Genomic DNA, 288,358 nt, shown 5'->3' on the forward strand with positions numbered 1-288,358 from the left:
GTATTTAAAACAGCACCATAGACAAATTGGACCTAACAGACATAAAGAACATTTCATCCAGTGAATGCAGAATACAAATTTTTCTCAAGTGTACATGAAACATTCTCCAGGATGGGTCATAAGTTAGGCCACAAAACAAGTCTTAATAAATTTAAAAAGATTGATATCATACAAGTATCTTTTCTTATCACAATGGAATGCAATTAGAAATCAATAGAAGAAGGAAAACTGGAAATTTTACAAATGTGTAGAAATTGAGCAACACACTCCTAGCCAATGAGTCAAAGAAGAAATCACAAGGGGAATTTCAAAATATGTTGAGACAAATGAAAAAAGCACAAAATATGCAAAATTATGAGATGCAGTGAGAACAGTACTAAGAAGAAAATTTATAGCTATAAATTATTAGATTAAAAAGATCTCAAATTAATAACTTATATTTACACCTTAAGAAATTAGAAAAAGAATAAACTGAACCCAAATCTATCAAAAGAAAATAATAAAGATTAGAGCAGAGATAAATAAAATAGAGAATAGAAAGACAACAGAGAAAATCAATAAAACCACAAGTTGATTCTTTGAAAAGATCAACAAAATTGACAAATTTTTAGCTAGATTGACTAAGGAAAATGAGAGGACTCAAATAACTAAAGTCATAAATGACAATGGGGACATTTCTGCTGATTTTACAAAAATAAAGATTATAAATGAACCCTAGGAACAGTATATACTAATACATTGAATAACTGGGATGAAATGGACAAATTGCTAGAAACAGACAACCTATCAAGGTTAAATCATGAAGAAATAGAAAATCTGAATAGACCTATAATTAGAAAGGAGATTAGGGCCGAGCCCGTGGCGCACTTGGTAGAGTGCTGCGCTGGGAGCACGGCGACGCTCCCGCCGCGGGTTCGGATCCTATATAGGACTGACCGGTGCACTCACTGGCTGAGTGCTGGTCACGAAAAAACGACAAAAAAAAAAAAAAAAAAAAAAAGAAAGGAGATTAAATCAGTAATCAGAAAAACCTCCCAACAACAAAAAAGCCCAGGACCAGATGAAATCATATGTCAATTCTACCAAACATTTATGTATTACACCAATACTTCTCCAACTCTTTCAAGAAATTGAAGAGGAGATAATAATTTCTAACTCATTCTGTGAGATCAGCATTATGCTGATACCAAAGCCAAGCAAAGATACTACAGAAAACACAGACCAATATCTCTTGTGAATACTGATACAACACTACTCAACAAATTACACATCGTGATCAAGTGGAATTTTTTTCCCAGAATGCAAGGATGGTTCAACATATGAAAATCAATTAATGTACATACACCACATTAACAGAATGAAGGGAAAAAAACATGATCATCTCAATTGTTGCAATAGAATAATTTGACCAAGTTCAAGACCCTTCCATTATAAAACACTCAGAATAATAGGAATAGAAGGAAACTACCTCAACCTAATGAAGGCTGTATATAAAAAACCCACAGCTAACATTGTACTCAATGGTGAAAGACAGCTTTTCTTCTAAGATCAGGAACAAGACAAGAATGCTGACTTTTGCCACTTCTGTTTAAGATAGTATTGGAAATACTAGCCAAATAAAGAAAAAGAGAGAGAGAGAGAAAAAAAAAAAAAAAAAAAAAAACGGGGGGATGGGGAAGGCAGGCAGGCAAACATAAAATTATTTGTTTCCAGATGATGTGATCCTCTGTGTGGAAAACCCTAAAGATCTCCTCCCAAAACTATTAGAACTAATAAAAAAAACTCAGCAAAGTTGTAGGATGCAAAATCAATACACAAAAATCAGTTGTACTGCTATTGACTAACAGTGAACAATCAAAAAATAAAACCAAGAAAACAATTCCTCTTACAATAGCATCAACAAGAATAAAACACTTAAGAATAAACTTAACTAAGGAGTCCAAAGATTTGTACACTGAAAAATAGAAAAATGTTGCTAAAAAAAATACAAGATACATAGGGCTGGCCTGTGGCTCACTTCGGAGAGCATGGTGCTGATAACACAAAGTCAAGGGTTAAGATCCCCTTACCAGTCATCTTAAAAAAAAAAAAAAGAATAGAAATAACAGAAGCAATGTAATACTTATAGATCCCAGAGAGAAGAGGGTAGCATGCCTTGCAGGGCTAATATGAAGGGAAGAACTGCCTGAGACACGTGTACTCAACAAGTGGGTGGGGAGCGAGAGATGGGGGGAGGGGAGGAACTTGTGGGCCAAAGGCTTTACTGAGGTCCAGGTAGGTTTCCTGTGGAGTTCTAATTGGTGACTTTAGATCAGGCAGGAGAGTTCCCTGGGGTCACACTTTGACTGAAAGGGGGTTACTGTGGAATTTCTGCACAGTCCATGGGGCGGAGGGTCAGTGGGGTGAGTCAAGTAAGTTGTATCTAGGTGCTCCACAGGGAAGGAGTCACCAGGAGGTAGTTGTATAAGGCAATAACTTGATAAACCACCTTGAGGAACTGAAAAGAGATCGAAAACTGAAAACCGTGCAAAGCTGACTAAGCCCTGCTTCTGGTATGAGAAAGTTAAACATATTCCAAATAGATTCCAAGGCAACATAAAATTGTAGGAATTCACTACACTTCTAAATAATCCATGGTCAAAGAAGAAATCACAAGCGAAATTAGAAAATATTTGAACTAAATGAGAATGAAAATACAACATCAGGATTTGTGGAATGCAACAAAAGCAGTGCTTAGAAGAAAATCTATAGCATTAAATGAATACATTAGAAATGAAAAAAATCTAAAATCAGTAATTTGCTCTTTCTGCTCCACCATTTCACAATGTGATACCCTACATCACTGAAATCACCGCCAAGACCCTCACCAGATGTGTTCCTTGGACTTTGGAAGTCCCAGCCTCTGAAACTCTTGGAGAAGCTAAGATTGTCTCTGGACTTCTCAGGCTCACAGAGAGAAGACAATCAAGGCCAGTTGGTTCCAGGAAAGGAGATTCTGGGTTGGAGAATCAAGATGGTAAAATAGATGGTCCCCAGGATCACTCTCTCCCACAATCGACCAATTTACAACTATTAGAAAAAGCAATGACTGCCAAGCTGGGGTTGCTAGAGCTCAGAGGAAGAGGAGGAGAGACCTATGGAGTTCATGAGGTGGAAGAAGCTGTGATGAAAGAAAGAAGGGACTGCTCCAATCATTTCAAGACCTGACCATTTCAAGGCTGGCCCTGGTGAGCACACCAAGCAAAAGCTGGCAAAAACTGCAGCTGTGCCCTTTGTGTGAAGTTGCTTGGAGTCAGCAAGGGAGAGCAGGGCCTTGGTGGACCCCAGGCAACAAGACCATTAACAGGGTTCCCATGGACCCACATAGAAGTGAGGGGCCACAGACAACTGAAAAAAGGAGCTACTCAAAGGCTGGTGAGTGATCTCAAGGGAACGGCATACAGCTTGCGCTGTGGGAATTGATTGGAGTGCAGGGGGTGGAGGAGATGGGCCATCTGAAGGAAAACTGGGGCACAGCATGGACAGCTGATCTGCCCTCCAACCAGCACAGGCCCACTCAGTGGAGACTGGTCAGGAGTATAGATCTGCAGGGGCAGTTCGCTGAAAAGACTCAGGCCCAGACCAGAGTTTCCACACAACCCAGGTGTATTGGACCTCACAAGACCTGGAAGTACTTAAAAGGTTAACAGTTAAAACCTGAGCTGCACATAAAGCCTTCCCCAGAGAATCAGCAGCAAAGCAGCAATTTAGCTCAACCACAGGCCTCAAGTGCTGGTCCCCACAGGAAGTTCTCCCATTTTAGAAGTAAGCAAAGGACAACAAATTAGTTCCAATGTAGAGTTTAAATGGTGGGGGAAGCTAATAATCCAATACAGAACTGAAAGAAAACACAAAACACCCACAGATCAGAGACAAATTTCTGGTGTTAACCAGTAAATGTCTAACACCACCAAAGAAACCTATAAAACCTCAAAGAGCCAGAAGCCCCCTGGGCTCCCTCAGCCACACCTCAGCCATGCCCCCCTTACTTCCACATCCAGCCTGGCACCAACCAACCTGCCACCAGAAGCCCCATGGGCCCCTGAGCCAGAGTGGGGGGAACCCGTGGGCCTCAGCCATGACCCCCGCCCTCCACCTCTGATTCCCTACCCCCCTTCCCACCAGCCCCTCCCCCTGCTCTACAACATCTTTCAATGTAAAGTAATAATAATAAATAAATAAATTTTAAAAAACCAATAACCTAAGCTTTCACCAAAGGAAGCTAGAAAAAGAATAGCAAATCAAACCAAGCAAAAGAGAGAAAAATTAGTGTAGAAACCAATGAAATCTGCAACAAGAAATCAATACAGAAGATCAATGAAACCAAAAGCTAGTTCTTTGAAAAGATCAATAAAATTGATAAGCCTCTAGTGAGGCTAACTAGAAAAAAAAGAGAGAAAACACAAGTTACTAACATCAGAAATGAAAGATCACCATAGATCCCGTGAACATAAAAAGGATAATAAAGGAATATTATAAACAATTCTATGACCACAAATTTGATAACCCAGATGAAATGGACCAGTTCCTTGCAGGACTCAATCGGTCAAAACTCACACAAAAAAGAAATAGACCATCTGAGTACGCTCATATCTATTGAAGAAATCGAAGTAATAATTAATAACCTTCCAAAACAGAAAGCACCTAGCCCAGATAGGTTCATTGGTGATGTCTGCCAAATGTTAAAGGAAGAAATGACACCAATTCTCTACAATCTTTCCAGAGGATAGAAGCAGAAGAAATGCTTTCCAACTTATTCCATGAGGTCAACACTACCCTAATAGCAAATCAAGGTAAAGACATTACAAGAAAAGAAAACTACAGAGCAATATCTCTCATGAACATAGACATAAAATATCCTCAACAAATTCTTAACAAATCAAATCCGACAATGTACATAAAGAATTGTATACCACAACCAACTGGGTTGTATCCCAGGTATGCAAGTCTGGGTTAACATTTGAAAATCAGTTCATGTAGTCCATCATATCAACAGCCTAAAGAAATCAGAAAATATTTAAAAATGAATGATAATGAAATATTCCATATCAAAACTATGGCTCACAACTAAAGCCATACTTACAGACAGATGCATAGTTTTAAAGGGATATTTAGAAAAAAAAAAGGAAGTTAAAAAAAGAATGATAAATTATACCAGTAAGAGCAGAAGGAAAGAAATAATAAAGATAAAAGAAAATAACTAAACAGGGAAAAGACATAACAGAGAGGTTCAACAAAACAAATAATTGATTCTTTCAGAAGACGAACAGAATTGGTGAGACTAATCAAGGGAAAATACATAGCATAAGTAACCAATATCCAGAATTAAAATGAGGTATCATTGCAGATCCTGGTGATATAACAAAGATAATAGCATATCATGAACAACTTTATACCAATAAACTTGAAAATTTAGATGCAGTGAACAAATTCCTACAAAAATGCAACTTACTAAAAATGACACAAGAAAAAATAGAAAAAATTGAATACTGCTATTATTATGAAATAAATTGAATCTGTAATTAAAAACATTCACATATAGAAAACTCTGTCAAAATGACTTTAGTGGAGAAACCTAACAATCATTTAAGGAGTAAACAATGCCAATATTACACAAACTTTTGTAGAAAATAGAAAAAGAAAGATTTTTTTCCAACTAATTTTACAAGACCAGTAAGAACAAGGCAGACCACTCAGTAAAAAACAGAGCTCAGTCTCTTCGTGAAAGAGAATAATATCAATTGTCCAATAAATATGAAAAGATATGCAAACTCCCTATGATTAAGAAAATGCGAATTAAAACAAAGTAGAATACTACCACACAGCCACCACCAGAATGGTTAAAATTAAAAAGACTGTCAGTATCTAGTGTTGATAAAGGTGTGGAACAACTGTAACTCTCACACACTGCTTTCTGGAATGTAAATTGGTACAACCACTGTGGAATAACCATAGTATTATTTAAAGCTATACTGTCCAATATGGTAGTTAGTAGCCACTTTTGGTTAATGAACACTTGAAATGGGCTAGTCCAAATTGCTATAAGTGTAAGATACACACTGAACTTTGAAGATTTTAAAAATGTGAAATATCTACTTAATCATTTCTATATTGACGACATGTTGAAATGATAATATTTAGGATATACTGAGTTTATAAAAAGCATGATTAATGTTAATTTCACTTTTTAAAAATTTCTTTCAAGTGGCCACTAGAAAAATTTTAATTACATAGGTGACTTGACTTGCACTATATTTCTATTGGATAATGCTGATCTAAACTATGACTCACCAGTTTTACTCTTGGGTATATTCCCAACAGAAATGTGTATATATATGAACTAAAAGTCAAGCACAAGAATGTACATAGCAGTGTTATACATAATAGCCCCAAACTGGGAGTAACCCAATGTCCATCAGCAGTGGAATGAATAAATAAATTGTAGGGTGATTATAATATAAAAAATAGCAACAAAAACCAATAAACTACAGCTACACGACAACATGGTTGACACATGCAATGTGCAGTGAAAGAACTCACCTTATTTGATCTCACTTTTATAAAGCTTAAAAACAGGGTAAAATATGTTACAATATTAGAAGTCAGAGTAGTAGTTAACTTTGGGGAGAACAATGGATATACGGAATACAGGGAAGGCTTTGGGAAGCTGGGAATGTTCTATAATTTGAATGGGTGGTGATAACATGGTGTTTGTGATAATTCATTCAGCTGTACATTTATGAACATTATGTGCTCTTTTCTGTATGTATGTTATTCTTCTCAGTAAAAAATTTAGAGGGGTAGTGAGGCTTCTAGCAAATTTGTTGTAAATGATTTTTATAAATATAAGGACTCCTTGAAAATTACGCTTCTTGTGATTGATCATCTATGGAAACTGATGAAAAGTTGCTTTTTAAAGATCATATTCTGCCCAGTAAGGAAATTCTGATACTTTCTAAATAGTTCAAAATATAACTCCCTAATTTAAAATTTAAAAATACTCTTCCCTTTTCTTGGTCACTAAGCTTGGCATGACAGTCTCTTTCCTGACAAATATGAGGGATCCTCAAAAAGTTCATGGAAGGATTCATATTATCCTTTAATTTTACTTTTCCACAATCCTTTTGAAGTGCACTTGTATGTCAATAATGCTGACAAAAATAAAATATAGAATCTGAGAATTGCAGAATTTAAAGAGATCACATATCCCGAATTTTTCTTCAGTTGGGTTTGAATCTGATGGAATATATGGCATTTCCTCCTGAAGAATATATACATATATATATATACGTATGTATAATATACACAATATATTACACATCATTTCAGGTGGTTTGCCATGGTAGTTTATCCAATCCAGGCTATTTGGTAGGTAACAGTCTTAAGGCAGAAAGAGTTCAAGAAACACAGCTGGTTAGTGGAAAAACCAGGACTTGTATTAAATACACTTAATTTCCAAACCAGTCATTTAGTGAAGCAGCTGCTTTTCTCTTCCCTTGTGTTCTCGTCTGCATACTAATGTTGTCCACATTGAATTCTACCATAATTCTATCCTTATCCTTTTGCATACTTGGGAAGAACCTTAAGCTACAAAGATTACTGTTATCCCCCTTTAAAAATGATATCTCTTTAATTGCTCTGTGTGACTGTTATTTGTGTATATACATTATCTTTCCAACTACATTGTAGTGACCATGCCTTATTTATCTGTTTTCTCCAAACCATCTAGCTAAGTACAGGAACACAATCATTATAAAATAAACATTTGTTGAATTAAAAGGACATGCAAATATCTGACTGAAAATTCAAGACAGAACTATATCTCATCATTACAGTGTTATTATGAACTCAGATTCTGGTGTCAGCCTGACCTAATATAAATTCAGCCTCTGCTATTTACTAGCTGTATGTTGCCAAGTGTATTAGTTAACCTGAGTCTCGGTTGGTAAATCTGATAGTACCAGATGTACTCCATAAAATCATTGTGAGGATTAAAGGAAATAATCTATGTAAAATATCCCAAGCAGTGTCTGGCTTAGTAGAAACTCAGAAAGTAGCTATGATTTTCATATGCCATTCTCAACCCTGAATTAAAGAATTGGTTGGATAAACACAGACTTAGAATCTTAGAACTGGACTGTTCAACCAGTCCAACTGATCCAAGAATTACTTATACGTTGTTCTAACAGATTCTGCTTTTGCTTAACCTATTCCAACGACAAGGAATTCACTAGAACTGACTAAAGCAGCTCCAATTCTTCCAAAGTTCTTCCTTAGTATTAGGTTGAACCATATGAAATTGCTGTTGGCAGGTCAAAGTGATTGAATTATCTACAATTTCTAATAAAATGATCAGAAATTTGTCTTTCTGTTTCAATTCAACATCCACTCTCTCCTTCTATATGATAGCCCTTTAGAAATAATGAGGAATAAATGTGAATACACTAGACCTGCCTCCTGTCTTTATTGAGGCTTGCATGCTGGTCAAGGAGACCACAAGAAAATAAGCAATTACGTATAATTTTCAGTGTCAAGGAGGTAGAAGAAGAATGCTGCAAGTAAATGGTTTAGCAGAGGGAATTCCCACAGACTACATCATATGTGAAATTTTGAGAGTATAGAGTGGCACTGTCCAATAGGACTTTTTGTGACAATGAAAATATTCTGTATCTGCACTGTCTAATATAATAGCCACTAGCCACATATGGCTATTGAACACTTGAAATGTGGCTAGTGTCATGTGACTGAGGAAATGAAATTTTAATCGAACTTAATTTTAATTAATTTAAATTTAAATAGCCACATGTGGCTACTAGCTACCAGACTGAACAGAGCAAGTATAGAGTAAGAGACAGAGGTAAGAGATGAGGCTGGAAGAGTCAGCAGGGCCCACACCAGGAAGAACCTTGAGAAGCATGTTATAATTGCAGACTTTATCCTAACAGTGATGGAATCTTGGAAGGGTTTTAAACTCCAAGGAATAAAACAATCATATATGAGTTTTAGAAAGATAACTCTGGTTGTCTTGGGGAGACAGACGAGAAATGGGTAGAGACATTGATTTTATCTTTAAGAGCTTGCGCTGTAAGGGGAGAGATGGGAACAAAAGAGACAGAAAAGTGACTCAAGGATATCTCGGCGAAACGAACAAGTATATAACCAATCACGCAAAGTCACATTTGATACTCATATTTGTACAAAGATACTGCAAAAAGTTCATGGAAAAATAGAATGAAAAGACAATGTGAATCTTTCTGTGAACTTTTCGAAGACCCCTCATATTTACAGACACTGTACATAGCATTTGTTAACAGTAATTGCCCACATTTCTTGCTTTTTTCCCTAGCTGTTCACAGGGCATCTAGCCTCCTTGGTATTTCTGGGTGTCCCCAAGGTACCTGAGCTTACACGTAAGTCTGTCAACAAAGTATCCACGCAGCCTCCACCTTGCTCTTTCTCCTCTCTATATATTTCACTCTGTTCTTCTCATGGTCCTCACCACTGAGGCTCCTTTTTGACTGTGGTCGTGTCAGTGATCCCAGTGCTTCCAAAGCCGTTAACTCTCAAGGAGCCAGAAAGGCACTCTGTTCTCCGCGGAAGGGGGAGGAAAGCCTCCACCTGAGCACTGAAGCCACACTACTTGGCTCACTCTCCACTTTGTCCTCAGAGCATTTTCTTTAACTAGCTCCTTCTGGCTTTTTCTCCCGTCTAACCCCTCTAATCCCTACCTGCGGGGAAAGACAAAACATAACACAATGATGAAAGTTAAGTCCCCAGGAACTGGTGATGGTCAGCTGCCATTGGGTCTCCCCTAAAGAATAGGAACCAGTACATACATGTGCATGCACATCACAACCCCTCAGCTCTCCCCTGACACACTCCACGCAAAAGCACATACACTTTATGCACATAGACCTCTTCAACTCCTAGCACTTCAGCTGACATATCCATACAAGGCTGAATTCTCTTCGAGATCAGCCAGCACCATCCCTATTCTATGTATCTTCCCACAAAGGAAATAGACAAAGCAGTACATGAGTGATCACAGCCCAGCAGTCAGATACAATGTGCACGGAGCAATAGCATGACATGATGTGAAGTGCATGGACTTTGGTGCCAGCCTGACCTGGATTCAGATCTCAGCCTGGTCACTTTTACTAACTGGTTGGTCTTGGGCAGATCATAATTTTATAAAATACCTATTATTGGAGGGTTGTAAAAATTAAAATAGCATATATACAGTGGCTGTACCTAGAGGGTGCTCAGTAAACGAAAGCTGCTATTATCACACTGGTGCTGGAATCTCGAGGTGCCACTTGTGAAGTGGGCACAGAATAAAGATGCATAAGCAGCAAGGCATCTTATTAGATGACAGCCTAGGGCTCATCTAGTATAGTTCCCTCATTTTGTGGATGAGGACACTGAAGCCAAAGACAGGAAGTGACTTGATCAGGGTCAGACAGCAAATTAGTAACAGGGCCAGGCCAAGATAACAGTTGTGTCTGGGGAGGGTCAGCCCAGTGCTCCTCTCTGGAAGGCAGCAACCTTCAACTGCCGAGACTCTGCTATGACCTGCCCCTATTTCACTATGATATGACAATCTGTACTCCTCTTTTGCACCTGGGAGTGTCCTTCAATGGACGGACAAGAGAAAGAGCAAGAGATAAGGTGTATTTCTGGTGAAGTCCAAGCCAGTGCAACCGTCCCCGTCACCATGGCAACGCCAGCTTGGTTGGCGAGGACCCGCTCCTCGGGCGCCCCCTCCCATTCACGCAGCGGACGTGACACGTGCGGCAGAGTCACGTGTTGTTGTTGGGCCGGGAAAGCTGCTTCCGGGTCAATGCAGGACACCGGGCTCTGACGGCCAGAGTGGGGGACGAGGTGAAGCGAAGCCGGGCCGGGGCCGGCCGGGACCAGGCCGGAGGCTGAGCGGCGGCGACAGCGGTGGCCGGGAGGGGGGAGGAGAGGCGCAGTCGGAGGAGCCGCCGCAGCAGCTCCCCGCCTCCCGGGCTGAGGGGTGAGTGCAGCCCGGGCCCGCCGGCTCTGTCGGCTTCTCGAGGCCCGAGGCGCTCCCCTCCGGAGCCGAGGCGCCGAGGGTCGCCCCCGTAGGGCGCGCTGAGAGGGAACTCGGGAAGGGCTCCGAGGGGGGTGCCTGCTCCGGCAGCTGCGGGGCTCGGAGACCTGCCCAGGGATGCGGGGAGAAAGGGGCCTGGGCTGGGGCGGAGCGGGGAGGGCCTGGCTTGGGGGAGGGAGGCTGGTCCCGGGGTGGAGGAGAGCGTGTGGGGAAGCCTGTCCGAGTTTCTGGGAGAATCCCGGCTAACCACTGTGCCCGGAGGCGTGGGGGATGGGACGATGCCCTCTGGCAGGTAGAGACAGACGTTGCCCGGGCTGCTGGGGAAACAGGAAACTTGTCTTAACTACTGAATCCAAAAAAAAAGAGGACCTGTCCCCAGGGAGGTTTCCTGGGGACAGGGCGGGCATTCCTAGGCTCCTGGGACAGTAGGCACTCATCTTCCGGGGGTTGATAAAAGGATGTGGCAGTTTAATTAGGGCTTTTGGGAGAAAAGATTTGCCTCAAGTTGGGAGACCCTGAGAATGAGGGGATTGGAATAAGATAGGGGCCGTCAGAAGGGTATTCTGTCCTGGGATCGTGGAGGGAGTAAGGATCTATGTGGACTTCTCTGTGAGCATGGGGAGTACAGAGTTCTAGGTCCTCGACTAGGAAGACATTCAGGGAATTAGTGAAGGGAGAGTTAACACTGTCTTCTCTTGGAACACAGTGATTCCAGAAGTTGTAATTGAGGAAAGTTGGTTGGAAGAGTTGAACTGTACAGTCAGTGGAAGGAGGAGGAGCTCTACTCTGAAGGTTGCTAAGCTACGAAGAGCTTGTAGGCACCGCCTAGGGCTGTTTGAGGAAGCTCCTTCAGGTCCAAATACAGGCGTGATTGGGGTTTGTCCCTGTTCTCTATGCTGCCATGGAACTCCTACATTCGTTTCCATCGGTCCATCTTCAGCAAAGAGAATATGAATATGTGCTGAAGACTAAGGAAAACATCCAGTGTACATTCTGAGGCATTAGACGGAGATCTCCAGGGTAGTAGCTTTCAAACTTTCTTCCCGCAGTAAGAAGTACTCCTGCATCTTCACCGTGATGTAGTACATATCTACATCTGAAAGAACAGTTTCACAATGCAGTATTTCTCTTATTATATGTGATGCATTCTGATAATTTCTATTATATTCCATTCTCTTTTATTAAAAGAATGCTGACAAATTCACTAAATTGATTTATGGGTCACAATTTGCAGTTTCCAAAACACTGTTTCTGAGGCACATTTCTTTGGCTTCAATCACTGTCCCCATGTTGTAAGCTTCTAGAAAGCAAAGATGATTCTAAGAAGATGGATTGTTTGGGGAAGGAGAGGGCAACAGGTGCAATTGACTGCTTCAGCTGTTTAGATGTTTATAACATATAGCATATTTGACCAGTGTTTTCCAAAGTACCATACTCTTAATCTTTGATATCTTAATGTTTCCTGATCATTTGATGAAATTTTGTGTGTGTGTGTTTTAATCTTTTCTGTCTTTTACTGCATCTGAGGGATATGAGAGGCCTAGTTCCATTTGGTTGCTTTATCACTACAACATAGTTAAGGAAATTTTATTTTACTGTTCCAGTGTTCTAAAGATACACTGATTTGCTTTTTGTTGTTTAAAAACATCTCAAACTCGTCTTATGCCAGTAATTGTTATATAATATTCTTTTGGCTACATGATTAAAGATATAAGGTTCATCGTTTAGTTTTTAAACGTAATCATAAACTGAAGTATAACTTTGAATCATTTAACTTCTTAATTCCCCCTATGAAAATGTTTTCATCTCTTTGTAAAATAGGTGAGGCCCTTAGAAAAACAGTATTGACTCACAATAAACATTAATGAGTGTTGGTGAGCAACGTGAGAGCCCTTCACGTGTTGCTTTGTTAAAGTCCTATGGTAAGTTGCCACACAACCTAATGTTGCAGGACATTGAGTGTCACATGATGTTACCTGATTTCAGTGGATAAATTTATAGGGTATGTATTTAAGACCAATTTAATAGTGTTACTTTTTGTTAAGGGTGAGTTAATATTATTTAGAACTTGGAACTCAATGGCATAGTCATCAGGAAAGAATTGCCCAAATTAAACTTTATCAGTGGTGTTACATTCTTGATTAGATGCCTTATGAAAACATTCTATCATTTTCAAACTTTGTTTCTTATAAAATGCATCTTTCTTGCCTTTTTAACTATTTATGGACTACATCTTGATTACTGATGAGGGGTTATGTTGGCATGTATCAGCCATTCTTTGAAAAGTATCTTTTAATCAGGTAAATATTTGTTTAATAATAATTAGCTTCAAAGAATGTTAAAGAAGATTTTCTTTTGTGGTAGGTGTTTGGAACATTAAGGAAGAGTCTCATTAATTTCATTTTTCTGGGAATCATGTATACCTGCCAATAAACAGTTATAGAGAACTTAACCTGAGTGATTGTGTACTTTTTTATAGTTTTCATTTATTCTCTTGACCTTCAGACTCGTAAGTAGCAGTCCCTTTTCCTCTTCTAATTTTTGCTTCCAAAATGCTATGGATTTGGAAATTAGATTCTTGTATTTGTTAGAATTCTGTGTAAAGTGAGATTGTGTAGTTCTGAATAATGTTAACTCATATATCTACACATATAAAATACTTTTCTTGTCTTTTCTTAGTGTATGAATTATGTTACATGTATTTTGGCTACTCAGAATTCTGTTTACTGATCTCTCAGTCCTGGGCTGTGTTTTAAAAAAGTGAGCTCTTTATATATTTTGCACTTAGTCAGCTGTACAAGGGTACTTCAAAAAGCTGGTAGAAAAAGAATTAAAAGATAATACGAACCTTTCCACGAACTTTTTGAAGTTCTCTAGTGTAAGAAAAAGTTTTAAAAAATAACATGAAACTGATAATGATACAATTTGGGCTTAAAGGGTGAAGAGATCACTTAGGTGTGATTGTTGCCTTTGCCCTACATGCTATTAGTCATTAAGATTTACTGTTCCTCCCTTTTTCAGACTACTGTGTTCTGACTTTTATTTCTTTGGGATTAGAATGGTAATAGACTAAATATTCCTGTTGTCTGTGATTCTGGTTGTACTGATCTTGCATAGCTTCATGAGAGTACTCTTTCAAAGAATGTTGCTGTGATTGTTTCACTTCCCTCCTCAAAATCCATTAGCTGCTTTCCAATGCCAGCACCGATAAAGCCCATACTATTTAGGTTGACATTCAGAGCTTTCTACAGCCTTTCTGTATTTTTTTCAGAGATTATCCTCCCATTCCAAAATGCAGATCCTCTTCCTGCCAAGTCCTGTACTCGTGGTACCTTCTTTTGTGTTTAATATTGTCCTTGAAAGTCTCAGCACAAAATGTGTTTTTTTCTTGATGAAATCCTACGCATACTCATTTTATTTCAGATGACCTCTCTTCCATGAAGCATTTCTTGCTTGTATTGTCTGTACTGTTTTTCCCATATTGCTTTGTGGTGTTTGTGCACCTCGTTTTTAAAAAGATTGTAAATACCTGCAGGATAGGAGGCTCAAATATCCTCAGATCTCTAGGACATCCAGCACAGGGTCTATCAGAACATAGTTTCATAGGCCGTGTGAATCAGAAGTGACTGAAAAATGTCTTCTCGGATGGAAAAGGATTTGATCCTGGCTTATGTTCCCGGCACGCTGTCTGTCATTAGTCCACCTCTGGTAGAAGAGGAGGATGTTTGTTTATTACTTGACTCATATCAGTCCCTACATTTATCTGGATTTCCCTGCTCAGCTTTCACAATCGCAACTATATTGACCACTTACTACATGCCAGACACAACTAGATGTTTCATAAATTCTTTCTTTTAATCTTTACAATAACACTATGAAATAGTTATTAATAGCTTCATTTTACAGATGAGGAAGCAGGTATAGAGAGGAAACTTCTTCAAGTTACACAGCAGAGTCATAATTGAACTGAAGCCCATGCTCTTAATCATGGTGCTCTTCTAAAAACTGGAGGTTTAAACAGACGATGAATTTCCAGCACTTAGGATCTTGTGGCTGTGTGAAACTTTCATTAATAATTCATTAATCATCCTTAGGACTGTGATTCATAACAAGTACTGTTGTGAAAAGTATTGTTTAAAACTGTTCTTAGAATGATGTTTTCCCAGTGATTTTCAAAATTTTACTTTCTTCCCATTCAACCGTATTCATCAGTGGTGTACTTGATTTTCATTTTACTGTCAGAAGATACTACTTCATGTCTATTCAAAATAAAATTCACTTTTCCATTTATCCAACAAATATTTAATGCTGTGGGCCAGTGACTACTTTGTATGACACTGAACTGGACTGACAAGTCCTTTCCTTGCTTTTGCAGGACTTTAATTCTAGTGGAGAGGGACCTTAAACACTAAACTAACTGATCTTGATAAGTACTGTTGAAGAATGAAAGAGAAGTGGTAATGAGTGATTGGTGGCAGTGGTGCTGTTTTTGATGTGGTAGTCAGAGGCATCTTCTTTGAGAAGGTGACATTTGTGTTTAAATTTCAGACCTAAATCCTGAGAGAAGCAGCTCTGCCAAGAGCCAGGAAGAGGGCAATCCTGTGAATGCAAAGGCCATGGGGGAAATTGTTATTATTTTTTTACACTTTAAAAATTTTAATTGACATAATTGTAATTATACATACTTATGGTGTACAATTTGATGTTTTGATACATGTTTGTGTTGTATAATGATCGGGTTTTGGTAGTTAATGCATCAATCACCTCATGTATTTATAATTTCTTTGTGGCAAAGACATTCAAAAGCCTCTCCTCTAGCTATTATATAATATACAAAATATAACTGTTAGCCGTAATCACCCTACTGTGCAACAGAACATAAGAACTTACTCCACCTGTCTAATTGAACTTTGTACCTGTTGGCCAACCTCTCCCTGTCTTCTCTGCCCCTTCACCAGTCTCTGGTACCCACTCTTCTACTCTGCCTTTATAATAACAACTTTTTTTTTTCTTTTTAGTTTCCACAAATGAGTGAGGTCATATGGTATTTGTATTTCTGTGCCTGGGCTACTTCACTTAATGTAATGTCCTTCAAGTCCATCCTGTTGCCCCAAATGACAGGATTTCATTCTTTTTTATGGCTTAATATTATGCCATTGTGTATATGTACCACTTTTTTTTTTTATCCGTTCATCTGTTATTGGGCACTTAGGTTGATTCCATATCTTGGCTATTGTAAATTGTGCTGCAATAAACATGGGAGTGCGGCTATCTCTTCAACATGCTGACTTCATTTCCTTTGGGTATATACCCAGTGATGGGATTGCTGGATCACACAGTAGTTCTATTTTCAATGTTTTGAGGACCCTTCATATTGTTTTCCTTAATGGCTATACTAGTTTACAGGCCTACCAACAGTGTGCACATGTTCTCTTTTCTTCACATCCTTGCCAATACATGTTTTCTTTTGACTTTTTGATAATAGCCACTCTAACTGGAGTGATTTTAATTTGCATTTCCCCGATGATTAGTGATGTTGAGCATTTTTTATATGTCTTTTGGCCATTTGTTTGTCTTCTTTTGAGAAATGTCTATTAAGATCCTTTGCCCATTTCTCAATTGAGTTATTTGAGGGTTTTTGCTGTTAAGTCCCTTATATATTCTCAATATTAACAACCCCTTGTCAGAAATAAAGTTTGCAAGTATTTTCTCTCATTCTGTAGGTTGTCTCTTCACTCTGGTAACAGTTTCCTTTGCTTTGCAAAAGCTTGTTAGTTCGATGTAATCTCACTTGTCTGCTTTTGCTTTTGTTGCTTGTACTTTTGAAGTCTTATTTAAAAATTCCTTGCTCAGTGTTTTAGTCTGTTTTGTGTTGCTATAACAGAATACCTAAGACTGGGTAATTTATAAAGGAAAGAGGTTTATTTGGCTTATGATTCTGCGGCAGCTGCATTTGGCACAGGCCTCAGGCTGCTTCTACTCATGGTGGAAAAGTGGCAGGCAGCTGGCGGGTACATGGCGAGAGGAAGCAAGAGAGACAGAGAGGAGGTGCCAAGGTCCTATAAACAACAAGCTCTGGGGGGAACAAATAGAGTGAGAACTCACTCACTATCCCTCCTCCCCCAGGGAGAGCATTAATCCATTCATGAGTGATCTGCCCCCATGACTCAATCAGTTTCCAACACTGCCACATTAGAGATCAAATTTCCACATGTTTTGGAGGGGACAATGCTTCCAAACTCCATCCCCCAGCCCCATGTAGTGGATTGTTTCTGCTATGTTTTCTTCTAGTAGTTTCATAGTTTAGGGTTTTACATTTAAATCTGTAATCCATTTTGAGTTGATTTTTGTATATGGTGAGAGGTAGGGGTGTACCCTCATTCTTCTGCATGTGGATATCAAGTTTTCCCAGCACCATTTATTGAAGAGACTATCTTTTCCCCAATATGTATTCTTGGCACCTTTGTCAAAGATCACTTGGCTGTAGGTATGTGAATTTATATCTGGGCTCTCTGTTTTGTTCCATTGATCTGTGTGTCTGTTTTTATGCCAGTACCATGCAGTTTTGGTTATTATAGTTTTGTAGTGTAATTTGATGCCTCCAGCTTTATTCATTTTTCTCTGGATTGCTTTGGCCATCCAGGGTCTTTTTTGGTTCCATGTGAATTTTAGGATTGTTTTTTCTATTTCTTTGAAGAATGTTATTGGTATTTTAAAAAAAAATTGTTTTTTCAATTTTATTTATATGTATTTTTGTGGGGTACAGTATGTTGTTTCAATACAAGCATATACTGAATAATGAATCACTTAGGGTAGATAGCATGTTTTGTACCTGTTAGTTCGCTCCTTCTCCTCCCCCTCACCCCCTCCCTGCCTCTGGTAGCCATTATTCTATTCTTTACTTCTGTAAGAACCACTTTTTTTTCTTTTTTAAATTTCAAAAAGACACATTCACTCCCATGTTCATTGCAACACTATTCACAATAGCCAAGAGATGGAATCAACCTAAATGCCCATCAGTGGATGAATGGATTTAAAAAACTGTGTTATACATAATAGAATACTATTCAGCTATAAAAAGAAATGATATCTTCTCAGTTTTCAGCCACATGGATGGAACTGGAAACCATCATGTTAAGTAAGTCAGACACAGAATGATTAATACTGTATGGTCTCACTTATATATGGAATCTTAAAAAAAAGTGGTTCTCACAGGGGGAAATTAGCTTGGCAAGTTTGTGAAGCAGAAAGCAAAGGAGGCTGAAGCCTAGTGGACTAGGAAGGAAGAGTGGGGAGATGAGTTTAGAGAGGTAAGCAGAGATCAGATTAAATGAAGCCTTGAAGACTATGAAAAAGAGATTGGATTTGATTCTAAGTGTGAAGGGAAGCCACTGGAGAGTTTAAAGGTTATGATTTGACTTAAATTTTGAAAAGATTGTCTGTCTTGTTGAGAATGAATTGTACAGGAGTCAAGAGAGACCAGGGAGGAGGCTATTGCAAGATCCTATTGAGAGGTTGATAATGGCTTGAGCTAGAGTAAAGTAATAGAGATGGAAAGAATTGGGATGTTTTGAATGTGGTGTTCATTGGTCTTACTGATTAATTACATGGGAGTGTGAGAGGAAGAGAAAAGTCAAATATAACTTCTGACATGGGAATAAGTGGAGGAGGAGCAGGTTTGGAGAGGGAATTAAGACTTCTGTTTTTGTTTCCTTTATGCTCTTCCTGATCATGCACCTCCAATACTCCCAGGATACTACTGTTCTGAATTTCGTATTTATTATTCTCTGGCTTTCTTTACAATTTTTACCACATATGTATGTGACCCTAAATGATAAGGTGATCAATTTTCTGTGTTTTTGAATTTTGTATAAATGGATTTGTACTGTATATATTATTGTGATTAGTTATTTTACCTATTCAACATTTTTTTAAAAGTCATTCATGTTAGTGGGGAAGCAGATATGACAAAATTGCTAATTTCCATAGCTGTGTAACATTCATTTTATGAATAGATTAATTATAATTTATCCAGTTGCCTTTTCTTAGATGTAATGGCTTTTTCTCCTGTAAGACTGGCCTGAAAGTGTGAGTCTTACTTGTTGGGAAGGCTCATCTCACAAAGACCAGGAGACAAAGATCACTGCAATCAAGCAAGAGGTTTTTTATTCCAGCATGCTGGGGTCCCTCCGTCTTCAGGACAGAAACGGCCCCGAGCTCTTAACATGAGCACTTTTACAGTTTGGTAGACAGACTTTGGCAACAGGATGAGTTGTATACAGCTTATTGGTCACCTGAGGTGACTTTTAAATTCATTGGTGGCTTTCAGTGGGGTGGTATACAGACGAGGAACTGGGGAATTGCCCAACAGCCCACCCCTTGTGTGGTTAGGCCCTTCCCGGAAGTAGGTGAACTTTGGGCAGTTTGGAAAGTCCTTTATCTGCCCTTACCAGAGAGTCCCACCCGCAGGGGCTTGTAAAACCTTGCACAAGGTAATTACAGAAGCAGAAAAGCTAGTCAGTTAATATTTAAGGGTGGGGAAAGGGGTTCAGGTCCACATTCCCCCCTTTTTCTTGTGGGTATTTCAATCATGAAATACTGATTCCTGTTGGTTTAATTCCTGATATTGTTGCCTTAACATCATAATTTGAACAGTACTAACACGTTCTCTAACAAAAGCTAGCAAGTGATTTAAAATGCAGGGACCAAAGGTCAGAAGCAACACCAAAATGACTAGTGGTCCTAGTAGGGTAGACATGAGGGTCGTGAGCCACAGAGAGGAGTTGAACCATGACTCAAACCATCCCTGATTTTGTTCTTTTTCTTTTTTCTTTTGGCTAGGCCTTCTCTAATTTTGGCCATGGAGTCTTTAATTACCCCTGAGTGATCAATGTAAAAACAACATTCTTCTCTTAGTGCAGTGCAGAGTCCCCCCTGCTGAAGGAACAAGAGGTCTAGTCCCCTTCTATTTTGTAGGACCACCTCAGAAAGAGAGGTGAGGGACTCTTATAATTTGGTAATTGAATTTTCTATTTCTTTAATATCAACATCTATGGCTGCCTGTAAACTTTGGTAATTCTGATGTTGAATAGCCAGAGCTGAAGCTCCTGTAGTTGCCCCAGCTGCTCCCAATCCTAAGCCTAAGAGGACAGAGAGCGTGATACTTAGGGGCTCCCTTCTGGTTCGGTAGTTCCCGTTATTTTCATACCAGTATGATAATAGTTCTTCATAGGGATGGTAAACAAGCCGAGGTAACAACCGAACCAAGACACAGAAATCCTGGGTCTCGTTTAGTACCTGTAAGCTAACACAGGGCGTGACCCTAGTAGCGCAGGCCCACCATCCTTCTGGAGAAGGCAACAGATATGTGTCACCAGACCACTTGGTTAAGTTAAGAGTCTGGTTGCACAGCTGGCTGTGTGAGGAGGAGATATTTCCCACACATGTTCCTTGCCCCGCAATAGCTGACAGAGTGAGTTTGACCTGTCGTTGCTGCCAACGACAGTTGGAGACATCAGTTGTAGTATTAATTTCACTTCTGAAGGCTATTCCTTCATAATATGGGGGTGCAACATTATAACAAAGCCAGCAGGAGCGGGTAGCATTGGGGTTGGTACTATTTAAGACCTTGAAGTCTTCAGAAATTAAGCAGAATAACCCAGGTTGTTTTTGAGGTTTAGATTCAGGGAGCTTAGACATTTTCTTTGATGTCTTAGCTTTTGACCTTACAGTGGGGACTGAGGGCTCTGGTTGGGTACCCGGGGGTGCTGGGGTAGTCTTTGGTTTGACCCCTGGAACTAGGTATTTATTTGGGTCTATGGCAGTATACTGGGTTTCTATTTTGAGCTTGATGGTCAACAGCAGCCCATCATCATACCTTTCTTTATAGAACCTTAACCCCCACATAAACCCTTTTTCCCACCCAGTGGCTCTTTTCCCTGGATCAGTGAAGGACACTCGGAGGGGGTGGCACCATTTCTTACAGTCATTGCCTCTATTTTTACTGTGAGTGTTATTAGTGGTTACCTTTATGTAGTCCCAGGATGAGGAGGGGTTCCAGTATCCATCCCCTGTGGTTTTGCAGCCCCAGTTCCTGCAAAAATAGTCTTCTCTTCCCCCACACTGGTAATTTAGTGCCCTGTCACGGTGGTACCCAGGACATACACAGAAAATGAGGGTGCTTAATTTACTCCTCCGTTTTTCGGTAGCACACCCCAGCCTGTCCCCTAGTCCAGTGCGTCTTTCACCTGTAGGAGGTATACTAGGGGGCTTGGAAATATCAGTATGTCCTCCTAGGTCCCAATCCGCTGGGGCTCCTATGGCTAGCTTACGCACATCTGGGAATAAGTCAGGCCACCATTTTCCCGTAGTGACCTTAGATTGGCTCCAAATTGTATCTCCTACTCCGTTTACAACATACCAAGTAAAATTCCTGGGCATACGTGGGCTGCTAGCTCCCGGGCCCGGGAAAAGATTTTTAAGCATAAGAAAAGCAAGAGAGTTCTCATCTTACAATATTTAGGTACAAATTATTTTTAGTCTTAAGGGGTGTTTCTCGGAACTCTGGACTCTCCAGGTGGCGTCCCTTGGTCCTTGGTCTTCTGGTGGTGCAGGTTTTACATGCGAGGCGTGGATCCAAGCGGAGATCCCGTCTACCTTCACAGCCGTTGGTGTTGTCAGGAGCACCAGGTAAGGTCCCTTCCAGCAGGATTCCAGAGTCTGGGAGCGATGTTGCCTTACATAGACTGTGTCCCCAACCTGGAACTGGTGAGAAACTTCGGGGGTCCCAGGTTCATAGACGGCTGCCAGCTGCGTCCAGACTTCCTTCTGCACCACCTGCAGCCCTTTTAACCTGGCATAAAGGTCACTGTTACTGTGGCAAGTGGGTTCAAAGGCATCCCCCGGTAAAGTCAAGGGGGCAGGGGTACCATAGAGAATTTCAAAGGGAGTCAGGTTGAACCAGGAGAGAGAGTTCCTAGCTCTAAACAGGGCCAAGGGAAGGAGCACCACCCAATCCACGCCAGTCTCCATGGTTAATTTAGTCAGGGTCTCTTTTAGAGTTCTGTTCATCCTTTCTACCTGTCCTGAACTCTGGGGTCTGTAGATACAGTGTAATTTCCAGTTGACCCCTAGGTATCTGGCCATTCCCTGGCTTACCTTGGCAATGAAGGCGGGCCCATTGTTGGACCCAATTACCTTGGGTACCCCAAAGCGTGGGAAGATTTCTTCCAGGATTTTCTTGACCACGACGGTGGCTGTTTCCTGCTTTGTTGGGAATGCTTCTACCCATCCAGAGACGGTATCTACAAAAACTAGGAGATACTTGTAGCCATATTTACCTGGCTTGATCTCTGTAAAGTCTGCTTCCCAATATACTCCAGGTCTGTGTCCCCTGAGTCTCTTGCCAAGTCCGATGGTGTTTTTACAGACATTTACTTTTTGACACAGTACACAATTTTTTAACTATTTGTTCTGCCAGTTGTTTTAGCCCTATGATATGATATTTTGTTTTAGGGCAGTCTGGACTAATTATTAACTCCCAGATGAGTCCATTGGTGCATTTGTTGAATCATGGCTTGTGCCTGTTCGTGTGGCAAGATGGGCTTGCCTGACACTGCCTGCCAACGTTCCTTTTCCTGATCAAAGTGGTTATTAGAGTCCCTTGAGATCATGGCTATGTCCTCAGCAGAGTATTTAAACTTGGGCTTTTCTAGCTCAGGGACGTTAACTAACAGAATAGAGGTGGACCTGTGGGCTGCCACCCTTGCTTCAGAATCAGCCAAGTTGTTTCCCCTGGCGATGGGGGAATCCCCTTTCTGGTGGCCTGGGCAGTGTATAATACTCACTTTTAGCGGTCGGTGAAGGGCCTCTAGCAGGGCTACGATCTCTGCCTTGTTTTTGATTTTTTTTCCTCCGGAGGTTAGCAGACCCCACTGTTGATAGATAGCACCATGCACATGGGCAGTGGCAAAGGCATACCTGCTGTCCGTATAGATATTGATTCTTTTGCCCTCTCCTAATTCAATGGCTTTTGTGAGGGCGATGAGTTCTGCCTTCTGGGCAGACGTTCCTGCAGGTAAAGTCTGTGCCCATATCACATTCTGGCCATCTACTATAGCAGCCCCTGCCTTCCGCACTCCTTCTTCCAGGAAACTGCTGCCGTCAGTGAACCAGGTGGCTTCGGCGTTCATCAGAGGCTGATCTGCCAAGTCTTTCTGCCATCCATGTGCCTCAGCAAGCACTTGTTGGCAGTCATGAATAGGAGGGTCAAGGTCAGGGTCTGGGAGCAACGTGGCTGGATTTAAGCTCGCCGGGGGAGCAAAAGTAACCCGGTCTGAGTTTAGTAACAGAGTCTGATAGTGAGTCATGCGAGCATTTGTGAGCCAGCGGTCGGGGGGGCGGGGGGGCTGGCGGACAATACTCTCTAAGGCATGAGGTGCCGAAATTACCAAATTCTGTCCCATAGTCAACTTGCCAGCATCTTTTACCAGAACTGCGACTGCTGCTATGATCCTTAGACAAACTGGCCACCCTGAGGCTACAGGGTCTAATTTTTTTTTTAGACAGATATGCTACAGGCCTTTTCCGGGGGCCCAGTTTTTGCGTTAGGACCCCCTTATTTTCTGCCACATACAAGTGGAAGGGTTTGGTTACATCGGGGAGCCCTAGGGCTGGAGCGGATATCAAGGCCGTCTTGCTGTTGTCAAAAGCCTGTTGCTCCTTTTTTCCCCACTTGAAGGGCTGACTGTTTTTAGTGAGGGGATATAACGGGACTGCCATCTCAGCAAAACCAGGTATCCATAGGTGGCAGAACCCGGCAGTACCTAAAAATTCCCTGACTTGTCTTGGATTAGTGGGTGGTGGAATGTGAAACACTGTCTCTTTTCTGGCCTCAGACAACCATCTTTTCCCGTCTTTAAGAAGGTACCCTAGGTAACTGACCTGTCGCTTGCAGATCTGAGCCTTTTTGGCGGAGGCTCGATAGCCCAGTTCTCCCAACTCTGTGAGGAGACGCTTTGTTCCTTCCAGACACAGTTCCTCATCGGCCCCTGCCAGGAAGAGATCATCTACATACTGCAACAGAGTTACCTGGGGGTTAGAGGCCCGGAACATAGCCAAATCTTGGTGGAGGGCCTCGTCAAAGATGGTGGGTGAGTTTTTGAACCCTTAAGGCAGGCGGGTCCATGTGAGTTGCCCTGTTAGGCCAGTCTCTGGGTCTTTCCACTCAAAAGCGAAGTACTCTTGACTTTTTACAGCCAGCGGTAGGCAGAAGAAGGCGTCCTTGAGGTCCAGTACTGAGTACCAGGTCCTGTCTGGGGGTAGGGAGCTTAAAAGATTATAGGGGTTAGGAGTTGTGGAGTGGAGGTTGGCCACCCGCTTGTTTACCTCTCGGAGGTCTTGGACTGGTTGGTAGTCATTAGTCCCAGGTTTTCGGACCGGTAGCAAGGGCGTGTTCCAGACTGATTGGCACTTCCCTAGGGTCCCCAGCTGGAGCAAACGGGCAATGTGGGGTCGGATGCCTTCGTGTGCCTCTCGGGACATTGGGTATTGTCGGACAGCTATAGGACTGGCCTGAGCCTTCAGCTCTACGTGGACGGGGGGCCGGTTCTTAGCCTTCCCTATCCCCGCAGTTTCTGCCCACACCTGGGGGTAGTTTGCTAACCACCAGTCCATCTGTCCGGTCCCCCACCCTTGTTTTTCAAACAATTGGTATTCATCTTCCAGCCTGAGAGTTAATACCTGGAGAGGCTTTCCTTGCCAATTTAACAACCGAGGTCCCTTGGGGTCAAAATGAATTTGAGCACCCATTGTGCTGAGGAGGTCTCTTCCCAGTAGTAGGTAGGGGCACTCAGGAATGACAGTGAATGAGTGGGATACCCGGCCCACGCCTAGGTCCACCGTTTTTCGGGTAGTCCATGAGTACTGTCTGTTCCCTGTAGCCCCTTTTACCACGACTTCTTTTTGAGAAGGGGTCCATCTGCCTGTTGCAACACTGAATGTTCGGCTCCAGTATCTACCATGAACTGAGTAGGCTTCCCCTCCACTGTTAGGGTTACCCTGGGTTCGGGGAGGGGGTCCGAACCCTGTCCCCTCTAATCACTGTCTTCCTGCAGGGCCAAGACCTTGGGGGCCTGAGGCTTTTTCTTTTTCTTGGCGCATTCTCGAGCCCAGTGTCCTTTCTCCTTGCAGTACACACACTGATCCTTTGCTAGGGGTTCCTTCCTGTTGCCTGGTACGGTCTTACTAGGTTCCGTAGTTTCCCTGACTACAGTGGCCAGAATTTTGTGAAGATTTCCTTCTTGGCGCTTTTCTCTCTTTATTTCTTTAGCCTCCTGCTCTTTCTGCTTTCTCTCTTCCTTTTCTTCTTTTGACTCTCTATTATGATAAACCTTTTCAGCCACCTGCACTAATTCCCTCAATGACTTATCTTGTAACCCTTCAAGCCTCTGCAGTTTCTTCCTGATATCTCTACTAGACTGGTCAATAAAGGCAACTGTCACTGTAGCTTTGTGCTCTTCACTACTAGGATCATACGGGGTAAACTGACTCCATGAGTCTCTCAGAAATGCTGACGGAGACTCATTAGGCCCCTGGATTACCTCTCTTACCTTAGTCAAATTGGTGGAGCATTTTGCTGCCCCCTGGGGACCTGCCATTAGAGCCTAGCAATAGACCTTCAGGTGCTCCCTACCTTCTGCTGAGTTAAAATCTCAGTTAGGTCTGGTCAACGGGAATCCTGCATCTATGACATCAGGGAGGAAGGTAGGTCGCCCATTGGCTCCTGGAACGTTCTTTCGAGCCTCCAGGAGGATTCGTTGTTTCTCCTCGGTGGTGAACAGGACCTGGAGGAGCTGCTGGAAATCATCCCAGGTGGGCTTATGAGTAAAGAGAAGGGATTCTACAAGGTTAGTGAGACCCTGGGGGTTTTCAGAGAAAGGGGGATTCTGAGATTTCCAATTGTAAAGATCGGAAGAGGAGAAAGGCCAGTACTGTAAGGGCTGGTTGCCCTCTTCATCAGGAGGGCCATAAGCCCGCAGGGGGAAGATAGGAATTGCCTCTGGAGAGGCCACTCATTTACTGCATGTCCCTTGAGCAGGCCCTCTCTCGGGTTCTTGTGGGTCCTCTGGTGGAGCTGACGGGCGGGCTGCCTGAGGGCAGAGGGAGGGAGGATAAGGAGGAGGAGGGTCTAGGAGAAGCAAGTCTGATTCGGTGGGAGGTAGGACTCCGGTTTCTTTCCCATCTCTTTAAGAGCAAACACGGCTGATGGACCTGTTAGGGGAACAAAGGGATGGACCCACGGAGGAGGGTCCGTGACCAGATCTTCCCAGACAATGATATAAGGGACCTGGTCTGGGTGACTCTTAGAATTGAAACCAAAAAAATTTTTCTCTTTACTGCTGTGATCAGCGGCGGAGAGAAGGAGCCTTTGGCGGGCCGTGCGAGTTGGAAAGTTGGCCACTCCGAAGAACAAAGAGTTGCCCATTTATCCTTTTTAACCTGTACAGATTATGAGCCCTGGCCTTCACGTCAGTTTAGTATTTCAGAGTCAGATTTAAAGGGGTCGAGAAAGTCTGCCCCGTGTTGCCCCAGAAAGTCGTCAGTCCCAACACACACGCAACCAGACAAACAAAAACCAAAACACTGACGTGCCCCTGCCATGGGCGCCACAACCTGATTATCAGAGAACTCGGGAGGGGTCTCCTTCCTAGAGATCTCCTGTGGAGCCGAACCCGTTTGTCTCCAACAGAGGAATCTGGAGCGTCCTCGAGGATTTCTGTGGCCGCTATGTGCTGGTATGTCTACCTGCTGCTATGACAACTACAGACCGGTGACTCCGTCTCGGAGCCTCCAAAAAACTGAAACCAGACTGATGACTCTGTCCCGGAGCCACCGAAAAGCTGAAACTAGACTGATAACTCTGTTCCGGAGCCACCGAAAAGCCAAAACCAGACCGATGACTCCGTCCCGGAGCCACTGAAAAGCCGAAACCAGATTACAGTAGACAACAAAGACACAAAGACAGACAGAGCAGACAGACAGACAACCGCGGTACCAGCTTGAGCGATCCTCCGTTCTCTAGTCTCTGGTCCCAGAGAGAGCCGCTTCCCAGCTAATGCACCAAAATGTAAGACTGGCCCGAAAGTGCGAATCTTACTTGTTGGGAAGGCTCATCTCGCCAAGACCAGGAGACAGAGATTGCTGCAATCAAGCAAGAAGTTTTTTATTCCAGCATGCTGGGGTCCCTCCGTCTTCAGGACAAAAACGGCCCCGAGCTCTTAACACGAGCACTTTTTATACAGTTTGGTAGGCAGACTTTGGCAACAGGATGAGTTGTATACAGCTTATTGGTCACCTGAGGTGACTTTTAAATTCATTGGTGGCTTTCAGTGGGGTGGTATACAGACAAGGAACTGGGGAATTGCCCAGCAGCCCACCTCTTGTGTGGTTAGGCCCTTCCCGGAAGTGGGTGAACTTTGCGTGGTTTGGGAAGTCCTTATCTGCCCAGAGAGTCCCACCCGCAGGGACTTGTAAAACCTTACACAAGCTAATTACAGAAGCAGGAAAGCTAGTCAGTTAATATTTAAGGGTGGGGGAAGGGGTTCAGGTCCACACTCCCAGGATTTTTGCAATTTCAAGCAATGCTGTTGTTATGGACATTCTTGTACATACTTGTCTCCTGGTGCATATGTATAAGTTCCTGTGGAGCTTACACTGAAAAGTGGAATTGCTGGATCATAGGGTTTGTGCATCTTCAGCTTCACTAGGCAATGATAAACTGTTTTTTGAGGTGTTTGTACCAATTTATTCTCCCACTAGCAATATAAGAGTTTTTGTTCTTCCACATTTTCTCCGGGATTTGGTATTGTCAGAGTTTTTAAGTTTTGTTAACTTTTATAAAATGGTATCTCATTGAGATTTTAATTTTTGTCTTCTCAATATTATTAAACTTGAGCATCTTTTACATACATTTATTAGCCATTTAAGTCTTATCTTCTTTTAAATACTTGTTCATGTCTTCTGTTCATTTTTGCTTTGCCTCCCACGGATTTGTCACCCCTTTTCCCCTGGGTGACGGAGCCACCAAAGATTACTCAAAGCCCATCTCTTTTGAGCAGTGAGAAGCCTCAGAAAGGGGTTAATCTTCCGGAACCCTCAAGATAGAGGCATTCCTTCCATTTGGGAAATTAACCATGAATTGGGGTTCTCTTCCTGCATTTATTCTCCAGACCAAGAAGTTACAGGAAGAGACATAGGTGGGGTTTGGCTGAGTACAGTCTAACAAGTTTTACAATAGAAGCTGGTAACATTCAGTAAAAACAAGTCAGATGACATTCTGTTAGGTAATTAAGTGATCCATTAACAAAGGCTTGATTTAGTAGACATTCCTTTTCCCTCTAGCAGCTTTTTAGTAACTTTACATATCAATTAGTAACTTGTCTGTTTTAGAACGAGCAGCCTTGCTGTATAAGGATTCTTATCTTGCAATAGAGACTCAATGCCCTGGGTGAAATTTCCCGTCCTTTGCAAGGCCAATATTTGAAACTGCAAGGCTTTGGAAAACCAGGCCCTGTGAGGTACATTTGCTTTATGAATCCTCTACAATTTTTCTACTGGGTTCACGTTTTCTTATTGTTTTTACGAGTTCTCTGCATTAGTTACGTATGCTGCACATAACTTTTTTCCAGTTTCTGTCCTGTCTTTATGTTTTTAATGTCTTTTGATAGAAAGCTTTTCATCTTACTGGTCAACTTTTCGTTTATGGATATTTTTATGTTTTATTTGTGAAATATTTTCCTAAATCAAAATCATAAAACGCTTCTCCTATTAGAAGAAATAACTGTTTTCTGCTCAAGAGAATAAAGTATGCTTTCACATTTTATCTGGAGTTGAATTTTTTTCCTGTGTGATGAGGTGAGAATTCAATTTCCGTTTTTCTCAGACTGATATTCACTATTCCTGTGCTAATTATTGAGTAGTTTAACTTTTTCCTATGAATCTCTGTGCCATTTCCTGCCATATATACATGGGCTTGTTTCTGGGCTATGTTTTCTTTTCCTTTTGTCTACCTTTTCTTTGCCCAGACTTGTTTTCTTTAACAAAGTACAGTCAATTCTTACTTGCAGTACTTTTATGTAAAGTTGCCACAAACACTAAATTAGTGGATATGGAAATAGGAGGGGTAGCTTCCTGTGCCCTTCTGGTCATAATGTTAAACCAAATAATCAATATATAACCTTATTTTACATGCGTTTCTGTTTAAAGACACCTTATTTAATATATGTTATTGATTTGTTAACATCAAATTCACTACAGACAGCACTATAATTCATGCCTAAATGAAGCTATTCAACTCATGTAATTTTTCCATAAGGCACATCACAGCCTCCTGTGCTGTAGGAACACTAGATAGTATTATAGCACTACTCTGGGGGCCATTTGAAATAGTGAAGTCACCAACAAAAAGCACTAAAATATGAAAAACATGGCACTAAATAGACCACGAAACGGATGATTGTTTACATTATAAGAGCTGAAACAAGAAGGCAGAGTGTCATCTTGTTCCACTTCAGGTAGGAATGTGCGTGTTGGGTTACTCAGATTTTTTTGTTGCTCTGCACATACCTGCAAATGACCACAAAAATACCACAAGTATTGATTTTGGGGTTACAGATAAATTTTAGCAGGTCGGTGAATTTGCAAATACGGAATTTATGAAGAATGAGGCTCAACCTGTGAAATATTGGAAGAGAGTTTTTTAGGAAACAATTAGCTTTAGCACTTTTCTCTCCCTGTCATACATGTCTTTATAACATTTTATTTTAAAAGAATAGTTTAATGCAATGAAGCTTTCAAATACTAAGTGTTCTGGGTGACAGATGCTATTATCTCAATAGAGATTTCTTTTTTGAGAATATTTTTATTATATTTATAATCATGGTATTGTTATGTAGTTCATACGTAAATGTCTGAAGCAAATAATTTTAGGAAAGAATTGCAACTTTAAAATGTTAAAGCAAGGTTTAAATTATTAAGCCTTTATCATTGTGACTCATGAGACCACATTTTCTCATAGGTGCTATTAATAACTTAAGGCGTAAGTTTTGTAAAGCAAGTACCCTTTGGAGGTTGAAATTTAAATATGAACACTTAGTTCCTTGTTCATTTAATGACATTTCTTCTTATGTACATTGGTAAAGGATCTTAATAAAAAGATACATGAAGATTGTGTACATCATAAATCAAGTCTCCAACTAAATGCATTTATTGAGACTTGGCTACTCTATCCCTCACTCATGGTTTAAGATACCCAAGTGAATTGTTTGCATTAATTTGATAAGGGTGATGAAAGTAAGAACCAGAAATTTTGGACTTGATTTATATTCATTTTTTTTATATAGCACATGCTTTATTCCTTTATTTTTTGAAAAAATATTTTTATTGTAATATACATAACAAAATTTACCATTTTAACCATATTTAAGTATATAGTTCAGTGGCATTAAGTACATACACATTATTATGGAACCATCACCATCATCCATGTCCAGAATTTTTTCATTTTTTCAAACTGAAACTGTGTGCCCATTAATCATTAACTCCTCATTCACTACTCCACCCAGCTGCTGCAGCCATTCTTCTTTCTGCCTAGGTGAATTTGACTATTCTATATATCTCATGTATATAGAATACCATATGGTATTTGTTTTTCTGTGTCTGATTTATTTCACCTAGCATATTGTTCTCAAGTTTCATCCATGTTGTAGCATGTGTCAAAATTTCCTTCCTTTTTAAGGCCAAGTAATATTTTATTGTATGTGTCACCACATTTTGTTTATCCATTCACCCATGTTTCCACCTTTTGGCTATTGTGAATAACGCTGCTATGAAGATTAGTGTACAAATACCTGTTCGACACTCTGCTTTCAGTTCTTTTTGGTTTATACCCAGAAGTGGAACTGCTGGATCATATCGTTATTCTATGTTTAGTTTTTTGAGGTATCACCATACTGTTTCTACACCAACTATACCATTTTACATTCCCACGAGCAATGCACATATTCATCTTCAGTTACTAAGCAGGTGCCTATTGTTCTGAAGTATGGCATAAATTATTAATTTTTACACATGGGTTATAAGGTATATTAGGGATACAAAAATCATGTATTTAGTATTAAATCTATTGTGGCTGTCTTGCAGAAGAATTTAATCTATCTTTTTTTTTTTTTTTTTTTTCTTTTTCGTGACCGGCACTCAGCCAGTGAGTGTACCGGCCATTCCTATATAGGATCCGAACCCACGGCCGCTGGGAGCGTTGCCGCGCTCCCAGCGCAGCACCCTCCCGAGTGCGCCACAGGCTCGGCCCTTAATCTATCTTTTGCAGAAGAATTTAAATTGTGGTAGGTAGCAAGTATTTCTGACTCTACTACTGATTCTTTGCTCCATCATGTTATTTCTTTTGGAATCCCTGTGGAGCCAGTGGTGGCTATGAATTGTTGTTTATAAGGTATTCTGATTTCAGAGTTTATTAATAAATCTGCTTTTCATATTTTATAAAATGTATTTGATATGCACAATCAGAAGTGAGTAGAAAACCTAATGACTAGCACATTTACTGGGTGATAAATATGCATAAAGTTCCAGTCTATGACAGATACAAAGAAGCATTAGGATATGGTTCTTACCTTCAAGAACTATGCAGTCTGAAGATATAAGACATAAACACATGAAAATTACATCACCGTTCATGAATTAAATAATAATGATATATGGGGTAAAAATGAAAAGATGATATGCCAGATGTGATTGATTAAGTGCTGACTGAATATCTTAGGCATTAGATACTGTGAGCTCAGCTCAAAGGAAACATCTTTACGGCAAGAGGTATCTGAAAAGGCTTTATCTCTCTGAAGTATATTTTAAGTAGGGTATTGAAGGATGCATAAAATTTAGACAGGTGGAGAGGTAAGAGCAAGATCTAGTTATGGAGGCATGGCATTATAAATGTCAGACATTTTACTGTGCTGAATCATTAATTGGCATTAATTAGCATAGTCCTGGACCTGAAAAAAATCACATCAAATCTGTTTAACAAAAATTGCAAGAATGTTCTCCAGCCTTACATTTATGCTACCATGTTCTCTGGGTGGTGATGGTAGTATTAGTAGGAGCAGTAGTTGCAGTAAAAGTAATAGTAAGCCAATATTTGTCAAATGCTTTCTGTGTGCCAGGCACTGGCTAAATAAATACTTTTTACCCATATTATCTGCATTCATTTTTTTCAGCAACCCTATGAGCTAGGAGTTAGGTACTATTTATTACCCCCTCCTATGGATGAGGAAATGGAGACTTGGACAACTTAAGTAACTTGCCCATAGTCACACAGAGTAGTGGAGTCAGTCAGGATTTACATCTAGGCAGTTTAGTTCTAGAGCCAGCACTTATTACCATTGGACAGTATTGCCATAGCACTAAATGTGGAAGGGGCTAGTGAGTTTTTTCTTTTAATCACGTGTAAACTTCTGCAGCCTCTCTGTGTGGCTGGTGTTTGAATATTCTGGCAATCCCTGATTATTAGCCAGAGTGGTTTGCAAACTCCTCTAGAAGGCCACAGAGTGATGAACTAGTAGTCTGTTCCTAATGAAGCTTTACCTTACTTAACATGACAATTTGTGTAGCTGCTGAAGAGCAAAGATAATGGGATAATCTGTTTTGTAAACAGTTAAGTAATGACCTTAAACTTGTGTGTTCATAGCCAGAAGAAACCATGCATATACAGTTTTCTTATGACGAAACCTAATCCATTCAAGAAAAAATATTCATTGCTTTTTGGAAGGACAGAGTAGTTGAGAATAATTTTTTCCCCTTTAGTAACTAGACCAGTCAGTACTGCTGCTTAGTTTTTTGGTTCATCTCCTTTGATGTGGTTACAAAAGGTATTTTGACTGTAATGGTTTTCATACATTTTAATAAATTATATATCTGTGATTTGTGTGTGGTTCTATATACTGCTGACATGAAATATTCCTTTCTTAGTGAAGACAACATGGGTCAACAGATTAGGGATACAGAAAGAATGACTTAGCATGCTGGTTGGGTCACAGAAAACCAAGCAAATCACCTCAGTTTCATGTGCTGGTATACTGTAAATAGACATAAGTGTTAGTTTGTTTCAGAAAGTGATTGTGGAAAATTACTTGGTTTTGAAAGAATAGTTAATCTCAGTATGGGGACACGGGTTGGGAACATTGGTTCAAGAGTCAATGTATTTAGTCCTGCTTTGATTAAATGCAATGTTAAAACCTTGGAATTTTTCATAATTAAATCTGTGCCAAATAGAAAGGTAGAGGTAGATGCAGATTTGTTTGTGAATTTGTTGGGTGTGTGGGACGGGAGGAGTGGAGGGTGAGGGTGGAACTCTTCTTGGGCATGGTTAAAGGGTATAGTGGATGTTAAAACTTTTTTGTTGTGATTGCTGAAAGTGTTTGGAAAGTTTTTGTTCTATCTTTCAGAATGCCTGATTTAATAGGGACTTAGTTGGTTTAAGCCAACATTTTTGGACATAGAGAGGCAATGGAAATGAAAATGTTTAGAAATATTTTCATACAAAGAGGTACTTCAGTCTAAATAGTGGTATTTTCTTAAAATTTTTTTCCTGTAGATTTCTCATAAAAATCACAAAATTCTTGGGCTAATGCATTTGGATCAGAAATTTCAAATGCTGTGTTTACATACAGTGGGACTACAGGTATGAGAGTCACATTTGCTAATGTGCAGTTGTAGATGAGAAAACTGCTTTTTTGGGGTTTTTTGGTTCAACATCAAATGTGCTTTGTATGCATTTTAATACTTTAGTAGAAAATATACACAGCTCCGAGGCTGTACTTCTCACTAACAGCATAGAGTCATGATTTTAGACATTTTTGATATCACTAATACAATGAAATAAAGAATTTTGTATAGATATTTTAATGTTTGTGGTGCTTTTAAGGAGAACTGTAGTGCTATGCTAAGAGAAGAGGGTAGCTGTCTCCAACTAATAGCATAATTCAAGGAATCATCAGGAGTGTGAATTCACATTTCATTTGGCAGTGTTGAATTTTTTTTTAAATCCTCTACCAAGAACAGTTGATGTTGCCACACGATTACCCTTGGCTGTAGGGCAAGATACAGTTGAGAAAGAGACTTTGAGAGATAGGGTGGTTCTTAGCAGGGTTTGAAATCATGGTGGCCTGGTGTGTTATGATAATGGATTTATTAGCTGCACTTAAGTTTTGCACTTGGAATGCTAATAGTTAAGTTAGTGAATTGACTATAGAATTATAATTCTACAGAATAGTTCTAAAAGTTTATTAGAATTAGTTTATTTTCTTTACTTTTTATCCAGAGAGCATATCCATTTAGATATGTTACATAATGCTCAGGGGTAATAACTGAGATAAAATTGCAGCTATACATACTTTAGGATAAATAAAATTATAAAAGTACCATACAGAATGAGACCATCCAGCCTAGTTAAACTGACTTGGACAATGTCCCTGACATACTTATATGGGAGAGATAGCTGTCAATTATGACTTCTATCTTCCACTAATACTTAACCTTAAAAATGATTATGTAGATATGTATTGATATGGAAAGTTTTCATGAGCTATTTAGCAAAAGGCAAAACTATACATCTAAAAGTAATTTAATCTTGTGTATGTAAATAATATATCTCTACATAGCATGGAAAAAATGGTTTGGAAGGATATTCACTGTAAGGTGCATCTTCAGGCCTAATCTGCTTGCTAAATCAGTCACTGAAAGTCTCTTGGTGTAGCAGTGGCTTTAAATATGCTTCTGATTGGTAACACTTGTGTTTATTTGCTTAGCTTATCTAATAAAAAGAGAAACTACATGGTGGGGGTCATAGGTTTTGCCTATGTTGTTTGCTTATTTTCAATTGGAAATTTTTAAAAACTCAGAATGGATATTTTTTTAAAGCAAATATTTAGATGAAAACTTATTGGAAGAATTATGAGTAATCAGTTATTCATTGACTTATTTAATCTTTCCTGGAGGGAAAAATATGTAATGCACACATATATTTTCCCAGAGTAATTCTATTTTATTGGAGATACATTTATGCTGAGGATCAGAAAGATTGATTTAGAAAACAAAACAAACAAAAATTCCAGCTACCTAAAATGTCCAAGAATCTGGCAGGGTTTGGGTACAGTGGGGAATTGTTCAAAAAAAAAAAACTTACTAGGGATGAGGTGTAAGACTGGCCCGAAAGTGCGAATCTTACTTGTTAGGAAGGCTCATCTCACAAAGACCAGGAAACAGAGATCGCTGCAATCAAGCAAGAGGATTTTTTATTCTAGCATGCTGGGGTCACTCCATCTTCAGGACAGAAGCATCCCCGAGCTCTTAACATGAGTACTTTTTATACAGTTTGGTAGGCAGACTTTGGAAACAGGATGAGTTGTATACAGCTTTTTGGTCACCTGAGGTAACTTTTAAATTCATTGGTGGCTTTCAGTGGGGTGGTATACAGACGAGGAACTGGGGAATTGCCCAACAGCCCACCTCTTGTGTGGTTAGGCCCTTCCCGGAACTGGATGAACTTTGGGTGGTTTGGGAAGCCCTTTATCTGCCCTTACCAGAGAGTCCCACCCACAAGGGCTTGTAAAACCTTACACAAGCTAATTACAGAAGCAGAAAAGCTAGTCAGTTAATATTTAAGGGTGGGGGAAGGGGTTCAGGTCCACAGAGGTTAGAAGAGTCCACAAAGTAAAAGTTAAACGGGCCTTTAAAAAATTGCAAAAATTAAGAAAGCTAGTGTTTCTGAGAAGTTCTTTGAAGATATCCTGGAGAGTTTCCTCCTCAAGCTTTGTTTTGTCAGATAATGCTGACCTCTCCCACCCCCAAACTCAGCCTATGCCAAGTTCTTTCTTAGCCTTTGGCTTTACTTTACTTCATCAGCTGTCCCGTCTCTTCCACTTTCATCTAAGCTTCTCATGGTGTGGTAGGTACTCATCCTCCTCACTTATTTATTTCCTTAACTCCCTGTGCTGTGGTTTCTATCCCCTTGAGTATACTGAAAGTGTGAACTCATTGCCCAGTCCTTTAGGGATTTTAAAAGTTCTTACCATTTTTGACCTCTCCATATTGTACATAAAGATCAGTAACCCCATCCTTGTACTCTATTCACAATGATCTATCAAAATTTTTATTTATTTATTTATTTATATTTTGGGGATGGGTTCAGAATTGACTATCAGTATTTGTATAAAATATGTGATGATCAAATCAGGATTATTAGCATATTCATCATTATTAAACTTAATTATTCTTTGGGTCCATTACTGAATTTCTTCCCTTCCTTCTTTTCATCTTCAGTAATCATCGTTCTCTTCTCTCCTTCTGAAAGTTCATCATTATTGTAGTGGTTCATTTTTCCTCTCTCCCTCCTTCCTTCCCTCCTTTCTTCCTTCCTTCCTAAAATTTTTCTTTCTTTTATCTCTTCAAGGTAAAGTCTAGCCTGAGCAAGGTCATTCATGATCTGACCACTGTCACCTCTACAGTTGAATCTCCTGACTTATCAACCCCATACCACACATACTACTGATAACCCATGTTTCAGGTCTCCTGTGCCTGTTTATGTACTATTGTTTCCTGTGTCTGGAATGCCCTTCCCCACCCTGTAACCTAATCTTCATCTTTCAAAATGGCTCAGATTCCCCTACTTCCTAGATCATACTTCAGAAGTCAACCACTTCTTATGTTTTAATTCACTGTTTCTGTGTGGCTTGTTTCAGGTATGTGTCATCTCATGTATTTCTTTCCAGACTGTGGATGCCCTGAAGGCAGTATTTGGGTTTTATTTATTCTCCCTTTCTTTAATGCATAGCACAGTGTTTGACACAGATTCAGCATCTATACTGTGCAAGTTGTTTAACTAAATTAAATGAAACTGTAAGCTCTGTGAGGGCACGCATTTTATAAGTAAACGAATGGGCAAATAAGCCTAATTATCACTTAGTAAGGTGCAAAGAAAGCAGAGAAAACTAAATGTATTTGTTGGCTCCATTTTACTAAGCGATTGGTAAGGAGATTGTCAATCTCATATTGTGACGGAAACAGGCATCTAACTGAGAAGAAAATCACTGGAATGAAATGTCATCTCACCAAAGGAACCTAAAGGTGAAATTGTATCCAAAATGTTTAACCTAAGTTTTGTTTTTAAATATTTGGTAGCAAAATATTGGCAGGTAGCTTTCAAAGTGTAGTTTTTTCTGCCCTTCATGGGTGCATAGATGAGATTGATTAATTGTATATAAATGGGCCCATGTCAAATGACTGAAAGTAATTTGAGAGTATTTTCCTTTTCTCCATTTTTATGAAAACTCTTCTCAAAGATTTAGCCCCATCCTAAATTAAGGCATATTTTGAATTATTGTGATTTCTTTTTTAAAAGCGTAAATCAGTTCCCAACTATCTACAATTCCAGTAACTTGAAACCTGCAGGAGGGATTTCCTGCTGCAGGAAGTACCTCTCTTTTCTTTGTTGGTCTCCACAGTCAGAGGTGATAGGGAAGCCTGAAGCTCCCAAGGCTCCCAAGACATCACTGCCCCTGGTTGTAGTTGTGGCTCCAGAGGCAAAGCAATTTGGATAAAATTTAGGTAATGTGGATGAAAGATTTGGGTAGCTTTTATTAACATATTTAACTTGGCTTGCAAAGGAAGTAGAACCGTGCAGGCTTGAGGGTTCTTCCAATCCTGTGCAATCATCCATAGTGGAGCTTTTGCTTTGCCCTTGGTAAAAAAAAAAAAAAAATAGAACACCGATCTGGCTCTGTCATCTTACCCACCTTCATTTCATTCTCTCCTCTTAGTTTCATTGTAGTTTAGTTCTAAGGCTCAGGTGTGTTTTGTTTCTGCTTGCTTTTTCTTTCTTAATGCTGTTTTACAAAGTTATCTAATTCTGTTTGGCCATCCATTCTATTTCCTTTTCGTCCTCATTTCCTAATTCCTTTTAAAATTAGTATTAATATTGTATATTCCATGTACAAAATTCTAATTTGGAATTTGTTTTCATAGAAACTTTATAATGACGAGGAAATAAAAAACCCTTTGACAAATTATTAAGTCATTCCCAGATATGTTATTTAAAAATATTTTACATTTTGAAAAGATGATATATGTACCTGGTGGGTTCAAGTGGTCCAAAAGGGTAAACGTTGAAAAGCAAATCTCCTTTCCACCCTCATTCCTCATTTCTTCTTTCTGGAATCTACTGTACTACTTTTAGTCACTTCTGTTTAATCTTTCCGGAGGTAGTGTATGTATATACAATCAGAAAAATCTATTTTTATAAGATTTAAAATTTATATTTTGGTACTCTGTGGAGTCGTATTTATATCTTTTGGAAGTTGTGATGAGGCTGGTAGTGTTCACACTTTATGAAGTATACTACTCAACATTGTTTCTTTGTGAAGTAAATATTGATCTTGCATACCAGTATAAGGACATATCTTGTATATCTTCCAGTGCTAATGGTCAGACATGATCTATTTTCTGTTTTCGGTTGTGTAGAATTTCATTCTAAATTTGACTTGACTCTTTTATTGGGAACGCGGAGTACAAATTGTTCGATAGCAATTGACGGTACTTAGGTGACTGGATGTTCTATTCTGATATTAATCCATTTGGCAAAGGTGTACTGAGTATCTTATCCTCCAACTTGCACTATATCCTGACTTTTTCCAAGCACTTTACAAGAGCATATTGTAGTCAGGATCTTGAAGCACAAAGGAATTGAGATTTTCACAGGCATACTGCATGACTTGGTAATGGAACCAAGCAACATCACCCAAGATTCCTGGCTCCCTGTCTTCAAGCACTAATTCAGAAAGTTTTACAAATGCATTTGAACTCTGCCAACTGTAGAGGTAGTCTGATGTAATTTGACACTTCTTATTTCCAGAAAGCCATAGATTATTCCCTCTCCCCAAAAAACCCTTTAGAAGTTTCCAGTTAAAGATCTTTTTCCGTCCTGTATTTCCTCATTTTTCAGTCTGCTTGGTTTTCAGCCTTCCTTTCCCACCTACTGTTCCCTCTCATACTGCCCCAACAGATTTTGAGTAGATTTATGTTACCAATACATTTTGCAATCTTAATGTTCTAATTCAAAACCCATATATTAACGTGTATGCCATCTGCATTCCTGGAAAGCTAGTCCAATAACGACTCCTGAAAAATGACTAATGAAGGTGCCTGGTACTGCTTTTCAGTCTTTTGTTGTTGTTGTTAAAGATACACTGCTATGTTTATTTTACTAAATCTAAGATGCTTTCGACTGTATTATTTTATTTTATTTATTTTTTTTTATTTTTTATTTTTTTTAAAAGATGACCGGTAAGGGGATCTTAACCCTTGACTTGGTGTTGTCAGCACCACGCTCAGCCAGTGAGCGAACCGGCCATCCGTATATGGGATCCGAACCCGGGGCCTTGGTGTTATCAGCACCGCACTCTCCCGAGTGAGCCACGGGCCGGCCCCTCGACTGTATTATTTTAGAGTTGTTTCTTAAAATGTCAAAAGTGGCCAATGGCAAATTGAATTCTACATGCCGATGTCTGAAAAACATTTTTATCTTAGAAGAAGTAACAAAACGTGAAAGTAAAAAACGTTATTAACATTATACCTCTAATTCCCTGATTACCTAGAACAGTGGTTCTCAAGTCAGGCTATACTTGAAAACCACCTTCAATAAGCTGCTTAGACAAATAATCAAACGCCAGGGGACTGGGAGAAGGGAGCACAGGCTTCCATTATTTAGGAAAAGCTCTCCAAATGATCCCATAATTAGGAACTGCTTTAGGATATCCAAGCACAGTATGTTGCAACTAGAAATGAAAAAGCAAAATATGAAGGTGGTTTTATAATTTTATTTGACAATCAGCAGTTAGTTCTCATCCACATTAACTATCTGCAGATTTTTGAAAGTGCTAACAGTTACATAGGTAACCAAAGTATAGAGCTTGTTTGGTGAATCTTCATCCTCATTATGTTTTCTGGACAACCACATATGGCTACTGTATGGGACATTGCTATTCCTTCAGCCCAGACAGCTTTGTTGAGCCTGATATCAATGTGCATGCCATCTCCTTTATGGCAAATTTCTGCATCTCTTTGAGTGCCCAGGGGCACGCTTCTTGAAACCCACAACATGGATACCCTTGTGAATGTTGTTGGTGTATTCTTGGGTCACCACCTTGTTGATGGCAGAATGGCCCTTGTTCTCGCCACCTTTTGTAAGATCCATTCTGCTGGGCCCAAGTTACAAAGGAAGAGCAGGAGGGATTGGGGGAGAGGGAAAGCAGCAATCTCCAAGTTGCTTTTCGGCCTTAAAAAAGAACTGAAAAAATAAAAACCCACAAACAATCAAAAAACAAATCCAAACTATTTGGAAGAGTTATTAAATTGTGAGACCATGAGGAAAAACTTTTAAGTTCCCATGTTTGCTTGCTTAGTAGGACTTATTTTAATTTGAATGTCTTTAATCTTACCTTCCCTCAGTTTGTCTATGTTTAGATTGTGTATAAGATTATTGCCCTTGAATTGTATAGGTTTGAGTTTAAGTGGTTCTGCAACCTCCAAATAAAAGATGCTGCTTAAACTCAGTGACAATTATTTTGACAGTGATAGTTCACTCTTCTCACATACTTTTTATTCTTTTGAACTACTGATTTTATGGAAGATAGCAATGTAACTTCTTTATTTTCTTTGTTAAACATTTCAAAGAATTCTATTGGCATCCTGCTTGAGACAGGTCTTTAAGAGCTGTTATGCCTGTTGACAGTGGCATAGCACCTGCTCTGTGTTGTCTGCTGTTGGTGGTGAGAAATTTATATGAAAAAGAACCTTTCAACCTGAAGGTTCCTGAAGCCCTAGATGAAACAACACAGTTCAATTTTGATGCAGTCATTGTTGGCATAGAGGATAGCAGCTGTGCCGACACTTGCCACTCTGTGTGGATAGAAAGAACACACACTGTCTTGTACTAACAGGCCCTATCTTTAAGCTTAGAAATGAGAATCTTAAAGAGAGGGCAGCCCGGTGTTTTCAAGATGGCTTGTGATATACTCATTATGAAATTATTTCATAGTTTAACCTTTGGTAAATTGTATAAAACTTATTTTCAGTGGATGAACATGCACTCAATGTGCATCTACTGTGTTTTAGGAATTTGTGAATTGGTTTTACAAAGTCAAATAGACATGGTCCTGGTAGTAATCTAGGAAACGAGCCAAGTTTAATGACTGCTTTTATATTTATGCTTTTTTCAAATTCTTATTACAAACCTGAGAGGAAGGTTTAGACCTTCCATAGGTGAGAAAATTAGAGGGAGATTAGATAACTAGCTTATGTTTACCCAGCTAGTGAGAGAGCCTAACTTTCCTATTTCCCTTTGCTTTTTACCTTACTACAACTTCCTCTTATAATTGATAGCATTTCTGTAAAGCTTTATAACAGCCCTGTAATCTAAATAGTGCTTTTGCATATTTTAGGACTCTATAGCAACCCTGTAATCTAAATAGTGCATTTGTATATTTTAGGACTATAGCAAATAGTATAGATGTTAATAGCTTATTTTATAGATGAAGACATTTGAATCCCAGATAAATACAGTGACTTGCCTGATGGCACAAAACTATTAAGTAGCTAGAACTGGGTAGGACTTAAACCTACCCCCATCCTGTATTCTCTGCTTTTTCTGCTTAACACACTGGAGGCTAGTGATTTTAATACTCAGCAATACTTATCAAGCCCTTACCATGTGTAGTATACTGTGCCTGATGCTATGAATAGATACTGAAGAAAAGAGAATTACACAGTTACCCTTTATTAATCGTGCAGTTAAGATAATCACATGAGAAAAAATACCTAACATTCAGTATATAATTAAACTGTATAAGCAAAAGTAAGCCACTGCAACTGTAGTGAAGTAGATATGTCACCACTAATGGTAAACAATTTGAAGCTGCCTTGGGTTGAATGTCTCCCCCAAACTTAATTCCCACTATAACTCTTGAGGGTGGGAAATCCTATTATGGTAATTGAAAGGTGGGGCCTTGAAGAAGTGATTAGATTATAAGACCATGCTGTAGTGAATGGATTAAAAATAGTGGTCATGGGTGTGGTTTGGTGGGCTTTAAAAGGGGAGTGAATGAGGAGGTTAGTGTCTGTCTCTGCTCCACCATATTCACCATATGATATACTAAGTCTCTGTAGTCACCACCAGGATAAGACTCTCACCATATGTGTTCCCTGGACTTTGGACTTACCAGCCTCTGAAACTGTAAGCAATAAATTTGATTTTCTTACAAATCACCCAGTTCCAGGTATTTTGTTATAAGCAACAGAGACAGACTAATACAGAAACATTATCTGGCTAGTACCTTCTAAGAAGCTTTTTCATGCTCATTCCGGCTGGTTTCTTCTAGGACAAAGTCATTTTCAGCCTCCCTAGCTCTACTGGCTTGTTTTTTGTAATCTATAAGTATGTTTAGGTCTCCTGTTTTTAGAGAAAAAAATCTTGACAGTTTCTCCTCATTTTCTACTCTATTTTGTTCCTGCCTAGCTTATCATCCCATTTCTCCACTTATCGAAACTTCTCAGAATGTTGGCTATATGCTCTGTTCTCTGGTGGTTCTTTTTTTTTTTTTTCCTTTATGATTCTGCTTCCTCTGTCTGTCCCTTAAATATCGTTGACCTTCAGAATTCAATTGTCCTGCTGTTCTTATTTGTAACGTTTCCTATGTCTTGATGATGTCCAAATCTTCATCTTTAGCTCATGTTTGCACCCAGCTTCAGACTTTTTCCCTAGTATTCCACAGGTGCCTCAAATTGAAAATGTATAAAATGGAATTTAGCATTTCCCCCCTTAAAACTGGCTTTGTTCATATTTTCTTGTTAGTCACCTGGTTACCTGTTCTGGAAACCTGGGGCTCAGCCTTGATTCTGCTTTCTCCCTCAGCCCTTATAATACCTGAAAAGCTTGCTTTCTAAAGTGATCTTGAATCTGCCACTGCTTTCTCTTTCTTCTACGACTATATTAATTCATCATCTCTGTCTATTTTTGCAGTATCTTCCTATCTCTTCTTCCTTCTTTCTATCTTATTTCTCTGTTTCTCTCATATTCATCAGCTACATAATTGCCAGGGCTAGTTTAAAAAAAAATTTGTATTAGTGTCTTCCTGTTTTTCTTCCTGTTTCCTATAGGATAAAGTTCAGCCTGTTATGTGGCATATGAGATCTCTAAGGTTCCTATTTAGAAAATCGTGACGATGTCGCCCATGGTTATGCTGCTTTGGCAATACGAGAGCTCTTGTGGTTATTCATATATGCCATTGGACGTGCTCGGTGTTATTCCTCTTCTCAGGACATCCCTTCTTCTTTGAGTCCTCTATCTCCTCCTTCCTTTTTCTGATTATTTCAATAAGATAAAATAGCCTAATATCTCATAGTTGGAATTACAGAGGTCAATTATAGTTGCCTATATTTTGATTGATATTTAATAGAGAGCATAGGCCAGCACCTTAAGATAATGGGTTATCAGACTGTCAGAGTGAGCACGTTGTTTAATATTACCTGTTTTAACGTATGCGTGAGTATTGGGAAGATGCTGGAGTTACTGATTATTTGGACCCCTTAGCTGAGGTAAATAGAAAAGACTACCCAAACTCAGAACCAAAAGAAATGACATTCTGTATTAGTTAGGATTAGGTCCAGTTATAAGTAACTGGAAAACTGAAAAGAACAGTGGCTTAAATAAAATAGGTTATTTATCTGTCACTGAAATTTCCAGAGACAGGTAGCAGTATGACAACTTAGTTCTGTGAAGTTCTCAGGGACCCAGGCCCCTTTCAGCTTCTTACTTCTCCTTCCTTAGGGTATATTCCTTGGGCTCACGGTTCAAGATGGCATCTGTTTTGTAGGCTACGGAATGGAGGAAGAGACAAAGAAGGAGGGCAGGTGGTACACTCTGGCTGTCTTTTAAGGATGATTTGTACAAGGTGTCACAGAATTTCTATCCCATCAGCTAGAACTTGGTCATATACTCATTCCATACGAGTACCCATGTATACAGTTAAAGATTCTTTTACTGTGGGAGAAGAGGAGAGTGGGTTTCGAGGGACAGATATTAAAGGATTTGTCCAAACTATTCAGCCGAATGTTCAGTTTATATTATCTTTTCAAATCTTTTCCCAGTTAGTTACCACATTAACCCTGTGCACCAGCCAAAATCCTTCTTGTTATCCATGGTTGGAAATGATCACATCCTCTTCTAAATCTCATAATGCTTTCATATGTATTGCAAATATCACATGCTGAATTGTTATTGGTGTCATTTGTCTGCAAAGGTAGCTTCCCTAAATCATAAGATCTCACCACAGTTTAAGTTCCTCAGGGCAGTGACCGTGTCTTATATGTCTGCAATGCCTAACCTAGTGCTTTATAAATAATTGGTTTTCAGTAAGTATTTCTTGTGTGAGTAAGTAAATAATTTTGATGATTTCTTGGTTTCTTGTAGAATTTTAGGAAAGATGGATCAACCTAGTGGAAGAAGTTTTATGCAAGTATTATGTGAAAAATATAGTCCTGAAAACTTTCCTTACCGCCGTGGTCCTGGGATGGGAGTCCATGTCCCAGCCACACCTCAGGGCTCTCCTATGAAAGGTAAGAAAGATGGGATGGACCTAAAGCATTTACTTACTGGAGCTTACTTAGGAGGTTAAATCAGAATATTACCTTGTTTGCAAATGATTTCCTTTATCTTGAATTATTAATCAAATAGTCTCTTTCCTTTGTCACGACTTCAGCATTTTTTTATAGTTAAATCTATTTTTTTTAAATATTATTTTATTTTGTCAATATACAATGTAGTTGATTATTGTGGCCCATTACTGAAACCTCCCTCTCTCCTCTCTCTCCCCCCTCCCTCCCAACAACCTCATATCTGTTCGCTTGTAGTATGAACTTCAAGGAATTGTAATAGTTGTGTATTCTTCCTCCCCCTCAGTTTATTTGTGTATTTACTTATTTATTTATAGCTCCCACAAATAAGTAAGAACATGTGATATTTCTCTTTCTGTGCCTGACTCGTTTCACTTAATATAATTCTCTCTAGGTCCATCCATGTTGTTGCAAATGGCAGTATTTCATTCTTTTTTGTAGCAGAGTAGTATTCCATTGTGTAGATATACCACATTTTCCATATCCATTCATCTGATGATGGACATTTGGGCTGGTTCCAACTCCTAGCTATCGTAAATAGTGCTGCAGTGAACACTGGAGAACAGGTATACCTTTAGCTTGATGATTTCCACTCCTCTGAGTATATTCCCAGCAGTGGGATAGCTGGGTCATAGGGGAGATCTATCTGCGATTGTTTGAGGAACCTCCATACCATTTTCCATAGAGGCTGCACCATTTTGCGGTCCCACCAATGATGTATGAGAGTTCCTTTTTCTCTGCAACCTCACCAGCATTTATCATTCATGGTCTTTTGGATGTTAGCCATCCTAACTGAGGTGAGATGGTATCAGTGTGGTTTTGATTTGCATTTCCTGAATGCTGAGTGATGTAGAGCATTTTTTCATGTGTCTGTTGGCCATTTGTATATCTTCCTTAGAGAAATGCCTACTTAGTTCTTTTGCCCATTTTTCAATTGGGTTATTTGTTTTTTGTTGTAAAGTTGTTGAGTTCCTTGTATATTCTGGATATTAATCCTTTGTCAGATGTATATTTTGCAAATATTTTCTCCCACTCTGTTGGTTGTCTTTTAACTCTGTTAATTGTTTCTTTTGCTGTGCAGAAGCTTTTTAGTTTGATATAATCCCATTTGTTTATTTTTCCTTTGGTTGCCCGTGCTTTTGGGGTCATATTCATGAATGACTTCAGCTTTTTAAGGAAACTGACAGGACTTGTTTTCCTCCAGATTGACCAAGAGACATTTGGTTGCACTCATAGGGCAAGAATAATATTTGAGTGATAATATTTCAAATTTATAATCTTTCTAGGAACATGAAGGGTACAAAACTATACAAAACTGGCCTGTGCTCTCAAGGATCTTACAGCCTAATTGCATTACAAGACATTCATATTTAAAAAGATATAATATAAGGTAGTTTATGTTGAGCCAAATGAATGGCACAGCAATCGGGAGAGAATTTTTTTTTTCTAGAACTACAGAAGTCAAAGCCAATTTCATTTTTATTTTTATTTTTTTCTTAGTACTTTTTTTTTATTAGTTATGAATATTCATGACATACAAAGCTGATTGTCACCATTCGTGCCCAAGATGTGATGGCCAGATCCATACTGGCAGCATGCCCATTACTACAAATTGTGATTATACCCCATGTTCCCTACCCAATTATCCCCGACCTCCCTCCCCTTCCTCCTTACCCCCACTCTACTTTGTATCCTTTGGTATGCTCTCTCCCTCTGCAAGTCCAACACACTACTGTGGTCTTTCTTTCCTTCCTACTTTCTCTCTTAGCTCCCACTTATGAGTAAGAACATGTGGTATTTATCCCTCTGTGCTTTGCTTATTTCACTCAACACAAGTTTCTCCGAGCTCATCCGTGTAGTTGCAAATGGGAGAATTTCGTTCTTTTTTATGGCAGAATAGTATTCCATGGTGTATATATACCACATTTTCCTCATCCATTTGTCCATCGAGGGACATTTAGGTTGGTTCCATATCTTGGCTATTGTGAACAGAGCTGCCATGAACATGGGAGTGCAGGTATCCCTTCGACATGATGATTTCCATTCCTTTGGGTATATACCCAGAAGTGGGATTGCTGGATCATATGGAAGACCAATCTGTAGTTGTCTGAGAATTCTCCATACTATTTTCCATAGTGGTTGTACTAATTTACAATCCCACCAACAGTGTAGGAGCGTTCCCTTTGGTAGAGAAATTTGGAAGAGAATTAATTAATAAGATCAGGAAAGGTTCAAAGCCATAAGACTTGAATTAGCCCTTCAAGAATATAGAATTTGGTTAGAGAGGAGATAAAGACATTCTGGGAGAGGGATTAGATGTAAGCAAAGATCTGTAACTAGAAATGTGCAAGGTGTGTTTTTGCTTGCCTTTTAGCTTAATGTTGTAATTAATAGTTCTTAGATGTAGTTCTTTGTAATTGTGGAGGATTATATTGAATCAGTGTTTTAGTTTCTATGTACAAAAGTTACTGAGTGTTTTTTTATTTCTCAACACAACTACATTAGCAGTCCATGTAACCTGGAACGGCAGAGGGAAATGGACTTCTTACCTGGTCATTTTTTTCAGGATCCATCCCTATTCTGAGAAATTTGATCTCGAAAAGTACTGTGTTGAAAAATTATATAATTTGAGGCCTTCAATAATAAAATATTACCTTCATGAGTCCTTGTTTTATACCAAGTGGGAAAAAGTGGTTGAATTCTCATGTTTACCTTTTTTAGTGATTTTATAACATGTACTTTTGAACCAGGCCGTAGTCAGAGAGTTGTTATCTCAGTTTGACCAAATTCATTGAATAGTTTTAGATTCTGAAACACTTTCTTCTATTGTAATTGTATTTAGAAAAAAGGCTAATTTTCATAAGGAACAAATTCTACATGGATATAAAAGAGGGGAATAATTGATAAGGTATAAGAGAAAAAGAGAGTTTTTGAACAGATCACTTAGATGAGGAAGATTTCTTGCATGATAGGAACTTGAAGAATAGAAGTGGTTTAGCAGATAGATTATCTAATGGTTTGAAATAATTTTCAAAGGTAGCTAAAGGTAAAATACACATCAGCCAGAAAGAAAAGAGCTATCTAGAATACCTTTGAACTAAATTTGAAAAAGAATCAAGGCCAATAAGAAGGTGGTGGTAGTTCAGGCAAGGATCTGATTTCAGATGATGAGATGGTAGCATGGATGATGGCTCTGTTATTGGTAATCAATCTAAACAATGCTATTGGAGTTAAAGCCTAAATGCCTTGTTTGGTGGTACTGTACTGGTACTTCCGAGCTCCTCCTGGGCCATATTTGGCTATCTCCCCTTAGAATTCAATATCCTTGGATCCTGCTGTATCCTGTGTTTTCCAGATCCTTGTGTGATTTCACACAGTTTGTTTTTTGTTTCTTGATGATATCTGGAGGCTGAATGTATGTAAATAAGGATTAGACTGACATAGAAAGTGTTTTGTGTCCCCTGTGATTCAGATCGCCTCAACCTCCCAAGTGTACTAGTGTTGAACAGCTGTGGAATAACCTGCGCAGGAGATGAAAAAGAAATTGCTGCCTTCTGTGCTCATGTGTCGGAGCTAGATCTTTCTGACAACAAGCTCAAAGACTGGCATGAGGTAAAGTTTTTATATTGCTGAACTTTGGTGAAAGGCAGCAATAACCATTGTATCATTGTTTATGTTATATATTCTGCTGAATTCTGGTTCTCACTTAAGATTCTTTTTTACATGTCTCAAGGTAAATAACTGCATCAAAACTATCTACGGTGATTTTTCAATTAACTTTGTTTTTGATAATCTGTTTTCCATCAATGTGAAAAGCACTGAGGAACTTTATTCCAGGCATCAGGAGGTTGATGAGTCTAATGCTAACAGTGCATTAAATTTTCTACTCTTTCACTAGTTTATATATCCTATGCTCATTCTCTGCTTCTACTTCAGTATTTATGACTCTAAATTGACATAAAATTGCTAGAGCTTGAAACAGATTATAAAAATATTTATTCTTGTTATTGAAATTTATTTCAAATATTTTAGAACTTATATTATCAAGTCCCTTTGGTGGCTTGCCATAACTGATGTCTTTTGACCTCAGAGTAAACTAAGTACACAAATAACAGTATTACAACATTCTCTCTTATTACTATACCAGTATATAACAGTACCTACCTGACTATGACATTACCTGACAGAAGCTACCCTGAAGAATAAGGGAAAAATAGTTCTTCCTACTTGACTCGTTGTCCTGCCTTAATTTAGACTCTTATTTTTTGCTTCAACTGTTGGGAAAGTTTCCTAATGAGTTTTCGTGAGTCTGGCTTTATCCTTCTTTCTATAAGCTGTCTTTCACAGTGCTACCGCAGACTCCTTTTAGTAAATGAAGCACGAGTATGACACCATTCTGCATAAAGTCCTTCAGTTGCTTTGCATTGCCTAGAAACTAAGGTCTGGACTCTTTAAGGATGGACCTTCATCATATGGCCCTTTGCTATTTCTAGAACTTTATCTCTGTCTTTAGCCATATACTTTTATTGTAGCTCATAATAAACTCTTGACATGAAAAGCCTCCTTGCTTTTATTCATTCTGAATCCACTGTCATCTTTCTCCTCTTGTCTATGTGGCTACTTGCTGTTTATCTTCCAATACTTGGTGCAAGTTGCTATTCCTCTGTGATAGTTTCTCTGGCTTTCACTCAGACAGAGTCAGATTATCCCAGAGCACTGTACTGTACTGCTATGAAAGGATTTATCACAGTGTAGTATAATCATTTGGTTACTTGACAGTTTTCCTACCAGACTATGAGCTTATTCAAAGTGGAGATTTTTATCTTTTTTATCATAAGCACCCTGCATACTAGGTAGTCAAATGATTGTTGATTGTGTTAATGAGTAAATGATTATATCTTAAGGATTGACTAAGACCACTTGCTCCAACTTTTCCTGTGATCGTAAGAAATCCATTTAATATTTAGTGCTTCAGTTTGCTTACTTATAAGATGAGCTTGCTGATAAATTAATCATTGAAACACTTTGTAGATATTGAATGCTATACAAATTCTAAGATAGCTTTCTCCTTTAAGCAGAATCTATCGATTATCTAGTTTTGTTCAGCTTTTCTTATATTTAACTATTTACAAGTCTTAATCTGGTGACTGTGCTCTTGATTTTATTAGGATTTTTACTAAAATTCTTTGAGATTCATGTCATCTGATTTCTAAGTGATTTATTAATATATGCACATTTATAAGGCTATTCTAAAAAGTAACCTCCATTTGTACATATATTTATTTATTTACTGATCTAAACAACTATTATATTTCACTGTTCAACAAATTACAGTCTGTGTCTTCTTGTCCTTTGAGACACTTAATTGCCATGTGTGCTCTGTCCACACTGCACAAATGCAAAAAGAACTACCTTGTTAATCCTTTCTCCTCTACATTTCTCCTAATAGTCCTGCTACCGAACCTGTGGTGAGATTTCTGGCCTGCATGGGTGATGAGTCAGACCAAATCTTCCTGTGAATCAGTTCAGCTCTTATGTTCACCGGTTGAGTCCCCTGAATTTGTTTCTTTGGGAGTATAAAATTTCACAAAAGTTTTGTGCTTTGTGCTTTGACCCGCACTTTGACCACGTACATAAGCTTTTTGCTAACTGATGGAACAGTTTAATAGTGAGGTGCTACCTCAGAAGAAAGATGTATGTAAGATGGGTCAGTACACAGAGATTTCACTAGGTAATTCTACCTTTTCTGTGCTTAGACAAAGGTCTATATTAAATATTTCTCAGGCCACATTGACATATAGCCAGAGGGTCATATATTTATTTGTTTCTCTATCTGCACCCTGTTTGTGTATTCCTATATGTGTTCAATAATCTGTTTTGGGGAAGTTTTCAAGTAAAATTTTGTTGCTGCTACTTTCAGGTTTCTATTTTCCAATTTATTTTTGTTTTCATCTTTCCTTTTTATTCCTCCTTATCCTTAACTGTAGTTGATTCCAGTCTTCCAGACTATATAACAGATGGGAGAAATACTGACAGCAAAAGAATATTGATTTTTAGAATTGATTAAACTCTTTGCCAGGCAGCACATGCCTCATAGGTCATCAGTTTTAAGGCATTACATTTCAACCCCATTACAGCCCATATATCTGATTACCAAAAAGATCATTTTCCCCTAACCATTAACTCAGTTTATTTCAGCCATTGATATAGTAATGTGGAACAAAATAGTATAGTTTGTTTTCTTAGTTTTTTGAATGGCCACTGATGTTATGAGTTCTGAGTAATCCTATGTAGTTTAAACTATTGGCTGCTGTATATCCAGAGGCTAAGGTAAAAATGGGTGAGAAATTTGGGGGAGGCAAAGATTTGTCATCACCCTTCTAAAATTGGGCACCTATGTGTAAAAAAAATGCATTTTTTAGCTTTTAACTTGAATTTTTGGCTGAGTAGATATTTGGTTGACCTTTCCGAAGGTATCTCTTTTTCTCCCCCCTTCCTTATCAAAACCATTTTATAAAAGAAATTAAACCAAGTAGTTGAGAGGAGGGAGGAATTAGCCACTCAGGTGAGGTAGAGAATAAAGGGGGTATAAATTATAGACTGTTATCTTAAAACCCTTTCCCGATTTTTCTTAAATCTTTAGTCTCCTTTTTAGGAGCTGGAGTGGAGGGTCCCCTATTAAATTATAGACTTGTGGAGAGGCAAAAGGTGATCTGAGTTCATCTCCATGTTTCTGCACGTGAGCATACTCGACTCATTCCAGCTGAAGGGGTCTTTTTAATTTTAATTTTATTTTTTTACATTAGTTGTCTGCTTTTTTTTTTTACAACTTTTTTTTTTATAGTGGTAAATGTATATAACATAAGGACTGCCATTTTAAGCATTTTTAAACATACAATTGCATGGAGTTAATGACATTCACAATGCTGTGTAACTACTACCTCTATTTCCAATACTTTTTCGTCATCCTAAACATAGACTTTTATACCCATTAAGCAATAACTTCTCATTATTCCTTCCCTCCCTTTTCTGGTAACCTCTAATCTACTTCTCTGTCTGAGATTTTTTTTCTTTCTTTTTAATTTATTATTTCTAAATTGACCCATGATAATTGTTTATTTTTATGGAGCACAGTATGATATTTGGGTACATTTATACAGTGTGCAATGATCATATCAGGGTATTTAACATATACATGACCTCAAACATTTATCACCTCTTTGTACTGGGAGCATTCAACCTTCTCTCAACTGGCTACTTGAAGTTATACAGTAATTTGCTGTTGGCTATATTTTCCCTATATATTTTTTTATTTTTAGAATTTGAAAATGGTAGTAAATATTCTGTCCTAGAAATTCAAAGAATATTTGTCAGCCTTAGATATTGGGGACATTTTTAGATTAATAGATTTATCTGTGTAATGAAAATCATATTTTCCTGAATCTTACCATTAATTTGAGGTTACTCCCAAAACTTCTTTATTTCAGCCCTTTAAAGAGATTATTTATTTATAATATTTATTGTTTTTCCTATTTGAATTATTAGATTCTAGTTCAATTTTATCTTTTTATATTCCAGGGCTAATGAGTCATTATTCTAAATCTTTATTCTCACTGTATAGTAGCGTAGATGCAGATTATGAAGATAATATCACATATCTGCTAGCCATGGGAAATCTCCCAGAAATTGCTTCAAAACCCTTAAATTATCCATTTTTGAGTGTTCTCTATATTATAAAGATAAAATATGGGTGTGGTGGTTAGCAAAAGGTTTGTGATCCGTTTTTACTGAACTGGGGTTGTACTATAACTAGCAGTTATTTTTCATGCTTTAGTTGGAGCACAATTCCTCCTTTTTTTTTTTTTGCCCTTAAAAGAGGTAAAGTATAGCTGGTCATCATCTTCTATATCAAAGTCCTTTGTATCATTAATACTCAGGTCATAGAATGCAGTACAGGGTTGGACCCTGCATGAACATTTAGCGGTGTTGTCATAGACTAAACTCCAAATTCTATCCATATATTACACAAATGTTTGGTACCATTTGATCACAAAAGGGGTCAAGCAAGCAAAAATGTGCAAGCTGGTGTAAATTCCTTCCACTTTAAGCAGAAGCCTAGTCTATTTTCTCTGAAAGGAAGCTCATTTCTTCATTTGTAAAATGAAGATAAAAATGGTACCCGTTTCAAAGGGTTAGTGTGTGGAATAGATGAAATAATGAATGTGAAGACCTTTTCCTCTGACATACTTCTCTGAACCTTCTTGAAATCAATCTGCTTCTCACTGATTTTAGAGGTCCCGAATTGAATGTGCCCAGTAGATCTGATATAAAGTATAGATTACTTTTTCTTTCTACCCACAGTTCTCCCTCTGAATTTGCTTTTGGCATTATCTCTGGAGCTCTGAATAGAAACAGATATCTAGGTCCCAACCCTGAAGCTTGTCCCACCTGTAAAGCTTCTGATTCATTAGTTTATGGTGGAACCTGGGAGTCCGTGTATTTTTGAAATTCTACCAATGATTCTGATGGATAGCCAGGGTTGAAATATTGGTTCATACTATACTTATATTAGTAGTAATCGTTTACTTATGGGATGATTTTGTGCCATTAATTTATTCAATAAATGTTAAGTGCCCACTATGTTGTAATGAAGTAGGTAAGTACTACTGCTGCTTTCGTAGAGTTTACATGCTATTGGTGGGCAGGTAAGGAAACAAGTTTCAAAAAGATGTGCTGATTGCTGTGCTAAGTACATTACATGTGTATCTATCTCATTTAATCTGACCAACAATCCTGTGAAAGAGATGGGTACTATTTTTCTTATTTTACAAATGAGGACCCTGAGATTTGGAAAAGTGAAGTAACTTGTCTGAAACCACACAGCTAGGAAGTGTTCGAACCCAGATTTTCCAACTCTAAAACACGTCCTAACTACTTTTTTTCTGCTCCCTTTCTCCTAACTTTTAGTTACCACATTGCCTGGCTGTTTGATGCATAATATATTTTTAGGGCATCTAGCATTTATTTCATACTTATTTTAAAGCTAGTGTTTCTCACAGATTGTGCCAACCATTCTTCCAGTTGTCTTTATTAATTTTTTTCTGGTTATATTTATGATGTACTGGTTGTGGTATTGGAAAGAACAATGGCTCAGGTTTTTAAATCCCAGATTTGGCTTTTGTGACTGTGAGATCTTAATAAAATTATGTAACATCTCGAGCCTCAGTTTCCTCATTTATTAAAATGAAATTAATATTATTTATTTTGCAAGTTGTTTTGAGAATTTAATGAGATAAGCTATATCATTAGAGACTAAGCACTGTACAGAACAAATAGGTATGATTAGTAATGCTCTTTTCCTTTTTTATCCTTTTTATCTACCAAGTTGCTAGCTAAATTGTTAAATTGATGATCATGTTTTCTCTTTCATTATATAGTTATGGGTGCTTTTTGTTTTTGAGTAAATATATTTTAGTGTTTTCTACATCTTTGAACCAAATTGAAACTGTGTTCTAAGTGATTGTGACTGTGCAGTCAATTTTGAATACATGAATTGTTAAGTGGTTTTTTAATAAACCTTTAAGTCACCTTAATGTTGTGCTGAGAAGAGGAAGGAGATATTTAAAGGGAATTACATAACCCAATCTCAGCTGTTTACAAACTTATAGCCTAAAATGTCATCTGAACTATCTTTTCCCCATTTATCAAAGACACCATCATATAGAGAAGAATCAGAATCCTTGCCAAAGGCAACATAGGAAATCTTTCTTTGTACCCTTAATTGTCAGTTATGTCATTATTTCATAGAAAGAAATTAAATTATTTGCCAAGATTTGTTGAAATCATTTGTGTCCCTCTGTGGGTACCATCACTAAATAGGACTCCCTGATGTAAATGGCCCCTTGCCTGGAGACCCATTCACTTAAGGACTTCTTAAGCATGATTGCTATTTAAAAGCTCTGATTACTGCCTGATATGCTTTTCTTTCTTTCTCCCTAGGTCAGTAAAATTGTGTCAAATGTTCCCCAGTTGGAGTTTCTAAACCTGAGTTCCAATCCTCTGAATTTGTCGGTTTTAGAAAGAACATGTGCTGGGTCCTTCTCTGGGGTTCGCAAACTTGTCCTCAACAACAGCAAAGCTTCTTGGGAGACAGTCCACACGATACTGCAGGAGTTACCAGAGTAAGCCTAGAGAGCATGAGGGCGAGGGAACTATGTTGCCATCTGTGTTAGTATGTAGAATTACTGCTGATCTCCCTTCTCAGAAATGCTAGAACTGCAGACTGAATGGAGAAAAGCATTTGAAAAGTGAAGTTGTTAGGATGAGGGTGTGAGGGTAATCTAGTAGCATTTCCAATGGAATACTTACAGTGTTGGGTAGCACCAAGACATAGGATATGTCATCCTTTGGCTAGAAAATACCCCTGAGAAACACTTAATCACTTCTAGATCAACTCAGCCTTTCTCCATTTTAATCTTCTAATTACTTGATTTAAGAATTTTGCCTCAGCCCTTTTGTTTGGGAGGAAAAAAAATCATAGTATCTCTAAAATATGCTAACATTCAGTTGATTAAGTACCTAGCTGACCTGATGGGAAAATTGACCTGGTATTCTTTTCAGTAATTTAAGAAAGAAATTATTCTTTTGTTTGTTAGTTTAGAAATGCCTTATTATGTTTTGTGTGTGCAAAGGGAGGAGTTTAAAGACATATATGAAGCTCTAGTTTCTTTGACTGTCTAAATATGGAAATTATCACAGCTCTTCAGAATCTCGTCTCACCCTACTTACTCCATCTTAATTTCTCACTCTCACTGTAATAAGGTTGTTTCCTCACTGCATGCAACATGGCATGGCATGGAATGAGTTCTTAAGTCCTTGTTCCACTTACTAACCATATGACCTTTGATAAGCTACTTAACTCCCTTGTGCTCAGTTTCCTTGTCTGTAATATGGTCATAATTGTATTTGCTTTGCAGAAGTAGAAGTAAAATCTGTAATGTACCTGGCACAGGGCCTGCACAGGGTAGGGATTAAATAAATGATAGTTGTTTCTATTTCTAAACATTTGTTCATGTTGTTTCTGGAATTTTCTATCTCCTCTCAACTTATGCAAGTTCATCCTGCCTTCAGTGCCATTCATCCTTTCCTGATTATTCTATCTATAATTTCAATTTCATTTCTATATGACCTACTATTGTACTTACAGTTAGTGATACTTAATTTAGCACTTAATTATGTAAACAAAAAATTAATTTAGTGCTAGCTTATATCCTTCCCTGCTATTTTATGTATGTTAAGTTTTGTTTTCCCAGCTATACTTTGAACCTCAGGAAGATATCTTTGTATTTTCTATATAGTATCTAGCATAGTCTCACATATACTAGGCACTTATTTACTGAATAAATGAAAATAAGTGTAAAGTAGAAACTAAACTGCTTTAAACAATGAAATATTTCCTTTTTTCTCTGCAGTTTGGAGGAGCTCTTCCTGTGCCTTAATGACTATGAAACAGTGTCTTGTCCTTCTATTTGCTGTCATTCTCTTAAGCTACTACATATTACAGACAATAACCTCCAAGACTGGACTGAAATACGAAAGTTAGGAGTTATGTTTCCTTCACTGGATACCCTTGTCCTGGCCAACAATCATTTGAATGCTATTGAGGAGCCTGATGATTCACTGGCCAGATTGTTTCCTAATCTGCGATCCATCAGCCTCCACAAGTCAGGTGAGGTTCAGGATTATTCTCATTCTACATGCAAATTGATCTGAGCTTATGCATGAAATACAATGAAAGTATATTTCTTTCAGTCATAGCTTTGCCTTTTTCTAGGATGAATTTTCAGCATGACATGCAGATGCCTACTGGTTAAACTTAAGGCATTTATTTTCATAAATGCCCTGATAAATATTAAATAGCATAGCATTATATTAGCAATTTAAATTTTACATATTTAAAGGGTCATGCTGTTAAAGAAGTGAAATGGAATTGATGAATTGGATAGTAAAAGGCAAAGTAAAAAGAATGCAAAGAATAGCAAACTAGAGTATTTTATCTGGACTTAGATTAAGGAATCCCAACCTGTTACGCCTTTTTAAATGCTCACTTTTCTAGTAACTGTATATCATTAATTACCAGTTTATTGCCATCTGATCTTGTGTACCACTGGAATAATTATATTTAGCTTATTTCATGTTTTTAATTAATAAACTTTGTTTTTAGAGCAGTTTTAGGTTCACAGCAAAATTGAGCAGAAAGTAGAGTTCCCATATGCCCCTATTCCCACATAGCCCAGCCTCACCGGCTGTCAACATCCCACATCAGAATGGTGTACCACTTCAATCAATGAGCCTACATTGACACACCATTATCACTCAAAGTTCATAGTTTACATTAGGATTTCACTCTTGGTGTTGTACATTTTATGGGTTTTGACAAATGTGTAATGACTTGTATCCACCATTGTAGTATTGCACAGAATAGTTTCACTGCCCTAAAAATCCTCTGGGCTTCACCTATTTATCTTTCCTTCCCCCCAACCCCCTGGCAACCACTGATCTTTTTACTGTCTCCATAGTTTTGCCTCTTCCAGAATGTGATCTAGTTGGAATCATACAGCATGTAGCCTTTTCAGATTGACTTCTTTCACTTACTAGTATGCATTTAAGTCCTCCATGTTTTTTTTATGGCTTGGTAGATCATTTCTTTTTAGCACTGAATGATATTCTGTTTTCTGGTTATACCACAGTTAATTTATCCACTCTACTCACAGAAGGACATCTTGGTTACTTCCAAGTTTTGGCAGTTATAAATAAAACTGCTATAAACATCTCTGCACAGGTTTTGTGTGGACATAAGTTTTCAATTCATTTGGGTAAATACCAAGGAGCGTGATTGCTGGATTATATGGTAAGATGTTTAGCTTTGTAAGATATCACCAAACTGTCTTCCCAAGTGGCTGTAGCATTTTGCGTTTCCACTAGCAAGTTCCTTTTGTTCTATATCCTCACCAGCATTTGGTGGTGTTAGTGTTTTGGATTTTGACCATTCTGATAGGTGTATTGTGGTATCTCATTGTTGTTTTAATATGCAACTCCTTAATGACACATGATGTTGAACAACTATTCATATGCTTACTTGCCATCTTTATATCTCTTTGGTGAAATATCTATTCAGGTCTTTTGCCCATTTTTTAGTCAGGTTATTCCTTTTCTTATATTGCTGAGTTTTAAGAGTTCTTTGTATATTTTGGGTAACAGTCCTTTATCAGATGTGTCTTTTGTAAATACAGTCTTCCAGTCTGCTGCTTTTCTTCTTATTCTCTTGCTATTGTCTTTCAGCCTATTTCTTAAAATACCTATTAATTAAAAATAACTCTAACCTACAACTGAAAAAGCATAAATGTAGTTTAATTCACTGTAGAGGTTATAAGGGTGGGAAATAAGTTTTAAAAAACAGTATTTTGGGGCCGAGCCCGTGGCGCACTAGAGAGAGTGCTGCGCTGGGAGCGTGGCGATGCTCCCACCGTGGGTTCAGATCCTCTATAAGAATGGCTGGTGCACTCCCTGGCTGAGTGCCGGTCACGAAAAAGACAAAAAAAAAAAAAACAAAAAACAAACAAACAAACAGTATTTTGCACAAGGAACCTGTTTATTTAACAACTCAATATCCCTTAAGCTAACTCTGTCCTTCCTCCCAGCTAGAAATGCCACTCTTAGGGAAGAGGATGGTTGTGACTTGGGATAGTTATATATTAGTCCTCATAAATTGCTCCTCTGCCTTTGCCCTTGATGAAAGTTGATACAAAAAGAAAGGGACTATGTTATTCTCTGAAATGGATTAAATGTGTTGTGAAATTGACCAGCTCTATTACAGGAATATTTTTCCTATTTGAAAGCCCTATGACTTCGAAGTCAGGTGTTGACTTGGATGATACATTTGCTCACAGCCATGGGGAGAGTTTCATGTTAGGACTAAAAATCTTAATTTGTTGCATATTCTCTTTACCCAAAGGTTCAGGGTTTTTGTTTTTGTTCATTTGTTTTCAATTTTGGATCTGTTTCCCCAGTCACCAAAATGAGGACTATATGAAAGTGATAATATTTCATTTCTGGTTCTGTGGACCTTGCTCATTTTAGAATTTGTCAGGTAACAATGTGAGTATGTCAGTATCCACTCTGATCAATAGTTATATTCTATGAGTCTATATCTGAGTGAAATGAGTTGGTCATATCACTTTTTAAAATTATTTAATCATGGCATACATCCCAGTTATTGAAACCATCAGTGAGCCTCTTCGTTAGCCATTTTGGTTAACAATTGATAGATAGAGGATGTTGGAGAATAAGGCTCTCTCTCCTTGACCGCTGGGATGACAGAGATAGGAGAGACTATGGGGAAGTTTTTATGGTGTTTAACTGTATTTCACTCTTTACTTGGACAAAGAAAACTTTCAGGCTTTCTAGTTTATGATCATTTTAACATTTCAGAAATTATTTAACCAAAGTAATTTTTTTTTTTTTTGCTATGTTTATCTTCTTGTGTGCTTTTCTGGATTTATTTAAACAATATATTTCTCAAACTAGGTTTGCAGTCCTGGGAAGACATTGACAAACTCAATTCATTCCCCAAACTTGAAGAAGTGAGATTATTAGGAATTCCTCTTCTGCAGCCATATACTACTGAGGAGCGAAGGAAATTGGTGGTAGCCAGGTCTGTTGTCCTGATTCTTCCGCTTTCTTTTTGCAAGGCCTTATTGTTCCATTAAAGGGATAATTCTATTTGGGGTAGTGCACTATGAGTTTATCCATCTTTTGAGCAGACTGTGCTTGAAGGAGTTGCTTCTGTAACTCCAATTTCTGGATGAAAAGGAATGCAAGTGATGAGGAAAATATGAAGTGTAACTGGCCTTCTGCGACCACTGAAAAATTCCCTCACAAATGTATTCTATTTTTATGCCTTCCTATACTTAGAATATTTGAAGTTCTGTTTTGGATTGACCAAAAAGTAAAAGTACATATAAAAAGGGAATAATTCCTATTGTAGTTGTCCTTATTTTCTCTGTTAGCATAGTGGCCATTTAAAGCGTAAATACCTGAAAATTGAGCTATTTTATTAGTGTAAAACTTGAGAGAGCAACATCTGTATTTTCTTCTTGAATATAGATTGACTTAAATATGACTATCATTACTTTTATCTTCTTATTCTGACTCCCCCTATCTTTCGTGTCTCAGACTCTGCCTCCACAGACTGCTAGAATTTCCCAGGAGTGTTTATTTTCATATGAACCTTTAGCAGAAATAAGATTTTGGCTAAAATGAAAAAGGCCATGGAGCTTTGCTTCATTCTCTTTGTATACTATACATAGTAGTTTCGAAAGTGGAACAGTAGGCTTTAAGGCTCCCTAAAGAAGAGAGGTTCTTTAAATGGAGTATTGATCTTTCTGACCAACTAGCACCTAGCAGATCCTTAGTGCTTTGCAGTTGTTAACATATGCATTAACATCTCACTGAAGAAATAAATGTCAACATGCTTTTTTTTGAAAGAAGAATAAGTCTCGCAGTAGGCCTTGTACTATATTTTCTCTACATAATTCTTTTGCAAATATAATAATTAATTCCTGAATTATATAACCAAATTGTACTGACAACTCTCTAGACCTGTGCTGTTTAATATGGTAGCCACTAGCCATGTGTAGCTATGAGCACTTGAAATGTGTTGTAAGTGTAGACACTGGATTTGAAATACTTCATAAGAATAAAATAATGTGAAATATCTCATTAATTATTTTTTAATAATGATTACATGTTGAAATTATTGTATACCAGATATATTGGGTTAAATAAAATATATTATTAAAATTAATTTTACCTGTTTTATTTTTAATTGTAAAAATGTAGCTACTAGAGAATTTAAAAGTACTTATGTGGCCTGCATTATATCTATTTAGGTTGGACAGTGCTGCCTAGAGTATTATTTTGAAAGGTGAGGTATGATATTTTCACATCCAAAAATTAAACTCGATGATTTTGGGTCCTTTTGTACTACTTTAATTGAGACAGTAGTTGTGCACAAGCAGAACTACGTAAAATGTGTTCTTTCAAGAGACTAAGACTGGGTCTCAAACCAATTACTTTATCTCTGAAGCTAAATATTTTTAGTATCTTAAAATGTCTATATTTTGGTTTTAACTTATAGATTACCATCAGTTTCCAAACTTAATGGCAGTGTTGTTACCGATGGTGAACGAGAAGATTCTGAGAGATTTTTTATTCGTTACTATGTGGATGTTCCACAGGAAGAAGTGCCATTCAGGTAAAAAATCCCTCATCAGCTTAGCAACATACTTCAGACAGTGTTGAGGCAACTTAAGAACTATTGTTTTACTAAATTTAATAATTTGTTATTGGTTCCTTCTTAGAGGACTTTGGTCATAGGTTTTTTTAAAAAAGGAAAAAACACAAAAACCAAACCTATTTTATCTCACTTTCCACTGTGTATTTCTTTTAGCCTTGCACTTGTTAAGTGCATTAAGAATGATTGGGTAAGTATTTTAACTAATTCCAGTAGTTCCCATTGCATACTCTATGTGATCGATTCCTTTTCTGATCCTCTTTTCTGGGGGCACATTTTCACCTACCCTCATAGTTGATCTCTATTCATATTGCATCTGCTTTTAGGATATGCTAAGTTCTTCAGTTTGGAAAATTTGGCAAATGTACAGTTGGTTCACAAAATAGAGAAAAGGACGGGAAAATAGGCTCTTGAGGTAATTAAAGGAATTGGGATGGTTAAGTGTAAAGAGTAATGCAGAGGGCTAAATTAGTAATTATCTTTTAGTGTATGAAGAGTTAATAAATATTGTTTGGTGAAGAACTACCTTTAATGCTCTGTAAATATAAAAGGAAATGAAGCAGGTATGATATAGGCAATTATACAAGAAAGAAAAAAAAAAGCCCTTGAAAACAGGTTTCTAGGTGTTGGTAACTAGAACTAGTTACCAAAAAAGTTATATACTTTTCTTCCTTAATGACTTCAAGGATAATATGAGTAATTTGGCAAGAGGAGTTTCAGATAAACAGGATGGAAATTAGGGCTAAATGTGAGTCGAGTTAGTTGGTTCTCCAGTTACTAATGTCTGTGACTCTAATTTATGCTTATTGAGCATATCTATTTTTCCCACAAAGTTCTCTATTATTTATAGACTGTTTGGCTCAACCAGTGATGTATACAAAGATTTTGTGGTATTATTAGTAGTGTTTTAAAACATGAACATTTAAAAAATTAGACAAATTAAGTAAAGATTTTTAAGATAACTTTTAAAAATTAGTTAAGAACAGCCAGGTAGGGGGAAATAGATATTACTATATCTTTTAATACAACCTAGACATATTAGGTTAAACCATATGGAAATTTTTTTAGGTAAAAAAATTGTGTCTAATATTATAGTAATATCTATAGTTTCATTTGGTTCAGTCTAACGTAGTAATGAAAGAGGTAAATATTCTGACTTTCACTGTAAGTGTTATTACAGTTTACTTAACTTTTAGTCTGCTACAAGAAGTTTATATATATATATATATATATATATAATCTGTAGAGTGAATTGTTTTCTGTCCCTTATGTGCTAAAGTTTATCTGTACTAGTCGGTGTTCCTGAATACACATCATAGAAACCAACTTTGATTAACTTTAATCAGGAGAGGAATTTATTGGAAGGATATTGGGAAACTAAAAGAATTGTTAGGCAGAATGAAGAACCAGGCTTAAGCAGGAACCAAGGGAAGTAAGGATAGTCATGATTTCAGTTCATATTCTGCTTCCTTTATCACTGCTGGCACTGTCATCTCTAGATACTGCAGTGCTGGACTTCACCATTGTGTCATTGGATTCCCCTATAAGCACTAAAAATAGTCTCTTACTGACTTTTTTTTTTTGTTTTTTCATTAAAAAATATTAAGTACCTACTATATGACTGGTGCTGTTCTGGGTGTAGTTAATAAAAGTGAACACAGTTCCTACTTTGATGGAGCTCATATTGTAATAGGATCCCTCACTGATCTATATTTCTTTCCCCAAGCGTCAAAAATTGGCATGGGACCAACTGATTGGCTGTGTCTACAATATGTACCCACACTGTGTCCTAAGACATCAAGACAGGGATTATCTGCTCCATGTTGGCTTCTGCAGTGAGAGGCAGAATCTTGTTTCCCCTGATCTTGAGACTTTTCCCCCAAATAGGAACAATTCAGCAAAAACAACGTACTGTAGTCTGCTACTTAGACTCCTTAACATATATGCATACTTTTTCCCCATAGTTATATAAAAAAACTTGTTCTTATGTGCCTTAATGTATTCCTCGTACAAATGAAAACACATTTCTCTCCTCTGAAATGTGGTTACTCATGTCTTACAAATTGCTGCATCTAGTTCCAAGTCCTGGATCGTTGGGTGGTATCCATTTCTCCTTTACTTCTGTATCTTGAAACCTATTAAGTTGTAACGTTAACCACCCCGGTATACCCTTTATAAAATAAAGGGAAACATAGAGAAGAAAAGGAAAGTTGATTAAAATTTATAAATATTTACATGACTCAGCAAAGAACAAAATGTGGATTGATGCTCTCATTTTTGTATACTGGTCTTGGGGCCGTTATTGGTATTTACAACGTCCCTCTTCCTTTATCTGTCTTTTTCATATACTTGCAACTAATTTTGCCTTCAGGTAACTTAGTTGGACAGGATTCTTTACCTGGTTGGGGGCAGGGGTTGGATCTAAATCTTTTTTTCTGGTAGGATCTGCACCCTTGGTAGTTTTACCTGTGTGTGGTTTCAGTTGTATTGAATTGTTTTTTTTTCTTTTTACCACTTGGCCTGGTAATACCAGGAGATACCACCAGGGATACTCTGGGTTCCATTCATACTTGTACGTATACTACTTCTTGATAGTCAAGATCACTTACGTTGGCTGATAGATTCTTTTCTGGAGGAGTGGGGGGTGATGTTTCCTAGCAATTTGTAGAACTTAAAAAGGGTAATTAGAAGTCTCAGAGTCACGTTGGAATAATTGTTGTAGTACTAGTGGAGATATTCCTCCCTTGGGTTCTAAATCCTCTAAACCTAGTAGAGTTTAAGAATATGAAATAACAGTTTGGCAAGTTGGTCACTAGATGTAATCATGAGATGTACTATGTCCTTCACTTTCACCCTTGGGTTTGTGGACCTATCTACTCTGACTAAGGAATAACTGGCCTCACTTTTGTTCTTTAAGACCCATACTAACTGAAGAGTTAAATGGGAATATGGTAAGGAATCATCATCAAGTCTTTAGTTGTGGCACTTTCTAGTTCTTTTTAGGGAAGCAGTGGTGCTCTTGTTTAACATTTTGGTTTAAAGGGGTTCAAAGACTACCTATTTATTCTAATCTTAAAGACTCAACGATCAATTAGCTACTGCAAAAGATTTATTCAGTCAGACTATTTTAATTTCCATTCTGTTTTTGCTGCCTATTTATGTAATTATGCCTACTTTTCCACTCACTAATGGTTAAATGCCACTGCTTGGTCTCTTCCATCCTTGAAATTGAAATGTGCATCCTGATTTCAGCTCTCCTACCTGCTTTCTTGGCCTGAAATGTGTGGGTGCTGTACTTGCTAATGTGTTTTCAAAGCCTTGCAGTAGTAAGTATCTTCTGGGTCCCTCGAAGGTTCATAGATGGAGAATGGTTAGAGGGGTATCATGGGGGACACAGTAATTAGCATTATTTCTGTATCCTGAAGGAAAATGTCTCCTTCCACATTATCCCAAAGAATATGTGGCCTCTCAGCTTCCTTTAGCATAGACCATCACTGAGTCCAATTTCCAATCAGCCAACTCGACAAACATTTAGAACCACTTCAGCCAGTAGCTTTTGGATCCCAAATCTCTGATAAGTGTACCTGAAGTGAGCTAGATCTAAAATTGCTTTTCCTTCCTTGGTTTAACACACTCAGAATCTATTCCTGTACTTTTTTCCTATATGTTTGTTCACATAAATGACCAAAGTCTTGTAATCCTTTTGGTGTTTTTGTAATTAACCCTACATGCTGTTAACTGATGGTGGTGTAGCAGGATGGATGTGTGGAAGGGTGAAGTAAATGGGAATTAGTTTACTCTTACAAGGGAATTAAAAACCTAGACTGTCTATCGAGCAGTCTCAATAGATGAGAGAGGAAGAGCTACCCAGCTAACAAGAGGGGCCTAAGTGAGTATTAGGGGTTTAGGGTACTCTCAACTCCTCAGAATCCTCCTATATTCTTTCATTCCAATTCTCTGTCTTTCTCTCTTTTCTAATCAATGCTCCAATTTTCATGTAATAGTCTCAATATGGGTGCAAATTTAACTGACTTGTAATTCACCAATCTGGAGCATTCAACCTTGTGCCTTTGTTTTTATGGCTACCTCAGCTCTATTGTTATAAGGGGAAAAAGATGCTTTTCTTGGGTTTCAGTCTGTGCCTTGAACCTAATTTATGGGAATTTGACCTTAAAATTGTCTTTATTTAAGCTATCATACACTAGAATAGCAGATGCTCTACCTAAGTCTTGAATTCTTCATGCCCTTCATATTGTTCTAATCTTGGCAGCACTCTCTCAGTCACCTAGAGCATTTCACATGACCACAGGTGATAATTAGTTCTTTCACTACTTCATGACAAGGGCTTACAGAATCTCTTCCATGAACACTAATTGGATATTCACTGACCTCCTCTAGGCCAGAAACCAATCCCAGATTTCCCTCAATTACCTGAGAGAGTATTGCCTGTAATCCACTCCCTGTAGCAATATCTTAGTGCAAACAACAGAAATCAACTCTGGCTAGGTTAAGTAGGATAGGAATTTAGTAAAAGAATAATAAATACCATGTAGCTCACAGAATTGACAAGAAGATTAGAGAGTTAGGCTTGGGCAGGATTGATGGGAAGCAAGGCACAGTCAAGATTTTTGTATATCACTGTGCAAATGTTATTCTTCTAACACTGGTCATTAGACAGTCATCAGCAAGCTGTTGCACTTCATTGCCTTTGGCCAATTACAGACCATTATATGTCTTTGAATTCTTGACTCTTCCATATCTGCTGTGGATAATCTCTGTTAGACCTTGTGTCTTTACATCATTCCTTAAGATTTAAAATTCCAGTTACAGTTAGACAAATTTATGTTACTTTCCCATGTTCTAGCTTCCAAGGAGTGGAGAAAGAGAATATCTACTCCTCTTCAGTTTCTGTAGTGGCAAGTGGTTCCTGCCTCTCATCTGTCTTTGGTTTCCCACCAATCAGAAGGATATTCAGATGCCGGACAGCCAAAATTGACATAAGCACAGTAGTACCTGTTCCCTGGTAGTTTTTCATGCAGGTCTCCTGATGGAATTATCCATTTATTCAGCAAATATATTTTGAGCCCTTATGATGTGCCTGGAACTGTTAGGCTCTTAAAAAAAGAACTGTAGTAGCATTTATACTGATGGCAAGAGGGAGTAGCAAATAAGAACAGAGGAATTTGTATTAAAATGAATTCCTTATGAATTAAGAATAGTGATATAAACAGAGTATTAGTGCTATACTTATTAACTCTTTAACTGCCTTCTTAATTATATGCACAATCTCTCCCTAAAATACCAATGAATAGTGAATAGCACAGTGCATAGTTAGTAAAATTTGACCTTCTGGATAATTCAGTGTCTCATACAGAATCACATTTGAACTTTAGTTTCCAGGTAGTATTGAGATATCTGTTTATTTGGAGAAACCATTCCCTTTTATTTGACCATGGATTTTCATTTAAGTCATTATTTAACTTGATTTTTATATAAACTCTAACATCTATGGCCACCTTTCCTTAGTTTGGTCCCCTGAGCTTTTCCTCCTCCTATGTTCTATCAGTTATACATGAAATAGCTCTACTCAACTTAGACATAAGTAAGAAAGGTTACCCAAAATGTCTGTGAGAGCATGAATAAAGAGCCATTATGATTAGCTGAGTGTCCTTTATGGTAGCAAAGTTATTCTGTGAGTCAGCTGTGTTATTCACACACATCTGTTTCCATATGATTAGTCGTTTTAGCAGTAAAAGACTTTAAAGATGATCCAGGGATTTACGTATTCTGTTTTCCCATCCAGAATAAAATTCAAGCTATAGTTACATAACTCATTTGAATTTTTTTATGATGAAAATAAAATGTTTAGGGGACTGAAGGGAGACATACTTATTAAGAGTTTGATAATTTCTTACAGGTGCTCAATTATCCTTTTTATTGCCTTCTACTGATAGGTCAATCGGAAGTGTAGTCTCTCTCGTATAACTGTTCATGGTATTAATGTACTAACACACAAAAAAACCTGAGCAGTCAGCCATATGTTTCATGTTTATTTACGTTGTGAAACAACAGAAGGTAAAAAATCTCTGTTTTCTGATTTTTGGCCTTTGAACATTATAGTGTTTGCTTTTCCAATCAATAGACTCTTTCTTTTAAGAGAGAGAATCTGTGCCTTGTCTCTTGGTGGCTTATGTAGCAATAGTATGCTATTTCAAAATAAGTTCAGTGTCTGCTGCAGGTGGTTGAAAAGATGTCCTCGTTGGGCTGGTCATATTTCAGTTATTGGGCTCTCATGCCTTACCAGTTTAGAAGGACCGTTTATTTACTGAATAAATACTATGAACCAAGAGGCACGAGGCCAGAGCTGGAGGAAAAAGATGAAAAAAAGTAGTGTCTACTCTCAAGAAGCTTGCCATCTGGCCTAAGCTAGAAATATATTTCCTTTGTTGGATCCTCCTCATGTTCCCAAACCCTAAAAACCATAGGTCTTAGTCCTTGGACCTCCTCTCTTCTGTACTCATCCCCTATGCACTTTTAGCCAATCGTGTGGCTTTAAGTGTATTCTGTATTCTGATAACTACATAATTTATACCCCCAGCTCTGATCTGCTCCTAAATTCCAGACTTCTACTTCCAGCTGCCTTCTTGACATCTCCATCTCGATGTTTAAACTTAATGTGTCCAAAACCAAACTTTTGATACCCTCTCTTACCCTGTTTTCCTCTCTCTTCCCCCAACTCCTCCCTCTACACTTCCATCACTATTTGCTCCTGTGCACATCTTCCTCCATCTTTCCATTCTTCTAGTTGCTCAGGGCAGAAACCATGGAGTCATCCTTGATTTCCTTCTCCCATACCCCACATCTAGTCCATCTATGTCTTTTTTTCTTTTAGTTCTACTTTTAAAATACGTATATATAGAGTCTGACCACCATTCACTTTAGTGACTATCCAAGTGACTATCATTCATTTTAGTCAAAGCCTTCATCATCTCTTCCCTGTGTTTTATAGTAGCCTACTGTTTCCCTGAATCCACGCCTCCTTCCTACAGCCATTTTCCACATATAAGCCAGTTTATAAGAACTGACATTTTTTTGAAAAACCTTCTTTGCTCTTCCTCAAACACATCAATTACATTCCCACCTCAGGCTTTTGCACTTTTTTCTCTGTTTGAATGCATCAAGTTATCTGCTTGACTCTCTCCCTCACTGACAGTCAGAGATTTCTTCCCTGCCCACCCTATCTAAAATAGCACATCTTTGTCCCCTATAATTTTTTTAACTTACTTTTATTTTTGTCACTTATCAACACCTGACTTACATTTATTGTATGTTGTCTGTCTCCCCCCACCATACCATAAGCTCTGTAGAAGTAAAGACCTTCCTGTTTCGTACCTTGCTGTCTGCCCAGCGCCTTAGAGCAGTGTCTGACAGTACAGCAGCTATTCAGTAAGATGACTGAATATTTGTGTTACTCTCTGGGATCACAAAGGAGGTCTCAGGTCTGCTGGAAGAGGGTACTTTCCTAGAAAATGATGGCATTAATTTGGTGAAGGTGAAGGGAGAATATTCCAGACATTTGTGAGTTCATGGAAAGTAAAGGCACAGAGGCATGATACACCTTTATGGTTAGTCAACCACAGCTGTCTGATATGACTAGCGAAAAGTAGTAAGTGGGAAGATGGGAAGGAAGGTAGGAGGTGGAGCAGGCCATTAAACACTTTGCTATGCAGGGAGACGAGGGCTTTTCCTTATAGGCAGTGGGAAATCATTGAAAGGTTTCGGGTCGGAAAGTTACATGGGAAGATTTTTGTTTGTATTTAGAAGGAGAAGCTGAGAGAGACTGGAGACCTAGCTGATAACTGAAAATCTAGTAGAGGAGGATATGTGCTGTGGAGGTTTCTTATGTCTTTTTAGAAATATAGCACATGGGACTGAATTTCACTCTACAATTTAAAGTAGTCTTCAGAAAACACATTGTGAAGTTCTACTGGTTGTCTAATATTTATAGCCTTGATCTCTCTAGGGGTATATAAATATCATTTATAGAGAAAGAAACCTCTATGTTTATGGATCTGGCACATGTTAAAGTATACATGTTTATTATTTTTACCTTGCCCTTTATCAGATGTCTGTCTGTATTTGCCTACGTTTATGTTTTTCCTTTATTTTTTGTTTGCTTTATCTCCCCATTTTCTCTGAGAGATTGAATTTAAATTGCTTCTTTAGTATTTAACTAATACACAGTCCTCCTCTGTTTAATTTTAAACAGAAAGAGTGAAAGAGAAAAACTTGCAACTTTTCTTTTAGAAATCAACATATCATGTATCTTTTGGGCCTCAATGATATCTTTTTGTTTTTGAGGACAGAGGGGGGAAGTAAATACATTCATTTGGAGTGTTTCTTTTTTCACACTTTAAAATTTTGCTTTTCATAAAGAAGACTTAGACATAGCTCCAGTGAGTACTTATTTGATGGAAGGAGGAAATGCTATTGTCAGAGACAGAGTGATGAAGCCAGAAATAGGTTTTCTTAAAGGCTTTTCTTTGCTTTTACTATCCTTTGATACTTCTCTTTCTGTTTGTCCCAAAGAATCCCTATATTATTTCCTAAGAAAGTCTTCTTTATGATGTCAAGGATTATGTTAGGAATTCCTCAAACGCTTATTTGATTGTCATTAGTGGCATGCTTTTTAAAATATGGAGAGTATGTTTTTTCCCTGTTTAAGACTAATGCCTTTTCTAAATAAAGCTGATTGTATCTCCACATTATTGTGAGTGTGGGGCAGCAGCCAGTATTTGGACACCACCTTGATGAAGGCTTATTTTGTCTTGGATGCTGGAGAAATCCTAGTGTGCTGTGTATGTTACCTCATAGTCCTTTCAGACAGAGGACCTGCTGTTGTGAAGGAACATTCCTCTACTGGATATGAGTCTCCTGGGGTTCTCCATATTGCCAGGCTCCATCATCCTCTGACAAGGGCCATGACACAGCACTCCTCACATTCAGCTGTGAGTCCGCTGAAAACAAAAAGGGCATTCTCCTTGGTGCACCATGGAGAGCTTCTGAAATGTTAGCTTTCCCTGTTGCTTACAGCCTTTGTCATGCCAATTACCTGGGGCTTTATTTTGACTTCTTGCCACTTTCCCAGCCCAGCAGAAGATAGGCTACCTTCCTAATCTTGATTGGAGTTATATACAAGTATTTGAATATACCCTCAAAGGAAAGAGAGAACAAGAACCAGCCCTCCCAAATCATGGTCTTGGGGGAAATTATCTTTGCTGTCTGAACTTTTGTTTTGACCAGGGCAGGGGGCCAGTTTCACCTTTTTTTTTTGTTTTTGTTTGCTTTTTAGAATTTAAAAAATACTGAAAAATACTGAGAATAATAAAACATTTATGTTCAGAATAACATAATTCTGAACTGAGAGTAGTTTTACCCTACCTCAAGTTTATTTTTTAATAAAGAAGAAATAATATTACAGATAAAATTAGAGTACCTTTTTGCCTCTACTCTCAGTCCTGTTCCTTACTCTAAGAAATAAAACCACTAGAAAAATTTGATGTGTATCCTTGGTATCTATTTTTTAAATATGTATGTATATTTTTTGGCATCTGACTGATATAGGGATCTGAACCTGTGCCCTTGGTGTTGTAAGACTGCACCAACTGAGCTAACCATATTTTTTATATTTTATATTCTATTAAAATATAACATTGGACCTTATAATTCTTTGTCAATAAGCATTGCAGTTTCTTTCCTCAGTCTGTAGCTTTTCAATCTGGTTTTTTCACTTTGTGTTTTGTTGAAAAGAAGTTTTAAATTTTAGTGTTAAATTTGTCAATCCTTTACTCTGTGGTTTATTATTATTGCATCCTTTTAAAGAAATTTTTTCCTTTCCAAAGATCACTTAAGATAATCTCCTAATTTTTCTCTAAAAGTGTTTGCACATTTATGACTTTGATCTACCTGTAATTTTTTTTTTTGTATTGTTTCAATTATAGATCTGAGGGTTTTTGTTTTGGGTTTTTTGTTTGTTTGTTTGTTTTTTGCCCCATATGGATGATTAGTATTAACCACTGATGTGTAATGCCACCTCTTATGTCTTGGTTTTTTTTGTTTGTTTTGTTTTGTTTTTTTAATATGTATGCATGGTTGTGTTTGGGGGCCTTGTTCTCTTCCATTGGTGTATTTGTCTAATTTGGCTATCCCAATAAGAGTAAGTTTCCCTGCCTTACTGCCGTTTTTCAGATTATCCTATTTATTGTAGGCCCTTTCTCTTCCCTACAAATTTAGGATCAGCTTATAAATTCCACAAAAACCCTGCTGTAATTTGAATTCTTATCTCATTGAATTTATTGACTTATTTGGGGAGAATTGACATCTTGATGCTGTTATGTAGGCCTGACTGTGCAAATGGGATGTCTTTTCATTTAATTCAGAGCATTTTTTATGTCCTTCGGTAATGTTTTCTAATTTTCTCTCAAAGGCCTTGTGCATCTTTGTTAGATTTATTTCTAGGGGTCTTAAACATTTTATTGTTATTTTAAATGAAATCATTTTTTTCTGTCACTTCTTCTAATTGGTTATTGTTGGTGTATAGGAGTGTTGTTAATTTTTATGTAGTGATTATGTATCCATCAGTATTACTGATGTGTAGAATAGTTAATCTTTACTTTCTTTTGGATTTCTATGAAGACAGTCATATCTGCAAATAATTTTTATACCTCTTCTTTCTTTTTCTTGAATACAACCTCCAGCATAATATTAAAAATTGACAAAAAAAAAAGATCATCTTTGTCCTGTTCCTCACTTTAAAGGGAATGCTTCTAAGTTTCAATATGAAATATTTTGATATGAACTATGACTTTACTGTTGGTATTTGATAGTTGCCCTAGATCAGGTTAAAGTAGCTTCTCTGTCTGTTTTTCTGAGTTTCTTCTGTTTTGAAGAAGAAACATACTCATCTCAACATACTCATCTCAACACAAAAAGAACATTCTATAGAATTTTATGTATGTATGTATGTTTTCTTCTGTTCATCTGAAATTTAATGATACATTTTCAGATATTGAATCATCTTTGCATTCCTGGAATGTTCAGCTTTGTTGTGAAATCATAAATTTTCTTTTGAAACATGTAGAATTCAGTTTTATAACGTTATTCGGGAGGTTTCTATCTATTTTCATATGTAAAATTGGTTTATAATTTTCTGGTTTTATGAAGGTTGTACTAGCTTCATAAAATGAATTGGGTTGGCAATTTCATATTTTTCTATTAATTTTCATTTAGGTTTCAAATTTTATAATCACTTGTAATATTCTTTGATTTGTAGGTAGGTGTTTTAGTTTTTAAGTTATTATATTTAATTTTCGTTTGGATGGGTAATACTTCCACATATAACCTGATAGAAAACGTTTAAAAGGATGTACCAAAAAGTAGGTGTTCTCTTTTGCATCCTTAGCAGCCACTCAGATTTTGGTCCCTGGGCAAATAGTGATACTAGTTTCTTGTCACAGTTTTCATTGTTATTTAGTGCATAATTTTTATACAAACGGTTACAAAACAATACACCTTGAACTACATCTTGCCTTTTTGATTTAACAGTAGATATTCAATATCGTTCCATATTGAGGGATACTTTTGATTTTAAAATGTGCTATATTAGTATTTATTTCCTTTTTTATTCCTAGTAATGTTTATTTCTGCCTTTCCCTTTTTCCTTGATCAGTCCTGCTAAATGATTATCTTTTAGTAGTATTCTTTGTTTAAAGTCAGGTTTATTGAGGTATAATAGACAGAGTAAATTTTACCCCTTTTTTAGTATGTATTTCCACTGCAGTCATATAACTATCAACATAATCAGAATATAGAACAGTTCTGTCATCCAAAATAATCTCAACTCTTCGTCCTCCTCTTACCTTCTGGTAACCACGGTTTCCGATCCCTATCGTTTTGAATTTTCCAGAATGTCATATAAATGGAGCCATATAGTATATAGCCTTTTTTTCTTGTTTTTTTTTTTTTTTTTTAATTTGGTCTTTTATAAACAGATGTATTTGTTTGTTTGTTTGTTTATCTTTTGTGGCTGGCCAGTATAGGGATCTGAACTTTGACCTCGGTGTTATATGTAGCCTTTTTTAATTGAAATTTCTATTGAGATAATTGCAGATACACATTCAATGTAAGTATAATACAGTGAGGTCCCATGTAAGTATAATACAGTGAGTTTCCCTCTACCCAGTTTCCCTCAATCCTAACATTTTGTAGAGCTGTAGTACAATATCACAACCAGGATCTTAATGTTGATACAATCTACTGATCTTTCTTAGATTTTTCCAACTTGTACTCATTTGTGTGTGTGTGTATTTTGGTTCTGTACATTTATTTATTTTTACTTTTTAATTCTTTATTTTTAATTGTACATATTTGTGGGATACAGCATTTTGTTTTAATCAATGCATATATTGTACAATGATTCACTTAGGATAGATAGCATATCCATTACCTAACATTTTTCTTTTCTTTGTGATGACTATGTTCAGGGTTTTCTTTTGTAGCTATTTAGAAATATACAATATAATACTATTAGCTATAGTCAGCCTAGAACACCAGAACTTATTCTTTCTATCTAACTGTAACTTTGTACCTGTTAATCCAGCATTTCTCCTCCCTACACACCCCCATGTGTAGGTTTATTTAACCCCAGTTTGTTTAATCATCTGGAGGGCATCTTAAAGGAATCTGGATTGATTCCAGTTTTTGGTTTTTACAAATAAGATAATCTTCTGTGAATATTTGTGTACAGTTTTTTTGTGTGAACATAAGTTTTTGTTCTGGGATAAATTCCCAGCAATTGCTGGGTCATATGGTAATTGCATGTTTAGTTTTACAAGAAATTACCAAACTGTTTTCCAGAATGGCTGTACCATTTTACATTCCTGTCATCAGTGGATGAATGACCCAGTTTCTCTGCATCCTGGCCAACATTTGGTGTTGTCACCATTTTTTAAATTGTAGCCATTGTGATAGGTGTACAGTGATATCTCATTGTGGTTTTAACTTTCATTTCCCTGATGACTAAAGATATTGAACATCTTTTCAGGTGCTTATTTGCCATCTATGAAGCATCTTCAGTGAAATGTCTCTTCATGATTTTTCCCTAGTTTTGATTAGATTGTTTGTTTCTTTACTGCTGAGTCTTGAGAGCTCTTTATGTATTCTAGATACTAGTCCTTTGCTGAATATTCGTTTGCAAATATTTTCCCTTAATACATAGCTTGTCTTTTCATTATTTTTTACATGACCTGGCACAGAATAAAAATTTTAAATTTTGATGAGATTCAATTTACCCATTTTCCCTTTTATGAATTGTACTTTTAGTGTTGAGAATTGTTTGCCTACACATAGATCTCAAAGATTTTTTTTTCCCTAAAAGTTTTATAGTTTTACATTTAAGTTCATAATTGATTTTGAGTTCATTTTTGTGCAAGGTGTGAGGTTTAGGTTGTAGTTCATTTGTTTGCCTATAGTTGTCTAGTTGCTTCAACATCACTAGTTGAAAAGGCTATCTTTCCCCCATTACTTTGCTTTTGTACTTTTTTCACAAATTGGGAGAGTGTTTATGGGGTGTATTTCTGGCTTCTCTGTTCCGTTCCATTGATCTGTATGTCCCCTGCTCTATCAGTATCACACTGTCTTGATTACTGTAGCTATATAGTAAGATTAATATCACATAGAATGATTCTTCCCACTTTGTTTCTGAAGACTGTTTTCACTATTTTAGGGTCTTTGCCTTTCCATATAACTTTGGACTAAGCTTATCTCTGTCTTAAAACCTTGCTGGGATTTTGATAGGAATTTTATTAAACCTATAGGTCAATTTGGGGAAGACTGACATTTTTACAATGTGGGGTCTTCCAGTGCATCAACAGAGTATGTCTGTCCATATCTACACTTGCTCTGATTTCTTTCATTAGTATTTTGTAATTCTCAACATACATGTCCTCCTGTACATCTTCTATTTGATGTACAACTAAGTATTTCATGTCATTTGCAAATAAGGAAATTTTTTTCTGCCTTTTCAATCTGTATGATTTTTATTTCTTTTTCTTCCCTTTTTGCAGTGTCTGAAACTTCTAGTACCATTTTGAATGAGTGGTAAGAATGGGCATCCTTGCTTTTACTCCCCACTTTAGGGAAAAGGATTCAGTCATTTTTACTGCTAAGTATAATGTTAGCTGTTCGCTTTTTATAGATGCTTTTTATCAAGTAGAGATAGTTCCTCTCTATTTCTAACTTGCTGAAAGTTTTTGTTACAATTGGATAGTAGATTTTTTTTTTTTTTTTTTTTAAAAGATAACCGGTAAGGGGATCTTAACCCTTGACTTGGTGCTGTCAGCACCACGCTCAGCCAGTCAGCGAACCGGCCATCCGTATGTGGGATCCGAACCCAGGGCCTTGGTGTTATCATCACCGCACTCTCCCGAGTGAGCCACGGGCCGGCCCGTAGATTTTTTTTTCAAATGCTTTTTTTTGCATCAACTAACATATGATTTTTCTTCTTTAGCTTGTTGATATGGAGCGTTATATTGATTGATTTTCAAATGTTGTTGAACCAGCCTTTCACACCTAGAATAAATCCCATTTGGTCATGACGTATAATTCTTTTATATATATTGTTGGATTTGGTTTGCTAGTATTTTGCCGAAGATTTTTGTGTTTAAGTTTCTGGATGAATTGGTGTGTAGTATTTATTTTTTAACTGTCTTGTGTGCTTTTGGTATCAGGACATCACTAACTTCATAAAATGAGTTGGGAAGTGTTTCCTTCTCTTTTGTTTTCTGAAAAATACTGTGTAAAATTGGTGTTAATTCTCTTTGTTAGTGATTTCAATATTTTTTATTTTAAGTTGTGGCAAAATACACATAACATTCACCATCTTGACCATTTTTTTTAAGTTGTGATCAAATGTGCATAATGTAAAATTTACCATTTTAACCATTGTTAAGTGTACAGTTTAGTAGTGTTAAGGACATTCTGATTGTTGTGCAATCAATCTTCAAAACTCTATTCTTTTTTTTTTTTCTTAAAAAGATGACTGGTAAGGGCGTCTTAACCCTTGTCTTGGTGTTGTCAGCACCACACTCTCCCAGGTGAGCTAACCGGCCATCCCTATATAGGGATCCAAACCCGTGGCCTTGGTGTTATTAGCACCACACTCTCCCAAGTGAGCCAAAGGCCAGCCCACAAAACTCTTCATCTTGCAAAACTGAAACTGTATACAGTAGTCCCTCTTTATCCACAGGGGATATGTTCCAAGACCCCCACTGGATGCCTGAAACCATGGATAGTATTGAACCCTATATATACTATTTTTTAATATGTTCATACCTATGATAAATTTTAGTTTATAAATTAGACACAGTAAGAATTAACAATAACTGATAATAAAATAGAACAATTATAACAATATACTATAATAAAAGTTATATGAATGTAATCTCTCTCTCTCTCAAAATACTTTACTATACTCACCTATGTTGGACTCCAGTTGAACACAGGTACCTGAAACCATGGAAAGCAAAACCATTATAATAGGGGGACTGCTGTACCTCTAAAATGTGATGTTTATGTGTTTTAATAAATAAGATATTGGTGACCGTGGGAAAACTAGAGTGTAAAATCTCGGTTGTAGAATGTTAAGGAGGTTTCTATGATATGATAACATATCAGCGTGTGAGAAAGCATTCTATAGCAAAAGAGACTAGATTGCAGCAATCAGATGTTGGGAATATACTTTTGAATCCCTCATATTGCCTTGGGAAACAAAGTAAACTCAATAATGCTTCAATGATTTGGTTCAATCAAGTAAACCATCAGAGATTTTTTTATGTTTTACATGTTATTTTTCTTAAAGAAAGATCTTCATGTATTAGGGATTTATTTTGGAGTAAGATAGCTTTATTCAGATTAAAGACTCCAGTTGATTCAATATGGGTCTATATTTGAGGAATGATAGATTAAAGGAATTGTTAGCTTAAGACTACTGTGTAGGCTACCTGTGAACACACTTCTAGGCAGTTATAAGGGATAAATAGAGCATCTCTGGGATATTTATGATTCCATTTTGGTGTAGGCACCTGCAGCAAATGTAAATTCCTTCATTTTTCTCTAGGATGTTCCTTGAGATTGTGAGCTGCTTCTTTTATGGATTTGGAGACATGATGTCCAAATGAGAAAGCTTTCTGCCACCAAATTCTCTTGATTCTAGGCATACTTTAGTTTTCCAGTTTCCTAAAAATTATGTTAAATATATACTGTTTGATTATTTAGTTAGGATACTTTATAAGGTTACTCAGAACTGAGAATGAGTTAACTTTTTGTTTCTATCCATTTTTGGATTTTTAGGCTTTATCATAAATTCACCCTTATACTAAGATTTATGGCAGGAACCTGTAGTCTTTTTCAAGTAGTGTGCCAAGTCTTCATTTATTCTAGAGTCATAGACCTATGACTGAATTGTGATTGAAGAAATAAATGCTCCCAGGTCTTGGGAATCAAGAGTGAGGATGGGCAATAAGGAAAAAGAGGCATACCTCTCACAAACCTGACCACCATGCTACTAAAATCTGCTCATGTGTCACATTATGTGGCTGTGCCTATGGACCAGGAGCCCTAGTGTGCGAAGGCTTGCTTATTTGCACTGCGAGTAGGGCTAGCCTAGCTCCACTAGAGGTGGCTTCATTCTCCATTCCCCTCCTTGTTAATGCCACCTTCAGCCCTACTCTCCTGGTAGCCTGATTTATAACTGCTCATGATTCAAAGACCCTTCAAGTTGAAAGAAGCATTTCTCTCAGTGGGTGTTTTATTTAATAGAAAGGGGAAAAATACACAACACCAGTTTGCCTGTGGGTGGTGTTCTTCACAAGGTTGCAGCTAGCGTTTGGTTTCCATTTCTCACTCACGCTAGCCTTTATGCTGTATGTAGTAAATTTTATTTTGCCTGTAACTGGTCATTTTCTGTTAGAAGGTCATGGTGGAATGGACCAGAGACATTCTGAACACAAATCAGTATATATTATATTTTAGCATTTGATGATTGCAATACATCCTTCTCAATAATATCTTCCAAAGTAGGTTTATAGCATTTTGCCCACTTCAGAAGTGAGGCTTATAAATATTAAATACTTGTTAACAGTCAGGTGAAGATCCTAACTGGTAAAATATAAATTGAGATCATTAGTTTTGAAGAAGAGTCACCAGAAACTATTTGCCTCTTAAGACTGTAGCTTTGGGAAGATATTGGAACTGATGCTAAGAAAAGTTCAGATAATACAAAGTATGCAGGTATAGTTCAGTTTGGATGGGCTTTTGAATAATGAATAAAATTAAGCTGGAAGTCTAAGAAAAAGTTGGTTTCTAAAATTTACTGAGCATTTTGTAAAATCATGATTTTGTTTTTTTACAGAGATAAAGCAGATATTTATTTTCAAAAGTTTTTTTTCCCCAATATTCTTTATTTTTATTTATTTATTTATTTAAATTTTATTTTGTCGATATACGTTGTGACTGATTATTGCTCCCCATCACCAAAACCTCCTTCCTTCTCCCTCCCCCCTCCCCCCCAACAATGTCCTTTCTGTTTGCTTGTCGTATCAACTTCAAGTAATTGTGGTTGTTATATCTTCTCCCCCCACCCCCGGTTGTGTGTGTGTGTGTGTGTGTGTGTGTGTGTGAATTTATATATTAATTTTTAGCTCCCACCAATAAGTGAGAACATGTGGTATTTCTCTTTCTGTGCCTGACTTGTTTCACTTAATATAATTCTCTCAAGGTCCATCCATGTTGTTGCAAATGGCAGTATTTCATTCGTTTTTATAGCTGAGTAGTATTTCATTGTGTAGATGTACCACATTTTCCATATCCACTCATCTGATGATGGACATTTGGGCTGGTTCCACCTCTTGGCTATTGTAAAGAGTGCTGCGATGAACATTGGGGAACAGGTATACCTTCGACTTGATGATTTCCATTCCTCTGGGTATATTCCCAACAGTGGGATAGCTGGGTCGTATGGTAGATCTATCTGCAATTGTTTGAGGAACCTCCATACCATTTTCCATAGAGGCTGCACCATTTTGCAGTCCCACCAACAGTGTATGAGAGTTCCTTTTTCTCCACAACCTCGCCAGCATTTATCATGATTTTTTATATTCACTGATTTTTCCTGCTTAAAGATAAGCAGGAAAATAAGAAAATTGGGAGTAAACATATTATCTTGGAATCGTGATTTTTATTTATGCAACTTCTCTGGGAACATTTCCACTGTGCATAGTGAATCACAACTCTAATACTCTTTCTTCTTTTATATTTAACAGTGAATATTCCTTATAACCCACATCCAAAATCTAACCCATACACAAAAGTCTGCTGGCCTTACCTGCAAATTAATAAATAAACATTGATTTTAAGATTTAAACAAATGGAAAAGAAGGTGCAGAAAATGGTAATGGTGATGACACAAAGTAAGAGGTTGGAAAGTTACAAAGGAACCAGATCATGAAGGGCCTTTTATATTCATTGTATTAGTTTTCTATTGATAAGTTTACAAATTACCTTAAACTTAGTGGCCTAAACAAATACCTACTTATGTCACAGTTTCTGTGGGTCAAAGTCCGGGCACAGGATAACTCAGCTGGGTTCTCTATTTAGGGTCTCACTAGGCTGAAATTAAGGTCCCAGCAAGGCTGTTTTCCTTAATCGAATCTCTGGAGAAGAATCACCCCACAGGCTCATTCAGGATGGCAGAACTCCTCCTTCTTACACTTTCTATGTGGCCCCCTCCATCTTCAAGCCAGCAATGGTGTGCCAAGTCTCTCTGGTGTTTTGAACCTCTCTGACTTCCTCTTCTGCTACTAGCTGGAGAAAACTCTGTTTTTGAGGGCTCACATGGTTAGATTAGGACTACCCACATATAGGGGCTGAAATTCTGCCTACCATGATCATGTTGAAGAGTTAGGGCTTCATTCTGATGGATATTGTGTGATTTCAAGTAGAGGAGCAATGTGACCAAATTTGTGTTTTATAAAAATCGCTTTGGCTGTAATACAGACAAGTATTATCTTAGGACCACCCTGAAGTCATGGAAAGCCATTATCTATTTGAAGAAGAAAGGGATTTCATACAGTGAATTAAAGTGCTTACATAATCTTTGGAAGGGATAGAGGAGCAGACTTAAGCTGCCTCCCTAGGATTGCCTCTATAATAGTACCACAGAACTGGCCCACCAAGAGCACTGCTCCTACTGCCAAAATCAGGTAAAGTGAAAATCATCAAGCTGCTGTCCCTGGTGCTGATTACACCACCCTAGCTGTGATCTGGAGATGAGCAAGCCACTGCCAGGGCTCTTGACTCCAGGAACACAGTGCTTGAACTGCAATCTGATTATTAGGAAGACTTAAGACTGGGAGAGAAGATGGTTGGGGAGTGGCAATGAACTATTTCTGGACATGTTGGTTTTGAGAAAATCTGTAGTACTTCAGATGTCTGAATTTATAGGCCATTTAATTTGTAGATATACTTGCCCATTTATAGCAAGTAGCATAATTTTGTGTACAAATATGTTTATGGTTGAGATTAATTCAGTTGGCTAGACTATCAAGTATAAATGAATCGAGGAGTATACAATTATTATTATAAGTTTTAGTTTTATATTTAAGTAGATTCAGGGCTTACCAGCAGTTCTTTATCTCATTGTTGAATAGTGGGTTGTTGTTTTTTTTTTGTCTTTTGGGTTTTTTTCCTGGAAGGACTTGTGGATGCTCTACTCCCTAAGTTCTTTCTTATTTCAGAATATCTGCTTGCTAGATTTATTTCTGAATAAGACTTGGCTAGGTATAAAATTCTTGGGTCATCTTAATTCAATTATTTGGTTAGTAATGGTGTTGTTTTGCTTCTCAGTTTGTTTTATTAGCTCTGCAGTCTCCCTTTTCATCTCATTCTAATGTTTATTATTTGTCTTTGATATACCTTCATGCACTTATTAATCTCTAGACCTCAGAGTACTTGTGGGGCATTTTCTATTCCTTCAGTTATGTTTTCTTTCAGACTGAGTTTTGTGCCTCTGCTTTTACTTATTTATCTCTGTTCCTTTCCTTCATTCTTTTTGCTGTGGTGTGTGCTTAGTTGCCATTTTGTGTCTTATCTTTCTTATGCTTAAAAATGGGCAATTCTCTCCAGACCATCTCTTTGCTGAAACATAGTATGAGTGAACTATCCTTGACCCTTTTGCCATTGTTTCTTTTGTCCCTCTGAGACAAGGTTTGAGGGCTGGGGTATTACAATTCTATCTACTTTCCTGTAGTCTGAAGGGAAAACATCTCTGGAGTAGAGTTCAGCTCTTATTTGACCACGTGAGTTCTGCTGCCCTTTGTGAGATTTTGTTAAATGATTATAACCTAGTTTCACTTATTTGAAGGCATATACTAGGCAGTGGGATGCGTAAAAGATACCTTTAGACTTTGAATCATTTCACCTTTTCAATTTAGAGCCTTGGAAAATTTCAAGTCCTACTGGTAGTTTATTTTTTTGTTTGTTTTGCCTTATTTTGTTTTGGCTTGTTTGCTTTTGCTAAAATCCTGACATCGTGGCAGTGGGATGTACAGGCTTCTGGTCCCATGGTTTTTCTTCAGCCTACTTTTTCTTTAGCCTAGTTTATCCTCAGTGTGGCTGACTGCTAACTCCCTCAGTCTACTTTTCTCTAAATTAGGAAGCATTAGCCAGTATGTTCAGGATTTTGTCTTTTTACCTTCTTTCTCCATAATGGTTTCTGGGAGTTGAGTTAGAATTCTTGCTTAGCTGAACCACATAGTACACAGCTTTCAATTCCTTTTAAAAGGTTATGGCAGTAAGGTTATGCCTTCTCTTCTTTATTAGTTATTGCTGGTGATTTCTTTACTCTTTTAAAAAATACTAGTTTTGGCTCAAGTCCTGGGAGAAGATTCTGTAATCTGCTTCATCATACTGATGTTGGAGGAGAGGGTCTGGGGAGCCTCGGTAGCCAGCTTCAACCCACCCCATCCTCTTACCAGGTTCTTGACTCCACCATAGTAAAGAATTCAAGAGCAGAATCTCAGTAGAAAGTGAGAACAGGTTTAATGTAACAAAATAGAGAGGATTTTCACAGAGAGAGTGCAGCCTAGCTCCAAAGACTGAGCAAGGCCCACTCCAAGTTTAACACAAAAGTAAGAAATACACACTTAACTTTCAGTACAGAGTGCAGGCTGGCTCAAGAGAGTCAGTAGCTGCTTGCTGAAAGTAAATTTGATACAAAGTAAGTAAAGTTCTGGTTGGCTCCAGGAAAGTGAGCAACAACCCTGCCTTCTGCCAGGATTCAACTTTTATAGTTTCACTGTCTAATACATATTCATGGTGCCTAATGAATATTCAATTAAGGGGGCATTTCCCTGTCATGTAACATAGTCTTGCACATGCTCAGTTGGTATCTTTTTGGAGCATGTTCATTGGTCAAATCCTATCACATGCACCAAACATTTAAGAATATTCTGTGCTCTCACCCTTAGTGGAAGGTCATTCAAAGAATAAACTCCCTTCCACTGAGCATGCTTGGCTACCAGTTATATAACTCTTCTCTACAGAGCATGCCCAGCCACTGGATTTGTATTAGCCAGCTCCCTGGAGGTCTCAGTATACCCATGTTGGTGCCAAAAATAGGTCTGACTAAGAACAGTAACTTTCCTCTAGGGGAGGGTTAGATGGGGGCTGGAGACCTTGGGGAATGGCTTGAAACCAAGAGGTGTGTCCTATAACCCAAGCTCTTGGAAACCAAGCACCCCCATCTTGATACCAACACCTTTTCTCAGAAGTCCCACCTAAGTAAATTTCAATCTTATGTTTCCTAAGGGGTGTGTATGTTTTAATAATGTAAGCTACAAAGCAGCAGGAATATTAAGTTAATATTTTTATTTGTAGCTAATCTTAGAATTTACAAAATGCTTACTAATCTGTTATTTTATTTAATTCTTATGACTGTTTTATAAGGTAGGAAGGACAGGACTTATTATCCTAATTTTACTAAAGAGGAAACTGGGATCCAAAAGGATTGAGTGAGTTACCAAGTCACACAGCGAATTTAAGATGGAGTCAAGACTCTGAAGTCAGACCAGTGCTATTTTTACCATACACTATTATTCCACATAATGGAAATGGTTGCCTCCATCTCCAAACACAAGCATCTTACTATGTCTTTAATGTTCCTACACACCTTATTATGACACCAATTTAACTGAGTTAAAGCCCACAGTGGGATGGGGAAGGTAGGGGAATAATCTTATGTGACTATTGTATTCTGATCCCTAACTCACTTCAGTGTGTCTTGGTTATAATAAAGCTAATATTAAGTCTTTTCAGCATTTTTTCCCTCCCTGGTGTGTAGGAAACTGTCAGGCTTCATCAATAAAATTAGACCTTCATCCTCCAAGGCTGGCAGTAGAGACAAGAATTTCCACATGGGAAACTTGACCTTGTGGACCTTATTCTCATGTCTGTAATTCACTTTCTTCTTGGTGTCTTTTGCTCTTTATTCCTGCCTTGATGAAGGAAATATTCCTTGTTTACCATATTTTTCCCAGGAATGTATCTTTGACTCTCTCATAAATTCCTTGCATTATAGCTGAGACTAGGCTGGAACATTCAAACAAGGCTTCACTGAAAGAGCTGGATTAGTAGCAAACATACAACTACATGTTTTTGTTTTTAAGTTATGACTTCTCTGTGCCTCAGGAACTGCTGGCCTGCTTCCATCTTCCATCTGTTACGAGGAACATGTGCTTAGATATCTGCTCTTCTTGATGATGACACTCAAGAAAGCAAGTTCTATAGAGAGATTGAATTTCCTCTCTTATCTTTGTATCATCTACTTTTTAACTTTTACTTCCCTTTCTAAGCCTATTCTTATGTAATGAGTAACAGCAGACATAGTGACCACTTTCAGGAGAAATACTTCTCCTATCCACAAGGATGTGGTTTTACTGTTGACTCAATAGGGCAACTATATCAGGTTGTCAAATCTACAATTGTCATCTAATAGATGGATGGATGGATAGATAGATAGGGTTAATATTAGCATGAGATGTCAGAAAGCTGTTGAGAATAGCAGTGTAATTTACCTGTAGTTGTGCCGCTAGTTTAAGCTAACACTGTTTTGTTTTATTTTATTTTGTTTTTTTATCCTTCTAGGTATCATGAACTGATCACAAAGTATGGGAAGTTGGAGCCTTTGGCAGAAGTGGACCTAAGACCCCAGAGCAGTGCGAAAGTAGAAGTCCATTTTAACGATCAGGTGGAAGAGATGAGCATTCGTCTGGACCAAACAGTTGCAGAACTAAAGAAACAATTAAAAACTCTAGTGCAATTACCCACAAGCAACATGCTTCTTTACTATTTTGACCATGAAGCACCCTTTGGCCCAGAGGAGATGAAGTACAGCTCTCGGGCATTGCATTCCTTTGGCATTAGGGATGGAGATAAAATTTATGTGGAATCCAAAACAAAATAACCTCGACCAGCCTTGTAAAACACACACTTAAGGACTTCTTGCAGGGCATGTTTCCGGTGTAGTTTTCTTTAGGAGGGAGAAGGTTGTTTTAGTTTTGTTTTGTTTTGGTTAGGTTTGGGAGGGGTTTTGTATATTTTTTCCCCGACAATGTGTAGGGGACCATTTTTGGTATTTTCTACCACAGATTTCTTTGGCTCAGCCAGCAGAATTGGCCACATCTCCAGTCCATGTGCCCTCTTTCATGAAAGGTGACAGAGAATCACTGACTTCTTACTGTGTTCACTGGGGTTAGTCTGCCACTTGGTTATCATTACCGTTAGGTGTACTAGTGAAGATAGCATGAACAGTACAGCCCTTCAGAAGGGTGTCTTATAGTATTTAAATCAGGAAACAAGGAATCGTCACAGGAAGGGCCACCACGTCTCTCTCTCTGTTCTTCCTTTATCTCTCCCTCTCCCTCCTTTTCTGTTTTGGTTCAGTTTCTCAATTTGACTTGCATCAGCACATGTTTACCTTACAGTTTTATTCTGTTCATAATTAACTATTTTTCAACTGGCTGATTTTTTTTTTCATTTTTCCTTTTTGATATAATTTAAAGTGTTTTAAGCATTTTTCAACCTGATTCTTATCTCAGGTACTCAGTAAGAACCTACAACTCTGTTAGGACCTTGAAGAAGAGTAGACGGAGAGTGAAAACTCCAGGAAAACTTGCTGTTACTTCGGAAGCACAAGCAGAGCAGTCTGATCTCTTTATATGTTACTAACGCGCTCTGGATTTCTCTCGTATATTACATCAGCCATGCTTCCATAATATGAAATATGTCAGATACCAGAGTTCTTTCATTTTTGCTTATTGAATGTATTTCTTCATACTTTCTTTTCATTAGTTTAAACTATATATTGGGAATAGAGGCCTGACTTTATAAAGAATCCATTAGAGTAGTGGATGTACATGCCAGGAGAGTTGAGAATAAGCTAACAAACTGTCTGTGGTGTGTGTAGGGAATGAAGAGGAACCATGGGAGAAAGAGCTTTCTGACGTTCCTGCCTGTGACATCCATTTGAAGCCCTTGCTTTTGCACTTTGCATTAAAAGTGGGAAATTTTAATCAAAGGGAGCTTTGATTCCCAGTTCTTCCCTGGGATTTTGTGATGTCGTAATTGAACAACTATTTTTGTTTCACTTTTTAATTTAGTTATCCCCGTAGAAGAACTCTGCCTCATCCATGAGTAAAGTTTAAGTGTCAAAACTTCAGAATTGCCTCCAAGTCATATGTTTTGCAGACACAGTTAAAAGCATTTTTCTTTAAAGCTAGATCCTTACCTGTTCTGAAATCTTTTTGTTTGTTCTATTCCTTTGCTAATCAGATGCCATCCCTTTTTTTAATATGTACCTTTCTTGGTCCACCATGGTTACAAGTGGGAGATTTGAGAAATTTAGCTTAACTGGGGCAGAAGGTGTGCAGGTGAAGTATTTTTCAAAGAATGCAATTATTATTACCTGATTGCATTTGACCTTTCACCTTTGTTATGTGATTCCACCCCTCCTACAAATTTAATTTCTTATGAAATTTTTAGATGACTCTTGTAAATTCTTCATGTATGGGGAGTCGTGTTTATTATTGATACTTTTTAAATTTTCCTATGCCATGCGGCAGACGTTTATTCTTTTAATGCACTTCAGGTTCAGTATCTGTAAAGCCTTTGACCCAGGCCTACTGAGTCAAGTCTACATTCACTGTAACATTAAAGGAGAAAACCAAAGGGTTTGAGAAAGATGAATGAGGCCTATTCTCCTTCTGCTGCAGACTTTATCTTTCAAAATCATAAAAATGAGCAGTGGAGATCCAGGCTGGGTATAGACAAGAATAATTATTTTGCGATCACATTTTCCTGACAGATTTTTGGAAGTAGGAAAAAAGTGTGGCAACAGTGTCATGAAGATTAAAACTGTGGGTGCTTTGTGTATGTGTGCGTGAGTGCAGATGAGTTTGAGAGAAATTGTGTAATTGAGCCCATTGCTTTTGTCAGCCTGGGAAACAGATGCACTCTTATTTTTTGAAGTTGTATGACCCCTGACTGTCCCACAGCAGAAGGCAGAGCAAACGCTTATGTTATGCTTTAATCATAAGTGGAATGGTCACAATTAATAAGATATTTTATATATGACAAAGTTTTATGAAATGCTTTTTTACTGTTAGAGACCTGTTTCTTCTGTTATTACAGAACACAGTGTTTATCAACTGCAGGCATAATTCTTTTATTATACAGTTGCATGTAAAGGGAACTTCTCATTTAATTCAGCAGATATGGGTATTTTTAGGGCATTGTAATTGATGGTTTTAATAATTGCTGAATAATTTTTGATTAAGAAAAAAGTCTAACATAATTACTGCTCTTTTAGAGTTACAGAACAGAAGTAAATGAGAGAAGCTGTCTGAGCATGTGTTCTTAACATTCATTTGGGTGGCTAAGTAAAGATGCTGCTTTTGAAATAAAATTGGTGCTGTGTAGACACTTGTAACCAAATTATTTTTATAACAGGCCTAAAAGAAGGAGAGAATAGACCATGGACCTTTGAGTCTACAAGTTATGCATAATTGATTGTCTCCAGTTTCTTTGTATTTTAACATTGACTTTGTTCAGATTCAGTGAGAGCATATTATTGACATTTATGAGGCAAAATGCTGTCATAGCTGGTATTACAGATATGTTACTACAGGCACAGTGTATAGAACCTATCTTTTCTAAAATAGAAGTTCTTTTCAGTTATAAAACAGGGAAGGAGTAATAAAAGAAAGCCAAATTAAAACCAAGGAAACTTTTCTACATGTGGGTAGATAGCTACTGAAGCTATAGTAGAAATTAGTTTTTGAATCTGAATTTTTGAAAAATCCCAAATTGGTTTAAAGAAAAAAAATTCCATAGTCGTATGTCTTTTTTTATTATTGAATTTTATGTTGTTTTGACACCTAATTGCCGCCATTGCCGTAAATACATAAGAAAGCAGCAGATATTTTAAGCCCCTTGTTTTTTAAGACCTTTTGGTGAAAAGTAAGCCCAAAACATAACTTGAGCTATGTATAACAGGGTTGAATGCTAAAATGCTATGTTTTTAAAAAAATTTTACTTTTAAAAAAATGAAATTCATTTCTAACCTGATGTTTCAGCTATGTTGCTAAACCAGAAGTATTAGGAGCAAAGAACACTTGTTGCACTAAGAGCTGATCACCATTTGAGGCATGCTGCTGACAGCTTTTACTAATGCACATGTGAGTGTGGCTTGCTACATGGGAAATGCTAGGCTCCAGGGCATGTAAAACGTGAATACAGAATACTAGATTGTTCTAAGCAATGTCATTTCTGTTTATGAATTTGATTTTTCCCATCATTTCATGTTAGATTGAAAATGCAAAAAAACTGCTTTCAAGAACACCCAGAAGCTATCTGTGTTGCCAGATGTGTTGTGAACACTCTACTATTTTTCATAGGTGCTTTCTTAAAATATATGTCCATTGTAGTAATGGAGAGGGACTGGACTCTCTCAGGCTCTTTACTTGCCAGTTGTCTCCTGCAGTTAATGGAAATATATATTTTATTTTAAAATATAATTTAAACATGAAGGTCTATTCTTTGCACTTTTTATTTATATATACATATATATAGATAATCTTTAAAAAAAATTAAAAATCCAAGTCCATTTTCTCTTTGTGTTCTGATTTTTTTTTTTCCTGGAGTGTGGGGTCAAGGTATATGTTTATTTTTATATAGCTAAAAATGGACATCAGTTCTGTGGTTGAGTTTTCTGGGGGGTTGGCCTAAACTAGTTAAGAATCTAACCATTTTAATGGTGCAGGTTCTATGGAAAATGGTATGGAGGTTCCTCCATTTTAACAGACTTAATTGGAATTTTGCCAAAGTTGAAAACTGCTAAACGAAGATTCATAAGAAATGTGTACTGCTTTTCTGGTAGCAAAATTGCATACTTCTGACATGCTCTCTGTACTCCTTTTTTTCCTTTAGGGATAAAACCTCTCTTTTGAGATGTTTAGCATCATCTTTTTTGAGTAAGTTCAAGAATCTCATTTTGGTGAAATAAAAATTTGCCAGAGCTATTTTTTTCCTTTGAAAAATACTTTTCTAGAAGTATTAAAGTTTTGGACATTTGAACCCTATCTGCATGTCAATAAGGACTGTACTTTACTTCTGTATTTAAAAGACAGAGTCCATTAACTTCTTTCTTAATGCTTCAGAAGTGAATAAGTATCATGATCTGTTTAAATTTAGATTATTTCTGCCTCCTATTCAAATTTCAAAGAATTGTAATTTTAATTTCTGTGCTAAATTCTATTTAATTACTATTATGAGCTTCTCTGAGTACATGCAAGGTATACATATATCAGGACATCTAATATCTGTTGGACTGAAAAATGCTGTGACTATCTTCAGTTATTAGAATGCATGTAGAACAAGATGGTTGAACTTTGAAGTCATATTTTTCTTTCCAACTCTTCTCTGGAAAAGAAGTTTCCATTTGGTCTTCACAACAACCCTATAAGGTCAGCACTGTTATCCCCATTTTCTTGCTAGTGAGGAAATTGATGCATAAACAGGTTCAGTAATGCCAAAAGTCACATGGCTGGTAAGTGACAAGGCCAGGATTCAAACCCAAGTAATATGCCTGCAGAATTCATGCAATTGACAGCAATACTATCATGCTGACTGCTAAAGTTCTCTCCTCCAAACCTGCTCCCCAACACACACTTTGTCTTTATTTTCACTAAAAACACTAAAATAAGACGTTCTTCAATATCCATTTACTAAATTGATTTGCTCTGCAAAAGAATCACTGATGTGGCTGATAGCCCTAAATCTGGATTGGAATTTGCCCTCATGCCATTTCCAGAATTGTGAAATTGTGATTGGTACATATCTGTTGTCCTCCCTGCTGCTCTGAAATGCCATCTTGAACACTTGTGCTGGTTGCTACTGACAAGAATAAATGAATCAGTAGTATGATGCAAAAAGACTGATAATTTGGTTTTTAACCTGGGGACATTCTAGACCCTTAAAACTTGGTTTCAATAGACAGGCAAAGGTGAGAGAGGTCTCTCAGATCCAACTCAGACTTTATCGAGGAGGCATAGTGTTGCAACTGAACTTAAAACTGGTGTTTATGAGGGAAAAAAAGGTTTATAATCTAGTGGAATCTTTATCAAAGGTTTGTTTTGGAAAAGGATGAGGCTGTCGCTGCTGTGTTACTCCTTAAAATTCAAGAGGGAGCTGTGTGAAGAATACTAATACTGTTGACAAAATACAGGAGACAGGTTATCTATTATGGTCTGCAAGATCTAGATCTGCCAAAAAAATTACAATGCAATTTCAGTTGGTCAAGTCTTTCACAGATTCTTCATCCTTGAATGTTTCTTTGTCACTCTAAGTAATACAATTAAGGTTTTAAATAAATAAGAATGGGAATAGGGGAGGCAGACATTAAAGAATACAAACTAAAGAGAGAAAAATGTTTTCTGAAATACCAGATACATTTGAAGGCAGATATAAGCTTTTCTTCACTGCCAGGGAATACAGCTAGGACAATATGAACTGTCTTGATTGTTTTAAAATTTTGTTTGCTTTAAATTTCAATTTGCTTACCAAAAAAAGTTTATTCAAAAACTACTTAAATTTAATTTTTAAATAGATAACATTTACATGGTTCAAAAATCAAACAATATAAAGAGGGTATACATTGAAAAATCCCATTATAATGCCTGTACTCTATCTTTTATTAGTTCCTGTGTGTCCTTCCAGAGTTTACAATTAATAGTAAATAAGAATATATATTCTGATCATTCCCCTTTTATATAGCACAGTTAGCATATTGTACACTATCACGCACCTTGCTTTTTTTCACTTAAAATTTATCTTGGCAATCTCTCTATAATACTACATAGGAAATCATTTTATCCTTTGTTTAAAATATAAGTATTCCTTTTATAGATGTACCATAATTTAACCAATACCGGATTCATTAACATTTGAGTTTCTCCCTTCTCTTTCAATCTATTTTTTTAAACTATTTTCAATTTGCTGCAGTAAATAGGATATGTTCTTTCACATGTTTGAAATAGATCTATACAATACATTCCCAAAAGTGTGATTGCTGGAATACATTCCTACAAGTGAGATTGCTGGATCAAAAGGTCGATGTGTTTCTAATTTTGGTAGATATTGTCAAATTGTTTTCCACTGGGATTATATAAAATGAGTATTTTTTCCCCTGGTTTTATTATTTATTACATCCTGCCAAGTCAAACTTTACTGATCTTGGGCTTGATATGATTCCTGGTTAGTGCAACCAAGATAGTATTCTTCCCAATTAATCATGCAAATCTAGGCAGTTGAATTCAACACATTACAGATTTAGTGAGCCATCTTTCCTCTGGAGCCTGCAATTTTTAATCATTGGTAAGTGAGATTTTTGCCTCTGCAGCAGAAGGTGTTATGTATTATTTATCCTTAACAATGTGTGAGAACTTGGTTTAGCTGGGTGCCATTGAAAAGTGGTGGATTAATTACCCTAGAATCCTGTGCTTATTGTCTAGAGTAAGCTTTAATCAGAGCTAGTTCTTGCCTACCAGTGAAATCTCTTCTAGAGGAACTACTTGGTGTTCCTCGTGAAAAGGGAATATAGTGTGTGAGATTTTTGCCTCTGCAGCAGAAGGTGTTATGTATTATTTATCCTTAACAATGTGTGAGAACTTGGTTTAGCTGGGTGCCATTGAAAAGTGGTGGATTAATTACCCTAGAATCCTGTGCTTATTGTCTAGAGTAAGCTTTAATCAGAGCTAGTTCTTGCCTACCAGTGAAATCTCTTCTAGAGGAACTACTTGGTGTTCCTCGTGAAAAGGGAATATAGTGTGTGAGATTTTTGCCTCTGCAGCAGAAGGTGTTATGTATTATTTATCCTTAACAATGTGTGAGAACTTGGTTTAGCTGGGTGCCATTGAAAAGTGGTGGATTAATTACCCTAGAATCCTGTGCTTATTGTCTAGAGTAAGCTTTAATCAGAGCTAGTTCTTGCCTACCAGTGAAATCTCTTCTAGAGGAACTACTTGGTGTTCCTCGTGAATAGGGAATATAGTGTGTCTTTCCCCTCTTCCCTGTCCCCCCCACCCCAAATGTATTGCTAATGTGCTACAAGGATGTTAGAATAAGGCCTATTGCATTATTCTGGTCTACTTAGAATTAGCTATTACAAACTCCTTGGCTACAGGTACTTCAGTTACTTTCAGAAAATATCCGTGAATCCTTGTTTAAATTTCAGAGATAGGGCCAGCCCATGGCTCACTTGGGAGAGTGTGGTGCTGACAACACCAAGTCAAGGGTTAAGATCCCCTTACCGGTCATCTTTTTAAAAAAATAAAATAAAAAATAAATAAATTTCAGAGATGAACATCTTTTATAATTGAGCTCTTAGATCTAGAAAATATTGCTGGTTAGTTAATAATTCATGTTATTCAATGTGGTTTTCAAAGGGTCAATGCCATATTTCTCATAATTAAGCCATATTTATTAGCATTAGCCCAAACCCAGAGTTTAGAATGGGTAAGGCCAGCACAAAAAAATATAACTTACATGCAAATAATATTCCTTAAACAGATGGGTTTTTAAGCATTTGTTCTATAGATTAAACTGATGCTTGCAGCTTGCAGATAAATGATTATTACCATGATACTAATAAATATGAAAATTTTAAGATATATTACATCAGGTTTTTTATAAAAAAGACGTTTTCAAGAATAAAAAACTAATAGACTGCATCATTCCATTTTGTGAGTTAACCCAGATGTCCAAGAGTGAAGATTCTAAGGCAATAAGATTAGAGGCAAATTTCCAGATGTTGGGATCTTGAGACTCTTCATTGTGAGTGTCTTTACTGTTTAGAAGTCTTCAGGAGCACAATTGCATTTTCTCCATCACCTCATCCATTTTAAGGATTCTGCTATGGATAACATTACCAGTTTCAGGGAGAATGTAAGTATAGCCTTAGCTATAATCACCTTAATGAGCTAGATCTAGAAGGTTGACATCATTTAATCAATGGATAAGTGGTGGAAACAACTGCACTACAGAAATATTTGGACTCTCCATGGTAGATTATACAACAAAGCAAAACAATCAGTTGTAAAGGGCTTATAAATTTATCCAAGACACCAGTGTCATAGGTTCAGTTCTCTGGGAAGCAGATGCTAATATGGAGTTGGGAAGGCAAAAGGTTTGTCAGAGAGTAACAGATGTGAAAGAACAGGGGAAGAAGAGGGATTGGGCAGGAGGGGCCATCAGGCCATGCTGCAGACTTGACAAAACCAGCCAGCCCAATAGGATGTTCTGGAGCAAAGATTTTCCATTAGCTGAGTCTTGCCTTGGGCAGAAACGTCCTGGGCCTTTTACCAACACTTTTCTCAGTCATTGATTGGGGAATGCACAAGAACATAACCTCAGCTTGAACACTGATGTAGACACTGAAGGGGCCAGCAATTGGAAACTGTCAGCTAACCATATTCCTTGTAGCTGCAAATCATTCCTTTCTTCCAGGTGGATCTGGGTGGTACATCTTCGTGTCTGCCAGTCTTCCCCAAGCAATGTGTAGCTCCAATTCTCCATCCACTATCAGGGGGCAGCTCCTCTAGGGTTCTAGTGAGCCTCTCTTCTTGAGGGGAAACTTAGAAGAGGGAGATTAGGGGAACGACTTACAACTCCTGTCACTGCAGTTGATTTCAGGGCCACAACTGGTACCCTCTGTCTCCCATTCTGCTTTCCATTGTATCACCCTCAGCTGTCACCTCTGCTGTTCTCAGTGGCTTACCTTGTGGTTTCACCCAAACCTTAATTCCTTAGTAGTCTGAGTCTCTGGTAACCATATGCTGTTCAGTCTGGGGTACTACACTTGTCCATTACAGACACAATTGGGCAAGGGAGTAGTACCAAGAGGCACCAAATATAGGTCACCTGAGGGTCCGCACATTATCCCTTGAACCCATTGTGTAACAGCAGCCCTACCTCCTCCTGCTGACCAGGATCAGTTACTGCTAACAAAATGTTCTTGAAGACGTTCTTGGTTCATCTTGCCCGTTAATCTTTTGACATAAGGAGTCGAAAGTGCCCAGGCAGCATCGCAGCCATACCTCATAGTTTAGTGGGACTCTTGCAGCATCCCCTGGTGAGAGTGTGCCATCTTGGGAGACCAGGACTTCAAAGTCTGAACGGCCCAGAGATGGGGGTTGGGAAGCACACAGTCCCCCAGTAATCACTGGGAATTATAGCAGATGGGGCCACACCCACTTCGGCACCTTGGTTTCTGGATCCATGCAGTCTTCCTATTGGGGATGCTGCACCATACAAAGGTCTCTAACTCATTACGCATACAGTGTCCTGGACAATAGCACCTCATCCTTGCATGGTATTGTCTTCCAGGTGGTGCTTCACCTGCTCCTTAAGCAATTCATTTCAACATTTGACTGGACAGGCATCTTCTGTGTCATACAATCTGTACTCCAACCAGTGGATCCCATAATCATAGGCCCACTCTCACACCCCCTTTTCTATAAAGTGGGTTCCTTAGTCAGGAATTCTATTCCTATGGATCAGGCATTCTGATTAGTGCCTGATCCATGAGAATTCCATTAGTGGTGTTGTCTAAGGCCTCTGGGTAAGAAAGAACATCCAGAATATGGCAATATCCCTGTGAAGAGGAACTGCTGGCCCTTCCAGGATGAAATGGGTCCAACGTGGTCATTTTGTCACCAAGTGGCCAGTTGATCTCCCTGAGGAATAGTGACATACTCGGGGCTCAGCTTGGTCTCTGTTATTGTCAGGCTGAACATTCAGAGGCTACAGCAGCTAAACTAGCCTTGCCACTGAATCCACCTGACTTCATGACTTGCTAGGTCCAGCAGAACCCAGGTCATGATGGGAAGTTCTGGACACAAGACCACTTGTCTCTTGAGCAAATGTTCCATTGCAGGGCCCAGTTTTATGCCAAGATCTGATTTTCAGGAGGTGTGTGATTCTTTGCTGCAGATGGCACATCCTTGCTCCAGAATGCCAGAGGCTGGCATTGTAGTTCTCCCACTGAAATTTGCAATAAACTGCTCATTTCAACTTTTTCCAACACTGACAGCTCCAACATCAAAAGGTCTACCAAACATACAGTCTAAATAACAGAGCTGCTTGCATTGTACCCTGGAGCTGCTATGAAATTCTCTCATGCTCTCAGCCAATTCCAACTGGCTGAATTCCATATCACATGGAATGTGGGCCACAATAGTTTTCCTAGGTTTGGAATGTGTGGTCTCCAGAACCCAAAGAAGCCTACAAAGAAGGATTTCACTATAGAGAGACAACAAGATGCAGTAGTTTGTCTTTTACTTTGGAGGAGATATCCCAGCACATTCATGATCACTGGATTTCTAAAAACTTTACTGAAGTAGCAGCCCTGAATCTTTGTAGAATTTTTCTCCCACTCTCTGGAGCATATGTCTTACCAAGGTGTCTAGCCTGCTGGCCATCTCTTGCTCATCATGCCCAGTCTGTTGATGTCATCAATGTAGTGAATCAAGGTGATGTTCTGTAGGACCCAGATGGCCCAGATCTCTTTGCATTATTTTATGAAAGAATGTGGGATACTTATCATAGCCCTGGGGGAAAACTGTAAACGTATATTGCTGTCTTTCATATGATGCTAACTATTTCTGATCCTCGTTTCTGATTCAGATTGGAAAAAAAAAATGCATTTGCCACATGAGTGCTACATACTGTATACCTGAAGCCATGTTACTCAGCTGTAGCAAAGATACTACATTAGCACAGCAGCTGCCATTGAGGCTACTGCTTGGTTGAACTTGCAGTAGTCCGTAGCCATTCTCCAGGATCCATCTGGCCAGTTAAATGGAGACATGATATAGGCTACCACCTCTGCTCTGTAAGAGTGATGCTAATCTTTAGCATCCTTACCCCCAGCCTAGGATGTAATAATCTTTTGTATTTACTACCTTGGCTGGAGTGAGGGAAGCAGTTTCAGAGGTTTCCTCTTGCCTTCCTTACTATGATAATTCTTACCCCGCAGACCAAGTACCCAATGTGCCAAGTACATCAATCCCAATTATATATTGGGACTGAGAAAATGACAACCAGGTTTGTCTTCAGGCCTTGGGGACCCACTGAAAGCTTGACTGCCAGGACTCCTTTTATTTCCTGGGCACTATACCCATTCTAACAGGGCCTTCGAGTATCGAGGTTAACTCAAACCCCTTGTCCAACAATTCTCAAAATATCTAGGAATTCCCCTTCCCCCAGTCTACAGTAACTCAAGTAGATAGCCATAGTCTTTTGGGGGATGAACTGGGGGACTCATTATCATACATACTTGCCATGATGTTGCAGGGTCCTTCTCTTTGGGGACTGGTTACCTTTTCAGTCTATAGATTCCTGATTTTGAAAACTGACTCAGATCCAGAAACTGAGCAGGGATCATGACTTTTTATTGGGTCAGTTGCTCTCAGCCTTTGCTCAACCATTCCTGCTCTTTTTCATTATATGTAGTCAGCAATACCCTTGTTGGCTGCCCATGTACTTTGCCCCCGGGATGCTGTGCTCTGTTAACCATCTCCATTAATTTTTATGGATCAGGCCCCTGTGACTGCCACTCCGATCTTCTTGGTCATTATTGAAATTATGATCCACTCCTGGCTTCAAGTAGTAGAGAGCTGTCACCCGGCCTCTACTGCTTCAAGGGCTCATCATCTCTATTGCTATCAGAGAGCCAAGTTCTGTGATCACCTCACCTGACATTAGCCCTGGCCTGCAGAGGGGAGTCGCCACTGAGATTCTTAGTGATGCTGGCGCTCTCCTGACCAGTGTGTTCCTGCTAGCTTTCCTGGATGGTGTGTCTGTCCTCTAGGCCTTCCCTGGAACGTGATTGTCTGGTGGGTCTAGTGGACTCACACAATATATCTATTCCAGCATGCTCACTTCCCTGAGCCTTTCAATCCCTTCTTCTTCCATCTGTCACAGTAATTTGAGCATTTCAACATCGTTCAGTGTGAACTATCACTTTTTCCAGGCTTTTAGGAGCAAATTTGTACCATCCCCTTGACACAGTGTAAAGCCTGTATCTGAAGAGAGTGCCCCAAGTCAATAAACTTTCCCTTATTCTGTGTTACAGCCCAGCCTCCTTGACTGAGCACCTCAAAATCCAGTCCCTGGGCATTCCCCTGCCCCATCCCAGGCCAGTATATTCTAGCTAGATCTAACAGCTCCCTTGGGGGTATAATCTCTTTCCTCTCTTATCAGGCCCAGCATGTCTCTGGCTGAGTATGCTGCAACTGAACTCTGACTATAGCCCTGGCAGTCAGAAGAGGAGATGGGAGCAGCTTTTGAGTGGGGGTAACTGTTGCCTCGTGGGGATAAGTCCTGTCTATTGTCTTCCTGTGCTGGCAGAAATTTTAGCTCTTAACGAGGTGGTGTAGGACATGTGTGAAGGCTCAGAAGTTTTGAGAATAAATCTTTGGAGGCATCTACACAGATAGCTCCTCTCTCTGTATATAATTATATATACATGTACATGTATATATAATGTATCTTATATAATATACATATTTGTATGCATATATGTACATGTATATATAAAATAAATTATATGGTGTAAACCAGCCTACTTTGCTGCCAGTTGTGTAAAAGTGTAGCACATACAATTACGTACAGTATGTAATACTTGATAATGATAAATAACTATGTTACTGGTTTATGTATTTACTATAGCATATTTTTTAATATTTTTAAATGTACTCCTTCTACTTTTAAAATTTAATTGTAAAACAGCCTCAGGCAGGTCCTTCAGCAGATATTCTAGAGGAAGGCATTGTTATCATAGAAGGTGACAGCTCCATGTGTCTTATTCCCCTTGAAGACCTTCCAGTGGGACAAGATGTGGAGGTGAAGACAGAGATATTGATGATCCTGACCCTGTGTAGGCCTAGGCGAATGAGTGTGTTTGTGTCTTAGTTTTTAATAAAAAGGTTAAAAAAACCTTTTTTAAATAGAAAAAAGCTTCCAGAATAAGGATAAAAAGAAAAAGTATTTTTTTATAGCTGTGCAATGTGTTTGTATTTGAAGCTAAATGTTATTACGAGTCAAAAAGTTTTTAAAAATTTAAAAGTTTATAAAGTAAAAAACTTAAAGTAACCGGAGTTTAATTTATTATTGAATAAAGAAAAATATCTTTTATAAATTTTAGTTTATGTACAGTGTTTTTAGTCTACAGTGTGTATAATGATGTCCTAGACCTTCACGTTCACTCACTACTCACTCACTGACTCACCCAGAGCAACTTCCAGTCCTGCAAGCTCCAGTCATGGTAAGCACCCTACACAGGTGTGTTATTTTTTATCTTTTATGCCATATTTTTACTACACATTTTCTATGTTTAGATATGTTTAGGTGCATGAATGCTTACCATTGTGTTACAATTGCCTGCAGTATTCAGTACAGTAATATGCTGTACAGGTTTGTAGCCTAGGAGCAACAGGCTATACCATATAGCCTATGTGTGTAATAGTCTATACTATCTAAGTTTGTGTAAGTACACTGTGTGATGTTCGCATTGTCTAACAATGCATTTCTCAGAAGGTATCCCTATTGTTAAGTGACTCATGATTCTGTGTGTGTGTGTGTGTGTGTGTGTATGGTTTTCCCAGCTAGGCCCTGATTTTGGAATGATAGAGCTGCCTCACTTGAGCACGTGGCAGAGTCTCTGTAGCTCCATAGGGCACTCCAGAGCAAAAACTGCCCATTGGGCAAGTGTGCTTTGGGTGGGAAGTGCTAGGCTGTTGTACCACCAGTTCACTCAGTCAAGCCACCCCACAAAGAGTGCGCCGCTGGCTCCAGCACTGAGGCCAAGCCTGAGGAACTGAGGGCTGGAGGCTGCTGGCCAGCTATCCTTCTCAAATGGCTCTCCAAGGGGGATCTGAGTGGCACATCTCCATGTCTGCTACCAACAATAATTGAGTCGTTTCAAACTAGCTCAGATCTCTCTCTTTCACAGAAAAGGAGTAAGAAACTTAAGAGAACAAAACAAAAATATTTAGCACATAAGAACCATTCTACTTGTTTTTAGGGAATTTACTTTTCAGGGATTTTAACTTTAGGGAATACATTTTTATTTTGTTTGAGGTGTCTTTCCTCTTGCTTAAAAAGCAGCATCAATCTATGCCATCTTTATAAAGCACAAATATCTTAGTTCCAAGCCATCCCCACCCCACCCCCAGTCTAAATCTTGTCAGAAATCTTTGCTCACCTCACACTTTCAGCAAAATAAGTCCTCCTGCTGACATGGCATGAAAAGAGATTTTTGTCGTTTGTCCATCTGTGACCACTAAGTGTACATCCAGAACACACACTCACCAACCAGCTTCCCAGCCCAATGAATGAGCCAGACCTGTCTCTCCCCAAGCACCTGGCGCTCACTCACAGCTGCATTCTCAAAGTCATTCTGATTCATTTATGCCACCCTCTTGTGTATCTGGTTATGCCCAGATGGCACTTATCCCAGGAGCAGTATGGCCTCAAGAAAAATGAAGCATTTAATATGGGTCAAAAGTGCTGGGATATAAATATCCTTGAGTGCATGAAAGAAGATGATGAAGGCTGTTAGTGTGCCACCAGCAGTTCTTACACAGAGCTGATTACTTTACTTCAATGCATTTAGGTTGACTACTGGACTAAAACCTTAACAAAGGCTGGGCACGGAGAATGCTTCCCTAGGTGAGTCTGGGATTTGAGTTTAATTTTATTTTAAATAGGCATCCAAAAAAACTAGATTTTCTGTTATGTAATATGTGCCTTTTGGAGGAAAACAGTCATTTGACATTGGTTAGTAAATATATGTGGAGGATTCATAATACTAGTGAGAGAATAAATTCAATGTGCAAAACCTTCTGAATTATCACACATTTTTGGAAAAATATTGGATAATTTAGGCTAACAAATTAGTTCTCCAAACACTCTTGTCTATTTTAGGAAAACTTGCCCAAACCCAGCATTATATTTTTTTGGTAAGTCAGCATTTGAATGTCTCATCAGAGAAAATTTGGAGTAATTTTTAAATTCCCATTGATTTCCAGGAGAGTTTTTTTTTTTACTACATTCAAGTTACTTTTTTATTAATAAATTCCATTTTAAACATTTTGAATAGTAGACTTAGTTTATGCCCTAGCTAACTTTTCTCATTCCACATCCACTGGATGTCTGGGAGCATTGAAGCTAACATGTGTTTCCCTTGTTCATAATGCCTTTTAAATTATTCACTTACTGCAAATTTTTATCAATAGTGGTCTATCTCCCCCCGAACCTCCCCACCCCCAGAAGACCATCACTGGACCTTAGGAGAGGTTTCCAGAGCACCATTTCGGTTTTCCTTTGTGAAAGATCATGCCTTGTACTGGGTGCCTCCTTTGGTTTTGCCTGGAAAGTGCCCTGGCCTATCACCCTGCACAGCAGTGCATCAGAGAGAAAAGAGAAGTAATAAAACCTAGAAAAGTTTGGGAAAGTTTCTTTAAATACTTCATGCATACCTGTGAAAAAATGGAGGAAAGCTTATCTGTGGCAACTGTTCAAAACCAGAGAAACAAAAAAAGACTTTAGTAGAAAACTAACTTCATTTAAATGTTGGAGGCAGCAGCTTTGTTTAGAGTTTTAATCCCATGCTGGTGGATGCTAATTCTGTAACGTTATACAGTTGCCTTCTTTTGGGTACAAAGGGAGAAGGGGGGTTTCTTTTGTGTTTTTCAGTGCAAAGTGATTCCGATCAGAAAGGACCAAGGTTTCAGCTCCAAGTACCTGACATTTCCATCTGAATCTACTTTTTTTTTCCCGAGGGGTAAAAAAAGGTCTAGTTTTTCAGGAAAAGAACCTCTCTGCGCAATCCTGAAACTGATCTTTAGATTTACTTTTCCTTAATCAATAGGAAAAAACTTGATTGCAACTCAACACTTACCTGACTCTAGCACAAGACTAACTGAATTTTTGGTTTTAAGAGTACGGGATTCAGACATCATTTCAGGAATCAGAAATAATTGGCAACAAGTTGAGGAGAACTGACATGAATTCTTGTTTTACCTAAGTTTTTCCTGGTTTTCCAAGATTTGACTTAATATTTCTGACTCAATTCCTCCAGGCTCTACAGAACAGGTTAGTGACATTTTTCATAAATACAAATATCTAATTGAATCCTCTTTACTGCTTTCTGAACTTTTTCTCTCAGGGCTCAAGCCTTAAACTTGCATGGCATCTGCCTCCGCTAACGTTTTGTGTGTTCTCTACTAAAGTCATCGTACCATTTTTAGCCAAATTGACTAATATTTAATATGTGCTTGAAATTTCAATGTGTATACTTGACAACTGATGATTTACAATAAAACTCTCACAGGCTAAATTCATAGCTTTTCCATGAAAGTTTGGCTGAAAAATTGTGATAACTTCAAATGATAAGAGGGTTTTTATTTTTAAGAATCCTGTCAGGTGCAAACTTCATGATCTAGCCATGCACTTTGGTTCTTACGCAGGTGTATGTCTACCTTGAGTTTGCATGTGTGTTCACATCTAAGCTTTGCGAAGCAGCACAGACCGTCCCTGCTCCTAACAGAGGGTAAAGCCACCGGTTCATGTTTACATTAACATGAAAACAAGTTCATCCCTGTGACATTCCTTCTTTAATTAACTTGCTGGAACTAATTACTTGCTTGTGCACTGGATTCTATTTTTATTGTAACTCCAAGGAGCAACACTGGTGCACTTCTTTTTTATTACCAATGTATTTATCATTCATTTCACTATGGGAGGTCAGTGGACAGAGTCTTAGACTACCCGCGAATCTGGACAGTACTTCAGAATGATAGATCAGCTCCCTGCTACTGAGAAGGTGAAGGCAAACTCTAAATCCTCCTATCTGTAGGGACACATGTGTTCTGTGATCCTGACGAAAAGCTGTTGTGAAAATTAGGAGACCCAGGTCTCACAGAGGTCATGGTTTCTGTTCTAGAGACACAACCGGGACCCACATTCTTAGAGTCGGGTCCTACTTTTCAGTGCTTTAGTAGATGCAGAGTAGCTACCTTTCCTTTACTTATTGGTGGTCTCATTGATTCTATATAATTACCTGACAATTTGAATGAACTCATTATACCTACAGACTGGCTTCTTTGGGGGTCTAATTAGTTCACAAAATGTTGAACTTAGGAGGACCTGTCAGCACTCAGGGAATTTCAACACCACTCAGAACTGTTGATGTTGTTATGTGAATTTGTTCTATGATGGTTGGGATGTGTCTTGGGATTTGCTACCAAACACACCTGGTATTCTATTTACTCTGGCAAGCTGGGGATTTTTTTTTCTTTTTCTTTTTAAAATTCCAGGATGAATTATTCATCATTACTTAGAATTTGGATCTCTTTCATCTTTGCACTTGTACGGCACCAAGGTGAGTATTACAGAATTCCATAAAGCTCCTGGTTAACATGCTCTTGAATTTATAAAGAGACATTTTTGTTGGAACCATAATTGTGAGGACAGGTGTGTACATGTGTCTACAGATACAGAAAGAAAAATGTAAATTAGATTCTGTTGTCAAGGGTAAAATTCATTAACTTTGAATGATGTTCACTTAATTCCTGTTTTTTCTTATTTAACTTCGAACACAATTTGTATATACCAGCTTGCTCTGTTTTAATGGAATAGATCTTTAAAATAATGCAAATTTTTTCCATTAAAAGAAAATAGGTTAGGTGTGTGTGCACCACATGCCTAATTATTGATTCCATTAAGGCATTTAAATCGTGGTAGACACTTTAAAGAATATACTTATTTTAGCCAAAAATTAGGAAGTGACAATGACATTGATGTCGGTCGCTTGTGTATCAGTGACCTTTCACATGGCCCAAAATCTAAAACTGCAAGTGAGATAAGACAGTTATCCTTTGGTGATTCATTCATTTTCTCTGTGTAGCATTGCCCTGGGTAAGTGAAAGGCCACATACATTTCTACTGTTGTTTTTGGATTTTAGATAAGAAAGATGGGGCAGGCTACATAGATTTTAAACTTTTATGGCTAAAATTCTAAAGCATCTTTACTTTGCTAGTTTGTTTGTTTAGTTCAAGTGGCACATGATTCCAAGTCTGAGATGAAACTTATCTATAAGACCATATGGCCTTAACATTTTTCCAAGGTTGTGTAGATTTCAACAGTTGTTTTTTACCAAATAAAATGTACTTTCTTGGAGCAGGGGTAGGAAATTGAAGTCCATGTGAAACACCAATAATGTAAGAATCCCAATGACTTCAACCCCTGCTCCAAGAAAATACATTTTACTTGGTGAAAAAAGAAATCCTGGAAACACAGTTATGCTTATTGTGAAGTTCCCAGCCCAGAGCAAGCACGAGTAGCAATATTCTTTCTTTTACTAATTCTGATTCTATTGATAGGCCATGCTGCTAACAGTTATATATTTTAATAATAAAAGCTTCAGATGTGGAAATTACTGTACTTTAAACATACTCCCTCTTATTAAGCACCTCCTTTGCATTCCACAAGTGTTTATTGAGTATTCACAATATTAGATATCCTTATTATTTGTGTTCTTAAAATTGAACATTTTAACTCCATTCTTCCTTGTTCAAAATCATGAACTAGTTAGGATCACTCATGAGGAGAAGAATCTTGCAAACATGCCTTACCTTTGGAGCACAGAGAGACGTGAGGGACAGTCTCCCTGGTAAGGGTTTTCTGTCTCCTCCATGAGGGGTGATGGCTTTTCCCTCCCCTGGGCAGATGGGCCAATGCTGCCCAAAATACCAATTAATCTTTCCATGAAAGTGATTACAATTCAGTGTGAATTGCAGTCCTTATTTATACCTGAGCATGACTCCTAAAAAGTTCCCCATGAAGGATAAATCCATGACATGACTTGAATTGTTACTATTAATTTGAGAAAGTTCATTACCCTTCAAATTTAATAAATACCTGTGTATGATGTTGTGGTAGAGATTATAAAGAGATTTTTTATAAAATTCCTACCTTCTAGGAATTTGGAATTGATTACTGGAAATGGTATAAATGGAAATGTTAGAAGACCCTTTCTCACCTACTGATTAAACATTAAATATGGCACATCAGCTGAGTGCCCCTGTGGTTAAATTAGCTGCAGCACCACCTAAAGGTGAACACTGGGTTGGAGTCCCAGAAACTTCTGGGGTTTGTGGAACAATGCGTACACACTAACGGCTGGGCTAGTTTTCCCTGCTCTGTTCTGATTGATGTTAGCCCTTGGAAAGAGATTAGCCCTCCATCCAGGCAGATGTCTTCTTGCTCCCTGCTCCAGAACTAAAGAGCTGGCGCTTTGCCTGACAATGCCGGGCTGCTTTCCGGCCACTCCGCGTTCTCTTGTACATGGGCTGTTGTCTGCTCACTAAAGGCTCCCAAAGGAGCAGGACTGTCCTTAGCCAGGTGCTCTCCAGCCTACCGGCTCCATCAGTGCAGAGCAGGGACTTTCCCAAGGCAAGGGCCGACATGAGAATGGGACATCAGCATGTGGATGGCAGGCAGGCTGGAAGCCCAGAATGGATTTGCCACTGCCCCTAAAACTAACACACAATTTTAAAAAGGATAAAAGAAGAAAAGGTAGTGTTTTATTGTTTTATTTTCATTCATGAGAAGAAAGGACAGAGACAGAGAAAAGTGACACCCAAAAGCTAGATTATTTCATAGGTGCCAGTGGATCTGATCCTCAGTAATGTTGACGCTGGGGAAATTGTCTCATTTCTTTTGCCAAACTGGGCCACAGCTTCCAAGAGTTGGGATGGGAAACTTGGGAAAGCAAGCTGGGCTGCTGGGAGAGGTGGTGACACTGTCACAGGAGGGCACTGTGTGTGTTTGTGTGATGACTGTCACCTTTGACGAGGAGGGTGAATAAGAGCCCTGCACCTCTTCTCCGAAGAGTTCTCAAGGGCCCATCCTCCCTCGCCCCGCAGGATCTCATGTCTGTCTTTTGTGCACAGGAGCTGGGTAGAGAGCCTCTCTTAGAGTTGGTCCTCAATCAAGCTCATTCACAGGCCAGTTACTATAAAACCCTCTCCTCCCACTTTTGTTCCAGTTCCAACTGTTGTTTATTTCCTTCTGGGATCTGGTATCTTCTCCAATTGTGCAGCAAGAGGGAGGGGACTCCTTTCAGGAAAAAAAAAACACAATAGTAGAATTCTTGAGCTTGCAGGGAGCCTCACAGCCACAGCCACCTTCTCTCCACTTTGCTATCTAATTAAGAGCCAGCCCCCTAAGCCATGCCCAACCAAGAAGCCACCTCCATAAGCCTGAGAGCTCCAGGCAGGGGTAATTTTACAACCTTCCAGCCAGTTGCAACCATTGCTGTCTCCAAAATGCATGGAAGCGTAGGAATAAAGCATGAAGAGCTTTCTCCCAAGGAGAAATGATATCATTCCTACTCTCCCCTTTCCCGGAGGCAGACAGTGATGCACAGTGTATGGCTCAGGTTTGGGATGCATGAAAAGGCGGTCTGACTTGCGTTTAGCCTGCAGGCCTCACTGACAGAGGCTGGCTTTAGCAGGTGGGAGGGAAGTAGCTTGCTAAACGGAAGAGGGAGCTGCCATCTATCTAACCACCGTCTCTTGACAGCTCAGCCCAGGGAGCTCATGTATCCATTTTGGCAGAATGACACCAAAACCCCTAAGGTGGACGATGGAAGCTCATCTGAGATTAAGTTGGCCATCCCGGTTTTCTTCTTTGGCGTTCCTTACCGCACTGTCTATGTAAGTGGAGATGCAGCCTAGCTGTTGCTCTGGGGTCCTTTCTTTTGTTTGTCATTAAGAAAATCATTTTAAATACCCTCTTCCAGAGCTCCAGAAATGGAGGAATCTTTGGCAGCCAGGACAACAAGTTCTGAGATTGCATGAGCTGATAGGTTTTATGATTAAGAAAGTCGAAGGTATATTTAATGGCTAATGTTCACAGCAGAGGAGCATACAGGGCAATAAATTGCTTTTGTGGGTGATTAAACATAGAAGTGAAGCAGAGGCCCCAATGTCTGAACAGTATTTCTGCTACTCAACAAGATAAAACGATACAATGAACCACAATAGGAGCAATATCATTTTTCTTTCCCTTCTGGGGGTGTGAAAACTTTAGGCATCTGCTGCTCTTGGGCTTCCTACCAATTTGGAGCAGAGTTGGAGCACAGTGGAGGGGTAATCAACTGTTGTATAAGAGTGGTTTGCAGAATGGACCACCCTCATTGGGTCTGTAGATATGCAGAGGTTCTCACTGCCAAACCTGCATCAAGAAATAGTACCGTTTGCTGTCAGAACTCTCCTGGGCACCTGTGCTCTCAGGTTAATTTTGGATCATTGGGTTTGCTACCAGTGAGACTGTTGCACCTTGAGAGGAAGGTTCAGAGCAGCTGAGCCTGTCTTTATCTTTGGCCTTAAAGGATTGGGTGAAGCATATAGACATTATACCATATCCTATCCTATTCTGTGTCCTTCCCTGGAAGAAGAAATGAAACTCTAAGCACCTCCTCCTCTGACCATCTCCATATCTGGGACCTCTACCTTCCCTAAATTTTGATTTATAGCTCAGGCTGCTTCCCACTAGCAAAAAGTTCCCTCTTCCTTGACCTAACTAGTTGTCCTTGAACCTGTAGCATCAGCACCACCTGGGCACTTATTAGCAATGTCACTTCCCAGGCCCACCCCAGACCTACTGAATCGGAAACTCTGGGAGGGGAGCCCACTAATTGTGCTTTAACAAGCCCTGCAGGTGACTCTGATGCTCACAAAAGTTTGAGAACCACTGATCTTAACTACAGAATATAATCAAAACACATGAGTCATCGCCAGCTTCTTCTGCTGGTCTGTGTGTTTTAATTACACCTATTATTCCCTAGCAAACACATTGCTCTGGCATCCTGAAATGCTTTTATGCTCTACTCACAGCAGGGCCTCTCTAGTCTGTGTTTGTAATAGCTAATTGTAAGTTTTGGAATGTGTTGACCTGATTTTGATGATGAGAGGGAAGTGTAGGACTCCCATTCTATAAGCCTTAGTCTCCCCAGATTCGAGAATAAACGTACGAGAGTACTTCAAATAGTTTGTGAAGTACCTTCATATGTAGGTAAGCTCCTCTTTCTCCTCGATTTTACTATGGGACATGGAGTCTGAAGAATTCTTTCTAGCTCTTGCAAAAAGAGAGACCTTAGTTTGGGGCAGACTTACTTGAGGGTAAATTGTTCCCTGAGTTTACAGCACTGAGTAGTACAATCTTTTTCAAGCCTCTGGGTTGTCCCCTATTACTTGAAATCAACAGAGTCTTAATGTCCTTGTAGCTCAGTCTCCAGCTTCCTTTCCAAACCCCACACTCTTGCTTCCAAAATGTACTGAGGTACCTTGGCCCAGGCACAGATGACTTACCGCTGGGATCTGGGTAACTGTTAACGTCCATAATGTTACTGGTTAATAGGAACATAACAAACAATGGGATGTACAGTAAAATTATCTCCAGGTTTTCTGTACCCAGGAATTGCAATTATTCCCATCATAGGCATTTCTGCTGCTAAAGCCATATAAACCGCAGGATTAAATCAGTTTATTTACCAATGTATAAAGCCGCAGACGCTGGCAGAGGCTGAATTGTTTACAGGTCCTGTGTAAGCTGAGGGTACATGTTGGCTTGTAATTCACAGTAAGCTTTCATAATATAATAAGCTTACTAAGCCATGTATAAATCATAAAGAAATCACCATAAGATACTCATTTACATACACAATGTAAAGTATTTATGTCTCAATTTTTATGCAGTGATGTACAAAGAAGCTATCAAGCTACATGAGCTGGAATGGAATTGGGCACCTGTAGGTCTTCACCTTGTCCTTGTTTTGAGCACAGAAGTGGTTATGACATCAATAGAAATCTTTTAAATGTCTTCTCCAGAGTAGGACGTGGTCATCCTGAGATCTGAGTTCAATGAAGGAGTATTTCATTTATTTTTCTCTGCTGCTTCTCTTTTGCCATAAAATAGGAATCAAGGTTTAATGTAGAGCTCCTCAATTTTTTAATTGAACTTTGCTTCCATGCATGTTTGTTTGTTTTTCCTGTTTATTTTGCATCTGTGACTTTGGATCTATCTTTATTGCCCACATTACCCTCTGGCTAGCCCCCCCCCCCCACATGCACAACCCAGTAGCATTTGACAGCTGTAAATAGAGATAGGATAAAGAACATGAAAATGAGACTGATTATTTATAAGAAATGAAGCTGACTACAAATTGAAAGTGAAAGAAAACCAATGAGTTTGGAAGTAAACAAACCTCCTAGTTCTAGCAATGGAAGCTAGTGTTTGAGGGCTCTAAGTCAGTTTAAAAGTTGTTTTCATTTCCTATGATTAGGTGAATGTCTGTCTTGGTTTGTGACTCTGATGTTGTCCTGGTTTCAGATCCACTGTGCAAAACCTCTCTCATTTTTGTAGGTCAATAACAACGGAGTTGTTTCCTTCAATGTGCTGGTGAGCCAGTTCACGCCAGAATCCTTTCCCCTGACGGACGGGAGGGCCTTCATTGCCCCGTTTTGGGCAGATGTGCACAATGGAATTCGAGGAGAGATCTATTACAGAGAGACCATGGACCCCGTCATCTTGAAAAGAGCCACCAAGGACATCAGGAAGTACTTCAAAGACATGGCAACCTTCTCTGCCACTTGGGTTTTCATTGTGACATGGGAGGAAGTCACCTTTTATGGAGGCAGCAGCACCACACCTGTAATAATTCAAATTTTCCACTTTCCAGTTCATATCCTGCCATCTAATTCTTGTCCATCTTCACTGCTGTGAAGAAATCTAATTGTTGGAGCAGAGGAATGTCAGTTCCCTGAAGTTAAATTAATGAGTCTTGCCACCCACTTCTCAGGAAACAGAGGGAAATATCACAGCTAACCAGTCCAGTTAGCTGTGATATTTCAGATGTGTCACCCCTAAATCATTACAAATGTCTAAAATGAACCCCTCAATAATGTTCTCACAATAGGTAGCATTTCTATTTTGCAGGAGAATGATTGAGGCGCTGAGACCTGTTCCAGGCCACATAATTAGGGGCCCATCTGGGAACCCTAAGGTCCTTTTCTATCTTGCCAGAGACAAAAATGCTTTTCTCCATTGCTGATTTCCTTCCCCCTCTCAACCCCATAGGACCTGGTAGAAAGAGAAAAATAGGGTGCCAGGTTTGGGCACAAATGACTTGGCTCATTTTTATTATGTTATGACATCTTTTTATTGTGACCAAGGCTGAAATTATTCATATTTGATGTTAATTAGAGTGGACAGTTAAAGCATTTCGTGAATAAAGTTTCAACATCTGCTCTGAAGTCCCAAGTGAGCAGTCAAATAAAAGTCAAATAAGAAAGATTATCACTGGCATTATCGTAGAGATAATCAACTTTCTACATAAAGAGACAGAATGCAGTTTTCACAAAAGCCTACAGCGTATTTGGGTGACTTTGGCAGTGGAAATTTTTGAAGTAGCAGACGCATCTTTCAACTAATTTTGTCAGTAAGCAATGACACTCAGAAATCTGCCCTCTGCTTTCTTAGGATTATTTCCAATTCCATCTGTTTTCCAATATCCTTGGTAATGAGTCAATTGTTTAGGGGTGGTACAGAAACTACTGAGTTAGAGGTGAGAAAGTGCTGGGCTTGCAATGCCTAGCTATGACACAGCGAGCACGTTGTGTTTTAGTACCTTCTAGCCAGAGCATCAAGAAGCACTTTATTGCTAAGAGGTTCTGTAGCACAGAAAGACACAAGTTTAAACAGTGGATACATTGGCTAGAAATAACCTCTAAAGAAGCATACATTTCCCTCTGTCATGTTATGGGTCGCTAACGACTCCTTGGGTGATGTTTTATGTCCTTTAAGCTTCATATCTTACAGTGTTAGAATGCAGGATGCCAGCAATCGATAAATTTTAGTGTCAGTGGGGAAAAAAAAGAGAAGAAATGCCCATCAAATGCTGACCACCATTTTTTTTTTAAAAAAACTTCCATTGGTAATAAAAATGGCAAGATAATTTAGATACTTTCTAGTTGGTACTTTGGAGTAAATTTCTGAACTAGGTGAGAACTCTTTCTGTGAGAATGAATGAGGTAACTTCTAAGTGCTTTGAACTCCTTGGAGAAAAAAGATGATACAGTCCTCCAGAGCTGGAAAGTGTCCATTCATCCCTGTCTTTGAAACTGGCCCAGGCTCTTCCATCTCCCATTATCTGAAGATCCCCCTTCTATACAGGAACACACATCATCAGGCCAACTGAACACTGGGCTTGAGAGGTCTTTTAAAGACAGGAAGTCTTATACTCTGGTTTCTCTTCAGATCGCATAGATCTTTCACCTTTTAAAGACAGGAAGTCTCACGGAAGCCCAACAGAAAAGGAAGGGGCAGGGAACATTTTACTTCAAGGAAGGAAGACTAATATTTATTGGGGGCTTACCATGTGCCCAGTGCTATGACAGGCTATTTTTGCATATTATTTAACCCTCACAAAAGTGCTCCCTGACAAGTACTATCTCCCCTTTCAAGGTGAGGAAACCAGAGAGGTGAAGTAACCTGCCTCCTCCAGGTTTCATTGGAAGTTCTCTGCAGCAAAAAGGGGCTTTCAAGAATTGAAAAACATGGTCTTACAAAAGCAGGTCTAAAGAGTCTTAAAACAAATGTTGAAGAAATATGTATGTATACAGTGTGTGAGAGCGAGCGAGAGTGTGTGTACAGATGGCCACCCACCTCTGGAATGTCATTGGGATGGCTGGTTGGTTTTGAGGTGACTTCTGGGGTTTGAGCTAGGTTGCTTCCAAGTCCTGCTTAGACCCAAACTATTGGCAACTTCATTTCAGTAGAAAGAACTCACTTCTGAAGGAGAATCCTGGTCTGAAGGAGGTTTCAGCTTTAGTCCTTGTGTGACCTTGACTTTGCACCTGTCCCTTGAACCTGACCCTGCTAGTGACCTTATAGCAACTTTTACCGATTGTTCACTCATCCCTGTGTCCCACTTTCCTCTTTTGTTGAACGGGGCCAAAGAATGAAGGCATATGCCCGGGCAACTCTATCATAAACGCCATCAGCCGTGACAAGCACAGAGCTTGAGGAGAAAGTTCTCCTTTACAAAAAGGGCTTTTCTTCCCTTGCACCTTGTTTCCCTCCCTGGGACTGTCTAGAATGGGGAGATTTGGGGCTTCCAAGATCCTCTACCCCAGTCTGATTACACAGGATAAGGATTTGGGTCTTCCTCTGCATCAGACAGAATGTTAACTGGATGGTATCAGGCAGCTGGGAAAAGTGCTAGGTTTGAAAAGAAAAAGGTCAATGCAGTCTCTCCTTTTAACTTTACTTTTATTTGAATTTCCTGAAAACATGTATCAAGGGGTAGGTATTAGCAAAGGGAAATAGTTAAGAACGGAGTTTGCTACAGCTTATTTTGGAAAACCGTTTGCAAGGGTTGTTTGAATTTATGTAACCTCTCTGTCCTAAAAAGTTTAAAATTAAGACAGCGTGTAATGACAGTGCACTAAGAGATAGACTGGGAGCTCTGGCTTGAATCCCGTTTTCCATTGCTGGGTCACAGAAAAATTTCCAGCAACTCATTTCCCTTAGTCCTCAGTTTTATTAGCTATAAGATGGGAATGGGCCAAAAAAACTTGTCTGTCTTAACATTGGTTGGAGGTACAGATGAGTGTTGAGAATTTAGCAGCTATAAAGTGATGCATAAATGCTCAATTAGAACAGCAATTTCTCCCCCTAAAGTGCTTTTTAAAAATCACTTTCCTACTTCCATTTCAAAACAGGGAGGCGTCTCGTCAAGATTAGCAGTGTTTTCCAGGAAGGGAGAGAGTGCAACCCATATGACCCGATCACTTTAGTCACACTGACTAGCCTTCACTTGCTCTGCCCCCACCCCACCTCCACCCCACCCCCACCCCCAGGATGGGAACAGGTGCTTGCATCCCGGGCTCTGCCATGGCTGTTTGCTATAGTTTATTCTCATGCTGCCATCTATAGGGCTCTCGTATTATCACAAGCTTCGCCAAGCCTCTGCATTTTCTGTCTGGTACAAGTCATAGATGAGGGTGCTGAGTCAGACTCTGGGTTTATCTCAGGCAATTTCTCTTTTAGATGCACAATCCCACATGTCTTGCTTTTCCCACTGGAGGCGAGAACAAATTGAGAGAGGAGGCAGAGTGTGAGCTTCAAGCTGCTTGGGGGCGGGGAGGGCGCAGAATAAGGGGAGCCACTGGGGTGAGGAGCTCCTGGGAGCACGAGTCATGAGACCATCCCTTCCTATTCTGCAGGTGAACACCTTCCAGGCTGTCCTGGTGTCTGATGGCTCCTACACATTCACGCTGTTCAATTATTATGAAATCAACTGGACCACTGGGACAGCGAGTGGCGGTGACCCCCTGACAGGTCTTGGTGGAGTGATGGCCCAGGTAGGTGGTTCTCTACTCCACCCTCCCGCGTGTTTAAATCACTGCATTCTCTGCTTGTGTGTCTTGGCATCCTGGAGGGAATCCTGCCAACAGCTTTTAACTTGAGAAGCATATCTGATCTTGCAGGTGGACTAAGAGGCTAGACTTTCCCATCTTGATACATTCACCTGGGTGTGGGATGAACTAGGCAGGCCTGTCTCCCTTGGACTGGTGGCCCCAGTGACTCCAGGAAAAGGAGTCTCTTGGTTTCACGTGTGCCGGATTGTGAAAATGAAGTGGTTGGGCCAGTTAACCAATGGGGGTGGTGTGTGTGTGTGCTCAAGTCTTGTCTTCCTTTTGTGCTCCAGGCAGGTTTTAATGGTGGAAACCTCACCAATTTCTTCAGCCTCCCAGGGTCAAGGACCCCTGAGATTGTGAATATCCAAGAGACCACAAACGTCAATGTTCCAGGCCGCTGGGCATTTAAAGTGGACGGGAAGGAAATTGATCCAGCCAATGGCTGCACCTCCAGGGGTAAAGTGCTTCCTCTTCTCTACAGCAAAGCAGGGTTTGTTTAGTTGAGATTGACAGACAAGCTTTTAAGCCACGGGGGCGGACTCGTTCCTGGTGCCTTCCTTTTGACATCTCTCAGCTGGTAATGGAGATCAAGGTAATTTTAGCATGCACGTTCATCACACCAGGAGCTGAAACCCTGCATTTGCTACACCAAGGTTTTAGAAGTCCTTGCCTGGGGTGTGCACATAGCTATCAGTTCTGAACGACTCCAAAATGGACCAGGATCTGGAGTGACTTCTCAGCCAGAGGGACAGAAGGAAGCCCTCCTGTCTGACATTATTTTTGTTGTTGTTGTCATTCCCACCCCCCCTTCAAGTTTTTCTTCTCACTCTTCCTCTTGCTTTGCCATCTGCACTCTGTAGATCCACAGGAGTGGGCGCACCTGGAACTTTGCCAAGTCCCTACGAGGGTAAACCAGTACCTCCTAGTATGACTAGAAAGAAAGAAAGAGGGGGGTAATGTAGCATAGTCTTCAGGGTAACTTCTTCTAAAATCTTCCTAGCAGGGGAGAATCACAGCTGGCTTTAGGCCTATGTGTCCAAGCTGTAGTTGAACCTCAGTAGGTTTCCTTTACAGTGGGATCCAAAGCCTGGAGCCTTCTCTGAACCATCAAAACCTCTTTGGTGGTGCAAAGTGCACCTAGACTCTCACAGGAACATTCCGGTTTCCTCTGAGATTCCTGCTTCTTATGTGTCCAAAAGTATTTAGAAAACAGATTTTTTCGTAATATTTCTACTTCCAGGAGTGGAGGCCATAGCAATCAGAAGCAGGAAATCATGCATCCATGCCTCCGTCCATCCACCCGTCCACCAGCCATCCACCTGCCCACCCAGCCATCCACCCCTCCCGCTCTCCAGCCAGCCACTGCCTCTTTCCTAATAACATTTTGAGAACCCCGATGAGGTGCCAGCTGTGGTGTTAGGTGCTGGAGATGAAGGTGCTTCAGTCACGGGAGTAATGATGACACAGCCTAAGACACATTGTGGTACAGGAGTGCAGCGTGCCCTGGAAGCACAGAGGAAGGCCCTGGGGAAACTGAGTCAGACCTCTAAGAGAGTTCTGGATTGTGATGAGGAGGTTTCTTCCCCTCCTCAGATAGAAAGCTTGGCCTGCATGTCCCAGCAGCCCTGGGAGGCCTCAGGCTTCTCTCTTGGCTGAGCTCCAAAACTTAATACACAAAAAAGCCATATTCACATGATTTGCCCCCATTCCCTGTGCTGTGGTCAGGCTGACCAAACCTCTGCCTTTGCTCTAAGAAAAGATCATGGGTGAAGATATCCTGTCTGGGTTTCCTTGCCTCTGTGGACTCTGTAAAGACCCCCATGTTCAGAAATGTTTTGGAGCTAAGCCGCTATTAAACTGGATAGAAATGTTTTGGAGCTAAGCCACTGTTAAACTGTATAGAAATGTTTTGGAGCTAAGCCGCTATTAAACTGGATAGATTTCCTTCCAAAGCTCACCAGAATTTCAGAGATCGTGCCTTCCTCCCTTACAGAGTGTAAATACAGCATCACTTAAGGTCTGTGAGAGAGACGAACCCAGTACCACATTATCTCTCTCCCCTTTCTGGCCTGGACTAGGGGTCTGATAAGTTACAAACTCTTACCCAAATGCCTCCTCTTCTTTGTCCAAGCATCACAGAGCCGATGGTCTGTGGCCATGCAGCACAGGTACCCAGTGACAGCCCCTCACCTGGGTCCTGGGAATGAAATGCTGTGATAATAGAAAATATTGGCTTGCAGAGCTGTGGAGTTGGTCAGATGCCAGCTGTGTACAAAGTCCCCATTTCGACTTCATTCTTTTCCTCCCGAGTTATGGGTTTGGGTTTCATATGCAGGACAAATTCAATGTCCTTGTACAGACCACTGTGCATTTTTATGTGCCACAGGACATATATCAATCTAATGAGATTGGGATTTGGCCTGGGTTATAGCAGGGGAAGTGTTCCATAGAGCTGGTTTATTATATCATCACTTCACAAACAAAATTATCTCAGAGAGTCTACCTTTTGGTCCAAACCTCCTCCATTCCAAGCCATTTTCCTTTCGTTTATTGGAAGCCTGAAAAAGCAGAGGCTGGAAATGGTACTGAGAGGAGGCTGTTACAATATATGCAGCCCTGAAGCAATGCCCAAGAGTGTTGAGGATGGAGGGCCTGTTTCAGGGGCTGATGCATGTGATTGACTGGGAATGTGAATAAATCTATTATCTCACTTTGGGGCCCTACTCTCAATTGGTATAAAACATAATTGTCTGTTGAGACATAATTGTCCCTGTTGGATAGATACAGAAAAGGACTGTCACTGAGGCACCCATGCCTTCTGCTGGGGTTAACGTTGTGCTATTCACTAGATATACTCACTTTCATGAAAACTTGAGAAATCTTAGCCAACCTTTTTCAAACTACAGTTTCTCCTGGTGCATGACATTATTTACATTTCTTAATGTTTTGGTTTTGATACTTTCCTTTTCAGACTTTCTCAGTTTACAAATGTTCCTTCTCCTACCAGCGTGTGTCAGTTCTTTAATCGCATCACTGTTCCCCATGAGGCAGGGATGACAAAACAGCAGTATCCACATTTTATAGGTTAGGAAAACTGAGACACGTGGAAGTTGAGTCAATAGTCCTGGACGTTGACTGCAGAGCTGTGACTATCGCCCAGTTCTTGTGTCTCCAACCCCCAACCAAGGGCTAGATCACAGCCCTTAGCCCAGAGATGTTTCTATTTCAATTGAAGGTTAATGTTAGAAACTGGCAAATTTCAAAGATTTTTGGTTGGGGAAATCATTTATTTTGGAAAATGGTTTTAAAGGCTGAATGTCTACCAAATAAATAGTAGTGAATATTTTAAAAATTAGCACATCCCTTAAAACCATCCCTCACCCCCACTCTCTCAGATCATTGTCCTCCTGACCTAGAATTTGTTAAGAAGTTCTGTCCAGTGGATAAAGAGAGAGGAATACTGGACTTGGACAGAGCATAGAGCAGGAGAAAAGACAACTTGTATGGTTGTAAATTCTGCCTAAGCAGCATCTGCAGGATTTATGAGCCTTTGAAAGTGCCAAGCAAGTGGTCAGCCCTTTCCAGAATCTTCCCAGGGAGTTTGGGATTTATACTTGTGTGTCTGACTCCTGATTCGTGCTACTGACCTTTTCTGTCACATATTGGGCCCCAACAACTGTCTAGTGAGTGAATGAACACAATAGCAAGTAAACAATGTTGCTGATTACCTAGGTAAACTGGGTCTTCTTTCAGAATACCCTTCCTCATATCCCTGAAAGGAAAGAAGTGACTCCCAAGTGTCATAGCCTTTCTCCTGGATTGAGACAGTGTGTCTTTCCTTGAATGACACTCACCAGCTGTGGAGATGCCAGGTGCTTAGACTGGATTCAGACAGACTCGGCTTGGACTTCTGGCTTCACCTCTGAGTTGCTGAGTGCTCTTGGATGAATCACTCCACTTCTTTTAAGCCTTGGTGTCCTTGCTTTTCAAATAAGAATGACAAAACCTACCTAACAGGGTTCTTGTGTGGATTAAATGGTATAACAGAAGTAAAGCATTTAGCCCAATGCCTGGAACAGAGGGTAAGTGCTCAGTAAATGTTGGCTCTAATGTCATTATTCCCCAGGACAGTTCCTTCGGCGAGGGGAGGTGTTTTGGGATGACCTGAACTGCACCATCAAGTGCCGCTGTCTGGATTTCAACAATGAGATCTACTGCCAGGAGGCCTCTTGTAGCCCCTACGAGGTGTGCGCACCCAAAGGCAAATTCTTCTTCTGCAGCCCCGTGGAGACCAGCACGTGCGTGGTGTTTGGGGAGCCTCACTACCACACTTTCGACGGCTTCCTCTTTCACTTCCAAGGCTCCTGTGCCTACCTGTTGGCCCGACAGTGTTTGCAGACTTCCAGACTCCCCTTCTTCAGTGTGGAGGCCAAGAATGAGCACCGAGGGGGCTCAGCTGTGTCCTGGGTGCAGGAGCTCTCTGTGGAGGTGAATGGCTACAAGATTCTCATCCCCAAAGGAAGCTATGGAAAAGTTAAGGTGAGACCCTCTTCACCCTTCTCGGGGAGATGGAGAAGCTGCAGATTCTTCAGCCTGGGGAAGCCTTTCCCAGATCTACTGGTTCTGCTGTTTGTCTCTCTACAGTACCAAAGAGATGCATGGCTCCTCCTGCCTTGCAAATATCTTGTAAAATGCTTTACTAGGCAAAATTCCATTTGTACAAGAGCTACCTAAGCTCTCTCCTCAACATGCCTATCTGATTTTTAACTTAAAGTACATTTACATTGCTAGTTACCTCCTAAACACTGGTGTACACACACACACACACGTGTGTGTGTGCACAGCTCAGAAGTAACTGGAAAGAGGTAAATTTAGTTTCTTGTGAATATGGCTTGCAGTAGTTGTAGCCACATGCTCAGGAGATAGTGCAAACACAAAAGTACAAACTCATAAGTCAGTACAGCCTTTGATTAATAATCTCACCCCACCTTGTCCCACATCCTGTTTGTCCAAGAGCTGCTGCTGCTTCATTTTTACAGAAACCTCCAAATTGACTGATGTCTCCAGAGGCACCCGGAGTGGCCTTGGACTTCTCTAGTGAGGCCCAGGTGGGAAGGGCCCATGAAAGCTTTGCCCAGTGCCCCTCTATCAGAATCCTCCACTATTGTCTGGAAAAACAGAGAAGAGCTTGGGTCTCTGCTGGTCTGTTTAGCGTATGCAAATAACTCCTGTCACTATCCACCTGGATTTCAAGCAGGGTCCTCGACAAAAGAGGGAGCAGCAAAAAGCCACTAGCAATTACTCAATTTGTGGACGCCCCGATTTTCATAATGTTAATGAAGACCTTGTTGCAACCATGTATTTATTCGAGCAGTAATAACCAAGACCACAGGGGTTGATGCTGCAACCCTGTGCAATCCTTAATCTCCATGCATGGAAGTCATTACAGAGATTACAAACCAGAACTAATGCCAATGCAGGGGTTCCTTTCTTTAAAAAAAAAAAAATATGTTGTTGTTTTAATTGATGGAGCATGTCCCACAAAATGCAGGACCGAGGAACTAATTTCACTTTTTCTGGCTCTGGCTCTGTCCTTTCTAGGTCTGTGCAGCTTATCAGTCTCATTATTAGGAAAGTGAGCTGTTACTGTGGTTGAAATGCCAGTTTTCTTGCTATTTGGTTAGTCTCTCTAGGGACAGCTCTGTCTATCAAATCAAAGCTAAGAGTTTGGGTATGCAAATTTGGCGTTTTTGCTTTTTAAATTTATATTGTGCTGTTGAGCACTATACTTATCCTTGTAGATAGATGCTAGCATTTCAAACTAAAAAATTTTTCACTAGCTTTTCCCTACTTGCTGCATTGTGGGGGTGATATGTATAATATCAGTAGTTGAAAAAGAAAGCTTCATGCTTTATTCCTACTTTTCATTTTGATTAAAATTCTTTTTTGCTCACAGAATTTTTTTTAGAGGAAAGGGGCACCGTCATTTCTTTCAGGCCAAGCAGCTCTGCTAATTTTGTGTGGCTCTGTTCCATCGTCCAAGCGTAGGGCATGGATTCCTCAATTTTCTGTAGCAACAGGGAGATGTGGATGTGAATGTAAATATTTCTGGAAGAAAAGGTTCTGTGACTCCAACTGCAAGCTAACAATGGATTCCTTTTCCTTTTGCCAAATGGTTTTCAAGTTCTCTGAATACACCTGCTCTGCTGGGGAGAGTGGCTGGATAAATGGCAGAGCCCCAACCCAGGGTGATGTGAGGACAGGCAGAGAGAGGGCTGAGTGGCAGGATGGAGCCCAAGATGCCTGGAAGGCAGCTGACTTCTTCAGCTACGCTGTGCAAGGCCAGGAATGACCACTCTAAGATCTGCTCTTCCAAACTATAGTCCCTCTTTCTCCCACCCTGTCTCCATATGCTGGGGTTAGGAACTGGGCTCTGTGTATGGATTTCCCCCCCCCATTGAATCCATGGAACTGTCCTCAAATAACAAAATAAACAATTTAGGGTTACATGTGCTAATGGCAGCCAAGGAAAGCCAGCATAACTAAAAGTCCATATATAATAAACATTTCTTTCTAGCTAATGATTATTAGTTTTTATATTTCTGAACTCCAGAGTTTACGAAACTCCAGTGGAAGGGTGCCAAGCCCAACTAGCACATGGTAATGAAGAGCTCTGATGCTGGGGTGGGACCTGTTCAAATCCCTGTGCCACCGCTGCTCACAGAGTGGCCTTTTTGGGCTCCCTTTGCTTCATCTGTAAAATGGAGGTAGTGGTGTTTAGGAGTCAGGGCTACAGCAGGATTTGGCTGGATCTACTCAGTGCTGGGATAGAGGCAGCAGGGAGCAGTAGAGAGGACACAGCTTTGGAGCCCGACCGCAGGAGGCAGGCCCTGTCCCCTGCAAGTCATGCCAGCCCTGACCCTCAATTTGCTCATCTGTAAAAAGGGAAGATGATAAGGACCTTCTGAAGCTTTCATGAGAATTGAATAGCCACATATTCAATGTCTAGTACAAAGTACAAAGCCTGGTACACAGTAGGCATTCGGTACATGCTGGTTGCATGTTGCCATTTCCCCTGTAATGCCTGTTTCTATGATTCTACTTCTCTCTCCTCACCTTGCCTCTGCTCACATCCTGGGAGAGACAGTGTTGAAGAGAGAAATGGCTAGAACACAGGGAGAAGGGAAAGTAAAGAGATGAGGTTCATCAACTGTTGGCTAATCAAGGGTGGAGGACCGGGACTGGAGGAGTGAAACAAGAAATCATGCATTGGGGTAAGACTTCTTCAGGAGCTCCTGCTCTGAGCACCATGGACACATGCACGATGGCTCTATAACTTGTAGTGGGAGTGAAAGGAGTGCCGTGAACACTTATTGCCAGGAAAAGAGGTATCAAGTGGCATATTTATTACTGGCACCTCTGGACAACCCAGGTGTAAGGTCAATCTGAGTGGGACAAGCACAGATGCAGGGAAACCAGGGGAACTGTTGCAATATGCAGAGCCAGCCTGCCCCACAGCTTCTGCTTTGAAACACACAAGACATGCCCCTTGTTAGCAGGAGCTTTAGCAAAAGTAGAGGAGAGCATGCAGCAATTGATGTATTTGGCATTTAAAATTATACCAGCCTTACAGAAAATTTCCCTTGCTAGCTGATCTTCCTTTTAATGTGGCTTTTCTCACTCTTGCTGGCTAGCTCTCTATCTAGGGGGATGAGGATAAATTAATCAACTCCTTGTTTTTTCTTTCTGCTTCTGCCTCTCTGCAGGATGGTTTATTTCTCAAGCCTGTCTTTCTTGTCCCCTTTCCCCATTGCTATGATCTGAATGTTTGTGTCTCCCCAAAATTCATATGTTGAAATACTAACTCCCAAGGTGATGGTACTATAAAGTGGGGCCTTGCAGAGGTGATTAGGTCATGAGGCTGGAAGCCTCATGAATGGGATTAGTGCCTTTATAAATGGAACCCCAGAGAGCTCCCTTGTTCCTTCCACAATGTGAGGACACAGCAAGAAGGTGCCATCAGTGAACCTGAAAGTTGGCCCTTACCAGACACCAAATCTGCTGTCACCTTGATCTTGGACTTTCCATCCTCAAGAACTATAGAAATAAATTTGAGTTTTTATAAGTTAGGCAGTTTATGGTATTTTGTTCTAGCAGTCCCAACAGACTAAGACAGAGATTGGTACCAGGAGTGGGGTGCTGCTGTAACAAATACCTAAAAATGTGGTAGTGGCATTGGAGCTGGGTAATGGATAGAGGCTAGAAGAGTTTGGAAATGTATGCTAGCAAAAGCATACATTGCCATGATGGACCATTAAGGGCAATTCTGGTGAGGGCCAGCTACTAATCTCTAGAGACAGAGAGTTGCATGTGGCATCTGCCATGGTAAATCTTGGGAGCAGTCTATTGTCTCATGTCCTAGACAACTCAGAAAGTAGCAACAATGGTCACAGGTAAGACCCTTGACCTTCCCATGTGCCAAAAACCAGTATGGGTCTGGAGCAGCCTGGAAAGTTTATGTGCACTTACAGTAAAGCCCACTGAGAACCATTCTAGAACTAAGTCATTCCATCCTAGCTCATAAATGTGAATGTCTATAGGTGCTAGGCATGGTAACTGTGAAAAAGAGGATAAATTCTGTCTGTTAGAAGCTTATCAAGCCACCTACTCATGTGAGCTAGATACCTGGAACTCACTCTTGATTCTGCCACCATTTCTCATTTCTCACTGCAAAAGCCACCAAGTCCAGCTGAGTGTGCTCCATAAGCTCATCCCCCCCACTCTTTATGTCTGTGTCTAGTTTAGGCTCTCAATCTCATGGTCCCCTGTGGACTCTTCAGCAGTTGTCTCTCTGGTGGCTCTGCTTTTAGTCTTGACTTACCTTAATAGGTCCTTCATGCTGGCCAGAATGGACTTCCTAAAATGCAAATCTGACTATGTCATTCCCTTGCTTAAAACCACTCAGGGGCTCTCCCTACTGAATAGAAAGCCAAGTTTTCTTTTGTTTTGTTTTAACATAGCTTAAAAGGCCCTCCAAGGTCTGCTCTCAACACAGAAGCCAGAGCAATTCTTTTCAAGCAGAAGTCAGGTGGTGTCTATTATTTGCTCTAAACATCACCTTGCCTCTCTGTCTTGCTCAGAGTCAGAGCCAGAGTCTTTACAATGGCTGACAGGCCCTACTTGCTCTGGCTGCTGCTCTCTCTGACTTCATCTACCGCTAAACTCTCCTGCCCTCTCTGCTCCAGCCACACTGGCCCCATGGTCCTGGGAGCACCAGGCACGTTCCCACCTTAGGGCCTGCTGCTCCCTCCTCATGAGCCATGCTTACCCTGGAGAACAGTATGATTTGCTTCCTCATCTCAAATGTCCCCTTCCCAGGGGGATCTGCCCTGACCATCCCACTTAAAATTAGAAACCCTCTTCTTTAGCACTTTTGACCCATATCCCCTGCTTTATTTTTCTGCATGACACTTATCTGACATAATTATTTGATTCATTTATTTTGCTTGTTGTTGATCTTCCTAAAGTGTAAGTTGCATGAGGCATAAGTTCCATAAGTTCCATGATTTTGTCCATTTCACTTGTTACTAATCCCCAAATCTTAGAATGGTGCTTGGCACACACAAAGGCCTAAATAGATATTTGCAGAATGAATGGACCTTGCCTGTGTCTCCAGCTTCATCTCTGGCCACTCCTTCCCTTTGCAGCTCAGTAACACCCGACGATTGCCCCCCAATGCCACACAGCTGTCTCTGAGCCCCCTGCCTTTCTTCTCCTGTCCTGGACTTCTTCACCCTCCACTCTTTTTTTTGCCACTTCTATTTATTTTTAAAGACCTAGGTCAGACTTAACAGCCTCTAAAAACCTTGTATGACTCCCCCAGGCTGGATGAAGTTTTATTTACTCTTCTTCCATGGCACCATCTATTGATTCATATTTAAAACACTATACTATAGAGTAAATATCTCTTTGTGTCCCTCTTTTACAGTAGACTGAGAGCTCCTTAAGGGGCAGGGTCATTTTTTTTTTTTGTAACCCTTTATTTCTTGGCTATTGACATAGTGCTTGGTACCTAGCAGGTGTTCAAATTTGTTTTTGTTTTCGTGGAATGATGACATGGTTCTGATAGCAGAAAGCTCCAGGGTAAAACACTTAGAGAATAATACCAGGGCAGCCCCAAAGCTCCATTGTGTCCAACAGCTGACAGAGTACACGTTTTGGCTGGGAGGAGGGGGCAGTGGGGAATAATAGCAGGTCATGGAAAATACAAGGGTACTTCAAAAAGTTCGTGGAAAAATAGAATTGAAAGAGAATACAGATCTTTGCAAAAACTTTTTGAAGTACTCTCTTATGTGACTTGAGCTTAAAGAATGGATATTTAGAGGTACAGAGAGGAAAAGTGAGGTGACTAGTCTTTCAAGAAAAGACCTGAATCTAGCCTAGAGCTGGCCAAGAAGGGTTGACAGCCACCTGATCCCCAGAAGAGTCTACAGTGGCACTAGAAATGCCTTGGCCACAACCAGCCCATTCTCTAGAATCGTCCCCAGGCCTTTACCTTCATAAGAGGTAAGCCCACTGGAGCCTGGACATTTTGGGTGGCCATTCTTTCTGGAACTCTGAGTTGCTTTGCCTTCCTTTCCTGACCTCTGCTGGAACCCATTGCACAGGGCACCTGCTTACCTGCCTTTTACCATTACTGTTGTTGGCAGGTTAATGACCTAGTGACTTCTTTGCCCGTCACCTTAGACTTGGGGGCAGTGAAAATCTACCAGAGTGGCATGTCTACTGCTGTGGAAACAGATTTTGGGCTCTTAGTGACGTTTGACGGCCAGCACTACGCCTCCATTTCCATCCCAGGCTCCTATATAAACTCCACGTGCGGCCTCTGCGGAAACTACAATAAAAACCCTCTGGATGACTTCCTCCGCCCTGACGGCAGGCCAGCCATGTCTGTCCTGGATCTGGGAGAGAGCTGGCGTGTCTACCACGCCGACTGGAAGTGCGACTCCGGCTGCGTGGACAACTGCACCCAGTGTGATGCTGCCACCGAAGCCCTCTACTTTGGCTCTGACTACTGTGGCTTCCTTAATAAGACCGACGGTCCCCTGTGGGAGTGCGGCACTGTCTTGGACCCCACGGCCTTTGTGCACAGCTGCGTGTACGACCTGTGCAGTGTGCGGGACAATGGCACACTCCTCTGCCAAGCCATCCAGGCCTACGCCCTTGCTTGCCAAGCCCTGGGTGTTCCAATTGGAGACTGGCGAATCCAGACTGGGTGTGGTAAGCTGGCATCCCATCCCGATGAAAGGCCTCTCTTGTGCAGGGGACAGGGTTAGGGCTTCGGGGCTCCTCCCGATGTCCTTGTTAAGACTCGTGGTCCAAGAATGAGGGTAAGGTTGAAATATCACAAATTATAAAGAGCGAACTGTGGAAGGATCCTTGCTTCCCCCCCACCCAATATCATAGCCAGTTAACATGAACCCACTGATGAAAATAAATGGTCTGGAAACACGGAATGTATAGCAGAAAGCATTTGGCCAGAGGAAGGCCCTGTAGCAGGGGATGGCAGCCCCAGAGCTCAGCGAGGAGGTGGGCTTTCCAGAGGCCGAGGTGGCTGCCTTTGTGGCAGTGACATAACTGCAGCTTCTGGCCTCGGTCAGCAATACCAGGCTTTGGGAAAGTAGTTCACCTCCCAAATGGAACCTGCGACAGCTGATTCTTGGCTCTTTCTTCTCCACATTTAGTCCCTTTAGGGTCTGTGTCCTTTGCTCTGGAGCATTTCAGCTGACCTGCTGCTGCTGGCCAGAGAAAGGGCTGCAGACAGGGAGTACAGTCCACAAGTAATGAAGCCCTTTTTTTGAAATGCTAAGAGTGTAATTAAGAAATGTCCCAGCTTTTGGGGAAATCCAGGCTATTTTGAATTATACTTTTGGATTAAGCATTTTGTACCATTTAGCTGTCTTACTATTTTTTCCTTCTATCCCACTTAAATCTCTTTTTCTTTTCCTAGTTCTGTAAAATTTAAAAGCAAACAAAAGAATTTTGTTAAGAAAATTGTAATCCATGCATTTGAGAATGGTATGGAGGTGAAAAGATTTAAAAGTTCCTTTAAGATCCAAAGCCAGAGAGAGATTTCTTCTTATCATTATAGGTTGAATTCATATAAATCATCATGTATCAGATTCAATTCTTAGAGTATTGGTCAAACTACTAAGCGACAGTGTATTTCTTGTTATGTGACTGACCAGCCTCTATGAAGCCCAGAACAGCCATATCGTGATTCGAGTTGAGACTGAATACAGCTCCTGATCCTTGTATAATCCAAGAGCATCCAAATTACCTAACTAAATTTTTACCTATAATGGCTATATATTTTTCTAATGATGGTACTACTTTCCCATCTTCAACATTTCTCTCTTCTCTCTCTCTCATTTTAGTGAAATGAATTATATTTAATTCAGAGAGCTAGTTTACTAGTCCCTTGAGCCCCTGTCTGTTGGATTCAACCAGACTCAAACACTGATATAGACTCAGATGTTCTTAAAATAAGAATTGAAGGTTTCTAAGGCAAGCAGGGCCTTCAGAAGGCATTTACTTCTGATCCGGTCTCCTGGAGGAACAGGCACACAAATTCCTTGCAGATAGGGTGCTTTCTTATTTTTAATATCCCAGGGAATTCATTCCTACAGCCTACCTCCCTGTTAGAAATTTCATGTTTTCAAATTACTTCTCTAATGGTTACATTTTCCATCTCTCCTGAAAACTGGATTTATTTCCTTTTAAGAATGGGCCACGCTCTTTAAAATCAGATCAACTTAGATGTCCGTCAGTTGAAGATCTTAAAACATACTGATGGTTGTAGATCAACAAATAATAAGTCCATATTGAGTAATCAGTCTAGTCTAGTCGGGATAGCAACCTGAGGTTTCATTACAGTCGAGATGATCAAATTCAATGATCAAAGTGAGTAAAAGTTCACAATCCAATCAGGTTGCTCAGTAGTTACTACCAAAGCAGTTGAGCTGGTTTTTACAGATGCCACCTTAAGTCTCCCTTCTGGAATGGGTGGCTGCTTGACCCTTACTTGAGGAGCTCGGTGATCCAGAGGAGACTTCTTTCTCTGGGTCCCCGTGGTTGTCTGATTCTGGCCATCTAGCACTTGGGTCTATTCACGCTGTTACCACGCTCTCTTCCTTTCCCCGCGTCAGTGTCCACGGTGCAGTGCCCGAGCTTCAGCCACTATTCCGTGTGCACCAGCAGCTGCCCCGACACCTGCTCGGACCTGACGGCCTCGCAGAACTGCGCCACGCCATGCACAGAGGGCTGCGAGTGCAACGAGGGCTTTGTCCTCAGCACCAGCCAGTGCGTCCCACTGCACAAGTGCGGCTGCGACTTCGATGGCCACTACTACACCATGGGGGAGTTCTTCTGGGCCACGGCCAACTGCACCGTGCAGTGCCTGTGTGAGGAGGGCGGGGACGTCTACTGCTTCAATAAGACCTGCCACAGCGGGGAGGTGTGTGCCGTGGAGGACGGCTACCAGGGCTGCTTCCCTGAGCGGGAGACCGTGTGCCTGCTCAGCCAGAACCAGGTGCTGCACACGTTCGACGGTGCTGCCTACACCTTCCCCTCCGAGTTCTCCTACACCCTCCTCAAGACCTGCCCCGAGCACCCGGAGTACTTGGAAATCGACATCAACAAGAAGAAACCCGAGGCAGGGCCAGCTTGGCTCCGGGGCCTTCGGATCCTGGTGGCCGACCAGGAGGTCAAGATAGGAGGAGTAGGGGTTTCAGAAGTCAAGGTAAGACTCCCTCTGCCCTGTGAGTCAGGCCAAGGGAAGAAGCTTTTCCTTTTCTTCCAGTTGGCCTTTCTGCTTCTGCCCATGAGTGGATTCTAGGAAGGAGTTGGCTCCCACATGGGAGCATTTTCTTTAGATCAGCAGCACGTAAGACTCTACCAGGTGGAAAAATGGAGTGAAGCTGGAATTTCTCCAATTAGAGAGAGACTAATTGTTCTTAATAGCAAATACCAAGAGAATGCTTACTGTGTGCCAAGCACTATTCTAAGCCCTTCATCAGCACTATCATACTTAATCTTATGAGGTAGATAATATATCTTCCCTTTTCAGATGAGAACACTGAGGCACAGAAAGAGTAAGTAACTTCCCCAGGGACACACAGCCAGGAAGTGGGATTCAAACCCAGGCAGGCTGGCTCCAGAATCTGTGCTCCTAACCCTTGTGCTGTACTAACTCTCCTACCTGTAGATGGGAATCCGTGTGGCGTAATGTAAGGGGTGCCTGCCGTGGTGCCTCCCACCCCTCTGACCTGGTCTATCATTAGGCATCCAGGCCCATAGATCATTAGTTCTAGAAGGAATCTTGGGAATCATCTAGTGCAACTCCTCATTTCCACATGAAGATCCCAAAGGGCTAAGCGAGGGCCCCACAGCTAATTGTGGCAGACCTGAGATTCAGAGAGGGAAATCTCCCTTCTCCTAAACATGCATTTTGTGATGTCACATGAAGTCTAGTTTACAAAACAGAAGTCAACACGGCACTGTGCATGGAGATCATAAAATTACACACCCACGAATGGAAAAGGCTGTATCTTCATTCCCATAGACATGTTGGCAGAAATTAATTTATTAAAAGAATAGTAAGAGAGAAAATAAGTGGATGGACAGCTAGATTATAAGATATTCACTATATGCCCCCAAAGGGCTGGGACACAGGAAAAGTAAGATTTGAAGGGAAAAGAAAGAGCCAGAAAGGTGGGGAGGAAGGGGAGCTGTCTGCAAAAAGGTACCAAACTGGAGATGTCAGGCAGCAGGAGGAAGCCACATAGTTAAGACCATTTTTGCTCACATTTCAATTTTGTTTGTTTTGAGCTAGCTTAGGGTCTAGAACACACACAAATAAAGAGTAAATGGGTCAAATCACAGGAATCCCAAAAGAAAGAGACAAAGAAACCCATGAAAAACCAGCTGGTGTCTGTCTATGTGGTTTCCGTAGACCATCTGCTTCTAGCCATTTCTCAAAGAGTTAGTCATGGGGCAGAGTCATGTCTTTATTCCATAGCTTGGGAAATGGTGGGTAATCTGTGAGACTCTGGAATTGATGACAGTGATTTGGTTTTTCAGTTGAATGGTCAGGAAGTGGAATTACCTTTTTTCCATCCTTCGGGGAAGCTGGAGATTTATCGAAACAAAAATGGTACTATGGTGGAGTCCAAGGGTGTGCTGACCGTCCAGTACTTAGACGTAGGGCTCTTGTACATCCGGCTGTCCACCACTTACTTCAATTGCACCGGGGGCTTGTGTGGCTTCTTCAATGCAAACGTCAGCGATGAGTTCTGCCTCCCCAACGGCAAGTGCACGGACAACCTGGCAGTGTTCCTGGAGAGCTGGACAACTTTCGAGGAGATCTGCAATGGGGAGTGTGGGGACCTGCTGAAGGCCTGCAACAATGACTCAGAGCTGCTCAAATTTTATCGGAGCCGCTCCAGGTGTGGCATCATCAATGACCCTTCCAACAGCTCCTTTCTGGAGTGCCATGGGGTGGTCAATGTCACTGCCTACTATCGGACCTGCCTTTTCCGCCTGTGCCAGAGTGGGGGCAATGAGTCGGAACTCTGTGACTCTGTGGCCCGGTATGCAAGTGCTTGCAAGAATGCTGATGTGGAGGTGGGTCCCTGGAGGACCTATGACTTCTGCCGTAAGTTCGGGCTGCATTATGGGGAGGCTTCATCGGCGGGTGGGGGGGGGGAAATGGATGCCACACTGGACCTTCATACTCAGAACTTCTCTTCCAGGTGGGATGGAGCTCAAGGACGATTTAATTACTGTGTCCTCCAGAAGGCCCATCACCTCAAACCAGACTGTTTCTCACACTTATATTTATATCTAATTGCACAATACCTCTTCAATGGTATTCTTCATTTTGTAGAACAATTAGCCATCCTATTGACTTGCAGTTTTATCTAACAGAGGGTACGGGTGCCATGTCAAAGGACTAGACATCTTTGTGATGGCTCTGTAGGTGACTTCTCCCTTGGCAAAGAAGGGCCCCATTCATAGGAGGTGATCAGTCAGGGTGCCTTTCAGGGTGTAGAGATTGATACAGCTCCCCAGGGCAAACTTGACACCAGCTACGAAGACAGTCCCACGTTGCTGGTTTTTCATTTTGTGCCCAGAGTATCTGACCCCTCTCAGCAGGGCAGTGGCAGTACTTGTAGTCACTGGAATAATTGCTGGGAAGACCTGACATATAACACCCTTGGTTATCGGGGAGGCCACAGGGAGGAGTAACGTGGAAGGGTAGAAGGAGTGGCTGAGAGGGCAGGACCCACACCTGGAGCAAGAACTGCCTCACCTGGACTTCAGCACCCATCCCTCTCCTGCCACAAAGATCAGCCCTAAACCACAACCAACGCTGCCATTAAGATTCCATCCTCCGTGTCCATTTTTCTTCCATTACCTTTCTTCCCCAATTTTTAAAACATTTTTTATTTTGAAATAATTTCAAAGTCACATGAAAGTTGCAAGAACAGCTGTATAACCATTACCCACATGAACATATTGTTAGCACCTTATCCCATTTGTTTTCTCATTCTCTCTCTCTCTCTCCATTTGAGACTGAGTCACATAAAGTACGTCCCTTTATCCCTGATAACTTCAGTGTGTGTTTTCTTAGAATAAGGACACTCACTTACATAACCACAGCATAGTTACTGACCTTAGGAAATTTAACCCTGATAGAATAATTTAACATCCATGTTCCAGTTTTGTCAATTGACTCAGCAGCGTCCTCTATGGCTTTTTTCGGTCTCAGTACAGATCTAGCCTAGGACCACATGCTGCACTCTGTTGTCATGTCTCTTTAGCATCTTTTAATCTGGAACAATTCTTCAACTTTCTTTGTCTTTCATGACACTGGCCTTTGTAAAGATACAGCCTCCCCCTTTTAAAATAGGACGGCCCTCCGTTGGGTCTGAGGTTGCCTCACAGTGAGCTCCAGCTGTACATCCCCACTTACCTCCTGCACGGGACATGTGGTTTGCTTGCAGCATCACAGCACACGTGGCACCATGCTCTGTCCAGCCTTCCTCACTGGTGATGTGCACGCTGATCCCCTGGTCAAGCTGTTGTCGAACGTCCCAACTGTGTAGTCGCTGTATTTTCCTTTGCAACTAATCTGCAGTGTGTGGGGAGATGCTTTAAGACTGTGCAAACTCCTGTGCTTCCTCAAAACCTCCCTCCTTGATTTAGTGCCCACTGTTGATCTTTGCTGTATCAATCTTTAGCATGATGATTCCAAACTGTCAGTGCCCAGCTCCAGCACTCTCTCTGCTTTTACCAGTCAGCAGTTGTCATCCTACTGTGAGCAAGATCTCTCCCTTCTCTCTGTCTGTCTATTGATCCATCTACCTACCTATCCATCTATCTGTTTATCTTCTCATCAATATGGACATTGATTCCAATTTTTTTGATGGTTCATATTTCATATTACATTTATTAACTATGTTTGGTGTTAAAATTGTTCCAGATGAGGCCTGGAGGTGCCCCTTCAAGCTGGCTCCTGTGTCCTTTTGGCTTGCCTCTGTCATTTTTTGGAGCACTTTCTTATTTTCTGGCATAATGAGATGCTCCACACTTATCTCTTAACCTTCCTGCCCCAGACTGGAACCCGCCATTACTCCAAGAAGCCCTGATTCCTTTTGGTGGGATATGTTATCAGAAACCAAGATCTGGATAAGGTGTACCCATTGCTTTCTGGGTGTCTTTGCCATGCTTTTAGGACCTTTCAGCAAAGCTAAGAATTAACACACATACACACTCAGAAACTCACACATGCACCTCCCCACACATATGCACACATGCACACATACACATACTTGGTCTCTGATTTCTAAGCTTGGGAAGTCTGAAGAACACATGGAGGATTGGTGGCTGTCATCTCAGAAGAGGGTGGCTTGTTCCACCCTGGGAGGGACTAATAGCAGATGGTATAAATCCCAAAGCAAGAATTCTGGGAGCATGCTCTTTTCATAAAGTCACCTACAGTTTGAGAACCTCCATGGTTTCCATTGAAACCATACATTGAAACCATTCCAGTACATCTAATGGGACCTTATAATTCTTTCCCAAAGCCTTCTTTATAATCCATGTGCCACCATCCTCTCTTGTCCCATCTCCATCTTATCTACCACAACTTCTGTCCCTGCTCCCACACCCAGCATTCTAGTTGTATTTCATTCACAGTATGGGATGACCAAGTCTCCCCCATACCAAATCTGTTTTTGCCAGGTCATGTCAGTGCCATCTTTTTAGACTAATAATTCCTCCTGGCAGAGTGCATTTCTGGATTGCTTTTGTACTGCATAGAGCACAGTTTTCTAGCATTGTGCATGCCAAGTTATCGCAGCTTGATGGTGATGTTCCTTCTTTTCCTGAGTGTAATGGCTGCTGAGAAGATCTTCTTATCCTGCCTCATGAGAGCCAGCAGAGAAGGAGGAAGCTCTTGCAAATGCCTTTTTTAGAGAAGGATGTGGGCAGCATGGCTTCCTTGGGTGGAGGGCCAGGGCTCACACTTGAGACATCCCCAAGATACCCCCTTTAGACCTTGTGCACGTGGGTCTGGTGAGAAGGACTGGAGCATGCACACTTGGTTCATCAAATCTCCGGGTGCTAAGGGGTTAACCTCGTTGGGATCTCGCAGAGTGGGGACTGGATTGGGCAACAGCTGCATATCAGGAACACAATCTTCTTTGTACCTGTAGAGAGACAACCACTGCTTCTGTGTCCAGATATTTTTAACCAGCCCTCCTGTTGGCAGAGCCAGGCTGTCCAATTAAGTAATTTCATGGGCTGGGGAGAAGTTTTATTACTCCACGTCTGTATGTTCCAGACTTCTAGACAATTTCAGACAACACAATAAGTCATAAAGCAAGAGCCATTTAAATAAGTCATGTTATTTGCTATCACTGTAAAGCTGCAGTCGGTGTTATAACATTCATAATTTAGAGACAAATGTGGAAATCCCCCTATACAGACATATATAATCAGTGCTGAACTAGCCTTCAACTCCAAAGCCGTACAGTATTGTAGTCAATGGGAGTAGAGATAGTCCTTTAGCCCAGAGGAAGAAAAAATTGGCTTTCAGTGTACGGTGCAGAACTATTGAGTTGGCACTTGTGAGCAGAGCTATTATTGCCATGCCATTTATTTCTCTGTAGTGTCCTTCATGTCCTTGGATTGTAAAATAGTATTAAAGTGTGATGGTATGTGTAAACGCCAAAGAAAGTTTTAAAGGCAAGATCTTATTTCCCCAGGAGATGGAGGGGACCTTCAACAGATCTTTAGTTTACACGGACTGGTGGGTAGATTTCGTCTGTGCTCCTGGATTTTGTCCTTGCCTCTGTCAAGTTGTGACCAACCAAAGTAATAGAAATGGTTCTGAACTCCACAGTGAGCAGTGCATGGTGTTATTACTTCATGTACTGTGCTCGATGGTTCAGAGACTTGACATACCAAGGAAGACTACTGGGAGGAAATGCAAATTTGAAATGAAACTTGAAGGATGGGTCAGACTTGGCTCTGTCTGCATGGGGCTGACCAGGCAGGGGAAGGAGTGAGAGCAAAGGCAGTGGGGCTGATCGTGTGCAGGGGTGGGGAGGAGGTAAAGGAGGCAGAGGGCACCAGGAGCAGAGAAATGAAAGACAAAGAGACAACCGTGGAACCTAACTGTGGAGTAAAAGTACCTACGTAAAGCCTCCCTGCAATGGAAGGAAAGGCAAAGGGAGAAGGGCATACTATTTATTGAGACTCTGCTGTGGACTCAGTATATCACATTATCATCCTCAGAACAACCCTGCAAGGGAAGTGTGGTCCTTATTTAATAAAAGAAGAAACTGAAGCTCAGAGACATTAGATGATCTGCCGGAGTTAAGTCAGCAGAATTCCCAGGTCTCTATGGCCCCGAAGCACTTGTTCTTTCCAGCACACTTCGCTTCCTCTCCAGTTAGGTTAAGTTAAATCATTGAAGTTCAGTTTCCTCACCTGTGAGAGAGGAAAGATAAGGCTTACTTTACTTCGCAGGTTGTGAGATAAGGTACAGAAAAGTGCCTAGGACAGTGCCTGGCATGTAGCAGGTGCTCAATACCGGCTGTAGACTTGCAATCTTCTGCACAGAAAGCTAAGTGTGCTAGCAGAGCATGGGCATGGCGGTTCACTGGGCCTTTGATCACCCCAAATGAGGATGACGGTGGTGCCAATCACACAACATTCATTGAGCTCACTGTGCTGTACAAATAAGAGCACACGTGTGTGCACGCGCACATGCACACACATGCAGCACACATGTACCCACGCACACATATACACCCTGTCTCTGGCCTCTGTCCCTTTCTCAAGCTTGTCTTCTCCTTGATGCCCTCAGCTCTGGAATGCCCTGAGAACAGCCATTTTGAGGAGTGCATGACATGCACAGAGACCTGTGAGACCCTGGCCCTGGGTCCCATCTGTGTTGACAGCTGCTCTGAGGGATGCCAGTGTGACGAGGGCTATGCCCTACAGGGCAGTCAGTGTGTTCCCCGGAGCGAGTGTGGCTGCAACTTCGAGGGGCACCAACTCACCACCAATGAGACTTTCTGGGTGGACCTGGACTGCCAGATCTTCTGCTACTGCAATGGCACAGACAACAGCATCCACTGTGAGACCATCCCCTGCAAGGATGATGAATACTGCATGGAGGAGGGTGGCCTGTACTACTGCCAGGCCCGCACTGATGCCTCCTGCATCGTCTCGGGCTACGGCCACTACCTCACCTTTGATGGCTACCCCTTTGACTTCCAGACCAGCTGCCCGTTCATCCTGTGCACCACAGGAAGCAGGCCGAGCTCAGACTCTTTCCCCAAGTTCATCGTCACAGCCAGGAATGAGGACCGGGACCCGTCCCTGGCCTTGTGGGTCAAACAGGTGGACATGACTGTGTTTGGCTACAGCATTGTGATTCACCGGGCCTACAAGCACACTGTGCTGGTGAGTAGCCACAGGCTGACCTCAGGAAGGAAGTCATGGGGGCGTGAGGACAGGTGTCCTGGGTCAGCAAGCTAGGCTGCAGCTGAATCAGGCTGGTCCAGAATCCAAAGAACATCATAGTATGTTAGAGCACAGAGAGGCCCTGGAGAGTTTCTGTCACTTTATCTTACATATAAGGAAACCAAGGCTCAGAGAGATCAAACTAAGAGCAGAGCCAGCTCTAGAAATGGTACCTTCCATATTGTAGCAGGGAATGTTGAGACAGCACAGACCTAGATTTGAATCCTGACTTGGCGACTGCTGTGTGTCCTTGGGCAGTCACTTAACATTCTAGCTGGATCACACCATCTGTAAAATAGAAAGCATGCCTAGCACCAACTAAGCTTCTCTGTGTGGTACTATTGTCCCAACCCCACCCCTTCCCTTTTCTGAGATGAGAATGACTTTTACCTGCTCTGACCTCCTTCTGCCTCTCCCAGTCTCCCTGTTGGCTCCCACAGGATCCACGAGTTCAAGTCTTGACGCATGCATTTGGAGCATGCGGGGGCTCTCCTGCAAGTTCTTGACTCACCTGGGCTTCATATCCTTCCTCTACCCTTCCCACCCTTTTCATACAAAGAGCACTCCCTTGACCATGAAGACAAGAGCAGTAGGGGGTGAACACTTCTGCTATCCCTTATCTGGCCTGACAACATCAGCCAGCAGCAGGCCTGGCCATTCCTTTTCCAATGACTTGCTCTGGGCCTGACTGGAAACGCTAACAAGCAAGCCAACAGCCTCTGAGCATTTTGGAGAAGCTTATTTTCACTGGTCTGTGCCGTAATTTATCTCTAAGGGGGCTCTTTTCTAATTGTATACATCCACTTTAAAATTCTGAGCTGTTACTAAAGAGTGCCCTGGGCCACTGTACTGATTTCATTCCTTCCTTGGTTTTTCCTTAACTTCCTTCTCTGACAAAGAGAGGTTCCCAAGCTTCTTGAACCATCGTCCCTTCCATGCTTATTGGAAAATCCTCCTTAGCATCTGAGGCAGCAGTGTCACTAGGCCCATTCTTCTTCCCTGTCTTGGACATTATGAACCTAAACCTTGATTGTTTTCCTCTATGCTTCTTGTAACAGTTTGTTCCAGTATCTATCACTCATGAGTCTTACTGTATTTCTTTCATGATCTTCATGTCTAATTCACTTAATACTGATCGTGGGCTTCCTGAGGACAGGGGCCATACCTAATTCATCTTTATATTGAATGAATGTACTGTGCCCCAAACATAGTGACACTCAAAACATTTGTCAAATGAATGAATGAGATGACAGGATAACCCTGGTCTTGCAAGGTTCCTGTGACCTTCATTTTGCCATTGGTCACTTCTTTGGCAATCTAAGAGATTAAATTGCCACTGAGACAAGTTATGAATGCATCAGATGCTTTGCTTTTAGTCGCACAAGATTTGCAGCAGATATTTGGATAGTTGAAGCTGCCCATTACATTAACCTCCTTCTGCTCCATTTTCATTATGTGTTAAAACAAATACGTCCGTCATTTTGTCCACACGGCTTGCATCATGCTCATACTTGTCCTTTTCTCCTTTCTCCTCACCTGATATATTTGCACCCTTAGATGTATAAATGCTACAGTTACTCATCTCCTTGACATTCAGCACTCTTCCATCTTTCCACTTAACAGGGTCTTTTTTTCTTTTCTTTTAAAATATAATCTGTTCATATGTCCTGTCCCATCTGGTTTATTGTGAATCGTATTTTCTGCCTTGTGTTTCACGCTCTCAGCATTTAGGTCTGTACATCTCTGAGTCTACACATGTTGTTTTCTGTTCTTCTCAGTTATTTTCACATATAGATGGTCGGAGCTTCATGAACACGTATTCTTTTTTCATGCTATTTCTTCTCTCTCCTTCATGTAACTGATTCCCCACATTCTCTGGGTGTTTCCTTCCCTTTTCCTCCACTTTAGGGGTAAGCCCCTAATGGGTCAGCTCAGCCTCCAGATGTGTAGTCTGCCCCAATCTCATGAGATGCACTCAGTGCTGAAGGCAAGAGCCAGGAGCACTGCTCAGCTGATTTCTCCCTCACGTAGAGAGATGGAGAGAGAAAGCGTGTATAGTTTCTTAAGGTAACAAAATACCACACACCGGGTGGCTTAAAACAGCAGAAACTTATTCTCTCACAGTTCTGAAGACAGGAAGTCTGGAAACAAGGTGTCAGCAGGACCATTCTCCCTATTAGGTTTCAGGGAAGAACCTGTCCCATGCCCGTCCTGGCTTCTGGTGCTTGTAGGCAATCCTGGGTGCTCCTTGACTTGTGGCAGCATCACTCCAGTCTCTGCCTCCATCTTTACATGGCCTTTTTCCCTCTGTGTCTCCTGCTTCTCTGTGTCCAAATCTCCCTCTCCTTTTAAGGACACCGGTCATCCAATTTAGGGCCTACCTAATCCAGTCTGACCTCACTTTAATGTGATTACATCTGCAAAGACCCTATTTCCAAATAAGGTTACATTCATAGGTACCAGCAGCTAAGACTTCACCATATCTTTTTAGGTGATACTATTCAACCCACAACAGGGGGTAATTAGAGAGTAATGAGCATCAAGGAAGAATGGATTAAAGGGGTTGGGGGACCCCTTGCTAGGGCCCTTCTTTATAAGTCACCCAGATGTCTTAAGTGCCCAAGCTGGGAAGAGAGTATATAGCTTTCAAATCCTTGAAAAGAAGACCGAGTTCAGAATGCACTGAAGGTCTTTTCTTTTGGGGCCTGGGGGACAGATATAGCAATTACTTTGCATTATTAATATGCATTACAGGATCTCTTTCTCAATGATTTGCATTTGTTTTCCCCATGTTGTTATTATTAGTCACCATCTCTCCCTGAGCCTAAAGAATAATGGCCTTCAGAATGACAGTGTGAAATGAAGTGCTGGGCAAAACACAACCCAGAGCTCCAGGTCACCGCTGATGCTCTCAGAAATAGAGGGTGGCATGGAAGTGATTCTGTGGGACACAGGGTCCCTCTATGACTCTGACCTTTCCCTGTGTTAAATAGCACTGCAGGATGTGGGGAAATCCACTAAGCCAAGAAAAGCTGGAAATAACGTGCTATCTATAGACCAGACAGGGTAATGGGAGCAAGCGGCAGAAGGTGAGCCACTCCTGGGGCACTGCAGCAGCCCAGTCTCTGCCATCCACAGCCAAAGCTCAATGGAGACAGCCTCTCTCCTGCCCCTGCCCCCAGGCTTCAGCACAGCAAAGGTCCTTCATGGTCCAGGCCAGTGCAGAGGTTGTCAGGGCCCTCACAGCCTGTGTCTTTACCACTTATTGCCAATCCAGTGGCCATCAGAGAAGAGTGAGATTTTGAGCATCACTCTGGCTCAGGTTAGTTCCATGAGCTTGTACGATGCCTATTCAGTGCCAAGCCCTGAGGGCAGAAAAAAGAATCAAACGTGGCATTGGTCCTAAGAGAGCTCCAAGTCTAGAAGGAGAGACAGACATACTAACAGTTAATGTCAATGTCATGTGAAGCGCTGCAAAAATGTTGCTCACAGAGGGCCATGCAAGTGCAGAGGAGGAGCAGCCTAAGCCATCTGGGGGGCTTCAGGGAGGGCTTCCTGGAAGAGATGACCCAGAGCTAAGCCCTGGAGTATGTCTGCCAGGCCGAGAATGAGGTAAGGGCATCCAGGAGAAAAGAAAACAGCATCAGTGAAGAGCGGGGGGTGAAGGGAGACCTCAGAACAGCTGAAGAAGTGGGTCAGGACCAATTGTTTAAAGGAAAACTCTCTACTGAAATGTTAACATGTGCTCTTATTTCCAGTACTCAAGTATTTGGAATACACTTCACCACGCTCAGTCCCATGCCTGCTTCTAGTTCTGCTCTGCCCTTTCTCCATCCGTCAAGCTCTGTTGCCATACCAACCTCTTCCTTTCCCTCTGACCCCTCTCCCCAAGCTCCCTCTTTTCCTCCATTTCCCACTCACACAGAGAGGTTCAGAGCAGTGGGGCCAGGATGGAGGTGGCACTCGCTGGGCTTCAGAGGCAGAGAGAAGCCGAGCCTGTCTGAGTTGGTGGGTTCCTTTCTCAGGGTTCTCCTGGGCATTGACAGAATTTGCACACCTTTTAGCTTTGATCCAATTGCACTGCCTCTCCAAGGCACTGCCTTCTGCATGATACCAGGTAGCCAAGAACAGAGAATGCAGGGGTACTTTGGCAGGCGGGCAAGCTGGCACACACCAGCCTCTGTGTGCACGGCTTTTAATTTATTAGTCGTGAGCCTTCAGGGTGGGCAAGAGTCTCCACGGCCTCCACTTCCCTCAGTGACCTGCCAAATCTGTGTTCTGTGTTTGCACAGAACCGCATCATCCTGTCTCTGGGCCTCCTGGTTGAGAAAGTCAGGCTGGCCCTGCCTGATGTCCCTCCTCTCCACCCTCCACGCACCCTGTCCTGTAAATGACCGCCACTGCTTCCTCCTCAGCCACTACCTCCCAGCTGCAGAGAAGGAGGCATCTCTGCTCCTCCCCACAGCCACTCTCCACCCATTCTCACCTCTGTTTTGCCTGCCCAGGGATCTTGCCCATCTGTCCTCTCCTCTCCTCCTGTGTCTTCAACTTGTCCTTTCCTACGACCCATAAACAACCTTTCCTTTCTCCTCAACTCATAAATATGCTCACTCTAAAACAAACCTTGGTCTGCAATTCCCCACTAGCTTCTGTGCAATTTCTCCTTCCCTCTAGCCACACCCCTGAGAATATCATCTCTGCTTGTATATCTCCCATTTGCTATTATATTTGCTATGTGGTGCTTCTGCAATTTCACTTCTGGCCTCATCATGCTATTTAAATTCTCTTATTAAGGTCACCGATGATTTTTTTTTTTTACTTTGCAAAATGAATGGGTATTTTTCAGGCTTTATCTCCCGGGCCTCCTGGCCGTGAGTGATGGTTCATCCACGGCCCTCTGCAACCCAGGCCCTCCCCACCTCTCCACCTTCATCTTGCACCACTCCCAAGGCCACCTTTTATGCTCCAGCAGCACTAAATTACGCAATTCTTCATATTTATCAGGATTTCTTTCTCTCGTCTGGGTTTTGCTTGGGCTGTCTCTGAGTTTGGAATTCCCTTTTCTTCAGTCTCATTCCTCCTTGACTGGCCTCCCTCTGCTCATCCTTGGGACTGGGTGTGGGCATTGTCTTCTGCAAATATCCCTGGTTCTGTTCCCAGGCTGAGTCAGGTGCCTGTGCATCTATTGATCTCTATTGTTGTTTTTATCGGATGATATTATTATCTGTTTATGTACTTGTCTCTGCCACGTGGCTGTTAGCTAGACAGAAGGCCCTAAGCTTTATCCCAGCATGTAGCACAGTGCCTTGCACACAGTAGTGCCACATTAATGTCTATGGGTGAATGAATTAATTCTACCTAGATGAATATTTATAGAAGAGAATAGTTGATTTGAGTTTTGAAGGGCGGGCATTGCCCTGTGAAGAGGGGGATGGGGGAAGGGCACCCCTGCTGTCCTAGGTCAGGTTACCTAAAAGCAAGGACTGAGGTGGGGATTCTTGGGAAAGTGAAGGAAGCTCCAGGGGAAGAGAGATTGTCAGGGACGTGGTCTCAGCTGGAGACCAGCTTTAGTCTGGCCTGCTGGGAGCTCTGGCACATGACCTACACCACAGAGTTGGTCCCCAGTGTCAGTCAATGGCCAAGGGCTATCCTTGGGTGGGTGAGGGGGTGGAAGTGGAGCATCGTGACCTTCTGAGCAGAGTGGCTCCCATTGGGCCAAGAACAGCTGTGCATTATCATTAGCCCATAGTCACAGTGACTAGGGATGGGGGCCCTGGGTGGGACATGGGAAGCACCCATTATACTTACAGCATAGGAAATGGCAGAGTGGAATGACACACTTGGTCCATCTGGGGAATTGCAAACTGCTGGGTATTGCTGGAGTGCCAGAAGCAAGTGGGTTGGGTCTGAAAGGCAGGGCCAGCTCCTGGAGAGCCCACTGTGTTGTGCTGAGCAGGTCAGACACTTTACTTAGCCCTGGAGAGGGTTTAAGTATTGGATTATAAGCTTTTAGTTGCATTTTTAAAACACTGGGGTGACAGTAGTGAGTGAATGGAGGAGAGGGGCAATCCTGGAGCCAGGGAGACAAGTCAGGAGATTATTCAATAGTCAAGGTGAAATGGAGTGGGGAGGAGCTTCAGCCAGGAGAGAGCATGAGGAGGTCGGGCGGAGGGGTTTGGGGTCAGAGAGCAATCTTAACACACCCGCTCGTCCCACCAGGAAGGCCAGCTCTCTTCTTGCCCTGGCTGCAGTGACTGAGTGGCAGCCTCTGTTTTTCATCATGCGCTGTCCAGGCTGTAGGACACGGCACATCTGAATCAGAATAGTCCAAGGGCAGTGCAGTCCTGGAGTTTAATGTTAAGGGATTTCCCTGTTGTCTGAATTTAAAAATACGTGGGAGGAAACACGTGTCAAGTTCCCCCTCCATATGAGGCATTGTGCTGGGCACGGGGAGTTGTGAGGGGAAAGTGGACATAAAGATCAGTGAAATGCAGTTCCTGCACTCAAGTTGATCATAATCTTGTAGGTGAGATAGAGGTGTATACAAACAGCCATGTAATCAGGCAGATTGTGATGTGTGCTTCAATAGCAATATGCCCAGGCTTGCTTTTGGCCAAAGGTCGAGAAGAATACAAGAGAAGTATAAATCTCATGCTCTGGTTGCCCAGACAAGGGCATGATTAATTCTGACCACAGGCTTGCAAAATCTTGCTTTACAGAAGAGGCGACATCAGAGCAGGGTCTGGAGGATGAGAGGAACGTTGATAGGTGAAGAATAGCATCCAGGCAGAGGGAACAGCAAAGTGACATCATCCTCTAAAAAAAAAAAAAATGCCCAAGGAATCAATAAATTGGGGCTTGCTTAAAATAAATCCACAGTAGAGCTAGAAATAGAAACTCAGGAGTTCTAGATTTCGGTATTTTAGTCTAACTTTAATTGAATTCTTATTACCCTCTCATTACCTTGGAGAAAACAATTTGAACTCCTGGGGGAAATAATGCTATGTAAACAGAAGGCCCTGAAATAAATAGGTATATTAGTGTACAGAGGATAGTCATTTAAGTCTATACAAATCCTAATAATAATCATTGACTGAAATAAACAACACTACCTGCAAAGACTGCCTTCAACCCACTCAAACTCCCCTCTGGGACTTGTCTTTCTAGAGACTAATCATCAAGAGGAGAGTTGGGAAATTTCTGGGCCAACTCTATTTCTCCACCTCAACTCTCCTCCTCTTACAGGTCAACAATGAACGGCTATATCTGCCCCTGAAGTTGGGACAAGGGAAGATAAATATCTTTTCGTTTGGCTTCCACGTGGTGGTGGAAACTGATTTTGGCCTGAAGGTTGTGTATGACTGGAAGACCTTCCTGTCCATCACCGTCCCTCGGAGCATGCAGAACAGCACCCATGGCCTGTGCGGCCGCTACAATGGCAACCCCGATGATGACCTGGAGATGCCCATGGGTCTGCTGGCATCGAGTATTAATGAGTTTGGGCAGAGCTGGGTGAAGAGGGACACCTTCTGCCAGGTGGGCTGTGGGGACCGCTGCCCGTCCTGTGCCAAGGTTGAAGGTTTCTCCAAGGTGCAGCAGCTGTGCAGCCTGATCCCCAACCAGAACGCCGTTTTCTCCAAGTGTCACAGCAAGGTCAATCCCAACTTCTTCTACAAGAACTGCCTGTTTGACTCTTGCATTGATGCGGGTGCAGTGCAGACCGCCTGCAGCTGGCTGCAGAACTATGCCAGCACCTGCCAGACCCAGGGGATTGCAGTGACGGGCTGGAGGAATTACACATCCTGCTGTGAGTCCTTCTTATTTTCTTCTCCTCGTAGCTCCTCCTTGTTCTTGATTGGTGTGTGTGGGGGGGCAGTTCTCCAACTACACAGAAGTCAAAGCAAACGGGGTGAAGCAATTTAAGGATATGTACTTTGGAAGTCAGTTTCTTATCTGAAACAGGAGCCTCCCTTTCCTTATCTGTAAAATGAGGTTAATACCACTTATTTCTTGAGTTACACTGAGGGTGAAATAAGATCATATCTATAAAGCACAGAGCATCTATAAAGCATACATGGCATTTGGACTCAGCAAATACATAGTAAAAGGCTAACGAGATACCAGTAGGGGAAGAGTGGGTGAGTGAGGGTGCGAGTTCTAGAATCTCATGGGCCATCACTGTGTTGATAATTTACATGCTTTCTCTGAGTGTGTTAGTCTGTTTGATTCATATATGTCATGTTTCAGCATTTGTGCTTATGAAACACAGCAGAATATCAGGAACATTAGAGAAAGAATTAGAGCCCCTGGATTCTAGGTTTGACTCTGTCCTTTAGGGTCTGAGTAACCATGCAGTAATTCCCTTTTCTTCCCTGGTTCTCAGTTTCCCTCTCTGTAGAGCAGTAATAACGCTGCTTGTATTTATGCTTCAGGAACGTCAGGAGGATCAAATTAGGTGATCGAAAGCTCAGCACACCCTGTGCATGCTAATTGCTATTGTTATAATAATGGCTTGCTCTGAGCCAAGCACAGTGCTAAACACTGTATCAACATTATCTCATGTATTCTTCTCAATAACCCAATTAGTCAGGGAGAAACTGAGATTCAGAGGAGTTAAGTAACTTGCCTAAGGTCATATAATAATAAGGTCATATAATAAGGTCAGTAGCAAAATCAGGACTTGACCTTCTAACCCAAAGCCTGTGCTCTCAGCCCATACACTATGGTTGGTGGACTATGCTGGAATAATTCCCCTGCATTTAGCACATAAGAATAAGAAAAGGTTGGGAGAAAAAAAACTACTGGTCTTTGGCTAACCTGCCTTGGTCTATTTTCCCATTTCAATCTCATGAACTATTGCAAGTTTCTTTAGAAGATCTGACTGTATAAAAAGGCCACAAATTGATGCTGAGAGCACAGAGCTCTGCATAAATGATACAGCAGGGGTCCAGGGAGTAGACTCCCATTTTCATCCTGGAACAGGGAGATTTGGATGAAAAACCAGGAACAGTATTGTAGTTTAATGTTCACACAGTCAGTTTACATTTCACATAATTGGATTCATGTAGATTGTGGAGGAAAGGTGGGAGGAAGGGGGGGTGGGCAGAGAAAAGGTGCCAATACCATTTCATCCAGGTACCTGAGCAAAGCATGGGGGGCAGATGTGCCAGTAGGGTTGATTGTCCAGATAAATTGACCTCTGGTGGCATCAATAAAATAAATACGCCTATTAAAAAGTCTGGGTCTGGATAAATCCCCAGAGCTACTCTGGATTCATTGGGGTCAGCACAATAGGACCAGAGAGTGTGCCTTCCTCCAAATCAGAAAACCAGTCCTTGACCCAGAGGCCTAAACATGGGCAAGCAGGATGGGGAAGCAGTTTTGGAAGAGGTGACTAGGCCTGTTACCTCTTGAGACCTAATACAGAGTTTCCTCTTTACCCGTAGCCATGCCATGGTGGCTGTGCTGCTCTCCAGGGTGCTGGAATGGGGGGTGGGCGTAGTGTATGCCCAAAACCATTGCTTCTAGCTGCAGTGAACAGGGGGCTCTCTGTACCAAGGGCTAGTGGCAAGAAATCTCACCTCAGTTGATGGCTCTCAATTTTTGTCACCCATGGGAAGGAAAAGGGATCAAGTTAGCAAGCCTGCATAACCTTACCTCCAGTGAGGAAGGTCACCCACCCTTACAGAGCTTGGCCAGGGATAAAGGATATGAAGAGGAACCCCTTCATCTCCCCTCTTCCAAGTTCTGTCCAGACACTAGATGTCTCCTTCATATACTGGCTGAACTAGTCATGGGGAGGTCTATCTGTGACACTCACAGCACAGTCTGTCCTGCCTCAACCTCAGCTTTGGGTCCCATCCCTGTCTTAGGCTAGCTGCCCACCAGCACATGCTAGGCTGACACATCGGGACCAGCAAGTAACTTGGAATCATTCCCATCACAAGGAGTTTTAAACCTCTCCTACCTTGGCATTGCAGGACAGGGGCAAAGATCCAAATGATAGAGACCCAAGGAGATTGTGGTAATCATGGCAAAAAGACAAGCTAAAATGAGAGAAAATATATATACCTTTAAATACAGTATGTGGGTGGGAACAGGGGAGAGGGCATAGTTGGAGGCAGCTTCGTTTTTCATTTTGAATTTCAGAAGCAGAGAAAAGCCACGGGAGACTGAGTCTTAACTCAGACATTCAGCCCTAGAGATCAGAGAACATAGAAAACCCAATTGAATATGGTTGTTTGTAGTCGTATTTGATGTGACTTTAACCTCTGGGAAGTGAAGGCAGGACTCACACACACATCCAACCTCCCATTCTACTGAAAATTAGTCCAACTCAACACTCACATGTTGAGATATGAGAAATGGTGCTTTCAGGAGAAAAGGGGTTAAATCAGAATTGTCTGTTGAACTTATGCTTTATTGGTAACAAGGCAGAATGCTGCTGTTTTCAATGATATTGGCTGTTCCTATCAATGGAATAATTTGCTACTCAATTACCTTATTTGTAAAACACATTGGAAAATCTCTTCACCCAAGTTGAACAAATAGGCTTAGAGGGAGAAGGGGAGGTGAATTGTCTTAATTACCAGCCCCTCTTTAAAATTCATTCAGCTGAGTCTATCATTCTGTTAGTCCCTTAATGGGGGGACTTAGAGTACCAGGTGGTGAGTGTATAGTAAGGGAAGAAAATAATAAATAAAAGACAGTTCTCTTGTTAAAAGAAGTGAACAGAACTGAGGTTGTCAGGGGGGAGGGGGAGTGGGAGGGGGGAAGGGGAGGACTTGGTAAAGGGCCACAAAAATCACTTATACTGTATAATGTTAAAAAAACAATCGATCAATCATCAGTCAATAAAGAGACAGCTCCTCAGCTCTCACTATGTACCAGGCACTATTCTGAGAGCGATAGGTGTGCTCACTCATTTATACCTGGCAGCAACCTTGTAAAGTAGGTACTATTAAACACTAAAGAAAAATTAGTATATGGTAAGTCTGGCATTTCAAATCACTGGAAAAAATGTATTTATTATTCAGTAAATAGTAAAGAGAAAAAGGGTGAACTAGCTGGGAAAAAGCTAAATCCCTCCTTCATTCCTCACTCCAAAATAAAATCCAGGCAGAACAAATATTAAGCATAAAAAATCAAATTATAAAAGTCCTAGAAGAAAACACAGAAGTTTTTTGATAATCTTGCAGTAGAGAGGGACTTTCTAAGCAAAATTCCAAAGCTATAAGGGAAAACTTGATAAATTTGATCACATTAAAATTTTACATCTCTGTGCTTTGCTTATTTCACTCAACGTAAGTTTCCCTAAGCTCATCCATGTTGTTGCAAATGGGAGAATTTCATTCTTTTTTATGGCAGAGTAGTATTCCATGGTGTATATATACCACAGTTTCCTTATCCAATCATCCATCGATGGACATTTAGGTTGGTTCCATATCTTGGTTATTGTGAACAGAGCTGCGATGAACATGGGAGTGCAGGTATCACTTCGACATGATGATTTCCATTCTTTGGGTATATACCCAGAAGTGGGATTGCTGGATCATATGGTAGATCTATCTGTAGTTGTGTGAGAAACGTCCATACTGTTTTCCATAGTGGTTGTACTAATTTACAGTCCCACCAACAGTGTAGGAGCATTCCCTTCTCTCTGGGAAAGATATGGGAGCTAAAAGATAAAGAAAGAAGGAAAGAAAGACCACAGTGGTGCGTTGGACTTGCAGAGGGAGAGAACATACCTAGGGATACAAAGTGGAGTGGGGAAAGGGGGATGGGAAGGGAAGTCGGGGATAATAGAGGGGATAATTGAATGGGGGACACAGGGTATAACCACAATTTTTGGTAATGGACATGCTGCCAGTATAGATCTGGTCATCACATCTTAGGCAGGAGTGGTGACGATTTCCTCTGTATTCCATTAATGTTCATAACCAATAAAAACAAAACAAAACATAAAAAAAATGTTTACATCTCTATATGGCAAAGACATAATCAAAAACAAAAAACGTACAAAAATTTTTAAAAACCCAGAAGCAAAGTCAAAAGACAAATGAATATCTTGTAATGCATATGTCACACAACATCTTTTTTTTTATTTATAAAGAGCTTTTATAATTTAATCATACAAAATTTCAACATCACAAAACGTGCAAATGACATGAAAAGGCAGCTCACAGAAAAAGACATACAAATGGATTATAAACCAATAAAAAGATGATCAACCTTGCAAAGAAATGCAAACTAAATAAGGAGATAGCAGACTTAGAATTTTTACCTTCATATTTCCAAGGATCAGAATGTTTGGTGATGATCAATTAGCAAGCATGTGGGAAAACAAACCTCTTTATATAGCCCTGGTAGGAGGATAGGTTGACCCAGCCTCTTTAGAGGGCAACTTAGTGGCATCCATAAACTTTGACCCAGTAATTTCACTTCCAGAAATATATTCTACAGATTCACTCACTCATAAGGGCAAAGATATATGCACAGGGATGTTCACTACAGAGGCATCATAAACACATAAAACGTACACAACATGCAGCAGTACAGAAACAATAATTAAATATTGTCATGAAAAAGCAATGAGCTGGAAAGTATGTATATTATGCTCCCGTTTATATATATAAAAAAAAGTGGGTATGGGATACATACATGCTTGTGTGTGCACACACACGAGTGCTTATACAGCATAGAAGATTTTTGGAAGAATCAACTATAGGAGAGTACTTCAAAAAGTTCATTAAAAGATTTGTATTATCTTTGAATTCCATTTTTCCACAAACTTTTTGAAGTACACCCTCCTGTGTACTGGCTACAAAAATCCATACATGTGTTAAAATTCATAGAACAGTGTATTCCAAAAGTACATTTTGCTACTAGATAATTTTAAAAATAAAATAAACTCCCAAATACATACTGTGTATGAATAGAGTAGAAGTTCCCATTTAATCTTAGCTGTGCTTTTAGTATACATTGATTGAGATAATAGCTTCTATAAAACTTTGAAGTAAGCCTGTCTCTAATACTAATTGAATGCTTATGGAACTAATACTTATTGGTTAACACTTATAGGCTAATACCTATTGAACACTTATGTACCAAGCACTGTCCTACGCACACAAACTCACTTAATCCCTTACAACCAGTGGTGAGGTATGTGCTGTTGGTATCTGTACTTTATAGGTAAGGAAGCTGAGGCCCAGAGAGCCTAAGTAACTTGCTCTGGGTCTCTCACAGCTGGCTCCAGAGCTCTTTACCAGGACCCTAACTGCCTTCCATAGAGGCATCTGGAAACATTTGGGAAATGTTAGTCCATCACTGACATGAGAAGGTTTGCACATGCACGTACACACACACACACACACACACACACACACACACACACACATTTGCCTTCTCAGAGAGCGTGAGGCTTCTGGGTCTACTGTTCATGAAGTACTGGTTTAAAAAAGGTTCTGTAGAAGTTTGGAGGTGAAGATGAGCTGGCGTTGGTATCAGAGGGGGAGTTATCCGGACAAGATGAGACTCCAACAAGGATTTGAAGAACGGGAAATTTAGATAGGACGAAGAAGGGCGTGAATAAGGGAGGTCAATATGACTGAGGATCTAAAGGCAGGAATGAGTACGGGTGGCCCCGGATGTCATCAAGTGACATGTCTAACATTAGTGGAGATTCATGTTGGGGCATGGGTCAAAGGTAGCATGTAATAGAGGATCTGGAAGACCAAGGCTATGGGGAGGACCGAGAGTATGTGAGGAGGCTCCAGCCACCCCATCTGCCCAGTGGCTCATCGCTGAAGCGGTCATGAGCCAGACAGAGGCTCTGCAGAAGCAGAGGGCGGCACTGGGGAAGGTCGCAAACCTCCCCACGCCCACCCTGCACCTGCCCGCGCGGGTGCACCCAGCGCCCAGGACCGTGCATGTCTTGACCCGTCTCTCCTGTTCCAGCTGTCACCTGCCCCGCCAACAGCCATTACGAGAGCTGCGTGAGTGTCTGCCAGCCCCGCTGCGCTGCCATCCGCCTGAAGAGTGACTGCAACCACTACTGCGTGGAGGGCTGCCAGTGTGACACCGGCTACGTCCTCGACGGCAGGAGCTGCATCCTGCCGCACAGCTGCGGCTGTTACTCTGACGGCAAGTACTACGAGGTAGGTGGCAGCCGGGTCACAGAGGACCGGGCTTCCCACCTCATTAGGAAGAGTGTGGCCTTTAGTGGCAGGGAGGTGGGACGGGGTCACAGAGGTTCAGTGCGGGTTCGGATGACGCTCGCTGAGTATCAGAGCTGGCAAAGCATCTGGGACTTGCCCCTCCCTCCCACGATGGCAGAGTCCCCTGCACTCTGTCCCCTGTCCTCACTGACATGTGCGTATCAATCCACCCCACCCTTTCTCTGCAACCGAGGCCCTTCTGACTTCCTCTCCTGTAAATCTTAGTTGAAAGCTTCTGACGTGACAATTGTTTGGAAATATGGTGGCTGTGAATCTGACATTGGTAGCTGTCTTAGCTAAGGATATTTTTAACTGGAAAATATGGAGCTTGAGGCTGAGAGGAGCGGCCTTTCCCCTCTGGCTGTTGAAGCTCCACGATGTAGCTAAGGCTCCTATCTCCGCAGGTGCCATTCGCCACTCTCACATTGTTCCCAGAGAGTTGTTCAGTCTGGACTGCTTATTGCTGTCCCCAACATACCACCTGTGCTTCTCTCTCCCTGGGGGCTTAAACATAGAACTAATGAAGATACTCTTTCTGGATGTTTCCCAGAAAAACATATTAGCTCACTAAATCATTTTACTTTTTGGACTTTGTAATCAATCTTTCTTTATGTGCTGTAACACTAAGCTAGAAAAGAACTTGCCTAGAGCAGGTATTTTAGTTCCTAGTTCTGCCTCAGGCCCATTCTCTGTTTCAATGACATCAGAACCTTAGATTGGTAAATAGGCAGTTGACTGCAAATATCAAAGTATCTGCTATTTGCAAATCCCTGTGCTGGTGGTATTGTGGGGGACGGGAGAGCATGTTCCCTGCCTTAAGGAACTTAAAAATCTATTCAGGAGAGAGAAAAAGTATACTTTAAATAACAAGAGAAAAATTACAAAATAACATATCAACAAGTGAAAAATAATACCCCACAGAACTAATCGATTTTAAACGAAGAAGAATAGTAGCATTTAAAAGAAATCTAATTGAAATGTTTGCATTGGAAATCAACTTGGGAAAAAATAAATAATGTCTCCTTTTAGTAAAGATGCATTGACTTGTTCAAAAACAACTAAGTTGCCTTTACTTTGGGAATAAATAAAAGAAAAGGAAATTGGAAGTTAACTTCAATTTCATTTTCAGTGCAAAATTTATTTAAATGCTATCTTAGAAAGATGGGAAGGAACTAGAGTAAAATACATAGAACTAACCAAAGTCCAGGAAAACATATAACCAGGTTCAAAATTTAAAAACCTCTAAACTCTGCTCCCCAGCCTGGAGACTTACCAAAATGTATCCATTTATCAATGCTGTCATGCACCCCTCAACGGGCATTCTGAGTATCAATGTGGCATAATGGAAAGAGACCTGGGTTTGATCCTAGCTGTACCACTGCTGGAGGTGTGACACTGAGCAAACTGTCATTTCCCTGAGCTTCTATTTCCCTGTGAATGAAACGTGGCTAATAATATCAACTTGGTAGAGTTGTTGTATAAATAATCTATGCTAGGTGCCTGCCTGGCCTAGTTCTTGGCACCTAGTTGCTCAATAATTGGTAGCTGCTATTGTTAGTATTGTTGTTATTCTCTTGAGAAACATTTTGTAAATAAAAAATCTAGGCATGTTAATGAAATGATGCATATAAAAGCCCTTGGAACTCTCAGGAAAGACATGGTACAGCTCTTGGCAGCTATTAGCACTACAAACATAGTTTATAGTACTGATGAATCTGTTATCTGATGAATCGGTTTTTCTTCAGAAAGTCAGTGGGTTTTGACAACAGCTTATATCTGGGAAGTAGCAAACTCACAGAACAAATAATCTATGCCTACTTGTCATAATTCAAACAAGCTTGGGGGCTTGTTTATACAACAGATTTCTTTAGAAATAAAGAGAGAACACATCTAGCTGTTAGCATATAAGGTAATCACCCAGCTGTCTGTCATTTCTAGTTAAGGTAAAGAAAGCAGCATTGGACCAGCCACTTTACTGTGATGCTAGTTTCATGATCAAGTTCTCCTGTGGATGAGTTATTTAGCCTTGATCATATCCACATACTTCAGATTATTTTTCTCTTTCCACCAATGTAATGTCTGACTTATTATCAGAGAGAGGCCAGCCCATCCACTCAATTATTCTGTAATTCCCATAAGAGAAATGAAGTCAATTTGTGAGTCTGATGGCACCCAGAATAAGTTATAGGTCTGGAAGGAGGGAAGACTTGGTTCCAGGAACTACTTCATTTTGAGGATGAAAGAAGCAGCAATGGCATCTTAAAGTGCACTGGATTGAGGAAACTTTTCCTGGAAGATCTCACCTTCTATCTATTTATCTTTGAATCTGAGTCACATCTATACTTGATATCCAGGGTTTTGATAAGTCTGTAGTTAAAGCAGAAAACAGTGGGAAGCATAGGGCTTTTTTTGTGCCATTAAAACACCTTTTCTGGATAGCACTGTTTTGGTAAGTTGATAATGCATTAAGTGTCCACATCTCTATGACATAGTCTACTTGTCAGGAACACATCCCACTTGGACAATCATGACCAATTTCCAACAGTTCCTGGATAGAGTAAATGCAAGATCAAGAATTCAAACTCCACCAAGTAGAGTTGTGTCTATAGATTGTTGTCCGTTCGGGGAAGAGTAGAAAACAACAGTTGCCTCCAATTGAGGATATGCTATGTTGTAGGTATTTTATATAATTCCTTCACTGTCTGAAAGAGGACGAGTGGTTCTTCTGCAATGATAACAGCAGCTACTGTTTATTGAGTGCCTATTCAATGCCAGGAAATGGGCTTTACAGGTGTTATTTAATTTAATCTCCACAACTGCCCTGCAAGACGTTATTGTTATCTCCAACTTAGAGATGAGTGAACTGACACTCTGGGAAGTTAGTAACGTTGCTCAAGGTGGCACATGTTAGGTGACAGGGCTGGGAGAGAAACCCAGGTGGTCTGACCCCCAAGCTTCCCTTTCATGGAACCTAGCTGTTCTTTAAATCTCTCCCATTCAGGACACATAGAAATGGAATTACTTGCAACAGAAGTAAATTCGTTATTTATTTGTTGTTTTGGTCCTTCTTTGTGGAGGAGATGAATGTTGGGCACTTCTATTGACCAAAGTAAATCAAAAGTAGACTAGAAACGGGGAAAGTTTGGAAGGGTGCATATGGTGAAATGTTGAATGGTTAATCATAAGAGTTGTTTTTTGGGGGGGGGGAGTTTGTTTTGTTTTGTTTTTTACTATCTAAGATTTAAAAGGCTGCTTTATCATTCTTGAGTGAATTTAAATTTCATTTTTGAAGTGGAGCCTGTACTTGTTAGAAGTGTGATTCCTTGGTAAAAATTTTCTACCAAATATTTTCTTCTTCACTTAGTTCTTGCACATTCAGGCTGGCTGTGATTAGCCCTGCAATCCAGCCATAAGGATTCCAGAGTTCTTAATTGAAACCAATAAAGTCTAAATTGCATGTTTAGCCTTTGAACTGCATGAAACTGATGTAACATTGGAATAGGAGCAGCCTCCCTACTGTTCCCTGTGGCAAATTCCAGCCCCACTGAAGACAGGCTAGCCCCGCCTGGTAAAGGGTCTAGAGGGGACTGGGCTTCGGAGTCCCTAGCTCTGATCGGGGCCTGGGTTTAACGCCGACGGCGCCTCTCTTCCAGCCCAAGCAGCTGTTCTGGAACAGCGACTGCACGCGGCGCTGCCGCTGTTTCCGGCGCAACCTGATCCAGTGCGACCCGCGCCAGTGCAAGTCCGGGGAGGAGTGTGCGCTGCGCCACGGCGTGCGCGGCTGCTTCAGCACCAGGACGTCCCACTGCCTGGCGGCCGGCGGCGGCGTCTTCCGCACCTTCGACGGCGCCTTCCTCCGCTTCCCGGCCAACTGCGCCTTCGTGCTGTCCACCATCTGCCAGAAACTGCCCGACATCTCCTTCCAGCTCATCATCAACTTCGACAAGTGGTCGGCCCCCAACCTCACCATCATTTCGCCCGTCTATTTCTACATCAACGAGGAGCAGATTCTCATCAACGACCGGAACACTGTCAAGGTGACAAGCCTGGGGTTGATTCTTAAGAAACGTGCCCTGGAAACAGGGGTTGGGCCAGCCGGCCGTTTGTTGTGGTTTTCCCAGACAACCACGTTGTAGAATTATAGGTTGTTGTTTCGTATGTTCCATACACAGGAGACCAGGTTTTCAAGCATCAAAGTATAAAGATTCTACAAACATAAGAATGGGCCCCATTCAGTCTTTTGCTGATGATTCCAAAGGCCTTGCAAGAAAGGTGTCTCAGGGCCATAATAATGGCATGGTTGCTGATAGGGCCTCAGGTGGTGACATGGCAGGTGTCAGCTTTTACACTCGATTAATTTCCAAAACGCATCTTTTGTTTGTTTGTTTTTCATTTTTGGCCGCTGGCTGGTACTCGTTTGTTTTTAGGAGCCTTTAAAATTATTCTTGGCTCCGCCCACCTGTACCTGCCCATCATTTCTGCCATCTTTTCTGTAAGCTAAGAGAAGGCAAGCATTTGCCTATAAAAACAACTACCAAAATAACAACTGATGGAGCGCCCCCCACAATTAGAGGGCCCCATGTTGACATACCATATGCAAGAAAACAGGAGGCGGAATATGGTGAATTTCTCTTAGGTTGGCTCCTTCTGTAAGCCCGTTGCCTGGTTTCTTATGAATCTTGACATGTACGTAAATAAAATACACCCCCATAACTACTATCTGACTTGGATTCCTACCACTCTTTCCATTTAAGATGATCTGCTCTGATGACCTATTGATAGTGACCCCAGCCTCCCAGGTAAACCAGGCTGCTCACAGCAAGTGGATCTTAAAAGATTGTGAACACAGATAGGGAGGGACAGGGAGAGAGAGATACATTAACATTTTTTGGAATTGAGTGTTATTGTGTGTATCTGCTTTCCACCACTGGCTCAGAAAATCAGGCATGGAGTGTATCTTTATTTGAAGAGTCATCAAATAGCTACTATCCAACGTTAGGCAAAAGACTGGCAATATTTTACAAGCTTAAAAAGAAAAGTCTGGATTTTAACACTGGTTTTTAACTTCAATGAAAGCTGCTACTGTTTTTGACATTCTCATTCCTTTTGCAAATTGGCCCACATAGACACAACCGCATTGGTCCAGAATACGGAGCGAAAAAAGTGAAACTGACCACTGGAGAGAGCAAATTGACATTGTTCCTGAATAAAATACCCCAAGCCAGCCAAAATGATAAAGACTCATTTTTTTAAAAGGTGCATTTTTTTTTTTTGAGAAACAAAAGTTACTAATAACCTGGGGGAGGAAAACCAATTTATTTTAAGTACAGGAAAAGTATATTATATTCTGTCCCAAGAGCTAAGAAAAGAATATGTTATAAAGTGGGAAAATGGTGAATGCAAAAAATACTGTGCCTATAGGACCTACGGGGGTGGGGGGCTCTAGTTTGAACATTATAAACAAGAAAACAATAAACATTGCAGCGATCCCCAATTCATTTTAACTATGTTGGACTCTTCTTGGAATAGCACTAGGATTTCATTTTCAGTAATTGGTTTATGCTAGGAAAGTTTTATAGAAAAATCTAGCCATTCATTGAGGGTTATATTTTTCTTCTATTAGAACAATCTAACCTGAGCTCCATATTTTGCTTCCTTTGGGGGAACTGTGGACAGTAAGATGAGTGAGTGCCCTTAAACTCTAGGAAAGGGGCTGGCAAACTACAGCTTGCAGACAAATCTGCTTGCTGCCTGTCTTTGTAAATTTGGAACACATCCACACTCGTTCAGTTATGTATTGTCTATGGCTGCCACCGTGCCACAAGGGCAGAGTTGAGTAGTTGTCATAGAGAGATCCTAGGGCCTGCAGTACGTTCACTGAAAAAGTTTGCCAGCCCCTGCTCTAAGGGTAATTACTTCCTTTTCCCTCCCTCCAACAGGTGAATGGCACACAAGTAAATGTTCCATTTATAACTGGTTTGGCAACCAAAATCTACAGCAGAGAGGGGTTTCTGGTGATCGACACCAGCCCTGACATCCAGATATACTACAATGGTTTCAACGTCATTAAAATCAGCATCAGTGAGAGGCTGCAGAACAAAGTGTGTGGACTCTGTGGCAACTTCAATGGGGACCTGACAGATGATTATGTGACCTTGCGGGGGAAGCCGGTGGTGAGCAGCGTGGTGCTGGCCCAGAGCTGGAAAACCAATGGCATGCAGAGGAGGTGAGGTGTCCAAAGAGTTCAAGCCACTATGCTCAGTGGCCCAAGTCCTCCCCCATCCATGGGAGTGTTAATGAGGAATGCACTTTCCTTAGCATGGCCCTTCCTCTCCTACAGAGCTGAGCCAAAGGTCTTCAGAGGTTTGATGATACATATAGGCACATCAGTGACAGCAGTGATTTCTCGATCTGCAGAGGAAGGAATTGGGCTTAGGTGATAAGACACTAAATTTTCATGTCATCCAGTCCTCAGCTAAGCAGAAGAGTTGCCAGGATTAGAACTATGAAGCCTTGACCAGCTGCCCACCTGGGACCCAGGTGCCCCTGCTGGGGGTGGGATTAAGAGATGACTCAGAAGATGGGCTGTCCTTTGCTCCCTCATTCTGGATCTGATTGTGTGTCCTTGACTCTTACCAGAAGGCTTATGGTCATGCAGGTAGAAGTTGGTAAGAATCAAGAAGGCCTTTTTAAAGACAGAAGTCATGAAGGTTATTATCAAGCTCACCTTTGGCCAACTGAGGTAGAGTGAGTTAAATAAGTTATTACAAGGATTTTAAATTTAGAACCCCTCTGGGCTGCTGAATTATATTGATACCTTTGTGGAACTATAAATATGCTTCTCTTTACTGGTATCTCTTTGTTGGTGCAGTGGCTTGATCCCCTGTGCTTTATTTGCCAAATATCAGCTAAATACCCAGTTGTGGAAATGATGCTTGAAACCCTCTTTGACACTGCCCCAAACGTAAACTGAATAATGTGTCATATCTTATGAATTACGGAACCCCGAGCTGTGAAGAACCTTGGACAATATCTAGTCCAGTCTCTTCCCTTCCTAGGTGAGACAGAGGCTACAACAGTGAGTGATTAACACGACGAGGCACTGTAAGTGACAGAGCCAGAACTACATTCCAGTATTCCTAATTTGATACTTTCTCTAGAATGCCACTTTTTGACCCACAGGTGGAAAAAAAAAACTTTGGATATTTAAGTCATTCTGGAATTTCCAAAGATGAGCAAGTTTCAGCTCCTCCTGAGGATTTATGATTCTGTTTGAACATTTTTGCTTTCCTTCCTTCCTTCCTTTTTTCCTTCCCTCCTTTTTTAAATAAACTATCATCAGCTGGATACCAATTTTCTTGTGAAAGTTTTTCTTTTGATCTCTGATAGCTAAACTGCAACTCGTTTAGAAGGCTTCTGGAAAAAAACCTTTAATTCTACCAGCTATCATTATTATTATTATTGTTATTGGTTATTATATCAGTTATATCAATCAATTATATCAAAGTGTTAATGGTTATTATATCAATATCTGCCTTTTGTGTGGCACTTTGGCTACCAATCCATTATTTTATTTTACCCTCACTGAATCCCAGTGATATGAACAATAGGAATTACCATTTCGCTTTCTTAGATGGATGAATAGAGACCAGTGGTACCTGATTTCCTGAAGGTCACATAGCTCGTTAGTGTTGGGATTGGATTAGCGTACTGCACTAACTTCAGGGGTAGCAGAGCAGGGACAGATGTGGTCTTACCTTCACTTGCTCTCAGATGGCTGTTTGTGCTTCACCTAGTCTGACCAGACCTCTTGCCCCCAGCTGCAACGAGCTGCAGTTCTCGCAGTATGCAGCCATGTGTGACAACGTGCACATCCAGATGATGCAGGGCGACGGCTACTGCCTGAAGCTCACGGACATGAAGGGATTCTTCCAGCCCTGCTATGGGCTTCTCGACCCCCTTCCCTTCTATGAGTCCTGCTACCTGGACGGCTGTTACAACCACAAGAAGTTCCAGCTATGTGGCTCCCTGGCCGCCTACGGGGAGGCCTGCCGCTCCTTTGGGATCCTTAGCACCGAGTGGATCGAGAAGGAGAATTGCTGTAAGCGCATTATTTTATTTCTGTGCATTCTTTTTCAAGTGCAAGGAGCAACTTTGCCGGTAGCATTGCTTTTTGTGGGATGATTGACCCTCTCCACCTTTACTCACAGATCTGCTCCCAGGGTTGGAGAGCAGAGTTGTGAGCTGCAGCAGAGGTTCAGCAAGGGGGCACCTAACCCACTTGTGATTCCATCTGGTTATGGAATTTAGGAGACAAACTTGGGTAGATGAGGTTGTCTGGGTTGGAGGAGCATCAGCTTAGTGACTTATGAGGCAGAGGGACATAGTACAGGACTCCTGATTGATCTTAATTTTCTTTTTCAAATTATTTTTCCATATACTTAAAAAAAAATGAAACATAATTGATTGTACATATCTGTGGGGTACAGCATTGCATACCAATATCTGTGTGCAATATGTGATGCTCAAATCAGGAGAATTAGTACATTCAACATTATACAGTGTAAACATTTCTTATGGCCCTTTACCAGTTTCTTGCTATACCCCCTTCCCCATTCCCACCTCTGGTGGCCTCAGTTCTGTCCAACAATCACAATAATTTGTTGAATTTTCAAAAGGAGAGAACAGAACTGATCTTAGTTTTCAAACCCAGCTCTACCTTGGCTTCTTTAACATGAGTCAAAGCTCCTACCAGAAAGGAAGATATGCGGCACATGGCAAGTCAAGTTGCAATTGAACTGGCTCTTTCTGCCTGGGTTGAAAGGAAGCTGTGGCTGGATTTATAAAGGAATTATATATATTAAATTAGCTGGTAAAATGAAGATTTGTAGGTTTTTGTAAGAAAAAATTTTTGGATGTGTATTTCCATTATTCAATTTGTTAATTTTCTTACTATGTTAAACAGATGGAGCAAATATAAATGTATATAAGCACATAAATATGTCATATGCATATGTAAGGGGACTTCAGAACGTTCATGGAAAAATGCATATTGTCTTCTAATTCCATTTTTACACAAACTTTTTGAAGTACTCTTGTATGTATGTCCATATAAATAAATGGTCACTCCCATTAATGCAGTACAATATAGTGACAGAATGTGTGTTTGTACCCTGACACGCAGCACCAGCCCAGTGCAAATACAGGTACCACTGTGAAAAAGACCCTTTCCAAGACTAGACATACACGTTGGTAAATTTGCAGGCTATACCTGATCAAGGTAGGAATGCACTAAATTCAAGACCTAAAAGCAATGTAGTAAATTAAAACATGTATTCAGTGATTTCAGAAACTATTAACAAGCAAATTACTAGTCTCTGCTGGAAATTTAATAGAAATGTTGTTTGATAACTTTAATATTTTACTCTGCTGTTTTAATAAGCAATACTTTAAGTAACTTTAAAATTAACTTTTTGAACTTTAAAACTGACTGGATTTAAAATATATATATCACTTTGGTTTTTTTAAATCTCAAAGCTTCCCTCTAAGGGTATATCTCATTTTCCAATTGGCAGATGGATGACCACATTTGTAAATAAATTTTTCTCTTCCTGTGGGCTATAATCTTCTCATTTTCTTTCTGTTATTCTCTCTGGTCATTCTCATACTGCATGAATCAAGCATAACATTCACTGAGTGGCTGCTCTGTGTTTCGCACTGTGTTAGGCACTGAACACACCAGGAAGAGTAAAGGGTCTTTGTAAAAGGAAGTCTTTTAAAAGTAAATGTATTTAAATGATGCTGACAGCTTTCTTTTGGTTGTCTTTCCAGATATTAAGACAGGTTGAAATGAAACCATGTATGTACTCCCACTTAGTACAATTAGTTTACTTACCAAAGGAGCGTGGTAGCTGAGTCAGGAGAGGTGTGTGGAGCTGGGTGATGGCTTGGGGTTTTTGGTTTGTTTTAAAACTTTTTTCTGTGTGTGTGTGTGTGTGTGTGTGTGTGTGTGTGTGTGTGTGTGTGTGTGTGCTTACGTGGTGAAAACACTTAAAACCTACTCTTTTAGTAATTTTCAAGTATACAATACATTGTTATTAACTATAGTCACCATGATGCACAATAGATCTCTTGAATTTATTCCCTCTGTCTAACTGAAATGTTTTATCCTCTTAAAACTCTTTTTAAAAAAAGATTCTTGAAGCTATTTTGGATCATTCTGGGATTGAACAGTTGTTTCCTTAGCACTAACCATCATATACTGTGATAACAGGATTATTCTATCTTGATATAAAGAGAGATTCTTTAAATAAGGAAATGAGTCTCTAAAAGAAAATGCTCTCAATTAGTGGTTCTTATAGTGAGGTGTTGGATATCTTGTCAGTGGTCTCATCTGTTACAGAAATATTGTTCATAATAACATGATGATGATATTTCACATACATTCGTATTTTACTTACAGTTTTACCCTTTTGGCAAAACAGTACCATTTATCTAAGCCAATGCTGGTGAGTGGTGTGTAGGGTTTTGGTTTGTCTTTTTTTTTTTTTTTTTTTTTATAAAATCAAGTAGAATTTTATGGGGAAGGTTGACCATGAGTCAAAAAGGACTATGAAGTCTTGGTATGGGGAACCTCTCTGGGATTTCACTGGCCCTAAAATTTTCATGATTGACAAATATTTATTGAGCACCAATTATGAGGTGGCTGGGTGCTTGGAATATATTGATGAATGATTTGGACCTTACTCTTTATGTAAAGATGTGAATGCAAGTTATTGTAATATGGTGGGGGAGGTACAGTAATCGTGGTGTATCTTGGCAGTTAGGAGTGTCTGTGGATTCTGTCTTCACCACTTACTTTCACTTGTGACCTTGGGCAAGTTTCAGCTGTGAAATAAGTTATAATACTTAGCTTACAGAGTATTTGTGAGGGTCAAAGGAGATAATTCAGCTAACACATGAAGCACAGTCTGGGCCCGTAGCAAGCACCCAACTACTAACAATTGCCATTATTTAACATTGCCCCGTCTGTTAATGTGCGGCTGCCATCTGACCACTTCCAATTTGATTAAAGTGGCAAGTCTGGAGGGTAACCAAATGCTCCCATGCATAGGTGTGAAAATCAAGTTGTGTGTGTTTCTGTGTTTTCCTTTTTAGCAGGAGTGGTTGAAGATCCCTGTGTGGGGGCAGATTGTCCCAACCGAACCTGTGAGCTGGAAAACGGAGGGGAGCTGTGTGGTTGCATCGAGCCGCCCCCTTACGGAAACAGTGAGTGACCAATGCCACCTCCCCTCGCAGGAAGGCCCAGTGGGAGAGGCCTGGCAGTGGCACAGGACCTTGATACGTCCCACTCCCTAGGTTAGAAACACAAATAGCAAAGCTTTCAGGAGCATTTAAGCAGAACACGAAAGCAATCCAACTGCTTCAAAGTCAGCTAATGTTCATTTCCTTATAGCTACATCCTTTTCTTCAATAAATTATAACATACAAATTTGTACATGAATGCAATCAGCCAGTTCCTTCCAAGGCCACGTTCAACATCAGAGAGATCCAAATTGATCTTTTAGACTCACAAGGAAGTAAGGTGGTTTGACGCCAGTACTAAAGATTAGGACAAGAGTGCCTGGTGCCTTAAGACTCATTTTAAAAAGCTGGCCCAAAGCTTTCTGGTCCTAAAATGTTTGAAACAAGCAGGAAATATCTAGGTCTCCAGGTCTTGTTTCTAACTGTAACTCCCTTAAGGAAGAAATGGCCTTGTCCCCGCCTGGAAGAAATGTCAGCTTGAAGGGAGCTGCTTTGCCTTCCAGCCCGGTGCCCTTTTCCGAGCCAAGTAACTCAGAGGCATGTGCTAAATTTAACATCATTTGAGAATTAAAGCCTAATTGACTAAAAGGCTCCTTAGGAGAGGACAACATGTGCTATTCAAGGGCTTCGCCTAAGCAGATAAAAATGCTTCTCTCTGTGTCTATAGTGCTTATTAGCCGGTGTTTATATACTCAGAGAAGGTGTCAGTTGATGACATCACCATGTCAGAAAGCAAGTCCCTAGTGCTCACCTGGGAATCCTACGGGTTCTGCTGAGCTGGATTCAGCAGCGGGCTTTGGGTGTGGCCTGGCAGTGCTGCTCTCCCTTGGGGGCATGCTCATTAGTCAGGCCACCATGTGCCAGAATCGGAATGTTGCTTATGGAAAAGTAGCTGCCACCAGTGTGGAGGGGAAGGCCTGGGTTTGTAAAGGGAAGCAAAGGACACTTTATTAGCATTCTTATCTTTTAGAAAAGGCTCCACCAATGCCCAAGTTCATAGACTCATTTGGCCTGAGCAAAGCTTGATTAGAACTGCTGCAGCCTTTAAGGGGAGATCGTTTGCCTCTCTAAAGGAGAATGGTAGTGGGATGCCTCCCCTCCCCTCTGTCGTGACAGACTCCCACTGATTTGCCTTTTGTAAAAACTGTTCCTACAGACTCATATGACATTATTGATGCAGAGGTGACTTGCAAGGCATCCCAGATGGAAGTGTCCATATCCAAGTGCAAACTCTTCCAGCTCGGCTTTGAGAGGGAGGGCGTGAGGGTCAATGACAGACAGTGCACTGGCATCGAGGGGGAAGACTTTATCTCCTTTCAGATCAACAACACCAAAGGGAACTGTGGAAACATTGTGCAGGTGAGAACACGGGGTGGGAATGAGCACCTGGCGGAGGTCATGGCAGCTCCTGCTGTTTGCATATTTATTGTCCTTAAAGCCAACTTCTACTGAGAAATATGCTCCTTGGAGAACAGCAAAAGGCATGTATGAAATGAGAGACAGTAAGGGCAATCATTTGGCGCTAAGTGATTGAACTAAAAGAGCACTGTTAGTGACATGTTTCTTTCTTTGGTTTGTGATGACTGCAGTTGTGCTTTTTCCTGTATATCGACAAAATTGTTGTTACCTCTTTTATGCTTCTGTTGTCCTTCCAGGTAAACACAGCTGGGCTCAGCTATTTTAAGGGTGAAGCATGTCCCAAATGTCATTTAATAGTTGGCTGCAGAAATACAGAGAGGTCCCATCTTTTAGTGTCTGATAAGTATGTAGGATATATATAGGTAGAAAGTGTATAAGGTAGCAAAGCATCTTGCTTCTCTTCTTATTCCTTCCTGCTGTGTGTCTTTTATTCATGGCTCTGTTCATCAACACTTTTATCAGAGAGTGAAAGGAGTAAGGAGGTGAAATTTGCACTTGTTCATTTTGATACTTGCAGGAACATCTGGTAAAAGATTTGGTGGAGGACAGATTTTGAGTAAAGGATTGAAAAAGAAGGTTTATATTACCTGGCGATGGCAATACTTCATGCTATCCTTAGCTTGGGTTCCCACAGATGACTGGGGGCTGGTTGTAGTTACAATTCAGTGATAGTTGAAAACATCCTCTGTGGGCATTAAAGATTATCAGACTGAAGGGTGCTGTTGACATCTATTGTAATAATTTTCCCCCCGTAAATGCTGAGGCTAGCTCCATACTGATTTATACTGGCCTCTGGGTTATGTATGGAATGAAGCCATATCACCACTCTGATGGATGTGGATTTGAAATGTGAGCCTCATACTCCCAAATTTAATGATTTCTGACCTCCCCTCACTCTGCAGTCCAATGGCACTCATATCATGTATAAAAACACAATCTGGATTGAAAGTGCCAACAACACTGGCAACATCATCACCAGGGACCGCACTATCAATGTGGAATTTTCATGTGCTTATGAGCTGGATATCAAGATCTCCTTGGATTCTGTTATAAAGCCTATGCTAAGGTAAAGTGTCTCATGGGCTGTGCGTATTGTTTTGTCTTTTCCTTGACGGTTAAGGTGAACACAATCAAGATTGCTAGCATTTGTCTTTGAAGCACCAGGGAAAATACAATCCATACTTCCTGAACCTAAATGCTTTGGACCAGAACTGTTCAGTAGAACTTTCTATGATGATGGAAATGTTCTGTATCTGTACTGTCCAATATGGTAGCTACACATGACCTTTGAGCACTTGAAATGCAACTGAGGTTGGGGTGGGGATCTGAGAAATTTCATTTCATTTCATTTCATTTAAATTTAAATCGCTCCCTGTGGTTTGCAGATATCATATTGAACCCCACAGCTGCAGACTTCACTACTATACACTTTGCCTTCCCTCTGCATTTTCAGCTTAAAAAATGGTAGGTAATTGAATAATTGTTTTGGATTCCTTGCATCATGATTGTTTCCCTTTTAGTGTCATTAACCTGACAGTTCCAACCCAAGAAGGCAGCTTCACCACCAAGATGGCACTCTACAAAAATGCCTCCTACAAACATCCTTACCGCCAGGGTGAAGTAGTGTTGACGACTCGAGATGTGCTGTACGTAGGGGTCTTTGTGGTTGGAGCAGACTCCACGCATTTGATCCTAACACTCAACAAATGCTATGCCACCCCCACCCGCGACAGCAACGATAAGCTCCGGTACTTCATCATTGAAGGAGGGTGAGTGGCCCTTAATAGATGACAGTCTCAGAGGCTTTAGCATAATATTGTCTACATCATTTTTTAGGGAAAGGAAGGGCGACTGTTTGTTGACTACCTGGGGCCAGCATTTTGCACCTATCAATTCGTCTAATTCTTGTAAAAACTTAAGAGGCAGATATTGTAAGCTCATTTTACAGATGAAATCAAGTAACTTGCTTAAAGTTACACAGCAATTTAGTGGAAGATCCCCCAAGTCCATATGTCATTAACTATGAGATGCTTTATTTTCAGTGTGATCAAGGAGGGTATTCTGTCCTGCCTACTTTGAACTTCAATTTGAGAAGAATGTGGACTTCTGCAAATGAAAGAATGTAATGAGAGTAACTAAAGGTTAATGAATGGGACATCTATCAAAATAAAAAGAAATTATAATAACAGCCGATAAACTCGACAAGTTTCTTTTTACTCACCACTGTATGCCCACCACCTAGTATATTTCCTGAAACATAGCGAACAAAAAATTATTGGATGAATGAATGAATGAATGAGAATAAAAGACTATAGACTAAATAACAATAAGAATAATATTCTCTACTTTTTAAAAACACTTACTGGTTATGTCAGGCAGTTTACACATGTTATAATAGATTTTATAATAATTCTTTTTAATAGCTTTGTTGTATACATAACTTGAATACAATAACATTTACTTGCTTTAAGTATAAAATTCGATGATATTTTAGTAAATTTGCAGAGGAGTGCACCCATCACCATCATCTAATTTTAGATCATTTCCATCACCCCAATCCAGTAATTCTTAAAGCAAGTGACCGTATTAATCAGAATTCTATTATATGTGGTAGACATGAGTTCAAAATAGCTTATGCAATAAACAAGGCATTTAATGGTTACAAAACCAGTCATAGGAGTGGATGTGGCTTCAGGGGATGATTGGATCCGGGGAGCCAGGTGCTGCCATGCCTCTCCTCTTGCTCTGTCTCTTATCTCTGCCTCTCTATCTCATTGACCTTGTTAGATACCGGCAATCCTGGACGTACATTCTTACAGCATTGTAGCCACTAAGGAGAGGACACTTCTTCTATCTCCAACTCAGGGCACTTGCCTCTCCTTTGTTCAGGGGGGTGCAACATTGGAATTACCTGGCTTGGGTCAGTGCCCACCCTTGTAGCGGGAAGGGGTGCTGTGGATACCATAAATAGCTTTATGGTCGGGGGAAGAAGAATGGTTCCCCAAAAGAAAAGGGGTGTGGTTTGGGGCAGACAAACAATGGACATCCACTATTTAGCAGATGACACGGACTTGGAAAGGTTAAACACAGAGCTCACACAAGGCCACTCAGCTAGCAAGGGGCAGAGAAGTCCTTTTCCATATCAGGACACACTGGCTCCCTAACTGACCAGCCATGGTGCATGGAATGGATTGCTGAAGTGTATTGTGTAATTTTCAGCAAAGATCTCAGTAAGGCATTTGTCTCTCTGATTTGGTGTTTATCCTTCTCAGAGACAAAGGGAGGTACTTGGTGGCTACTTGGTGTCTTTCAGGCTTAGATGCCTGGGTTAACATCACAGTGCTCCATTTCTCCATGTTTCCTCCCTCCCCGTATCATATTCCTTTCCCAACATAGAAGGGCTAAGATATGAGCCACTTTGCAAATGCAAACCCCAATGATAGGGCTGTGTCTCCCTTGAAGGACATGGTGGCATTTAGCATTTTTAAAATAGTGTTTAATAGACTTGACCCAGAGAAGGAGAGCGAGCCAGCAAGCATGTTCATAAATCTCAGCCTCCCCCAGGGTCTGGCTGAATAAAGGCCTTCAAATTAAACTTGTTGGGTGGGAAGTGATTTTGTCATGTGGGAGAGTTTCAATCCATCAGTCCTTATGCCCTTTCTGGTAGGGAAGTGATTACTGTTTTGTTTTTTCTCTGAACTCATGGGAAAACTGATGCTCAATGATTAATGAATGAGTCGTAGAATGGGTCCACCTCAGTATTTTGGGGGGTCAGTTGTTCCTCCCCAGCTGTGTGGAGGGCAGAGACAGTACCAACTTCTACCAGTGGCTTGGAAGTCTGGAGACACACAGGCCACTTCTCTTTTCTCTTTATGTGCCTAGACGGAGGATAGGACAGGTGTCTTTTTGCTAGTGGACACAGATGCTAGTGCTCAGCTTGTTTGCTCACTCCAGTGGGGGCATTAGCCAGCCATCCCGGCTCCCGTATGCCCCTGCCCTCTGCTCCTCATTTGTTGGACACCTAAGCCTCAAGTCATTGCTCTGGGAGAGAGGTGATGGTCTGGTTAAGGGCAAAGCCTGTGTGAAGGTTGGAGGGCTGCTACCCTTTTAGAACCCTTGCACCAATTTAGAACCAATCCAAATGAATAACAGTGGCAAGGAAAGTATGGCATGTTTTTGTTTCAAAGCATTTAAGAGAACATTGCCTTGAAAAGCAACCTGCATTTTGCCTAGAAGACTAATCATAAAACTTAATAGGCATGGGAACACTGAAGGATAACTTCAATTTTTAATTTTCCTTATTGCTAAGCTATTTAATCCTGTGAGCTAGGGAAAGGAACCATAAGAAAACGGGTCACCCTCTCTATCTTTATCATTTTAAAGAGCTTCTTGGCTCCTATGGGCCAACCTTGGCTATGACAGCACAATTCATTCAATCATTCATTCATCCAACAAGGATTTTCAAATGCCTCCTACATGCCGTTTGGTGTGTTGGAGACACAGCGAGAATTACAGCTTGATTCCTGCACTGAAGGAGCTCAACAGGCTGCTGTTGGCAAATCTAGGAAAGGCTACCTGATCATGTCTGGTCAGGGCATGACTAGGGGGTATTTGTAAAGGAGGGGGTGCCATAGACTGGTGTGGAAGAAGGATCAGGAGCTATGCAGGGGAAGAAGAGCAGAAAGACCTTCCAGGTGGGGCCGACGTTACCTACAGAGACACTGGAGCATAAGAGACTGTGATACATTTGGGGAACTCTAAGGAGTAGAAGCAAGATAGCTGTACCCAAGAAACACCCTGGCTGTGATCGCCTATCAGCTCAAAACCACAAGAAGGAAGGGAGCTAAGGAAAGATGTGGCTCCCTACATCGAAACAGTTCCACAGCTGCTCCCCGTCAACTGCTCTGTCCCTCCAGCTCCTGCCTATCTTCACACGTGGGAGGATTTCCCAGTAGGGCTTGAATCAGGGGCCCCTGCCAAAATTGATAATTCACTGAATAAAGTACAGAAGAAGGAAGAACTAATCTTGGTGTTTGTTAAATTGATATCACAGCATTATGAGGGGGCAGAATGAGAAACCAGAGCCTGGGGAAATCGAGTGGGGTCCCTGCAGTCATTTTGTTTTGGGTTGCAGTTAGGATACTAATTTGAGGCAGTTTTCGATGTTTCAAAACAAACTATGAAAGTATGAGGGAGTGATAATAAATGACAAACCCACACAGTGTAGAGGTTACTTTCAAATGCAAAGGCATTTTTACCATTTATGACGGTTTTATGTGAAATGTGAGATTTTGAAATGAAGAGGAAAACCTGTAAAGTCAGGGCTCCGTTATTTTTCTGCATAGGTGTCAGAACATCAAAGACAACACCATTGGCATCGAGGAGAACGGGGTCTCCCTAACCTGTCGTTTTCATGTCACCGTCTTTAAATTCATCGGGGATTACGATGAAGTTCATCTTCACTGTGCAGTGTCACTCTGCGACTCAGAAAAGTACTCCTGTAAAATTGTGAGTGAGAGTGTAAAAGTGAAATGCTTAGCATTGTGTCTCATGGCCCCAGTTTTCCCACCACAGGGATCGTGACTGTCAGGTGGCTGAATTGGGGCCATCCATAGATGCTCAGGAGTGCGGCATCCTTTTTAGTAGGACAATAAGAGAGGTGGAATGATGTCATTTACTCCTCTACCTCTGGAAAGCCAACCAGTCATTGGCTTAACACTAGACTAAGGTTTCTCAAACCTCCGCACTATTGACATTTTGGATTGTTCTGTGCACTGTAACATGTTTAGCAGCATCACTGGCCTCTACCCACTGGATGTCAATAGCACCCTCCCCCCAAGTTGCAACACTTAAAAATGTCTCCAGGTCTGGCTGGTTAGCTCAGTTGGTTACAGCACGGTGTTTTAACACTAAGGTCAAGGGTTCAGATGCCCATAGTGGCGAGCTGGCCCCCCTACAAAAAAAAGTCTCCAGGCATTGCCAAATGTCCCCCAGGGGGCGAAATTGGCCTTGTTGAACACCAGTGCACTAGAGTCCCAGGAGCATATTGAGCCAGGGAACCTGAACCTGATGGGCCAAGCCCCACTTCACTATAGAATCAAACTCCAAGCACAGGAGACAGTTTACCCAGATGTCCTACAGCTCATCTCATCTACATCAGGACCAGAGGCTCTAGAGGGGCTGGTGGGATGAGGTGACAAACCAGTGGTTTCTTCCATGCCAGGCTTATATCCCCACCATGTATGGCTTTGCCCTTAAGATCTGATTGCACTGGTACCTGCCTGAACCTTAACATACCGGCTTTGTGCTCACCCCATGTTTGCAGAATCAAGATGTGACTTATGGTCAGAGCTACTTACAGATGATGCTGCATACATTAGTGTCTGCTGAGATACAATAGTCCTCATTCCTGGGCATGGAGCCTTTTTGAATCTCATTCTGGTGTGGAGAGTATATTTAACTCTGTTCAACTTAAAGCCTGGAGTCCCGGTGGGCTCGATGATCAAGAATGCATTGGTTCTAATTAATCTGAGCGGCGATAGTGCTCGAGGCCAGAGCCACTGCCTCTTTGGGGGGCAGAAACATGGTGAAGAATAAGTTATCAACTTAATTGTGTGAAATGTTCCCTCTGGTGTTCTGTCTTTCAGACTTGCCCACAGAATTCCAGGATTGCCACAGAGTATACAAAAGAACCTAAAGAACAGATCATTTCAGTGGGACCTATTAGGAGAAAAAGTATGTATGTTCCCTAAAACACACTACAAATGGTTAAAATGATGGGATGTGAAGGCTCAGTTGTGTTTTGCCCCTGATGCGAGTCTAATGAATGAGGAGGCTGGTGTTGGGGACACCAGTTTGAGAAGACTGCCTGCTTCCTTAAGGAGATCTTGTCACTGACTTTCAGAAACTCAGTGGCTTTGGGCTTTTCTTCATCCTCTCCTCTCTTTAAAGTTTTCCCCTTAGATACGAGTTGAAGGGTGGACTGTCTGTAGTTCATGTGCCCAACTGCTCTTTTGTAGGGCTGGACTGGTGTGAGGACAACGGAGGGTGTGAGCAGATTTGCACGAGCCGGGTGGACGGGCCTCTGTGCAGCTGTGTGACGGGCACCCTGCAGGACGATGGCAAGAGCTGTCGAGGTAGACGCTGCACTTGGGAGCAGGCAGCTAGGGCACGCAGGGAGTTCTCTACCCAGAGAAAGAGAAATTCATATCTGAAGCCCATTCAGTCAGCAACTCACCTATGAAAAGTCCAGAAATTAACAAGGAAAGATGGGGGAAACAACCAAGGAATTCTAGTGCCATTTTTTAAAAAACCTTTGGGTCCCTACTCTTTCATTTAAAATATGAAAGTAACTTCTTAAAAAAAAATAAGTTATCCAAACTTTTAAGGACCATATATTGGCCTTAAGTCTGGCTGCCACGTCTACTTGGGCTGAGGTTGGATTGGGATGTTTGCTGCAGCACACAAGAGAGGCTTAGCACATGCACATGGATTTCCTGATACCCTATGAGATTTTTAGCAGGACTCCCTTAAAGACTGGATTAATCTGCTCTTTGCTGCCTTAGTCAGGGCCATTTGGAAAAGGGGGTTGTCAGCGATGAACTTTTCTTCATTTAGTTGAGTACAGCACTGCAAAGATGTATGATCCCTACCAGACAGGTATTTCTTTCATAGGACTTACTGCGTTCCTCTCTGTCCACAGCTTCTAATTCCTCAGTCGAACTTCAAGTTTGGACGCTGCTTCTCATCATAACCCAGATTTCATTATGGCATTTTATCTATACATCAGGCACGACCTCCTAATTAACTCAAGGTTGATACATAAAGTACTGTCATTTTTTTACTTCAACTTTCTGTAGGATAAAGAGTGTGTGCATTTAAGTCAAAACCTGTTTGAAAGTGTCCAGCATCCAACGGTCAGAGGTCCGGAAATGAGTGAAATCCCAAGCTCCTCTTTCAGAGTATGCAACGGGGCTTCTAAAAGCCAGTTGTGGAAAGCATGTATCTTGCCTAAAATTCCCAAACAGTTGCCACTATAAACTTTGGTTCACATGAAAAACCAGTAAAGAAAAAAATTCTGGTTAGAAAAGTCTGACCGGAAATCCTACAGAGCAATTGGTGGAGCCAGTGCTATTTCTGTACCACAGTTTCACAGAGAGGGGCCCTGTTGGACTGACTTTGAAGTGATGACTGAAGGGTTTGACTCCCTCTAAGGAACCCTTCTGACGTTTGGGAGTGTCTGATCTATGACACATGTGTGTTGTTCCTTCTCTTTATGATGAGCTTCCCCCACCACTGTGTCCTTTGACCTTGCCATGGCAGCTTTGGCCACTGGGTATGTTGTTTGCAGACGTGGGGAACTCCACCCCCTGATCCCATTCTCTCAAACCCAATCCCTTCTCTTTCTGCAAATCAACCAAATAATTTTTCATGTGTTCCATCCTTAAATAAACTTTGTGTTCAAGTATTCTCATTACTTAGTGGCTGGAATCATTTTTGCTTTGCACACTAAATAGAATGCTATGATTAAGAAAAAAAAAAAACGTAAGCAGTAGCAGCAGCAGTGGGACCAGGTAGGCACTGCTGGGCAGAGCTTTAATGCATTGTTGTATATTACCGTTTGTGTGTAATGCTCTACAAAGCAGAGCATTAAGGTGCTGTGTAGAAGAGACACAGGCAGCATCCTCTTCTGCAAATGGTATATAAACACACATTTACTATAATTAACTACAAAATGGAGGGCCTGCTAAATATATCCCTTGAATGCCTCTCCTTTTAAGGTTAAAAACAAAGCAAAGCCCACTTTGAGTTTATTGTGAAGTGTCTTGGATTTAAGCTGATAGCATTTTTGTATTTCCTGGGAACTCAAAAGCTGAGCAGAAATGCTTAGCGTCCTTGAACATAGGTGTGGGTGCAGTGGCTGTTGTCTTACCTGTCAAAGGCACCAGCCTCACCCCATCACTGGGCTGAAGAGTCGGGTATAGACTGAGTCTGCACTGAGCTGCTTTGTTCTCCCAGCCTCCTGGGAGAGTCAACAATTTCTAGCTTGTCTTGGCTGTCACACATGCTATGCGGCTAAGAGGACAGCTGGTATTGATGGAGAAAAATATGTCTGCTTCTGCTTGGACATCTTAAGATCTCTTGGAAAAATGCAGGGCATTGAGATAGATTAAGGAATCCAACCATCTATTCTAGCTGAGACACAATACTTCTTCCTCACCGTGATAGAAATTGATGTGATGCACACGCTCTTTGTTTACATGAAAACCTCAGCTCCAGACTCTCACACTTCCAGATCAGAGGATCCAGATGAACCAAACAGCGCTTCCATTCACACCGTGGAAGGTTTGGGTTTTCAAAATCAAACAGATTATGAGGTGAACACAATCATGTCTCCTTTATTGTTTTACTTGAATTCCTTCAATGAATTTTAACTAAAAACATACAGGGGTACTTATAAAAGTTTGTGGAAAAATAGAATTAAAAGATAATACGAATTGTTCCATGAACTTTTTGACGTAGCCTTGTATAAGGAGGAAATGATACTACTTATTTGATAACTTCTCTTTATTGATTTTCATAGCAAAGTCACTGAAAATTATTCAATTAAAAACTATAGTTTCTTTCCTTTTTTTTTTTTTTTAGCTTTTTAATTAAATTCCTTCTTGACACACCTTTATTCTTGGTCTTTGGTTTTCCCACTTGGTTGGCATCCTTCAATGGTTATCATTAGAATAAGCCAGGTTGTGATGCCAGGGCAGAAAACCCCAGAATGTCAGAGGCTTAAACAAAGGTTTCTTTCTTGCCCATGCGAGCAGACTCTGCTCCTTGCTGTCCTCCCAGCATGGAGGTCAGAGGCTTTACCTTTTGATGCTGCCAGCTCAGCAAGTGGCTGCAAGGAGGAGGGAGAACCACACCCCAGCTCTGCCCAGAAGTGACACGCCTCACTTCTGTTCTTCTTTCTTTGGCCAACACAAGTCATGCGGCTGTAACTAACATGCAGAGATGGAGAAAGTGAAAACCTCATGTGTGCCAAGATGGAAGAACTGGAGATCAGTGGTGATGGCTCTTCTGTTGTCTCTTTCATTCACTTCAATCTGGATTAAAGAGAAATATTTCTGCAGAACTAAAAACAAACAGGCCTCTTAGTGGACTTCCTGGAAGGCAGAAGAACTGGGAGATGACCTTGACCCTTATGCTAATTCTCCACTTGGAACACAAATCATTCAATGCCTTAATGCCTTAATTTTCCTCTCTGTAAAATAAGAACATTAAGCTTTTCAAATAGTCTCATGTCAGAAAATGACACTAGACAAATGTGAGCCCTATGATAGTATATATCAGGATAACTCCGGAACATTGTCTTTTCCTGCTGCTTGAAAAGATTTGCCCCAAGAGGAAAGAAAAACAACAACAACAACAACAGAAAGAAGCACCTGTTTAGCAAAGGTTAAAAAGGAAGTTAATTGGGAATGTTGTTGACTTGGGATTTGTCTGATATCAAAAGAAACAACATCTTGGGGTCTGGCCTTCATAACAATTGGGAATTCTGTAATTAGTTTCTTAACCAGTAGTAGGTATGTGCTCTACTCAAAATCCTAATGGCAAAACTTCAGAGCACTAATTGTTTAACATTGTCTAATATTCTAGCTATTTTTAGGACCATTCGGCATTTAGTGAGAGCTTGAAATCTAATAAAATTTCTTTCAACCAAAGGAATTAAGTAATTATCAAAAGATGACAAGTATACAGAGCTAGGGTAATAAAGAATTACTTAATTAAGCATCTACCCCATTGTGAACATCCCAGCCTCTCTCTCCCGAAACTCACGGGATTCTACACCTTGTATTTCATTGCAATTTGATCCTGTTTAGAAGAACAAGATGGCATTTTTCACCGACATCTGCAGCACAGCCCAATGAAAAAGAAAATCAAACAGCACCCTCTAGTGTCTCCCTTTTAATTCTGCATGTAACCCAAATGTATATTGAACCACTCCAATCAAATTATGATCCCCACCCCCTCCGTCCCACCACCGCCCCGAAACCTTAGATGCAGAACATTACCAGAATATAGCTTCAGAAAACACATCAAATGCCAAGGACATTTTCTAAAGAACAGTATGGGATTTATTTTTATGCACACAGTAAGCATCACTCCAGGAAAATACCAGCTCTTGGCATCCCCTGCAAATTTTGCCCTTAATATCTATTTCTCTAACCTGATGACAAAAATAGCTGTCGAGAAAAATTAAGTATATCTTTAAAATGTTGAGAAATAAATAATTTGATCAAGAAAAACCCATGAAATATTTAGTGGTCTTTTTTTTCTCCCCAGCAGAATGTGAAATACTTTCATATGCCTCTAACTGCACAACGGCCATAGCTCTGGTCTGACTAATGGAAGGCTCTGTTTGTGATGGTTTAATTATGTTTGCTGAAATACGACTCTCATATAAGACAACATCTCCATGGCAGAGGGACAGATCTCTGTGTCTATAGATAGAAATAAAATACAAAAGACTCATCATTCCATGAAGAACTTGGCAATCAAATTCTATTTGCTAAGGAAACAAATGAAGGGAGAGTGTTCACTGTACATTTTGTTGTGTGTTTCTGCTTGCACATAGCCTCTAGGTTAGCTGGTGTTTTATTTGTTAGCATAAAATACTGATTGTGAAATATTTTTGAAACGAAGATAGTCTCATTAGATGAAATAAAAATACCTTGTACTAAAGTAGCATCTCCATAACTAACACTTTACCACTGTATTTAATATTGTTCAATCTTAAATCGTGCAGCATTTTGACAGAGAAATAAGAGGAAAAGTGTTAAGTCGAAGTTCTATCATAGATGGCATAAAGTATTAACTAAAGAAAAACACAAACCCATTCATATATAGGTGCTTGTGCATATAGGTTTATTTAGCAATTTTCAGCTTCTAATGAGACATATTGGAATGATCAAACAGGGGCCGGGGCCGAGCCCGTGGCGCACTCGTGAGAGTGCAGCGCTGGGAGCGCAGCGACGCTCCCACCACCGGTTCGGATCTTATATAGGAATGGCCAGTGCACTCACTGGCTGAGTGCCGGTCACGAAAAAGACAAAAAAAAAAAAAAAAGAATGATCAAACAGGTATTTTTTTTTTCCATAAGACTTGCTATATTCCTTTCTATTCACAGTCTCTGATTCTCCAAATCTGGATACTTCTCGTCTTGACCCACCCAGATTTCATTACGGCATTTTGTCTATAAACCAGGCACGAGCGCATAATTAACTCAACGTTGCTACACAGAGTGCTGTCATTTACTTACTTCAACTTTGGCCTCAAGCTTTTTAGGAACAAAGAACCCTTGAAACAGAATTCTTGATTTTTTTTTTCTCCCCCTAATTTTTGAATTTCTTTGTGGAATACTTTAGGGTATAAAATCCTACTGATATTGCCCCATATTAGTAGGGCAAAAATATATTATTTTACTGAAAAGAATAATATTTTAATTACTTTAAAGCTTGAAAATCTTTGCATTGGGTTTACCCAGAATTGGTAGTTTTTTTTTTTTAATTTAAAGACTATATTCACACAGAAATTTGCTACTAAGCTAATTATATATCAACAAAAGGCCAAAAAGGCAAAGTTCTTACTATTTTCATCTTACCTGCTACAAACATTCTTAATTCAACAGGCCATCCTGACCCTTAAATGTGATTTACGTAACTGCATGAGTCATTCAAACCAAAGAGTTCCAAGTATGTATTCATTCACACTTTCCATGTGTCTTTGTACCCATGGCTGCAGAACACTGTTCAGGAATATCTGCATCCGTGCGGGGGAGGGAGTCTGTGCTCCCGAAGAGTCAAGATCAGAAAGCAATTTGGCAAACTAAGTCGACAAGGGGAAAATGATTTATTTAACATATAATGTGAAAGCATCTAGGTGTTATATCAGAATACTCAAGGCATAAAATGAAAAAAAGAGCTGTGGATAGCACAGAACACATTTTTGCCTTTGAAAAAAAAAAAAAAGCCCCAGATTCTAAATACTTATTTTGAATCTCTCCAAGAGAGAAGAGAAGTGGAAGTATTCTGAATATTAATTCAAAATTAGCGGAAGTGTAGTGAGTCTAGAGGGGCTTGGTCACTATAGATTTTATTTATGTCTCCCATGCCTTAGCATGTTCTGATTGTGTTCTAATTTTAACCTGGTCCGTTTCATAGACAATTACTGTCATTAGTTAACTTTAAGTGAAACCCGAGAACTAAGTCAATGGAGGGTGAGAAATCTTACCACCTTTATCTTAAACATCCCCCTGGACCACACTGAACAACTCACCCAATGACTGCAACCAGTTATTTAGGCAAATTGCCCTGAAAGCACAGGCTGCCTAAATCATCGGGAAACGCGTCTCCATCATCATACAATTCTAAATATTCTTTATCCTAAAAAACAGTTTCAGGCAATCACAACCCATGAGGATTCTGTTGTATTTCCATGCATTATACTCTAGAAACACAAGTTCAGCAGAAGTTAGCTTTCCTAGTAGACCCCAAAGAGGCACCAAAGAGACCCTACAGCTACATCGACCTGAGCTACTTTTATTTCCTCTGCCTTAGGGTTTTCCACACTTTGTTGAGAGGATGAAATTATTGAACATAACATATGGTGATTTGACAAATTTCACAATAAAGTCTTGTAAAATGTATGGGTGTGTTTCTAAAGTCTCCTACCAAAAATTATTATTCTGAGGTACTCTAATGTTATAGAAACAGCAACAAAAACAACAACAGAATTCCTCATCTCTGGGTCTTCTCTTAGAAGTGGGTTCTTTAAATGCCACGCCCAAAATGTGAACTCGAGTCACTGATCACTGGCAGAGTCTGCTCCTATTGTTTTATTTGCAGAAACAACGGAAAATGCAAGGATTTTCACCAATTCCTACCTTATTATTCTAATCCAATCTGAGTTGTTTCTTTCCACTAGAAGAATATAAATGCATATGGGCTGGAAAAATGAGAGTGGCAGGACCTTTTAGTTTTGTGAAGGTGGGACAAGAACATTTTATTCAAATACGTAGCAAGGTGCAGCTGAGGATGGTTGGGGGACTTCAGAGGGGTCGGAGCTGTGGGTGAGCCCCCGCACTGGCCCTTACTTCTTACGGGACCTTGAGTTAGCCAGGCTGACCAGACACCATCAAAGGTATCTTTCCTCTTCCAAAAATGTCAAGAAAAGGAAAATTCACTTTTACCAAAACTCCTAAGCAGATTTTATTAAAAGGTAGAGAAATGGTCTTAATTCTGAGACATCTGGAAACACTGTAAGAAGGAGAACAATCACTCTATCAGATTTCATTCAGTGAGTAGAAATCTACTAGAGCCAAGAACCAAGAACCAAGAAATAAAATATAAAGACAGGATTGCCCTGAGGAAGAAATTTTGAACCTAACAAAATAACTCTTTGCAGACATTAAACTAACGTAAACGAAGGAACAAAGTATCTTGATACTTTTACCTTTGAACAAACCCCTGATTTCATAAATGAAAACAACTAAACAAATTACCTTGAACAATGAGTAAATAAATATTAAAGCCAATTCATAGTATACATAAGAAACATCATTAATTTCCTTCTACAGTGCTGTAAAACTATTTCCTTGACCATTCCCTTTAGTCCAAATCCCAGTCATTAAGTGCAGTTGAAGTTCCGTTTTATTTCGGGGGGAGGGTGTATAAATTTAAGGCTTCAGGGTGAGTTGCAAGGAAAGAACCCCATTCTGATAAATCTTAAAATTTTTAATATTTAGCTTTAAGCTGTTCTTCTCCAAAACATGTAAGTATTTGGCAAAAATTGTATTTTATTTCCCCTAAGTTAGAAGGCACTAGCAATCTGTTGTTCAAAATCCACTCATCTTCATATATAAGGCTTTCAGATTCTCAAAGAACTTCTGCGGCTTCCTCTATCAGCTTGTCCAGTTTTGTCATGATAATATTCAAAACCTGAGAGACAGAAAAGAAATTCTTTTTATTTATGAAAGAAATACGGTCCTCTCAAACTGATCTCGAAGAAAAATGGGACCCAAGACTTTTATTAAACCACGTAAAATAGAGCACTCAGCAAATTCTGAATAACAAAGACCTCTGAGGCAGGAGAAAAAAAAAAAAAAAAAAAAAAAGGAACAGAAAGAAATTCCCAAGACTAAAAAATTAGTGTTTTATCTTTTGTTGCTGTTGTCTAGACAGAATCAATTAACTGAATCAAACTTCTCTTTAATAGTAATTTAGAACAGAACACGCATGCTGCTATGTTCCTCTTAGAAAAAGAAGTTGCACTTTAGTGGGAAATGTACATTCATGAGCCAAACACAAATTCTAAGAATGGCACCTACTTCAGACTGGGACTGTAGCTGCCCTTTACAATAAAGTGTAAACTCAGTCGAAATTTGATCCTAATTTGTCCAGGTTTAGAGCCTACCTGTGGATTTCTAAGATTCACCTTCGGAGGCAACTCTCCTGTCTAGTTCCCCTCTGTTTCGTTAGTCTTTTGTGACTTGACATGTCAGTCCAGCTTATCTGGACTATGTTAGGATTTAGAATCAGTTAAAAAAAAAAAAAAGAACTCTGGTTAATTGACACTAAAGATTAGAGTCTTTCTGTTAACTAAAGAATTAAGACTTTTTTTTTTTTTTAAAGAACCACAGGTATTGTTCACTTACCATATACTAAGCCCTATGGTGAGGACTTAGCATCTATTATTTCTTTTAGCTCCCCTCAATGATCTAATGAAATATGTTATAGTTGTGAAATATGAAATAGTTATTTCCCTGTTTTATAGATGAAGAAACTCTGATCCATAGAGGTTAAGCAACTTGCCTAAGGTCATTTTATCTGATTTCAAAGAATTTTTGATAAAGTTGAAAGAATCATTGCAAGGGATCTTGTCTGGGCATCTTAGCAAATAAAGTGACAACTATGGTATAATTTGTTACCCAGCATCACTGACAATTTGGAGGATAGAGATCAAACTACTGCACTGTTGTCGATGGAAAGTTATAAGGATTATCAAATTTTAAAAGAATTTTAGATTTTATACTAAAATTAATTTCACACTAAAATTCCATCAAGCATGAATTAATTTTACTCATAGCATAATAGTTCAGAACACAGATTCTGAAGTCAGACAGATCTGGATTTAAATAAGTTTCACCACTTACTAGCTAGATGCATGTCATTCATTCATTTATCCAATATCAACTGACTGCCTACCTAGTACCAGATATTAGGTAGTGGCAAATGAGCCAGACATAGTCCCTGCCCTCATAGAATTTATAATTTAGTGGGACAGAACAATAATAAACAAGTAAACAAACCAATAAAGATGTAATCACCAATGGAGAAAAGTCCTATTGAGAAAACCAATAGGATGTTATGGAGAAAATGGGGGTAGAGAACTCATTTAGATGAGGTGATCAAGCAGGTACCATTTCTGCTGAGATTTGAGGAAAAAGAAGGAACCAAGCAAGGATGAAGGTGGGGCGACCAGGGGAGGCCAGAGCAAGACAAAAGCCAGAGCAAGGGTGAGGCCTGAAGTCTTGAAGTGACATGTCTGCAGGGATGAGAAGCAGCCAGTGTGGGTGGAATGCTCTAGGCTGGCACGGGCCGGGTTGGAGAGGTAGACAGGGACCTTGCTAGCCAAGAGAAGGAGTCTGAATTTTATTTCAGACTATTTATGGCAATAGTAAGACACTAGAGGATTGTAAGCAGGAGACTGTATCATTCATTTACATTTTTAAAAATAATTCCAAATACTGTATGGTGAATGGATTTGGAGGGAGAAAGAGAGGAAGCAGGAAGAACAAATGACTATTGTATTAATCCAGATGGGAGCAGTGGCAAAAGTCCAGGGACGTGGGATATGAGAAGAAATGGGTGGCTTTGAGCTACATTTTGGAGGTAGAAGCTGTGGGACTAAGTCACATCTTGGATTTGAAGAGAGGGGAGAGATAGGAATCAAAGATCTTCGTGACTTGTACAACTGGATGGACGATGATGTCATTTACTGAGATGGGGAAAATACGGTGAGAAACAGTTTCAGGGAGAAAATCAAGTGTTGAGTTTTGTAAATGTTAAGTGCTAGATGTCTATAAGAAATCAAAGTGGAGGAGTCAAGTAGGCAGTAAGATACATGACAGTAGCTTGTCAGATAGTCTGGGACGGTGATAAGCCATATATAGGAAGTCTATATACATTTATATGACATTTTAAACTTATGACAGAATTTGGAGAGAGAATAGAAGGGGCCTCAATCTCAGAAGGCCTGAGAATCTAAGGGATCAAAATTTAGAGGTTAGGAAGAGAGGGAGAAATTAACAAAGGAGAATGACGAATGACCAGAAAAAAGCCAAGGAAAACTCGAGAGGAAGGTGTGAATGATACCAAAGAAAGTGAGCATCTTAAGCAGGAATGAGTGGCTAATCATACTGAGCATGAGATGATCTTAGGCAGGTTATCTAACCTTTCTAAGAACTTACAGAATCTAGGGCCGGCCCATGGCTCACTTGGGAGAGTGTGGTGCTGATAACACCAAGGCCATGGGTTCAGATCCCTATTTAGGGATGGCCGGTTAGCTCACTTGGGAGAGCATGGTGCTGACAACACCAAATCAAGGGTTAAGATCCCCTTACTGGTCATCTTTAAAAAAAAAAAAAAACAACCTACAGAATCTATAAAATAGTTTAAATTTAAATACTACTTATCACCTATGGTTGTTCTGAGTACTTAGTGAAATGGTGAATCTAAGTCACTTAACAGAGGGCTCTGTGTAGAGTAAGTGTACAGTAGACTATTGTTCTGTTGTGTTTTTAATCTTTCATTATCTCAACATCATCAGTTATTGGCTGTATTGTGGATGTGCAGAAGATTGGCTAGCAGAGAACTGTGTAAGAATGCCAATTACACTAGCTTTTCCTATTTCTCTTTCCTCACGGATATAATAAATCATTAAAAAGGTATGAGAATAAATTTCTTCTTTATCCATTGAGAGGATATACCATTAGTTACTTTACAACCTGCTTTACTGGTCCACTGTTCCTTAATACTATTTGGCTTTCAAGTAAAGTGTATGAGTGTTTTGCTGCTGTTGTTGTTTTCAATTAATTTTAACTGCAACCTGAGGAGGGACCAAGTGAGAAGTTACTAACATCTTAAAAATACTAAGCCACTTACTACAAAAGCTTTCCTACAGCAATCTCTTATGAGAATCGTCTCCAAAAAGCTTACTGGTGTTTCTGGATGCTGAAGTGCTATTTAAAAAGAAAAATCATAAAGTACACAGGCTTTCCTAAAAGGCAAAAGAAATTAAAAGCTGCTAAAAACAGTGAAGCATTAATGAAAAGAAAATGAGTAGCTTTCATTTATTAAAAATTATGCAGACACTTATTTTAAACCCATTATTACTGCACTTAGGTCTTTTTGCTAAATATTATCAGCAGGTAGAAATATAAGATGAAAATTTGTTCTCAACTAGCATTAAAAAACAGAAACTTTTTCTCAAAATAGTGACGCTCGCAAAGTTCTATTAAGACTAGTTGGACTGATTAATAATTACTTTAGAGTATGAAAATTTAAAGATTAAAATAAATTTTCTAAGTTCACAAAGAGAATACAAGAGAAATCAAAGAAAGACTGCTCCCCTATCATTCTGCAAATTGAACATTTGGAAATTTCCCCCAACTAACTAAAAAGATGAACTTCAAACCTTTTATGAGGCCATACAGACCATTTTATAAGTAAAAATAACAGATAATGCTATTTTTAATCTTTTATGGAAAAGATCTTTCTAATCTGTTAGTATTTACCTAATAAATGTAGAATTAGTGGATAAACATCATGAAAGAGAAAGAGAAATGTTCGTGAAAGACTATAATATGAACTGGATACTGAGACCCTAACTCTGATTATTGCACTAGGGTGCATATGAGCTTGAGCTGACCAAGATGTTTGAGTCCCTTCTAACTACTTTTTTCTCCTCTCATTTGTGTATCTACTCACACACTCTACCTTTACTTCTTCTCACTGTTTTCCAAAACTCTTTAAGGCAATAACAGGAATATAGAAATAACAACAAAAAAAAGGTATTATTTAGAAGTAGGAGGGAAAAATAGATTGGAATATAAAACAGTATGAAAAATTAAACATGTTTTTGCATGCCATGAAATTCTACATAAATGTTAATGATGGGCCACTAATTTGAGTCTAAGGTCTCCAGCAAACAATCCAAAAATCACTCTACCGAGTATCTATAGGATAAAAACAAGCTGCTTAGGATAACTGATAAATGAAATAGAAAAGATGGATAAAATCATTCAGTAAGCCCAAACAATGATTCACTTCTGTTGGGATCTACATATCCGTGGGAGATACCTTTGTCAGCTATGACAGCCATTTAAATAAAGGATCAAAATAAATTGAAGAAACAGACTGTCAGACTACTGTCTTAACAATAGCATAATTACTCCCTATACTAGCTCTTAAGTGTTCTAATAAGGGGGACACAGTGTTACAACAATGGGAAGCCACCATTTATTGAGTACTCACTGTGTACTAGGCCCTATGATCTACACTCTACCAACATTATGCCATCAATCACATCTTCATTTTAGTTGCTGGCGTGAGTTTAAAAGGGTTATTTCTTATGGAGCTCCTCAATACAGGTCAATAGCATCATGCCAAAGTTCAAAGCAGTTAAGAGTTCTGGACAGTCTGGGGACACAGCTCTGCAAAGATGTGGCTTAATTGTGGTCTAAACTTAGAGCAAAATTGTGGCTGGTGAACTGCCTGCAGCAGAATCGCCTGAAGTGTATATTAAAAATGCACATTCCGGGATCCTCTCCAGACTAACTGAACCAGAATCCTGGGGGTTATGTCCAGAAGACAGCATTTTTAAACATGTGCTCAGGTGAACCTTAGGCAACCTCAGTTTGAGAAGTACTGCCTGCAGGTGTCTTGAGCAGTGGTCTCCAAATGTTTTGATGGCCCAGTAAGAAATTTTTTAGCATGCCTTCCCAATTTAGTATGTGTTTATGTATAAATTAGATATCAGTACTAGTTCACTAATGTATGATGTTTATTATAAAGCATACATAAATTTTAAAAGGATGAGGTTTTAGATAACTATGCAATAATATCTCATAGAGAGAAACCCATCACATAAGCTTCATTATTTTTGAGAAGTTTAGATACTCACCCAGGAATTCTATTATATATATATTCTATTATATATAACAAATTAATAAGGTTTTCTGGTGTTAATGTTATTGTTGCTTATGAATGTAATTTCTTATTTGTTAAAAAGTTTTGAGAAGCATGTTTGTAACTAACCAAAGAAAATGTCTAAGTAACTTACTTTGTACAATTGTAAATGTTTAGTTAAAAATTTTGCTATGAACTATTTCACATATATATGAAAATATGTAAACAGTTTAATGAATTTTAATAAGCTGAACACTCATGTACAACCACATAGGTTGTGAAATAGGATATTACTAGTACCTTCAAACCTTCTTTTATGACCCTCCTTAATGAGATCTATGCATAGACCCCTCCTCAAAGTAACCATTATCTTGATCACTTATCTGTTTTTTCTTGCAATTTTAACACCTATGTATGTACCAACAAACAATATATTACTTATTTTTCCTTTATTGAAACTGTATATAAAAGGGATCATACTGTATGTATTTATTGACTTGCATTTTTCACTCAACACCATCATCTTAAGATTTATTCATCCTCATGTATGTAGCTCTAGTTCATTTATTTTTACTTCTGTATAGTAGTTCATTATAGGAATAACCCACAATTTGTTTACCATTCTACTATAAATGGACATTTGAATTGCATCCAGTTTTTTTTTTTTTTTTTTTTACAAACAAAGCTGCCATGTACATTTTTGCTCATGTCTTCTGGTGCACAGAACTAAGTTTCTCAAGCATATATCTAAGGAATGGATTTGCTGGGTCATAGACAATGTTCAACTTTACTAAGTACAGTGTCCTCCTTTATCTGGAGGGATATGTTCTAAGACCCCCTCCAATGGATTCCCGAAACTGTGGATAGTACCAAAGGCTATATATACTATGTTTTTTCTTATACATACATACCTATGATAAAGTTTAATTTATAAATTAGGCACAGTAAGAAATTAATAACAATAATAATAATGAGATAGAACAATTATAACAATATGCCAGCATCACTACTCTTGAGTTTTGAAACCTTTAGGAAGCCAAATAAGAGTTATCTGAATGCAAGCACTGCTATACCACGACAGTCGATCTGATTACCGGGACGGCTATTAAGTGACTAACAGGCATAGTGTATATGGTGCAGATATGCAGGACAAAAGATGGTTTGCAACTGGGCAGGTCAGAGCAGAACACCATGAGATTTCATCATGCTACTCAGAATGGTGTGCAATCTAAAACTTATGAATTGGTTATTTCTGAAACTTTCCATTTAATATTTTCAGACCATGGTTGACTGCAGACAACTGGAACCACAGAAAGGGAAACCATGGATAAGTGGGACTGCTGAAATGCCAACAGTTTTTCAAAGTGATTGTATCAATTTGTTGTCTTAACCACAATGCCTGAGGGTGGCCATTGTTCTCTTTGCCCACACTTGGTTTTGTAAAGATTTTTTTTTTTTTTTGTCAATCTGATGGGTCTGAAAAAGCATCTCATGTTTTAAATTTAAAATGTCTTGATTACTATTGGGGTTAAGTAGCATTACGTGAATTTATGAGCCATTTTTTTTTTTCCTTTTCTGTGCCATCTGTTTATGTTTTTTGGCCATTTAAAAAAAATAATTTGTTTGTCATTTTCTTAGTGATTCATAGCATTTTTTTATATTCTGGACTCAATCTTCATATTTACATGTACTGAAAATACAGTCCCCCAATTTGTAACATGTTTTTACTCTATTCTCTTTTAAGAAACACAAGTTCATAATTTTAATACAGTTGATTTATCAATCAATGGTTAGTGGTGTCTCTGTGTCTGTGTGTGTTTTAAGAAATCCTTTCTAACCCCAAGTTCATGAAGCTATACAACTAAAAGTTTTAAAATTTCAAATTTTGTATTTACATTGTTAACCCACTAGAATTGATTTTTGGGGTGAGATTGAGATACAATTTTTCTTTCCATTTAGTAATAGCCTAAGCACTATTTGTGTAATAGTCTATCCCTTTTCCATCGTTTTTCAATGCCTTCTTTGTATATGTGGATTTTTTCTGAGTTCTCTATTTTATCTATTGGCCTTTTCACTTATCCCTTCCCTAAAACCACAGTCTTTATTATAGCTTTATAATAAATCTTGATACCTAGGAGGTCACATCCTTCTATTTTGCTCTTTTTGTCGAGAGTGTCTTGGTTATTCTTACAAATAAATTTTAGAGTTATCTCAAGTTCCCATCTCAAGTTCAAAACAACCATTAAAAAACTTGGAATTTTTATTGAAATTGCATTGAATCTAAAGACACATTTGAGAACTGACATCTTTATAACATTAAGATTTTCTACCTATGAAAATAATATTCTCTTTTATTTCACTTTTTAATCTTTCCAAATATTTGCAGTTTTTTCTTCCTGAGGTTTCACAAAAAAAACTTTTAAAAAAATTTCTGGGTATTTTATTTTTGTTGTTAATGTAAATAGTATTTGTTTCTTAGATTTTCTAACTGTTGCTGCAGTTGAAATACAATTACTTCTGTGTACTGAATTTACTGCTAATAATCTTGATAAGCTCTCTAATTCTAAATAATTTATCTGTAGAATATGGGTTTTCAACACACAAATAATATAATCTTGAAAATAATAACAATTTTGTTTTTTTCATTTCAATTCTTACACCTTTTATTTCTTTTTCTTATCTTATTGTATTGGGTAGGATATTTAGGGCACTTTTTAATAGGAGTGATGGCAGGTGCTTTTGTCTTGTTTTTGAAACAAATGATAAAATTTTTTGCTTTCAAATTTTTTGTATGTCTTTTATCAGTGTATGGACATTCTCTTATATTTCGGCTTTGCTAATTATGACTGGATGCTGAATTTTCTCGAATGTTTTTTCAGCATCTATTTAGTTAATCATATGATTTTTCTCCTTTAATGTAGTAATGTGTTGAATTGCTTAAATGATTTTCTGATATTATGCTGAGCTTGCATTCCTGGGATAAATACAATTCACTTATGAAATAACAACCTTTTGAACATTGTTGGATTGCTAATAACTAGTTTATATTGGCCTGCACTTTTTCTTTGTCATATGGTCCTTATTGGAATTTCATGCCAAAATTATGCTACCCTCATCAAATGAATTTCAGAATATTTGCTATTTTAAAAAATTTTCTGAAATTATGTTTGAAGATTGGAATTACTTTTTCTTTTCATGTTTTGTAGAGCCCATTTAGCCCCAGAGTTTTCTTTGTGAAACAATTTTTAACCACTGATTCAATTTATTTACTAGTTATAAGACACTTTTGGTTGTCTATTTCTTCTTGAATCAGTTTTGATGTTGTATTTGTCTAGGAATGTTTTCATTTTTAAAAGTTTTTGAAAGTTGTTGGCATAAAGTTATAAATAACTTGTCACAATATGATGAAGTAATACAAATGAATGAAAATACCACTGTTAAGCCTTCTACATTGTGACATCTCCTCTCTTTCCTGAGAATACTGAGGATCAGAACATCAGAGGTAACTGTCTGACTTACAAATCAAATGAGGGTATCAGTGTTAACTAATGTATTATTAGTAAAGCTTAGTTTATTTCCCTCGTTAACTAAAAAAAAAAAAATGTAAATAAACATTTGATGTTTTCTCATTGCTGCCCAGTGGTTTTGGAGTCCACTCATCTAGAGCAGTAACACTCATCCATGGATAGTAATGGCAGGACATCATCCCCCAACAGGGCCATGTCAGTCTCTGACACACAAAAGATGGACATCCAGGCGGGTGGAACTTTGCAAAGGAGGTAATGAATCTCAAGAGGAATGCACATCACAATCTCTGGGAGGGGTGAGAGATTTTCATGTTTAGAAAGATTGAGAAAACACTGAAATAGATTGAAGGATGACCAGACTACACAGTGTTTCAGACTGACACTGTGAAAATGTTAGTGATAGATACTGTGTGGTAGATGCCTGGAGGTCAGCTAAGCTCTGTTGCCAACCAAGAAGAGAACCACCACTTTTACACAGTTGAGCTGTAATATATACTCCCAACATATACCAGTCATTATAATTCCCTTCTCCACCACAGTTCCCAAATGTTCCACCTCCCCCGCCCAATTCTTTTTTCCACCTGAGCTAAAAATTGGGAAAGGGTATGAGGAAGCCAGGGACACCACGACAAACAAGGGCTATGAGGTATTTGTCAAGAAATGGCTTTTACTTTTCGATATCTCATTCTTCAAAATCAATGTCATGTAAAATAAATTATTGGTGTTAGTAAGTTAGCACATGTTTATAAGGTTTGCAAAAACTCTTATATGAAAAATACAATATAGAGACACTTAAGAATATGTAAGCGATGCAAGCTGTCACTTCTCAAATTCAGTGCTCACCATCTACAGTGATGCTTGAGTGACTCATTACAGAAAACACAGACTCACGCATTATAATCACTCTTATCAACTGTTGCAGGAGAAATATATCTAATAAGTTGTTTACCAGCAAATATGGTAACCTACACGATAGACCGGTCATTCTAATTACACTCTAAAAGTAACAGAAATGAAAACCATTTGCAGGAATTCCTCCTATTACTGTTCCTGCTGCTCAAGCATAGAAAAGAATTCCCCTTTCCACATCCGCTTGTACATGGGTCACGCTTCTATGACTTGCCCGAAACTTGTCTTAGTTCTCAGAATAGTAAATTTAAAAAAACAGAACTGATTTTAGACTCCAAGACAAGATTATTTTGATACATAAAAGGTAACCACAAGCAAATACAATCTAAAACCTACCAAATATGTTTTAGGTTGTCTTCTCGGTGAGAGGGTGTCTATTAGTTTACGAGCAGGATGTTGGGGAGCTGGGTGTTGGGTGATGTTGGTCGAAGTATACAAAATTTCTATTAGGAGAAGTAAGTTCAAGGGCTCTATTGCATAACATGGTGACTATAGTTAATAACAATGCAGCCATTCCACAATCTATACATATTTTACATCATGTTGTACATAATAAATATATGCAGTTTTTGCTGGTCAATCAAAAAAATAGACAAAATTTTTTAAAAAGTGATGTCACCTTGTCGAGGAAGCCTTCCCTGAGCCCTGAAGGTGGTGCAGACGCCCACATAGGTGTTCCCCGGCTTCTCGCAGTTATTTCTATTAGAGTACTTATCCCAGTCTACCACAATTGCCTGTTGACTTGTCTGTCTCCCACTAAAACATAATCTTCCTCAAGCAGATATTAATCTATTTTATTCTCATTACTTAGCATGGTGCTTGCTTGGCCCACAGCAGGAACTCAATAAATACCTGCTAAATTGAATTAAATTAAATCTCAAAATGTCACAAGATTGCAGATTTCTATAGATTATTTTAACTAAAATAAATTCCTGATATTGTGGACTAACCACTGCACTTACTCTAATCTCCTCTAAGAGTGGTTTTCAAAGTGGTCCTTAGACCCGCAACATTAGCATCACCTGGGAACTAGCTAGAAATGCACATGCTCAGACTCCACCCCAGACAGACTGGACCAGAAACTCTGTTGTAGAGCCCAGCAATCTGTGGTTTAGTAAGCCCTCCAGATATTTCTAGTGTATGTTAAAGTCTGAGAACCACTACCCTCTACAATTTTACTATCGAAACAGGTGTACTGCATTTAGCAGGTGGATAATTTCCTAAATACACACATTGATAAAATCTCTAGTTGAGCTCACAACCTTGCATAATGCAAAAGGAACACTTCTAGGCTATATGTTGATTTTGCTGAAGATATATAAAGGCAAGTTTGGACATTAGACTTAATTTTACATGCACACAGGTTGCCAAGAAAGTATGAAAATGTTGGCATTGAAATAAGATGGCCAAAAAAGACTACAGGCTTTCAAGCTGTTCCTTGGATGGCTAGAATCCCTCACAAGCTCTGCAAGCGCTGCTGCAGACAGAGTAGATGGGGCTGCAGCCTACCACTCTTCACTGCAAATACAGCATCTTCTGCATGTTTCTGTTTTCTACATTGGGGTTCCCCATAAGACCTCATGTGAATAAAGGATTCAGCCTTTGAAGTAAAAAAAGAGTTAGAACCACTGATGGCGTATGGAACATGTGGAAAAATTTACTCAACTCTTAGGTTTTTATGCTAACTCTAGCACCTTTTGAACAAACAACTGTAGGTAGGTCCTAGTTCCAAACAAAAGATTGCCCATGGTGAGAAGCAGAACGGGTTCTTTATACACGTTATCTCAGGTGTCTACACAACTGCCTTATGACATAGGCTCTACTGCCTCCATTTGACGGATGAGGGAATTGAAGCCTGGAGGGGCAGTAAGTTGCTGGAGGGTTACATAACTAGCACATAGTGGAGCCAGACTCTATCCCACGCATGCTGGCTCTGTATGCTGTGCAGCAAAAACAATATGTTAAGTTGCTTTCTAGTTAAAGTGCTAACGTTTCCAAAAGTTTTACACACACACTCACACGCGCGTGTGCACACACACACACACAAACAAGCACTTCAAAAAGTTCATGGAAAAATAGAATTAACAGCTAATACGAATCTTTCCATGAACTCCTTGAAGGCCCCTCAAACACACACACACACGTATATGTATAAACGTATACACACATATACATATGTATGTGGTCTTCAAAAGGTTATGCATACACTAGAATGAATTCCAAGGAATTCCTATAATATCACCTCCACCGACTAGCATTCCGGGAGATAAGAGAGTGGCATTATAGCCAGAATGCTGAGAATTGACCTCACACACAGCCCAAGTTCATCTCTGCAGTATAGCGCAAAGGGTCACCACTACCGATGGGTGGTTAACTGTTCTGATGATTACAAATGACTACAGTGCATGACTTCCTAATCTGAGAGACGTTTGTCAAAATATGAATGTGTCCTTGACGATGTTTCACACATAAGAGAATCATTTATCAAGCACGCCATGGCAGCAAAAAAAGGCTGAGAACTGACCGTTGCTGCAGAGGGTATACATGGCAGCTGTGCTGATTTGAATTATCTGCCACTGGAGGACGGAGTAACCTGATACAACCTTTTAAGATCCTAAAATGTCTGAAAGCTTCAAATCTTAAAAAACGAGTACAGAGGATGAGAGGTTTTATTTTGTGAGTTGTGAAGTTGTTTGTTGGAAAAGAAAGAAAAGGTAAAAATAAAAAAGTGAAAGATGGGTTTCAAGTGCATAAAGGAGTTGAATTTTCTGGAGCAAAATTTTCCTCAATCATCTTGAACGCAGCCATCTAGGCCACCTTAATTCATAAAAGCATTCCCAATTTTTTATTAGTGATTTTTGAGGAAAATGGATGTTTATTTCTACTTCACTTAATGCATAAACCTCTCTCTAAGCTGATATTTACAGACAGCTCCTAGACGCAGAGATCACGTACAGATCATGATGGAAATCAAACACATCATTCCCTCATTGCCTTTTCTTTAACATCCCACTACACAATAAAATATGTGGCTATTGGAAGTTCTACATCAACATTCCTTATGTACGGTGGAAACAACCACTTAAGCCTCTTTCTCATATTTAAAACACATTCAACAATGTATTTTCAGTTTAAAAACTCTGAGCTGTAAGGGTGAATGACATCAGTGAAAACGACAGATTAAGAACATCCCAAAATTCTCTACTCCATGAAAGCATTGAGAGCACTGGCAAAAACTATCAGAATCTACTTTTTCAGAACTCTAGAAATTAATGGAAGGATTGAAGCAATGAAAGAGCAAGTTTAAAAAAAAAAATAGTTGAACCGTGGTAAAAACAATGAGCATTGTGGCATTCCAACTTACCTTGTTCCCATCCCCCATCCCTAGTTCTACGGTAGCCATGAAAACCAATAGCCCACAATCACAGTTAAAAACAGCAGCCTGGCAGCCACTGCAGGTAGTAGAAAGGGGCTGATGTTCCTTCAAAGCACAATAGGATAACCAAATAATTGGGTATAAAAAAACAATGTGAGGAATTAAATGTCTATATGGGGCTTTGAAATGCTGTGATATATTCCTGGGAATCTAGAAGGCCATGTAGATGCTCAGGGTTGTGTGCAAGCTCAAGGCTATGGACGTGCTCAGAAAAGACCTGAGAAGGCCCTAAGTGCTCACCTCTGGCTCTGCTCAAGCAGGAAGTGAGGGCTAAAAGGAGTTGTAAACTACCTGGCTGGGTGTTGAAAGCATGCCCCAACCCACACATAGAGTCCTTTTGCAAAGACTGGGAGACTTAATGCTTCCAGGCATCTAGTTATTAGCTCACCACTAAGCAAAAATGTCAGTGGCCACACATGAAAGAGAATGTAGACTTTACAGAATTTGTTCAGAAAAATCACTAAATCAATAGTAACAGCAATAAGCAGCAGCAACGACAAACTCTGAGGAGTGAGGAGAATTTGCTTTCTAGAATTGCTGCATTATATTATTTAAAATGTCCAGTGTTCAACAAAAAATCGTGTGATATGTAAAGAAACAAGAAAGTATGACCCATACACAGGGGAAAAAAAAGCAGTCAATAGAAACTGTCTCTAGCAAAGCCCAGACAGTAGATGAACTTACTAGCAAAGACCTAAAACCAACCTTTAAAAATACGTTCAAATAAAAAGAAAACAAATCACAGCTGTGGACATCAGAAATCTGAAATCAAGGTGTCATCATGTATGTGCTCCCACCCAGAGGAGGACAATCTTTCCTCTCCTCTTCCAGCTGTTGGTAGCTCCAGGTGTTCCTTGGGTTGGGGCTGCACAACTTCAGTCTCCACCTCCATCTTCATATGTCCTTGTGTGTTTGAGTCTCAAATCTCCTTCTACCTTCCCTTATGAGGATGACTCTCATTGGATTTAGGGCCCACCATAAAGCCAGGATAGTCTTATTTTGATATCCTTAACCTAATTAACATCTGTAAAGACCCTTTTCCTAAAAAAGTTTACATTTATAGATTCTAGGGTTGAGGATATAACATGTCTTTCAGGGGCCACTTTCAATCCAGTATGGACAGAAACACTCCCTAAATTGATCTACATATTCAATGCAATCCTTATCAAAATCCTAGTTATCTTTTTTTTCCAGAAATTGAGAAATAAATATGGATATGTGAGAGACCTAGATTGCCAAAACTATTTTGAAAAGTGAAAAAAGAAAAAAGCTGGAGAACTTAAACTTTCTAATTTTGAAACAATACAAAGCTACAGTAATTAAGACTGTGTGGTACTGGCATAAAAATAGTCACACAGATCAATAGGTTAGAGTTGAGAATACAAAAATAAACCTATACATTTATGGTTTATTAATTTTGATAAGGGGGCAAGGGAAGTTAATATTTTTTCAACAAATTGTGCTGAGACAACTGAATATCTACATGCAAAAGAATGAAGACCCCAACCTCACACCATAAACAAAAATTTAAAAATGGGTCACAGAACTAAATCTCTGGCCTAAACCTTATATTTCTTAAGTAAACTTTTAGACAAATATTCATTCTCTTGGATTAGGCAATGGTTTCTTAGATATGATACCAAAAGCACAAGCAACAAAAGAAAAAATAGATAAATTGAACTGCATCAAAATTAAAAACATTTGTGCTGTAAAGGACACCATCAAGAAAGTGAAAAGACAACCCATAAAATGGAAGAAAACATTTGCAAATCATGTCTCGGGTAAGAAACTTGTATCCAGAATATATAATGCATTCTTACAACTCAACAATAAAAAGATAATTAATTCAATTAAAAATCCGCAAATTATCTGAAAAAACATTTCTCCAAAGAAGATACACAACTGGCCAATAAGGACATGAAAAGATACTCAATGTCACAAATCATCAGGGAAAAGTAGATCTGAACTACAAGGAGATAACACTTTACTTCTCCACTAGGATGGCTAAAATAACAAAGATGGACATCATTAGTCACACAGGCTATATACTGCATTATTACTTTAATGTGGGATGTCCAGAATAGGTAATCTATAGAGACACAAAGTAGAGTATTGATTGGCTAGGGCTGAGGGGAAACTGGAAGTGGCTGCTAACGGATACAGAGTTTCATTTTAAAGTGATAAAGGTGTTCTAAATTGTTTGTGGTGATGTTTGCTCAACTGTGAATATACCAAAAACCATTGAATTGTATGTTTAAATAGGTGAATTGTATGACATGTGGATTACATCTCAATAAAGCTGTTATTTTAAGAAGGAACAATAATGGATGAAACTGTACAAAGGGTACAAAGAACTTTATCTTTACAACTTTCCTGCAAACCTAAAATTTCTAAAGCAAACAAAAAAAAGTATTAGAAAAGATTATAAAAGTAATAAAGCTATTTTGTACAAACATTATAAAATTCATAGGAAAACAAAAAGGAAAGAAATAGTACCCATAACCCCTCCAGAAATAATTTTATTAATATTTTGGTGCATATATTTCCAGACTTTTTGTTTAACTGAACAACTTTCCATGTCCACGAACATACATGTATGGCATCATTTGTAATGGCTACTGAGAATTTTATTACCATAATCTAAGTAATCCCCTACTTTGTACAGTTAGGTTATTTCAAATTTTTTCTTACAGTGGTGTGTTGCTTAACAATGGGGATACCTTCTGAGAAGTGCACTGTTAGGCGATTTCATCGTTGTGCAAAGATCGTAGAGTGCGCTTACACAAACCGAGATGTTACAGCCTACTACACACCTACACTATATGGTATGGCCTATATGGCTCCTAGGCTACAAACATACTGCATGCTACTGTACTGAGTACTGTAAGCAATAGTAACACGATGGTAAGCATTTGTGTACCTAAGCATAGCTAAACATAAAAAAAGGTATAGTAAAAATATAATCTTATGGTACCACCAGTGTAGATGTGGTCTGTTGTTGACTGAAACATCCTTATGCAGCACATTGAGTATATTTCAGACAACATTGTAATGAATATTCTTGAAGATAAATGACTGTACCCACTCTTAATTATCTACTCTGGATCAATTCCTAGAAACGAAATAGCTGGGACAATGGGTATGCATATTTCCTCCAGAAAGGCTTCCAGTCCCACCAGCCATGTGTATGACTGCCCACTTCTTCACATTTCTCTCCAAATGCCACAGTTGATTATTACTTTTTTACTCTTTGCCATTTGATGGGTGGAATATAATATATCTTTTTGTAATTTAATTTATTTGATTACTAGACTGAACAGTTTTCTCTTCCTTTCTTTCTTTCTTTGTCTCTCTCTCTCTCTCTCTATTTTGCCATATGTACATATTCTTCTGTAAATTGGCTGGTAATATCCTTTACCCATTTTCCTGTTTTGGGAATTTATCTTTTCCTATTGATTTATAAGATAATGACAATATATCTTAAATAAATATATAAATTTATATTGCAAAGTTTATTCTCAGGTTGTTATTTTTTAATTTGTATATGAAGTTTTAAAAAATCTACACAATTTTTAATTTTATATAATCTAAAGTTTCTCTCTTTGCAATCATATTTAGAAATTCTCTCCCTCCTTCCTCATCATGTAAATATCTACTCATCTTTTGCTTAGATATTTATGGTTTATTTTTTACATTTAAAATTTTATTCCAATTAAGATTAACTATTTGTTTTAAATGTCAGTTTAATTCATGGTAAAATGACTAAAAATTATAACATGTTCAAATGCCCTCAATGCTAACAATTATATTTGAGCCCTGTATCCCACAAAGATATCACAGATCTCTTCCTTTCCCTTGAAGAAGTTTGCCCTTGATATCTTGATCTCCAATTCATTAAATAACTTCTTACCTTGGTTTGCCCTCATTACACTGCTGGAACACCTCCTTCAAAGAACACCAGTGCTTTCCTAACTCTTGGACCTTGAGTTCTGTAGTGGGTAGTGTGTCTGCCCAAAGATATATTCAAGTCCTAACCATACCCCCCTCACCTATGGATGTGAACTTATTTGAAAATAGGGTACTTGCAGATATAAATCAAATTAAGATGAGTTTATACTGGATTAGAGTGGGTCCTAAATCCTATGGCTGGCGTCTGTATAAGAGAAAGGAGAGGAAGATTTTGTTAGAGACATAGACACTCAAGGAGGAAGGGCACTGAAGATGAAGGCAGAGATTGGAGTCATGCATCCCCAAGCCAAGGAATATTAAGAGTTGCCAGCAACCTCCAGAGAGTAGGAAAATGCAAAAAAAAAAAAAAAATCTCCTTTAGAGGGTAGAGAGAATGTCTGCTTGCTTACACCCTGATTTTGGACTTCTCGCCTCCAGAACTGTGACAGAATAAATTTCTGTTGTGTTAAGGCTTTTTAAGCTGTGTCTATCATTTGCCCCACAGTTTGATCAGCCTTACCCTCCTTCTTAAAACTCTGTCCTCCATTATCCAAAAGCTATAAATTTTCAGCTCATACATTTAGGAGTATAAGAAACATAATTTTTTTTTGACTGGTAAGGGGATCGCAACCCTCGGCACGGTGTCATCTGCACCATGCTCAGCCAGTGAGTGCACTGGCCATCCCCATATAGGATCCGAACCCATGGCCTCAGTGCTACCAGCACCACACTCTCCTGAGTGAGCCACAGGGCAGGCCCAGAAACATAACTTTATTTTTCTACAGATGAACTTGGTTTCTTTGGGTGGTGGAATCTTAACTTAGTTAATTCAAGGTTATATCAACCATTGCAGAGATACCCACTGTATTTCCTTGAGATTTTATCTGAGTTTTAGAGGTTTACAGACTGCCAAGGGATTGGAAGGAGGAGAAACAGAGTCTTTGTTATCAACTACCTTTCATGGAATTCATTAAGACATCCCCATTGCCATCTGGTCTCTAGTCACTGAACCACATAGATGATTACAGTGTCATGGCTCTAACTTCAAGGCTCTCCAGGTCTGCTGACACTCTAGGCTGCACACCCTCAGCTGCACCAAAAAACATTCAGCTGATCCCTGTGCAGTGATGGGACATGCAGTGACTGGGGGGCTGTCTCAGGCTAATACACCCCAAAGTCCCTTGAGCAGTTATTTCTACTGTTCTGCTCACACAGCATGTTGGGATGGAGCAGCTTACTACCCTCTAGAGAAGCAGGTATAAACCCTTCTGGTTTTGGATCATCAAACCTGTCTGGACTCAGCCGGGGGACAGTGGGCATGGCAGAGACCCCTTTCTCTGGGAAATGCAAGCTTTTTGCCTTCCACTGCCGCCTTCTTTCTCCCACTCTGGAAGGTGAAAAATTGGATTGGAATAATCAGTATACTTCCAAATATATCACTTTTATTTTTTCCCTTGTATTGTGATTTTTTAAAAATAAACTTTTATTTGAGGACCATTTCCGGTTTATGGAAATACTGTGAAAATAGTAGAGCATTCCCTTATTCTCATTCCTATTTTCCCCTACTATTAACATCTTATATTAGTATGGTGCATTTGTTACAATTAACAAACCAATATTGATTCATCATTATTAACTAAAGTCCATACTTTATTCAGATTTACTTAGTTTTTATCTAATGTCCTTCTTCTGTTCCAGGATCCCATCTGGGGCCCCACATTTCTTTTAGTCATCATGTCACCTTGGGCTCCTCTTGGCTCTGACAATTTCCTAGACTTTTATTTTTGATAACTTTGACAGTACTCAGGAGTACTGATTAGATACTTTGTAGAATGTTCCTCAACTGGGATTTGTCTGATGTTTTTCTCATAATTAGTCTGGGGTTATGTGTTTTGGGAGGAAGACACAGAAGTAAAGTACCATTTTCATGACATCATATCAAAGGAACACGCTATCAACAATGTGACTCATCAGTGTAGATGTCAACCTCGATCACCTGGCTGAGGTTGTGTAATATTCCTCCATTGTAAAGTTACTCTTTTTTTCTTCCTTTCAATATTGTACTCATTGGAAAGAAGTGACTATGCACAGCCCATATTCGAAGAGTGGGGAGTTTTGCTCTGGCTCCTCGAGCATAGAATTATTTGGAATTTTTCTGCATGGTAGATTTGTCTATTCTCCCCCATTTATTTATTTATTCATTCACTTATATTGGTATGAACTCATAGATATTTATTTTATACCTTGAGTTATAACCTAATACTTTATTTTGTTGTCCAAATTCCTCCAACTTTGGCTTTGGGGACAATATCAATTGGGTTCTGTGTGATTTTTTTCAGTAGCGATCATTTTCAATATTTAAGTAGAAGAAAGTGAGCAATGACTTTTTTTTTTTTTTTCCACACACACACAAAGTTCTAATAGCCAGGGAAATGAGCTCTTGCTCTGTCATCTGCAGTTCCCATCCTGTGGTTGAAGCTGCTGCCAGCCCTCATTCCTCTCCAGCACATACAGGGATTCACAGTGGTGGCTTTAAGCTGCAGCTGTAATGCTCTCTGTCCACTTCATATTGCGGGCAAGTCCCTCCCCAACATCTCCGTTCTTTAAAAAAAAAAATTGGTCATTAGTGGTCAGGGGTTCTTCTCTCCCACTGCCATCAGTTCCTAGACCACAATGAGATGATGAGGAGATTTCCTGGTTAGGAGCAATTTAGTGAAAAGGGTGGGGTGGACAGAAATAACAGCCTGCATTGCTCACTCTAGTATCACAGCAAGGACAGAAGAAATAAGTCAGGACAGCATGGGCGGCACAGTTGCAAGTTGGGAGTCTCTCCAGGAGATAATGTGGGGAGAATTCTCTCTACCAGGTTTGGATAGATCGATGTGCCAAAGTTTTCTTAAAAATCCAAATAATCAACAGTTCCATTACTATTGAATTTCATACTTCTCCCACCAAGACAGCTCATATATAGCAGTAGCAATCTAGATCTTTCAGGAAGTTTAGGGAGAGCCCTGGCCAATCCTCCTGACAGCCCCGTGTTAGGCACTAGAAGTATCAGCTGCTGCCACGGTTGCTACATTTGCAACTTCTCAGTCTCAAAGACAACAGCGAGAACCAGAGTCATAAAGGGAATGGTTCCAACCCACAAAGCTGTCCTGGAAAACCTGTACATTTTTTGAGCCACACGAGGGAGAGATCAAAAGCGGTTCTGGCTGCAGACTAGCCCATCTTTGCAAACATCTCCATCAGAGCCCACAGTCTCTCCAACAGGGTCTCAATGTCATCTTCTAGCAGCTCCTCCTCAGTCTTGCCTGCATTGCCTTTCAGGAGCAATCCATCTGTGGACAGGGTGCCAACAGCAGTGACCACGGCTTTAGGGTGGGTCCTGTGTCCTTTGACACAACCCCATCGTTGTGGGTTTTGATTATTTGTTTGTTTGTTTAGCACTACCTTACTTTCTGGCACTATACGATGTTCCAGTCCTAGATCCAGCCATTTCTCCAAGGAGCCCTGATTCCTTTAATTGGAGAACTATTTCAGAAATCCAAGATCTGGGCACAAGATGTGGCATCATTGCTTCTAAACATTTGCAGCTGACAAAACAACTGTGTTTATGCATATATCTATAAATATTTGTAACACAGATTGTTTTGCCATATTCTGAATTCCATCCTGGGGTCTCCTAATGTCCTAAAAGCTTTTTAAAATTTTTTTTATATATTAAAGTTCACTCTTTGTGCTGTAAAATTTTACGTTTTTTTTTTTTTTTAAGATGACCAGTAAGGGTTATGTTTTTAACCCTTGACTTGGTGTTGTCAGCACCACGCTCTCCCAAGTGAGCCACAGGCCAGCCCAAGTTTTATGGGTTTTGACAAATGCATAGTGTTAGGTATCCACAATTATTGTGTCACACAGAATAATTTCGCTGCCCAAAAAATCCTCTGTGTTCCACCTATTCATCCCTCTCTGTACTCCCAAACCTCTGGTAACCATTGATCTTTTTACTCTCTGTATTTTTGCCTTTTCCAGAACATCATATACTTGGTATCATATAGGTTGTAGCCTTTTCAGGCTGGCTTTTTTCACTTAGCAATATGTACTTAAGATTTATTCATTCATGTGGTTTTGCAGCTTGATAGCTCATTTCTTTTTATCACTTGTATTAGTCAGTTTTCTGTTGCTTATAACAGAATATCTAAAACTGGGTAATGTATAAAGACACAAAAATTATTTCTTTCAGTTTTGGAGGCTGGGAAGTCCAAGGTACAGGGGGAACATCTGGTGAGGGCCTTCTTCTGGGTGGGGGCTCTCAGCAGAGTCCTGAGTTGGCACAGAATATCACATGGCAAGGGCTGAGCAAAAGCACATTTCCTTGTGTTTTCTTCCTTTCCTTATAAAGTCCTCAGTCTATCCCCTGATAATCCACTAAATCATTAACCCATTAATCCATGAATGGATTAAGAGGGCAGTTTCTCACAATCCAATCACCTCCCCAAAGCCCCACCTTTCAAATACCATAGTCTAATTTCCCACTCTCTTAACAATGTTACTGTTGGGATCAAGCTTCAGTGACTTTTGAACATGCAAATCATAGCATCACAGAATAATATTCTACTTCATGGATGTTTGTTTACATTCACCTATGAAGGACATCTTGGTTGCTTCCAGTTTGGGGCAATCATGAGTGAAGTAACTGTAATCATTCTGCACGCAGGTTTTTATGTGGACACGTTTTTCTCATCAGTTCAGTAAAGTTAGTTGGTAAAATAAAACCTTCAAGAGTTTGTACAAAGATGACAGCAAAGTAAAGATATTGCAAGAATGTGTGCACAAAATGTGTATAAAATCGTTTATTTGCTTTTTCTTTGTTTGTAACTTATCTGTAAAAGTTTTCCCCAACCGTCAAAAGGGTATGCATGCATACTAACTAGGACTTCATTTCTCCACGTTTTCTTCCCTTATTTTATTGTTATCATCCTGAAACCTTTTTTGAGAAAATGGGTCAAGTAACCTGTTGCATGTGACTTATTCTGAATGTATTCAAGCTCTTCTGCACATCTAAACTTAGATGAAATTGGTCAAATGAGGGAACATCTCAGTTATGCCTTTTTTAAAAGAAATATTCTTTAGGAACGTCAGCAGGTTGTTGTTGAAGTGTGAGGTTGTAACCTCATGAACTGTGGACAGTCAACAATATGTATATAAAGTTGCACTATTGCAAAACGAGTATATTATCCAGGTACATGCACACTTTTGTACTGCTGGTCCTGTACTAGAAACATTTTCTTTTATTGTTGCTTGCTTTTTTACACTTTGTTCAGCCACGTAAAGAAAATCTGCTTATGGCAAAATTTTCCTCAAATCCATACCAAGTTGTTTTCTAATTTTAAAATTACAATTTACCCATGGAAAGGTTATGTTTAACTCTGTAAGAAACTGGCAGACTGTTTTCCAACGTGGCTGTACTATTTTGCACTCCTACCAGCAATGAAATGAGAGTTCCTGTTGCTCTGCATCCTTGCTAGCATTTGGTATTGTCAGTTTTTTATTTTGTTTTGGATTTTAGTCACTGTAATAGGTATATAGCAGTATTGCATTGTTGTTTTAGTTTGCAATTACTTAATGACAAATGATATTGAGTATCTTTTGATATGTTTATTTGCTATATGTGTATCTTCTTTGATGAGTTGTCTATTCAGATCTTTTGCCCATCTTAAAATTGCTTTGTTTGTTTTCTTATTGTTGAGTTTTAAGACTTGGACCAGGTATTTTGAAAGTCAAAATCCAAACATTTGTCTTTCTTGTTTTGCCTTATTATCCCTATCTCAAGGCAGTAAAGTGAGAAAGTGGGCTGGAGGGGACAAAGGACAAAGTATGGGGTAGGGGTGTAAGGAACACTTTGGTTAATACTTTAAAATACTATCCCACTCACATTTGCATTTTCCAATACTTCTCCTACTTCTCACTGCTTATTACTGACTTTTCTTCCTCTACCGTTCCCTTAAAGGGCTGGTTTCTGTCTAAGGCTCAGTCCCTGTCCCTGCCCTGTCTCACTTTACCTGCCTCATTGGCCACCTCGCCGTTTCATGTGGAGACATATGATTGCCTCCAGCTCTGCCTCTCTCACTGGAGCCATAGACCTGCACCTCTAACTGAATGCTTGAATTATCCCCCACAAGATCCTTTGGGTACCCCAAATTTAATTAACCCACAATAAAACTATTCTACTTCCTTTCTGGCCCTGTCACCTTATTGCCAACCTGCAGTGTCCCCATTTCCATTCAGCAGTAACCAAGTTCTGTCAATTCCTCCTTAAAAATTTAGCTCACGTTTATCCTTTCCTTTTCCATTGCTTTGTCCTTATTTAAGTCTCCCTGGAATGTCTCCTCTTCCAAACTGTCCTCTACTGTTTAAAACATCCAATGACTTACCTGTTGATATAAAATAACACCAACCCCCCTAAACCGAGTGCTAAATGTCCTCCTCAGTCAAGTCATTCTAACTGCACACCCCTTGAAACACCTTTAGAAGGCTGGCTTGTCATGGTACCTGCGCGAAGTCAAGTGCAAGGCGATGGGAGTGGTAAGCCCTGTGGGAACTGGAGCACACAGGTCCCAACCCTATTGCCAACATTTTTATTTTATTATCTTATTTGGTCCTTTTAAAACTGGTGGTAAAATATACATACAAAATTTATTCAACGTTTTATTTTGAAATAATTTCAGACTTATAAAAAAGTCTCCTAAGGTATATCTTGTACATTTAACCCAGATTCCCCAAAGGTTGACATATTGAACAAACCATAGCTACTCTATTGTCTCCGCACTTCTCTCTCAGTGTGTGGATATCATTCTCTCGGTGTTACGATTACACAGGAGGACATGCCCCGCCTTCCTACCTTCCCATTGCCTGCTGCTGGCGATGATTCATTTTTTCAGGGTATGCACCCAACCCCAACCAAGTCCATCAAAGTCCCAGCCCAGGGTAGCATGTGAACTCAAGAAGAGTTGGGCCTCTTCTGTAGTAGAAAGCCGCAGATGTCAAATGCAGGAGCTGCCGGTGGCCTACCTCCTGCCATGCGGAGGAAGCCAATGTGGGAGGGAAAGTTCCATGCACAGGAAGGAGGGCAGCTCATAGAAATAGGAGGAGGTTTGGGACAGAAATTCCCATACACGTTTACTATGGCAGGAGTTAGAAATCATCTCATAAAGAAGAGCAGGAATTAAAAGCTAAGCACAGATGTTTGAACATAAGGACACAGGCAAAATGGAGCAAATGCACATTTTTAGGCACAGATGTTTTAGGAGAATGAACTCTAGCAGTGATACTCAGAATGGTTCAGAAGAAAGACCCAGTGACAGGAGCCTGCCAACTAAGAGGCCCTTACTGTACCTAGGTGATGAGTCAATCTGCTAAATATTGAAAATGCTTCCTTCAAAGTGTCTCGTAAAGTCATCACTCACTACCTACTGCCCTAATCAAAGTAAGCATCCAGCGTGTGGTTTTTCACCTACTTGTTTACAAGTTGACTGCTCTCTACCAGACGATAACCTTTAGGAGGACATTGACCTTTGCATGTAGTGAGGTACACAATAAAGGCAAATATGGCATAGTGTTACCCCATAGATGTCAGAGTCAACTAGACTTTTGAATCCCATTTGTGTCCGGTTTTCAATAACTGTGAGATCTCAACCAAGAAATTTTGAGCCTTAATGTCTTTATCTTAACCTTTACTCTTCATCAGGCTGCTGTGAAGAGTGAACTAGATCATACAATCAAAGCATAAGTGCCCAGAACCTAATAAGATTCAATAAATGTTAAATATTAGTATTATAGCTAGTACAATATCTGGCACATGGTAGATATTCAATGAACAATTCTTATTACTATCGTATTTTTTATTAATAATAATAGTTTTTTTAAAAAAATTTATGTGATACAACTAGTAGAAATAAGGAAGCTGAGGATAAGGTAGATGCATGCAGGTAAATGTGGTCTTGGCATAACACCAAGTAAAAAGAGTTGGATCTCTGGGCCAAATATAACATAGTTCACAAGGTTTGGCAAAGTTATTATAAATCCTTCAAGAGCAATTTCATTCATGGTGTTGTAAGTGGCTGCTTGCATCAGGTAATCATGAAGAAAATCCTTCCAAACACCTCTAATCCCATCAGCAGAAAGGTTTTTAAAAACCTCCCTCGTCTAGCAAAACACGAGTAGGTGATACAAGGCAGAAAAATCAATAAAATATAAAGGGAAGAACATTTGACACAATAAAAATATAAATAAAATCAATTTTGCTTTTCTTTCTTTTCTCCACCTTCAAAACTGTATTAAGAGGGAATTAGTACTGAGCAGTTAGGAGCCGGTGGTTAGGAATAAAAACAAGCAAACCATCAGACTTCGCAATCACTCCCATTCTATGTAGTGGTCACTCTGACTCCCACCTGGCCACTCTCCCTCATTTCCTCATGCCTTTAGTCCTGGCTCACTGCTCTCCTTTCTATCTCTACTCCTGACACCATTTGTGGTCATTTCACATGCATGCGGATATCTGTCCAAAGCCTTGGACTGTCAGGTGTCTGACCTTCACCCCACCTCAGCAATCCCTCACATAGTCATATCCTAATCCTTACCATCTAAAGAACTGAAACAAATCTGAAATCTTGATTTTAAGCATCACACTCTTGGACTAGCATCTCTTAGCCTTTCAACTCATTTACTCCCATCTTAGTGAGTCTCTGACCCTGGCAGATCCTCCAGTCTTTTGACCTAACCACTTTTCCTCTTCCCTTTGCACCCCTCTTGTCCTCACCTCCTCATCACCTAACTTAGATTCTGTGGTCCCTTATATTACCATCCCCATGTAACCATGCTGAAACCTTTTGCCCAGCTCTTTCTGCATAGTCATTCAGAAAATGCCAAACTTAGTTAAATACAAGATCTGTACTATATGCTGGTGGCCCAGAAGCTGAACACTGCTAGGGAAAACTACACACCTGTACCTATTGGTTTCTTTTTCAATGAATGATCAAAAAACTCAAGTGGGCAGTCTTCTTAACCAGACAATCCTTACATATTTGCTAGTGAATTCACTCTCCTCTCCAAAGAGACCATTTCTCAACTTAATCTCCTCCCTTAAGCCTTTAATAAGACTTTAACACCTTCTACCCCAGTCATTCATAATTCACTTAAGAAAAAGCAGCAATCAGACAAGCCATCCTTCAGTCTCCCCTCACCAAATCTACCAACCTGCATGCATCTGCACCCACCTCTCCTGCCTTCTCTCCTGCTGAAGTGCACAGTGTATTCCAGCTCCTACCAGAGGCAACCGCTTCCTCTTGTACTTTGCATCCCGTGCCCTCTTGCCTTCTTGACAGTTTCCTCTTGGGATACTTTCTTTTTCTCCTCCCGTCATCAGTCTCAGTTTCTTTACTGGATCATTTCCATCAGCATACAGATCTGTCTTAATAATACCAATTTAAAAAATAATCCCTTGATTGTTACATCCCCCTCAAATACCACTCCATTTCCCTGCTTTAGTTCAGAGCAAAAGCCCTTAAAAGAATTGTATTTCTACTTCCTCAACTCCCATTCTCTCTTCAGCCCACTTCAGATAGGTTTTGGTCTTCATCCCTCCATTGAAACTATTCTTAATAAAGTTATTAGACTTCTAATATTGCCATTTCCAATAGTTCCTTCTCTGTCCCTGACTTACCTAACTTCTCAATAGCATTTGACCCAATTCTTTAAAATAAAGTTTATTGCTGTATAATTTACAAACAATAAAATGCACACACAGTTTGATGAATTTTGACAAGTGTATACATCTCTACAACAACCATCCCACAATCAAGGTTATAGAATATTTTTATCACCCCCAAAATCACCATGTGCCCCTTCCAATCAACCCCCCAAACCATCCTGACCCTACACAATCAATGATATGTTTTCTATTACTGTATTTTAGGTTTTTATTAGTGTTTCACATTAATAAAACCATATACTATGTATACTTTTTTCTGGCTTTTTTACTCAGTATAATGGTTTTGAGATTTCTGCATGTTATTGAATATATCAGTAAGTTCATTACTTTTTACTGGTGAATATATGAATACAGTAGGGATAGAGCACAATTTGTTTATGCATCTACTTGTTGATAAACATTTGAAACGTTTCCAGTTTGGTGCTTCTGTGACTAAAGCTGCTTTAAATACTCATGTACCAGTCTTTGTGTGGGCATATATTTTTATTTCACTTGGATAAATTCCTAGGATTTGAATTTCTGGGTCATAAAGTAGGTTTATGTTTATTTAATTATTTTTTATATTGTTTTTTAAAAATCAAATAATTGCACTATGGAAGGGCTGTACTGAAAAGCTCTAGCCCTGGTACTCTCTCTCCCTACCCCAGTGCCACTCCCTAGACAGAACCATTTAAGCCTTTTAAAATTGTTTTCTTATTTTTTTATTTTCTCAATATACAATGTGGCTGATTATTGTGGCCCATTCCCAAAACCTCGCTCCCTCTTCCCTCTCCCCCCTCCCTCCCAACAACTTCATATCTGTTCACTTGTAGTATCAACTTCAAGGAATTGTAATTGTTGTGTCTTCTTCCCTCCCCCCCAGTTTAATTGTGTATTTATTTATTTATTTATTTTTAGCTCCCACAAATAAGTGAGAACATGTGATATTTCTCTTTCTGTGCCTGACTCGTTTCACTTAATGTAATTCTCTCAAGGTCCATCCAAGTTGTTGCAAATGGCAGTATTTCATTCTTTTTTATAGCAGAGTAGTATTCCATTTTGTAGATATACCACATTTTCCATATCCACTCATCTGCTGATGGACATTTGGGCTGGTTCCAACTCTTAGCTATTGTAAAGAGTGCTGCGATGAACACTGGAGTACAGGTATACCTTCGGATTGATGATTTCCATTCCTCTAGGTATATTCCCAGCAGTGGGATAGCTGGGTCATATGGTAGATCTATCTGCAATTGTTTGAGGAACCTCCATACCATTTTCCATAGAGGCTGCACCATTTTGCAGTCCCACCAACAATGTATGAGAGTTCCTTTTTCTCCGCAACCTCGCCAGCATTTATCCTTCACAGTCTTTTGGATATTAGCCATCCTAACTGAGGTGAGACGGTATCTCAGAGTGGTTTTGATTTGCATTTCCCATGCTGAGTGGTGGTGAGCATTTTTTTATGTGTCTGTTAGCCATTTGCATACCTTCCTTTGAGAAATGCCTATTTAGCTCTTTTGCCTGTTTTTTAATCGGGTTACTTGTTTTTTTGTTGTAAAGTTGTTTGAGTTCCTTGTATATTCTGGATATTAATCCTTTGTCAGATGTATATTTTGCAAATATTTTCTCCCACTCTGTTGGTTGTCTTTTAACTCTTTTAATTGTTTCTTTTGCTGTGCAGAAGCTTTTTAGTTTGATATAATCCCATTTGTTTATTTTTCCTTTGGTTGCCCGTGCTTTGGGGGTCGTATTCATGAAGTCTGTGTCCAATCCTACTTCCTGAAGTGTTTCTCCTATGTTTTCTTTAAGAAATTTTACTGTTTCAGGGTGTATATTTACTTCTTTAATCCATTTTGAGTTGATTTTAGTATATGGTGAGAGGTATGGGTCTAGTTTCATTCTCCTGCATATGGATATCCAGTTATCCCAGCACCATTTGCTGAAGAGGCAGTCTGTTCCCCAGTGTACAGGCTTGGTTCCTTTGTCAAAGATCAGATGGCTGTAGGTGTGTGGGTTGATTTCTGGATTCTCTATTCTATTCCATTGGTCGGTGTGTCTGTTTTTATGCCAGTACCATACTGTTTTGGTTATTATAGCTTTGTAGTATAGTTTAAAGTCAGGTAGTGTTATGCCTCCAGCTTTATTTTTTTTGCTCAGCATTGCTTTGGCTATGCGTGGTCTTTTATTGTTCCATATAAATGACTGGATAGTTTTTTTCCATTTCTGAGAAAAATGTCTTTGGAATTTTGATGGGGATTGCATTGAATTTGTATATCACCTTGGGTAGTATGGACATTTTCACAATGTTGATTCTTCCAATCCAAGAGCATGGGATATCTTCCATCTTCTTGTATCCTCTCTAATTTCTCTCAGCAGTGGTTTGTAGTTCTCATTATAGAGATTTTTCACATCCTTGGTTAACTCTATTCCCAAGTATTTTATTTTTTTGGTGGCTATTGTAAATGGGCAAGCTTTCTTGATTTCTCGTTCTGCATGTTCACTTTTGGAGAATAGAAATGCTACTGATATTTTTGTGTTGATTTTGTATCCTGCAACTTTGCTGAAGTTATTTATCAACTCCAAGAGTTTTTTTGTAGAGGCTTTAGGTTGTTCGATATATAGGATCATATCATCTGCAAACAGGGACAATTTGACTTCATCTTTTCCAATCTGGATGCCCTTTATTTCCTTCTCTTCTCTGATTGCTCTGGCTAGTACTTCCAACACTATGTTGAATAGGAGTGGTGAGAGTGGGCATCCTTGTCTAGTTCCTGTTCTTAAAGGAAAAGCTTTCAGCTTTTCCCCATTCAGGATGATATTGGCAGTAGGTTTATCATATATGGCTTTGATTATGTTGAGATACTTTCCCTCTATACCTAACTTATAGAGGGTCTTTGTCATGAATGAATGTTGAATTTTATCACATGCTTTTCAGCATCTATAGAGATGATCATATGGTCCTTGTGTTTGAGTTTATTAATATGGTGTATCACATTTATTGATTTGCGTATGTTGAACCAACCTTGCATCCCTGGGATGAATCCCACCTGATCGTGGTGAAGTTGCTGTATTCTGTTTGCTAGTATTTTAGTGAGGATTTTTGCATCTATATTCATCAAGGATATTGTCATGTAGTTTTCTTTTTTGGTTATATCTTTAACTGGTTTTGGTATCAGGATGATGTTTGCTTCATAGAATAAGTTTGGGAGATTTGCGCCTGTTTCAATCTTTTGGAATAGTTTGTAAAGAATCGGTGTCAATTCCTCTTTGAATGTTTGGTAAAATTCTGCTGTGAATCCATCTGGTCCTCGGCTTTTCTTTGTTGGGAGCCTTCTGATAACAGCTTCAATCTCCTTTATTGTTATTGGTCTGTTCAAATTTTCTACGTCTTCATGTTTCAGTTTTGGGAGCTTGTGTGTGTCCAGAAATTTATCCATTTCCTCCAGATTTTCAAATTTGTTGGTGTATAGTTGTTTATAGTAGTCTCGAATGATTCCTTGTATTTCAGATGAATCAGTTGTAATATCGCCTTTTTCATTTCTAATTTTTGTTATTTGAATCTTCTCTCTTCTTTTTTTTTTTGTTAGCCATGCTAATGGTTTGTCAATTTTATTTATCTTTTCAAAAAACCGTCTTTTTGATTCATTGATCTTTTGTATTGTTTTTTTGGTTTCAATTTCATTAAGTTGTGCTCTGATCTTAATGATTTCTTTCAGTCTGCTAACTTTAGGTTTGGATTGTTCTTGTTTTTCTAGTTCTTTAAGGTGAAGTGTTAGGTTGTTCACTTGCCATCTTTCCATTCTTCTGAGGTGAGCATTTAATGCAATAAATTTCCCCCTTAATACTGCTTTTGCATTATTCCACAGGTTTTGGTATGATGTATCATTATTTTCATTAGTTTCAATAAATTTTTTGATTTCCTGCTTGATTTCTTCTTGGACCCATATGTCTTTAAGTAGAATGCTGTTTAATTTCTATGTGTTTGTATAGTTTCCAGAGTTTCGTTTGTTATTAATTTCTAGTTTTAATCCAGTGTGGTCTGAGAAAATACGTGGGATAATTCCAATTTTTTTGAATTTATTGAGACTTGATTTGTGACCTAATATGTGATCTATCCTGGAGAATGATCCATGTGCTGATGAGAAGAATGAATATTCTGAGGTTGTTGGATGGAATGTTCTGTAGATATCTGCGAATTCCAATTGGTCTAGAGTCTTGTTTAGATCTTGTGTTTCTCTACTGATTCTTTGCCTAGATGATCTGTTTAATATTGACAGTGGGGTGGTCAGGTCCCCTGCTATTATGGTATTAGTGTCTATTTCCTTCTTTAGTTCTAATAGAGTTTGTTTTATAAATCTGGCTGCTCCAAGATTGGGTGCGTACATATTTATGATTGTTATGTCTTCTTGATAGATCAATCCTTTTATCATTATGCAGTGGCCCTCATTATCTCTTTTTATGGTTTTTAGTTTAAAGTATATTTTATCAGATATAAGAATAGCTACTCCAGCTCATTTTTCATTTCTGTTTGCATGGTAAATCTTTTTCCATCCTTTCACTCTTAGTCTATGTGAGTCTATGGGTGAGGTGGGTCTCTTGAAGGCAGCATATAGTTGGGTCCTCCTTTTTAATCTAGTCAGCCAGTCTGTGTCTTTTGATTGAGGAATTTAAGCCTTTACATTAAGATTTGTTATGGAAAAGTGTTGATTTACTCCTAGCATTTTATTGATTTTTGTTTGGATGTCTTAAGTGTCTTTTGCTCCTTTCTTTCTGATAGTTACTGTTTGTTTTCTGTATTTGTTGGTTCCTTGGGTTGTAGATAGCCTTTTGTTTGTTGGTTTTCTCTTCATAGATGCCAATTTTATTGTACTAGTGGGTTTTGATTTTTCTTGGATTTTTATGGCAGTGGTAGTTGTTTTTCAGGTACCAAACCCAGCATTCCCTTGAGAATTTCTCATAAGGCTGGTCATGTGGTAGTGAACTCCCACAGTTTTTGTTTGTCTGAGAAATATACTATTTGCCCTTCATTTCAGAAGGATAGCCTTGCAAGGTAGAATATTCTTGGCTGGCAATCTCTGTCTTGAAGTATTTTGAAAATATCATCCCATTCTTTTCTAGCTTTTAGGGTTTGTGATAAAAAGTCTGATGTTAGTCTGATTGGGGCTCCCTTCTAGGTGATTTGACTCTTCTGTCTTGCAGCTTTTAAAATTCTCTTTTTGTCTTTGAGTTTTGCCAATTTGACTATAACATGTCTTGGAGCAGATCTTTTTAGGTTGAATACGTTTGGGGATCTTTGAGCTTCCTGAATCTGAAGATCTGTGTCTTTTCCAATAACTGGGAAGTTTTCTGCCACTATGTTGTTGAATATGTTTTCAATGCAATCTCCTTTTTCCTCCCCTTCTGGAATACCCATGACTCGGATATTTGAGCACTTAAGGTTGTCTGATATCTCTCTTAGATTTTCTTCCATGCTTTTAATTCCTTTTCCTTTTCTTTTCTTTCTTTCTTTTCTTTTCTTTTTTTTTTTTTTGTCTGCTTGTGTTATTTCAAACAGCCCATCGTCAAGGTCTGAAGTTCTCTCTTCTACTTCTGCAAGCCTGCTGGTTAAACTCTCTGTTGTGTTTTTTATTTCATTGAATGAACTCTTCAGCTTGGCAAGCTCTGCTACATTCTTTTTCAGGGCATTAATTTCCTTGTACATTTCTTCTTTCAGGTCCTGTATACTTTTCCTCATTTCATCATGTTGTCTAGCTGAGTTTTCTTGTATCTCATTCAGTTTCCTTAGAATTATCAGTTGAAATTCCTTGTCAGACATTTCAAGGGCTTCTTGTTCTATAGGCTCTAGAGCTTGAGAGTTATTACCCTTTGGTGGTATGCTTTCTTGATTTTTCATATTTCTGGTATCTTTCCTTTGATGTTTAGTCATTGTGGCAGGGAGTGTCACAGTCTACTGGGTTGAAAAGATTGTCTGGCTAGGATGTTGCTGGGGTTGCCAATTTGGTATGGCTACCTCAGTGTCTGCTCGGTTGGCCACTAGTGCCTTGTGTGCATGGTTGCCTTGGGTCTTGGGCCTCTCCAAGGAGCCCCCTCTCTGGTGAGCATGCACTCAGCCTGGCTGCTCGGTTGTGTGCCAGCACCGCAGGGCATGTGGTCTCCACAGAGCTTCCGCCTCCCCTGCTGGATGTCTCCCATTAGTGTATGTCTAAATTTGTAAGAAATACCAAGCTGTTTCCAAAGTGGTTGTACCATTTTACATTCCCATTAGCAATGATGGGAATTCTATGTGCTCCACCACCTCACCAACACTTGGTATTGTCAGTCTTTTTAATTTTAGCCATATTAATGAATATGATGTGGTATCTCAACGTGGTTATAATTTACATTTCCCTGATGACTAATGATCTTTTCTTGTGCTTTTTGGCCTTTTCTGTACCTTCTTTTGTGAAGTGTTCAAATCTTTTATTTTTTTGCAGGTTGTTTGTCCTCTTATTATTGAAGTGCAAGGGCCCTCTGCACATTCTAGATCAACCCTTTGTCAGATACACGTACTCTAAGAAGTTTTTTCCTCCACTTTATGGCTTGCCTTTTCATTTTCTTGATGGTGTTGTTCAAGAAGCAGAAGATTTTATCTTCAATGAAGTTCATTTTATGAAATTTTTTTCTCTTAGAGTTCATATTTTTGTATCCTACCTAAGAATTCTTCTCCTATGCCAAAATCTCAAAGATTTTAGTCTCTGTTTTTGTCTAGACTTTTTGTAGCTTATGCACTTACATTTTGGTCAGCGATGTAGTTTGAGTTGATTTTTGAGTATAGTGTGAGGTAAGGGTTGAAGTTTTTCTTTTCCATATGGTTATCTAGTAGTTTCAGCACACCTTTTCGAAAAGACTATCCCTTCCTCATTTAATTATCTTATTTCCTTTGTCAAAAATCAATTGATAATATATGCATGGGTCTATTTCTGGACTGTATTTTGTTCCATTGGTCATAAATTTTGACCTTTTTTAGCAATAAAAATTGATGTGATCTCAAACAACCAGTTGTACAAAAAATAAGTTTTTGAACTGAAAGAATTATTCCCTAGGGACATACAAATCATAGCACCCATGTCTGGGTCAAACAAATGTAGAATGCTGAGAATACTTCTTACCAAATCATGTTTTTAAAATATTTGTTTATATTTCCCAGGCTTTTGATTTAGAGTGGAAATGAATGAGAGAATACCTTGAAATGATCTGATCATTTAAGACAAGTATTCTACTTACATAATTATAAATTACTGTTATTATTTTTTCACCTCACTCTAGAGACCTGAGCCAGCTTTTGAAATTTTATATACACATGTGTTCACAAACTGGTGAGCCAAACAGATAAAGCAAAGGCAATGAGCCAGGCAAATTTGCATCTGGATTCTCTGTAGGACTCAGGGAGAGTGTTGCCTTGCAGTTTCAGAGGCAAATTTATTTGTGTAGTACAGATGGCTGCCTCAAGAACAGTTTATAACACAAATTGCTATTACAGTGTGCCATTCTCATTAATTTAGAATCAGATCAGTTTTGCCTGAGTTACAAATGGGTGAAATGTCTGTTCATTTCAGACTTTCAACGATATATTTACATCTATATATAAATCTTCAACTATATCTTAAAATATATCAAATTTAACTTAGAAAGTAAAATAAGGACATGTGCATGATTGTAACCCAAGTGTCTGCCTCCCTGTCTAAGGAGGCATTTTCCTCTGGTATATTTAAGGGTTGGTATTAAGTTGGCTCCTGAGACAGTACTTGCTACAGCTGCTGCCTTTTCCTTTCTTTTGTTTTCAGCTTATCTCATATCTGCTGATCACTTCGAACTCTCAGATACAAAGCTGTTAGAGCCAAGAGAGTCTCAGTGGAGTTCTGCACGGGTGGATTCAGTTTGCTAGAGAAACTCATGGAAAGCTTCTTAGAGGAAGTTTCTCTTGAGCCAAATCTTGGAGGATGCAAGGAAATAAGCTAGCCTAATGAAAATGCACTCTAGAGAGGGGATGGCACGGAGTACTTATTAGTTCAGGCAAAAGGGTGAATTTGGAGCTGAGAAGCAATAAATTGATATGAGCACAGTGTGCTTGCAGACACACAGTTTGTTTGGGCAGCTGGAGCTAAGAGATCAAGTAGGGACATGCAGGAGATGAACCTGGAGAAATGCCTAGATCCTGAAGGTACTAGATCATGTAATGAGCTTGATTTTCTAGATTAGGTACTGTTTGCAGAATTAAGTGTGATCAACAGTTAGTTCCCTTTACTTTGTATTTTTATGTTTTTCTTCCTGATTTGAACCCAACTCCATCCTCCTCCCATCCCTTCCCCTCCTGGTCTTTTTTGCCACTGGTGATCTAGCAGTTTAGTCCTAGCCCACCTAGTTAGCAGCTGTTCTTGAGAACATTCTTAGGTGCCCTCTATACCTGTCTCACATTTTTCCACCTTCAGGTCCTGACCACTGCGTGATTTGCTCTGTATTTCTAAAATCAAGCTAATAAAAGAGAGAGTTAGATAATTTAGATAATTCCTATCATAAGCTACTAGCCTGATCTTGCATTGGCTGCCCTTCACCCCAGATAGTGGTAGGAAGGGCGATTCAGGTAAGGATAAAGAAATCACAGAGTACAGAATGTGCCTGCCAAAGGCTGCTCCCTGCACAGGAATTAAGCAGGGTCTTTCCTCTTTGACAGGGCGATGGGCAGGCACTGTCACTGGTATGGGATCAGGACCCACCTCCACCACTTACTAATTGTGCTGCCTTGAGTAACTGATTTAACCTCATTAGAGTACCAGACCTCAAATCTTTACACGGAGAATGAAAAATACTTGATTTGCAGAGTGAGTGTGAAAATTAGAGATCATATGTATAGAGTATCTACTTCACATAAAGTGCTCACACACACATCAAACTCTACAGTTTTGATTTCTTTCTTTCTTTCTTTTTGAACCTGTGACCATGGTGTTACAGTTTTAATTTTTAAGTAGCACAGAATGTTTAACCCAGCTTTAAAATGATACTTCCCCTAACCACTGCCTCTACTGTCGAACATTTTAAGTTTGTTCCAATTTTCCATTTTTATAATTAGTGCTGCAGTAATCATCATCATGAATATCGTTCTATCTTTTGAACTATGTTAAGAGAAATCCTTATGATACGCTTCACTAGAACTAAGTATATAGATATTTCTGTGAAATTTAATGCATTGTCAAATAGGGATTCAAAATAAATTAATGAGTAATTCCTAAAAATGTTAAGAGTTTATCAGTTATCTTCAAGTCATACTTGAATTAAATATTACAAATTTTTGTTTTTTTTTAATAGATATAAATGGGATCTTATTAATGCTTGGGTTTGTGTTATTATAACTAACAAATTTAGTTTTTTAAATTGTATTAATTGATTTTCCTTTTGTATGGTTACACTGCTTATGTATTTTATTGATGAGGTTACAAAGTATATATATTATATGCACATACATATATACATACATGCACATCTCTCCCAATAGTCATCTCATTATATATTAAATTTTTATGTGTAATTTTATATATTTATGGATTTTCCACTCATCGTACTCTTTGAAATTTGTTTTTATGTCAGTAGCACATTTAAAAGGTATTCTAATATGTGGAAAGAATAGTCCCTTTCCCATACTCTGTTCTTTTTACCTATTTTTTTAAAGATTATCTACTATCATCATTGTCTGCCAATTTATCCAAAATTAATTTCAGAATTATTTTATTGAGATGTATAAAACAATTATGTTGGAATTTTAATTGATGCTGATTAATACAATCTATACATTATCTTGGAGAAGCTATTTAATTTCTCCACCAATGCACAGCAGATCTCTCAAATATTCCTTTTCATAGCCCAGTGTAATTTCATAATTTATCTTATGTAGACATGCACATCCCAAGCTAATTAATAATTTATATTTTTACTTTATTAGAGTCTTCATTGTCAATAATAGTTTTAAACTGATTCACAGATTCTTTGTCTTTAACTAAAAATAATGACTTTTTATTACAAAATTTTTATCACAGAGAATACATTTTTGAAGCATCATTTTTAAAAAATAAGGAAAGAAAATGAAGGAAGGAAGGAAAATAACCAGAATCCACTGGCTTTTAATATCTGTTTAAATCCATTCACATCTTTTTTAATGCTATTTATAAATTTTTTCTTTAAATAAAAATATGATTATCTTGTATATATATCCCTCTGGGATTTTTCTGAATTTCACTATCTACACATAATAATAGCTTTTTGTATTTCTTTCACATAATAACTTCTTATAACATTTGTTTCTTTATTGCATTCATTCTAACTTTCATAGCAATTGTATTATTAGTCCATTTCTGTTGCTTATAACAAAATACCTGGAACAGGGTAATTTATAAAGAAACAAAATTTACCGCTTAGAGTTGCTGAGGCCACAGTCCAGGGAACACAGCTGGTAAAGGTCTTGGTGGTGGCAACAGTGATGGTAGAGTATCACAATGAGAAAATGGCAGAGCTAAGAGTGAAAGAGAAAGCAAGAGAGGGACTCGCCTCTTTTAAAGCCCTCAGAACCACACCCCTGATCACCATTTTTAATCCACTCACTACGGCATGGTCCTACAATCTAACCATCTCTTCAAGGCCCTACCTTTCCATTACCATAATAGGATTTCCCACTCTCAACAATTACAGTAGGGATTAAGTTTTGGGGTGACATTTAACCCAAGACAGCAATGTAATGAGAGTAATAGAGAAAGGAGGGAAAGGGAGTGTACAGCCCCTTCTCTCCACATTCCTACTTTACTCTTGGGGGAAGACGCTTCTACACCCCCTCACCATGCTGGGCCTAGACTAATGTTTAATTTCATTGTCAGTAGTTCTGGAGATTCACTGGTGCATGGTTTACCAAGGGAGGGGGATGCTCTATTACAGGAGATGTGTATCTGTACATTCATACTCTGGTCCAGTTTTTCTGCTTAAATCTGTATGGTTTGTTTTGAAGAACTGACAGAGTATAAAGGAATGGGTCTCACAGAGGCTTCTTGGTTTATGCTGAATTCTCTAACACAGCTTTATATTCTGATATATACCACATATTTGCTTAGTATTATTAATAAAAGGATACTTTGTTTCCTATAGCTTTCTAGATCCAAATATTTCATATGTTGATGCCTCCATGGGACCAAGCATAAATATATCCAGAAACTAGCATATGGGAGCACTGTGCAATAGACAGAACTGCTTCTAGCCCATGTGGTGTCTTTGTGTGAATTAGAAAACTCCCATGACTTGAGACACTTGAATGCTATTTGCCAGAATATTTTATTTTAATAAATATAAATCTATGATGAATACAATAAGGATTGTGTTTCCTCAAGTTGTTTAATGCATAACTTGCAAACTGTTTGTGATGGCATGGCCAAATGAGGAGATGGAGATCCCTGGTAATGCTGCAGTGAGCTTGCTAACAGTCAGGGGACTGATGGCTGACCTGGCCTGCTAGTGGTATCTGGGATCCACAGGCAGGGCGCTATAGGCTCTTACTGCCATCACAAATGACATTAGATTGTCAAGAAAATGGATTCATTTTGATGTCAGAAAAGGGTTGCCTGAGATCTCAAACTAAGCAGAATTCTAGTCTTAGGCAGATAACTCTTTCTTAGGGTAGGGCTGGATATCTTGGGGACTTCAAATTGCAGAGGCAGCTGCAGTCTTTGTGGATGTCAGAGTCCCACATGGAGAGGACAAGGCTATTACTAGAACCAAAAAGGCTTACTTCAAAATAGATTTTTGTAAAATACATAAGCAGGGCATAAGAGTAGTATGTATAATTTTGGAAATGCTGAGTATCAGTAGTTAGGAAATGAATATATATATATATATATATACACACACACACACACACTCACATATCTAACTCTTTCTTTTTCCTCTCTCTCTCTCCCTATTTTGTGTGTGTGTGTGTGTGTGTGCGCATGTGTATTTGTGTCCCTCTTCTTCATCCCTTTATTCTATTTCCCAGCTAGAGCTTAGGAACTGGCGTATTTAAAGTGTTATCCTGAAGTAGCAGGAAAATAAGAGGTGAACAAAGCCTTTTGGTGTAGTGAAAGTAGAGCAGGGCTAGAGGAATTTTTAAAAAATGGTGGGGGGGAAGGACAGTGAGTACTATACAGCAAAGGTCATTGTTTCTCCTGGAGCCCTGGAGGACACATTCTTAGGAGATGCTAACAACTGTGGGATAGGATGACAGGAAACTTGGGGATGTACATATCCAGTAGCTGGTGGACTAGACAACCTAAACATTCCTTCCAATACAAACATCTGGAAATATTAGACAAAATATGACAATCATATTTATAAAAGTAGGAGCGACCTCACAAGGAGGTAAAAGAAATCCCCATCATTCAAAAATAAAAGGGAGCTGGAAATCTGAATGGAAAGCTGACAATGAGACTTTCACTGCCCTTCGTGCATGAACTGCAAGTGGGAGACAGAAGATGAACCTGCCATGCAAGCTAGAATCTTCAAAGAACAATATGCATGGCGAAGATAAATCAACTAGAAAAACCTACAGAAGCAAAGGAAAACCAAAAGGGAATTTTTCTTTCTTGGCCTGGGCTATGAGTGGAAAAAGGTACCCCTTGAAAATTTGTAATCATGGGTCTATCCAAAGTGGCCCTGAAGTTTGAATTTTATGCTGATCACATGATCTAAGACACCACAAAGTGATAATTTTTAAAAATGCAATTCATGGTTAAGAGACATGTAGGACAAGGAGAGGAAATAAAGATATAATGGTTAAGAATGTTGCAAAATTAATGAAAGGCATGAATCCTCAGAAATGGGAAAATAAATTACAAGCAAAAAAAAAAAATCACACTTATACTATAGCAATGAAACTGCATAACAGCTTAAAGGTAATGAGATGATCTTAAGAGCAGGCAGGGAGCAAAGACAGATTATGTACAAAGGAATAGCAACTGACAGAAAACAGACCCTTAATAGCAAAAACAGAAACCAGAAAATAGTGGAAAACAATTAAAATGCTGAGCAAAAAGTAAATGTAACTTAAAATTTTCTGCTCAGAAAAGAATTTTCAGTAATGAGGGAGTAATAACACAATTTTCAACAAACAAAAACAGAGAATTTGCCACCAATAGATCTTCAGTAAAGGAACTTCCAAGGCTGTATTCCAGGCAAAATAAACAATGAAAATGGTAGACATGTAGCTAAATATTTTTTAGAATTCCCTGTTTAAAATAATAACTATAGACTCAGGGCCCACCCGCGGACACAGGGTATGGAGAAGGGGACCAGACACCCCCTTCCACTGCCAGGCACACCTCGCCAGCACCTTGGTGCCTGCCTGGGGACCCGGGGCATGGAGAGGGGACTGGACCCCCCCCCCCACAACCAGGCACACCTCACCAGCACCTCGGTTCCCGCCCGGGGACCCGGGATATGGAGCCGGGGATCAGACACTCCCACAACCAGGCACCCTGCCAGCACCAAGGAGCATGCCAAAAACATCACCTACATGTAGGTGGCCCACCACAGCCACTTCAATAACCATGGCTGCTGCGAAGGCAGCTAGACGCCACAACCTCCACATAGATGGTTCGCCAACAACTGGAGTGCATTGACACAAGAACAGTCACCAGCAGAGATAAAGAAATGAGGAGGCTGTCTCTCTCCACAGAGCCCATTTCAAAGAGACAGAAGAGGCATCTGCCCTATGATTGTATTGGGGGACCTGATCATGCCTCTCAGCATTGGACAGATCATTTGGGCAGCAAATCAACAGAGTCACCATTTTTCTTTCGGAGAGAGAGAAGAAATCTAGTGTGATTAGAGGGGGTAGGGAAAAGGGGATGGGGAAGGATTGGACAAGCGGCATAAAGAATAATTACGATTTGTAACAATATATATGGTAGTAATATCAATTTGATCAGCATATCTCAATGTTGAACCCCCAAAATATGTATAATCAATTTTGATTCAAAAAAAAATTTTTTAAAGGTTAAAATAAAATAATAACTATAATGCCTAAAATGGGAAAGAGACAGGATTAAATTTCTGGATCACAGAAACAAGTAAAGTTGTAGGTAGGGGTGATCTAAGTTAAAGCATTCTAGGCTTCTGGCATTACTGGGGAGAGCAGAGATCTTGATTAGATCTTGATTTAAACATCATTATACTGAATATGGATGTTAAAAATTTAAGTGAAACCATTAAAATAGTGCAAGTAGATTCTATAACTTCCAAACTAATAAAGGAAAAAGCAAGTGGGTAAAATCACAAAATTCCAAAAGAATAAAGAGAAAAGAAAAGAAGCATAGAAAAAGAATAAATAGAAAGCACAAAACATATTGTAGAACTCAGTCTAAAAAACTTTAATCACAATACATATAGATGAATGAAACTTACTAATAAAAGGCAGAGTTTGTGACATTGCATTTTTTAAAATTCCATCTTTCACTATTTATGAGATAACCTAAAACATAAGAACAGGCAGAAATTAATATAAAAATTAGGGAAAAAATATACTAGGCAAATTCTAACCAAAAGAAAACTCACGAAGCAATAGCGGATTCCAATATGATAGATTTATTTATTTATTTTTGGGGGGCAGCTGGCAGAGATCCAAATTAGAAGGCCACACTCTAACCAACTGAGCTAACCGGCCAGCCCCAACATGATAGATTTAAAGGAAAAGCATTTTTGGAGCTAATGTCACTACCACATTATGATAAATTTTTCATCTCACCAAAAAAAAAAAAAAAACCAATATAAATATCCTGAACTTGGATGTACTTACAGCATAACCTCAAAATATATAAAGCAAAAACTGACAGAATAGAAGGAAAAATTGCAAATCTATTATCATATGTGGGATTTTAATATACCTCTCTCAGTAATTATAAAATTAAACCAATGAAAGGCTAGAATGGAAGAGAAGATTTGATAACACAATTAACAAATGAGCTTTTTTAATAAATGAAAATCTGTGCATGTTCCTTTTAAGTACTTGTGGAACATTATGAAATTTGACTCTGTACCAGACCAAAAGCAACTATCCCAAAATTTCAAAGAATCTGTATCATACAAAACACATTCTCTGACCCCAATACAATTATATTAAAGGTCAATAATTTTTTAAAAATTAAAAAATGATTTTAAAAAACTTCCTATGTTTTCAAGAGTAAAAGTACAACAGTAATTAATAGCTGACATTTACTGGGAGCTTATTATGTTCTAGGCATTGTTGTAAGCACTTTTAAAAATCTTCACAACAACCCTATGAGATAGGTATCATTATAATTCTCATTTTGCAAATGAAGAAACTGAAGAGCAAAGAGTTTAAGTAATTTGGACAAAGTTACACTGCTAAGTGCTGAAGAAGGAATTGAGTCCAGGCAAACTGGTATCAAAGCTTGTGTTCTTAATGGTTATGGTATAGCTGCCTTCACTCTTTCAATAATTCATGGGTCAAAGAAATTATCATAATGGAAATCAGAATGATATTTAAAATACTTATCAAATTTGTGGATTGTACTTAAAATTGTACTTAGAAGGAAATATGTAGTCTAAATATTTATAATAGCAAAGGATAAAAGGCATGGTAGTAATAATAATGGTCATTAATATATGCTGAAGTGTCAAACTTAAATAGTGTGGAAAAGAATGACAAAAAAAATCATAGAAGAAATATTTTTCTTAATTTCAGATATTAATAAAACAGAAAATGTTGATAAAATATAAACGCAACAGAGACATAAACTGGTTGTTTAGAAAAAAAAGTAAAACAAGAGAAAGTAAAATCCCTGAAAGACTAATTTTTTTTAAAGATAATAATTTTTTTAAAATTTTGGAATAAAAAGGGGATAAAAGAAATGCAGCAAGGATTTTAAAAATAAAAATATTTTGAACAGCTTTCTGCTATCAAATTTGTAAACTTAGACAAAAACGAACAATTCCCTGAAATTCAAATTGTAGGGACCCAAATGCCCCAAGGGATCACACCCCGATCACATAAGCCCTTCTCAGCCACACCCCATCATGGCGCTGGTTGCCCTTCTCTTCTGTATTCTCCTTCCCGCCGGCGCGAATTACACACCAATCAGCTCCCCCCAAACCCCACGCGGTATGCTAAGTAGGGATTGTATTTTAAGCCAATCAGCTTTCCCCTTAAAGCCCTATATATGTGTGTGTGTGCTGCCTAATAAACAGGCTCTCTCCGGTGGATCGTCAACTGGTGTTGACTCTTCCTTTCACAAATGTTATTTACAATTTTAAATGCTATTTAAAATTGACTTTGACTTAAGGAAAAATAGGAAAGTCAATCTAAAACTGTGAAAACTTGAAATTAGGAGTTTAAAATCCACAATCGGTAGAGCAGATAGATAGAAGACCAAATAGATAATAGATATACAGATAAACAGCCAACCAATTTACATGTAGCTTCTGAATCACAGGGTTACTTTCTAGATTAAGCATCAGGATATAATAAATTTCCAAAATCTGATCTAGGTTGGCTTTATTAAAATTTGAAAAAGTCTGCAAGAGATTTCTAATTGTATTATAATGATAGTGCACATTTATAAGTCTCTTATTTTATTGATATAAACAAATTATTTTTTCTACAATTCAACAACACTAACTTCAGCTAAATTCTAAATACTAGCCTTTACAGAAGTATTGTGGAGGATTATTACATTCAATCTCACAAGTGGAGAGAATTCTAGAGTATAACAAGTTTGTAACATTCTCATAATTTTTATGTGCTAGGTCCTACTAATGAAGGATGAAGAATGTACAAGGTATTGTTAAAAATTGTGTTTTGCCTGCCTTTAATACAATCCTCTAACAGTTTGAAATTCATCTGTAGCGCCAGTTAAGGCCAACTGATGACTCGAACACAACCCCACAGTGATGTCTCTATACCCTTCCATTGCTTAAAAGAAAGAGCCCAAGGGTTACACAAATTGGTGGGCGTATTAACATGCTAACCACGGTACACTATGTTTACACTTGAAGGAAGCAAAACTCTAAGGCCATAAGACAAAAACTTATGTGATAAGTTTATGACAAAACAAATGTGATATCCGATGACACCTTCAAATTTTAGTCACTCACCATGCCAAAGAAAATAATTTTTAACAATCCATATTGAAATTGAATAGAGCAAATAAAGACAATCACCAAAAATACGACTAAAATCAAGTGTGGCATAATAAACTCTGTGGTGTGCCTCTTTCTTTGGTGCTCTAACCATGTGCTTATTTTTGCTTAATGGTTAATCTAGGGCTCTTAACCTAGAGTAACGTTTAATAGTACTTACGTTATATTCCACCATTCCTAATATAAGATATTGTAAAATCCAATCCGCTTTACAAATATCTATGTTCTGAAACGTGTTTACACCTCTATTTTTTAAAATTAATTTATTATTATGTTTTTACATTCTAAGATATTGCAGAGCAGTTGGGGGGAGGGGGAAGGGAGTAGAAGGGACAGGAGAGGGGTGGGGAGAGGGGAGGTAGGAGGCGGAGAGGTGCTGGCCCACAACTGGCTCCTTTGCTGGCCTGGTTGTAGAGGGTGGGAGGCTCACAGCACTCCCTTCCCCCGCCAATTCTGGCTCAGGAGCCCAGGGGGCTTCTGGCGGTGGCTGGTCATTGCTGGGCTGGATGTGGACATCAGGGGGCTGTGGCTGAGGCCCTTGGCCACCCCCCCCCCCCCCCGCCACGACTCAGGAACCCAGGAGGCTTCTGGTTATTCTAGGTTTTATAGGCATTCTTTGGTGGTGTTAGACCTTTACTGGTTAATATCAGAACTTTGTCTCTGATCTGTGGGGTTTTTTTGTTTGTTTGTTTCAGTTCTGTGTTGGATTATTAGCTATTTCCACCACTTAAACTCTGTGCTGGAGCTAATTTGTTGCCTTTGCTTACTTCTAAAATGGGGGAACTTCCTGTGGGGACCAGTACTTGAGCCTTGTGGTTGAGCTAAATTGCTGCTTTGCTGCTGATTCTCTGAGGAAGGCTTTTTGTGCAGCTAAGGTTTTAATTGTTGACCTTGTAAGCAATTCTGGGTCTTATGAGGTTCAATACACCTGAGTTGTGTAGAAACTCTGGTCTGGGCCTGAGTCTTTTCAGCAAACTGCATCCCCTTCAGTTCTATATTCCTGACCAGTCTTCACTGAGAGGGCTTGTGCTGAGTGGAGGGCAGATCAGCTGTCCATGCTGTGCTCCAATGTTCCCCCAGTGGGCCTATCTTCCCTACCCCCTACACTCCAGACACTTCCCATGGGGTGGGCCATGCACCAGTCCCTTGCAATAACTCACTGGCTTCTGAGTGGCTACTTTTTTCAGTTGCCTGTGGCCCCTCGCTCCTATGGAGTCCATGGGAACTGCACTAGTGTTCTTGCTGGCCTGGGGCCCACCAAGGCCCTCTTCTCCCCCGCAGATTCCAAGCAACTTCACACAAAGGGCACAGCCACAGTTTTTGCCAGCTCTTGCTCCATGTGCTCAGCAGGGCTAGCCTTGAAGTGGCTGGAGCTCGAAATGGTTGGAACAGTCCTTTCTTTATCTCATCATGGCTTCTCCTGCCTTTATGAACTCTGTAGGTCTCTCTTCCTCTTCACATGAGCTCTAGTGGTCCCAACTTGGCAGTCGTTGATTTTTAATAGCTGTACATTGGTCAATTGTGGGAGAGGGTGACGCTGGAGACCATCTATTCTGCTATCTTGATCAGAAGCCTGAAATGTGTTGACACCTTTACAATTAAAATATTCATGAAATTCAACAGAAGAGTATTCTAGCTCTGGTCTTGATACTGTGGAACTTATTTATTGAGGGTTTTTCTTACTGTTCTATTGAAATACGTATAAACTAGAATGCTTTCAACCGGAAGTAAAAAAAAAAAACTAATGCAATTTGGCTTAAACAAAAAATTGACCAGGTAACATTTACACAAAGCCCAGAGATAGGGCAGGCTCCAGGGTTGGTTGGTTCATAGGCTCACCAAGTTCTTTCTATCTCTTTGCTCTGTAACTATGAGTCTATATCATTTCAAGACTGGTTCTCCTCTGGGTTGGAGGACAGTCGCCAGTTGCAACAAGGCCTGCTTATTTCTTTATTCACATCCCGCACAGAGAAATGGCCTCTTCCTAATCCACCAGACGCAAGTCTCTATCTTCAGGCTTTTGGGGCAGTTTTCGTAGCTGCCCACCAACAATGGTAGGGCTAGGTGCTTGAAGCCATCACTGACCACCTGCTACCCAGGACCCATCAACTGAACTCAAGTCAGTTCCTCAAAGCTCACCGCTGCCCTACAATGGGAAGTGGGAGCAAATGCTGAGGGATCAACCACTCCAACCACTACAAATGATTTACTCAGAAAACCCGCGTGTTTTCACTGAAGTGACACTTGACTGTGCATTCATTCTGAGTTCGCTAAGGTAAAAGGAACTACAGTGTTTCTTCCAGTTAGTGTCTGAAGTAGATCTCTGCAAAGCCATGTGTCAGTCTGGGAATATGTTGTTAGACCTCAGGTAATTCCTAAAGTATTAATATTCTATGATAAAAAAGAAGTATAAACTGATATTTTTCAGCCCCATTGGAAAAAAAAGGTCAGTTGTCAGATGAATCATTTAAAACTAAAGATAGTAGCTAAATATTAAAGCTGATAAATATGTCCAAAGGCATGCACAGGGAGATTCTGATAACCTAAGGATGCATAAATAGTGCATTACCACTCAAACACAAAATCTGTTACAGAGGATCTGTGTTCCTTATCTGTAGGAAATTTATTTATCAGAGTGATATCATCTACATATATAGAATACATGCATCCTTTTCTCTCTTTAAAATTTCTGTGAGAAGTAATACACGCACATTATAAAAAAACAAACCAAAAATCCAAACAAAAACTCAACAAGCATCAATAAATAGTAAAAAAAGAAAAAAGAAAGAAAGAAAAAAAAAAGTCTCTCACTCAATTTTCCCAGAATCTTCCTCCCCGAAGGCCTAACGTTATTAGTTTTCTGTGTGTGCTTCCCCGAATATTCTCCACATATGAAAACAGATACATTCTTTTTAAAAATACAGATGAGAACACAGGTTACATACAGTCCCTCACTTTGCTCCTTTCCTTTCACAACATATTCACACATACAGAGTGACCTAAACCATGAGTGACTGCATGAACATATCTCATGACCTTGGAGCAGAGGTGAGGACGGCATGTGAACTTAGACGAGGGATGGTGTGGGAATGAGTTGTCCAGGGCTCGGGCCTGGGAGATGCATCAAGGAACAGGAAGATTCTAAAGGAAAGTGCCTCAGCACCTGAAAAGAGGTGGAAATAAAACAGCCCACAAGAGAGAAAAGTGATGGGGATTAGGAAGGCTGGGACCTCACAAATTGCCTGAGGTTGGTTTTGAATCTTTTAACAAGTTAGAGACAAACTGAAGAATTTTACTATGCTTCTGATTTTTGTGTGTGTGGTTTTTGAATGGGCTGTTTTTGAATAAAAGCCTCACATTTCAGTGTATTCCTTTAGTTGGGGTATCCCTCTAGTTGGGATTCTCTAATTCGCCACTAGATGGACCCATTTGATAGTTCATCTTCCAAAAAAAAAAGAACAGTTTTAGATTCAGAGGTCTTCCTGACAAAGGTTTAGAACACTGATCTTAAAATAAGATTTGAGTTTAAATAAAATAAATAAAATAGTAGGACTGGCCAGTTACCTCACTTGCTTAGAGTGTGGTGCTGAAAACACCGAGGTCCAGGGTTTGATCTCTGTGGCCAGTCACCAAAAAAAAAAAAAAAAATTACTTACATAAAATAATAAATAAAAGGCACTTATGTATTTAAATAATGTTAATCAAAACAAACCTCCTGGCATAAGAAATAAAATGCAAACAAATAAATCTTTGAAACCAACTATACTCCCTCATTGGTCTTCCCCCTCTCTTTCTCATCTGGACAAACCACCATTCTGAATTACAAATTACCAGCTACTTCTTAAAAAAAACAGTTTTACAATATATGATGTATCCCTAAATGATGTAATGTTTAATTTGTCCAGGACTTGAAAATTATATGAGGGTACTTCAAAAAGTTCATGGAGAGACTCGTATTATCTTTTAATTCTATTTTTCCATGAACATTTTGAAGTACCCTCATATAAAAGAACTCATATTACATGTATTTTTCTTTTTTTTCACTCATAATTCTATTTCTTAAATTCGTCCACATTGATATGAACAGCCCTAATGCATTTTTACATGCTCTATGGTACAGACTAAAATTTATTTCTCCATTTTACTGATCTTAGACTTGCTTTTTTTCATTCAACATTATGATTTTAAGATTTCCATATTCACTCATGCAGTTAAAATTTAGATAGATTAAACATTCTTGGTATAATTCCAATATCATTATTGAGGGTCTACTCTTTCAGTTCATTTTTTTTTTTCCCTGCTGATTTGTGATCATTTGGGCTTGTTTCCTGCCATATTTTAGTAATTAAAAAAAAAATTGCAAGTGCACATCCCTTTGTTGGAAATTCTCTAAAAATAGTGCCTCATGTGTGTTTTCTCCTCCATGCTATTATATTGTTGGAAAAATACAAAATTAATTCTTTCAGTAACTTCTTTTGCCTTTAGAACAGAACCTGCTTATTGTATCAGCTTTACTGATAATCAACTGCTCTACTCCTGCTTTTGTAAACATGCTTGCTTATCGCAATGACTACTGTACTGGTTACATGAATGCTGAGAGAACAAAACTTAAAAGAACTGGAAGAGCCCGCCATAAAAACCCTGTAAGACTCAAGGCTCAGATTTTGAAGTGCTAGCTCATCTGGGCCCAACCATGAAATAAAATACCTGACTCTCCAACCCTCTGAGTGCTGACTGCTTCTCTGTCAAAGTCTGTCCTGTAACAATATCTTTAATATAACAGAACTCCACAAGGCGTTCTCCACTTCTCTCATCTAGAAATCATTTAACCCACTGCTCTCTTTGGCTAATAGTCTGTCTCTGCCTTCAGCAATAGTGAAGCAAATTCCCTTTCTTTGGGGCAGAGAAATTCACGGTCTGTTGTCTTCTCCAATGATGAGTGTGTTGGAAAGCCTGGTGTCAAAGCTATTGCCACTGACATCTTTCACATGAGCCACATCAGAAGGTCAGGTTGCCTATCTGTTTGTCTGTCTCTCTCTATTGGTGATCACACCAATCTGTTCTAGGTTAGCACTTTCAGTCAACATACATAGGTTACCAGAACTTGATAAAATGGCCAATTAATTTCTCTAAGCTCCAAACCAATCTGGAGGATGTCAGTCTGGGTCTTTCTCATTTTTCAGAAATGATACTTGGCCTCCTCAGACATAATTTGATGAAACTTTGAGTCACAAATCAGACAGAAATTCTCACTGGTCTTGACGATGCTGATGACATGCATAAAACTGGCAGGGTAGCATTCATCATCATGGAGCCTGCCATCAATCTTACTGAACTAGTGCATGCAGATCTTCTTTACTTTCCCCCAGCTAGAACACTTGAGCCTTTTCCTTAGGGATGTGATGAGAGGGAGCAGCTTGAAGGGGCCAGTGGATGTACAAAGGGCAAACTCACTGGTCAGTTTGTCCAGCATCCAATGCTTTGGAGCTGCTACATATTCAGGACCATGAGTCACAGATGTTCTAGATACAGAAAGAGCTGAAATCAGTGTTTTAAATGAATTCTGCAGGGAGGATGTGGTTGGCCTCTGCCAGGCATATAGGGGCAATACCAACCTGAGGCTACTTTGAAATGAAATCTTGGCTTGGTGGCATTCAGACCATTAGGCAGCATGAATTATGTCACCAAACCAACACGAGTGTGGGCTTGTGGTTCAAAATTCTCAAAGGAGATACTTTTTCTTTCTTTTTTTTTTTTTCCCTATTCATTTTGGAGCCACACCCAAACAGATAAGTTTCCCTTTGAGTGGTTAGGTTCTACATGAACCCTTTCTAGAGTTCTGACTTATGCTCAAATCCTGGATTCTACTTCCCACCCTTCTTGGGATACAGACTTTGTCTCCTACCCATTTAAGCCATTAACAAACCCAGGTTCCAGGTCTTCTGGTTGTGAGTCACAGACATTGTTGCTGCTATGCTTACAACAACAGTAAACCACAAAGTTCCTTTCTTCTCTCTCCCTTCCTTTCTCTCTCTCTCTCCTCTAATGAATTGATGAATTGTCTACACTAACCAACTAACTCTTCTTCCTTGCCTTTCAGGCATTCTTCAACATACTCTAATCTCACTCCTGCCTTTCCACTCTCCTTCCTGTTTAGCCATTAATAACTCTTCTATCTCTATTGCCAAATCAAATATCACTTTCCAGGCCTTATCTTAATTGACTTCTCTACCACCCTTGGCATTGTTAATCACAACTTCATTTTTAAACACACTCCAGCTTTGCTTTCTGTGAAATCATACTCTCCTGGTCTTACTACCTCCAGTATCTCCTTCTACGTCTCCTACACTGAATCCTTTTCCTCAGCTCAACCCTTAAATTTCCACACCTCCCAAATTTCCACTAGAAATCTTTTATTTTTAATTTAGGTACTCTCCTGGAATATCTCATCTGCTTTTTTTCTTTTTTGGCAGCTGGCCCATACAGGGATCCAACCGTGGACCTCCGTGCTATCAACACCCTGATCCTTTTTTTACTATCACCTCTATCAGAAGTTGCAAACTGTTGGCTACGGGCCAAATGTAGTACCCAGAAAAGAGGTTTTTTGCTATTTTTTTGTCTGGTTGGTTGGGTTCTTTTTATAAATTTAATTTCTTAAATAGGGCTCACAATTTCTGGTTTGCCACAGTCTCCACTACTCCGTGTGTGTTTATATTCACTAAATTTACATGTCTAGTCCTGATAAATTCTTTTCTCAGTCTCAGACCTATAAATCCAATTGCTTAGTAGACATTTTAACCTGGGACGTCTTTAAGAACATGACTAAAATTGAACTCATCTTCCCTGACAAACCTGTCCTTCCTGTAATTGTCCCTTTGTTGAGTGGTAATTCCCACCATTAACCCAAGCAATCAAACCTAAACCTGGGAGTCATTCTTGACTTTAACATAAGAGATAAAGAAAGGCTAATCAATTACTCAATCTTGTCAAATGTATGTCTGCAATAACTCCAGACTTAAATCCCTCTGCTTCATCCCTGTATTACTACCTTATTTTAGGTACTCATGATCTTTCACCTGGATTGTTGAAATAGTATCCTAATTTGTCTCCCTATCTGCACTTTTGCCATGCTAAAAATTGTCCTCCACATTGTTTCTAAACTTATTTTTCTAATATGCAAATATACTTACTTCTCTCCTTTCTTCAAATTCTTTAATAGTTTCCTATTGTTTACAGAATGAAGACCAAACTCCTTATTGGTTCAAAACCTTCTGTGATCTGATCTCCACCTCTCTAGCCTATATCCTGTAATTCTTTGTTTTAGACATTGTATTCCAATAATTTCAAATTACTTAAGTTTTCTGTACATATCTTATAGTTCCAAATCTGAAACCCTCTCCTCTTGAGCCTGATGATTTATTATACAAAAACTTGTTCAGGTGTGACCTTCTCTCTGCATTTTACCTTCCTCCCTGTGCAGTTATCATCATCACCTCATGTAATACCTCTATACTTCGGATGTATTTCTGTTATTATATGTGTTATATGATCTGAATTTTTCAGATGTATTTTTTATTGAGGTAGAAAGCACATACCATAAAATTCACCTTCTAAAAGTGTACAAGTCAGTAGTTTTCAGTTTATTCACAGAGTTGTACAACCACCACCACTATCAATTTCAGAATATTTTCATCACCCCAAGAAAGAAACCCCATACCCATTACCTAACCATTGCTATTCTCCCCTCTCTCCAGCCCCTGGCAAACAGTATCTCCTTTCTGTCTCTATTGATTTGCTTATTCTGGGCATTTCACATAGATGGCATCATATAATATGTGGCCTTTTGTGTCCAGCTTCGTGTTTTCAGAAGTCATCCATATTGTAATCAATATTTCATTCTTTTTTATGACCAAATAGTATTCCATTATATAGATAGACATATCTCAATTTGTTTATACAGTTATCAATTGATGGACATTTGGGTTGTTTCTACTTTTTGGCTATCATAAATGATGTTTCTATAAACATTCATGTACAAGTTTGTGTGTGGAAATATATTTTCAATTCTCTTGAATATATCCTAGGAGTAGGATAACTGGATAGGAGTAGAATTACTAATTCTATGTTTACCATTTTGAGGAACTACCAAACTGTGTTCCAAAGCAACTAAACCATTTTGCATTTCCATCAGCTATGTATCAGAGTTCCAATTTCTCCACAGCCTTGCCAACACTTGTTATTATCTGTCTTTTTTAGTGGGTGTAAAATGATATCTCACTGTGCTTTTATTTAGCATTTCTCTGATGACTCATTATGTTAAGCATCTTTTCACGTGCTTATCGTCCATTGTATATATGTTCTCTGAAGAAATGTTGATTCAAATCATTTGCCTATTTTAAAAATTGGGTTAATCTTCCTTTTTTTGTTGACCTGTAAGATCATTTGTATACTCTTAATAGAAGACCCTTATCAGATATATAATTGGCAAATATTTTCTCCCATTATGTGTGTTACCTTTTCACTTTCTTGATGGTGCCCCTTGAATATTGATGGAGTCAAGTTTTTCCTATGATGCTTCTGCTTTTGGTGTCATATCTAAGAAACCATTGATCCAAGAAAACAAAGATTTATGCCCATGTTTCTTCTAAAAGTTTTATAGTTTCACCTCTTATATTTAGGTCTATGACCCATTTTGAGTTAATTTTTGTATCTAGTGTGAAGTAGAGGTCCAACTTCATAAATATACATGAGGATATCCAGTTATTCCAGCACCGCTTGCCTATAAGACTATTTTTTCCTAAGTGAATTGTCTTGGCACACTTGTTGGAAGTCAAATGACCATAAATGCATGAGTTTATTTCTAGACACTCAATTTTGTTTCATTGATCTGTATATCTATTCTATGTTTATCAAGACTACACAGTCTTGATCACTGTAGCTTTGTAGTAGGTGCTGAAATTGGGAAGTACAAGTCCTCCGACTCTGTACTTCTTTTTTTTTTAAGGTTTATTTGGCTCTTCTGGGTCCTTTGCTTTTGCATGTAAATTTCAGCATCAGCTTGTCAACTTCTGCAAAAAAATCAGTGGGGGTATATAAATAATGCATTGAATCTCTATATCAGTTTGGGACGTATCGTTGTCTTAACAATATTAAGTCTTCCAATCCATAAAAACAGGAGATCTTTACATTTATTTAGGTCTTTAACTTTCTTCCATGATGTTTTGTAGTTTTAAGTGTGCAAAACTTACACTTCTTTTGTTAGATTTATTTCTAAACATTTTATTGCTTTGATGCTATCATAAATGGAATTGTTTTCGGAATTATATTTTTTGGATTGCTAGTGTATAGAAATACAATTCACTTTTCAATATTGATCTCATATCCTACAGCCTTGATGTACATATTTATTAGTTCTAATAGTATTTTTGTTAGATTTCCTAGGCTTCTCTATTTACCAGACAAGGTTATCTGTGAATAGAGACAGTTTTAGTTCTCCCTTTTTGATCTGGATGCCTTTTATTTCTTCTTCCTGCCTAATTTCCCTGGCTAGACTCTCCAGTACAATACTGAGTACAGTGGTGAGAGCAGACATCCTTGTCTTATTTCTGATCTGAGTAAAAACATCCAAGCTTTCATAATCAAGCATATTGTTAGCTGTGGGTTGTTTGTAGATCACTTTTATCAAGTTGTGGAAGTACCCTCTAATTTCTAATTTATAGTTTATATCATGAAAAGGTGTTTTTGAATTTTTAAAATGCTTTCTCTTTTTCTGTTGAGATGATCATGTGGTTTTTGTTCTTTTTGTACTAACAAAGTACATTAAATTCATTTTCAGATGTGAAACCAAGCTTGCATTCCTGGCATAAATCCTACTTGGTCGTGATGTACGATCTTTTTTATAAGTTGTTGAATTCAATTTGCTAGCATTTTGCTGAGGATTTTAAGAATTCATATCCATAATGAATGTCACTCTGTAGTTTTCTTTTCTTCTGATGTCTTTGTCTGGTTTTGGTATCAGGGTAACCCTGGCCTCAAAAATGAGTTGGGAAATGTTCCCTCCTCTTCTATTTTCTGAAACAGTTTGTAAAAACTTGGTGTTGACTCTTTTTTAAAAATTGAAAAAATTCAGCAGTGAAGCCATCTGTCCTGGTCTTTTCTTTTTGGAAAAGAAAACTACTAATCAGAATTACTAATTCAATCTCTTTGTTTATTATAGCTCAATCCAGATTTCCTATTTCTTATAGATTCAGTTTTGGTAGTTTAAATCTTGCTGGGACATCGTTCATTTCATCTATGTTATCAAATTTGCTGGTATACAATTGTTGAAAGGATTTTCTTAAGATCCACTTTATTTCTGTAAGGTTGGTAGTAATGTCCCCTGTTTCATGCCTAATTTTAGTAAAAGTATCTTGAGTTTTCTATCTTCTTTTCTTGGTCAGTCTAGCTAAAGATCTCCCAATTTGTTGATCTTTACAAAGAACAAACTTTTGGTTTCAGGGATTTTCTCAATTGTTTTTCACTCTGTATTTCATATATGTCTGCTCTAGTCTTATTTATTTCCTCCCTTCTGTTTGTATTGAAATGAGTTTGATATTCTTTTTCTAGTTTAAGGTGGAAGATAAGGTTTTTAATACAAGATCTTTCTTCTTTTATAATATAGGTATTTAGAGCTATAATTTTCCCTCGAAGTACTCTGTTAGCTTCAACCCATAAGTTTTGGTATGCTGTTTTTGTTTTCACTCATCTAAAGGTATTTTATAATTTCTCTTTGAGAATTCTTCCTCATTTGCTATTTATTAGTGTGTTAATTTCCACATATTTATATGTTTCCCAAATTTCCTTATCCTGTTGATATCTAATTTCATTCCACTGTGGTAGAACATACTTTATATGATTTCAGTCTTTTAAAACTTACTGAAGATTGTTATATGGTCTATCAAATGGTCTAGGCGGGAGAACATTCCATGTGCACTTGAGAATAATGTACATTCCGCCATTTTTTGGTGGAGTAATATCTAGATGTCTGTTAGATCTGTTGGTTTGCAGTGTTTTCTTCTATTTCCTTGTTTATTTTCAGTTTGATACTGAAGTCTCTAATATAGTTAAATTGTCTATTTTTCTTTTCAATTCTATCAGTTTTTGTTTCATGTGTTTTAGAGCTCTATTGTCAGGTGCATATATGTTTACAATTGTTATGTGTTATGAGAATTTGACCCTTTCATCATTGTAAATTCTTTCATTATTAATTGTCCATCTTTGTCCTTTTTTAGACAGCTGATAGCTGTCATTAAAAAAATAAATTATTTTAATTTATGTTTTAATAAAGGGTTTAATCCATTTACATTTAAGGTAATTACTATTAAGGTGGATTTACACCTGTCATTTTGCTGTTTATTTTCTATATGTCTATGTCCATTTGTTCCTTTCTCCATTACTACTTTATTTTGTATTAATAGATACTTTTTAGTATGTCATCTTTGCCTTGTCATTTCATTTACTTTTTTAAAATTACTTTTTAGTTGCTGGCACTGGAGATTGTAAATAAAATCTTAATTTACAACAATCTGTTCATATTAATATCAAATGAATTTCAATAGTATAAAAAACTTTGCTTCTATATAGCTCTATTCCTTACTCCCCCCCTTGTGCTATTATTGTAATATAAGTTGCATCTTTATACAAAAACTGCCCATCAACTCAGATTTATAATTTTTGCTTTTTGCAGTTGTCTTTTAAATCATATAGGTGGAAAAAAGAGTTACAAAAAAAAAAATAAATCTATACTGTCTTGTATATTTACCTATGTGGTTATCTTTACTGGTGTTCTCCATTTCTAAATGTGGGTTTCAATTGCTTTCTATTGTCTTTTCATTGTTGCCTGAAGGATTCCCTAGAATTATTTGTAGGCGAGTTCTACTAGCAATAAATTCCCTCAGTTTTTGTTAATCTGGGAATGTCTTAACTTCATTTTGGAAAGATGGTTTTGCTACATATAAAATTCATAGTTGACATTGTTTTTTCTTTAAGCAATTTGAATATGTCATCCTACTGCCTTTTGGCCTCCATGTTTTCTACATTTGATCTTAGCCAAAAGGCTGAGAAGCGATGGCTTCCATGTTTTCTGATGATAAATCAGCTGTTAACCTTATTGAGAAAGCTTCATAATGAGTGTCTTCTCTGTTGCTATTTTCAAAATTCTCTGCCTTTGGCATTTGACGTTTTCATTATAATGTGTCCTGTTGTGGATCTCTTTGAGCTTTCCTTTTGTGGAGTTTGTTGAGCTTCTTGAATGTATAGATTAATATTTTTACCTCAATTTTGGGCAGTTTTGAGCCACGATTTTTAAAAATATTTTTTCTTCCCCTTTCTTTTTCTCTCATCTTTCCCTTTGCTGAGCCACATGGTAGAGATGTTAGAGAAGGAAGTCTCTCATCAATACCCATGGGTGAGACCTTTGATACAAGAGCTGAGAATTGTACAGATTCAGATTGAACTTTATTCAATTAAAATAACATTCTATTTTAATCATTTATTTAATGTTACTTCCTCTGAGAGATGTAAGCAGACAGAACTGTAGTGTTGTCATTTCATGTTAACCAGGTTATTCTTTATCACTCATACAACAGATGTTTATTAGTTAGTCCATGATAAATAGTACCAAGTATCCCACAGTGTGTAAAGTTGCAGAGTGATGTAACCAAGGGCTTTGTTTGATTGATAATAGACTGTATGAAACTGGGTATGTAACATTCAAAGAACAATGACCTTCTTTTTGCGAAAGAAATTTTAATGAGTTCCAAGGTCAGCCTAATCTAAAACAACATTGCTTTCTAGTTGGCACTATGAGGCTATAGCTATATAAAACATAACTCAATAAACTTTTAATAAACATCCAGTACTAATTTATGCGAGGACCAGGTAAAGATAAAAAGAGAGTTTATCTTTATTCAAAAAGGAGTCATCTCCTTGTGGAACAGCTAAGTGAAAATATTTCAGACTTTGCCTTACTGTGTTTAGGTCAGAGTCATGCTGCATAAAATAGATGGAGTTGGGGTGCTTTGCAGAAAACCCCCAAAATGTTCATACAGTCTCCTTGTTTTCTGTGCAATGTGCACACAAACAAATGTAAAATCCTTCAAACTCCCCTAACAATCCATGAGTCCAGATTCTCTTGGAGACATTTATTTTCCACATCCATTTTTCTTGATCTGTTTACCACATATCCTCTTACAATTTTTTAGCCTAAGAAATAAATGACAAATCCCCAAATATACCAAGCACAAATATCAATGGTTGAAGGAAACAGGTAGAGACCAAAATTATGAGGGACCAGTCAAGAGCATATATCATCTTCTTCAGGACATGAACACTAAGTTAAATAATAGGACCAGTGAAACGTGTGATCATCAATTTATTGACTCAGCTTTGTAACAATGGAAAAATTTGCTCATCCAATATAACCATTCCAGTTTCTATCTGTCGGGAAGAATTTTCTTGACAGTGCCTTTCAAGTGTATGCATGAGAGGTGTCTGGGAAAGAAATGTCCTATAGAGGGTTGTACTACGTCAGCAGTCTACTTCCAATTGATGTTGGAACTTGAGTTTAGATATTGCCTCAAGGATTAGGCCATCATATTTGCCATACTTGGGGGATTTTGTCACACTACAACTTCTTTAAATTCATAGTTAGTGGAACACTGATTTTATTTGTTGAGGGAAACAATGGCTAATGGTGTATGTTTGGTGCTTAAGCCCTCAGATCTCAGCTCAAAAGCCTCACCTGTAGGTACGGATGGGTCACTGCTGTGTCATTTTCCCACATTCCCCATGAGTTCACTTTATATTAGGAAGCCTTGTTACTCTTGGCATGGGACATACACACACACACACACACACACACACACACAAACACACACACAAAGTGAGACGCAATAGGAGGGTGGGGAAGAACTCTGTCCTTTTACGGTGTGGTAGGTGGCTTCTAACATGTCTCCCAATGATCTCCCCCTAGTGTTCATGCCCTTGTTTGGGAGCTATGTTTGCTCTCTCTGTCTTCTCTTCTCTTCTGTTCTCTCTTCTCCTCTTTCATGGATTTTTACTACAGTCTGTAAGAAAGAGCTAGCATTCCAACAGCATAATCTTTCACTGTCACATTACCAAGTGCTCCATTTTCGTGAACGCCCTGTGTAGGACAACCAAGAAAATAAGTAATGTTTTAACCACCTTCTTCTGTGTGTGCATAAAAAGCTCTGCTAGCTTTCACACTTCAGATGGGGGTTTTTCCTTACATCTCTCTGATTCCACCATGACTTAGTGTTACATTTCTCCTTTTTAAAAAAATTGAGGTAAAATTCATATAATATAAAATCAATCATTTTAAAGTGCACAATTCAATGACATTTACTACATTCACAATGTTGTGCAACCATCACTTTTATCAGTTCCAAAACATTCCCATCACTCCAAAACCCAGCGTTGTACCCATTAAGCAGTCAACCCCCATTTCCTCCTCCCCCAACCCCTGGCAACCCCTAATCTGTTTTCTGTCTCTATGGATTTACCTATCCTGGATATTTTATATAAATGAAAACATACACTATATGATATGTTGTGTCTTGCTTCTTTCATTTAAAGTTAGTTCCGTATTTTGAGGTTATTTTCAACACCCCATTCCAAGCACTGATTTTCAATTAAGACTTTTTGGTAGCAAGTAATGGAACACAACTTGGTGCGAGGGTTAGTTTAGAGTCCACCATAAAAGGCACTTGTATGATATTTGAGGAGCAGAAGAGATGCAGAAGTCATTGCTCACTAACAGTGACAGGTAGACTTGCGGGCAGAAAGCACATATAAAGTATGTAGCAGCTTCCAGGCAGGCTTCTGTGAATTACATGCTTGAGTACTATAGGCAGCTGATATCTATGGCAGTTTCCAGTGATTCCTCCATTTTTCACTTTTCTGGAAGCTCATAGGAGTAGTCCCTGACCTTCACTCTCTCCAGGTCTTCCAGTACTTTTAAAAGCATCTAAATACATGTATTATATCCCTTCTGACTAAATATCTACAGCAGTTTCTAATTTCTTGTCTGAACCCTGATATAGAAAATGGTACCAGTACAATATTGGTTCCAAGAAATAGATTCTGAAGGACTCTGCAACTGGTTATATTACCTGGTCACATATGTAATCAGTCATGATCTCATCACTCGTAAGAAACAGAACACTAATAATCTGTGGCATTCAGTAAAAAACAATTACTTTCAAATCATTACCTGTAGGTGAAGCAACAGCACTTTAAGTTGGAAATGAGGGCTGCAATTACTGTAGGTTGGGCTAGCTGCTTCAGACTATGCTGAGCTCACAGAAGAAAATGACAAGCTCAGGGCTTTAAAAGCTTGGGTTAAAGTACCTTTAGATAACCAGAAAACTTCTAGAAGTCACTGAAAAAAAATGTCATCTCTTGTCTCAGAGGTTATGTCTGAAAAAAACAGATTTAAAATGTGATACTGAGGGTAAAAGCATTACAGTATAAACTGTTCACAGCCTTGTCAAGTCTCTTACGTAGAAACTAGGACATTCATTGAAAGAGAGGGATTCTGAATATTGAAACGATGACATTTGTGTAGATTTCAATGAAACTGAGAAACTTGAACATCCGAATTCCTACCTTCTGGCAGAAGTTGCCTATCCTTCCTATCTGAAGTTAGGCTCCCATGCTTGAAGGCCCTATTATGTTCTCATCTGAAGCACATTTGGATTCTCCTCAAATGCATCCTCATGATTTCTCATAGCTTCTAGACCTGTAACTAGAGCAGAGGTTGGCAATTTTTTTTCTTATAGGGACACATCGTAAATATTTTAGGCTTCCAAGCCATACAATCTCTGTCGTAACTACTCAACACTGTTGTTGTAGTGCAAGAGCGGATATAAGCAATTTGTAAACAAATGGGTATGGTTGTATTCTGATAAAACTTTGTTTATGAAAACAGATAGTGAGCTCATGAGCCATAGTTTGCCAACCCCTTCTCTAGGCTAACAGAGGAAGAGACAACATATATCAAAAGGATTGCAATATTTTGCCTATTTATATGAACAGAAATCTGGGAATAGATTACAAAAGCACTAAACTAGGTAGGAATTTATTCATAAAGGTAAACATACCAGAGATTCTGTCTCAATGTTTAGCTTGGGCAGCTGGGAGTGGCAATTTACTTTTGATGAATTGTTACCTCTCCTTCATCTCATCCCTATCACCAGTTAGCCAAGGAAGAAAACATTTGGAGATTACAGATTATTCTGCACAATAAGTTGCCATCAGCCAGAAGTGTGTGGCTATGGCATTATAGCTGCACTCAGGCTGGCCCTGAATGACAATGAGAAACACAGCTAGTACAACCAGAAATAGGGATAGCCAGATATATAGAGATTCATTTAGATTCATATTCAGAAGATATTTCTTTGAGCATAGTGCCAGAGATTTGGAAGGAGTAAGATTGGAGAATTGGTAACAAGGAGGTACAGGGGTAAACTTCTCAGAATTAACACAATATATAAGAATATTTGAGTCATATGTGAATTGGCACATCATTTATTGCTAAGGCAGCTTTTAATAATTAGGTAATCAAGATGTCTTATTTTCTAGGTCATTAGTTAGCCTCTTTCCAGTCACTCCATATCAATAGATAGGTCCAAGAAAATCACAACCAAAATGCCGGAAGGATTTTTTGCGGAAATTGACAATCTAACTATAAAATTTATATGGAAATGGAAAAGGCCAGGATGATCTTTAAAGAGAAGAACAAAGTTGAAGGGCTTATTCTACCGGATATCGAGTCTTACTTTAAAGCTTCAGGAATGAAGACAATATGTTACTAGTGCAAGAATAGCTAGAAAAAGCAATTAAACAGATTAGAGTCCAGAAACAGACCTCATGTATATGGACACTTGAATTGTTGACAGAGATGGCACTGAAGGGTGATGAATAATAGACATTTTCTCAGTAAATCATCTTGGGTTTATTGGGTAGCTGTGCAGAAGAAATAAATCTTGAACCTTACATCACATTGTGCATAAAAATCAATTTCAGGTGGATTTTGGATATAAATGTAAAAACAAGACAAACTTTTTAGAAGATAATATAGAATATCTCTGTGATTTGGGGGTCAGAAGATTTCTTAAATAAGATTTTAAAAGCATTCAATATAAAGAAAAAGATTGATAATTTGAATACATTAAAATTAAGAATTATATCTTTTAAATAGCATAAAAAATCAAATACTTAGGAATAAATCTAACAAAAGATATATATCAAAATATCCCATTAAGACAAAGAAAATTCAAGCTACAGTTTGGGAGAATATATCTGCAATACATACAAATGACAAATTATATATTTGGAATATATAAAAAATGTTCCTGGTCCCAGGGTACTACAAAAACTAAGTAAATAAAGTCAAATATTAGTGTTAAACAAAGGGAGGAAATCAATGACAAGAACTTGGAACTAAAAGCCAGCCCTTATAGAGGCCAAATTCTTGCTGTCTTGTAGTATTAAACACCTCAAAATGAGAAGTTAAATTTAGAGGGATCTTGGATTAGAAGTATCCCCAGAAGGCTGGCTGAAGCAAATTAAATTCCCCCATGGAGAAATTCATCCCAGGCCTCAAATAATTTCAACAAATAGAAATCATTCATCCCTGTGCCTCATTTGTAAAGCAATTCTCAGCGTTAGCTTTATAGTACTGTTTTCACACTGCAGAACTGCTCTACTCTTTCATTGTTGTCATCCATTACATAGGCAATTTTCTTCACCTTCTAGTCTTATTACTTGACCCAGGGGAACTCCCGTTTCTCCTTCAAGTCTTAACTTGAGCTGTGAAGCTTCTTTGATTCCCTTGGAGTAAGTCAATATCCTTCCTGTGCTTCTGTCCTACTTTAGCACATATTTTGCATTTATAAATTTTCCCAGGTCTCACCTCCATGGTTACAAATGACAATACATCAGCATTAAAAGTTCAAATTTCATAAATTACTCTGTTACTCATTGGTCCCACATAGTCCCTTAGTGATTTCTGGAGATTTATGGGTATGCCCCATTGTGCATGTGAACAACTCTGTGCTCTACTGTTGCTAAGAGAGTCACACTACCAGCTTTGTGTATGAGCATTGTTTCCATCCTAGACTCCTAATCCCAGGGCTCCAAAGTGAAAAAGCATAGATATACCCAAATGGCACAGCAAGCATGATTATTTTGTTTGTTGTTTTAATAGAAGTAAGCAGCAGAATATACAGCTAGCATTATAAAGAATAGTTGCCTTTGCAGAGCAGGATTAGGAGGTAGGCACTAATTCTTTTTCTTTTCTTTATAAGCTACTATATATTATTTGTATTTTTAAATGATATATACCTCTATCTTTGATTTAAAAAAAATAGACTACAATGTTTAAAAGATGGCACAGCATGCCTTTCAGTCCTCACTGCACTGCAGTCAGACTGTGTTCCATGGGGAAATGAAGAGACTGCCTTGCTTCTCACTGTTTGTCTCATTTTATTACCACCTAGCCCGAAAGCAGCATTGCTTCTGCTCTATAATTCACAGAGGTTTTTACAGCCAAAGCAATCTTAAGAACAAAGCTGAAGGCATCAAACTTCTTGATTTCACACTACATTATAAAGCTATAGTAATCAAAACAGCATGGTACTGGCATAAAAACAGACACACAGAACAGTAAAACAGAATAGAGAGCCCAGAAATAAGTGGACACACATACAGTCAACTAATCTTTGACAAGGTGCAAAGAATACCCAATAGAGAAAGGAGAGCCTCTTCAATAAATGATGCTGAGAAAATTAGATACCCACATGGAAAAAAAATGAAATTGGATCCTTATCATACAGCATACACAAAAATTAAGTCAAAATGGATAAAAGACTTAAATGTAAAACCCCAAACCATAAAACTCATAGAAGAAAATATAGGAAAAAATCTCCTTGACAGTTTTCTTTGCAATGATTTTTTTGGATATGACATCAAAATCAAAGGCAACAAAAACATAAATAAACAAATGGGACTACATCAAACTGAAAAGCTTCTGCATAGCAAACAATCAACAAAACAAAATGACAACTTAAGGAATAGGAGAAAATATTTGCAAATCATATATCTGATAAGGAGTTAATATCTAAAATATACAAGGAACTTGTCTTAATCCATTTGGGCTGCTATAACAATCTATCATAAACTTCGTGGTTTATAAACAACAGAAATTTATTTCTCACAGTTCTGGAGACTGAGAAATCCAAGATCAAGGTGCCTCCAGATTCAGTGTCCGGTGAGGGCCCAGTCCCGCATAGATGACTGTCTTCTCATAGTAACCTTGTCTGTCTTCTCATTGTAATCTCACCTGGCAAAAGGGGTGAGGAATCTCTCTGGCATCTTTTTTATAAGGTCACTAACCCATTCATGAGGGCTCTGTCCTCATGACCTTGTCACCTCTCAAAGGCCCCACCTCCTAATACCATCACCTTGGGGGTTAGGATTCCACCACGAATTCTGAGAAGACATAAACATTCAGACCATGTAGAACTCATACAACTCTATAGCAAAAAACAAATAACCCAAATTTAAAAAATGGGCAAAGGACATGAATAGACATTTTCTCAAAGAAGACATACAAAGTTATATTAAAAAGTGCTCAACATCACTAATTATCAGGGAAATGCAAATTGAAACCACAATAATATATTACCTCACTTCTATCAGGATGGCTATTATTAAAAAGATGAAAGATGACAAGCACTGGGGAGGGTGCAGAGAAAAGAGAACCCTTGTACACTGTTGATGGGAATGTAAACTGATACAGCTATTATGGAAAACAGTAAGGAGCTTCCTCAAAAGATTAAAATAGAATTACCATAAGATCAAGCAATTCCACTTTTGGGAATATATCCAGGGAAATGAAATAAGTATCTCAAAGAAGCATATGCACTCCCATGTTCACTGCAGCATTATTCACTGTAGCTAAGACATGGAAGCAAACTAAATGTCTGCCCATGGATGAATGGATAAACAAAATGTGATTTCACATATATATACATACACACAATGGAATATTATTCAGCCATAAAAAGAAGAAAATCCCGCCATTTGCAACAACATGATGAACCTGATGACATTATGCTAAGTGAAATAAACCAGACACAGAAAGACAAATACTATATGATCTCACTTACACGTGGAATTTTTAAAAAGTGGAACTCAGAACTTTTGAAGCAGAGAGTAGAATGGTGGTTTCCAGGAGCTGGGGGTAATGAGGAGATGGGTACAAATTTTCAGTAATAAGGTGAATGAGTTCTGGGACTCTAACGGAGAACATAGTGACTATAGTTTATAATATTGTGTTTTATACTTGAAAAGTGCTAAGAGAGTAAATCTTAAGTGCTCTCATCACATACACACACAAAATGGTAACTATGTGAGGTAATGAATATTAATTAGCTTGATGATGGTAATTACAATGTATTCATATATCAAATCTTCATGTTGTGCCCCTTAAATACATACAGTTTTTATTTGTCAATTATACCTCAATAAAACTAGAATAATTTTAAAAATTAAAAATTTTTAAAAAATTTAACACCCATCTTTCTGGTGCTACAAGGTCTGCACTCCATAGGAAGAAACAAATAAGGAGAACAAAGAAGCCAGAGTGGTGGCTTGCTCCTCCTCTTCTCTGGGCTCCATGAAGCCCTGGCCTGAAGACAGAAAAGAGATAGAAAAAAAATTCTCTGTGTTTCAACTTTGTCTGTAGAATGGACATAAATAATGGTACTTACTTCGAAGGGTTGGTATAAGGATTTAGGAGTTAATACATATAAAGGACTTAGAATAGTGCTGACAAGTGTTAGCTTATGACTGTTATCCAACATATTTGGGATTGGTTGGTTAATTGAAAAAATTTATTAAAGTAGGGAATCACCAAAAAATGAACCATAAATACACGGAGAGATATTGGTTGTTTTTCTAATATCTGCTTTCTCCTTTTCTCACGGATTGTGATAAATAGCCTCTAAAATGCTACCCAAGGATCCCTGCCTCCTGGTGTTCATGCTCTTGTGTAATGTCCTCTTTTGAATGTGGGTTGGACCTAGTACATTGCTTCTAACAAACAGAGTATAGCAAAAATGATGGCATGTCACTTCTGAGATTAGGTTACAAAAAGATTCTGGCTTCTTTGTTGCTCACGCTCTGCTTCCTCCCTCACTTACTCGGAGGGCTGCAGCTGCCATGCTGTAAGCTGCCCCATGGAGAGGCCCACATGACAAGGAACCCATTTCTCTGGCAATAACCAACAAGGACTTGATGGCTTCCAACAGCCATGTGAGTAAACTTGGAAGTGGATCTTGCCCAAATAGAACATTGAGATGACTGTAGTCCTGGCTAATACCTTTTTAGCAGCCTTCTGAAAGATCCAGAGCTACAGTGACCAGCTAAACTTCATCTAAATTTCTGACCCATAGACACTGTGAAATAATACGTGTTCATTGTTTTAAGCCATTATATTTTAGGGTAATTTGTTACAAAGCAATAGATAACTATTACAGTAATAGAAACTCCGATGTTTAGCTGAACAAATGAAGACTACATTCTTAGCCTCCCTAATAGCTAGATATGGCCGTGTGATCTGAGCGGTAGCCAACAGAATATGAGAGGTGATGTGGGCAGTTTTTAGATCAAGGCTTTTAAAAAGTGGCTATGCACACTCCATACCTCTTTCCTATTTTCCTAGTTAAGACACAGGAAATTATAACAGTGGAGCTACAGGATGGAAAAGCCTGGATGCCTGAATCACCATGTGAAGGAAGGCTACCCACTGACTAGGATCACCCATATGGACTATTATGTGAGTGAAAAAATAAATTTCTATCATATCTGAGTCATTATAATTTGGGGTTTATTTGTTACCGCAGACAACTACCCTAATTAACACTTTCATGTGAAGGGAAAGTAAGCTTTTCTTTGGAGTAAACCACTGTTCTTTTCAGTGTCTGTCTGTCATGAAACTTAACTTACATCCTTATCTATATACATACCTTAAGAATTTAATTTTTACCTAAATATTTATTCCTTAGTCATTAAGGCCTTTCCTTTGAGCATAGTTCTTCTGATTGAAGTTCTGGGTGTTCTTTCTTATATAAACTGTACCTGTAGTACTTTATATTGGATTTTCAGTTTCATTTTGTTCAAAGTGGAAACAAGATAAAGACTCTTGTAAACCAAATTTAATGCAGAATCCTACTAGATTTGGAGCTTTTAAAAAATTCTCTAGTCTTTTGTAAACACCTTGCCTATACCTAATTCAATGGCTATTTTTTCTTTAGTACTCATCTTTATATGGTATTTCAAAGTATTCATCTTGGTTTTCAGAGAAAAACAATTGTTTTTCTTTGCAGACTCAAATTTCATCAATCCATAATTTAATGAAATTGCATAATTATGAGAAGTACAATGAAAATAAGCAGTTTGAGAGCAAACACAATTGACATTCCACTTGACTAGTGAAAGCAGATATGCAGGGGTGAGCCAAGGTGAAGGCTGTGAGTCTTCAGTATTTTAGAGGGATCAGTTGACATAGTTAAGAAAGGGAATTGAGAACATTAGTTAAGTGGAAGGTGGTTAGGAAGAGTTTCTACTATGTGCACATATGTACACTTTTATGGGAACAGTCCATAGCTTTCATCTAATTTTCCAAGGGATCTATGACCCCTAAAATATTAAGTACCACACTATAAATTAAAATCTAATTCATCAGCCAGGCTGAAGAATAAGTTACCTTTTCTTCCTGTGATCTGCTTTTGGACATTTGTGCTTGACTTTTTGCTTGACGACTCCATTCTCCCTGAAAAATAAATTCATGCAAACAGAGCTTGTGAGCTAGTAGCCCCACCAGCTGATCAAAACATTCAGATTCTAAACAGTCTAGTGCTTAGTGTTATTAGTACAATACAATGTTATGTAATGAACATGGGTCTATAAATTATTGATACATTAAATGGCAACATTTCATTAAGGAGGCAATTCTGCTCTTTTCATATCAGGTAGAAAGTGTCTGCACTTCCTAACTTCAGAAGGTACAGTCTTCTTAATAATGACGAAGGCCTTTAAACAGTTTAGCGCTTAGTGTTCTTAGTACAGTATAATGCTATGTAATGAACACAGGTTGATAAGTTATTGATGTATTAAATGGTAACACTTCATTAAAAAAATTCAGACTCTAAATCTCAGTTTAGAATCTTCCAAGTGAATGTTGTCCCTTCAGAGAAGATGACTCTGACCATGCTATCTAAAGTAACAGTCCCCAACAATTTTGATTTCCTTACCCTTTTTTGTTTTTCTTCATAGCACTTACCACTATCTGACATTGTATTAAATATCTATTTATTTATTACTTATTTTCTATCTCCTCACTAGTATATAAGCTTCATGAGGGCAAGTACTTTATTTCTTTTGATCACCAGTATATCTCCTGTGCATAAAACAGTGCCTGGCACTTATCTCGCATTCCACAACTATTTATTAAGTAAACGATTTAAAAGCTCGTTTCTAAGTTTATGTTCCAGCGGACATGTGGGCAAGCACTGAAGCTTTTTTCTGAATTCCTGGTGTAGATGACTGGTGTAGAACTTTACAAATAAATTACCCTGACTATTGTGCTTGGATAGAGAAAGAATATAGTAATGCTGTTCCGTACGATGCACTATTAACACATTTTAAACTGATTTTTTTAAAAAGACTATTGTCTTAGGGTTAACCTATTATTACTTTGGGTTGCCAACAGCTGATTGCACATTTTCAAACCTTGGAAACTGTTAAGACCTCAAGAATAAAAGACCACTTGTAACAGCTAGCCATATTCAACAATAAAATTCTACTATTCAGAATACTGTATTTGAAATCTGCTTATAACATTTCAGTTTTGAGTTTTCATTCAATAAATTAATTTATTGATCATCTTAATCATTTTCTATAGTCAAGCAAATGTTTAAGTGTTCATTCAAGTTGTTTCATTAGGCAAAACAATATTACTCCCCTGATTCCTCCCATCAGAATTAATAGCCATTTTGTCTGTGTTCCCAGCCTATACCACCAGTTATTGCTTATTTCCTATACTTGTAATTGAGCAACACAGTTATTTATATATATTGACTTCTCCCCTAGGCCATAAGCCATTTAAGGTGGGCTGGCATGGTATGATTGTAATATCGCTTTCTGTTCTGTGTTTAGAATGAGGAATTATACATAGTACACACTCAAAAAAATTTTAAATTTCAGTTAAAAATATTTTTATCTATATTATCTGAGTCATTAAAAACAGTCACCTATGGTATTTTAACTTCATTTAATTCAGTATCCTATGTAAATCTGAAGTTTAACCATCAGAAGTCTTTGCAAAGGCAGATTGGATCATTTTTTTTTTTCTTAAAGATCCTGAATTTCTATAATTTATTGTTCATATCTATTATTTCTTTAACATATAAAGTGGCTTTCCCCCAAAATATCAAGATGCTACATCAGAAAGCACACACTCAAGTGCCTGCAGTAACCAGGGAAATAACATAACTTAGCTAGGTTGGGAAGACAATGAGGAGCTGTGGTGGTTCTACTAGACTGAAAGCGCTACCTGAAAGAGGCAGCCAACTTGGCTGTGGCAATTGTTCCCATGCAGAAATCTAAGCTCAATTTTGTCATATTTCCCCATCTTTCAAGAGGAGTCTGTTTCTTTTTTTAATGTAAAATTAATTCAAGTAAAGGGGATGTCAAAAGATAAAACTACAACAAGATTAGTTTAAAGATCTAATTGGCTTTTATTTGCAATTCTAGAAGCAGGCAGAATGTCCTTCTATAAAACAGAATGTATGCTCTGCTGGGCACGACAGAACAGTTGGTTCTTGTGAGGTGGGAACAAGGAGGCAAAACATAAGAAAAAAGCAGATTGGTTAAAATCAAGTTACTTCAGGTTATTTCTTTTATAAGGGTTGAAGCAGATGGGACTTGTTGGGAGTGCTAAATAAGTGCCTTGTGCTAATTTAAGACGGAGGAACTTTGCTCAAGGGAACTTATATCATGAATTTGGCAGTCTTGAACAGGACATGCTCACACAATGTGAACGCCCTAGGCCTTAACTGATGACATCCTTTTGAGATATTACCATCTAGATGGAGGAGCTCCAGATGATCACCCACAGGATCTCACCTTATCAACCTTGCTACACACCCAAGCAGGGTATAACTGGACTACATGGCAGACCGTCTTCGCTGTATCTGTCAGTTGTGGCAGGTTGCTGGCCAGTCACTCAGATCCTTGGTCCAGTGGACGGAAACAGACTGGAATTCATACTTCTTGGTGTGAACGACTCTTACACAGAGGTGGAAGCCAGTCTCGTTGAAGTCCATGGGAACTTTAGCCTGTGAGGGTAAGGATCCTTGAGTGCTGTCTCTGTTGCACTGAGGAGGGACCTAGGTGTACACTGCTCTCAAGCCACGTTCTCAAAGATCATCAATCGTGCTCCATCAGATGTACCCAGTTCCTGGTGGATATGAGTCAGGAAAGGACCTCATGCCAGAGACATAAGATCCTTGACCTATTCCTAACAGGATAAAGAATAGGAGTTGTGTGCAGTGTGTCCATAAGGGATCATTTAGTTTAAATTAGATGTAGGCTAGGAGATAGAGTAATTGAAAGTGAAAGTGTGTTATGTGTGATCAATAAATCGTGTGATTCAAGCATCAATATTTTGTTTCAAATGGCTCTTGCCTACCAATAAGGGTCTGCACTTAACTGGGCCCTTTCCAGTTGGTTGCTGTGAATCTCCTGTTTTCAGAATAAATTGGTCAGTTTGGGGATCTACCTGCTTCTTTAAAGTTTCACTTTTGATTGTGTGAAAAAATGAGTAAGTCCATTTTGGTTTATTGTGGTCTGATGGGACCTAGTTCAAGAGGTAAGTCCAAAACAGTGACCTTACATAAAATTTGTTTGACAGCGAAAAAAATACTTGGGGACTAAAGAAACCACATAGGCAAGCTTTATTCTACAGCAGACACAAATGTGGAAACCTTATACTAGATAAATACTTTTTAAACCATGTTTTTATTTTCTCCAGAAATAAATGTAAAAATATTAATCTCAAAAATTGTGAGATTAAATATGAACAATAACAAAGGAAAACAAATGTGATTTAGAAAGTTAACAGGCAACTGATAGATATTTAAAACAATATTCATATAGAAGGCTTAATGTATTCTCTCCTTACATTGTAGAACTTTTGATGGTCCTACAGCAAATAGAAATTATCTTCCCCAAACTTAAGTCATCTTCCACTTTCCAGTATTTTCTATTTTATCACTGTAGTGGAAACAAAATTGAATGACTAGTCAGATTTTCTTCTGACTGGTCAAGTTTACTAGTGCAGTAGCTCTCAAACTTTTATCCCACGTCAGAATCACTCCAGGGCTTGTTAAAACACAGATTACTGGAGTCCTCCCAGAATTTCTGATCCTGAAGGTTTAGGGTGACTCCAGAGAATTTGCATTTCCAGTAAATTCCTAGATGATGCTGATGATACTGAATGGAAGACCTCACTTTGAGAACCACTACACTTGAGGCTCCCAGGAAGATTGATTACAAGTGTGACAACCACAATTAGTATTTGAAAAAGTCAGCAACGACAAAAGTAAAAAAAGACACACTCACACACCAAACAAACCTCTAGAACCAACGGATATTCCCGTTGAGTCTCCATAGATTTGCTTTACCTTGTTAAATGAAATTTATGGGAGTCCCTTATTTAGAACTAGGATCCTGCAATAGGTCTGGCAGACCAGACCAAACCATAATGGAGTCACTGGTAAGTGCAACAAAAGTAAAACAAACTACACTATGAAATGGGCCAGTTTTAAAGAAACAAACGAAAACACTAGATTCACAGCAGCCAATCAGAAAGGGCCCAGTTAACCCTATAAGAGCCGGCCAGTTAGCTCACTCGGTAATCCTAAAAGAAAAGTAACTTTCCAACGACCACTCTTTTTATTTCTTATTTCTGCGTTCTTCAGCCCTTTTCTGCCTATAAAGTCAACCTCCTCTGCTCAGCCCATGGGAGCTCTTATTCTATTTTATAGCCTAGGATGCTATCTCGATTCTTGAAACGCCAATAAAAGCCAATTAAATCTTTAAATTTGTTGTCACCTTTTTTAAAAAAACAACCTGTCCTGCCAAAAGGTTTCTATTTTATCTTCATCTCGTCACCATTTTAGTATCCAGGTAAACCGGTTCAGCCTAATTTCGGTCATTCATTGCTATTACAAGTGTAGGCTCCGGATTGACAAATATTAGCACTTAGGGAAGATGTTTGAGCCTCTCTCCCTTAGGGAAAATGCCTCCGACATTCGTCATCTATTTCGCTGAAGACAGAACTTCTTTTTTAGGAATGTTTGCATAAATACCGGACACCTGCTCCTCTGAGCTACAAACACCAGTGCCAGTTAAACAGCAACAAACAGACGCAACACCTGACACTGCATCCCGGCCCCCTCAGCACCTGAGTCGGCTTGCCGCCCTCCTTTCAGAGCAGGGAGGGCGAGGGGGCGTGGCCGAGCGCGCGGCGCCCACGTGACGGCGGAGAGCTCCGCCGCACCGAGTCGCGCGATCTGTCGTCACATCAGCTTACGGCAACGGGCCCTGATTGGCTGGCGGCGCCGGCCGCTCCACGCGTGGACTGTGGTTCCGCCCCTCCCGGCCTGGCCAGCTTATTGATTAGCGACGCGCCCCAGCAGCCTGGCAAACGGCCGCGTCTGGACCGGTGGCGGATCCTCGCCAGTTAGGCTCGGCAGGTGGGCGAGGGGAAGGGGCGGAATACACCTGAGAGGGCCGGGCGCTGGGAGGAGGACAAGGGGATGCGGAGAAATCAGCAAGATGGAGCCCGGGTGGGGAATCTTGAAGGGCGCACCTGGACCTTTCTCTTTGAAACGCCCCGGGCGTTTGCTGAGTGCCTCCGGGATGCCAGGCACTGGGCAGGTGTGGGGGTCGCACAGCGGTGAAACTGACGCGACTCCTGCGCTGACCCTAGGAGAGGCTGGCAGGTAGTCGGGCATCCTTCAGACGGGCTGCGAGGGCTGTGCTGGGGCGAGTGCGGGGCGCAGGGGACGCGCGCCAGCCTGGGCTGGCAGAGGGTTGCGACCGAAGTGACACCTCTGCCTGAGGGGCCTCCGACCGCGAGAGGGTATTTCAGGGCTGAGGGACGGGACTGGACGTGAAAGAAACAGACGCGGACGGGATTGAAGAATATGCAGTGTTTGATATTGGCAGTAGGGGAATCTGGCCGTTGAGCACTAATGCTCTAACTTTGCAATCGATTTCCCTTCGTTCTTGGAGGAATCTTTTCTAAAGCGGCAGAGGAACAGGTCTGAACTGCTGACCATTGCAGTGCAAGCCTCAGTTACTGCAACGTAATTAGGATGGAGGGACAACAATCCATGGTTTGAGAGAACTAGAAGGGAAAGAGAAATAATCTGTTTTATCATGGAAAAGGAAAAATCATGTGTACTAGCATCCCTATGTTATGTAAATTTGGAGGTGGTACAAGTGAAGAAATTATAGCCTCAGTAGATAGTTTTCAAACTAAAAAATTTGTGGAAGCCGGGTTCTTTTAGCTAAAACCTACTAGAAGGTTACCTGTCTTTATATTACCAACACTTTTTTTAAGTGTCTAATGGTAAATACCTGATAAATAATAAATGCAGGCCCTTGATCATTTACAGAGTGCTTTTCCATTCATTATGTAATGTAATTAGAATGGAGGTGGTGCTCAGAATTCGCGTATAACATCTTAAGAGGTTATAAGGTAGGAGCTAGGAAGACTAGCTCTGAATGTACATCACAGCCGTTGCTTGACACTGTTACTCGTTACTAAACAAGTTATTTATATACTGCTGATCTCAGTTTCCCCATGTATAAAGTGGGGGTTATAGAAGTACCTACCTCATAGAGTTGTGAGAATTAGAAGTTATACAAAAAAGTGCTTCAGATAATGCCTGGTTCTCAATAAATGTTAACTATTACCTATAATTTTTAAAGTTAAGCAGAAAGGTAACAGTAGACTCATTCTAAGCCTAATAGTATTTTCTTGATAATTTTTAAGAAAAGGCTTCTTTGGTTCTGCAAAGGTAAAATAATATTTAATATAAGCTTCTATTTCAAGCAGTGATACTTAACTTAGGGTCTGTGGAACCCCTGACTTAAGGGCGTATAATTCTTTAAAATTATATGCAAAATTATGTGGGCTTCTAGAGTCACTGAGAAATTTTTAAAATTAAGGCATTTAAGAATTGAGGTAGTGGCAAAGAGTCAGTAAATGTCCATGGTGAAAGTCCATGGACATTGCAAGCAAACTGCATGTGTTTGAACCTAGCCCAGAATTTGTTTATTAACGTAAATAGCTTGATCCTGGGCAAGTTACTTGAATTTTCTGTGCCCAGCTTCTTTACCTGTAAAATGAGAATAATACTAGTACCTAAATCTTGGGGTTTCTTGAAAGGGTTAGACCAGTTAATATATGTAAAATGGTTACTGTACTTAGTACATAGTAAATAATATTAGCTCTTATCAATTATTTTTAAACAAAAACCAAACGGCACCCTTTTTTTGCCTTACATTAAAGTAATTTTGACCCAGCTTTGTTTCCCGTAACAGTAATATCTTCTATTTATTACCTCCTATGTGTCAGGTGATGTAAGAAAACTACTTAGTCTCTAAACCTTTCAACAATTCTATAATGTAGATATGTCATCTCTGTTTTACAGATGTGGATTTGAATATAAACTTCAACATTTTTGCAGCTTCGAGACATTATTATTTATCTCAGATGATTTTATGTTAGATGCCAGAAATTACAGCAATATATTCATGAATACCTTATTACTACATTCAACAAATACAATTAATTGAATTAATTGAAGCCAAAATTCTAAAAACAGCCTTAATTTTAATCTAAACTGCCTCTAGATTGACTGAGGTACAATTTCTCCCTCTTAGCAGGCACTGGTTTACTGTTTTTTTCTTTTCTTTTTTTTTTTTTTTTGTGACTGGTAAGGGGATCGTAACCCCTGGCTTGGTGTCGTCCGCACGGCACTCAGCCAGTGAGCGCACTGGCCGTCCCTATATAGGATCCGAACCCGCGGCCTTGGCGCTCCCAGCGCTGCTGCTCTCCCAGCGCCTCACTCTCCCGAGTGAGCCACGGGGTCGGCCCAGGAACTGGTTTACTGTTACAGCAATAATGGTGCAGGGAATGTACAAATGAGCACAATCAGTGTGGTCTTCAGGTAAAAACAACATTAAAGAGGTTTTTAAAGTTAAGGATGGGGATCTTATTAAAGTTTTTACTTCCATCTGATATTAAAGATTGAATGAAGAAGATTCTTAGTTAATGTTTGAGTTCTTTCTGGCTGCACCATACTGTTCCAGGTACTGTATTGATTAAGGCTGTGTGGCTTATAGGTAACATGTAGATTAGTCCGTCAAATTCTTGCAGGCCTTCAGTGGTGTAGCAATATCCTTTCAATTACTAAATGTTTATGTTTTCTGGTCTTACTTACTAAGTGTACTTCCCTCACTACACTGTCTCCCTTGACAGTCTTTACCCGTACACTAGGCTCACTTTTGAACTTCAGATTCGTATTTACATGTGGCCTATTGTTTATGTCTAGGAGCCCAGACGAGCCACAGGCAATTAGATTTAAGACCCAAATTGAACCCAACATTCCTTATCCACCCCCTATTCCTACCCCACCCAAATCTGTAAGCTCTCCCAGTATTCCCTATTTCACTTACAATGATACCACCATTCACTCAGACAAGCTGGAATCTCCCAGTCATCCTAAATTTCTCCGAGTCCTGTGGATTTTTTTTACTTGGTACATCTCCTATGAATATGGCTATTACAACCACTGCCTGAGGTCAGGCTGTCATCTTCTCTCTGGGTTAATCTGCCACGAGAGCAACCAAACTAGTCTCCCTGCCTCTCATCAATACTCTGTACTCCCAATGGAATGGTTTTTATGAAACAGGGGTCTAATTATACCTCTTTCCTGCTCAGAAATCTTTAGTGTTTCCCATCGTGTGTGAGAGAAAGTCCAAATTCCTTAGCAGGGCAGCAGATCCCTTCATAGCCTATCACCGATCTCCTTTTACTAGGTTCATCCCCGAACATTATGTTCCCTCTTCTATACCCTTCTCACACTGTTTGTGGCTCACCCACTGAGCCATGACTCTTCTATGCCTTTGCAGTTGGTACTCCTATTTGGAATGGCTATCCCTAACCTTTTCTTTCTGGTGATGTCTTTCAAAGGCCATATTTAATGGCATATTTACTCCGAAGCCTTTTACTGTAAGCAGAGATAATTGAGTTTGTCTTTTCTGATTTTATGGAATTTGCATATATACATATATATCTTTATTACAATTGTTATATTGATGTAATTATTTGTTTCTGTAGTTGCCTTACCTTTAAGACTGATTTAGACTGTATCTTTTTAACCTTTGTATATTCATTACCTAGTGTAGTGCTTGTCACTTAATAAATTATTTGAATGAGTTAACAATGGCATATATGATGGACATACATTAATATCTGGCATTTGGTATAAATTAATTAAATTCTTCTTTCCCAAAGTGAGAAAAATGTTTGTAATTCATATCATAAGCAAAGGGCTAAACCCCCTAATAAATAGCTTCTAGAACTTGATTTTTATGAAGAGACTAAAAGCACACTGGGAAAATGGGCAAAGGATAAAAGCAAATATAAATTATTTTAAATATATGAAATGATGCTCAACTTCATTCATAGTAAGGTAAATGTAAATTAAATATACACTGAGATATCGTTTCTTTACTATTGATTGATGCACTTCCAAAAGTTTTATGATGTAGATAAGATTGTAGAGAAATGGGCACTATCCTACATTGTTTGATGACTTAGAAAGTAGTACAACAATTGAGCAGTGTCTACCAAAGTTACAAATGCAAGTTACAAATTGCTCCTTGACTTAGCTCTTCTGCTAGTAGAAATTTACCCAGTACAGGGTTGGTCATTATAGCATTATTTGTAATAGCAAAAGATTAGAATCTATCTAAATATCTACATGTGTGTTAAATAAACAGCAGTGAAGTCACACAAAGGAACACTGGTCCATCGTCCCTTAGCCTCAATTTCAAAGTCTGGAAAGCTCTGAAAATCAAAAGTTTGTTTTTTTATTTTGTTTTTAAGTTCAGCACTCAAACTCATTTGATGACAAATCCTGACTCCAACTGACTGAGGCACCCATTGTATCTTGGAGCACCTACCAGGTATTCTTGCCTGTTTGCTGGTACTGTTTTGCTTTTTTGTCATTTCATTACTTTGGGTTTAATTGCAAGTGAAAATATCAAAAATAGTTTAAGATAGTCTAACGAGTAATAGGATGAAGGGAAATATCTGTCATTAGTAATAGCACAGAACACGGAGTTGTTGCAGGAGCTTGTGCACGGTGTGTCTGCCGCATCCTACTGAAGGAGACAGTGTGGGAACTACCACCGTATGGTTGAAGTTTTACACTGGCAGCAAGAACGAAAAAATAATGAAAGAGGAAAATGTTGCACAGGACAGAAAACAAAGATCCTCACTATGTTTTGATTAAGTGGATTTGACAATAAGGAAGTAAACAAATGCCATTGGTTGCTTTGTGGATCATGAAAAATCTAGCATATGTGAAGAACTGCTACTAAAGATGTGTATTAGTATTAAAAAGGAAGGATTTGGAAATTTAGGAAGCAGGTGAAAAATATCTGAAAGTATGGTGAAAAACAATTGAAAATTTTTATTATTCCAGACATCTTTTGTACATTCTCCTCCTCAACTTCATGTTAAAAGTAATGTTTATAGCATTTACTTTTCCCCATTGTGACTGGAATACAGCCTTTTCCACCAAGGATTGTTACACTCTTCAAAAAGCGAGTGTTTATACTGTCTGTGTAGTTAACAGAGGCCTAGGAGTCAAAGCTTCCTGTCATAAATATCCTGTTTTCAAAATTGCTTATATACTTGAGATGGTGTTAATAAATCAGCATTAATAAATGCTTAACATTTTAGCTGACAATGAGGTTTGAAAATGAACCTGCAGATATTTTGAAGGATTTTCTATCACTAATGAAAATATGATATCTAACCTCATTAATTACATCATACATTTAATGGCCAAAACCATATATAAGCTGAGAGAAGCTGACATTGAAAAATGCTGAACATTGATGTTTCTTGGGGGTGGAGAAATTGCTGAAAAGTTGTTAAACACACATAAACCTGAGGAGAGTAATAACATGAATGATGACAAGAGTGGCTATATTGTGAACACAGATGGAAAAATTGCTGAAGGCATTAGGGTAAGTAATTAAACAGCAATTGCTTAAGCAGAAACATGTTAATAAGACAGATGACACAGTAGAAATCTTTTCAAAAGGCGGACTTGGATAGTGTTGCTTTATCACTTAAGAATCTTGATCCTGGCCCACCATCAATGTCTAATTCCAACCTGATGGGCCATTCTGTTTAAGATCCTTGAGCAACCAGATGTAATGGATATTTATTGTACATATGTATAATACACATATATACACAGGTATTTAACTTTGTGTGATTTTGTACATATTTGAAAGTTTATTGAATGTTTTTCTTTAAAAGGGGAAGTAATAAAGTATTTATAGTCTGTACAGTTCTATTTTTCATTTGTCAGTTTATTACTACATATAAAATTACTACATAAATTATTGTCATACAAATGAACTATAATACTGTTTATAGTGTTAATTTATTCCACTTAACATGACTATTCATACATTTCTCTAAACAAATATTAATGTATTTAATGACAGGGTGCTGTTATGACCTTTGTAAAATCTAGAAATTCTGAATTACAAAATATGTCTCATGTCAAATGTTTTAAGTAAGAATGGTAGACCTGTATGTACTATAAAAAAGGAGGTGATGACTTCTGGAATAGCAGAGTAAGAACCTCTGAAAATCTGCTCTTCTATAAAAGCAACAAAACACTGACAAAAGTTGTCAAAAATAGCTTTTTTAGAACTCTAGAAAGTAAAGGTTTACAATAATCCTAGGAGCATTTTGAGAAAAATGGCTGAATCTCAGAACAGTGAGCTTTGTGGCATTTTAGCTTGCCCGCTTTCCATCCCCCTTTCCCCAGTTCTGTGATAGCCTTGGAAAAGCTTTTAATACAGTAACTGTGAAAACAGCAGCCTAGTAACCATAGAAGGGACAGAACAGGTTTGCAGCTCCCCAAAAAGCCCCAAGCCAAAGTATTGTCATCATTTATCCTCTTTGGCAGTTCCCTGAAAAACTTCATTCTTTAAGGCTTGTCTTTATTTGACCTGTCTTAGAGTTTGCTCAGTGTGAAGAATCCTATCCCCAGGGTTTTGTCAAGGATAATAGTTTAATATCCGAGCTCCTGGAGGCACTGTTACCAGTTGGCACTGAAAAGAACCTAACCAAAAACCTTAAAAGGAAACAAGACTGAGCTGACCATAATAAGCTGTGAAAATCTCTGACATTTTCTAGGAATCTGGAATGATGCTCACAAGCAGGGCTGTGCACATACCTGAGAAAAACGGGAAAATGAACTATCTCTCATCTTTATGACCTTGAGGGTTTGTGCTAGCAGGAAGTGAAGGCTAAGTCAGAGTTACAGACTGCCCACAGAAGTGTTGAAAGCATGGCCCAACATACAGCACCTCAGCAAAGGCTGGGAGACTTACTGGTTTAAGGCCTTTAAGGAAATCTATTCAGTTATTAATAAGCGACTTCAGTAGCTGCACACAACAAAGAATACAGGTATTGAACAGTTAGTTCAGGAAAGTCACTTAAATGCATCATTAAACCCTGGGGAGAGGGAAGCATACAGAGAATCTCATTTCCAGAGTTGCCACTGTATATTATTTAAAATGTTCCATTTTCCACCAAAAATTATGAGACACACAAAGGAACAGGAAAGTATGGCCCATACACACAAAAAAGGCAATCAATAGATGCTGTCCCTATGTTGGACTTACTAGGCAAAGACTTAAATCAGCTACTAATAAATATGTTAAAAGAACTAAAGAACACCATGTTTAAATAACTAAAGTATGAGAACAATTTCCCATCAAGTAGAGAATATCAATAAAGTGATAGAAATTATTTTTAAAAGAACCAAATAGAAATTCAAGTTGAAAAGTACAGTAATTGAAATTAAAAATTAACTGTCAAACTTCACAGCAGATTTGAGCTGACAGAGCAAAGAATCAAAGAACTTGAAGACAGGTCAGTTGGGATTGTCCAGTCTGAAGATCAGAAAGAAGAAAGAATGAAGAAAAAAGAACAGTGCCTCAGAGACCTAGGGGACACCATTCTACATACCAACATAAACATAGTGGGAGTCCCAGAAGGGGGAGAGAGAAATAGTTGAAAGTTTATTTTAAGAAATAATAGCCCAAAACTCCTCAAATTTGTTGAAAAGCAATCTACACATCCAAGAAGCTCAACAGTATGGAAGATGGGGAGTGGGGAGTGGGGGGGGGGGGGCGCTGACCCGTTGGCTCAGTTGGTTAGAGTATGGTGCTGGTAACACTAAGGTCCGGGATTCAATCCCTGTACTGCCAGGTGTCAACAAAACAAAACAAAACAAATAGTGTGGGAGATGGGGTTTCGTTTTGGGGTGATAAAAATGTTCTGAAACTAGATAGTGGTAATAATTGCACAGTTCTGAAAATGTGGTAAAAAAAACTACAGAATTGTACACTTTAAAGCAGAACTTTATGTTATGTGAATTATATTTCAATAAAGCTGTTTAACTGAAACAAATCTTTTTTAAAAGGAAGAGGATTGTTCTTTATATAGGATGGAAAAATCTCCAAGATACGCATTAAGTAAAAAGAGAAAGGAACTTCACAGTGTATATAGTATGCCACTGTGTAAGGAGGAAGGGAAAGAAAAATTTGTAGTCATTTGATCTTACATTTAAAAACACTGTAAGCATTCATAGGAGGCTAATAAGATTACCCAGAGAGCTGAAAATAAGGTGATGATTATGGTATACAGAGACATGGAGGGAAGCGAGACTTCAGTATACCATTTTGAACTATAAGTATATGTATTATTTTTTAAAAGACTTTCTAAATCCCTGTGGGATTTAGTAAATCCCTATGGGGAATAGTGGGGGGAAAACACTATAAGTAAATAAATATTTTAAGAATTTTCCTTTCCTATAGGTTGTTTCATAAATTGATGTTTATTTACAGCACCCAATATGTAGCTGATAAAGGACATTTGAATACCTGAAATCTAATGTGGGTAGGCAATTTCCAGACTGTTTTGTTGTTGTTTTTCAAAAATTTCAGTTAAAAATGAGAGATGTTTATAACACTGCTGAACATATTTTCCTCTGCAAACAAAGCAGTGAAGAATGAGTGAGTAGATCATAAATGATATATTCCACGGTCAGGTCACAAAAGTTGACCATAGTGTCACAGAACTGTATTATAACAGGGCCACGAGTATAGAATAGACTTAAGTATTTGCTGAACTGAACTTTTTCTAAAGTTTAAGCATGTGGAACAGGAGTTGGCAAACTTTTCCTGTAAAGGGCTCAAGAGTATGTATCTTCAGCTTATTATATATATCCTCTATTGTCTCTGTTGCAGTGATTCAGCCCTGCCTTTGTAGTAAAGTAGCCATGGACAGTATAGAAACATCTGGACATAGCTGTGTTCCAGTAAAGCTTTTTGACAAAAACAGGCTCTGGGTTTGGCCTGTGGGCCACAGTTTGCCAGCCTCAGATCTAGAATAATGATTAGGGGAAGAGAGATAAACATATTCTAGTTCTTAACACCAAGAACACTACTCCCTTTGTTCTGTCAGTGGGAGTGGCCTTTTCTTCTGTCACAAGAACAGATAGTCCCTGACTTCTCTGATTGTGGTGGCAGCATAGAAACCTTTTACAGAATTCATCTTAGGTCTCAGCATTGAAGCAAAAATCTCTCAAATATGAGTCCTTGAAGAAGAGAGATGCTGCTGGAACTTCAGCTGAAGGACTAAACCATTTGAGTACCTAGTGTCTTGCATCCCCATCTTTGCTACTTGCCATGTTGCCATCGGACATAGTAGGAAAGAACACTAAAATGGAATTAGATCTGGGTTTATGCCACTTATCCATGTGATGATCTTAGAGAAAAAACTTTCTGAGCCTCAGTTTCTCTAACTGAGCTTTAGTGTCCCAGGTATAATATGAAGAGATTAGACTAGAGATGATTTTTTAAGATCCTTTCCGGATCTAAAGATGGCATTTAGGGGATTCTGATAGCAGCAGACTTGTACCTACATATTGTTGTTCTTAAATCAGGAACTTTATATATAGTTTTTTTGAAAAAATTTTGCTTAGAAAAATGTAGATATAGTAATTGTTGCATGTGTTTATCCTTTAGGGGCTGAGATGGATCTTGTGCTCAATGCTGCAGATTATTATTTTTTTACACCATACATATATCCAGCCACGTGGCCAGAAGATGACATCTTCCGACAAACTATTAGTCTACTGATCATAACAAATATTGGTGCTTTTATCCTTTATTTCTTCTGTGCAACACTGAGCTATTATTTTATCTATGATCATTCATTAATGAAGCATCCACAATTTTTAAAGGTAAGAGATTTTCTAACTACTGTTACAGTAAAAATAACGATATGATGTGTTTGTGAGATTTTCAGGTAAAACAGGTTGTATGTAACCATTAAAGTTTTTGAGACCAGCTCCAAATGGGTTAGATATTTTTATTAGGGCTAATTTCTTCTTTCTTTCTCTTAATTTAAACAAATAAATGAATCTAACTTTTTAAAAAAATTATAAACCTCGTATCTTATATTGCGAGGCACATAGATGAGAATTTATTTGCTAATATTGATGAATAAATAAATGCACATATGCAATTATTTAAATGTATGACTTTTACAAGCTGAAATATGTTTTTACCATGTTTCTTTTTTTTTTTTTCTTGGTTAGATAGGGGATTTAAACTCTGCGATTTTAGAGTTGCTTTCAGTCACGTTTCTATTTCAGTTTTTTGTGTTTGTCAGTTACTCCAAGCACAAGGGGAAAAAAAAAATAGGGATGGTTGGGGATGGAAGTTAATTATGATAGAAATTATTATTCCAGAAATAGAAATTTAGAATACAGATTTTGTGTGGAAGGAGAAAAGGTTTCAGACTTTAAAATATTTGTGGCATTTGCTCAGTACAAAAGGAATACTTTTTATTATATACCCATTCTCACATGTTAAAATTGTAATAGAAACAGTTTGGAGGTAAGCCCCTTCATATAAAAGAGATTTTAGAAATCCAGTCTAAAACAATTTTATTTTAGTTTTGTTTAACATAGATTTTGTGATTTTTAAGTATTAGAAATTTCATTTTCAGAATCAAGTCTATCGAGAGATTAAGTTTACTGTCCAGTCCTTGCCGTGGATTAGTATTCCTACTGTTTCATTGTTCCTGCTGGAGTTGAGAGGTTACAGCAAATTATACGATGAAATAGGAGAGTTTCCATATGGTAAGTAAATAACACAAGTGTGAGGAGGAGAGTAGTCTGAGCACAGGTTGGTTTCTTTAAAGAACCAAATCTGCCTCTTTTTTTCCTTCTTTTAAAATAATTACAAGTTCAGTTGTTTTTAATATTCTGCTTTCACGCATTCATGTCTTGCCACAAACATGCATTTCTTTAGTTTTGTCTATCAATTTTAAAGTCTGTTGTAGATGATATTGTGCCTGGGGGAAGACTGGAGTGATCAGTTTGTTTCCTATTATCTTTACTGAATTCAGACTTCTAAAAAAAAAAAATAACTTGAGAAGTATATGATAATTGCTGAAAATCAGAAAATACAGATTTTTAAAAACCCATTATCCTGCTATTTAAAACTGTAAATCTTCTGGTGTATATCCTCCCACTTTTCTATGCCTGTATACGTCATTATTTACATTTTAAAAAAAAATCCTAGTATGCATACTGGCTTAGATCTTGATTTTTTTTTTTCTCTTAGCAATATATATGGCCATATTTTCATGTCAATAAATATTGACATTATATAGTGTATTACTTATACTAGTATATACAATATTAGTCCTTGAGTGGATATCCATAATTTATTTAAATGATCCCTAATTATTATGCCTTTAGATTGTTACTTTGTTTTCTATTATAAACTGTCATGCAGTGACTAAACTTTTGCAGAATTCTGAAATTATTTTACCAAGGTACATTTTTAATATCTAGTATATCGAAAGTAAGAATAATAGTTAGCATTTATTGTTAATAAGTGCCACCGACAGTTCTAAGCTCTTTATATGTATTAATCCATTTTTTTCTACAATTCTATGGGGTGAGTACTATTACTGTGGTACCTTTATAGGTAAATAACTTAGGTATACAGAGAGTTTCAGTAATTTGCTTAGGTCACTCGACAAATAGGTGGTGAATCTGAGACTTGAACCCAAGCTTGCTGGCACCAGCAGCCCTGCTAAGAGATTACTTACTTAGAGGAGGGAACAAAAATTATACACTAGGGTGATGAATTGGCTAGGCCTTGAAAAATGGATAACATTATGAGTAAAATAAAGGGAGGGAGGGCATCTAGATTCTTGGAACAGTGTGAGTAAAGATACAGAGGTAAGATTTTCAGGACATTGGGAGGACACTGAGTAGACCAGTCTGGTTAGAGCAGATTTACAGGAATGGTGAGGTTGGAAAGATGAGAAAGGGTTGAGTTATGAAGTAAATGCTGGATTTAAGGTATTTAGTGGAAAATAAAGTTCTAAGCAGGGAGATAATGTGTAAAGATATGTTTTAGGAAGGTTAATATGAAGGAAAATGATTAAATAGCATTATTCTCAAAGATTTAAATAGTAAAGATGCTTCAGGACTGTCCTTTCCTGTCTCACACATATCTTTATTGTTTAAGAAATACTTTAGGTGGGACATTGCAAGTTCTTAGGAGAGGGAAATGAGGAAATGACCAGGTTCTGGGGAGTCAAGGGAGATTAATTTACAATGTATTGCGTTAGCCAGAACAGATAGTTTATAGTGTTTGAGTCTAGGATCCCATTTTGCATTTACATAGACATGTAAAAAGTGAACTCTAACCCTAGGAGCTGAATCTTGATTCTTCTGTTCCCTGTTGTCTCTTCTAGGCTGGTTTCAACTTATTTTTAGTATAATATCCTTCCTCTTTTTCACCGATATGCTGATCTACTGGATTCACAGAGGACTTCATCATAGACTCGTATATAAGGTAGAGTCATTTGTAGGGAAGAATAAAAAATAGTACACATTTCAGCAGTGTATGATTATAAATTCTGTTCTCCATTTCCAAGAATTTCCTGTAACTGTATTAAATGCCTAAGTAGCGATAGTCATGACATGTACTAGGTACATTTTGTTTCTTTTTTATGGGTCTGGAGGAACTATCTTAAAATTTTACTGTTTTGAGGTAAAGAAAGAGGGGACTTTATAAAAAGATTTTGCTGATTTCAAAGGGATTTTTTAAATTAGGTCATTTTCACCACATGAGTATGAAAAGCTAAGTTGAATGCTGTACTGGGTAAAGTTTGTGGTGCTAATTGTGTCCTTTTCTTCTGTAGCACATACATAAACCTCATCATATTTGGAAGATTCCTACTCCATTTGCAAGTCATGCTTTTCACCCTCTGGATGGCTTCCTTCAGAGTTTGCCTTACCATATGTACCCTTTTGTCTTTCCATTACACAAGGTGGTTTATTTAGGTTTGTACGTCTTGGTTAATATCTGGTCAATTTCCATTCATGATGGTGATTTTCGTGTCCCCCAAGTCTTAAAGCCATTTATTAATGGCTCAGCTCATCACACAGACCACCATATGTTCTTTGACTATAACTATGGACAGTATTTCACATTGTGGGATAGAATTGGAGGCTCATTCAAAAATCCTTCCTCTTTTGAGGGCAAAGGACCACTTAGTTATGTGAAGAAAATGACAGAAAAGTGCAACGACCATACAGAAAATGGTTGTAAAAATGAAAAATTATCCAATGGAGAGTTTACAAAGACTGAGTAGATTATTGCCCAATTTTTCTTAAATGTTTTTAATAAAGAAAAATAACCTACACATAGCCAAGATACAGAGCAAGTAAACGGTATCATTTGGAAATCAGCATTGCAGGTATGCTGAGGAATAATCATAATGATAGATCAAGAGAGGATGCTGTGAGCACAAAGATTTTAATCTCATGCTTAAAATGCATGGTCCAAGGGACAACTTGTGTCTTTCTAGCCAGCAGATCTGTAGTTTATATAGCCTCAACAATTTTAAATAAAGAGAATAAGTTATTGAAGGGACTAGGCTATATCCATTTGCCTTAATCTACCCATATTCATTAAGAAAAATTTCTTGTGCTTAACAATATCAAGACTAAGCACTGTAACCAAGAAATACTAATGTGACGATGATTCCTTGTTTCAGGAATGGCTAATTCTTCAGTGTCAGTAGATAATGACCACTTGTAGTACTTTGTTCAAATGGAAACATCAGTGTGGAAAAAGAAAATTCTGATATATTAGTGGCTATGTAAATTACCTAATTAATAGCAGGTGTAATAAGATTATCATCTTCCTGTACATAGGAGGCTCATTCTCCAGGGACATTTTCAAATATTAAATTTTACTGATGAGTAAATAAATTGGAATTAAAAAAAATATGAATACTACCATGATTGAATCCAGATCTGGGATTATTCAACTAAATATTTTGGTGGTTCTTATTAAAACCATTATTTAATAAGTGTAAAAATATGTGAATTTGAATATATTTAGAAAGGGAAATTTGACGTCCAAGTGATATGTTGGACACTACTGATGTTTTAATTAAACTGATGCACTGCACTTTTGGTAAGTTTCAAAGTTACAAACCTGTAATTTTTTATAAAAGGAAATAATGGCCAAATATTTAGACTTATCACTGAAGATTCATTTTGAAATCTTACTCTCCCTTTTCTTCCCTCACTCCTTTTCACTTCCTCTGTGAAAAGATTTGACAAATACTTTCAGAGTAATGTTATGTGTTGTAACATATATTGGAAAAGCATGGTTTGTAAAGGCATTCTATAAGCTATTTATGTAAAATTAATAAACGTTGATCATGACTATTAAATTATCAGTTAAATATTGTAATAGCACAAAACTATTTTTGTACAGATTTGGTGTCAATTTGAAACCACAGAAATGATGTGGATTGTTAAAACTGTTTTAAAACATCCCCAGACGCTCAATATCAACGGGAGAAAGAGAGAAAGGGTTATCACATTCTTTTTCTATTTCATATCTTTATCAGATTTTAGTTTTTTAGCAAGAGACCACTCATAAAATTTAATGCCTGGGATCCAGAAGAATATGTCTTTTCTCTTTGAGTTACTGTACAATGTTGTCTTACGTAAGTGTGCCAATGTACCAATTAGTATTTTGTAACAGATGAATGCAGCTGAGTGCTTTTCACTAATCCACCCACCCCCGGTGTTCACTTTGCCCAAGAAAAAGATGGAAATTAAAGAGAAGTAAACTTTGATTCCTAGTAGTAATGACAGCTAATAGTTATTGAGCTTTTCCTCTTTGCCCGGCATTCTTACAAGCTCTTAACATGAAACTAAGACCCAAAGAAGTTAAGAGGCTTTTCTAAAGTTTATTTCTCTCTCTGATGTGACATCCAATGTAAATGTTTCTAGTCAGTGGGCAGTTTTCCTCATAGTCATTCTGTGAGCCAGGCTCCTTCCATCTTGGAGCTCTCCCTTTCTTTCAATCTGTAGAGCCAACAGAAGAAAAGGTTTGTACATGGAAAATTTTTATGTGTCAGGCTGAAAGTGGTGCATATCTCTTCTGCCCACATCCTTTGGATAAAACTCAGTCATATGGCCTACCTAACTAAAGGAGATTCTGGAAAATGTGTCCAGCTGTGTGTCTGGGAGGAAGATGACACCAGTTTCTTGAACAGTTAGCCAGTCTTCCATATCTGTGTAGTTTGTTCTCTTTTCAAAGGGAATAAAGGAAATAAAGATGTTGAAATGGTGAATGAGCTCAAAAGTTTTTCAGGTTATCCATGCACTGATTGTCTTTGTGTCTTTAATTCCATAACTTTAATATGAGTATTAAGATTTCATCTAGATTCTTACTCCTGTGTAGCTAATAGAGAAGAAAGGACATAATTTATGAGGAAAAGGAGTCTTCCTCAATGTGTTTGGAGTGATCGAACTAGTCTCTGCTTTCACCTTCTCAAATTCTGGTCTTATTAAGCAGTATTATGTTAACTAGTCGTAGCATTTTTTTTTTACACTGCCACCACATCCTGTTCTCTATTAGAGGAAATCAGAGAATGTTCATGGAAGTGAGGATCTAAATTCCCTCCTACAGGAATGTCAAGTGAGAAGCTTTTCCCCTTGACTTTGAAACCTTTTTTTGTTACAGGACAGAAAGGGAAAACTCAAGGTTACATTTTCCACTTTTATAATAGAAATTGGGAAAGTGGATGGAGACTTAAGAACATATTTCAAAAATCCAGAGACATTTACTGAGTCTATCTTCTTTCCTGTCTCGTAATACTGAATGCTGTGAATTGTTTCTTACCCTCCCACCCATGTATCATGTTTCTTTTTTCTCCCATCTTCTAGAAGTCAAGGACAAATCTGGGAAAGAATTATGAGCTAAGTTTTTGATACATGGAGTTTACAGCAGGCAGGTTATTCATATAGAGATGATGTCTGGGAGGAAGATGGGAACTAGGGAGACAACTCAGAACAAAGATTTGGGGATCAACCCCAGACAGAAGAAAAGTTTGAAACCATGAGATTGCCACAGAGAACATGAAAAAAGATATTCAGAGAAACTCACCAGCTTGAGGGGTGTTATGGTCTAATGTGTCCCCCAAAATTTATATGTTGAAAATCACTGAGATAGTATTAAGAGGTGGGCCTTTAGAAGGTTATTAAGTCATGAGGGTGGGGCCCTCTAGGTGCAAACATGTAATCTGTTCTGATGCTGTCTTTTTAGTGAAAAATTTCTCATTTATTCATTAGCTGACATTTGTTGAATGCTTTGGGGGTGTCAAAAGGGGCAGTAAAGAGAAATCAGAGATGATCCCTACATCAGAAATAGACTATCCTTTTTATTTTTTTTCCACTCAAAGTCATAACCTTCTGGAAATAAAACTCACCAATACCTTCATACAAAAAAGATCCTCAAAGATATTAGTTGAGTGGGTTTAATGACCTTCTAAAAGAGGTGTGAGGGAGCTGTTAATCACTTTTGCCCCCTGTCCCTTCCACCGTCTGAGGGACACAGCATTCTTCCCCTCCAGAGCAAGTAGCAACAAGGTGCCATCTCAGAAGCAGAAGTCTTAACCAGACACTGAATCTGCCAGCGCCTTCATCGTAGACTTCCCAGCATCCAGAACTGAGAAAATGAATTTTTATTATTTATAATTACCCACTCTAAGGTATTCTATTAAAACAGTGTGACTAGACTACGATGAGAGGAAAACATCCTTTCCTGGTCTTCCTAACTTCTTCAGATTCAAAACACTTGACTGGCAATCTTATTTCAGCACTCACTGCTTTCTATCAACTATTATTGTACTGTGCACCTTATTTCTTCTAGACCCAAAAGTCCTTGAAAATTGTGACTGTATCTCAGTCATCATTGTTTTAAACCACGCATCCTTACAAAATGCCCAAGACATGGTTGAGGTTCAATAAATACATTGCTGAATGTATTAATGGTAGAAGTGTCATTCTCTTCAATACATATTTAATGAACCCCTAGTAGGTGCCAAACACCAGACTAGGTACAAATATTTAATCTGTTCTGATGCTGTCTTTTGAACCAGCAATTTGTTTCTCATTTATTCATTAGCTGACATTTGTTGCCTTGGGGGAGTCAAAAGGGGTAGTAAAGAGGAATCGAAGATGATCCCTATGTCAAGGATAGACTACCCTTTTGCGGTTTTTTTCCCCACTCGAATTCATAACCTTCTGTAAGCAATCACAACCCACCAGCACCTCAGATTCTGACCACATATAAATCAGTAATACGATTACTGATTAGAGGGTCAAATGAATCTATACCCAGCACTTAACACGGTACTCTGGATCCAAACATCCAAATATATCCTCAAAGATATTAGTAGATTACACCAAGAGAGGACAAACCTAGGAGGATAATCTATAACTTCATCTCAGAGGAATTGTAGTGGCCAAGAGCTTTGGAGTTAAATGGACAAGTTTGAGTCCTGCTCTGCCGCTTGAAGATTGCATTGCCTTGATTTCTCCATCTGTAAAGTCATGAAAACTCTGGCTACCTAATGAGATTAAACAAATTGGAAGCCCTCGGTTACATGTCAACTGAAGTTATCATTCATGTATCACTCATTTCTTAAGAAAGGCAAGAAGGAAGTGTGTAAACCATTTGTCAGTGAGCTTCACTGTCAGAGCAGGGTTTTGGTATGGAGAGAAATATATAAATACTTGTTTTAATCATTATTTGCTTTATTAAAATACATTTAAAATATGGTTTTTCTTTAATCTCTAGTTCAGCTTGGAGATCTTACTATTATAAGCACAGTAAAATTTGTAAAAAGTAAGAGAAATTGCATTCTCATTTCTTTAACAATTAACTCATACATTTAACCTATCAAATTCCCCTAAACATTTAACACCTTTTACATATTTTATTCATCATTTGATAGGAGACTTAATATTTTGATTCAGCCTCCAAAAAGGCAGACTGTGTACTGGACAGATATTTCTAAGCACTTTGATAACTCACGATTCAAGTACACTCAAACATGCTTAAACACAAACTAGCATATCAAAAGTTAGTCACTCGACTTAAAAGTATTCGTACCAGAGGCCTTTATTCACTTCTTGCATCATTTATGTCTTCTTCTATTTTAAGACTATAATTTTACTCACCCATTTATTTAGATGAAAACTTGGCCTCCTGACTTGTGCTACCAAACAACAACAAAAACCCCCAGAAATTTGGTGTACATTCAAATATTGACAGCAATTCTGGTAATGACTTTTGTCTGCCCCTTCATTAGTATTTTTTTTTCTTTTTGATCAACTTAATGGAGGTATAATTTACATGCAATAAAATGTGCCCATTTTAACTGTACAGTTCCATGAGTGTTGACAAATGTGTACACCAATGTGTCCACCACTCCCAATCAAGATAATAGAATGTTTTCTTCACCAAAAAGAGTTTCATCTCCCTTTGCAGCCAGTCATTCTCTCCCCAGCCCCAGGTGACCACTGATTTGCTTTCTGTCACAAGGTTAGTTTTACCTCTCAGAACTTCATATAAATTGAATTAGATAGTATGCACTCTTGTGTTTTGTTTCTTTAGCTTAATGTGTTTTGAGACTCATGCTATTGCATATATATGTAGTTCGTTTTTATTGCTGAATGGTATTCCATTTTAGTACACGACAATTTGTCTATTCATGTATCTGGTGAATATTTGGATATTTGATGGATATTTGGGTTATTTCCATTGTGGGGTTATTATGAATAAAGCTGCTACAAAAATTTGTATAAGTCTTTGTGTGGATCTATGTTCTCATTTCTCTTTGGCTAAATGTCTATTAGAATAGCTGGGTCGTAGGGTAGATATATGTTTAATTTTATAACAAACTCAAACTATTTTCCAAAGTGGCTGTACCATTTTCCACTCCCACTACCAGTGATGAGAACTCTGTTTCCTCCACATCCTCACTAACAGTATTGCCAGTCTTTATTTTTAGCCATTCTAGTTTGTATGAAGAATTGCTTCTCGGCCTTTTGGCTAAGATCAAGTGTAGTTTGTATGAAGTAGTCTACTTAATTTGCATTTTCCTATGATTAATGATATTAAGCACATCTTTTCATGTCATTTTTGTTTTTTTACTGTTTTTATATCTTCTTTGATGAAGTATCTGATTTTTGTGAAGTGCTATTGACTTACAAGAATTATTTATATATTGACACAAATCACTCATCAGATGTATTACAAATATGTACTCCAATATGGCTTGGCTTTTCATTTCCTTAATGATGTCTTTGATAAGGAAAAAAATTTAATTTTGGTTAAGACCAGTTTATCAATTTTTGTCTTTCATTTTTATTTTATTTTATGTCCCAGAAATTTTTGCCTACCCCAAAGCAAACCTGGATTTTCTTTGTGGGAAGGTTTTTGATAATGAGTTTAATTTCTTGATAGATACAAGACTTTTCATATTTTCATTTCTTTGTGAGTTTTAATATGCTGTTTTTAAAGAAATTTTCCTATTTCATTTAAATTACAAAACTTGTTGCCATAAAGTTTGTAATGTTCCCCTCTTGCCCTTTTACTGCATGTGGGATCTGTAATGACATGTCCTATTTAATTCCTGATATTGATGATTTATATCTTTTCTTTTTCTTGATAAATCTGAGAGAATATCAACTTTATTGATCTTTTTGAAAAAACGATTGCTATGGTCTAAATTCATCCCCCCAAAATCTATGTTGAAACTTAATTGCCAATGTGATCATATTAAAAGGTGGGGTCTTTAGGAGGTGATAAGAAGCTTCTGAGAGCTGCCTCCTCCCTTTTCCATCCCTTCTGTCATGTGTGGACACAGTATTCGTCCCCTCTGGAGGACACAGAATTCAAAGCATCATCTTGGAAGCAGAGACCGGACCCTCATCAGATCAAACCTGCCGGTGCCTTGATCATGGACTTCCCAGCCTCCAGAACTGTGAGAAATAAATTTCTGTTGTTTATAAATTATGCAGTCACTGATATTTTGTTATAGCAGCACAAACAAACTAGGATACCAACTTTTGGCTTTGTTAGTTTTTCTCTACTACTTGTCTTCAATTTTATTAATTTCTGCTATCTTTTTATTTCATTCTACTTATTTTGCATTTAAGTTGCTCCTTTTTCCCTCCTAGCTTAAGATTGAAGCTCAGATCATTGATTTTTTCCTTTATAAATATAAACATTTAAAGCCACAGAGTTCCCTCTAAGAACTTCTGTAGCTGTATTCCACAAATTTTGATATAATATGTTTTCATCATTACTCAGTTCAAAGTATTTTCTATTTCCAATGGGATTTCTTCTATGACCAGTGGTGTGGTGTGTTTGTATTGTGTTACCTTATCTGAGCCAGAGCTCTGTTTTCCAGAGTTGCTTTCATGCATAGTTGCAGGTTAGCATGGCTGCACAAGTCATTTTGTGTGAAGTTTAGAAGGTGGAAGTGGAGCAGCAGCCATCTTTTTTATGCTTGGAAAGATTGAGCTGTCCACCAAACACTACTGCAATTCGCTCATGTTTTCACTTATCACCTGGTTGGCCCGAGGCAGCAGCTGGACTCACAGCAGCTGCAGCTCCTTTGCAGTCCTAAATAAAAAGATACGAGCAGAAGTTAAATAAAAATTTGGGCAAATTTTATACATTACAAGTGAATAAGCTTGACACTGAAAAGATTAAGATAATTTGCCCAAAATCACAAAGCAAAATCAAGATTTTAACTCAACTCAAACTCAGGTCTCCACAGCCTGTCGTCATGCACTAGGATACACTGCTATAATGTAAAGATGAACTGAACACCAAGGTGAAGAGTTCAGATCCCTTTACCAGCCAGCTGCCAAAAACAAAACAAAGATGAACTGAAATAATATTTGCAAAGCACCTAGAACAATGTCTGATGTTTAGCACTCAGTAAGTAGTTGTCATTGTTATCATTCACTCCCAATCTGCTAACCAGGGCCCTTTACTATGTTTTAAAACTCTCCTCAGGCAATGAGGGTCTTCAAACTTAGTTCACCTCTCAGTACTATAAGTCTCTTGCTCGAGGTTAAAGTCCCTATGATTAATTCATACGTAGGGGTGGATGACTAACATCTTGACCTTTCTTCAAGAACCTTTTATGAAATCACAAAGTGTTAGACCTTTCTAGGTAGGACATTAGGGATCATGTGTTCAACCTTCTATTTGCACAAGAAACAAGTTTGAAGAAGTAAGGTGAATTACTCAGTGTTACATGGTGCGTTCATAGGCTGGAATGATAACTCTGTGGAGAAGATTAAGAGAAGGACAAAATATCACTAAAGCAGGTGTTCAACTTCCCTCTAAACTAACTATGCTAATGATATGCAGCAAAACTCCAATTGCAAACTTTTTTGCAGTGCTGGCGTCATGGAAAAAGGAATCCCTTGATGAGTGTGAAATCACTTACTTGGTAGTTATGGATGATCCTTACAAAATTGTATTGTTCCAAGTACCATCCTACAGGAAACTAATGAATTTGTTTATCACACTTCTGGGTTAGGAGCTGGCATGAGAAATCCCCACTCCCTTGGGCTGCCAAGCTTCCAGCTACTTGAGTAGCAATTAGAAATTAGGTGAGGAGAGGCCTACATAGGGCCTAACCTTAGCACTTGGTTAGGACTAAAAACAAGGACACAAAGTGGTATGGCAGTGTTTCCTCTCTTCCTCTTCCTGTCTTCCTCAGTAATTCAGTCCTAAAGCCATCAGGTGGGGTCAAGCGAGGAAGACATCCCTGCCAGTGGCAGCCCAGTACGGGGGCTGCAGCCAACAGGTCAAGGAGGGCTTTGTGCTTCATGCACTGTATAAACATTACATCCAAGATAAACACAGGCCTAAAATATATATTTAATTGAGCTTAAAAAATGAAGAACTCACAGGATGCTGTTTTAGATAGGTAGTTAAGGAAGCCCTCTCTGAGGATGTGACACGTAAGTGGAGACCTGAATGAAGAGAAAAGGCAGAGCATTCAGGGCAGGTCTTCGATATGTTTGAGAAAGAACAGGGAGGCTGCCATGACATGAGCCTGACAGGATGTGGAAAGTTCTAGAAGTAGGAGGAAGTTTATAATACGGACAAAGGTGAGAAAGGAAGGAGGCCAGAGGGACAAGGTGTGTGCAGGTTGCGTAGGATATGGAAGAGTAAGGGACCTGTAAGTGAGGGGAGAAGCTGAGGTACAACGTTTGAAGACAGGTCTGCAGTGTTGGGTCAGTTGTGGAAGTGGAAAAATCTTCACACCTATGTCTTATTGGGAGTCAGGACACCTGGTCTTGGTTGGTCACTGCGTGACCACGGACAGCTAACTTATCTCTCCAAGTCTTTGTTCCTCAAAAGCCAAATTATCTGTCTCCTCCTTTTCTGATGGTCTTCCCTATTAGATGTTAAATATATGAATGAATAATTACTGATAACTACGCAAGACACAGATATTAAAATTACAGTCATTTTGAAAATCTAGACTAAGGTGGGGGGTGACCGCCACTTTGCCCTCGGCAGGAGAGGCTGCCTCACTTACAGGCAACAGCTTTGAAGTGTGGAGTAGGAAAAGAACTGTTTCTTAGCTGCAAAAGCGAGTCTTGAAACAGGGAACACGGCGCCAGGGCTGCTGTGGATGCAGACAGGATCCCGGAGGCCGGGGTGGCGCTGAAGGCGGCCAGCTGCCCTATTCAGGATTTGAGGTTTCAGGCCGGCATTAAAGAAGATTCCTGGGAGCGCTCGAGCCCGCGCCGCGACTGAACAGCCCGAGGCGGCAGCGGCCAAGAACGGGAAAGGCAACAAACCAGAGACAGAGAGTGAGCACCCGAACTGGCACAACCCTATGAGTGACCCCTGGACCAGTCCTGTGGGCGGCAGACGCCCACCCGGCTCCCACCTGCATCACCAGGCCACTCACCGCCCCGGGGCTGCCTCCATTTTCCCAGGTGCGGGCAGCTCCGCCCAGCACGGCTGTCACTGAGCCTTCCCACTTGCTTGGCCCGGCGCAGGGCTTTCCGGAGCCTGCGGACCGGCCTTGCCTCCCACTCCCTCCGCGGTTCTCTGGCGGGTCGGTGGCGTGGGGCGTCCCCGTCCAGTGTTGGGAGGGCAAGGAAGTACGGGCGGGCCGACTGTCACTCCACCGCACCCTGGACTCCGGCCCCCGGTAAACTTCCTGTTACTGGGAGGCAGATACCATCTCTGCGGCCACCAGTTCGGAAAAAAAGCCTAACCAATTTCTGGTTGGGAATAGTGTGGTAGGAGAGTTCCCAGGTCCGCTTGAACCTGCCGGAGAGCTGGCTGCAGGCGGGCGCTAGACTCGGTTTATACCAGGGGGATACAAAGGTGAACAAGACCTGAGAAAGATCTACACAGTGCTACAAAGGCACCCAGAGCGACCGGTCATCTGTGCCTAGCAGAAACCTGGTAGACTTCCTGGACGAGGCGGTGCCGAGCAGGGTCTTAAAGGCCCAGCTGATAGACGAGGGTTGCAGAAGACACGCCCCAGCCAAGCACAGTGCGCACAGAGTGGGGAGACGTGCGTCCAGGGAGGCGGAGACTCGACAGAAACCACACACCCTGTGGGGTCGCCACTGCATGATCCAACAGCCTGGGCCAGAGCACACGGAACAGGGAGAAGTCCTGCACAGGAAGTGAAAGCTCAACAGAGATCACACACCCTGTGGTATGTGATCCACCAGCCCAGCAGAGTCCAAGCTGACCAGAAAGGTGGCTCCCCGGAGAAGCCCAAGACCCGAGGCAACCACACACACAAAGCACTAGAGGCCAACTGAGCAGCCACGGAGGTAGCCATACGAAATTGGCAACCACAGCAACATCCTAGTTATTCATTAGTCTCAAACCAGTGGACTGTGAAACCCCCTGCCACAATGAATAAACATCAAAAAAAAGATACCAGAAATACAAAAAATCAAGAAAGTACACCACCAAAAGTTAATAAATCTCAAACTCTAGGTCCTATAGAACAAGAAGCCCTTGAAATGACTGACAAGGAATTTCGAGTGATAATTCTAAGGAAACTGAATGAGATACAAGAAAACACAGCTAGACATCATGATGAAATGAGGAAAAGTATACAGGATCTGAAAGAGGAAATGTACAAAGAAATCAATGTCCTGGAAAAAAATGTAGCAGAACTTGCTGAACTGAAGAAGTTATTCAGCGAAATGAAAAACACAACGGAGAGTTTAACCAGCAGGCTTGTCGAAGTTGAAGAGAGAACCTCTGAACTTGAAGATGGGCTGTTTGAAATAACACAACAGACAAAAAGAAAGAAAAAAGAATAAAGGACATTGAAGAAAATCTGAGAGAGATATCAGACAACCTCAAGCGCTCAAATATCCGAGTCATGGGTATTCCAGAAGGGGAGGAAAATGGAGATTCCATTGAAAACATATTCAAAAAAATAGTGGCAGAAAACTTCCCAGGTATAGGAAAAGTCACAGATCTTCAGATCCAGGAAGCTCAACGATCTCCAAACGTATTCAACCCAAAAAGGCCTTCTCCAAGACATGTCATAGTCAAATTGGCAAAACTCAGAGACAAAGAGAGAATCTTAAAAGCTGCAAGAAAGAAGCGTCAAATCACCTATAAGGGAGCCCCAATCAGGTTAACATCAGACTTTTCATCACAAACCCTAAAAGCTAGAAAGGAATGGGATGATATTTTCAAAATACTACAAGACAAAGATTGCCAGCCAAGAATACTTTACCCTGCAAGGCTATCCTTCTGAAATGAAGGGCAAATAGTATATTTCTCAGACAAACAAAAACTGCGGGAGTTCACTACCACACGACCACCCTTACAAGAAATCCTCAAGGGAGTACTGGGTTTGGTTCCTGAAAAATAACTACCACTGCCATAAAAACCCAAGAAAAATCAATACCCACTAGTATAATAAAAACGGCATTCATGAAGAGAAAACAAGCAAACAAAAATGCTATTTACAACCTAAGGGACCAACAAACACAGAAACCAAACAGTAAATCAGAAAGCAAGGAACAAAAGACACCTAAGACAACCAAACAACCAACAAAATACTAGGAATAAATCAACACCTTTCAATAACAACTCTTAATGTAAAAGGCTTAAATTGCCCAATCAAAAGACACAGACTGGCTGACTGGATAAAAAGGAGGACCCAACTATATGCTGCCTAAAAGAGACCCACCTCACCCATAAAGATTCACACAGACTAAGAGTGAAAGGATGGAAAAAGATTTACCATGCAAACAAAAAAGAAAAACGAGCTGGAGTAGCTATTCTTATATCTGACAAAATAGACTTTAAACTAAAAACCATAAAAAGAGACAATGCGGGACACTACTTAATGATAAAAGGACTGATGCATCAAGAAGACATAACAATCATAAATATGTACGCACCCAATGTTGGAGCAGCCAGATTTATAAAACAAACTCTATTAGACCTAAAGAAGGAAATAGACACTAATACGATAATAGCAGGGGACCTGAACACCCCACTGTCAATATTAGACAGATCATCTACGCAAAGAATCAGTAGAGAAACACAAGATGTAAACAATACTCTAGACCAATTGGAATTGGCAGATATCTACAGAACATTCCACCCAACAACCTCAGAATATTGATTCTTCTCATCAGCACATGGATCATTCTCCAGGATAGATCACATATTAGGTCACAAATCAAGTCTTAATAAATTCAAAAAAATTGGAATTATCCCAAGTATCTTCTCAGACCACAATGGATTAAATCTAGAAATTAATAACAAATGAAACTCTGGAAACTATACAAACACATGGAAATTAAACAGCATTCTACTCAATGACATATGGGTCCAAGAAGAAATCAAGCAGGAAATCAAAAAATTTATTGAAACTAATGAAAACAATGATACATCATACAAAAACCTGTGGGATACTGCAAAAGCAGCATTGAGGGGGAAATTTATTGCATTAAACGCTCACTTCAGAAGAATGGAAAGATGGCAAGTGAACAACCTAACACTTCACCTTAAAGAACTAGAAAAACAAGAACAATCCAAACCTAAAGTTAGCAGACGGAAAGAAATCATTAAGATCAGAGCAGAACTGAATGAAATTGAAAACCGAAAAACAATTCAAAAGATCAACGAATCAAAAAGTTGGTTTTTTGAAAAGATAAATAAAATTGACAAACCATTAGCATGGCTAACAAAAAAAAAGAAGAGAGGAGACTCAAATAACAAAAATTAGAAATGAAAAAGGTGATATTACAACTGATTCATCTGAAATACAAGGAATCATTCGAGACTACTATAAACAACTATACGCCAACAAATTTGAAAATCTGGAGGAAATGGATAAATTTCTGGACACACACAACCTCCCAAAACTGAACCATGAAGACGTAGAAAATTTGAACAGACCAATAACAATAAAGGAGATTGAAGCTGTTATCAGAAGGCTCCCAACAAAGAAAAGCCCAGGACCAGATGGATTCACAACACAATTTTACCAAACATTCAAAGAGGAATTGATACCAATTCTTTACAAACTATTCCAAAAGATTGAAACGGATGCAAATATCCCAAACTCATTCTATGAAGCAAACATCTTCCTGATACCAAAACCAGGTAAAGATATAACCAAAAAAGAAAACTACAGGCCGATATCCTTGATGAATATAGATGCAAAAATCCTCACTAAAATACTAGCAAACAGAATACAGCAACACGTACGAAAAATTATTCATCACGATCAAGTGGGATTCATCCCAGGGATGCAAGGTTGGTTCAACATACGCAAATCAATAAATGTGATACACCATATTAATAAACTCAAACACAAGGACCATATGATCATCTCTATAGATGCTGAAAAAGCATTTGATAAAGTTCAGGACTCATTCTTGACAAAGACCCTCTATAAGTTAGGTATAGAGGGAAAGTATCTCAACATAATTAAAGCCATATATGCCAAACCCACTGCCAATATCATCCTGAATGGGGAAAAGCTGAAAGCTTTTTCTTTAAGAACAGGAACTAGACAAGGATGCCCACTCTCACCACTCCTATTCAACATAGTGTTGGAAGTACTAGCCAGAGCAATCAGAGAAGAGAAGGAAATAAAGGGCATCCAGATTGGAAAAGATGAAGTCAAACTGTCCCTGTTTGCAGATGACATGATCCTATATATCGAACAGCCTAAAACCTCTACAAAAAAACTGCTGGAATTGATAAATGATTTCAGCACAGTAGTAGGATACAAAATCAACACACAAAAATCAGTAGCATTTCTTTTCTCCAATAGTGAACATGCAGAATGAGAAATCAAGAAAGCCTGCCCATTTACAATAGCCACCCAAAAAATAAAATACTTAGGAATTGAGTTAACCAAGGATGTGAAAAATCTCTATCATGAGAACTACAAACCACTGCTGAGAGAAATTAGAGAGGATACAAGAAGATGGAAAGATATTCCATGCTCTTGGATTGGAAGAATCAACATAGTGAAAATATCCATACTACCCAAAGTGATATACAAATTCAATGCAATCCCCATCAAAATTCCAAAGACATTTTTCTCAGAAATGGAAAAAACTATCCAGTCATTTATATGGAACAATAAAAGACCACGCATAGCCAATGCAATGCTGAGCAAAAAAAATAAAGCTGGAGGCATAACACTACCTGACTTTAAGCTATACTACAAAGCTATAATAACCAAAACAGTATGGTACTGGCATAAAAACAGACACACTGACGAATGGAATAGAATAGAGAATCCAGAAATCAACACACACTCTTACTGCCATCTGATCTTTGACAAAGGCACCAAGCCTATTCACTGGCGAAGGGACTGCCTCTTCAGCAAATGGTGCTGGGATAACTGGATATCCATATGCAGGAGAATGAAACTAGATCCATACCTCTCACCGTATACTAAAATCAACTCAAAATGGATTAAGGATTTAAATATACACCCTGAAACAATAAAACTTCTTAAAGAAAACATAGGAGAAACACTTCAGGAAATAGGACTGGACACAGACTTCATGAACACGACCCCAAAAGCACGGGCAACGAAAGGAAAAATAAACAAATGGGATTATATCAAACTAAAAAGCTTCTGCACAGCAAAAGAAACAATTAACAGAGTTCAAAGACAACCAACAGAGTGGGAGAAAATATTTGCAAAATATACATCTGACAAAGGATTAATATCCAGAATATATAAGGAACTCAAACAACTTTACAAGAAGAAAACAAGCAACCCAATTAAAAAATGGGCAAAAGAGCTAAGTAGGCATTTCTCTAAGGAAGATATACAAATGGCCAACAGACATATGAAAAAATGCTCAACATCACTCAGCATCCGGGAAATGCAAATCAAAACCACATTGAGATACCATCTAACCCCAGTTAGGATGGCTAAAATCCAAAAGACTCTGAACGATAAATGCTGGCGAGGTTGCGGAGAAAAAGGAACTCTCATACATTGTTGGTGGGACTGCAAAATGGTGTAGCCTCTATGGAAAATGGTATGGAGGTTCCTCAAACAACTGCAGATAGATCTACCATACGACCCAGCTATCCCACTGTTGGGAATATACCCAGAGGAAGGGAAATCATCAAGTCGAAGGTATACCTGTTCCCCAATGTTCATCGCAGCACTCTTTACAATAGCCAAGAGTTGGAACCAGCCCAAATGTCCATCATCAGATGAGTGGATACGGAAAATGTGGTACATCTACACAATGGAATACAACTCAGCTATAAAAACGAATGAAATACTGCCATTTGCAACAACATGGATGGACCTCGAGAGAATTATATTAAGTGAAACAAGTCAGGCACAGAAAGAGAAATACCACATGTTCTCACTTATTGGTGGGAGCTAGAAATTAATATATAAATTCACACACACACACACACACACACACACACACACACACAAAACCGGGGGGGGGGAAGAAGATATAACAACCACAATTACTTGAAGTTGATATGACAAGCAAACAGAAAGGACATTGTTGGGGGGGAGGGAGGAGGGAGGAGGGAGGGAGGTTTTGGTGATGGGGAGCAATAATCAGCCACAATGTATATCGATAAAATAAAATTTAAAAAAAAAAAGTGTAAAGGACAAAAAAATTCTCTTAATTAAATAGTACAGAAAAAAACACCATTAGAATTTTCAATGCTACGTTTCATCATTTTATCAGTAACTTCTTGCTTATATATTTGAGATTATATGGTAGATATTTCTTTATGCTGCCTTTTTAATTAACCAAAATAAAACTTATGTTTTAATTACAAAAAAAAAGAAAAAAAAAATCTAGACTAAAAGTAAGACAGATTCTTGGGGAATATGCTCTTTTATGGACTCTGAAGTTGCATTCTTTCCAGTGGTTTTTTTCCTCCCCCGTTTTGTTTTGTTGTTTTTCCTGGCTGAGCCTGAGCAGTTTTAGGATCAGACTGCAGGTGGAGCAGTTATGCTTTTTCCCATATTATAGCAATAAAAGAAGATTTACACATTTTGTGTCTAGACAGAGGACGTGTGTGAAATCATAAAATCTTTAGACTGGAAGGATTCAGAAAGGTCATCTACTCCCTCTCTTGTCTTTAGAAAATTGTGCTACTAAACCGGCCTAGTGGTAATGCATCCTCCTTGCTATGTTCCCTTAAACTGCATTTAAAGCTCCACTATTCTATTCCTGACTATTTGAAACTAAACAACAACAAAGCACATGAAACAACAGACTCCAGATATAATCCAATATGTGCACGTACACACATCTTTTCCCAGTGGGACACAATATCACTCTTGGTGCTGCAGGATATCAGTAGTTCCCCATATCCTGACAGTTTAGTAAATGTTAATCTTTGCATTCCTGTGAACATTTCATTTGTTATAGGTTGAGATTTCCCAGTATTTTAGGTCCTGATACAGAGGGGGGAAATACCAGGCAAATATCTTCACAAATGGCAAGATTCAGAATCAGAAGGGCAAGATTTAGAAAGATGCACCATCTCCACAGGCCCCAGGAAGACCTGTTCCCCATTACTTGTGTCTCAGCCAAAAAGGAGGTATATGAAAAGATTTCTCTCAATTATATGTAACTACTATGTTCCTGAAAATTTTTCTATGAAGTTAATATCTGCATATCTAATCCTATTTTTCCATAGAAATCACAATTTGTTTGCTTTTTTCCTTTGGAGAAATCTAGGTCTTAGAGTAAATGAAGCTACATTTTGGGATATAATAAGTATTTTTTAGATGTTTAAAGGAAAATGTTTTCATGATCAGATATTAATCATAGTACCCAAAGCAGGTTTCAGCATATATGTGCAAACGTCTCCTAAAGGGATGTAACACTTAACCAGAGGTCTGAAGGTGACAGGCAGGAGGGCCAGTAGAAGAGGGTTCCAGGTAGAATGAACTGGATGGAGGAAAATTAAGAGTTGAAAGAGCGTGGACCATCCAGGGGCTTGAAGGAGGCCCAGCAGGGCTGGAATGTAGAATTCTAGAAGACTGGAAAGAAACAGAGGCTTGAGAGCAAGGTAAGGCCAGATCCTGGAGGGCTTTGTTGGCCCTGCAAAGAGTTTGCTTTTATCCTAAGAGCAAGGAGAAGACACTGAAAAGAGTATTCAGTGAGGTGATTGGATTAGATTTGTATATGAGAACTATCATGCTGACTGTGCTCTGGTACTGGATAGGTGGCAGGCAGATATAGACTTGGGAGTTGCAGCATATAGATGTGAACAAAAGCCAGGAGACAGATGGAACAGAGAGTATGTGTCAAGTAAGAAAAGGGCCAAGGACAGAATCATAAGGAATTCATAAAGGTTGAGCAGAAGAAGAGAAACCAATATACTGAGAAAGAGTCAGAGAAATGAGGCTAGCCAGGAGAATTTTGCTCTGCAGGAACCAAGGTAAGAGACTGCTTCCAGAAGAAGGGAACTGTTAGTGGTGACAGATGTCGACAAGAAGCCAAGTAAGCTAAGGGCTGGCTGAAGAGCATCAAGTGCATTTAACACAGGGAAGTCATGGGTGAGCTTGATAAAAGCAGTTTCAGTAGGATGGTAGGAGCAGAAGCCACACTTCAGTGAATGGATGCATGACTGGCTGGTAGGGAATGGAGATGGCTCTTCAAGAAGTACAGCTCCAAATGTCGGGGGAGAGAGAGGGGACTGGGTCATGGCGGGGGGGGTGGTTTATAGACAAGTTCGGAGCATATTTAAGTACCAAAGGAAGTGGTGAACTGAGTGGGAGAGGTTGGAGGAAATCCAGATGGAGGTTATGAGATAGCTGGAGAAGCTGAGATTCAGAGCACAATTGAGTAATAGCTTTGACGGGAGGAGGAATGAATGGCATTCTGCTGTCAGGGGAGGGAAAGAGGGAAGAATGGACAGAGAACCCCAGTACATTGGTGGATTTAGTGACAAGGGTTTGAGAGCATTCCTGTCTGGTGACTCTCATTTTCTCTGTGAGGGTAAAGTGTAGTAGGGGGTACTTTTTTGTACATGCCTATTATAAAAGTTTAAAATCCTTGTCTAAGTAGTTTTTAAAAAGTATTCGTGAAGCTGAAAGAGGGATAGAAAATTCTTGAAATGTTGTATTTTAAAAAACAAATTTATGCAAATGTAATTCATGGCCAAGACAGTATGAAAGGAAGATGCTCATTGTGAAAATTTTGCATATGACAATTGATGGTGGGTGTACTAAAGATATGAATTCAATCTAAAACTGTATATCTTACTCTAATAAATGTTTTATGATCAAGTCTAATGGTTAGGTGAATTGAAACAATTCACCTTACATATCCAGATTTAATGTTTTTATCTGAGCAGTTGAATGAATGCATAACCACTAATTGCAGTAGGATTATATTAAAATTGGATAGCTTAATAAACTTCATAGATCTGTATGATAATTAACACAATAACCTGAACTTAATTAGATACTCATATTAAATGCTGGCAATAAGCAAGTGCTTTGATATGCACGTCAAGTACATAATAAATATCACAGCATGATCCATTAAGAATATACACAAATAGAGTCAATGACGTTTGAAGAAATTAGACGGGATAAATAAATCATACTCATATTCATATGGAGTCCACCCTGGGGGAGAGGAAAGGGGCACAGGAAAGCAGACCTGTTTCCTGTCTTATCATTATGCAGAATTCAGTGTTCTGAACTGTAAAGAGTTAATCCTCTCTGAAGCTGAGATCTTTTTCTGTAGTACCATTTTTTTTTCTTTTCTTTTTTTTTTTTTGAGAGGAGGAAGCACTTTTTTTTTGAGAGGAGGAAGCACTCCAGAAAAGGACCTGTAAAGCATTAGGGAGGCTCCTTAAATGCAGGAGCCAACGTTCTGTTTGTTATAAGTCAACCTACAATTTTCCTTTTCTCCAACCCAGGTACGTAGACAGGAATATGGAAATGTGCTTGCCCAGGATTCTACTGAAAAATTCCCCAAGTAATCATCATAACTACCCCTTCAGATCTGAGCTCCTTGTGATACAGGAGTTGCTCAGTTTCCCTGGGCTTGGGTTTTACAATAAGCCTCTGTGTTTCTGACCACTCCCTGAGGTCTCAGGCCCCCTCCTCTGAGTTCTCCCCTGGAGGAAAGTTACTGTTGTAGTTAGACCTATTTTTAGCACCAACACGGGAAAATGAGACCACAAGGGGCTGGCTATGCAAATCCAGTGACTGGGCATGCTCAATAGTGAAAACAGAACATTCTTGAATATGCCTGGAGTGATAGGGTCTGACCAATGAACTGCTCCAGGAAGAGACTGACTGAGCATGTGCGAGACTAAACATTTCATAACTGAGTAACACCCGCTTAGTTGAATATTCATTAGAGAGAGAACCTAGAAAAGCTGAATTCCAGTGTAAAGTGGGGTTGTTGCCCACTGTCATGGAGGCAACTCGCACTTCCTGGCTGACCTGTGTATACCTTACTTTGTATCGAACTTTCAGCAAGTGGCTGCTCATTCTCTTGAGCCAGCCTGCACTTTGTACTGAACTTTAAGTATGTTTTTCTTGCTTTTGTATCAAACTTGACGTCTGTACTGAACTTACATTTGTGTTAAGCTTGGTGTGGGCCCTGCTCAGTCTCTGGAGCATGGAACACCCTCTCTGTGGAACCTGTATTTCTTATCTGTTACATTAAACTTGTTCTCACTTTCTACTATGACTATGCCCTTGAATTCTTCCCTGTGGCAGAGTCAAAAACTTGATAAGAGGACTAGGTGGGTTGAGGCCGACTTTCGGGCCCCCTGGACCCTACCTCCAACATCACTTGGGATCTTTTCTGTAAAATTTCCCTCTTATTAATTGTCCTTTATAGCAAAGTTGGGAGTTAACTTGAAACCCATAGGTGTATAACGGTACAGAAGCTCACCCCATTCTTTTTTTAAAAATAGTATTCAATTTTATTTGTTTATTTGCTTTAAACTACTTTATCGAGTTATTATTGATATGCTAAAAATTGCACAGATTTAATGTGTACGGTTTGATAACTTTGGACCTACGCAATCATTCGTGAAACTACCACCACAGCCAAGGTAGTAGACATATCCATCACCTTTCAAAGTTTCCTTGTGTCCCTCTGTTTTGTTTTCTTTAGGGTAATTCTGAATAAATTACAATGACTTTAGATCTGATGCAGCAGTCTTGGAAGCCACATGGTTCTGTCCCAGGGAAAGTGCCAGGAAATTCTGACGTCATCCGCAAATCCCTTGGTCACATCAGAGCAAATTGTTCATAGCAGCAGGGAAGAAACAAAGATCTGCTCTTTTCTTGAAGATCACTCTGGTTCCTCATAGGAATCTCATAGGCTAATCTTGGCTCCTCGAGGGCCTGTGATACCTTGACCACCCCCTCACCCTTCCTGGCTCTAGTTCAGGCCAAGACCGAAAGGGGTATAGCGGATATTGTCGGAGGGGCCAGCAGTGACCAAGGAAGCCACGCTCACACTCTTCCTCCCGCCCTTCCCCGTCATCTTGTGAAGAACTAGCTACCTGCAGCCCTCTTTCTGAGAGGATTCATCATCAGCCCTGCCTCCTCGCGTTACCTCACTCTTGTTCTTCATGTATTTAATTACTCTGAAAAGTCCGGCTTGCCCTTGCTTGGTGCAGTGTAGGGATATTTTGTATGTGTTTGATGATGTATTCCAAGGAAGGAAAACCACCTGGGTAGCTCTCTTTTTTCTTTACTTCTTCCCTATGCTGCCCGTTCCTGACTGTGGAGTGCAGCCTCAGACCATGCCATTCACAAGTAGACTATTTATTATCATAAGGGTTAAGGATATGAGTTTTGGCATCAGACAGACCTGGCTTTGCATCCTGCCTTTTGCCACTTGCCTAGTTTGAAGTTTGAAGATTTAGGAAAATTATTTAATTTCTGTGCTCCTCATTTTCGTCATTAGTAAATAATGCCAAGTATTACTGTAGCACTTTCACAGTGCCTGGCAGACAGTAGGGTCTCAATCCAGCTGTTAGTAAGAGTCTGAGATTTAATCTTTACCTTTTACAGTTTTATAAATAAGGGAACCATGATTTTTTCCCCCTGTGCTGTGTAAGATACTGCCTTTGTAGACACTAAGAATCAAAGATGAAGGGCATTTTCATTTCTCTTTTAAATGGTAAGAACCCTGTCCCCAACTACCCAAATGAAGGTGAGCCTTAAACTGTATTTACGTGAGTTAGTACATTTTGACAATCTTAGTCTTGAATAACCCAAGTCAAATGCCACCCATCTTTAGTTAAATACGTCATATGAATCTCCTACATGGATCTAAACACAGCTGAGAAAGGACTAGTGCTCTAGGCATTCATATTTTCCATAAGTGCATCACAAATTAAAAGGAAATATTGAACTTCCACTTCTCTCATTGAACCATATTTATTAAGTTTCTACTAGTTCTCAGCCACTGTGCTAGATGCTGAGACTGTCATGAGAAATGAGACAGGTGTGGGCTCTGCCTTCAAGGAGCTTAGTCTAGTAGGGAGAACCTGTTAACAAGAAAACAAACAAATCCAGTAAACTGATGTGTGCAGTGAAACAAACCGCACACTGCTGGCCTGAGTGGTGGTGGGGGTGGGGGGCGCTGGTCAGTAAAAGCCTCTCTCAGGGGTGATATTTAACCCAGAACCTGGATGACAAGAAGCTGACAACGAAGGGAAGGGGAAGGGAGAAACTGCTGCGTAGGGCCGAGCCCGTGGCGCACTTGGTAGAGTGCTGCGCGGGGAGCCCAGCGACGCTCCCGCCGCGGGTTCGGATCCCATGTAGGAATGGCCGGTGCGCGCTCACTGGCTGAGTGCTGGTCACGAAAAAGCCAAAAAAAAAAAAAAAAAAGAAAGAAACTGCTGCGTAAAGAAGAAACTACGGGTGGGAGGATCTGAGGTCGGAAAGCCCTGGGTACGGCTCTGGGAGCTGAGGGGATAAAAGAGGGACAGAATGTCAGGAGCTCGGGGAGAGTGGGAGAGGCACGTCTAAGAAACATAATTCTATTCCGTCTGTTGCCTCCCAGAGTATTTCAGGAGCTCGTTCAAAAATGCTCTTAGAAAGCACCTACCTACATATTTAACCATGAGAAAATTGATATGTTATTAAAGCAAATTGAGAGTTTCGCAGACTGTCACAATTTAGGAAGAACATTTTAGATCTGGTAACTGGAATTGCAGTATTCTTTTTAAGTGGTCCATCGCCACCTTTTAGTATAGAAAACTGCTACCTCTCAGATCGCTTTGTGTTAGGAATTATCTGGATATTGAGCAGATGGATATTGAGAGGCATCTTTAATATGTAGCCGTTTTTCTCTTCTATGATGAATTGTAATACAGTCATAGTCTCTGAATTTTCTCTTGCTCCATTTTCTTTAGCATTTTTGAAAATAATAATTGTAAATTCTTCACAATTTAAAAATTTGTCCACAGGCTAAATGAAAATATTTGGGAAGTGCTTTGGCAACACTGTCAACTTCATTGTTTGGCTCAAATCAAGCTTCTTATTTGGCTAGGTCAGTTTGACCTGCTACAGCTTTTTTTGCAGATTAAGATCACACACCCTTCCCTCCCACCCACATACACTTCCGGAGAGATGTGTACTCACAACCCACAGACACTGAGCAACGCTGCCCTGAAAGTTCTATGCCCTCTTCCTGTCACTCTCCCCCATCCCAATCACCACCCCTCGTGTGGTGAGGGGCATCCTGCTGTGTTGCATGCCTGGGAAATGGACTTCAGTGCCTAGCATTACACAGTAAGGAATGGCCTCAATGCTGAGGGTAATGGGCCAGCCCCTCTTACTGTCCACTCCTTCCATCCATTTCTCTCTGCTCCCTCCTTCACTTCTCTTTAGCAGAGCTTACACCAACCACTTGTATTGACTTAGATGCACCTCACTGATTTTAACAATGGAATAACAGATCCTTTGATAGGAAAGAACTCTTTGTCACCTTTCTTCATGTGTCTTTAAAACACGTTGATAGGAATGATAATGAAAGCAATAACCTCCTCCACCATTTACTGTTAATGAGTTAATACATGCAAGGTACCTCTTAATGCCTGACATATATTAAGTGGGCAATACATGTTAAATATTAGCTAATATTATTATCATCATTGTCATGTATTAAGCACATACTAAGTTCCAGGGCACTATGCTAAATTCTTTTCATACATTATCTCATTTAATCATTGCAAGAACCCCAGGGGCTAGCAGATATTTTACACCCATTTTACAAATGAGAAAATAAAGACTCAAGAACTCAAGTGCCTAAATTTACACATTTAATATATTTTGGAACTGGGAATCAAACCCAATCTCCATAGCCCATGAGCTTATCCTCTAAATTGACTATATTCATCTTTAAGTAGGAATTATTTAGAGATAGTTCTCATAAAAGTTTGGGATGTCAACAAGCTGAAAGATTCCCTTCGACCTGAAAATTCTATAATGAAGACTTAGGTGGCTCATTAAACATGAAATGCATATGGGTGCAGTTGAGGGAGGAAATGAAGAAAGGAAGAAGAAAAGAAACATTTATTGAGTATCTATTTGTACATTTATATTTATTGAGTGTACACATTTATTACTTACATACGTGTGTATATATATATGTGTGTATATACACACACATATGCTACGCTTATAAAGTTCTTAAGACTTCTTTTTAAATTTTCTATCATTTCCTTTTTTTTAGAGGTTAATTTATACGAGGTCTCCCAATTAGCTAGTGGTCAATTCAAAATCCAAACCCAGGTTGGTCTGGCCTTGGAGCCTGGCTTCCTGCCTTCCTGCCTATGACTCCAGGGTTGTGCATTTGTGCTCCAATTCCATAACCCTACTGCACTACAAATGCTTTAATTATAATTTCACATTTTCCACTAAGACACTAAAATGGCTTACTAAAGGGGGTGGGAAAGGTAGCTTCTTCAGAGAATAGTCAGAGAAAAAGCTAGACAGTTGCGTTTGGGGGATGGTATTTCAATACAGAACTGCCCAGAGGTGTGAAGATGGATGAACTGACCTCTTAGGTCCTTTCCAGTCCCAGAGCTCCAGGATTTATTTGCCAATGAAAATGTCAGGCTTTTTTCTTCCTTTAAATGATCTATGATGGTCTGAGTACATTTCCCACTCCCATCCCCACATCCTTATATCTGATTAAAAAGCAAAGATTAAATCAGCAAAAGCAGTGGAAAGTGGGGAATAGAGGGAGGGAAAAGGGAAACACAGTAGGCTGGGAAGGATGAGCCAATCAGGTATAAAGTGGGTGGACAGGACAAAGGACAGATGCAGTTGAGCTATGAGGGCCGTCACTTTGCATTAATCAACAGGCATGAAGTGTAAACCAAGTCTCTACTTTTGAAAAGAATATATGCTAATTAAACAAGTAAAATGAATGCATACGAAACAATCTGAGAATCATTTGTTTTAAACCAGGAGATAAGAGGTCAGCCTTGAATCAGAACTCATTCATTCAACAAATATTCACTGAGTGCCACTTCACGCCAGACACTGTTCTGGGTAGAGGGAAACAGAAATGAGCAGAATCGCTGCCCTCCTGGGGCGAGCAAAAGATAAACAAGATAAGTAAGTACAATGTGAAGTAGAAGTATTCTAGTCAGTGTCGAGAGCTGGGTGGAAAATAGAGCAGAGAAATGGATAGCAAATAACAGGAGCAGGAGAAGGAAGTTGTTGTGTTTGGTAGGGTGATCAAGGATGCCTTTCCGAGAAGGAGATACCTGAGTATAAGAGAGCCAAGGGAGGAAGAGAGTGAGCAATGATGAAACATTGTGGAAGAGAATTCAGGTCAAGAAAACAGCAGTTCCAGGCAAGAGAATGAAATGCAAGCTTCTGAGGTGCGCGTGGGCCTGGTGCATTAAGAAACAGTGAGGATGCTGATGGAGCTGAGCAGAGGGTGGAGTCAGAGTTAACAGGGGCCAGATCATGCAAAGCACTGAAAGGCTTTGAAAGGATTTTGGCTTTCATGTGGAAGGAGATGAGAATCATTGCAGGTTACTGAGTGGAGGAGGGATGATCTGACTTATAACAGGGTGCAAGATCAGGGTACAGGGAACAAGCTGAACCCTGGGCAGGGTAAAGGAGGGAGACCAGTTAGGAGGCTGTTGCAATAATCCAGGCAAGCCATGATGTTGGCTTGGACCAGGGTTATAGTAGTAGACGTGGGGGAAAGTAGTCAATTTCTGGATATAATAAAATGCTAGATCTTTAAAGGTGAAAGGGAAGACAAGTCTCAGAGGAAGGAAGAAAGGCCTTTACTAATTATCTGCCCCTCAATATTTCTGCCTCATCTTGTCAACTCAGCAAAGAACAGTGAGGCTGTGCTAGGAGTAATTATGTGATGAGCCAACTGACATTCTTGTGTTGTTTCCACCGACAGACATACCAAAGGGTGAGGTCCATTTCCCACATTTCCATGTAACTAATACATATTTGCACCAAGTACTGTGCTGGGCACTTTGTATGGAGATATGGAGACATAAGATGTAGTTCCTGCCTTCAAAGAGCTCTTGGTCTAGTGAGGGAGACAGGTGTATAGGCAATGCTTCCAATGTGATGGAATAGATGGTAACCCAGGGTACAAAGAGGAGCACAAAATGGGCATTTAGCTCAGCCTGCAGGAAGAAAGGTGGCTAGGGAGCTTTGAGAGATGTAGGAGTTGGCCAGAGGACAGCCAAGGGGAGAATAATCTAGGCAGAAGGGCAGCAGGTGCAGAAACATGGAGGTGTGAACAATTATGGAGTGTGTGTGGACCTGTGGGAACTGTGGGGGTGGACTGGCCAGGGAAAGCCCAGGCTCCCCTTGATGGTAGCACCATGCTGGTGAGTCATTCGCTGCACTGTGCTTATGGCCACTAGCAGAAAAGGGAGGCTTCATCCTTGCTCCTAGAAGAATCAACTCAAGGTGCACATCTTTATTCCTGACTTGAATCATCCATGTCTTTATATACCAAGTGATATCTGTGTGAAGCCTGGAGACCAAGTATCTAATTTTAAGTCCTGCCTTTGTGACCTGTCTAACCTTGAGTAAGTCACAATTTGAGTCTCACTTTGTCTATCTGTAGAATAGGGAAATAGCATGCCTCACAGTGCTGTTATGAAAACTAAATGAAGTATGTCTGCAAAAACATTTCCTACAATGTCTAAATATTAGTGATTGTTTTAGAATTGAGTGAAAATTATTTGTGAACTCTCTCCTATACCAGTCAATGACCTCTTGTCTTCCCCTTTCTCTCATGTGCTCATCGCCGCTGTCAGTATTTCACGGAACACCTAGTTCCCTTTTCTTTCTGTTTTTACCCATTCTGCAGCATCCTCCTGTCTTCCCTCTCTTCTCTAACCAGGCCACCTCAAGTGTAGATCGCCACTTCTTTGGTTGGTGTCTCCTCTCCCATTCTGCCCGGTGTTCATGCCAAACCTTCACTCTTCTCAAGCCCCAACCCTCTCTAGCTCGGGGCCTTGTCTCTTATTTCATCCAGAAAATGGAGCCCACTGGCATGAACTTTTGCTTCCTCCCTCTGCTCCTGCCTCTATCAAAAACAACAACAACCAAGAGACCTCTATCTCATTTGTAAATACCTTTGCTTTTCTTCACGTGTCAGGAAAGAAGGTATCTCTTCTCCTGTTCAAGATACTGTCCACCCCGGTCTAAAACACACACATGCGCACAGCTGCCATCCTGCTCCCCACCCCATCTCAGCTTTCCTTTTGTCATCTTTTACCTTCGGGACCTTAATTCCTCCATAATCCCCTTTCTTCTATAAATTCTCTCTCTCCCTTTCTCTTAGCTCATTGCCTTCAGCCTATAAATATATCAAGACTCACCTATTAAGGAGCAAGTCTTTCTTGACCTTTGTTTTATTTCTGAACCAAGTATCTTAAAAATAGCACTTTTACTTGGGGTCTTTACCTCCTTGCTTCCAAACCCAGTGGTACCTGGCTTCTGACCCTACCACTCAACTCGAGCTGCTTTCAAAAGCATCACCTCCAAATGGTCAAGCCAGTGGACACTTCCAGTCTTAACTCTAACTGGGCCTTTCATTTGACATTGTTTGTTATCCAGTCTTTCTAAATTCTCTGTTTTCTTGACATCTCTCAGGGTTCTCCTCCCACAGCTGTAATCATTGTTTTTTGTCCTATTTCACAGGATCATCCTCCTCTGCCAATTTCTTAAATGTTTGCATTCCCCCAAGGGTTTCCTTTTGGTCCACTGATTTATTTTCCTAAACTCTCTAACACAGTCAGAATTTTAATGCTCACCTCCCTATGCTGATGGCTCCCAAATCTAAATTTCTGAGACTGACATTGCTGCTGGACTTTGGGCTCCTATCCAACTGTTTTGCTAGACTTCTC

General features: G+C 39.3%; 3 protein-coding genes and 1 pseudogene across 5 annotated transcripts; 3 read left to right on the top strand and 1 right to left on the bottom strand.

Annotated features, from left to right (window-relative positions):
* The first annotated feature begins 10,917 nt into the window (after positions 1 to 10,917).
* TBCEL (tubulin folding cofactor E like) lies at positions 10,918 to 84,897 on the top strand. Its single transcript, XM_063093743.1, has 8 exons — positions 10,918 to 11,056; positions 44,700 to 44,845; positions 48,375 to 48,514; positions 54,902 to 55,083; positions 56,374 to 56,630; positions 59,489 to 59,615; positions 61,101 to 61,217; positions 84,513 to 84,897. The coding sequence occupies exons 2-8, from the start codon at positions 44,713 to 44,715 to the stop codon at positions 84,829 to 84,831; spliced, it is 1,275 nt and encodes a 424-aa protein (XP_062949813.1). The 5' UTR covers positions 10,918 to 11,056; positions 44,700 to 44,712; the 3' UTR covers positions 84,832 to 84,897.
* On the bottom strand, positions 40,068 to 40,427 carry LOC134377236 (large ribosomal subunit protein eL31-like; annotated as a pseudogene).
* A 17,405-nt stretch (positions 84,898 to 102,302) lies between the features above and the next one.
* Positions 102,303 to 168,313, top strand: TECTA (tectorin alpha). The gene is made up of 23 exons (XM_063093741.1): positions 102,303 to 102,366; positions 105,571 to 105,704; positions 108,415 to 108,702; positions 112,278 to 112,415; positions 112,763 to 112,928; positions 116,599 to 117,011; positions 123,182 to 123,752; positions 125,681 to 126,273; positions 127,614 to 128,187; positions 132,910 to 133,511; positions 140,817 to 141,378; positions 147,528 to 147,727; positions 151,441 to 151,824; positions 153,727 to 154,013; positions 155,593 to 155,888; positions 158,945 to 159,055; positions 160,248 to 160,450; positions 161,413 to 161,576; positions 162,031 to 162,279; positions 165,856 to 166,018; positions 167,158 to 167,245; positions 167,530 to 167,646; positions 168,213 to 168,313. The coding sequence occupies exons 1-23, from the start codon at positions 102,303 to 102,305 to the stop codon at positions 168,311 to 168,313; spliced, it is 6,468 nt and encodes a 2,155-aa protein (XP_062949811.1).
* A 79,009-nt stretch (positions 168,314 to 247,322) lies between these two features.
* Positions 247,323 to 262,750, top strand: SC5D (sterol-C5-desaturase). 3 transcript variants are annotated; one of them, XM_063094063.1, is made up of 6 exons: positions 247,323 to 247,407; positions 251,838 to 251,917; positions 257,078 to 257,295; positions 258,066 to 258,198; positions 259,833 to 259,933; positions 260,283 to 262,750. In XM_063094063.1, the coding sequence occupies exons 3-6, from the start codon at positions 257,086 to 257,088 to the stop codon at positions 260,733 to 260,735; spliced, it is 897 nt and encodes a 298-aa protein (XP_062950133.1). In that variant the 5' UTR covers positions 247,323 to 247,407; positions 251,838 to 251,917; positions 257,078 to 257,085; the 3' UTR covers positions 260,736 to 262,750. The 3 variants fall into 3 exon arrangements, with proteins under 3 accessions (XP_062950133.1, XP_062950134.1, XP_062950135.1); XM_063094064.1 differs by having other exon boundaries at positions 251,843 to 251,917; XM_063094065.1 differs by lacking the exon at positions 251,838 to 251,917.
* Positions 262,751 to 288,358: the final 25,608 nt, after the last annotated feature.

This window comes from Cynocephalus volans, chromosome 4, assembly GCF_027409185.1.
Source record: "Cynocephalus volans isolate mCynVol1 chromosome 4, mCynVol1.pri, whole genome shotgun sequence".
Taxonomy (NCBI): Eukaryota; Metazoa; Chordata; class Mammalia; order Dermoptera; family Cynocephalidae; genus Cynocephalus; species Cynocephalus volans.

Bases quoted from the DNA above. Each gene is read 5' to 3' on its own strand.
- TBCEL (XM_063093743.1), top strand. From the start codon at position 44,713: ATGGATCAACCTAGTGGAAGAAGTTTTATGCAAGTATTATGTGAAAAA. The intron at 48,515-54,901 runs GTAAAGTTTTTA...CTTTCTCCCTAG, and splicing joins AGCTCAAAGACTGGCATGAG to GTCAGTAAAATTGTGTCAAA. The intron at 61,218-84,512 runs GTAAAAAATCCC...TTATCCTTCTAG, and splicing joins CAGGAAGAAGTGCCATTCAG to GTATCATGAACTGATCACAA.
- TECTA (XM_063093741.1), top strand. From the start codon at position 102,303: ATGAATTATTCATCATTACTTAGAATTTGGATCTCTTTCATCTTTGCA. The intron at 102,367-105,570 runs GTGAGTATTACA...GTCTCTTGACAG, and splicing joins TGCACTTGTACGGCACCAAG to CTCAGCCCAGGGAGCTCATG. The intron at 105,705-108,414 runs GTAAGTGGAGAT...TCATTTTTGTAG, and splicing joins TTCCTTACCGCACTGTCTAT to GTCAATAACAACGGAGTTGT.
- SC5D (XM_063094063.1), top strand. From the start codon at position 257,086: ATGGATCTTGTGCTCAATGCTGCAGATTATTATTTTTTTACACCATAC. The intron at 258,199-259,832 runs GTAAGTAAATAA...TGTCTCTTCTAG, and splicing joins AATAGGAGAGTTTCCATATG to GCTGGTTTCAACTTATTTTT. The intron at 259,934-260,282 runs GTAGAGTCATTT...TTTCTTCTGTAG, and splicing joins ATCATAGACTCGTATATAAG to CACATACATAAACCTCATCA.